We start from the raw sequence: 253,131 nt of genomic DNA on the forward strand, positions 1-253,131 counted from the left end.
AAGGCAGAAGTTCCACGCTTTAAAAAAAAAGTTTTTCGTGACAATCCTGGTTCCCTGAAAAGAAATGTAGTCATTATTTCTTGGGAGGTGCACCATTTCTGCCCCCATGCGGAGCACATGAGCCAAAATTGGCCATTCGAACTCCTCCCTCTAAGTGTAAGGCTGACAAAGAGCCTTGTCACCAGTATTTGTGGAGCACTACTATTCTAAGACCATCTGAGAGCAACCCAGAAAGATAATGATTTCATCACATAGCAGGGAACCAGTGTTATGATGATAACCTAGTGTTTACAGCCAGGCAACATAGTCATTGCAAACACTAAGGCAAAAAGCCAGAGATAAAGGCAGATAAAGGTCATGGAACTAACTGGGCCACAGCCTGCAAAATTTTTATTCCATCTGTGTGTTGAGCTGGATTCACAACATTCAAGGATTAGAAACAAAAACATGTACTGGGTTGTTACCCAGCTGAATTAAGATCCTGAGGCTCTAGCCAAGTGAACCCAGGAGGTAAACACCTGCCAAGGCAAATGGTCTCTCATTTCCAATATGCCAAACAGATTGTGCCCAAGATTCAGTAGGCTGGGCAGCTCTGAGATATTTGAGAGCCTGATGTTTGTCCCCTGGGGGACTCGAACATCTAGTCTGTGGTCCTGAACGACATTGTGCAGTGCAAATGGACATCCTGGACACAGCAAGCAGACCTCCTGTTACTCCTCAGACCAGAAGCGAGGAGACAGGAAGGTATTCTGATGCACCAGCAGACAAAAGTCAATCTTAGGATGAAAGGTCAAGTTGGCGAAAAGGAAGGTGAAGACAGATCTGGGCTGGGCGGAATGGAAGATACTTTGGTGGTAAGCATGTAAGGGTCCCTAGTCCAAATTAACAGCAAGACAAAAACCTTCGGCCCACTGAAGCCAAAGATTCAAAGTCAGCAACAGGTCTTGTGGAAGCACAATATTTTCTCAAATGGGGTGTATTCACCTAATCCCACACAATAACTGAGTGGCCTGGGTCTCTGTCCATCCGATCATAGCACTGCAAAGTAGCAGCTGTCTGAGATTGTGTGCAGCACTCACATAGTTGTGGACAACGCTTGTTACTAGACAGGGCGCTGAGGAAGAAAGCTGTGCTTGCTTGGTGGTCAGGGCGTGTCAGAGGCTGGGGTGGTTCTCTCAGAGACCGGGGCTTGAACCACAGTTTCCAATGGGTGACTTCAGTCAGGCTACTACACAGGCTTCTGTGAAACACTTCACAAGCTAATAAGTGGACTCCTTGACCTTCAGAAAGACCTGCAACACATAATCCGCAGCCTTTCTAAAAGTGTGACTAAGAGTACCTGGCATGTTCAAAGTAAAGACCTGTTTGAAACACGCAGCCACACCCCCATCAGAGGATTCCAGTCCCCTGGGGCCTAAGACATGTTCCACTGATCTTAGAACTTAGAGACTGCTGGGAAGAGGGAAGAGATAAGCCAAAGCTTGGAAGGAGAGAGTGATGTTTCTGCTGTTCAAGGGGCTACTGCTCTCTCGATCATCTCCAGGGTGTCTTCTGGAAGAGTCCCTTCTGGGAACATGGAACTTTGGGACTGGTCCACAGATAAACCTATTTATCTATTTTTTGTCTATTTTTTGAGAAGCGATGTGAGAGAATGTATCCTCCCCCACAGATCCCAGTGGGACAGGACATGAATCTGTGTCTAATTACTATGGTTCAAGCACTGCTACTCATTGATGTTGGAACCCAAAGCCTCTTCTGTCGGACCAAGCCCTTGAGGAAAACAATAAGTAATACTATCTACAACATTTCTTATATCCGTGTGTAGAGTCTGTAGTCATTCTCATTCATGTTTATGGGGTGAAGTTACACTTTTTTTCTTGCTTCAGCTTATTGCAATAAAATATTTTAAAAAAAGAGTATACATACTGTAAATTGTATAGAGGACACTGGCTGGATATTTAAAGGGCACTGAGCAGAGATATGAGATATGAGATAAAAGGTCTGTCATCTTGGGAGCAGCAGAACAGCACAAACTATCAGGAATAAAAAAGAAGAAGGGCAGGGTCAGATGGTGGGATGACAAAACATATTTGCTTCATTTTATGTGTGTTAATGTCCAAGACTGAGGAGAGTTCCTGAAAAATGGTGGTGAGAAATTTAATTCTATGGTAAAAAAATACATTAAGACGTCTGATGGGGGTGGATCAAACACTTCAAACTGGAACAGAAATTCCCCAGTTTGAGAAATAAATCAACAAGACAAATATATAAGGCAAGTCACAAAACTCTCTTCACTAGCAGCTGTTAACAGCCTGAAGTGGAATGATCACTCATTTCAGGGAGACGTCAAGATCATATCAGATGAACAGTTCACTAAAAGCTGTCAGTGGCAAAAGTCTGAGATGAATATAATAGCCACCTACATTGTCAACTGCTTCGAGGTCAGCGACTAGTAAATTGCAGCTTTAAATCAATACCACAAGTCCAAAAGTGAGTCTTAAACTAAAGGCTGATGTTTATGAACACGGAAATCACTTTGGTTCAGAGAGGGTTCAGAGTCAATATGCATTCTAGGACCTCAACAGATTGAAGAAATACATAGGGATATAATTAATAATTACTCAAGGCTACTTAGTTGTCCTTTTCAGCCGAAAAAATGAACCTCTCCTTTTCCCTTTGCAACCTGCGCAGTGATGCAGCCCCCCACTCGCTGAGAAATACAAGACAAGCGTGGAGCTGACTGGCGACTCAGGACTACAGACATTGCAGCAGTTTACATTGTCTTGGAACACTCTGCCAGGAGGTCGGCTGTTTATCTTAGCCAGCCTCTGTGGACATGAACCCAGGAAACACCGTGGGAGTCAGAATGAGAGAAACAGTGCCCCTGATGGTGGAATTTTGTAAAGGTCAAGTGTAGGATTTCTAAACAAATGTTAGCAGTCTAAAGTGAAGAAATAAAAACAAGAACGCTGCTTGCAGTTATCTTTCTCATCTGCTCAAATATTAGTACAATTTTTACAAATAGGGGTATTCTCATTGTTTATGTTGTTAATAAAAATAAAAGCTGTCAACAGCTGTAAGTAAAATGGAAGACAAGGTTTTAAACTTGTTTTTTAAAAGTGTTTTTTAACAATGTTTTTAAAAGTGGTTTGTAGGATGTCAAAGACACAAGAGGTATCACAGTGAAGTCTTCTGTACCTGCTGAAAAACAAGTTGTGCTTTACTCAGCGAAATGCGCTTTATGGTTTTCCATCATCTGTTTTACAGTACAATTTGATTGTGATTCTCACAGAGCCCAGTATAAACTCTGTCTTTTATCACATTTCTAAATCTAAATTAAGTTGTAATGTTTTTTTTTCTTAAATAAGGTTGAAAATGACCTGCTGAACAAACAAACTAACAAGCAAAAAACGTGGGGGCATGCTGGAGAGGCTGTAAGACTTCCTGTGTGTTTTTTCATTTGTACTTTTCTCTGTGGGTGTAGTTGAGGTACTGTACTTTTTAATTCATGAAATATGGAAATTAAAAAAAAATTCTGAGTAAAACACTCACTGTTAGTACCTTGAAAAACATACAGATATTCAAGAAACAAATGTTTCCTGACAATAAAATTGTCTCACATATGTAAAATTCAGGAGAATTAAAATACTGTACCTCCAACCATTAAATTTGTATGCCCACTCATAATTAGAAACTTTACTGACAAATAAAAGAATTTTAAAATACTTTTTTATTGAATGTGTTAAATATGCAGACATTTCATGAAAGTACAGATAAACAAACACAGGTAAACAAAAAATAGAAGTGTGGACTTGAGTGCACAAAAGTCAAAATGCATGAAACAGGTGAAAATGTATCCCAGATAGCGCTATTTTGTTCAAGCAGCATGCACATTTTGTAATAAAGAGGTCTGTGCTTCCTAGCTCAATAGATAAACATATAGGCAGGGAAGATCTATAATCTGTCTGTCTTAATGCTGTGTCACATCCCCATGTTGCAACTCTGTGTCAGCACACCTTGTCACAGCCCAGTGTCGCAGCCCAGTGTCACAGCCCCTGTCACAACCCAATGTTGCAGACCCTGTCTCAGCCCAGTGTCACAGACCCTGTCACAGCCCAGTGTCACAGCCCACTCTCACAGCCCAGTGTCACAGCCCACTCTCTCAGCCCAGTGTCGCAGCCCAGTGTTGCAGCCAAATGTCACACCCCCTGTCTTAGCCCAGTGTCACAGCCCAGTGTCACGGCCCGGTGTCGCAGCTCCTGTCTCAACCCAGTGTCGCAGCCCAGTTTCACAGCCCAGTGTCACAACCCAGTGTCACTGTCCAGTGTCTCTGCCCTTGCCCTTTCCCTTGTTGTATCCTGCACCTACAGCTGCAGTAAGAGGGTTAGAGCTTAAAAGATGGAGTATTCAGTTCAAATAAAGTGTGTGATGATGAATTGATACTCTATCCTTTGTAACATACTCCTGTTGTGTTTGTTGGCTAAATTCTATATGAAACATTCCTGTGATGCATAGCTTGGTTTGGGCTATGTTTCTTTAACAACAAGCACCATCAAACCAACAATTCCCTTAAAGGAGCTATTGGAACTACAGGCTAAAACAACTCCTTACTTTACTCTGTGGGCCTGTATGATCACCTTACCACTCTTCCAAAGACTGCACTGACAGGGTCATATCTGCGTGAGGAACTGAGATCATACCATATCTACCTCACCCTCATCACGCTTTCTCTCTCTTCTGGCCTGTGTCCCAGTGGTAAAGTACACTTCACATTCATGTGAGCTTCTCATGGTCCTCATCCAACAGGAATAACAACGGCAGCTCTAGCAATCATGCTGTGTATTGGGTTTCAAAACCCTATGCATTCATTCAATGACTAACATTACAATGACCGTAGATCTTCCAATGAAAACAATTGCATTTGTTTTGTAATGAGGCGTTCAGAGAAGACAGAGGAGAGCCAGCAGAGTCTGAGCTGTGTTTACCCAAATAGAATAAATCAGAGATTATGAAAACAATTACTTGATTTTCTTACTTGGCGGTTCTTATGGTAGCGTGAGCAGATAAGGGAATGGTAGTTACAAATGAAGGTTTATCTTCTTCATTTTCAAGAAGTCTAGAAGTGTGCCCGGTTTCAGTTTGAGGTTTTCTCTCCTGCTTTAAAAAATACCAAGAATCGCAATGTAATTATTAAAAAAGAGGTCAGAAAAAGACTCACCCATCATTCTTAACTGTGTGAAACTCAAGCATCGATTTTCTTTCACAACAGGCTCAAACACACTTTGGATGTCATCATATTTTGGTACAGTATGTATGCAATGCAGTGTCCCAGAGTTTAACCTACATAGTACTAATAGGGAACTTTATGTCCAGGCCAGGGCTTGACAGATAGAACTTTCCTGTATATGTAGGGAAGTGGTTTGGTGCCATTGTCAATTTGAAAGTAGACTTGTTTGGCAATAGACTGAGCTGGTGGTCTATCACAGCTGAAGATGCCATGACTAAATGACCAGTGATGACTAAATAATCTCCACATTCATCTTACAAAAGAAGAGAAAAAAAAAGCAGAGAAAAAGCAGAAGTTTCCACTCCAGCTCACAGGTCTGTGATACAAGACTACATGTGCAATGACTAAAGATGTCAAGAGTCTGAAAAAGAACATTTCATTAACGTGAATAGAATTTTAAAAGCATAAAACACTCCATTATCGAACTCAAATGTTAATGGCTCACAGCTAACAAAGATATTAGTGTTGTTGTGAAGAGTTTAGAATGGAGAGGTGCATCGGTGTGCAAAGGGAAAAGGAACATGTAGATGTTACTTCCATCCTGAAAAATAAAAAACAAAGAAGGAAAATGGCTGAAGAGTCTCCTCAGGTATATTCTTCTTGAAACTAAAGAGCGTTTCCTTACTGAAAGGCTTGTTATTTCTTCTTTGTTTTTACTTTTCTGGATGGAATTAACACCTACTTGTTCTGTAGTGTATTGTAACTAGCTGGGACTTAATGTGATTTCAATTTAGTGTGTCCAGACGAGAATGCCCCAGCCTAAATCACACATTAACCACAATGTGGAGAAAACAAGGAGCCCATTTGGTTTGAGTTACAAGTCAGCCGTTTGCAATGAATTTGATTAATCTTGCAAAAAATAATGCAGCAGAAGCTACAATTACAAATGGTAACTAAGAATGTTCAGCGATGATGTCGTAATTCTTTTGTTCCACTTTGTTTTGCTTTGTTGGAGTGACAATTATTCTACATCTTCCACATGCTTCAAAAGGGGAAGTTCACTTAAGTCATAATTTATATATAGATACTATCAGAGTGATTCAAGCCCATAGGTCACAATGTTTTGTCAAAAACATTCTAGACCAAATTGACTAGATTTTAACACATAATTGATATATATATTCCATATGGAATTGACCTCTCTCTCTTTTACAATAAAGCCAATTAACTTACATTTGCACTAAAGACAATTACTGTTTCTGGGTGAGTTTATCAGAACTTAATACAGTGGAAGAAATGGATAATTATTCACATACTGTATATTAATTTATTCATACAGGTTAAAACAGTCTACTCATATACCAAACAGGCTTTCAGTACAGGACCTTTTCATTAAAGTACCACTGAATTAATGTGACAGTGGCCCAGAAACACTCTAGCTGTAACCTGGACTCAAACCCAGTTCTGTCAAATAGATTTTTTTTATCTTTTTGCTTCTCAGCACTCTCTTAACTTACATGTGTAATCTTGATTGATGCTCATGGTTACTGAAGATCAGCTGCGAGTTTGACCAAAACATAGCTAAGGAACAGAACATACAGAACTAGATCTTCACCGAATTTTCCAGTGACAAAAGTCTAAGCTCCTACACCATAGAGAAGTTCCCTGTGATCATAGATTTCTGCTGTGGGTAGCATGTGTGACTTGGGCTCAACCAACCTACCCCTTATTAAAAAACAGACATAGAAGCATTACACTTGACAGAAGTCACATATATTAGGAGGTAGAGATTATGTTTTGAAAATGTTTTAATGGATGATACTGTTACATTTTAACTAATTACTATTTGTCTGATCATTTTATCCAAATTAACTTGCATTTATACCCATTTATGCAGCTGGTTATTTTGCTGAAACAGTGAAACAGCACTGGTGAAGGACATTGCTCAGGGATCCAATAGTAGACTCACTCCTAGGATCTGAACCACAATCCCAGTTCTTAGCCCACTAACACTAACCACTGTTCCACACTGCTGCCCAGCAAGCAGCAGGCTATAGGCGGCTCTATCTTCCAGGATCTAGCTCTTTGCTTTAAACATAATGCTTTTAATAAATCCCACTAAAGTCATGACCTTTAGGCAGAAAAATGAAAGGGGAGCAGCTTTTTGATAATACATTTTTAGCAATCTCAGCAATCAGGAAAATTGAACTCCAAGACAAGTTCCTGTTCACAGGAAAACACAAGTCTTAAAAAATCACCCTCAAGACATTCTACAGTAATTGTAATCTTAGTGTATATATTAGGAGTTCAGTGTTTAGCATTTACTCATGCAAGTCAAAAGCTGATCTAAATATAGGAGCTTTTACCAATTATTGCATCTCAAGGGTCTATAATGACAGTTTATTTATTCTTCTCAGGGGGCTTTTGTGCTTGTTCCCTGTGATTAGAGAGAAAAGTTTACTGCTTGTATATGTAAGGCTGCATTAATATATTACAAATACTTTTGGGGAAGAGTAAAGTTTTACCATCTGTCCACTGATTTCTGTCTTCAGTTTCCGCAACTTAGCCTGCCCAGTAATAGAGTTACAAACAGAGGGATGTGTGGTGATAGGTTGTTCATGTTCTTAAGTTATTCAGATGAAACTTTCATCCAAAGTGACTTACTTTTGTGCCCATTTCTAGATCTGGACATTTTACTGAAGCACTCCGAGCGAAGTACTCTCTCAAGGGTCCCACAGCAATTATACACCCAGAGCCCTAACCACTAATTAAGTCATGTTAATATTGGCTTTACGTGTTTGTTTCTTACAAAAGAACCAATAAGATCATACAAAGTTTGAGTTACAAGTGCTCTTGCAATTAATAACCAAAATGGTATGCTGCCTTGACCACTGACATGTTTAATAGCCTGGTATTACTTATTTAAAACATCTCTCATGAGCAATGTAATCAACTGAATCATCAGAACATAGTTATAAAATGAGAGAAAGACATTAGGCTTATCAAGCCCATGTGGTAAGCATGAATTTGAGGATCTCCTCCCTGGGTTGACTGCCAGTACCTTTGACGGTGTTGAATTAAAGTGTAAGTAAGGCAGCCTGGCGCCCCTCTCAGAAGCATAAGGCACAAGGAGGGACTGCAACCTGGTCAGAATGCAGTCCATCACACGGCATAGACACAAAAGCATAGGGGGGGCGATTTAGAAAAAAAAAACACTACCAGGACCTGGGGAGGAACATGTAAACTCCACACAGAAGGTGGTCCAGTCTGAAATCAAACCCAGAGAGCCAAAGCTTGTGAGGCCGCACCGCTAACTGTCTCGTCATCATGCCAGCCCTGTTTTAAATAGAGAAATTGAAGTATTCAAAGCATGCATCTGAATACTTCAAGGAATCTGTGCTACCCAATGAAATGCTCCTGTAGTGACAATGGGACTCTCAGCTCCTGTCAGTAACAGCGCCCTCGACGGAAGGCTACCACCGAGGGCAGCGTGCCCAGCAGACGTGAGCTGCCACAGCACCAAGCTCCTCATATGAAAGCTCATTTCAATCTTGATCAATAACAATCACGAGGAGACAGGACAAGGCCATCAGTCTCAATTATGAGGACAGTGTTTTCTCCCAGATTATCCACTCTGTCGTGTTCTCCTCAGGTTCCAAAGGAGACCCTGTCTCATACATCATTTTCTCACAAAGGTTGAAAGCCCTGGGGGGGGGTCCTTCCTGCCTCCTGGCCCTCCCTTCGTGTCTGTCCACCTTGACAGGGACATCTTCAAGCTACAAGGAGTGAATTAGCATAGCAATGGAGCTCTTCTCAGGATGGGAAAGCTGAGCGCTGTATTTACCACAGACTCCCCAATGCCACATCCCAGCGCCTGCTGGAAAACTTCCCTTATTCCAGGATTTGAAGACTTTCAGTGGGTCCACATCCCCGTGAGATATGTCCACTCTTCTCAGTAAATATCCAATGACTTCTTTGTTTTGAGGTACTAGCAAACAGGTGACAGATTATATAAACACATGTTTATGAAAGTTTGGAATTAACCACACTAGTATTGCTTATGTAAATTACATATGTCTTTATTATCCAAAATAAGTGATGATTTGTACACTAACAAAGCTTTCAAAGAGTCAAAGGTTTTGAGGCTCTTCCCTCAGAAATTTGTAATTAAGTTTCACAAACCCGGCTTCAATAATAAGCATCATTTTTAGGGCTATGAAAATATGCACATGATGTGTGACTCCCTCCTCTCAACTTATTGTCAACGTATTGTTGAATCGAGTGGAAGATCTGAACTCCCTCAGTTCATGGCAGTAAATCTAATAGTTTAATGAATTTGGTGGAAATAAATCTGAAAATCTGAAAACCAATCAATGCTCTAGATTTTAATTGACAAAATCCATGACTGAATGAATAAATAGTATTTATGTGCTTTCGGGTGCAGCTGGTAAAGGGGGAAAACTGGGAAACTGAAATCTCTTATTTCGGACTACTCCAGGATTTCCGCTGTGTGATATGTACATGTGATGTACAGCAGTACTTGTATGTTTGTACCTCCTTGATTACCATTACCATTTTTTAAAGTAACTGAATACTGAATCTTGCTTTACTTGTACAGTGATTTAGGAAGATGGTTATTGCTCAAAGGTGCAGCAGTTAACATTGCTGCCTTGCAGTGCTGGAGCCCTGCGATCAATTCCTGGGGTGCTGTCTGCGTGGAGTTTTTATCCCATCCTCATGTGGGTTTCCCCACAGTCCAAAGTCTGCTTCTTCCCACAGTCCAAAGACATGCTGGTAGATTAACTGGCTTCTAGGAAAATCAGCCCTGGTTTGAGTGTGTGGATGTCTGTGAGCGTCTTGTATCCCGCTTTACGCCTGTTGCTTTTTGGGATAGGCTCCATCTCCACCGTGACCTTGTACTGGATAAAGCAGTTAGAAGATGGATGGATGGATGAATTCCTTGATTGTCCTTCATTTGGTGCTAAATAGGTTTCCTATGTGGGTTTTGATGATGTGAATTGAAGCCAGACCATATTTGGATTTTTTTTTACACAAATGTTTGGGGAGAAGGTGAAACCCAGCTTTCCTAAGCACAAATATCACATTTCGTGCTGTCTTGCTTGCATGTTTCATTTTCGCATCCCTCCCTCCACCCTATCACCCCATCTTCGGCCTAGCAGCAGCACCTCGGCCTCAGCCTCCTTCACCAAAAGGGGGTTCCAACAGCCCCAGCCTTACGGGCGCACTGTTGCTCCTCTCTATCTAGTGAGTTGCCCCAGTAAAGCTTGCTATTCGAATCATGCTGCTTTTTTGCCTTAATTAGGCTCTGGCAGAATGTACTGAGATACTGCTTGGTCCATTTTCACGTGGAGGTAATGAAAATGAATTGATGCACACGTACAGCGGCTGTCAATGCTCAAGCTAAACGAGCAGAAAAAGAACAAGGTTCTAAATTTACTAGAGAGCGTGAAGCAACTCTTCTCATCCTTTCTAATCCTAAACACTTTTAAAGCCCTGTTCCAGTCCACAAGCCAAGCATGAAAGACAGTGGGGGACACTCTGTGATAGATAGGATATTACTACAGCTGTCAAGACCTGTTGCTCAAAACCAACATCCCTTTGGGGACAACTTCATTTAGAGATAATGGAAGCCAGCAGTAGAATAGGTGCCATTTTTCTTATCAGTCATTCAGCTGTAAATTACTTGTTTCAAACTACTCCTTAACTTTCTGGAGTTAGAAACAACAAATTGGTGACCAGCAAGCCAGCCTTTTGCCACCCCGTGCTGCTTCTTTCAGCAACACGATGAGCTCCAGAGTGTCAGCAACTTCTCCTCATCCACTCCTGGCATTTAGAAATAGGAGTTTTTGCTCTTTTTAAAATGAATCCATGGGCTCAGAGGACAGGATTTTGGAACAGCCTTTTCAAATAACGGCACAAGCATTGTTGTTCTTTCTGTAAGGTGTGATATTTTTAACTCTTTAAAAAAATCATTATTATTCAGAAAATGTGAGCCAAATTAGCCTGATGTGGTTCGGTATTAAGCATGACAAATCTTTTCCAGTTTTACAATTCCTTGCATAATCACAACAATGACAATGTTTTGAAGTCTTTCCTTAATATGATCATGTAGTTGGAGAGCAGCAGTATGAAACAGAGGCCAAAGTTCTGAACTCTCCAGATAGCAGGTTGAAGGTTCAGCTCCCCAAGGCACCCTGGTGCTAGACACTTGAGTGAGGTACTTCATTCAGTAAACTCCCTGCTGTACAGTATAAATGAGTCTGTAAATGAGAATTTGTTCTCGGTTGACTAGCCTGGTGGAATAAACAGATAGTGAATCAAAGCTAGAGTCTGGTAAGGAATTACTGTACATGGTATCTTGCTGCTAAGAAAAAATATTAATATGAAACAAAGAACAGTACTAAACAGCACTGCTTGGACAACGTTTAACAGAACATTGCATGAATTGTTTCCTACAGCAACATTCAAACTATTAAGTGTAGAGTTATTTTTAAAAAACAAGAAACAGACAACATATTTTTTCCCAAGGTAAGGTAGAAAAGAATGTTTTATTGATTGTGAGAACAAAGTAACAGTGAAACCAAACTGAATAATGATCCGAAATGGAAAATGTTTGTTAATTCATAAATTGAAGGAATCAGGAGAGGAGCCCCTTCACAAAGAATGCTGCCTACCACTCAGTGTAAAGAATAAATATTTGCATTTCATCTCAGCACTGAAATATGCAGATATTTCTGTATCAAGCGGCCAACTAATGAATTTTTATAATGTTTAAAAATTGCTAACATACTTTAACGTGCAGCGTTTTTTCAGTGTCTTAGTGTCTCAATAATGGTTTCTCTGGCTGGAGGAAGGGGGGACTATGGAAAGGGGAATGCATGCAAATAATAATAATGACAAAACAGAACAGGCCGTGGATTCAGTATAACAAAGAGGATGTTCATGAGAATCCGTAAGCAATTAAAAAGTCATAACGTGCTGCATGCTGATTTCACAAGTGAAAAGAATTACTCCGCTTATTGAAGACTTCTTGGCCAGATCTCTGAAAAAATATGAAGCCTCTATATTTGACTTCTGTGCAATGTAAGTCATGCACATTTTAAACAGTGCAGAATAATGTTTCCTTTCTTCTGTGGAACGTTATGCTGGAGAAACTTGCATCTTGTTTAAAAAACTTGCTTCTGCTTAGCAGCTAGACTCTTACAAATTGCAAATGTATTTCTGAAGATCATCCAGCGATTGTGAGATGAATCTCTCTTGTTCTTCCTATATTGTATTGTAGAACAACAACACTTTCACAAGAAGGGACAATGTTAGTCATGTGGAACTTAGCAATGTTCCGAAACCTGCAAATAATTACAAATCAGAGCAGAATTTAGAATGCTGGTGAGATGAATAAGCATGAGCTGTTTTGCTTCCGCTAGGTTAAATGAAAGTCAAAACTGGAAAAATACATTGTCAATTGTCAATTGATACACATTTGAAATAAAAAATAACGATAAGCATGCTTTCACTGTTGTATAGTGGAGATTTAGTCAGGAAAACCACAGCATGCTCTGGTTAGGTAGACAGATGTTTTTTCTTTTATTTCTTTTTAGAGATATTTAGATGTAATTAACTGAAAGACCGTTGTCCATTCAAACCACCAAATGACGGCACTCTTTACCTTTTTCCCCTCTTCCACAAGGCATAGTACACTAGGAAGCCCTGATCTAAGCCCTTGATTCATGTATTCGCAATATTCAAAAAACCTTAATTTAATTATCTGGCCGGAAGTGGTATTTAGATTTGTTGCACTTTAGTGTGAATGAGCGGGCCTCATTATTTGTCAAGAGTATGGGCTTTGAGGTATTCACACACAGAGTACATCACTTAAGTACACAAGTGTACTCGGTTCACTGACTCAGCCCCAGTGCTCTTCCGATCCCAACATGAGGGGACTGTGTCCTGCCTACTGTCCTTATTGTGTATGTCCAGTTTACCCATTCACATTTTATATTGTGCTTAATCTATGCATTACAACACCATCACTGACCTATGTTCAACATATCTTTTATTCATACAAGAAATTGTAAAAAAATTGTTAAAACATGGGTGGCATGGTGGCGCAGTGGTTAGCTGGGGCCCTGGGTTTCAATTCCGGACCTGGGAAGCTATCTGCCTGGGGTTTGTATGTTCACCCCGTGTTCATGTGGGTTTCCTCCCACAGTCGTAAGACATACAGGTAGCTTAATTGGCTGCTGTAAAAACAAATGGCCCTGGTGTGAGTGTTTGTGTGTCTTTGCGTGCCCCGTGAGGGACTGGCGTCTTGTTCAGCGTGTGTCCTGTCTTGCTCCCATTGCAGATTCCCCCACCACCCTGTACTGGACAAAGCGATTCAGAAGACAGATGATGAATATTTTATTATATAAATAAGATGCTGAAGTAAAAGTTCATCGTTAAACGTTTTTCATTAGAAAGTGTGCTGTAGATGGCATTTTATACACAAGGCGTATATGATCCTCACCTTTCCTTTTTCAGTCTTTAAAAATTGGAATATGCGCATGGATTAAGCTTCCCAGCCATGCTGCTGTCGTCAATACCCTGGCTTTTTTCAGGAAATCACTGGATCGGATCCTTCATTTAGCTACTAATTATGAAATGGGCCAACAGTCCTGTTCTCTGGGTGCCCTCTGCTCAGACAATCAATGAACAGCAGCACCCATTGTCTGACAGACCTCTGTTACTGCTGCATCCCACAAAGCAGGGTGCACAGCTCCAGAGGCCAGAAGGTTTCAGCTTTACCATCCACTTAAGCCAATAATTAACCAATCGAACTCGTTAATGTCTTAAATGGACAAGTTAAAGTCTTTCCTTGTTCCTGAGCAGCCGAAGAGAGTCATAAAGCCTGCTGCACATGGCCCTTGTGGACTTTGTTGGACTCCTTGGGAGATGGGTTCCACTGCCAATAAGAAGTTCTATTCAATAAAGCTCCTTTAATTTTTCATTTTAATATTTGATTTAAGTCGCATTTTAGAGGACGTTCTTTAAAAGCTGTCTAAAATGTTTTTAAAAAATAAGTTTCCCTAAATTACAGTAAGCAATGATATCACATTCAGCTCCTCACTGTGGTGCTCTTTTGGCATTGTCTTCCTACTGACCCGTCGCACACACATCATATCACAAACATATCATGCCCTCCTTATTGACATTATAGCATATGCTTCTGATTACCTTCAGAAAAATGAGCCCAACATGCATACAAACATATTAATGCACATTAAAATAGAAAATGTGTAGTGTGTTTTCAAAGCCAAGCTTTTATAATGTTTTTATTTAATTTGTAATTTAGTTTCAGGAAAGATGTTTAAGTCTTAACTATTGTCAACAGTCACATTGTGTCCTGGACACATTGGCATTACATCTTATAGACAAAATGGATAATTCCTTTCTCATTATCTTGCATTTTCTTAGTTATTTAACAATATTTAAAGATTCGTGTGGGGAAAAAAAGACTAACCATTACCGGAACAGTGCCAAAAGGAGAGATGTTACATACAGCGTGTGGCGCTAACTGGAAACAAGACTTTACAGACTCAAAGCATTTTGTTACAGAGTTAATTCCCTGTGAAAAGTGCATTCTCTCTTTATGCATTGTCTTTCTGTGAGTAGCAAAGAATATTTATAATCTCACCTCCCTCTCATTTTCTGAATGAGAATGTTACAGGTCCCAGTGATACAACCATAGGATCGCCGTTTACTGTATATAAAAAGAATCGAGAGGAGACGGTTAGCTTCGGTGTTTTCGCTGTTCCTCGTTTATTTTAAACTCGGAGCCCGGCTGAGTAACCGTTTCTCTGTCCGCGCCCCTAACGCGGTTTCCAGCCGCACTGTAGCGAATTGAAGGAAAAACTGCCTTAAGGCATCATGAGTCAAATCTTATCTGCCCCTTACAAGAACTCCACGTACAGTTAGTACTCTTAGCCAAACCGTCTCTGATAAGAACTCCATTTACAGTTAGATTTCATTCTGAGGAACATTGCCACTTAAAATGATTTAAAAAATGGTTTTATTTCGTATTGAAACCTTTACCACATATAATTTAAAATTCAATATATAATTACAAAGTTTGGAAAGTAACTGTTTTTTTTCTAAATATCCTAAAATGTAATTACTGATATAAGATTAAAATTACTAACATATAATTTAAGATAGTGCTGAATTCTTGATTTAACTTTTTGAATTGCCTTCAGGAATCGGTATTTATAAAAACGATATTCTTCTTTGATATCAGTGATGTAGACTGATAAAAGTATTAAGAAGCTATGTAGATTAATACAAAATCTTTAATAGAAGTTACTGTATGGCAACGGTTTCTGGTTTTTGTTCCAACCTCAATAGTTAGCTTAACAATGAATCTAATTATTTTCTTATACATAAAATTGGTCTTTTTAAAAGTTGAATATTAAAACTTTTCAATTCAATGAAGGTACAGCTACGTGCAAAACACTTCGGAGTCTCGTTAGAAGTACAGCATTACGGTTATGCAGATAATTACATATTTAGCTCAATTATGTAACAAAAAGCTTGGTTGGAAGAAAACCCAGAAGAGATCAGGCCCTCCAGGACCTGAGTTTGACACCTTCAGACTGTGGGGAGCAAAGTGGACAAACACAGCAAATTAAATATAAGGAACACTAGGTTTATTCCACGCTCTTTTCAGCATGGAATAAACCTATTACTTCTTCCTTTGCAGCCTACGCATGCCGACGCATCTCCCCACCTGAACTAAATTAAATATAATGTAAATAAACAACACGTGGTTACCATGGTGATCAGGGGTCTTGGGTTCTGGATGTCATTCTGGCCCGGAACACCTTCTGTGTGGCGTCTGCGTGCTCTCATGTGTTTGTGTGGGTTTCCTTTCCGTGTTCCAGTCTCTTCATTTCTTTGAAATCCCCGGAACCTCCGAATTGCGTGGACGTGTAATGGGCTCAACTTGTCACACGTGTGCCAGTGGTGGCCAGAGTGTGGTCCCGCTCCGTGTCTGTCAGGCTGGGCTCTGACTCGCGGCGGCCCCAGAGGCCGAGACACCTGTGGGTGAGGGGTGATGTTCAACCATGACGCCTGACTGTAAAATAAATGATCAAAAACGCGTTGTAGAAAGCAAATCAAGAGTCGAGTAATTGTTTTTGCACAATGAGTGGTAATCTATGTATTGTTTAACTGTAATCTAATTTGGCTAGATCCTCTTTTACAAATACACATCACAACTCTTCTCTACCGCTACAGGGTCACCCGGACCTCTACATACTGGTAACCTAGCAAATAATCCAATTTATAAAAATGCATCAACCTCATAGATTACAGAGAAAAGACAGGTGCGGACGTTGATTGGGGAAAGCCATAGACACAATTATAGTTTTTAAAAAAATCGTTTTTTCGTTTTTCCCTAACGAGAACTTTGGACCGTAATTAAAATTAATACGTAAAAACATTCTGTGAGTAATTGTGTTTCAAAAGTGTCATTCTCTACTGTCCTGCATCATTATTCGCATCTGCTATGTTACGCAAAAACGTCTCTTATATTATTATACAGATTACCGTGAACTAGTGGGAATGATGTCAGAAGAAAATGGGTCATTGACCTAGATTGCGTTACCCTCGCGTACACTGGAAGGAGTTCGTAGGCTTGTGGGTATTGTAGTTCATTGACTATTAATCTAGGATTCTGTATCCTGATTTTTGTGTAGATGAGAACTATTGAAATCTGAACAGAACGGTTTAGTATCGATATGTTGCACTGTCTGTCTTGTTAGTCAGCCCTCTGTAGATTATGCGATAATAAAGACATTTCTTATGACGAAAAACTTCAGATCCCACAAGCCAACATTGTAGTCACGCAGGCGCCGTCTGCGCCTCGCTGCGGACGTGTGGATCCGTTTTCCATGAATGGGTGGTGGATATGTATGTCTGGGCGATGAGTGTTTTATAAAACGGAAATCGTTTTCTGATATTATGGAATATTTTTTATTTTAGTCTCCGGAGCTGACGGATGATTATCTTTAACGGAAATCTTTCTTTCAGAACTCCATCTTCTGTCTACGGAAGAGCAGGGATTGTTTTGAAACAGCGCAATAGAAACGCAGTCTCACGCAACTGTGCGAGTGTGTACCCTGCACTCGAACTAGCCAGCGGATCCACAGATAATGCCTCGGGACAACATGACCTCTCTCATCCAGAAAATTGCCAGGCAAGCCCGCACGACATTCAGGAACCGCGGCTCGTCCTCCATCGGCGAAAACAGTAAAGTGTTTCTGGAGAACCACAGTAAACTCAGGGACCTCCTAGCCGAGATCAGGTCGGAAGATCTAAAAATTGTCCCCAGGAAAGTCGACAGCGCCGCGATCTCCCTACCTCACACGCCTCCGGTGACTTACATGCACATATGCGAGACCGACGCGTTCAGCATGGGGGTGTTTCTGCTGAAAAACGGCAGCTCCATCCCGCTGCACGACCATCCGGGGATGAACGGGATGCTGAAAGTCCTCTACGGCAAGGTGAGGATCAGCTGCTTTGACAAGTTGGATAAGCCCGCAGACGCCGCTTGCGAGGCGCAGTTCACAGCGCCCCAGGTGCCCTACCGCAAGGATGCTTTGAGGAGGTCGGTGCTCAGATCCATTGGGGAGTACACGGAGGAGAGTGGGCCTTGTATCCTGACTCCCCAGAAAGACAACCTCCATCAGATCGATGCCGTGGACGGACCCACGGCGTTTCTGGATATCTTGGCACCGCCTTACGATCCCGATGACGGGAGAGACTGCCACTATTACAAACTACTGCAGCCGGTGCCGGACAACTCGGGCAAGAAGTCAGAGTCTCAGGAGCAGCAAGAAGTGTGGTTACTCGAAATCCCCCAGCCCCCTGATTTCTGGTGCGGGGGTGAATCCTACCCTGGTCCCGAGGTTAAGCTCTGAGGAGCGGTTCCGTGATCTGTTGAATTACAGTAGTTACCATAGTAGCTCTAAAACTACAGTAACGGATCTGTTGAATGAGTCACAGGACCTACAGGCTGACATGTTGGTTGAAATTCACTTTGTAGATAGTTTTACATAAAAAGGGTTCATCAGCCAGCTTAGAGCATTATTAACAACTGTCTTTTTTTGAGAATTGCTTCTGTAGACAAGGTGCTAGCGTGAAAGCCGTGTCATCCTATATCCCTTGTTATGTTTAATCATTGTTTATACTTAAAAACGTGTAACTCAAGTAAATTGATTTGAAAAGCATTTAGTGCGGTTCTTAAGTGTAATTACCTTAATTGTATCCTTCAATTGCATTTAAATTATTTGAAGTGAGAAAATGACTATACGTTGTCCTAACTGCTATCTAAATGTTTTTTTAGGTTATCAAAATAAAGTATACACTCACTTGTACTTGCTTTTCTCAGTTTCGGATTGATTCACCAAGAAAACAAAATCAAATTGGGAATAGCATGTTTGAGAAAAATACTCATGGGAATGTTTAAGGAACACCACAAAAATATTTAACAATAGACAGATACTCCATATTTCAGAATAACGTGTGCAATAGTTTTGTTATATGGTCTGCGGTTTATTGAACAATGGTTCAGAAAAACATTTTTCCTCATTCAGTAATAAAAATGGCAATAAGCAGCTAAATATGGCAGCCAAACGAAGTTTTTTCCTGCACAATAGTTTACATGAAAATAAAGGAAGGTAATGTTCCCATTACATGCAAGATTGGGTCAGGAGTTCTATGGTACAATGTTCAGATCCTTCTCTTAAGTGCTCCATAAGCCAGTGAAAAGTTAATGATTAAAAGATTGTATTGATGTCCAAAAGAAGGAGTTTGCATGAAGCACAAATATAATTAACTTAATGGGTGCTAGAATGATTCTTAACATAAAAACTCAGATGCAAAAATGAAACCCATCCATTTCCCTATGTTTTAATTTTTCTTGTCCATGGTGTCTCTGTGACATCCAAGAAGCTGTTTTACAAATGACAACTATTTGAAAATGATTTTGAAAAAAGTTAATCTTCCCTTTTCCAAACATATAACCCAATTAAAAGCATGTAAGGGGAAGACACGCCAAGAGAACATCATCAGTACTTTTATCAAGGGAGTCTTTAATTGTTAGCTGAAAACGAATTAATTTATAACCAACAATAGGAAACATTTCTCCACAAAAAGAGTTGTGGGTGTCTGAAACAAACTTCCCAGCCAGGTTAAACTGATGGACAGAAGTTTAGGTTCACAGTGAATTGTGTATTGTTCTGTGGTTTGGAGATGTCTTTTGTACAAAGTCTTCATGGTGTGATACTATGCTGCAAGGTCCCAGGTTTTCACCTGCAGTAGTTTTTCCTTACCTGCTCTGTTGGACTCTTCCTGTGGCTGTTTTTTTACTCTCGCGCTTCTGCTCATGAGAGTTTTACCACAGGGGGGTCTCAGACTGCATTCCAGGCGGGGCCAGTTTTTGTCTGCTTATCCGAACCTCACAGGTCAATGAAATAACTTCATTATTTTTTAATTAGATGCATATAGAATTTTTTTCTTGGGGTCCACATACTTCAGATTTCTCAAAACATTCGCTTCATTAAAGATGCAATTATGTCAAAAACACTTAAGAGCCTGGTTAGAAGTATTATAATTAGGCAGTTAACTAACTAATAACTCCAACTGTGTAACTTAGAGCGCATTTTGAATGCAAGATGCTGGTCCCTCAAGGAACTGCGTTTGAGACCCCCTGTTTCGCGTTCGTCATGATTCAGCTGTGATTAAGAGCTCGTCCACGCACTGTGGAAAAAGCAGTACAGCCTAATTGAATGTTTGAATCAGCATGGCCAGATGTAGTGCTGGATTCATTGTTGCAGCACTCTTCGTTTTTTTTTTTTCAAATGTGTGGGAATATTATAAAACTGAGCAAAAAGAGCTTTTGAAATCAACTACAAATCAGACAGGAGTGGAAGTAAAAGAGAGTTAATTACCACCCTCTCCCATAGACATGCTGAGCTTGTGGCTGTGAGGGTGCAGAAACTGCTCCTCACCTGCTGAACAGATGAAAAAGTTTTCTGATTGATGGCCAGGATGGTCCAGAATGGATGGGGTTTGCCTGGGGGAACTGGCAGGTACATCTTCTTTTGAAGGTACATCTTCTTCTTCCTTAACAGAAGTTGCGATGCACGGACACTTGACACATGAAGATTAAGGACGTGTTTTAGAGCCGTGATGGAGAGTAGAGAGAGAGCTTGGGTCGAGGTTGAAAAGGCTAGTGGTTTGTGGAGGAGGGATGGGCAACCTCAGTCTTTGAGCCACTATTAGTCCCTCTGCTCTATTTTTTCATCCCTTCTCTGACCTTAATTCCTTACCTGAGCGCATTCTTCAGCTAAGGAGTCAATTACTCTTATTTACTGTAGGTCTTAAAAAGCTGTTAACTGGAACATGGTACAAACTGCAGGATTCTGAACCTGAGGGACTAAGGTTGTCCATGTCTGGCGTAGAGCTTGGAACCACTCTATGAAATTGAACTTTCTTGATGGTTAAACCTGCATAAATTAACATTATTAACCTTTTATGCTAGTCAGATTGGGAATGATGGACCATTTTTATATTCCTGTCCCAAACAAAGAATTGTGTTGCAGGAAAGACAGAAAAGTGTAAATTGTACCTGCAGTATTCAGATAGGCTCTTCTACAGACTCCTTCCTGTTCCCAACAACCTCAGTTTGATTTTGTGTATAAACCTGAATGCTCCACATGAGAGACATGCTTTAAAATGTGATTCAAAGTTGCCCTGTGCTTTGTTGATGTTTGAGGCATTACATAAAACTAATTTGCTCCTTTATGTGGTGTTGGTCGTCCAATGGGTAGCCCTCTCTCTTCTGGTCCAGAATTAATGCCCAGTTATTGGCATGGTGGCACGGTGGGTAGCAGCGCTGGGGCCCTAGGTTCAGCTCCAGACCTGGGGTGCTAACTCTGTGGAGTTTGTGTGTTCTGCCTGGGTTCACATGGGTGTCCTCCTGTAGTTCAAAGGTACAATACGCTGGTAGGTTAGTTGGCTTCTGTGTGTGTCCGGTGAGGGACAGGCCTCCCATCCAGAGTGTACCCTGCCTTGTGCCTGCTGCTTGCCAGAATAGGCCCCAGCTCCCCCGCGACCCTGTTTTAGATAAAGCAGTTAGAAAGTGGATGGATGGATGCCCTATTATAGTGACCTGAGGGGCTGTGCTGTAGCAGGTGTCAGCCTTTGAATGGGATGTTGAACTGAGCTCCTCACTACTTGAGCATTAACGATCCCGTGGCTCTGTTAAGGTAGGAGTGACTTCGGCATCCCTACAGCTCTCCCCTAATGTCGCTGGTGCAGTGAGTTCTCACTCCCCCGCCAGGTGAGCAGTGCAGTGGAGCTGCTGGTGCAGGTAGGTGCTGCACTGCAGTGGTGGGAGAAGTGGTCTCCTGTGTGTGAAGTGCTCTGCGATCCTCTGGGAGGACTGCAAATACTTAAGTGAGACATTAGTAGTGAATGTGACTTCCTGCTGCTTTATGTCAAATTTAATGAGTTTCACACTTCAGACAGGACTCTAGAATGAATTCCTCTGTTTTCCTTACTTTCATGAAGCTGAAATAAAGTATGTGTACTTTATTGGATGGTTATTATAATTACTATATATTTACAGTAATATTTCTTCGTTTAAAAAATCCACACTGCTTGCTTTTGTGGCATTTGAGTCCATTTTTGCTAACTATTGTGAACAGTAAAGGCAGTCATAATGCCCAGTTCAGTTCTCAGTGTAATTGCCTCTAATTGTCAATCTAGAATTATAAAGCCGCTTTGTCAAACTGATGATTAGGTCTGTCTTCCACTGAAGTAGCTTCAGTTAACAGTTTAGCATACTGTACTTCATTGGTAACAAATATGTTCTGTCACTTCACAGAGTAGATCGTGAAACTGATACATTTCTTTTATTCTTATGAATGCACCATTTAACGCCAACTTTCGAACTCTTCAACAGCAGAAGCTGCCTCTAGAAAATAGGAATATTAAACTTTTCAACATGATTAGCACACAATGCTGATTCTTTAACTGCTATTTATTCGTTTTTCATTTTCAGGCTTATTTTCAAAGGTTGTTTTTGATATTATTTTTTATTTTCTAGCTTTTCCTAGAGAATAGTCTGTGCTGTTACACTAGAATGCATAAGGCAGTGAGAAAGGTTTCAGTCATGCGGCTAGGGCTGGTGTGTTTTAGCCTGGTGTGTCTTAAGCATCTGCTCAATTTAGTCAAATAGTCCAGGTCATGAGCAAAGAAAATATTGTGCCAAGTGAAAGAAAATGAGAGAAATGGCATTTTCTTTAATTTTGAGAGCTGCATCTACAGACATTTTTGACTTTTTGTTTACCAGATATTTGCATCCATAAATTTGTATTTGACATACATCGTCTATATTCTGTACACAGCAGTCTCAAGTCTAATAGTCCTATAGGTAATGATCTAACACTACGCTGCATGCTATGCTGTCAGTATTGAAATATTCACAATATTTTTCACACAAGGTGGGGAGGGGTCTTTATCACAATAATTATCTACATGTTTATTTTTCCTGTGTTTTGCTTTCTTGCTACACATGTGTAGTGACAAGCAACAAGAGGCTTAGTGGTCTGTCCAATTACATTTCTGTTTGACCTCACAGTTCATTGCCCTCCATGCCTCTGGAGGATTCCTAGTTTTATGCCTCTCCCGTTTTGAAAAACCTAAACCACATTGAGCAAGATCACAAACTCATCTGCTAGGGTAGACATTTTTGTAATGGTTGGGTTGCTGAACATACTGGTGCAGTGTGTTGTTTTGCTCTGTTTGTTTGTTTTTCAGGACTACGTTGTAATCTGTGTGTAATCTGCTGAGAAACATTTCAACTGTGTTCCATACGGAAAACAATACAACTGAAGATGGCTGTAACACAGAAGAGGACTGCTGTAGTTTGAATCACTGGAGGGAGCAGTATGCTTTATGGATGACACTGAAAAGCTTTGGTGGACCATGTTTAGGTAATTAGTCAATTCTTATAAGAACAAATTACTGTTAATTAAATAAAAGAGTATAAAACCCAGAGTCCTCCGTTTGGCCCATTTAGTAGTTTGGTAATCATCCTTGTCTCTATCTCATTGTATATCTTATTTCCAAATGTTATATTTTACAAATGCCATATTGAAGTTCCAAATTGCATTTGGAAGGTATAGATTTGTGAAAAGCAGTTTTATATACATTATGTTGTGTATGTGACACTTGCCTTGACATAACTGAGAAATATTTATGAACAGTCCATAAACATTACAGGCCCTACTGAACATATATGTAATTTCTGCACTTTTTCCCTTAGAAGTTGTTATTGTTTTTCATAGTAGCAGCAGATGTAATAAGTAGGTAAACCTTTGAGTTTTTGTCAGCAATCAAAGTAAAGAATTAAGTTATTGTAAAGATTAAATTGATAAAAGTAGTTCTTGCCTAACTATAAATTTTGTCTTAATGTAAAACTTTTATTCCCCTTAAGTAGAGTTTCTGAAATTGTAATTATTTTTGTGCAGTGTTTCTTTTGTCTTTGCTTGGCCATTAGCAAAAAATGACATAAATACAACTAAATAATGTATCTGATTGCAAGTTTTTGCTTTCGTTAATCTTGTGCAGTTTATGTAACAGTGTGGTGGATCATGTGTGGTTAACAGGCTGCTCATCCAGATTTATCTTATTAGTTCTGAATTTTATTTTGATGGTGTTGCATTTCTTGTTTTGTTTTTTTTTGGGGCTTTGATATGTTTTAACTTTATAGGTACTTTGCCACCAATTACTAGGTGATCAGCCCTAATAAAGTACTAAGCTCTCCCCATTGCTTGTTTATTGAATCATTAGAATAGGCTAAGGTGGCCCAGTGGAGCAGTGGTAAGCATTGCTGCTTCACTGGGGCCCTGGGTTAATTTCCTGGGGTGCTTTAGAGTGGAGTTTGTGTGTTCTCCCCATGTTTGTGTGGGTTTCCCCAAGATGCTTCAGTTTCCTCCCACAGACCAAAGACGGTGTTCAGTTAACACTGGGGAAATTGGCTCTGGTGTACGTGTGCCCTGCAATGGTGTACCCTGCCTTATGCCCATTGCTTGCTGGGATAGGCTCTGTGTCCCATGTGACCCTAAATTGGATAAAGCAGTTAGGAAATGGATGGATTGATGGATAGAATTGGCTACCTTTGTTAAGGATCACCCCTTAAGTGGCACATGCATAATGTACATTTTTCTCATTGGCTTGCATGTGTTTTTGATGTAAAGACAAATGTTTACATCTTTTTTTTGTTGTCGTCGTTTGTGTTTCAGCTCATCTTAGATTTTGTAAAATATAGTTACACCATGATACCTGTGTGGTTCCTGTAATGCAGTCCCCAGAGAGCCCCAGTACACAAGGTTCTATAGGCAGCCTTCTAACTGTCTTCTCAAGGCCTGGAAGAATTTAACTATGATCAATTAAATAGGTGGTGTGTTCAATTAAGTCATTCAGGGAATACATTTCAAATTCAAATTCATGGAACTTTATTGGCATGGTTGATGAATTATGGTGTAGCCAAACCAGTTACAAATAACATAAAAGTTACATACATTTATAGTGTAAACACATTATTGGACATATTGTGAGACAGACTACCTCTGTGTTCCTCAGGATGTGATGGGAGATCACATACTGGGCTCCAGCTTTATTGAGTTTCCTCCCCCAGTAAGATTGGAAGCTGTTCCTATTCTGACAGATGTGGGGGGATTGTGGGGTTAGATTTGTTACTTTAGGGAAGAATGTCTAATCCCAATTTTTTTCTCACTGTGTATCAGAAAGTGCATCTCTGTCTCTGATTCTCCCTGCTGGCAGTGGGAGCACAGCCTGTCCTTTCTGGACAGCCAGGTCTGCCTGTGTCGCCCAGTTTCTATGGCCAGGCTGTGGTCACTGAGCCTGTACTTCATCTGTGTTTCTCTTCGCTGTCTCTTACCACTGTGTATTGTCTTTTCACATAAAAGTTTGTGTTGTGTTTATGTGTGTGTCCCAGTGGGTGAGGTAGTGTTGTTTGGCTTGTGCTGTAATTTGGTAGACTGATTCAGGAGTCTCCAGTCCTGGCCTTACAGTGCCCACTTAGTCTTATATCCCTCCATTTTCTAACCACTTCAGCCAGTGCAGTGTAGCCTTGGAGCCTGAGCCTATCCTGGGAAGCAATGAGCTGAATGCAGGATACACCCAGGAAGGGATGCCTGTCCGTTGCAGGACTATGGGAGGAGTATGGAACACATGGAGGAAACCCACATGAAGATGGGGAGAACATCCATACAGATAGCACTCCAGGTTTGGGCCCCAGTGATGTGAGGGAGCTATGCTAACTAATGCTCCACTGTGCCACCCACCTTAGTAGGACAGGTCTCCCTAAAACAGCTGTTTTGTAAAGATTGGAAACTCTTAGAAATAATTGGTCAGTTAAGCAAGTTATGTTTCGAGTTAATGGAACACTGGTCTTCGATGATTAAAGGATATTTGGTTTTGTGTTCCATGTGATTTTTAAAATTAAGGATTTTAGCTAATCATGTGATTAATTGATCATAGTTAAATTGATTAAGTTCAAATTGACACCACTTAGCACATTTTACATAGTCCTAGTCGCGCCTGTTAAAACTGACCTGATTTTCGCATAAGGGTTAATTAACATAACATCACTTTATTAGCCCTATACAATTTCTTGCATTAGGAATTCATCTTTTCACATACCCCAGCTTGCTCTCCATGAGACACAAATAGGGAGAGAGCCTGGGGTTAGAGCACAGGGTCAGCCATTGTACAGTGTCCCTGGAGCAGTTGGGGTTAAGGGCCTTGCTCAGGGGCCCAACAGAGTAGGATTCCTCTGCCAGCTGCAGGATTTGAACTGGCAACCTTCCAGCCACAGTCGCAGATCCTTAGCCACAGAGTCACCGCTCTGCCCCAAATTGTAAGTCTCTTTAAATGTCTGTGCCCCTCGCCCTTTTAAAAAGCCAAAGAGCTCATTAGTGTTCCTTCCCATGATTCCCAGGGACCGACGGCAGGGAGGAAGGGTTTTTTAGAAATTGATCATTTCTTTTTAACCTCGACTTGCCGGGGCTCTCCAGGCCTACGGATGGAGTCCTCTGTCCTAACTGCTGAAAACATTTCTTGGTGACTAACCTAAAAATAGTTTGTTCAAGAATTACACCAATATTGGCAACGCAATATGTTACTTTAGGCGGTAGTTATGAATATAGGGCTCTGCTTAGTTTGATGTTAATGCGTATCCTAACATCCAGATTCCAATTTCTAAAATACCCTGGCTGTTTTCAACTTGATGAAGTTGGTAAGAAGCGTTTTCTACTTACTATATATTTTTTGTATTTTGGATCAAAGAAATATAAATATTTCGAAAAAGTGTAATATTATACTACATTACATACCCTTCCTCCTTATTACCATCATTAAAACCATAACAATAAAAATAATAGTCCTTGATAATGAAATCATGAGCTCACTGGAAGTTCGGACAGAACTACATAAATCATGAACGGAGTCCCCGTTACATTCATTTCTGCATCCAAAGACAAGTTCGTGAAGCCTTTGGACATGAATCATAACGCAGACAACAATTACACGCAGTAAGTCACATAAAATTACAATGGGTGATATAAAGTGAAATCAGTCATGTAAGTATGTGTATCCTACGGTCTTGGACGCAGGTCTATACAGCTGTTGCAAATCAACAAAAGTGATCGATTCTCTTTACGGATGAGCACAATTCCTTCACTTGCCCAGTTATGTGCAAAGGATATAAAAACTTTATGTACACCCTTGAATAAAAGCGCGCACTTGGTAAAGTATAAACGGTATGATTCCTTGCTTTCCAATTACAAGTAGCTCATAATCAGAGAGGAATTCGGACTGCTTGGTCGGCTTGTGATGCACAGTACTCGAAGCGCAGTCGCAATTGGGAACCAGGAGCTGAAGCGCGCCGGAAACTGTACTTCTGATTTCGCTCTGGTTAGGTTACCTCACGAGGATTTGCCTGCAATTTATAGCATAACTGTATAAATGACTGTTTTCATCACCACTCATTGAAGAAAACGTGCAACTGTTTTGTAAAATAAAGAAAAGGCCAAACTGATACCCTATATACAAAAACAGAGGGGGGAAACGCGGTGCTTCCCCCCCAGTATATATCTATAGAAACACTGTAAGCGGGTAAGTCTGGTGACTTCGAAACGTAGAAGGGATGTTCTAGGGATATTACCGAGTCTTTTTTTGCAGCTCAGTGTTAAGTTTACCCATTGCTGTTCTGAAAATCAGCTTTTTAAAAATAAATTGCCTTTCCTGTTTACTGCGTGCGTAGCTGTAGCTTTAAATGTAACAGTTCGGCGCGAAGGTTGTTAAAGATGGTTTGCCGTAACAGTTTTGAAAAAAAAAAGTCCAGACTTCAAACTTTAGAACTATTTGCTGTTCCAAATACCAGAGCGTGCTTTGAGTGGGTGAATACACTTGTGAAACGGTGAGTCACAAGATTAATTGATATGAGCGCTCATTGGGAAATCCCCAAGCAAACAGCTTTATTTTAGACCTTTACGTCTGTATACTTCTTTCCATTGCTTCACTGTAACTACTGGCAGGTAATGATGCTTTAAAACACCGAATACTGGTCAAAATCGTTTATTTTTTAATTGACAATAAAACAAGACACACCCGCTGTGACTGACCTTCGTTAGTGGTTTTGTACCATATACATTGATTTCAGTCTTATTAAACATTCAGAGCAAACAAACGTCACATCGGCGTGAGTAATAAAGTATTTACATTCTCTCTTTACTACAAATGCAGCACTTTTCAAAATGACACAAAACAATGCGTACAAAAATATATAATTCTAAAAAATATTAAACGGCTTGAATATTATACAGCTTGGTTGAAAACGTCCTTAGAAATATGTACAAATAAAGATGTAGATGACCTAGCAAAACAAGGCACAACGGGAAAGCAAACAATCAACAAGCAATTTTACACCAACACATTTGACCTCTTAAATAACTTAAAATATTTGTATTCACAATTATTGCAAATCTATATTTTCCCTTTCATATTCATTCCGAGACTCCTCCGGTTCAGATCAAGGGCTGATAGGGACAATTTATCATAGTACAAAGAAAAAACTATTAGTTATTATAGCAAGACACGTATGAAAACACTGTTAGGTAGTAAGTCGAATAAGCAATTTTAACTTTTGCCCTTGTAAAAATAAACACTTTTAGACGTCAATTGTCTTCTTCTAAGCTCATAAAAAAAGTTTAACATACTTAAAACAGCAAAGTGCGTATCAGTCAGTGGTCTGTAGTAAAACCAAGGAAACAGAGCAAGGCGCGCCGTAGTTACAGCAGGCTAAACTGCAACTCAAAAGTGCACATTAATATAGAGATGATGCAGGTCTGACATTTTGTTCCAGCGCAGGACATATTCACGCGCTTTAGTAACATCCAAAATCTCTACAGAAGAAAAAAAAACATTCAAGTACTCTTCCTTTTAGAACATGACCCTTATCGTTATTGATGTTGTCGATGTATTAGTGTTTGTTACGTATTTAGACCGCCCTGGAGGGACACGCTGAAAGCTGGTTGGTACCTGTTTGGCAAACGCCCCCAGAGGATGTGCTAATACTAACCGACCTTTCTGAATTCTGAGCTCCGGGGTTTGTCGGGGCTACCGACGCCGATTTCCTTTCCTTCTGTCTGAGGTGGATTTTCGTGTGCCTCTTCCGTTCGTCGCTCCTGGCGAATTTTCTGCCGCAGAAATCACAGGCGAAGGGCTTCTCGCCGGTGTGCGTGCGGATATGGGTGGTGAGGTGGTCGCTGCGGCTGAAGTTTCTCATGCAGATCCGGCACTGGAAGGGCTTGTGCCCGGTGTGAATTCGGATGTGCCTGGTCAGTTCGTCAGAGCGGGAGAACCTCCTGTCGCAGCCTTCCGCTGGGCATGGGTACGGCCGCTCATGGACAGGGGTCTTGCTGGGGCGATTCGGGTACTTCCTCGGCCGCAGGATAGGTCTCAGGGGTAGATTCTGAGGACTGTAAGCGGCTGGCAGCCTGGGTCCATCTGCAGCTGGCCCCCCTAACGTAAAATTCCTTATAGTGTTCAGAGGGGTGAGAGGCGGTGGGACCCTGATTGACTCCAGTGGGCATGGGAAAGGCTTACGGTCAGGGACAGACTGGATGTCCCTCTGGCACGGAGGCTGAAACAGGCTAGAGTAGTCCGGGATAATGGGGAAGAGAGCGCTGTCCGAGGCTGGCTTGGGCGACGAGTAGGAAGGAGGGGGGTACGAAATAGGGCAGGTGGACGTGGACAGAAAGGCGGACGGGTCTTGATAGACCTCTCCGCAGCCCGAGTACGGAGGAGGCGGAGAATAGAGGTGATCCATTTCGGGCTGGTTCTGTGCCATGGTGCAGCTCAGCGTGCTGGAGAAATGGTTCGGTGAGACTGAGGATGCCGGTGACGAGGACGACGAGGATGGCTGACTCATGCCCAGGATCCCAGCGCTGACGATGTTTATAACGCTCTCCGGATTCCAGTTACTACCTGGGTACTGAGAGTCAATGGAGAACTTTCCCATGTAGGTGAAAGTCTGGTTGCGAGGCGCTGTAGGCTGGGTGAAGCTGCTGGAGTAAGCCAAGTCTAAAGACCTTTTTTCTGTGCTCATGTCCCCATTGATCATGCCATCTGTGAAATGACAAAAACAAAAAGAGAATTAGTAACCGAACTTGAAGGTATTGCTGCTCGCTTTCCTATGTGAGGTGTTAGCGGCTGCTCAGGCTTTTGAACTCCTCGCGTCCCCCCGGTCGAGTTTTCATTTGTTGTTGTTTTAACGCGCAAGAGAGTTAAAGGCATCATTGTCAAGGGAATGCTTGTTAAGATTCGCTTGAAATCCTGACTTTATTTTTTCTAGAAGACGTGACGACCCTCATTTCAGAATAAGTAAACGATACGCAGATACCAGACTGCCGTCGCTCAACTGGCGGTTCGAATGAACACCTGTTTTGAGGCAGCTTGGTTTAGCGTCCGCGACAAGAAACGCGACCGGGTCGATAACGTGCTGAGCTGCTCTAGCGGCGCTCTAGTAATTTCACATCAGTTAACAGACTAGTTTTAATCATCCCCTCCATCCTCTCCAGTTTATCGCATTTGATTAGCTTGTAATATCAACAGCGGAGCCGTGATGCTATTATGAAAAACACTGCAACGATGCTGTCTGTACAATAGGAGACCGGTACACACCTCCCCTCCTGAAAAGAAAAAAAAAGTTTTGTAGGCGAAGCTTACCTCCTGAAACTCCGCTAATGTGGTCGAAATGCCCTCCTAAATCGCCATTTGGAAAGATTGCCACGGAGGCTGGTAAAGTAGTGGAGATCTCATCCACTGAGTAGATGTTTTCAGGAAGACTGTGTACAAAACCACTGAGCGATACGGGGGTTTTCTCCAGAGTTTTGGCTGTCATCATTTAGCCAGTGATCGGCTTTGCACAAGCTTGTTGTGTGCAAGTATGTATTTAGCTATTATATAGTTGTATGAATTTGTTCTTCTTCCCTCAACGAAAACAAAACCGTTAACTCAAATTTGCTGTCACAGAAGCAGACTCCACTGCCACTGTCATATGTTGTAGTGTAAACACACACCTAATGATATCCGCAGTAGCCGATCTGTTTAGTGAATGACAGATCTCGGTGGTTGGGTGAGTGCTACTATGTATTTATGGAGTGTCTTTGAATACCCACTACGTCAGTGCCCATATAAGGACTGGGATGGGCTTGGAAGGCTTTGTGACGACATCAAAGGAGACTTGTCAATGGAGAAACCTCGGGCGAGAGATGTCTGTGACACCCGCAAGCAGAAGAGCCCTCACGGAAAGCAGAATTAAAGGAGAAAAAGTTTACCCGTGCTCATTTAGAATTATACCCTTGAACCCTTTTCTTTGTCTGAGTTTGCATCTTTGAAATTCATGTATTTAGAGTGATTTAGAAAGGAGGATATTTCAATTCTGCTGTGAGAAATTCCGGTTCAACCCCTACTCCATACATGGCACTTATCCGGTAATTGAAGATACACCCATTAATCCATATATGGGGCCCATTCCGGAAAATGAGCGTCGGAAAATAACGAGCCGTGCCGAGCATACACAGAACAGCCACTCAATTCTCGCTATCATCTGAAAACCACAATCAAATGAAAGGCACAATCACGGAATTTTCACCTTTTATGAATTAGTGGCGGAAAGTGTGCTATTTAAGTGTGTTTGTGGAAAGTAGAGGTGCTATTTATACAGTAGGAAGTGGAAATTATGTTCGTTCTTCATAGGCAGTAGTTTTAAATAGTCAAATAACACTTCATATTCAGTCTAACCCTGTAATATGAAGCGTGCTTACTCTCTGAAAATCATTTGTGCCTTTCAATACTGTTTCTAGCCACAGCGTGTCTCGAAAGGAACAAGTAAAGGTTAATTCCACACTGAATAATAGAAAGGGAAAAACAACGTCCCGCCTTTTTCAAGTGTCTCAAAATACTGTAAAGGAATACACGAGCCGGTTTTGATTATTTACCTACCAAATGCAAATGATTCTCTTGTGGTCATAATAAAAAGGATCGTATTATAGCGTGATCATTTTAAAATGTCCCGTTTCAGCCTTTAACCGGCGACTTTATGAACATGTGACGTTACCAGACTATGTTCACATATACCGCCTGTAGTATTTGTGTCTAGGGCTCTTTTGCGGTCTTTGTTCTTTTAAGGAAGTCTGTTGTATTTTTCTCTTTACCTGTATTTTTTGCCTTTTTTTAAATTTAGCGAATAAGTTTATAAATCGTAGAGGCAACCATTTTTGTTAACTTTATCTACTACTATTGCGGCTGCTACAACTCTGTTGCCGAGGTGATAGTAATGCGCGCGTGACTTCTACGGTCGCCACCCAGTGGCAGATAAAGGAAGTGCGAGCGGAGTACTCGAAAAACAGCGTCGCGTCTTTATTGATGTCTTGTAATTTGATGGCAATGCGTTCGTTCTCTCTCTCTCCCTGTGAAAATATAAAAAAATCAAGCTACTTTTTTTTCTTCTTTCATGAGCCTTGGGTGTATAACATAAAGACATTCTTTGGCTAATCGGTACATATGGTGACGAGGAAATATCAAGAAATTAAGAATGCATCACAGTAAACTTAGGTCAGCGACGCAAAAAAAAATCTTACCATTGAGTAGCTAAATATAGGTTTTTAAATGATTCCATTCAGAGTGGCGATATCAGCGACGCCCCAAATAAAGCAAGAGAGATGGTTTGGGTAGTTATAAGTAAAATTCCCCCGTGGGCAGAGAAACCTAACTGTTAATAAAAGAGACAGGGGAGGGGGGAGTGAGAGGGGGCGGGATATTATTTCCATCCGAGACTTAGGGTACAACAATTTAGGCTTGTGTGTGTGACTAAACAACGGTCTCAAAGTCTTTTCTGTAAAATAAGAAATGATGTAGCACGTCATGAAGTAAAATAAGAAATGATGACGTTAGCGTAAAATGATATAATTTGTGCGTATACATGCAATTCATCAAAGAGAAAACCTGTCTAGATAAATACAATTCACTGATGGGTAATAAGATCAAAATATTTTTTGAGACATTTAAGTCAGTTCAAACCTCAGCTTTTCTCCCGTGTTGCGCTAAGGTAAAGTTCGTGACATCTTTGCAACAAGAATAAACTTGCCGATCCAACAGCAGATCGATTCTAGACTCTTTCAAAGACTAGAGAGAGACCACTACGTAAGGTATAAAATTCTCAAATACTGGTTTAGTGTTTGACAAACCAGCAATTAAGCTTTTGTACTCGACATAATGTAATAAGTATTGCCTGCGTCAACCTCAGGACGTTTCAGAATGAACATGTGTATGGTGCCACAAGCGTTAGAGTGAAAAGTTACATTTTTTCTTTATTCCACTTTATTCCTATATTATGTTATTCTTCCCGGAATTACTCAGGAGTTTGCAACACCGTTTTAATGAAAAAATGTATTAAAAATACAGGTTATTTCGTTCAAAGCCACCAGAATCCCGGAAAGCTAAATCCATCTTTTAGAGGTTAATCTGTAACTTTTAAGTGTTTTCCATAACTGAAACAGAACTGAAACGAATATTTGCGTTTGGCTACATTTAGCGGGAGTTCTGCATCTTTTAATCGTATTGCCAATGCGACGTTTGGCATCATGCATCTTAGACATCATGGATAGAATTTAATTGTCGATAACAGACTGTTTAACTGTCATCGTATTGTTCAAGAATTACAAATACTCAGGGACTATTAATCAATCGTGAGGTGGTGACTGCGTTTCGCAAGTCATAGGTATTGTACAAAATCGAATAATAAAGAATCGATTACTCTTGTTACTATGAGATGTGACGTTCTACAACTACAAATATTTTGCCCTCCGAGAAATGAAATGAAATGGCTAGAATAGCATGCAGCCACGATGCACTGTACTAAAATGATAGACTGGGATTGTTAGTTTTCTAATATTCTTATACTTACGTGCAACTCCTTAAGTGTGTATACTGTACCTGTCCGTTTTCACTTTCCGTAAAATGACCACATCTAAGCGTCCTACATTTCCTTTCTGTCAGTTCAAAGTGTTCTGTGACATGTTTACAAGGCGGATTTCCGAATTCCCTTGAGAAGAATCAAGGGTTTGTCATCAACCCATCTCTACTTAGGAGCAGCATTAGCAGCACTAGACATTTACCGTGGTGCTAAAATTCGGGGATTTCATCTCAGTTAAGAGAAAATACGAGTTGGTATTTGCAGACACTTGGAGAGCGCATGACCTATGCGAAGATACACATCACCTGCGTAATTTTATATATACTTAATTACTTTGCTTGTTCTGTATGATGTACAGTACATGCGCTGCTTGTCTTCAGCTAAAATAAGCTGTTGACAATCGCGTGAAGGAAAGGCTACGAATAAAATTAATTCCGTACCGGCTGTGTTATTTAATTCTGTTATTTTTGTCCGTGGGATGTGCAGCTAGGTGTGAGAAATTTCAGACATGGCATGCATTGTGTGGATTTCGATGCTGCCCAAGCGCGTAGAAAACCAAATCACAGTAATAGTTAAAAGGTGACACGTCCGTGTGAGACAATGGATTGGTCCAAATCTGGCGTCGCACAAATGTGTGATTTACAAAAGTTGGAGTAAATGCATTGGTTACATAATGGGAGATATTTGCATCGTTTTCATTTTAATTCTTGATACGTTGAAATATTTATTACCGTATACACGAGTTATATGACCCCTTTCATGTCATATAGATATCAATAATTAAGATAAATATGCGGTATTGCATTTGTCGATATATTGCCACTGACATTGCTTGTGATGGAGAGAGTGCCATTGTTACCGTTTTTTGTTCCGGATTTTTGCTCCGGAACAAAGTTTGATCCAGGTGTATGAGATCTGCACAATGTGATGCACAAGTTGGGATTTATTTATATTCATGCGCAATGCCACTCTAACAGTATGATGAAAACGTAGTGCACCGAATTGCAAGTGCTCTTAAAAAAGTGGAAGACATGAATCAAATTTCACGTGATTGTTTCAATTTAGTTCAATTTCTTATATTGTAATTTATTTTCGCTTCTTACCAAAAGTAACTGGAAAACGTACAGTACGTGTTTCTGTATTTCAACGTGTTAATAGCCTTCTCTAAAACGTTTAACAGTTAAAAACAAAACTCAGTTAAATAGGTTTAAGTAGAATACTGTTATTAGATAATTTAGATTTTTTTATCAAACAGGGAAACGTCTTAATTTTAATAATTAACAACTGTGGTTTATTCGAAAAATAGCTAATTAATCAATGAATACGTCTTTCCCGTGTACAGGTCTGCTTTGGAAACTTTTCTGTTTCTTCTAGACCTGAAAACGTCACTCTATCCGTTTGCTTATTTAAATATTATTTACATATATTTAAAAGTATGATTTTTATTTAACTCGCCTTTACACAAGGTTATAATATTTTAATAATTAAAGTGAGACAGGCAAAATTGGTCTCACAGAGAAATCATACCCTGTGTTATATTCAATAAGGCAATACACTTTAAAGCCTGTCATATCACAGAGAGCTTCATTCTCCTCAACTCTTAAAATCCCATTCAATGTGCAGGATAGCGTGGAATATCCCTCTTTCAGGTGCTCCCACGCATTAGAATCACGTGGGTTCTGATCAGGTGATGCGAATGGCCAAATCAGTCCCGTGCTCCGGGTATCAAAAAATCAAGTTATTTTAAAGCTCGATTGCCTTTGGGTTTGCTCGGAAATCTCCACATCATTCTATTTTCTCTGTGAATGAAAACTGCCACTCCAATTTATCAGTATTTTTCTACTATAGGCTTTAATTAATGCATTTATTGTCTGTGTTGGCATATTGAATAATAACGATGAGGTCGGGCTGTGGTATAACGGTACAGGTATTGGTTATGAGCTCTTTTTAGCCTAATGAGAAAAAGCTTATAGTTAAATGCTTACAGTTGTATGACGGATAAAAAAAAAACATACTGTAAAGCTTTAAAAACCCTTTTAATTTTTATTAATGCATTGAAAGCTAGACGTGGTCTTTTTATGTTTCATTTCAAAAAGTTTTTGGACATTTTAGCAGCGGACCTACTCATTTTCAAATACAGCAAGAATCCAAGGGTTCTGAATATGTTGCTGACAATTATCTTTCTACACGAAAACATTTCTACGTTGAAGAAAAACACGTTTTACTGAGGGGTGCTGACAAAACGCGCATTTTCAACTTTGACGTTAGCCAGTGCAAGCTGGGCGGTAGTGCAACCTAACATGCGATATTCAGGACTCCCATGTATTACAAAGTATTACAAAGCGGACGAAGTATTACTCCAGATGCCGTATTTCTGCATTCTAGCAGACAGAGGGCAGCAGTCTGTACGTACTGTAAATACAGAAACGCTGGTGTTCGAGAAAGGAGAGCTTGGTATGGCACGGAGAATTCCAAGAGGCATTGAAAATGTCGTCCGAAACCCACTCTTCAAACTCACCACAGAGACCGGAATCAAAAGCATACATGTATCTGAAAGGCACAAGTTAGTGGGCGCATGGAGGAAACAGCGAAGCACTAGGGTGTGTGCTGAGCCAGTGGGAGCACTGAATAATAGTCTTGATGGGGTCTTGTGTTATTGTTAACTAACCAAAATTAGTTCCATGTGACGGTCCAGGTAGCCGCTTTCTTTAAATGCTACAAAACAATAACCAATTTACCGAAATAAATTACATTATTTCTTATTAGCTGTGTCTGTTTCTTCTAAAAACCTGAAGCCCCCTGACTTTTTTGAGCAGGCAATTGCATTCTGCTACAGCAGTGTACATTGATTGCTAAATCCTAATCATATTTTTCAAAGTCAAAGTGGTGCAACTTTAATATTTTAAATGCTACAAAAATACTTAACTATATCCCCTCCTCATTTTGTGTAAATATTGTTGTAAAATCTTGTAACATTTAGAAGGTGTTTGGTGTAGAGTATAAAGAATTAAAGTGCCTTATGCATGTGGACCTCACATTAGAAATGCATTCATTTACTTACAGCATACAAAATGCTGAAAAGTGAAAGAGGTCATTGAAAATATTTGACTCTGAAGAAGGACAAAGGCCATCCACATCTCAGTAGTAAGTGCAAATATTTTTGCAATGTATCACTTTGAATTAAAAAAAAACATGTATACTGTATTAATGTTGAATCATAGAAACCATAATGCCAAGAATGAAAGAGTGTTACCAATCTTATGAAAGATGTAAGAGTTTTTAAAACTTAAATCCTTAAAGCCTCAATATATAAAATAACTATGGTTTTAGCTATTGGTCTAGCATTTTTTAAAAATCTTTTCATGAGATAATGCTTAAGATATGAGATCACAACTTAAGATACAAAGATAAAAAAAATTTGACTTCACTCTAGAGTGAGATCATTCAATTATATTTACTATCACCCAGTCTGGCATTTACTAGCAAGAAACTACTTGCCTTCCTGAGAAAGTGTAATGACACTTTTTAAGGAGTGGCAAGATTTTAAATTGGATAATGTTCTTATAAACTGGATAGGATTATTTCTCATGAAAAGGAAAGCAAACATCTTCTTACATAAACAGAACGTCTAATAGTTCTGTAGATCCATTTCCAAGGAGCTCTAAATATGAATAGTAATGTGGCCAAAAACGACTTTAAAACCATAGGAACCAGCTTTAAAGCTTTTTCTTTATGTTACTATTCCAAAGTACAACCTATTACAGATACTTTTCTTCACCACAAATAACAGGAGCAGACAAAGTGCACAAAAGTTCCTCAGACCACTGAAGATCAGTAGGCTCATAAGAATTAAGATGTGGGGAGTGGATGTGGAGCTGTTAGCTTAAGTTTTACCTACACTTCGGAAAACACATAAGATATCGTGCTGGCAAGAGAAAGTCATTATGCTTTTTAAAAGTCAGGGTTATATGATCCATTTATAAAACCCAACACAAGGAAACTTCCAGTAGGTTAGGTTCTGAGGGAATTTCAGCCCTCCTTCTACAGATACGTTCTGTAATACATGGAGAACCAATGTCATTGTTGATTTAAATATTGCAGCACTCTGTCTTTTGGATGGGCCGCCTTTGTGAGGCTCTGATGTGTTCCGAGGTGACATTTTTTTAAATCATGCCAGCAACATTTCAAGCAACTTCCATCAGATTGTGAAATTGTTTTATTTTTAGTCTTTGTTTTGTTCCTGTGCTCCATAAGCTGATTTCACATTATCATTCATAGGGGATATTTAATACCATTCATCTGTGTATATGATGTTAGAATGCTCGCCTACATCAACAGTGTGACAGTTTCTGTGAGGCTCTATTTTCCAAACTACAGCTATTAATGCACAACTGCTGCCTTTGGTCCAGGCTGACAACAAGTATTTTGTTCAAGTCATCACTTTTCTAGTGCCTTCAGTTCTTTCACAGTATGAATACTGCCACTGTCCTCAGCAAACTGGAAACTTCTCTTTGATCACAGCATTTAACTAGCATTAAAGACATTACAGAAAGTGAAGAAATGTTGCTGTAAACAATACTGTAGGCTTTCAGGAAAACGGGGGGAAAAAACAGTAGAATATGTATCTCTCAAAGTAGATTACATTCAAGGTTTCATATTTATAAACAGTGGTATAAAGCAGTGAGCATGCTGTTCTTAACATGTGCCCAAGACAATTAGTAGGAGTTGCAAATTTAAATAGTTCTATAATACAGGTTTACAACTGCAGAAAACTGAAATGTGATCCAAAGGAGTACCTGTTATTACATTGTATATGTATTATATATGCCTGAATTATAAATGCCTATATATGACACCTGAAGCAGGCTCCACAGCTGAAACATTGTGTTTCTTTTCTTCTCTTTTCAGCATGGAATAAACCTTTACTTGCTCCTATTATATATGCATATATTTATCAACATAAATATTTCAATAACTGTCCTTAAAAAGATAATAAGCCTATATAATGATGTAATTGTAATGTAGTAACAATGTACTGTATGATGTGCATGTAAAGTAGATGGAAAGGTAATAAGAACAAAATAACAGTGTCAATAGGATAGTGTCAATACACCAGCCTATGATACTAGTCACTGTGCACAACAATGGGTTCATTCAAACCACTAGCTATACAGCCCCCGACTGGACGTTCTGCATCTCTCACTTAATTAAATAGTTTCTGGGTGATATATTTGGATTACTGTTAATTTACAAAATGCCACAATCAGTACTTCAATAAACCTCCAAACATCCCTTGCATTTTATAACGGGAAAAACCCTCGATGCCGAGCTAATACCCAAGTCGAACGTGATTAGTTTTTTATTGTTTTGCAAGAGACAAATTGTGAAAGAACACGTTCTTCCAGCAGCAGTAATGACACTTCCCAGGATATTGACTTTAGAAAGGCTTGGCAAATCACCTAGTGCTTAGTAGTATTTTAGCCAGGACAGGGTGCCCCATTTACATCTCTCAGTCAGAGCCATTTGTGAAAGAAGCCTGTGTGTCTGTCACCCGCAGTAACATTTTTTACCCTTAATAGCACAAGTGAGAATAAATATTCCCAATGTTTATGTGACAGCCCTCTGACAGAACAGCCACTGGCCCTGTTGATTAGGAGTACGTGTCAGGGACAGATCATGGGGAAATCCCTTTTAACATTGTCACTGGGCCTGAACACTCATAATGAGACAGCTTTAATGAACCTGCTTCCTTTAAGAGCATTATTAATTGCAGTTCTGTCACATATCACACAAGACTGTGAATTTAGATCTTTAAAAGCAATCAAAGGATGATTTTTTAAATGCAAATTGGCCAGATTCATAAGATATAATGTTTCTTACCTCCAGAGCTTTGCATAAACCAATAGTGTTTGTCCCTGTCACTGGTATTCTTGTATGCATGTATGCTTTCGAACAGGCCAAACATTCAAATCTTAGGCTGAAATAAAATCTTTGACCACACCACCAACTAATGTGAAAAACATTACTTATTGGGGGGGTCATTGCTCAATAGAGCCACTGTGCTTTAACCGGATGGAAAGCTCCATCATGTCCTGGATATGCAATTTCTGGTTGGCCAGTGGGACAAAGTTTGTTAAATAAAGACCTTTGTATACAAACACAAGCACCTAAACATCACATCTTCTGTACGGTTACTGTAATAAAGTAAGATTTTAAAAATATTTAACTGAAAATATTAGTTTAACTATTGTAGCATTGGATTCCTGATTCCTGAAGCAGTTTTAAAGGATTGATTGGTCTGTAGCAGTTTTGAAAATCTATTTGCCTACACATATTTTTCATAGAGAGATCAATACACAGTTTTAATGGATTCTTGTGTGTTATGTCATTTTTAGTTTATTTTGTGAAGAAACATACATTGATTAAAATATTTTTTTAAAAAGAGAAATGGGGACAGTCTGATGACAGAGATAGAAGCTACTTCTGAGTTTTTCTGTTTTTTGCTAGGTTTTATAAAATAGTTTTTTGTTCTAGTTGCTGCAGTTTAAGAGAAAAAAATGAGGGAAACAGATGATGCTTCATAATCTAGAAAGAATTATTCTGTCTGTGCTCACTGCACGAAAAATCCCCACAATATTTAAAAGAAAACTGATATACAGTATTTATACATATACACAAAAATTTTTCTTATGAGGTCTAGGAATTAAATTTAATTTCCAAGAAGCCCTTCTTTATTAATATATTAGCTTGCGCAAGACATTTAGCACTAGAATAACAACCAAGCCTAACACGTACAATAACCCCAAATTCGACAAAAGAAATTGGCAATTGAAATTGGCAAATTCAGGATTGTAATAGCTAAGGCTGTTAAGGCCACCCAAAGGGAATCACATAATATTTGAATATTTCAGATTTTCCGGAATTTTTGCATCCTCCCCTGCAACTGAAATAAGGAAACCATTTGAAATGCTCTTGTCTTTTGTTGTACGCCCACAGACACAAAAATGTTTGCACGCTGTGTAGAAATGGCCCTCTTTTGGCAGATGGGTTTGTTCCAGCGAATGCCCATTGGATACAGCACAGTTGCAGTTCCTGCTGGGAATGCCTTCTTCTCCCTGTAATGCGCATTCTGCACACTGCGCCCACATTGGTAAGCCGCTGAAATGAGAATCTTTTTGTCTGTGTGCGCCCAGTGTCACTTTAGGCCAAACGGCTCTTGCTCCTGGTGATTAATCAAACAGTTTTTTTTTTCCACATATTGCCTTGTTTGGTTTTGCATGCAGGTCTTAAATAAGCTCAGTGAATTCTTCAGAAGTTAAATGAAAAGTGGAGGTGAGCCCAAAGTGCTCACATTAGCTCATTTTGTGGCAATGGGATCATTGTAATGTGTTCGTGTGGCCCCCCTTCAATTTTATCTGGTGATGTAAATACATAAGAAAACCAATCTATTAACTGTATTCTTGTGATTGTTTGTTTGGAGTGAATAAGATCTCATGGTTTGAAAGGTTGGCTCTAATACTCTAAATTTTGGTTGCTATTTGACAACGAAGCCAGTTCTCTCACTTTTTTCTGACATGTACGAGTTGGAAGTGTTAAGGGATGAACAAAATCCAGACTGCGCTCTGTTGCATTATGAATTGATCATATTTAACTGAAATCAGGTGAATTGATTAATAATAGAGCATCAGTGGATTGAAGAGAGTTTGCGAAGCTTACAAATGAAGAAACCTAATAAAACAAAACAGAAACTAAACAAAGGAGCAAAAATTGCAGCCTAGGCCTTTGTGTGTCAGGTACCAATTCAGGCTTAGGGAGGAATTAGATAAAGCAACTAGTCAAGTACCAGCTACAAAAATCAGAAATTGAAGTCAGAGGGCTGTGAATGGATATTGACACGATTTTGGATGAGTTAGTTCTCACAATTGTCCAATAAATATTCAAAAGTAGTGCTGTCTCTTTTTCAGATAAAGACAGATAAAGAAGTTTTACCAGCTTTGAGACTATGTTTATCAGTAAGTTTTATTCTTTTATGTCTTTTATGTTTTAAAAATTACATACCTTAAAAAGAAAACAAGTAGCTAAACATAAATATTATCTTTTCAGATTGCTTCCACAGTTAAATATGACTAATTGTGTTAAATCATTTAACACTGTCTTCAAATATGTTATGGAATGTTTCAGACAATAATAATTAAATGTGCTGGTTGTACTGTACATGTTTATTTTTCTATTAATTCAAAACAAAATCCAGATTATGAAGTATTCATGCATTCACAATGCATTTAGTACATCTGTCTAAAAGTATGATATTAATTTAAGTAACCTTACAAATAGGTTAAACTTCATTAAGATGAGGTAATACTGCAAATAATTTATAAATGTTTTATTTGCAAGCCTTAAAGAAAGCTTTTCCTAGATTGCTTGAATATCTGTTTTGTTGTTTTTGTTTGCGGCTTTGTTTTACAATTTTTCAACAGTTGTTGTGGTTGCCAAGAAACCTAAGCCTTGACTTGTTAAATATCACAAAAGGTAAAGCTGAAGAACATGCAAGGCTGTGATGATTTGATAGGTTAAAGAATAACATTTGGTCCCATTGGAAAGCATATTTAAAAACATTTAACCTAAAGCAATTGCACAAATTCAAAACGTTTTTAAGGAGGGTTTTGCAATAAACCACCTAGTCTCTGAAGTTTCCAGACACTCCTTCTAAAAATGCCTCTAAAGAGCAACATCAAGCCGTAACATGATTTCTGGGAGGTCGTTTTCACTATTTGTCTATATACAGTATGATATATTTGTCTATATACAGTATTTACTATTTCATTATTTTAGCCTATCTTTTTTTAATCATGACTCCACAGCATTACTTTTGTTTCTCTTGTAGATTACTTGCAGTACAAATTCTTTCAGTCTTCTAAAGATTGACAATTCAAAATTAACACCAAAACCTTGCACTGCTTAGCGAACACTATCGCGATGACGATGTGGTGACAGTTGTCCGAAGCCCAGTATTATAATTCAATTACAATCTGCTTGCGTCCACACGAAGATGCTCATCTAGACACAAGAGCTCGATGGCAGGAAAGCGCCTTTCCCCAACCTCATCAGACAGGATTTACAACTGAGAGCAGAAAGTCATGCACACTTGTGTAGGAAAGTGAGGCAAAAAATCCAGGAGACTTTAAAAATGGAAAACAACAGTCTTGACGGTATACTTACATTGTCACCGGAGCCTGGAACACAGAAGGAGAGGAACAGATTTCACTGGATCATTACCACATAATTAGGTTTCAAGGAACATAACAGTGACTCCAATAACTGGCGAAAGCAGGAAAGATCCTCCAGGGATGACAGTTGCCGCACATCTGACAATCTCTCCGCAATGTGAGAATCTATATTCTCGTCTCTTGGAAGGAGTGTTGTATGAAGATTTGCTGGCAAGTTAAAAAAAAAAACCCGAAATGAAAAACAAAACAAAAGGGCTGATCCCACTGCGCTTCGGGTCTTGACATTGAAATTGTCATGGTAATTTACTGGAGTGAGAGGCAAAGGATCCCTGCGATAGGAAGGATACTTGGATAGGGAGGACTGTAGGTGTTGGTGTCACTCACAAGCCGCTCTCAATGTGTGTACTAAAGGCTGTAAAGGAGTGACTGCTGCTCCCACACTGAAGCCCCAGGCAGGCCTAATGCCCCAAATTCCATCTCATTAGAGAGGCTGTGCAAATTGAAGCTCACTGTGGGTATAACTTTCAAGGTATATCTGAAACTACAGCTATATACTGTACCTTGTCTTCACATTCTTCAAAATAAAGTGGAATTAGACACCTTTCTTCACCTTCTTTATTGTGTATGCTGTATTTCATGAGGCAGAACCAAAGAAGACAGTAAGGTGTAGAAGAGAATCTTGGCTTTACATTTCTGTCCTTGGTTTCACCCCTCTGAAGAGGTAGAGTCTTTTAACACCAGCATCAAGGGCCAGTCTCTGCACAGCCTTTAAAGGTATTCCTTTCAGTTTCATCTGAGACATCAGATTGCTGCTTTAGTTCCGTATTTTATATATGTGTGCTGAAACATTGATTTCCACAGTATGGAACAGAGCTATTAAAAAGCTATATTACCAGAAAAAAACAGTGAGAGTAAACGCTCTACAGGACAAAAGTGCATTCTGGTTATCATTAATGGTGTTTAGTGACTTGGACCCAATTGCAGTTATGTTTAGGATGTGCAAACAACATGATGCCTCTTATGTAAAAAGACCCAGATTTCCATGGCAAATACAATGTCATTATACCTCATTAAAAAAAGCCTTACCAGGTCAACAATCCAGTGCAGAAGACCTGAAGGAAGTGTGATAGTGTGTCAATAATGTCAACAGGGTCTCAAGCTGCTGTTTCACACACACACGGGTTAATGCAGATGGTCCATATATTTAGGGTAGGTTAAGGGATATTAAAGTGTTTATTTCATGTCTAAACTGCTAATAGATACCTTGCTCCATTAATGTTTAAAAATAATTTTGCTACAGCTGCTAATACTATGCACAATTTATTATACAGGGCATCTGCTTTTCAATTCATTCCTCCTGGAGCTCCAGTTAAGGACTGGTACAGGATTTAAATCCCTTCTCTTCATGTTATTATTATCAGAACAGAAAGGCAGGTAAATGCAACCATCCTTTTAACGTATAAACCAACAGAATAGAAACCATGTCTGACTGGTTGTCACTCTTAATTACCAGAACAAACCAGAACAAGCTCACACCCGGAGAAGGCTCCACAGCCGAAACGTTGTGTTTTCTTTCTTCTCTTTTCGGCATGGAATAAACCTTTACTTGTTCCTTTGCAGCCTACGCGTGCTGACGCGGCTACCTACCTGAATTGTATTAAATTAGTTGTGTTCCGACATTGCTTTTATGGAATATGCATGCCTTCTCTAGCTTACATCTACCCATGATAGCTTCATAATCTAGTTCATGGACAACATGAATCTGAATCTGGATCTCAATAATGGTGTCTGAACAATGATCTGTAAAGTAAAAGAATGAAGGGAACAGCATTGGCAGCTTCTATGTTATTAATCCTTATTTCTCAGTTATTCTACCTATGTTTTTAAAATGGTAAAATTATAAAGAGGTGATTCTGCTGTTGCAGGTTTCAGAACCACTGTGCATGGGTTTGGCAACAGAACACCACAATATAAACCATGTCTGACTGGTTGTCAGTCTCAATAACCAGAACAAACCACCCACCAACATAATTGACTTTCCATGGTTTCCTCTCATTGGCAAATATACTGTATAAAAATCTAATAAGCATGGAGATACCATAATATACCCAGAAACCTTGATCATATTAAACGCTGTGAATGGTACCAAGAAATAATGCCATTTTCCAAATGCAGGATAAAAGCTCTCTTGCAATCATAATCCATAACACTGCTTATACAGAGATGAATGATCTGTTTACCATAAGCAGAATGGCAGACCTCTTTGCTCAGAGAGAAATATGCTCAGTATTTATATAATCACATTGAACTTTCGCATTAAAACACCAATATTAGAGAAGTATAACTGACGTGATTTTTATTCATAAATACTGTAAATATTAATAATTACTGTACAACCATGCTTATTGTACACCTCTTTTTCTCTGAACAGGGAATGGATGAGGCATCCAAACTGCACCGCCTTTCCCATTTCACAAGATATTGAAACATGAGAGATGTGGTATCACCTAATTTCCTTGATTGATTATAGGGAAACTAGCGAATCTTGGAATGGGAATCTTGTCCAAGATGAGTCAGAAAAGCTATGAAAGTCTATGGGATCTGGTGCTCATTTCTAAACAGGTATTTGACAAGATTAGATTAAGTAAAAGCAGTGAACTAAATAAAAAACATTTAACTCCCAGGAACTTTCCTTTCTTATTCTGAAATGTTACTGGTTACTTTCCTTAGCCTGTAGTTACATATCTGATTCCTTTTGTCACTGAACAATCTGTGTGATGAACAATGGAATATTCTTCAGAAAGGGACAAAACAGCCTCACAGAGAAAATTCCTTCAAAGATAACATTTTGAGAGAAAGACTGTGTGCACTATATTGAAACATTCAAGTCCTTTTTCAGAGCAGTTTAAATCATTTAAGGTTTACACCTGTGCATGTTAATATAGTATACCCAAGTCAATTTCCCAGCATGATGCAGTGGTACAGTACTATGTTCAGTAAGGTTGAGATGTTTCTGTTGAAATCTAACAATAGCTACCAATTCTCAGTCTTGTGGGTTTCAGTCCCACTCAAAAGCCACTTGTCCCAACCCACTCGTTTTAATCCCTCCACAGCACCTTCTGCTGAAAATGACTGGATGAAATGCTACTTGAGCCCCGAACATAATGTAAAATTAGATCCAGCCATTTCTCTCATTAAAAGCAGACGCACTCTACCATTGACATTTGGCTTTTTTATTATCATGAACAGCCATTAACACTAATGTCCTGTAAAACAATGAAGATACACAACAGTTTTCTTTCCTTTGCTTGTGTTACCACAACTACCTCATCAATAACCATTTAGAATAATGCTTTTTTCAGATGCAGACAGTCACTGGGGATCAAGAATGAGCTCTGGCTTAGTGAACTCTTCTTATCGTGGACTGCTTAGGATTTTGTCCTGCCAGATGTAACAGCATCATAATTCACTCAGCAGCCTGGTGCACGGAGGCAGTGTGGCACAGTGGTTAGGACTCTGGACTGTTACTAGAGGGTAGTGGGTTCGGGTCCCAATGCAGACAATGCAAAGTACTCTATCCTCTCCTGATCACTCCCATTTACCCAGCTGTGTAATTGGACCCCAGCAGATGGTAGGGTGTAACCTGTGATGGTTACCATCTCTTTGATGGAGATTCTTGTTCTCTGTCTACTTAAAGCTGCTGAAATCAGAATAAGCTGTGCTACAAGGAACTTAAACCTACTGTACCCTCAACATATCCGTCTCAGCCACTCTGTTTGTTTTGTGTTGATGCTTCGTGTGAAGAAACTCAAACAGCTGGCTGACTTGATGCCTGATGAAAGGAGTGCTGTGTGCCCGTGGACATGGTAAATTTGTGCTCACCTAAAGCTTTCTTGGTCATTCATTTTGCAGCAGAATCCATCAGCTTGAGCTATATATTATGTTTAAAAATTACTCAATTATGTCTTAAAATAATTTAATAACATGAGATCCCTCCTTAGCGATGTGAACTCCTGAATGCACTTTGGCTCAGTGTGTAGAGATATTGCACAGCACTATGAATTCCTTGTGTAGTGCTAATAAATAATAATACAATATTATTATAAAGCATGCAGCAGTGTCACTGGGTTAGTGTGGGGTCTCACACAGTTTGTGTTTAACTAAATGAGACAATGACTCCACTCACAGCTTCAGGGGAAGATGAGAGAAAAATATTGTCCATCAAGAATCTCCTCTTGGTTTCATGCATTAGTTTTTCATTGCATTTTCCTGCTCTTATTCTTCAAGCAAACATAACGAATGATGCAGCACGAGAGAAGAAGAAGTGCAAAATTGGAAAACATGACATTACTCTTCCACATATGTAAAGCATTAAGTTCAATTGAATCATTAAAACATTTTATCTTCACCTGGAAAGAGTTCAGAATTATTATTTATCACTGTGAGTTCTCCAAGGAGGTACTTTGTCTCAGGAAGAAGCAACAAATGACTGCTCTAAATCTGTATTTAATTTGTCAGCTTTTTAGAAACACGGGACCTTGTTAAATACTTTTATTTTTCTTAGGCACTGTCAAAGTTTACTCATTATACACCAAATCAATCATCTTCACTATGGTCAGTAATGGATAATCAACATCAAAGTCATTAAGTCTTTATGAACTGTAAGCTTTTAAAATATTAAAGACTGTCATTAAGGTGCCCCTCTCACCTGATGAGAAACCTAATGTTCACATTTTGTCTGAAGAAAATACATCAGTTAATGTAATTAAATAAACAATTTGCTTAGCTTCTTTTAGACTTGTTCATTACAGTCAACAGGACAAACATAATGGGACAGAATGTTTGTCATCACCATTAATCTGTTAAAGAAAGGTACCGTCTGTATGAAAATTGCCTAATTATTAAACAGATGATTGAACAATACATGAACTACATTTAGTTATCAGTGCATCTTTACCTAAGCTTCTCTAATTAAACAATTCTGTCTAAAACAATCAAAACAAATTCTCCAGAGACCTATTTATGTGGCGTTGAAACTGCGCTAAGCTCTTTTTCACAGCATCTGCTGTTACACCAGCCATGCAGCCTTTTGGGTTGGGCTCTCAGTGGTAGCTGACAAGTACAAAATCATTTTGCAGTGTAGAGGGCATTTGTGTTTTCACTTCACATCACACTTTGGCTTTCTGTTGTCATTAAAATGAATCATGAGCCTTCTTTTTCATTCCTCTGTCAGTTTCAAACATAGCTTTCCTGGTTCCATTCAGGCAAACAAAAACTTGAATATATAAGTTCATGGAAACAGGCCACCTTATCACATTTGCTGAATTTGTGGTTCAAGAAACATACATCCTGATGAATACAACCAGAAAAAAAATATTAAGTGTTGAGCACTGAAACTGTTTGCAGCATTACAAAAAAAATGGAATCGGATAAACGTGGATTATTGTTCTTTTTTAATATTGACTTTTTTGAGTACGTCTTAGTTCTCAATTTTCCATAATAATAAAAATGTGAAGTTTTATAATTAATAACACCTTTATGGGTTTAGTCTCAGAGCCAATTTCAACCAAAATTTAGTACCAGAAGAACATGTAACAGCCCTTTAGAATGCAACAAAAACTAGAAGTTGAAATGGAAATAAAAACAGCTACAGTATGCTCTTATATCATAAAGAATAAGCAAAACAGAAGGATCAAGTAAAGGAAACCAGGCAAACGTGCCAGTTTGAAATTGTGTTAGTGTTTATCGCACAAGTATTTACAACACAACATTCAACATTCTAATGAGAAAATGTTTACAATTTAACCACAATTTTTAACACTTTAATTTTATTTAATGAATGAACACAAGTAAAAGCATACCCACAAATTCTGCATTAAACCCACTTGCATGCGGACTACTAAAACAGACCGCATAGCTTGAATTTGCTTTATTATGTTGTGTTTTTAAATGCAACAACCATAAAATGAAATGCGATGCACAGAAGATGGCAGGCATGGTCTTGGTTTCTTTTGACATTGTCAACACACTGGCGATCACACTGACAGGCACCATTACTGTCACCACTGCCAGTCTCTGTCAGGTTTCATCTGGTAACAGTCTACCTGCGAGACAGCGGCCTGTCATTCGCTGGCTGCCAGGGCAGTGAATTGCAAATAACCTGAGCTTTAACGCGACTTCTCAGTTGTGGCCCCCTCTCAGGAGGAAAAGTGTTTCAGGGCCGGTCAGCACTCATGATAAACAGCAGGAGACAGCCAAGTCCAGCTCACTCCTCACTCCCACATACTGTATCACTGGTCCTGCTTTGGGGCTCCATTCAGCTGACACTGCAGTCACTAACACCAAGGCAGGCTCCAAATTAGCTGGGACCAAAAATCCATTTAATTTGCATTGGTGGCACAGCTATTTTTCAGTTAATTGTGTTGACCTAGAAACAAGATATTAAAGACTGTGTTTTCCCCAGAAAACAAGCACCTTTGCTTAAAATTCTACTGAACACTTCAATCCTGAGGATAATGCAAATAAGAAATGCACCAAAGGTTGCCTCGTCTTAGGAAATATTCTTCAAAGCAATTATTTTCCTTCATTTGGGACAATACTCTACCTCATTTGAAATTATATGTTTTATCATGTCTGTTCAGCTTGAAAGAAGGGTGCAAAACTGCTGCAGAACTTTTCTCGCAAAGCTTTAAAATATAGAGCAAATCCTCCCTGTTTTTGCCAGAGCTAATGTAAAGGATACCCAGCCCGTACTCCTGCAGCATGGCGGTGTGTGTACCAAAAGCAAAGCACAAAGACCCAGCAGTATGCCATTATCACTGTGAGTCTGAGGAGGCACAACCACCTGCAGGGGCTGAACCTCTTCTGTGTGCCCCAGCAGCACTTTCCAAATGATGATTAATCACTGAATGAGCAGAGCCCCTGACACCAGGATAATGGCTTGGAAGAAGCAGGATTGGGGAGAGAAGTCAGTGGGTGCATTTGGTCATTTGGTCCAGTCTGGGTGGGTGGATGTCCGAAGAAGATGGATGACCTCTGTAAAGGCTTGACGGTTTAAGAGTCCTGACATTAACAAGAGAAGAAAGAGAAAAACAGAAGGGGGGGGGGGTGATGCTACACCCCAAAAACCTAAAATAACCTAAGTAAGAACTTCTCACTGTGCCAGACTGACACACTTTCTGCAGGGAAATCCTACAACTTTCTGCAGGTTTAGAAAGTTAGGATTTGCCCCTAGGAGTTTACATTTCCATTTTGAATAGATTTTGTTTTACGTTTCACTTTGGGGGAGGGGAGAAACTGTTGACAGTTATAAATGAAGCTGCAATTTATTATTTTCCAGGGAATTCAACGGAGTTTACAGATTATGATAGAAATGTAACCCAGTAGTGCCTATACTAATTTGAAAGGAGATGAATCATGGGCTTCAACCAAGAGTCATAGGAGACAATTATATCAAAACTGATATCAAACTCTCACATTTTCCACACTGAGGGATCCGGTGTGTTCTGGGCAATAATGTTCATGCAAAGTCCCATTAAGGGAATTCTCAGATGAGTGGCTCATTAAAGAGGAAGAATATTCCTCTAGTTTTTATGTAATTTTATGAGATGTTATTGCTTTGACAATCCCATTCTTTAAGGCGGCTAATAACTTGGAGAGTTTATTGGTTAATGGGTAATGGTTTCCTACTTTTCAGCTCATTTTCATTTTAATTGGGTGTCCAGTTACGGGCTTCAAAAATCTAATGTTACAGCTTCTTTAATTAAACACAGAAAGAAAAGTGAAAGACAAAGAAAGTAAAGTGAAAGAGACGGAGATCTTCTCAGCATCTCAGTATCAGTATGACAATGAGTACCCTCACAGTTTGTTGTTGAAATTTAAAAAGATTTATCGTGTTTGATTAACTTAAGGATGTCACCACCCTTTACTAATGGAAATAACTATACGAAAGGACACTAGACCTTTTCTGTCGGATATGCATGAATGTGTCCAAAAACAATACCAATATGTTAGGCATATAAGGGAACAAGTAATAGGTTTATTCCATGCTGAAAAGAGAAGAAAGGAAACACAATGTTTCGGCTGTGGAGCCTTCTTCAGGTGAAGGCAGATGTTAAGTAAATATCAATTTCGATTGTATATGAGACACACCTTGTCTTAAATCAACATATGCTTAGGGAAAACACTTAATTTATAATGGACAGTTTTGCATTCTGTTCTTGACATTCCCTTTACAGAGGCTTTTTAAAAATGACCTTCTTGTTTTTCGATACTTGGTATAGACGTTGTGCAGAGTGCTATACGACCTCTGAATTTCTACATTTAGCCTCACTATCTAAGAAGTTGATAACAAACTACTTGAGGATAAATATATTTTTGTGATTATTTCAAGATGATAGTAAACATGTATGCAAAACATCTGTAGCAATGTTTTTGTAGCACAAAAACAGTATATTAGATGGCCATATGATAATAAAAATCATGCTTTCATTCTAATTCTGTTTGGTGGTATTTGTACTTTTTTGGAAATCTGTAGTGAATTGCTCAATGTACAGGTAGACCAAGAAAGAAATACTCTGGTCAGTCATCTTTATGAGATAATGTACATGCACATAACTAACAATAAGTACAAAAACTGAAATGGTTTTAACAGCAGTTTTGTCCTCCTCGATAGCTGGTGGCACCTATTTTCGTACTGCATTTATTGGTTTCAGCATCACTTTTGTCTCAGTACCTGAAACTGAGATGTAGGAGGCCTTCAGTCATATCGAATAACAGGAGATGACATTCATTGTTACTCAAATTTTTTTGACTTTTTTACGTTTGTAGATTTGACTGGATAGTGCTCAGAATATGTGGATCAGAACACATTTCAATAATCACTTTCTCCTTGAAATGTGTGCCTCTTATGAACAAATTCATGAAAGCTGACATTGTGTATTGCTGAAAAACCTCCTCGTAATTTCTATTCATACAAGCAAGCAGAAGAAACCAGCCACTCAGCAGAGCATTAATTCAGCCATGAGTGTGTAATTTTGTATAGGTATGAATCATTCTGCATATTACAACAACTTATGCATCCTGCATGCCTGCATTACCACTTACATTACCTAATGCTCTCAATGATGTGAAGTGCAGGGTGAACTAAAGTAGCACAGTCACAACACGTTGATTCCTTCTAATACCTGCACAGTTTTACAACTGGTCTGCTATGCATACATCGATTCCATAACCCTTTGTGATTTACAGTTCATCTCTGTGTATTCATTTCAATTCATGCTTGAAAAGAATGCCTTATTTTAATTTTGTTCATGTTGACACAATAAATCAAAGATTGTGTATGAGGGACAAAGGTTTACCTTATTCCCTGAAACTTACAGCTGTCAACTGAGACCTGACACTATGAGTGAACATCTGGTCTTCACTCTTTTTAGGCCCCAACAGGCTGCTATTGCTCTTTAAATATGACATACGACGTCGCCTGTTGGTGCCTTTCACCTCCAGGTTCATCATTAGTTTTTCAAATTAAAATGATGGTGGTGCCAAGTGAGGGCCGGGGAATTATTCCACACTCAGTTTCCATCTTCTCCACAGGCCCAGCTTCTCCGTTTTATTCAAGTATTTTATTTCCTTAAATAGAACTTGGACCCAACTAACTGTGGTCCCATTTTACATCAACATGCTAAGCTCAAAATTGTTTCCCACTGGAAAAAGGATCAAAGTTCACATCATAAAAAAACAAATCTAGTCCTTTCTTTTGCCCACTAGATAAACACCGACATTGACTACAACAAAAACTGCTCAGCACCCTTAATTTCCTAGAATGCTGCTGTGCACCCAGTCACTGCTCCTCCTGCACCTTCCTTTAATGAGCACTGAGCACCCACCCAACACTTCCACACTAAAGACTGAAATGTCATAAGCACCCTAGTTTTTACTCAGAATTCACGGGAAATCTCATCATTTAATCCTTCAGACATGAGATCTGAGTCCCACACAGAGCTCTTTATTTGGGGTTTTGGTTGATCAAATGGTAGTCTGTGCTTTTCCTTTGCTCGCAGCTCAACGTAATCTGAATGATCTTTTCTTTATCTCATGTAAGATGTGTTGCAGCTCCTGAAAGTGGTGGTGTTGTGAATTTGCCTTTGTCTTTCCTACGTGATTTTAATTGTATTCAGGCAGGCTCACGGTATTACTGTAATATATCTGCAGGAAAGGAAGGGGATATGGGTTGTTGTAATAAATGATCACACTAGGTCATGAAATACATCATGTCAGCCAGAATAAATGGTGGGAACACTATTGGCAGGAAGAGAACACATGAATTCAGAAGAATGTAATGCAGACTCAGATTAGTCTAAGCCTCGTTAATCAATCTCGTTCTCTATAAATTACATTCCTAGGCTGTGCCTGAAAATTGAGAGAACGGTGAAAGTGCTCTTCAGGTGGGGAATTTTATTCACCTCTTAAATAAACCTGCTTTTTACAGACATTTAAGCAATTATATTAGCATCTGAAATCCTAAAACTGCACACAAAGGGTAATTTTCATTTGTAAAAGGCACCTGCTTATTCAGTCTCATGTGTCTCTTAGTACTCTGATTGTTGAAGATGATAGCAGCATTTGGTAAATGGTTCATTTCAAAATGTTCAATTTTAAAAGTCACAATCAGATAAATGAGATACAGAATATGGTACATACAATTCCTGCTTTACATGCATACATACAATTTATGTCTAATATTTTTTTAAAGTTGTGTATAATCAATTTTATAGTGGCCGTTAATATTATATGTACTCTATAGAATGTGTAACCTGACACAGTTTCCTAACTTTCAGTTTGTTGATTACAAGTAAATTAATTATCTATTCAGAATTGAATGTCCATTTGATTACTTTCACCGTTTCATGCTGTTATGCTCTAACTCCTGTTTTATTTTCCTGGCTCTTCCTGTCGTCTTCCCTCCTGCTTTCTCCATTTCCTCACAATTTTCCCAAAACAAAGAATGAATGAGCTTCGAGGAGTAAAAAACTACACACAGTGCAATTTTCTCTTCAATGCATTGCCATCTTGTCGTGTCCAGCAAAACAAAGAATGTAAGATTGATGCTCGTGAGGGAAAGCCACCTTAACAGTATTTCAGCTGCCCGTGGCCCTTCATGGCTGTCTCTGCATGTGCCAGGATGTAGCTTAAAAAAACAGCAATGTCTCCATGTTAATGTTCAAACCAGGACAGGAACTGATCTTGCACTACACAGAATGGAGCACCCATCAATTTGTGAGCTCTAGTCTTCCAGTCTACTTGGCTATGCATGTACTTCACTTGTAATGTGCCTTGTCCAATTAGCTTACTAGGTGCTCCATCTTCATCTCTATAGCCTCAGTGCTGTAAGAAAGTGAACTGAAGCAGTGTCACTGACCATGATGGAGGAGGCCTTGATAGGCCTACAAGATGTCCTGTGGCCTGAGTCCAGACTGGGCTGGCTAATGATCAACCTCACAGCTCCCTGCCTGTGCATCTCTGACAGTCGTCTCCTTCCTAGGCAGGAAATCTCAAACAGAGTCGCTGTACTTTAATCACAGCACCGAGCCAAGCCTCTGCAGGACGTGTGCAAGTTCTGTAACAAGATGCCTGCAGTTTTCCAAGCAGTGGCAAAGATGTGCATCAAATAACTTGAACAAAGTCTGCTCTTTTTTTAGGAAAATGCCTAGGAAATACAGTATCTCCCATTGGCATCAGTGAATGAAACAGACATGCCTATACTGTAGTTCTCTGCTTCCATACAAACACACAAATACTGTAACTGCTGATGCGTGAAAGAAATGTAGCTTTCAGGTCTGATGGATTTAATCAAGTAATTTGAGCACAGATATCAAACAAAATGAGAGGAAATTTGAATAAAAATAGATCTACGTATTGTGATAAGATACATGCCGCATTGTTGAAATGAAAACATTAGAAACCTAGTAACTGATATGAACTCCCTGAGATTTAATACAATCCTGGAAGTGACCCAATGAAATGCAACAAAAAGTAAAAACAAAGATAACTTATACCTGCTACACACCAGGAATACATTGAACAAAACCTAAATCTGAGCAATATCAGTTTCTTTCTGCTGTGGACCTACGTGAGAATAAACTCACCCTTTTTCAAACCCATTCAAATAACCTTTCAGCTCCATCTCATAGGTTCTATCTCATGAGCAGGAGGGCATAGAACACTCTTCATTTTAAAATAATATTTCTGCAGTGTTGGCAAAGAGGTAGTTAACTTTATGATAGTTAGCACTGGGTAGTGAGATTCGACTGACACTAACCATCCATTCAATTTCTATAGGGCTTTATTCAGTACAGGATTGTGGGGAGGACAGAGCCTAACCTGGCAAGCAATGGACGCAAGGCGCGGTACACCCTGGGCGGGACACCAGTTCATCGCAGGGCCGACACTCAGACACAGACACACACGCTCACACCACAGCCAAGCAATTAACCTACCAGTATGTCTTTGGACTGAGGGAGGAAACCACAGCACCCTGAGGAAACACACGGAGAGAAGAGACAAGCACCCCAGGAATTGAACCCAGGGCCCCAGCGCTGAGAGGCAGCAATGCTAACCAGTGTGCCTCTGTGCCACCCCACTGACAACAACTTTCTTCTATATTTATTATTTCATCCACAGTGATACCCGACTCCTTGCATTTCTTAGGATACAGTCTAGCACTTCTATAAGACAAGTTGTTGGTCATGCTTTTAGCATTTAGAATGTTTTTTGTGGTTTGTAGGAGTGAAATGTTCTCTAGTGGTTATTGACTAAGACATGTGTAATTCGTGTTTCTAGTCTGTGTCTGTGACTTTTTTCCTTTTCTTGCCAGTGGGATTTTTTTTTTTGCTTTGATGACTGAATTGCAAGGGGTGGATTTCTTGAGATTCAGGCAGGGGTGTGGAGATTAGTTAGACAGCGGCTTCCAGATGGAGTCCCTTTCCTTCCCCTGGGGGAATTTGTTCGGGCTCTTCTTGTTCTTGTTGCTATTTGGGATGGGGTGGTACTGTTGATATTCTGTTGAAAGCAAGGTTAAGGATTTCATTTAGTTTTTGTCTCTGTTATTCTGTCTCTCCATCTCTGTCTAGCAGAAACTATGTGTACACACTTTTCCACTCAAGGCATTAACAATGGTTTTGGTCTCTGATACCCAGGACTGAGGTTTCTTCCTTGTCCTGGAACATATTCTCCACGTGTTCTCCACCAGGAGTGCTAACTCTTTCGATTGTTACAGAGAGGAAAACAGGATACAGGAGTCTCATCTGAAACAACAAGGTGTTTATAGATTTGCTTATAATTACTACAGTGAGGTGGTCTCAGAAAACAAAACAAAGGGTCTTTTAACTATATTCCAAAGGAATTTTTGAATTTCTATATTGGGGTCGGGTTGTGATAAATGAGGTGATTAGAATATAAAACAAGATTGCAACCTGTTTTGCAAGTCAAATCGCTTTCGTTTCAGTTTATGAACCTTTTTATGCACAGATTTGAGTTTGATTATTTTAATCACCTGACCAAATCCCTGCTATAACTTGCAGAGTTTGATGTGATTCTGGGTGCAGATATGAATGTTGTCATTAATCATAAATCTGACAGATGGAAGTTAAAACCGACAAATGTCCAGTCTCTGGCATCTACAGCATGGAGCAGTCGTATGTGGGACATGGTGTGTGATAATTAAATATAATACACTTACCTGCTTCATTTGGTGAATCTGTGTTCTCTAAGCATTCACTAAAAGGATCGTGTTCATGTGGCTTTGTTTTTAAAATGATTCCTTCGCTCTTTGTCCCCACTATTCCTACCCTCGAAAAAATGTCCAAATTTTTGTTAATTTGAAAAAAAGAGAAATGAGGATTTTGGAAACACAACACGTGAAGCTGCCAGACACTGGGAGCTTGTTTGTACATTGCAACACGGGAAAAAAGACCGCCGGGGGCACACAGGAGGAAGACAATCCATTACCTGGATTTAAAAATAAAATATTAGGCCAGACAGGTAGGACTTAGCAAACAGCTTGTAATTTAACAATCAAATCATGACAGACTTGACTCTTTCTTCTAGATAACAGCAGCCACATTGCTGTTTACACAATGACAGAAATGCACTGTAACACTGATGACTAGGTAAGCTGTCATTTTTTTAAAAAAAACACAGTGTCATGTAACCTATTCCATAGCTGTCAGCCAATTGAATAATTAGCTTCCATCAAAGTTGTGGATTAGCTGTTCACTGTGTCCACTAGGTCATTACAGAGACTCACCAATAAAGATGAATTACACCTTATCGTCCATGTTCTTCTCCATGTCTGATTGATGCTTACAACATCACCAGTATAATATGAGGTAAAAACCAAATAAATAACATAAGCCTGACATTTAGACCTAAATTATGTGACAGAAAAGGAAGCAAAACACAAAGATTGTCCAAGTCCTGAATATAAAAGACCTAAAAATGGACAGAAGCAGAAACTGAATTCAAAAGGCAATGAATGAGAGTCACATCGGTTACTGGGTGTCTGCACACCCAGTTAATTGTATTATAGACAGGGATGCCTGACATATGCTGGAAACTCTTATACAGTAGGTAGAGACATTGACTTCACCAGACTCAGAGCCCCTGCTTGAAGTGTGTGTAACCAGCATCAAAGGGACATCTTAATTAGACATCCCCAACTTCAGAGACAGAAAGATCAAATGGAAGACATGCTTCAGATATTTCCATTTAAAAGCAGCAAATGCCAACAGTAACACACTGATAGCGTTTCCTTCTCATGACATTTTGTGCTAATGTTTCTGTTAGGGGGCAGCAGTAGCATGGGTGTGTGACAGTTAGCCTTGGTGCCTCAGAGCTCTGGGGTCTTGCATGCCATTCCAGACTAAAATGTCTTCTGTGTGGAGTTTGCACATTCTTCCCCAAGTCCTTACTTTATTGTCCCATATGAAATGTGTTTTGGAGGCGGGTAAAAAAACATTACACAGTACCCAACACAATAACACAACATGAACCCATTAACAAATGAGAGACCTACGTGTATTACAAGAAAGAAAATATATAAATAAATAAAGGAAGATACACAGTTCGTTGTCCAAATTGAGCAGCTGTGGGAACAGAAGATGACTTTTTCTGGGTCCTGCGGTTTCCTTTCCCCTTCCAAAGACATACTGGTTAGGTTACTATGTTTAAATCTCTGGTTGTCCCTTCGTGCCCCGTGATGGACTGGCATGTCCCATCCAGGGAACAGTCCAGTCTTGTTTCCTGCTTAGGCTCTGGGCTCCAGCCCTCACCAGGACCAAGCAGCTCTCTGATAAAAAAAAGATTATTTAAAAATGTTGTTACCTTACATTTCCTAAGATAATTTGAAGTTATTATTTATGTTACATTAAAAAAGCAATGGCTCTGACAGGAATGTTTGACCCATTTAATACAGTCTGTTCAGATTACTACTAACCTTAGCAGCTTGAGTAGCCTGTTTTAATTTTAAGCATTGATAAGCAACAGCATGCAATGAACAGCAAGGAAAACTTTTATTGAAAGGGACCTCAGTCCAATGCACACATGGTACTGTATGTGTTAGAATTGCCCTTCATGTCTCCAGCCTGTGATGGTTTTTCTTTGTCCAACAGGGAAGTGTCAGCAATGTCACTGTCCGCTGTCCCAGAGTGCTGGGCATCAGCCTGCCACTGTGCCAGCAGTGGTGCCAGCAGGCCAAGAGAAAGTAAAGTATTATTTAATGTGGGTAGCTCTGTACTTTAATTGATAAATAGTAGCACTGCTGACTCAATGTACAGGATATAGCTTAACAGGCTCATCCTGCAGACTTTGTTTTAAGACATTTTATGAAGCACCCAATTTATATATCCTAACAGCAGTTGCTAGCTGAAAAATAGAGAAGTGCAGAACGTATTTGATGGTTGCATTAGAAAAATCTAATACATTTAGAATAACTAAACCATTAGAAGAGAAAATATTGTCAGTCAGGATTAATGTGTAAGAGTTATCATTGGATTTAACTAAAATGCAATTACTGTCGTCGCAGCTATTGGAACATTAATAAAGGTGTCACAAGCTGGAGTGATTGTGACTCCTTGAACTGCCAAAGAGGGAAATGAAAAAATGTAGAGATCCATATTTTACAGAGTACCACCACATCTCATAAATGAGCTTAGCCCATATTCTTTTCAAAATGCAAAAATATATATAGTAAATGTGGCAAATGTATTAACAACACCTTTCAGAGTGCATATAATTAACATTTAAATGTCTATTCTGAGAAATGCTACAAATGAAATGGTTCTGGCATGCCATTGTTTTAAAGTGTTAAACAAGTTTTGAAATTTTATCCATATTGTTCTACACAAATCAAAAAATATTTTGAATGTCAAACTGAAATGACATTGATCCGTACCAGAAAATGTAACCAAGCCTTTTCTGTGGCTGGTGATGAGGCAGACTTTCGTTAATGGTCATCTTTCAAATGAAAAAGTGAAAGCCTTTTTTCCACATCATCAGCACAGATACGTCCCACTAAAACAGAAACCCCAGAAATGGAAAAGTTTCTCCGAACTATAAATGTCACCTTTGTTAAACAGGTATAAACACGAGAATGAAAAGAAGCACTTTTTAAATTTAGATTGAATTCTAACAAGACTGGGCCTCTGAACTTTGTGACATTTTTATTTTTCTCATGAAAAAATAAACACCACTTTATCATACAGTGGCACAATAAATACAGGTTTTTCTACATAAATTACTTCATATTTTCAAAAAACAAATGCACAGTTTGTCAGTTAATGATAGGAAGACAACATGTAAAATCTTCAGCGGGCTTGTGTGTAAATCGCCCTAAATCCAAAACTGATTTCCTTGTTTTCAAAATGTAATGAGCAAAATGAAAGAATAAAGATGTGTAATTAAATAACAAGGTCCCTGAAGTGGAAGAGTTTAGCCTGTAACCATGTTTTACCTTCCATACTTCAGCTTCTGTCAATTAAAACAGCTAAAAACAATATCCCTGCTGTATTGTATTTCTCCAATATCTTAATTCATATTCTGTGAATCCAGTCTCCTCCCCAATGACTGAACATTCGATAAATACTATAATTTGTTCTCCCCACTGCTTGGCACCAGGTGCAGAGTAAATTACACTTTTGTTTATGAAGTTGTGATTTCCAAAGGAAAAAAACTGACACAAGTTTGAGTAGTATTGACATTAGAGATGTAGCTTCAGTGAAGCTAAAATACATTTAATTTCTACAGAGATCCAACATATTCATAAGCTACAATCTTTGTGTTCCCTCTGGACGCATATACAGTATACATATTTTTAAATAATGTTTTTTAAATAGTTTTAAAAAGAAATCCTTTGATTGTTCTTCTTCACCACAAGAAGTACAAAACAAGTACTTTGTTCCTTTGCAGGCACACATATTTTGGCATAATGTATCCTCGAAATTTCCAGCAATCTCCATCTTATTCAGATACTCAGAATAAAACAAACATAAACAAAACTTTTTTTTTGTTCATTTTACAAAAGCTTTATACTGAAAAGGTGAACAGGTGAGTGTATTTCATTGGCACTCCTTAACCAGGTAAAAACAACGGTACTATAGGGAGGCGGTGAAGTAGGTCAAACTTGGAGTCACTCAAGGCTCTGTTCTTGGTTCAATTCCATTTCCTATCCATAATGTACCTTCCAATCGGATCAGGTTCTTTGTAGCTGTAGCACCACCATCATTGATGAGGACACCCACGTTTTGGTTCACAAAAAAACAAGGTCTATCTGCCTTGACACACCACTTAGATGACCGTGATTTAAATAAAATGGATGCAACAAAACTTTTTACATCTGATCTCTTGGATCACCTTGTCAGCTCTACATATGGCAACCTTAGCTTAACCTCTGATGGTCCTGGAATCAGCCTGGAGTATTCAGGTTAGGAATCTGGGTGCCATCTTTGACCAGAGCCATGCCTTTGAAGTGCTCATTTGCAGTGTCGTGAAGGTATCTGTTCATCTTTAGAACTTTGTTCATCTCTCCCAGTTTGAAGCAGAAAAACAAATGCACACTTCTGTCTTTTCTTGGCTCGGTTTTTGTAAAGCAGTGCTTGTTGGCCTTTCCAACTATTCAGAAGCTGAAGAATTTGCAGAAACTACCTGCACAAATCTTAACTCAATCTAAAGTTTATCAGCTATAGCTCCTGTTTTTACCTTTCTTGCAATGGGTGCCTGACGATTTCTGAATAAAATTTTAAATAGTGCTGTTTACCGTTCATTTCCCAATGTTAGACTGAGAGGTAGAGCCTCAGCCCAGCCCAGTCCCTAGCAGACTTTACAATTCATTCCTTAAGACTTTTTAGTTTTTATATTCTAGGCCTCCATTCTGTTCAAGGCACTGTATTCATTGGTGTATACCTGTCTGATGTTAATTGTTTTGTTGCAAATTTCCTTCATGATGTACCATGAAAGGCACTAAATAGAATAAAGATTATTATTAGGGAGTACAAGAATGCAAATAAATTACCACACACTAGGATTGAACTGAATAATAGAATAATATGTCTGTTTACACAGAAATGTCTAAGCAGACATATTATTCTGTCAAATATATGTCTGTATTTAGTTAAGGCAAGCTTTCTGTCTTCTATGGTCATTTTAGTCTAAATGTCAGGCTTATGAGATTATGTTGGTTGAGCCTTGGTGAAACAGGCAAGTGAAATGGTATTATATGGGTGAAATTGTGAGAAAAACCATTTTGCCAGTCAAGAGACAGACACATCATACTGCCTAAACCCTAATAATGTCAAAACAGCTAACAGCTAGCATGTCAAAACATATGAAGTAGAATGCAGTCTCTTTAGACTGTGTGTTTTTTAATAGTGAGAAGCGTCACAGCAATTTCAGTTGCACATTTCCCATAATTCACAGCTAGAGCACTAATTGTCCCATGCTCACATTTTCATGACTTCTATGCACGAAACTCACTCAGTCACCACATTTTGAGCACACTGTCCTCATTTCCAGAGGCTTTATCCTCAACAAAACACAATTGCCCATTAGCCAGGGTCTGTGCAACTGAATGGCATTCAATTAAAATAAAATTAGCAGGCCAAGGTTGACTTTGTTTAATTTACTCCTACTCTGATGTAAAAACATTAGTGACTTTCTTTTTTAATTGGACCTCATAATGTCTCTCACTCCCACTCATCTGCAACCAAATTAAAGACTTTGGTGGCTAAATACCACCTAATTTACTCCTACCCAACTGTAACATCATTAGAGGTACTTCAGGGCAGATATTGTTTCCAATCAATTTTATTCAGAAGAAATATGAGCTCACAAGCATCATTATCAGGAAGATAATGAAATCATACAAGATTTTGTTTTTGTATTCGGGGATACAATAATCTCGCCCATTATTAAAAGTGAACTCATTTTGCTTTTTTGTTGTTCCTCTTTCAGCTTGTTTTTAATTCCCCTCACCCCACCTTAACACAACCCCAGCAAACACAACACCTGTTATTGCATCTTAGGGTCACTTCAATCACGCAGGACACATTACCGTTGTGATAGGGTCAAAAGCATTTAGCAACGATGAAAACTTTGTACCATTCATAAAAAAGCACTCCGCAATGCTTTAGAATTGTGAGTATGTATCGTAAGGTACCACTAGAACACATGAAATGCACACTGCTACTAATGATTAAAACTTTAAGTGAAGCTTATGTTACTACTTATGGATTTTTGTCAGTTGTGAATTAGATGTTGTTGTCGGATACAGTGCTGAGTGTCTGCGGTGCATAACTAGATGCCACTTTCCAGCACCCAAACCCAATCATGACCAGTCTTCAGAATTCGGGAAGTGTCAGTCTCAAACCACACGGCTGCAGCCCTACGTATCCTCCAGGCCCATTCACTCAGGCTGTCAGGAGGAAACATTTTGTGCTGTGAATCTGTCAACTGCATGCTGAAAGCATGCAATCCACTTGTGGGTGACAGAGGAAAATCCCTTTTCTCAGTCTAATTCTCAGTATGAGTGGCTCTTCTTTATTACGCCTGGCATGAATTCTAAGCCTTTTTTCAAAGGTGGGAATTTTTCATGCTTACAGTATATGATTTGGGTTGTTCGGAGAATCTTTTTTTCCCTTTCAGTTTTAATTCCAGCTATTTGTGCTTCGCAGAGATACCCTGTAATTGTTTTAAGATCTTCATCTTTGTGAAAAAAAAAGGATTATTCTTGGTTGTCAGACTAAATTTGGACACTGAATCTATTTGTTTCTCAGTTTTCTACACCCAGGTGCTACTGCTGCCACCAGCCATGGGATTTTTCGTTATTTCCCCAGTACCAAGAAAATTAGCACACGAGATATATTTCAAACATTTGCATTGAACACAGTGATTTACACAGTATTATCATAACCCTTTATGCAAAACAGGTTTTAGATAACAATAAACTTCTGAAAGATAGTCAACATAACATAACATACTTAAGTTTTCTTTGGGCTGTTTTGCAACATTACACATTTTACTTTCTCACCACTGAAACTTTCACATTAAAAGCAAAATGAGTGTGGCTGTTTATCTCTGAAACCATGTTTAATGGTTTAGAATGGTTTCTTAAGTGCATGCCTTTCAATATACCTTTGAATGTGTCACCTTTTGAATATTATCAGAAATAGATACATCAGTCTGGGTCAACAACCACTAGAGTTTTTAGGATGAGAGACATTCTCTCCTTCTTTGAACACTTAAATACAGTTTTACACTTAAATATATAATACAATTAATGTGAATACATATACTGAGAAACAGCAAAAATCCAACAAATGTTATGCATCACATTTACTTAATATCTAAAACTATTTCAGATCAATGCATGATACGTGATACATCCTGCCACACATATTAAGTTTATTCGAAAGTCGTTCACAACATTGTAAATTGTATCTTAGGAAAAAAGAAGTCTGTAATCACTAGAAATGATATATGCAGGTCCCACAGACTATGCATGGAGGACTATTTCGTTTCAAACATATTTGTTACTCATACTTAACAGATCCTACTGTAAGTGAAATGCTTTAATCGCCTGGCTTGTGCTCCTGTTTGTGTAGAGTCCCTTAATTTAAGTAGTACGTAACAATAATGCGCACTCATCTCCGTCCGCTACATTTAGCATATCGCGCCTCTGCTTGACATGGGTGCTTTCTGTGAGCACAGGTGAAGAGTACCTCTACTCACTCTCATCATGAAATGTCACCCACAATGGGAAACGAGGCTCAAGGAAAAAAAAAGGAAAAAAGTAAGAACTTAGCAAGCATATTTTTAATGACGTAGTTTCAAGAATGAAACACCAAATTGCAGTTGCAAATGCTGGGCAGGAAGCACACATCTGTGAAAAACAAGCCTCTTCAGCTAAAAGAATGAATAATGAGACTGTGTGGGTTGTGCTTTATGTGCGGCAAACATTAGGAAGACCTTTCTGTAAGCAGCTATCTGATAACAATTGGAGAGGCTTCGGTGTTTCTGCTCGCCTCCCACAGCCTTTCGTGCCCTGCGCTGAGCCGGGAGGTCTGAGGAGCGTGATCCCCTTGTCATCGCGGTGTTCCCGTAGCGTCTATCCATTGCCTGTCCCTGCTCTCCAAGGCCTGCACTACAAGCTGATCATATCGGGGGAGGCAATCCATAGGCCTGAGCTGTCGCCTGTCTCTACAGACCCCTCTTTGTGTATGCCGCAACTGTGCCGAACTTACTGTAGAGCAATGCGTGGATGGCAGCTAATCACAGCTCTTTACCATCTTTGTTTTCTCAGTATTACTTACCGTTGGAACACACTCGGCTTTTCAGAGTCCACCCGAGAAGTAACTGAAACCTCCCCAAACAGAAAGAGATGCACACCCACTCGGGAGCCAGCTAGAATGACGTTTTTAACACCCGGTAGCGTAATGTTTGCAGCACACTCGCGATTGAAGAAACCTGTGACAGATATGGAAGCTAAATGTTCCATCCATTCATTCTGCAATAGTGCACATTTTTTGTATTGGGGATAAAAATAAAGAAACTTTGTTGGTGTAGTCTTTTTAAAGAGGAGATTTGGTTAATCAAAGTTTTATTATTTAGTAATGCACATTAGAAAAGTCTATTAGACATTGTAAGAAATATGCCCATATTTCTCTTTCCTCGAATAATGAATATGTTAGTTCCTTATGAGGTCATCTCAAATGCATTTTTAAAGGATATGTTTATTGGTCATTGGCCCACCTCCACAACTTTCACACATTGTTTGCTACCAGAGCATCTGAACAGGGGAGGTTTTCTGTGTAAGAGTAACATTTACCTAAGAATTTTCAATATTACTGTTCAGGGAGTGTTAATGTAATCACTAATTGCTAAATAAGTCTTTTTTCTGCTATGACTACTACATCAAAAGTGAAGTAGTTCTCTAACATGGAGACAAAGGGGTACTGTGTTTTCTAAGATGGTTTAGAAGATCAAAGATTGCTTCTACACTCACAATACAGCTTTTCACAAGAAAGCTGCACACAAAGGTATGAGGAGGAAATATTCTCCCTATCACTGGGTTAAGATTTATACAGGAATCTCCAAGCTGCTTTTTAATTTTTTGTTTCAGTGGAAAAAACAGTTCCTTTTCACATTTGGTATGATGTGCATTGCAATTTGGAATGCAAAGCCACTATTTTTTCATGTGCGTATTATGGTACAAGTCAGAGGCTCTGGCTGTAGCAGTACAAGTGCTTGTATTTATTCTTAATTTGTATTTACTGTACATATCAATAAGGATACCTTTAGCTCCCAGACCCTGTAGCTCCCAACTACCACTTCTGCTTCATTTGGCATCATTTTCAGTCCTAACGTAGAAACACTGAATACCTGCTAAAAACAAGCTTTATTTTATTTGATTTCTGAGAAGAATGCTCTTGTCACTCACACCTCAATTGAAGCAGAGATGTTGGTGCAGAACCCAGGTTTTCCTAAAAGAGAGACATTCATCCCTGTACTAGGGGTGCTTTTATGAATGAAAAACAGTGTAATTGTCAAAACAAAAAGTAAAAAGTGCGTGACTGAAAATGTTAAATTTGATTTTCAGAAAGAAACTTGAGTTTCTTTGTTTTGTACTTCATAATTCCTGGTTCTTAGTTTGACAAATGTATGATGCAGTTAACAACTACCCTCATGATTTACTTTTGCTGACTAACATGAGGTACTGGCTGGAACTCTTATATAGTTGTGAAACTTTGTAGTTAGTTATGGAACTCTTTTATTTCTCAGTTCATTTTTGTTTCAGTTAATTGCAGTGAAAGTCCAGAATTTAGATATCAAAGATATCAAAATCTTCTGGAGCAGCAGATGTTAATGTGGCAAGAATGGAGAAAATAAAAAAGTGAAAAAGAAACATCTGTGTTTTCCTAAATGAAATTATATCTATAATTCAGAAACATTCCGAATGTCATCGTTTGTAACGGACGACTAGTTTTAAGACAGCAAAGATGCAGAATGCATTGAAAGATATAGATCCCTGGCAGCTCAGTTTGCATCCTGTAAGTGGAATGTTTAAACAATAAATACATGAAAAATAAAAAATAATTTTCTTTGGAAGCTAACACATATAAATTATATTGTTTTATAGTATTGGCACCATTAAAATGTGCCATATCTATCTAGTCAATGAGATTTATTAAAATTCAAAGGAGTGTTTTATTATTCAGAATTCCACCATTTTACTATTATAGTCAGTAGATTAATGAATGCAATAATATTTCTGCCCTTATATGATATGTTCATATTACAACTGCAATAAAGAATTGCCATTTACAAAACCATTAGGCAAATTCTGACTTATGAAGTAATACAAATGGTATATTCCATTGAGTAATATAAAAAGTGGAATGTGAGGGTGAATATTAACCCAGCCCAGTGATTTTGTTTGCTTGTTTTTAGTCTATGTTTGTCCTACTGTTTTTAATTCAACTTTTCTGACATCATTTTCTTAAAAATTATCCAAACTGTCACATGGACCAATAATGAGGCAGTTGTATAATTGTTTATTTTTAATTAAAAAATGTAAATGTTTCTTGATTTTTTCTGGTTTATAATTTCATATTTATGAAGGCTATAATACACTAAGGAATATCTATTTATTTACTATTCAACTCTGATTTAACAGAATCCCACAGTTTTCAACTTATTTTATGAAATATTTAACCCATAAATTAATGTGCTCTGCATTACTTTTAAAACACATATTTCTTTTTTAATCATTCCTTTTAAATTTCATTACTATAGATAGCATGAAATAGAATACAACTAGGATTTATTTGTAGCTTATTTGAAGGCTTATGTGTGTAATTTTCCCATAGGATCTATTTAAAAACATTGAACATAGTTTTGCTTTCCAAACATAGTAAAAATATTTATCTCTCGTGGGGATTTGCTAAATGGTAAAGAACTTAAGCAAAATGAATTAATTTGTAACGCAAAAACATTTTTTTCAGAAGAAATTTACTAAAATGATGGTTACAGTGGATCATATAACTGCAATGGCAATATTGCATATTCTTATTTTTCTTTTTTCTTGTTTTCCATTTTTTCATCAAGGCTTTTATGTTTTCAACACCTGTACAGTTCCATTTCACTGCAAACAGCAAATAACACTCTAGGACCCATCAAATAAATATCATAAATCACACAAGATGAAATGATAATGAAGTTAAGGGTGTAGCCTAGACACATCTGTGATCTAAAATCTCTTGCGCTATGATTATTTTTTAGGCTAATCTGCATCTTAATAATTTCTGTCACGTTTCAAGAGAATTCCTGTTCATCAAAATTCACACTCACATCTTCCGCCCCAAGCAGCATAAGTATCACCCTGGAAATTATACACTCCAATAATTATTTCATCAGCCCGGACAAACAATTACTTATCTCCAATTTAGGTACTATAACAAAATCCATGTGATGGCTTTATGAATTATTAGACATAATTCCATAAAGACACCATGATTACATTTGCGCAGCAGAACTGAAACTAATACGATGAAATTCTGTTTTTTCCTGCAAATGATGCTCATTAAACCCCATATTGAGTGTTCTTTTTCACAGATTAAAAACAATCACAGCATGACAGTGTAGTCAGATGTCTATGGAGCTAATGTTGGCTCGGTGATTTTAATCATAACATGAATAAACTGGCATCCCTTGACTTATTCATTACATGAAAACATGCCAGTTTCCCTTATTTCACTTATCTATCAGTACACCCTTCACTTAGTGCAATTTCTGTGAGCTATTAAAAAAATGTTTTGGTTGCACTTATTTTTGGTTTCCTTTGACTGGTTCTAACATGAACTAACATCTTAAAAGTGATAAAGCGGCAGAGATTTTATCCATCTTGGTGAATTTGGAAATCCTGTGAATTAACAAGGTTATAATCTGCACTTATAAAGACCAATAATATTTTTACTTTTTCCACACAATGTAATGCAAGGAGATAACAGTTCATTAAATGAAAGAGAGAATGTCTTTGTGTTTGCTTAACAAAATAAGAGCCTTAAGGAGGTGACTCCACTGGCCACCATTCATCTTCTAAAAGAACCTTGTGGAATTTCTTGTAACATGAGGGAGCGCTGGATTTATCATCCCAGAAACTGTCTAATATGCCTCCTCTTCTTTCTGAGGCCCTGTCAGCAAATGGGGTTTCTGTTTCTCCATGTTATAAGATTCCTAAAAATTGTCTGTAAACCTAATAATGTTACCAATTAGTAGGCAAACGTATTTCTCATAGACTTCACAGAAAATATTTATAAAGTAAAACCATGCAGAAGCTAACCTGTCAGTTTTTTTTTATCAAGATATGTAATACAGTAGCAAATCATTTAATTTGTTTTATAAATTGTTTGTATTGGCATTTAAAACAAAGAATGACATAAGGTATGCTATTTCCCATTAAAACAACACCAGCGGTTTCTGCCCAGAATGTACACAAACCTTGCTATTTGTATGCGTTAAGGGTAATAATAATGGCATTCCAGCACTGTATCAGGACAAGATGTGTTGTTTGCAAAGGGTTTTGGAAGGAGTTTGACTGTGACTGTGCTGTTTCAAATACCAGTCTAAACTGTTCCCTGAGGAAGCAGGTCTTGGGCAGCTCATGATGGACAGGATGGCTTCCTCTTGTTCCTAACGTTTACGTTCTTATGACCAAAGAATGTTCTTCATGAAAAGGATAGTCTTGACATTGGGCTTTTAGGAGTTCAGCTTTCTTAAATGGTTATGTAAACCTTTGTAGTGTGTGCCCTGTTGGTGAAACAAGGTTCATGCTAGTCATTAATAACTGTCTGCTCACACACCAACAGTCTTCTATTACTAAGCCTTTTCTGACAGCTCGCATTGGCGGCCTCTTTCCCTGCTGAAAAAATAACTGCTGTAAACAGTCCCGAGGCTCATGGGTTATATTTCTGAAGCTTTTGTTCTGTATGGAATTTCCTTCACTTTTGATCTTCTAATAAAAATGTAGCTATATAACTTTAATTCTGAAATTCTGACACTCATGGTTGTTGAGGCTTTCAAAGAGTTTATTTACCAATACGAAAGAGGGCATTATTACCCAGATTTTGGTTGCAATCAGATATTGGAGTAGATATTCCAGGTCAGGTCGATCAAAAGGAGTTAATTTATTTATGTAATCAGTAACGTCTCAGTCAGGGTTAAATATCTTTTTCAACCATAAATAAAATTGCAGCAACTGCACACTTATGCATATAACAGGTATAATTCTCTGCTTATTGCTTCATTTGAGGGAAGGGAATTCTTATTTTTAAAGGGCTGAAGAGATTGATCTGTAAATCAATAATAGAGAGCTCAATGGATTTAATTAATGCTCCTCCAGGTCCTGTCTTTGCAGACTCACATGTCATTGAAACCATTTAGATTTAGAATGTCCTCCTCCAGTTTTGGCACAAGCATATGGTAATCTGAAATGTAATTTTAGGCTTTTAAAAGCAGCACTGCTACAGGAATAAAAGGAAAATAGCTTTAAATTTCACAAAAATACAATAAAGCAAGAAAGCTGGTGAGTGGGTGGAACACCCGACAACTGTAGTTCGACAGAGAGCTGTCTGATAGCTTTACATGTGTAGTTTAAAGAAAGAAATATTTGTCAAGCGCATTATCTCTCCAAGGGGTTCCCTTTTGTTTCAGAGTGCTGCTTCAAAGACACAGGCATTCCCTTTCTCCTTTTAGGGAGCTGCTGTGTGGGAGGCTATGTGGGCTTCCCCACACAGACTGCACACAGGAACCTGCTTCAGCCTTCACCACAGCTGGGAAATGCTCAGCCTAAGCAAAATTTAGAAGAAGAGAAAAACAAAAAAGCAGGTCTAAATGAAGAAAGGCAAGCAGCCCTAATTACAGTGTGGGCAGGCAGATCCTGGCCTCCTAAGGAGAGGAGGGCTGGGGAGTGACGCTGGCTCATCACTACTTTTCACAGAGCCTTCACACAGGTAAAAAGACACATCAAAACCTCCCTCCTACTGCAAAATTCCACTTTCTCCACCATCTTGCCATGTCAATAGGACTGTACATCCTGACAGCTGGGAAGAAAGAGCCCTACACTGTTGCTTTAGGATTGGATGGCTTTAGGACAAAATCTTTGTAGTCTGTAGTTTTTTTCTCTCCTATTGTGCTTCTGCAAGAAAACATGAAATAATGGGACAAATGGTACCTGATAGAGCCCCCAACCCACCCCCTACATTCATATACACACTCAATTCCTAAGAACACGGGCGAGAGTATTTCTCACAGAGTGCTCTTCCGGAAGGAAGAGAACCATGTGGATGGATGCCTGACTTCATTTGCTGATCAAGTCTGAATCCAGGGGATCAAACATGCATCTCTCCAATCAGCTGATCTTAGCAAACTGATTGGAACATTACAATAGCAATGCAAGTTTCCTTCTGCTAAAAGAGTTTGAGAATGACTATGCAATCCAGACTCCTGGGTTTATGCTGGGTTTTCAATGAGTTCTTTCATGCTCAAATGTGCAAAGACTATCTGCACTGCTGGACAACAGCATTAGTCCCGCACAGGAAGAACTAGCATTCTTTTCCATGTGCTGCGATGCAGTTCACATTTGCTGCCTTTTAGGATTCTCACAGCATCCTGCCAAAATCCCTGAATTTCAAGTGCATTTTGGAGACAGCTGTGCAATTTCAGAAAAGCTCTCACGGCAGAAGGAGAACTGTCAGATATACGCTCCGTTATTCTAGCAGTGCTTATGGATAACTCAAGCTCTATCAAATTTGGAGGGATCCTTTTCATTCCCAATACATATCTGAAGAGGTATAGATCACAGGGATGACAGACGTATTCCCAGGTAGAAAACTGTGTCTTAACTTTCCATTGCTGCAATTAAACAGAACATCACTGTTACAATTAAATAAACCAATCTCCTCTTCTGTACACAAGCACTACCAGCCCCATAACCATCTCACGTTTGTATGGAATCTCACTAGAAGCACAATTATGTCAAATTAATTTTGTGAATTTTGTGAAGCTGCTGTTGTCTGAATATTTGATATGTCTCAATGAGATAAGAAAACAAAGCTTAAAAATAGATCACAAGTGGTAGAAGAAAATGCCATCTTAAGCGGTTAAAATAAGAAACAAGGTGCTGTCACCCATTGAAACAGCCCACATCGAAGGATTTTTATTTTCTTTAATTGCTGCTCACCATTTCTCATCCGGAGTGCACGAGGGCAGAGCAGCCTGTTTATAGACCAACAAGAGCACGTTCCTGGGTAGGGGCCGTTGAGGCAATATCATCCCATTGACATTCAGACAGTGACGTATAACTGGACTGGACCAGGCATGGCAATCACTGGACTGGTATCTTGCTCCCTACAGTAAACACCTTGACACCAGCCCGCAGCCCTTCAGGTAAAGATGCACTTCCCTGTTGTTTCAGCTGATTTGCGTTTCAGCAGAAGTCTGCTGCATTGACTTTGAATACTTGTACGAAGTCCTCTCATAGTCTGTTCAAGACTAAAAATATTCAGTACTCTAAGCCTGTTGGGGTAGGACATTCTTTCAAGGCCCTTGAATGAATTTTACCCTTCAATACTATTTCAATATCTTAATAATAATAATAATAATTGCTTACACTTATATAGCGAAATATATATATAAGAAAATATATTTCTGGACACTCCACTCAAAGCGCTTTACAGGTAATGGGGATCCCCTCCACCACCACCAATGTGCAGCCCCACCTGGATGATGCGATGGCAGCCATAGTGCGCCAGAACGCTCACCACACATCAGCTCTCAGTGGGGAGGAGAGCAGAGTAATTAAACCAATTCATAGATGGGGATTATTAGGAGGCCATGATTGGTAAGGGCCAATGGGAAATTTGGCCAGGACACCGGGGTTACACCCCTACTCTTTTCGAGAAACACCCTGGGATTTTTAATGACCACAGAGAGTCAGGACCTTGGTTTTACGTCTCATCCGAAGGACGGCGCCTGTTTACAGTATAGTGTCCCCGTCACTATACTGGGGCATTAGGACCCACATAGACCGCAGGGTGAGCGCCCCCTTCTGGCCCTACTAACACATCTTCCAGCAGCAACCTTAGTTTTTCCCAGGAAGGTCTCCCATCCAGGTACTGACCAGGCTCACACCTGCTTAGCTTCAGTGATATTAATGATATGGCATTTCATTATTACTTAGCAACGTATTTTTATCCCCCTTGAAAGCTCCACAGTACACCTGTATCAACAATAAAATAAGAAACTCTTGTTTCCTATAAAAGACAGAGGGGGTTTCAGGTCGTTGTACACCGGTTACCCCATTCAACAAGGTAAAACCTTTGGCTTTTATTATTGCACAAGAATTCCTGCTTTGTAAAGAATGTGCTTTTTGCTAAGGACTCCTATGGCTTTTGTTGTACCTTTGTTTCTTTAAAATCGTAAAGATGGAAGATACCTAAAGAAGCTCTTCTTTTTACTGAGGCTTCGGACAGCAGGTGTAATTTTTCCCGGCAGTGCCGATGTTCCCGGAGAGGCAGCTACGTTACTGTACAGTTCACTGGGTTTAAAAAGACACCGGCTCCCTCTTGTGGCGCGTCACGTATCTCACAGAAGCACACGGCAGTTCGGTGTTGTCTGGTTCAGACTGCTCTACTTAACGGTCCTAGTGCTCACGATATGATTGTGCTGGAATCAGTCATGCGGTAGCTCATATTTGGCTATAATCTGCATATTTATATGGCTTTGAAATAGAACGTTCTTATTATCATTCCTGATGCACATCAATTAAAAAAGGGCACGAGAGGCAAAAGAACAAGAGGTCAATTCCATGCTGAGAAATTCATGGAACTCAATTTAGCAAAAAGAAATCAGTGGTTTGGATGTGTGCAGCTTTCTTCGCTTATGAAGAGTGGATTTGTAAATGAACGTTTGCTTCCTAAGAAAGATATCAAACCTTTAAAATGATTAAAGGAATCAATACCGAACTATCAAATTTCAATTGAAATTACACCGGACTTATTTTCACTTAAATATAATCTTGGATAGAATCAGATAGAGCATTAGAAAATATTAGCTTAGAAATTAAGGATGATAAACTTACAGTATAAGGTTTACAGTGTAACAATCTAAAATAACTTATCTTCTGAGACATGCTGTACTGTGTTATTTGTTGGTAGTGTTTGTCCGTTTTGTTTTATTGCTGGGTTGGACACTGCCTTAAAATACATTTCCCTCTGGGGAGAATAAAACTCAAACTGAAATTGAATTACAAGAAAAATTACGGAGTTTTTAGCTGAAGACACCTTAATTGCACTGCTCTACGATTTTCAGAAGAGGGCAGCACCGGCAAAGTAAAGTCATGTTATCGCGGGATGTCTTCTGAGGGAACGAGATTCCGAGGGCCAGCAGCAAGGCGTCTCTGTGACGTCACGGCGAAGGGAAGCTGCTGTGTTTACACGGGTAGAACAGTCCTAGCGGTCTGGGAGAACCAGCCCAGTTGGGCCCCGGGATCTAGAGCTGGGTGCTGATGATCATCTCCGGGACACGGCTGGGTTTCACATGTAGCTCCCAGTCGTGAAGAATATCGAAATGGAAGTGGTGGAAAGTCCTCTTAACCTTGTAAGTTTGTGTTGGTTCTGTTTGCTAGTTACACATTCTGGTCCTCCTGTATCCGAAACAAAGCTGAAGGGAAAGAATTGTAGAAATGTTACTATTGACTTCATGTGCGGATCATTTGCATGGATCTGATTTCATTTTCCACTCCAGAGGAGCAAGTAAAATATTCGTGGTGCCTTGATTTAAATCGCAGGTGATAAACGGCGCTAATCGCCCGTGTCTCCGTTAGATGAAGGTGCTCTTCTCTTTTCATTTTCTGTATCATCCAGTTGGGTTTATGTGCCAGTCTTTGGTGGGCTGCATGCAGCAGTGTGAAAGGGTTAAATGCCATTTCTGGGATTTCGTATTTAAAATATTAAATAAAGCTGCTGGAACAAATAAATAAGTAATTGGCAAAAGACTTCTTCACAACGGGTTTTCGCAGTTGTACTTACAGTATGGTAACCACATCCTGTTTCAGTTTCCTTGATAAACTTCAGATAATCCGTTTCATCCACCATAGTGCGGTGTTTCCGGCATCCTCAAATGTGTGTTCACACAAGGAAGGAGGAATGTGCCAGTATATATATCTCGTGTAATATCTATATATATATGTGTGTGTGTGTATATACGGTACTTGTGCTTTCCCTTGGTGGAGGTCCGGAGCGCGTTGAGAGCCGTCGTGCCCTCGTGACCCGGCCCTTTCCAGTGGTGTCGCCATGATGAGGTCATTCGGAAGGCGAGAGCCCTGGACCCGCTTATTAATAATACTCCGCCCGGGGACCCGGGCGCTCACTTCTGCTTTCGGATTAGGGAACCTGTGATTGTAGTGTCGGTGGAAGAAATAGCAGGCGTTTTTCTTCTGAGATGATAACTTTCTAAGACACGGGGAAAACAATCGTAGTGGCAGTGGAGCTGAGAAAGAAAAGCGCTGAGATGTTTCCACTGAAGAAGCAAAGTTGTTTTTGAGTGTTCAGGGGGAGTTCGAGGCGCAGCGAACACCACTGAAAGCGAAACACTCCCTCTTTTTTTCTTGTGTAGGCTCAGCGATCAGTCGCTGCAGGCTGTTAATTATTCATTTGTAAGACGAAGGCACCCTTCACACCACTGTACTTGTACTTGGACGGCAACTCACACTCCATTGGAAACCTGTAGGCGAAATTTGTATGCGCTCCGCTCCGAGGGGAAGTGGGCAAGATTCTCACGGCACATATGAATAATAAATAATTCTGACACTTATGTAGCACTTTTCTGGACAGTCCAATCAAAGCGCTTTACAGGTAATGGGGATCCCCTCCACCACCACCAATGTGCAGCATCCACCTGGATGATGTGACAGCATCCATAGTGTGCCAGTACCCTCACCACACTCCAGCTGTCAGTGAGAACACAGTAATGAAGCCAATTCATAGATGGGGATTATTAGGAGGCCATGATTGGTAAAGATAAGGAGGGAATTTGGCCAGAACACCTGGGTTAACACCCCTACGCATTTCGAAGAGGGATGCAGATTTCCAAGGCAGAAAACAAATTGGATTTGACAGCATCAGGTACCCAGGACAGTGCGTTTTTTTTCACAAGACCTCAGCAGTGTGTCTGTAATGAGCTCAGAGGTTAAAACCTGCAGTGTTGCAGTGGATAACTGACCAATGAGCATGCTGGGAGTACAGGGTGAGCTGCCTGAGTTGTTTTTTTTCCCCCCCAAGAATGGCCTATCCTTGTTCGGGACAAAAATCAATGGTTATTTTATTATGCTCAAGTAAGACCAGACCGCGTCTTCCTACCCCTCCTAAGCACATGGTTGGCGTGTGAGTGTCTGGGGGCGTGGGGCACTCCTGTCGAACAGTTCCTGCTGTGTGTCCACTGCTGGTGCAGCCCCGGGGGCAGAGTCAGAGTTACTCTTCAACCCTGGGCTGCACACCTGCTCTCCCACACGGAGCATGTCAGGCTACTGATCCCGTAATGGTGCTCTGCAGTAAACAGAACCATTTTGGTACAAACACAGTTTTTACAGAGTTAAATTAGGCAACAAGTCACACTGCAGTTTTTCTTATTTTTTAGTGGGCTTTAATGCCAAGCTCATGCAGACAAGGTGTCTTTCTAATGAGCAGGACAGTTCCAAAACGAAATTATGAAACCTCTCGGTTTAATGGTTTAAGCTGGTGTTTGAACCATTAACCATTCAAAGGCTGAAGATCATCTTGTAACTGGGATGTTTAGTCACAGGAGCTCCATATGGAGGATCTGGTCTGTTTTGTCTTCCACGAGACTACAGGATGTTTAAAAAGTACCACTGTCCAAAGTTCTAGTTTTGTATTTTATTTTATTGCCCATTCAGGTAATCGGTGTCCCGAGACAGCTTTAAAACTGTCGCTTCTACTGTATTTATTCTGCAGATGACATTTTGTTCTGTCTGTGTTTTGTGGGACTGCTGAGAAAGAGTGTCGTCGTGGTCTGAAAGGCAATGCATTGATTCAGACAGTTTTTTGCACTGCCTGGTGTGGTGGTCAAGTGCCTTCTGTAATGTTTTAATGTATACATGTGTACATATGCGCATATGTATTAAGACTGTCCTCCTGCATGAAGGAAGATCTTAGGTCTGCAGTGTCCCTGCAGTGTTTGCTCTTGAATATAATCCATGCTAGGCTCTGCCATGTCATAGATCAGTTTCAATTTTAAATTGCAAAAGAATGAGCCTGCATGGTTAGATGAAAATATTTTACACAATGTGCTCTAGGTCTAGAGTATTACATACTCATAGGCTAAGTTTCAGGTAATAACCCTGCTTATTGTGGTTCTAAAATTGATCAGATTGGCAATGTGAAACAGTTTCTGTAGGCACCAGATCGTTATTTTTTTATCACGTCTGAAGATATGTAGCAGTCTGAAGCAGTGATCAGGGCTCTTGGCCTGTAACTGGAAGTTTCTGGGTTCAAATCCCAGGAAAGACATTGTTGTTGAGTCCTTGAGCAGGATACTCACCTGAACTGTTCGGGTGAAATACCCAGCTGTATCTGTGGGTGCAAATGTAAGCTGAAGAGGATAACAATGTCAGCAAGACATATATAAGAGATATGGAGGATTTGGTGTCAGTTGCATCTTCTTAGGTGCTTATTGTTGCCACTGGCAGTCTAGAAGGTTATTTTAACCACGTGTTTGTCACGAAGTTTTAAATCTGGTTCTGTCTTTACACTATTCTACCATTCCCCGGAGAACCAATCTGCTTCACTCTCCGAATAATGCAGTTTACTCTAAACATTGTGAAATATTCTAACATTTTAGCACTTGTTATCCACCATCATGTCTTGTTAGTAGACTATTTAAAAAAAAACTTCCAATTATAGTACACTGCACCAATATTTCAATTGTATATAATTTCATGCTTCATTTTAAAAAGGCTGCACAGTAAAGTGCAGCCTTATTTTAGCCTTGGATCCATCCTGGAAAACTGTGCCAGAGTCTGTTAAAAATGCATTAGTCTTTAAACTATGACTGCAATCTATAATTTAATAGACTTGTAATAAATCTGCTGCAGATAGGAGGCAGGTCTGTCGTGGCTCAGATGTTGACTGTGTATTTACTTAATGCAGGGATCTTTCAAAGAGGCAGGGGGTATGTTGCTTTGTCATGAGAAACGCTCCTTTTGCAGGCTCACCAGCAGAGCAGGAAGGCTGACCGGTTGCTGGCAGCAGGCAAGCACGAAGAAGCCATCACCTGTCACGGGAGAGCTGCAGGTGCGTTCAGACTTTTTTTCCTGAAAACGCTTTCCAGTGGAGTTCTGCCTTTGTCTGGGGACCAGGTGACCTCCTCTGGTGTGCAAACACCATTCTTCTTTACCTACACTGTCTGCTTCAAAGAACAGCCTTCCTTTGGTTATTCACCATAAACACCAGTTAAAGTAGCTGTAATCTACCTGTTTTTATCTATGGGTTTTTCTATAATAGTGTGAATTAGTTAAAAGAAGGCATGTTGATAGAGTCACAGCGAGTTGTAGAGTCGCAGTGTGTGCCTCTTACCGTCAGTTGTGTAGTGTGACACCCCCAGCGACTCAGTCATAGCGCTCTTAACAGCCCCTACGACTCTCTGCGACTCGCTATGAGAAAATCAGACTGGTCTGATTTTCTCGTAGCGAGTCGCAAGTCGTAGGGGTGGGCTCTTGTGTCTGCGACAGTCAACAGCCAGTGAGCGCTCAGCCGGGAGTACAATGTGTACAATGCGGCTGCAAGGGAAGAAGGGAAGCGAGTGTTCTGGACTGTCCAAATGGAGGAGAGGCTCGTTGGACTTTGGAGCCAGCACAGATGTCTGTTCAGTGTTTCGTGTTTGTCGTTTCGTGTTTGTTTACTTTCATGCGGTGCTCCTCCTCTTATTCTAATGTGCTCCACTTGATTGGCTGCCAAAATGTGGCGACCTCGCGCACATTTCGCACTGCAATACGAGATTGGGAACCGTGGTGAAAAGTCGTGAGGGAATCGTGTAATTAGTAACCCCCTGCGATTCCTGGTTGTCTAATTTGAGACCCTCTAGGACAGAAAAGGCAGCGAGATTCCACAACTGCAGTTGTTATATTTGACATGCTCGCCGACTAGAAGTCGTGTCGAGTCCTGTAGTGTGACAAAGGCTTCATGCACTCTAAAATACACGTGATGGGCATGTACCAAAGAAAAACTGGATGATTCTAAAGCTTTATACCTGATGACTTGAAAAGTAAAACAGCGAGGCTTTGGACTGGCTGCTTGATGGAATTTCTCCTGTGTTTTGGTTAAAAGCAATCCTTTAAAAAAGAATTGGCTTAGGGTTGTGCAGCTTTGGTTTGCTGGGTGAATGGTAATAAACACCCAAGACTGGTTAGGGCAGCAGAAGGCTGTAGGATCTTGAGTTGTAAGAGTAAACAAGCACTTGGTTTGAAACTAGGATCTTGATTTTTTTAATTTGCTTTTCACATTAACAGTAAGTAACAGGTTTACTCAGTAACATAACACCAAGTACACAATAAGTACACAATAATGTTATAAATGGCAATTAATAACATTGATTATATGAATCACCTGCTCTGTAGGTGTCTATAGAGTCTTTACTCCTTGTTGTGTCACCTCTTTTTCCCCCAACACCGTAATGTTGGTCCAAACAGCTGAACATGAAAGCTGTTAAATAGTTCAAATGCTCAGAATGTAACAGGGGAAATTAAGCTAACATGACTTCTTAATGATCCATAGCTTGCAGCATCCCAGTACCTGCCTTGTGGAGATAAGGGCACTGAAGGCTGGGCTTTCATGCTTAATGCTTGCAGGTTAATTGTTGGCCCTTGAGATAGAAACTCTGGCTGTCCAAAATAAATAAGCTGACTGTTAACTTTTTCTACACAAAGAGCTACAACTGGTGCAGATGGAATAAGATTCAGATTTCTCTAGGATTTGTTTGGCACCTCTGTCTTTCTGAAACTGTAGTTGCAGCCTGTGAAAACGTCTGCCTGATTTTGCTTTTGCATTTCAGTTCAAGGAGCAAGTGTTTGCTCAAATGATGTGCCAGAAATGTTCAGTCAGGTTCTAGCCTGTCACTGCAATTCCGTAAAGCACCTTGTGCAACAGTGAAACACACACCGGCGAAACACAGGTGGAAAATACAGGGAAGTGCATTTAAAACAGAGCCGGACTAGCTGTTTCACACGAAGGGTCGTGGGAGTTTACAACAAGCTACCCACCATGTCCTCATAGCTACTACTGCTGCTAATATCTTTTATTCATATTGAGCTTTTCCAAACCCAAGGATGCTGCACATAGTGATACAAAGTACAATAAAGAGTAAAAAAGCAAGAGCATACAGGTTTATACAGATAGAATGGAGGGCAATCGACATATGGCCCGTTAAAAAGGTGAGTTTTGAGTTTGGATTTGAAGAGAGTCAAAGAATTTGTCTCTCCTAGAGTCTGAGGAAGGGCAATTCATAAGAATGGAGCAGCGACAGAACAGGCACGGTCACCAAAAGTCCGAGATTTAGTCCTGGGTGCAGTGAGCAAAGGACCAGCCTCAACTGAACAGAGCCCACAGGAGGGGGTGTAAACATGAAGCAATTCAGATGTATGATGGAGCCAGATAATTTAAAGTATTAAAAGTCAGTAACAGGTTTTTATGTTGAATATTTGACTTTATAAGCAACCAGTGCAGAGATGTGTGTGTAGGACTGATATGTTGCCAAGGTCTGGTGTTAGAAGTCTAGATGCAAAGTTTTGGACATATTGCAACTTAGCATTGGACATTAAAAGAAATTGTCCGATTCAGGCTATATTTCTAAGGTGAAACAAAGATGTCTTAATCAGATTTCTGACATGGGGTTCAACAGACAGGAGAGGATCAAGTGTGACTCCCAGATTCCTGACTACAGCTGATGCATGGATGGGGAAGCCATTAACCAATATTGTGAACCTCTCCAGCTTTGCCAGTTGACATTTACTTCTCTCCAGTAACATTTCTGTTTTGTCACTATTTAGCTTCAGGGAATTAGATGTCAAGCAGAGCTTGATGTCACACAGACAAGAGAGAAGTGACAGTGGCAGGAGATCAGAGGGGGAAGAGGTTTTAACATAAATCTGAGTATTATCTGCACAATAAACAATAAAACTGAAGACCATGTTTGCATGTAAATCTGACTGAGTGGAAATATATAGATAATAAAAAGCAATGGGCCCAAGACTGAACCCTGAGGCACACCTGGCTGACTGGAGCCATAGGGGATTTATGAGGACCAAGGGAAACAAAATGCTGTCTGGCAGTCAGATAAGAGCAGAACCAGTTAAAGACAGTACCATTGATGGACAAGAATGTTTGCGAACAATTGTGCAACACTGAATGATTTACTGTATCAACAGCGGCACTAAGATCAAAGAGCATAAGGATACTTACATCCCCCCAAGTCAGGCACAGTAAGTAAATCATTCACAACCCTGACAAGAGCAGTCTCAGTGCTATGATTAGAGTGAAAACTGAACTGGAATAGTTCAAACAAATCATTAGCTCTCATGTGAGCCTGTAATTGATGTGCAAGCACATATTCTAAAACCTTAGATAGAAAATGTAAATTAGAGATTGGTCAGTAGTTCATTGTTATATCAGAATCCAAGCCAGGTTTTTTCGGTATGGGGGTGATTGATGCAGTCTTTAAGGCAGTAGAGACCACACCCAGGGAGAGAACTGATGATGTTGACGATTAAAGGGCAGATGTCTGGCAGGCAAGCTTACAGCACAGAGGTAGGGAGGGACAGGATCCAGGCAGCCAGAGATTGTTTTACAGCTGTTAATCATTTTTGTAACTTGATCTGAGTTAACAAAGCTAAATTCAGAAAAATCTAGTACGGAGGGAATGTCAGTGGAAAATCTAGGTCTCGAATAGTTGTCTGAATCAGGAACAAGGCTAAAGTTTGATTCAGATAATTGTAGATTTCTAGCATCCATCTTCAAAAGAATTGCAAACACTTAAGGCAGAGGTCAGGGGTAGAAGACAGAGCAGAGCTGTCAGGGGGTGAAGCAAATTTACAGATTTGCTGATGAGTAAAAGTTACAGAAGAAGCAACTGGAGGAGATTCTTGGAGACTTGAATGGCCTGACTGACTTGCTCTCACTTCTAATCTCTACTGCGCCCCTCCCCCCAGATTCTGATCTTCAAATAAAAGACAGTGAGCCGGTTCTCAGTTCTCTTGGCCCAAAGAGGGGTGTAACTTTGACGGTTTAAAACCGCTCAAAGTTTCTGACGTTCTAAAAGTAGTCCATCGGTGAAACTAATTGAAATGACCTAAGTGACCTTTAGATAGCCTGACTGCAGAATTCTAGAAGTGGGGAATGTTATTCCTGTGTTGTCTCTGGTACACAGTGCCTGGTTTATAGTTAAGTGTGACATTAATATTTATTGTGTTTTGTTTCATTTAGACCTGCTGACCGAAGCCATGAAACTGACGCAGTGTGAACAGGTATGTATGCTGTATTTTGACGTTAGTCTATAGAAGGATTGAATTTGTATTTTAAACTTCACCACAACAGACACACAACAGATTTACCCATAAGCTCCTCTTGACTTCTTTCGGGCATTTTCCATTACTGTTGGTTTCAGGGCTGTCTGCTTTTATGATTTCTGAATTCATTCTTTGATGTATGTTGCATGTCAGACCTCTGTGGCCAGATTTCTGTCCCTGCGAGATGGTTTCAGTGTAGACATGGGAACATGCTTCACACCCCAGTCACTCACCACAGTGAAACGGCAGCTGCATCACAGCTTTTATGGCAGGAAGTAAAGTTTCGCAACAGTAGAAATAGTGACATGTGGAGGTTGTGGAACTCGAATTGAGGAGACTGTGGAGCGGGGGAGCAACACGTTTTGGGTCTGGGACTTAAATCTCGTTGAACACAGTGACCTTTTCCTCAGTAAGGTCCCTGTGTTTTACTGGGGGCGTAGTGGCTGTGGGGATGTGAAATCGCCGAGCTCGGTGCAGTCGTTCCCGGCGTAGCCTCACCCTGCGTCCGCTTCCCTTCCTCATTGTGCAGGCCCAGCTGTCCCTGCAGCTGCAGCGGGAGAGCCACCTGAAGCAGCAGCAGCTGATCGCGGAGAGGGGGAAGCGGGCCAAGCGTGAGGAGAGCCAGCGGACCCAGCCCCCGGGTGCTCCCGCCGAGAGGGAGCAGGCCCTGCCGCTGCAGTCCCTGTCTGCCGCTGCCCGGAGTGAGACGGCCCGCCGGGGTGCGGCGCCGACCGCCGAGGAGCGGGAGTACGACACCTGGCTGTACCTGCTCAAGAACAAAGGGGCGCCGGCCGAGCCCTGCGCTGGCAGCAAGGCCCTCAAGGACGACCGGACCCGCCTGGAGGAGCAGGAGACGGCCCTCGCCGACCTCAGGAAGTTGGTGGATTTCCTCCTGGCCGAGAACGAGAAGCTGACGCAGGAGAACCAGCGGCTGAAGACGGAGAACGCAAGGCTGAAGAGGGCCCCCCTGGAGAGGGAGCCCTACGCCGATGCGGATTTCGTGGAGAAGTCCGAGCTGTGGGGGCTGTCGCAGCCCTCGGAGGACAGGAAGGCAAAGGACATTCCGATTCCGCACCTCCCGCCCCTGGAAATGCCAGCTCAGGACATCTCGCTGGAGGACCTGCCTCCTGTTGAGCTGCCCGAGGACATCCAGAATGAACTGCAGGAGCTCCTGGACAGGGTCAAGCTGTAGCCAGGTCTGCGCAGCCGGACGGGGAAACTGGAGGAACTACAGACGAGGACATGGCGAATCTAAAGGGAGACTCTTGCGCTTGCCGGCGCGCAGAGAGCTGTTTCAATGGGGAAATGCACCACCGCTGAAGTGTTCACTGGTAACCTGCAGATCAAACAGCTACCACAAGGTGGTACTATTAACTGAACGTTGTCATGGACTGTACTCCCAAGGTACTGCAGCTATTTCACCTGATCTTTAGTAGGATTTTGTGCCTTTTGCTGAATCTTTTTAAAAGTAGGTTGTGTTGTGGGGGGGCGTCGCACAAAATGATTACATTAATTGTGGTCAAGGAAGACGTTTCCTCTATCTTCATGCACAGATCCCACCTTGCAATCCTATCTGAGAGGCTGCGACTGAAAAATTGTCATGTTTCATATTTTTTTTCATCTAGGTTTCCCCACTGTTGCTCTAAAAATACAAGGTATCTCAATATCATTTCTTTTCCAGGGTTAGAGATACAGCCTCAGATGTTTACAGTCTGATGGCTTAGGTGTTTGTCCCCTGTTAGCTCCAGTATACAGAGGAACACATAAAGTTTTTTTTATTGGAAAAAATGTATTTCTCAATGTGTGACTTCACATTACTCAGCTCTTTGTATTTTTTTGGTGGAAACAAAATGAACACTGTGATCTACATTCATAGTCTGTGGAATCCTGCGATTTCGTTCATCACTTTGCTGTGTAAAGTAAGGAAGGATGGAAATCTAATAATCGGAGGCCTTGCCCCAAAATCTGTGACAATTGGTATCTGGCCCATAGGAAGGAAATGGCTAGACTGTGTTCTTACAATTGTGTCAATATTAGTTTTCCAAGATGTATAACTAATGCTCTAAATGACTCTCACTGTTTGATTGTGGCTGAGGCTACCTAAGGTGTTGATTTTGTTGCTTGGGCATATTAAGCAGCAGTTTGGTTTAGTGGAAATGTGAATGATCAGGTTGATGTCAAAAGAAGGACTTTTGTTTTGTCTGTATTCTGATGTTTCTAACCTACACAGAACGTTGCATTATTTTATGTAGTTTACCATTTAATGCTTTGGTATGCTACAAAAGGTAAAAGGTTGCGATATGTAACACAAACCATTACAAAAAGTAATCAGAATTTTATCAACTGCTTTTACTCGCCTTATATGGTAATTCTACTGCCTGAATTGTAGAATTGCTAGATTTTTATTTTCCTCCTAAGAAATTCACAGAACTCCACTTTGAGGGTCGCTTACTAACAGTCTTTTCATTTCACAGTATCTCTCATGCAAATCAATGGTGAAGCTGTGCTTTAAGAAGAGTGCTTTGTGAGTTGGTGCGTCGATAACAGTGTAGTCAGGATCAAAAAGCAAAAATCCTTTTGCTCAATACGAAATGTAGTCCTGTTTGAGGTACCTCATCTTCCATTTTTTCAAGTTAATTTGTACTGTAATTAGTCATTTACAGACTCATGAGTGATTGTTAATGCCACACTGATATACATTTTCAGGTCATTGCATTTGAATATGCATAATGGAGAAGTACAAATATAGGCGTGATGCTAAATTTAAGCACTAACCTGGATTAATCAGCATCCAGATATAGCGAGAGTTTTCAATGTGATCTAACCTTTGGAGCCAAGGAGAAGAACGGCTGATATTTATGTTTTCTAAAGAGGGAACCAAATCAGCAATGTTTTTATGTCTAAATAATTGGTTTACATAAAGTAATCAGGGTGCATCTGAATATTTTTTTGTATTATTGCTTGATGTCAATCTAAAAAGAAAATATGTGCTAATGAAATTCTCAATTAACAATGTTATTGTTATGTTATTGTTTTGGTGATGCATGAATGACAGTACCGGCTCTAAATATATGATCTTTAAAAAAATCTATAAAAAATAAAAGTTTAAGATTTCCATTTACAGATGGTCTGATAACATTTAAAAGACTATTGGCACCTGTGTTGTTTTTCTATAGACAAATTTCATTATACTATGCAATTCAGAATGCTAGAAAGCATTTTAAGCTTTTAAGAGCATCTTGGATTTCCGTGTAGAGTATTTTCAAGGAAAATAAGAAGCTGCTGTCATGGCACATTTTTGCCTTTATCCTTCCTGCTAACTTTTCCCTCTGCTTTAAGATGAAGATAATTTTGTTCGTAGTCATTCTGCTGTCTACTTTCACTACTTAAGAAGTACCAGAAAACCTTTTATGCTGCTTTAAAGTAGTTAAATTAGCATAACAGTAAAGACATCACATGCTATTTCAGTTCCCCGTAGTCAGTTCATTCATCCACTCACTGCCGGAATGAGATGTTTTAGCTGTTTCCCTTTGTCTGCTGTCATTGTGTCTCCATGAATTGTAATTGGAAGTAGCCAGTGTCATTTGTGCCGTGTAGCACTTGCAATTCACTAAGACCACAGCTCCAATTTTAGGGTCAATAATGGGTTTGTGATTAAGGGTTAAGGATAGCTTCAGAGCTGAGGCCTGGGTTAGGAATAAAACTGCCTTTCAGACTAAATTCTGGTTGTTAAAGGTAAGCAATAAAGATCAGGGCGATTAGACGACAGTTAAACCATAGTATAAGGATAGGTTCTGGGTTACAGTTACATTTCGGATTAAGGTTAGGAAAGAATTTATTTTTAACTACTCACGTTACTAACCTTTACATGCAGTATCACTAAACATAAGAAATTAAACAACTCTGTCTAAAACACAGCTTGCCATTAATATTGTAAAACTGAACTGCTTCAGTTCAAAAATCTGGAATTATTTACACCTCCCAGTTGTTAATCTCCTCACATTTACTCCTACATCCCTAGTACTCGTGTGGAGGTATGAGAGGAGCCTGTCCTCTGAAATGTGCAACTGGCCACCATTTGCCATGTGCTTGTGACATAGAGCCATGCTAGATTGCTAGACTGGATCTAATTGATTCAGAAGTTGCAGGATGTTGTCCATTGGGCATCACAATTTGGGGAAGAGTCCAAGGTTGAGCTTTAGTGTTAAGTGGTGCCACCTTGTGGAACAAACAAGTCTCAATGGGGAAACAAAAAGTGCTTTGTGGTGCTGCTGGTTCAGAAATTCTTAAGGCAGGGATCTCAGAATATTAAAAACATAATTCATAAATTAAATGGAAAAATAAAAAAACATCTTTTCAATGACATGAATTGAACATCTCTTCACACCTCTGCTATTCATCCACAGAAAATCAACCCTCCATTTTCTCATTTAAATCACAGTTAAGGGAAGGGAGGGAATGTACCTGAACTCATGGAGCACGGACAGTTTCATTGCAGAAATCTTTGCTGATCAGTGGCGCAGTTTAGGTAAATTAACACTAAACAGGAATATGAATTTGGTGTTGTAAGTGTTCACAGGTATGGGCTTGAGGTAGTCAGTGTAGTTTACATGAATTGCTATAGGAATTAGGATTATCTGCACAGTGCACAGGCACAAGACCTCCAGGGAAGGAGTGAGTGGAAGAAGCCCATTCCAAGCAGCATGTGACTGAGGGGCTCAACCATGCATGACCTAGGAGGGCCTGGAAGTAGGTCAGCCACAGGTTACCTAGCTGTAGTAATAGGTTTGAGGTATTATCAAGCTTCTGAAGGTACAAGGGGAAGAGGGAGGCTCTGGTAGGACACAGAGTGAGTAGGCTACATTAAAGCAGATAACCAGAACACAGCAGAGAGGCTTAGTGTGGACGTTCTTCACATTGCTTTGTGTGCAGTAAGTACACTCAAGCACAGCCCACATGCCTGATCGGAACAGAGGCCTTTTGATGTTGAACAAATGTAAGAACTGGCTCTCAAGTCTGTACAGACGATGGAAAATCACTCTATGAATGTAGACTCCTAAACAAGGGTGTGAAGAGATGTGTTATGCAGAATAGAAAGGGGTGAGAGCAAATCCCTTTTATCTCAGTTCTGTCACTCAGGTCATTTATTACCTTCAAATTAAAAGGCCAACAGATGGCTGTTTTTACTTTGGTCTAGAGGAGGGAGATAAGGCCTGGGGTACCAAAGACGACAAGCATGTGGAATATGGAATACAGTATCTACAAAAACAAATGTGAAATGGACAAAAATATTACCTTCATAAGGCGAGATGGCAAAATGTTTGAACTTAATTTTTAGCATTTAGCAAAAGCAAACTTGCAGCAAAAATGAAGTTTAAACATTGCGCTCCTAGGAGAGGGGTGGTCCATAATCCACAATTTGCTAGGACAGCATGGTCTTCCCACAGGTGCACCCCATGTGAAATTCAATAGCCCACTTTCCCTCGAATGTCACTCCTGGTGGAGGTGCAGAGCACTGCCAGGTCGGTATCGACAGTGTTCACACCGTGTTGCCTTGTGTTACTGGAATCTCTCAAAATCAAAGCTTTCATTTTGTTTTATAATTTGTCTATTTGTTGTAAATGTGCATTTATCTATTTAAAGTGTTGCAGATTGCAAAAAAACTCGAGTGGATAATTAATACTTTTTCACTAAAGTGGAATTACACATTGAAAACTAATGGTGTCAGTTTATCCTACATGAGCTGTTGTAAGACCAAGTGTCTATAGACATTAATTAGAAAACAAAAAAAAAACAATTTTGTTTTATGATAAAGAGCTTTCAAGGAAATACTTAATTTACCATGAAAGACCCAATGTATTTGTTTTCTATATACATCACAATTTAGAGAAGAGTCCAACAGTTTCAGGTTTGTACATGTTTCATGCTGGCTACTATAACTACTCATGAATAAGAGATACAAATCTACTACACTTACCACATTACATCCAGGAGGTCTAACAGATCAATCAGCAAAGATATATTCTCTTTCATCACTTTACACATGCTCTAAATTCATTTTTCTGGTGACAAAGACATTGTACAAACACACCACCTCCCAATGACAAGCAAACAGTAGTCAGACTTTGATAAATCCATTTTAATGGAAAATGTAAAACCCCTTTGAACTTCAATGTACAAAGCATGTAACACTTGCACTTTAACAAATTGAAGCAAGCCATGTTTTAAAAAAATACATTATTGAATGTATATATGTATATATTTACACAGCATAATAAGTTTTTGATATTCATTTAACTTCAAAAGTTCACCATAATAAATTTTAACAAAATGAGACAACTGTCTTAAATAAATTACAACTTTTGTAAAGGTTTCCATTTTACAGCAAATACTTTTTCTTAATAAAATGCTTGTGTTTTTTAGACGTTTTCCTTTACATTATATAACTTTACACTGTTTACAATAGTTTGGCAGTTCGTTTTTCAAAAGATATGGCATGACGGCTGTGCGATTCAGCAAAGATTCCCAAGTACAGGCAATAGCTGGTGTCTGTATCTGCTCTCACAGTAACTGTCTCAATGTAGTGAACAGTATCAGAATAATTTTAGCAAACTGTACAAGTCACATTTACATTTGATCTATAACATAGCATATAACTCTGTAATTCTTTTAAAAAATAAATACATCATTTTAATCTTTCATTTAAACAAACAATATACAGTATGAAAACAGAAAAAATAGCAGTGCTGTTGCTTGCAGATTATCTTTAGTTTTGCATTGAGTCATGGTTATCTTGCGCTGGGTTATACTGTTATGGTGGTGGAAACAGATAAATACCAATTTAGTCAGCTTGGCACTGTAAGTTTGTGATGTTAAGGTTAGTGTGCATATGTTACATTATTCCAGAAAAGGTCATTCTTCAGCAATAATAAGGGAAAGGTGTCATGAGTTTTCTTCCGCTCTGTCCATCTCCTCACCACAGCACCTTTTTAATGTTCCAACAGCATCTTTCACAGAATGATAAAAGATGTTTTTTACCTACGAAAGAAAACAGTTCTTCTGTGAGATCATGAAGACAAATGTCTCTCATGCACACAGACATAGCCTTCAAAAGAAAACTAGTGCACTGTCTGCACTGTGAAAGTATAAAATTATCCTGCCAACTTCTTTATGTACTTCAAGCACAACGCACAAAAAATATCTTAAAATGCTTACTCATTAAACACCCATCTGAAACCATTTCAAAATTCTTCCAAACTGCTAATTTATGCTGTCGTACCACCGATTAGACCCAAACTTTCATCATCTCCTTTCCTGATGTTTCAGGAACATTTTAAATACAGGCTAACATATGAGAAATTAAAAAATTAAAAATGCTTAACTAAAAAAAACTACATTATATATAGTGTATACTAATATAAACATGCCAGTAAGGGTCATCCTAAAGTTTATACTAACATGTCAAAAACAAATGAGGACTACATTGTAAAATGAATGCAGCTAAAAAAACATGTTTTTTATCATTAACTTTTCCTTCTTGGGGAGAACATAATTGAAAATTATTAGTCTCACATTAGAAAAAGTGTTAGGAATTACAGATGGATAGAATACTGGATAAACCCATGTTGAAAGGTGCCCCCCACATTTATACCTGTAGCTTATCTTCATAGTTAATTTCTTCCTTAGAAGATCTCAGTTCCTGTGTTAAATGAAACGAGTGCACCACATGTTCTGGAGACACAAAGTCATTAATCACTTGAACACAACTGTGAAGGTTCTGCACCTGTAAAACAACAGAGTCCACAGACAAGACCATTAGATCCCCGTTTTAGCAGGTCTACTTCATTTGCCAAAAACAACCTAAAAAAGGATTTTTTCAGGATATCAAAAACTGTTTCACATCAAATTCTTTCCTACCATGTAGGATTAAACTTCCCAGGCATTACCAAAAAAAAAAACCCAAAACCTTTAAAGATTTTTTTCCAAAGAAACAAAATCCAAAATCTGCTAGTTTCCAACTTAAAACAGCTGGAACTCCACAGCAATGCTAATAAGCTGTTCTTATTTTTATGTTTTGCAACTGGACTAGATCTGTAAGTAAAGCTGGACAGATCCTTTCAGAAAACGGCGAGTTTTCCTCCGGAGCTGGAGGGGACAGCGTCTCGTACGAGTTTCCGAGCGCGGGACAGTTAAACAAGGCGCCTGACGGACGAGCCCTGAGACCGCAGGAGGCGGGCACGCACCTGGTGAAGGGCACCCGCAGGGATCATGACCGAGTCCCCCAGGAACTGCACTAGGGTCCGACCCTGCACGCCCTGCTCCTCCAGGAGGCGCCGGCGCAGCTTCTGGCTCAGGAACCAGCTCTGCTCCCGGATCGGGTCGTGCTCCGGGGGCAGTTCCAGGCCCTGCTCTTTCGCAACCTGCGGCACAGGAGACATAAAGACAGCCGGCAGAGTTACAAAGGAGGAGCATTTCACACGCACCAGGCACCTGAAATTCAAACCTTGGAAACCACATTTTGAAGATGTGAAAGTCTCAAGACAATTGCTGTCAGAAACCAAATATATAAGCATGTTGTTCTTATTTCATCTGCAAGATGGCAAAAGCCGGTCAACGTAGCCCCGGCAAGAGCCAAGAGATAATGACATAGCCACTAGATTTGAGAATGTGCCAGACATTGTTCCTTCTAACTTTACATTTCAAGTGGTAAATGGATTTTCTTCAGCATTTCTTAAGCAAAAGTGTAACTGGCCCAGTTCAAGAAAAACCTAACAGAGCAGAGAGTCAGCACAGGCCCAGGAGAGAGCAGTATGCCTTGGCAAGTCAGCTCTGGAAAGAAGAGCTCATGTTACTGGAAGAAGTCAGCAGGAAAGAATTAGAAAACCAAAGAATCTTCGATTTAAGCAGAAGTCAAAACTACCAACACAGGCATTTACCCTCTCCCCCAAAACATGCCTGCCTTAATCCAATCCAATCAAAAGGAAACAATGAAGAAATATTACAACATTTTATCATCAGATAGGTCATATCTTTTTATTCTAACCTTTTGTAGGAATTCTTTTATTTTCTCTGCATCTTTGCTCACATATATGTGCCATAAGGCCCCTGGAGTTTCACTTGAGTCTTTTAACCTTTTCTTCATGTTGTCATCCAGATCTTCCTCTTCCAGTCTCTTTAACACACCTGCAAGCACACAACATTTATTCCACTTTCCTGCACATAACACAGGAAATTGGTTCTATGTGCAATGGCAAAGATACTTGTGATTTTTCCATTTAAAGAACAATTAAATATGAATACAAAGAAGGATAAAAGCTTGTGACCTTTATATTTAATATTTGCAGTTGATTGGTGAAAGCAACTTCACTCTACTAAATGGGGAATGGTGTGTGACATATGTTTAATGAGATGAATCTGACTCTTAAACAAAACCCAACAGTCTAATGCACACTTGAAACTGGAAGTCTCTCTTGGTTTTGTAGAAATGTCACATTTTAGCAATTTTATAACTGTCAGAGTACAGTTACAAATCATTCCTGGTAAAGAGAAATTTCCATTAATGGAATTTGTATAATGTCAGTACACTTTCCAAAAGACTGTTCTGAAGAAATGTGCTTCATCTTTTAAAACACAAAGAAAGAAAATTACTGATCTGACTTACTTTAACTCTCAGGCAAAACTAAATGAGGTTTAAACAAAGGCCCAGAGAAATGATTCCAGATGGGTTTTGTAGCCTTCTGTTAACATCCCCATGTTTTAAGAATTCTCCAAAATCTGTTTTACGCACACGTAGCAAAAATGTTTTGGAGTCTGAATGATATATTTCCAGTATGAAAAAACCTGTCAAGTTGTTGAAATAACTGACTAACAGAATTTGTAATCATTGAATATAATCAAGAACACTGCTCCTACCTGTTTTTGAGAGAACTCCATTGCCTTTGGCTACACCCACATAAACAAGGATGCTGACAATATCAGAAACCTCTAAGTGAAGGTTTGCTGTTCCAAAGTCCTGTTCTTTGGATGCTGCTACACCTGGAACACAATCATTAACAATAACATTCAGACCTGGTATAATCAAACATTTAAAACATAAAAGAATAATGAATTCATCCCAGCCTTGTTCAGTTGCTCATACCGTATGCACAACAGAGCCTAGGCCCTAGATCTGGCCGGACGAAGAATGATGGCAGACGGGATGCTAAGTTAAGATGACCCTCTGGGTCTGAATATTCAGGCAGGGGGAGATTTTTCATCAAATCATCATACCTGGAATTGTTTTTAGAACATGGAAAAGTATTAAAGCACAGAGCTAAAACATATGGGAAAAATGAATAAACAAACAACTGGTATATTGATCTGTATTTTAAGTTACCTTGAGGGCATGAGAGCCATAAATTCTTCCCCAGAAGGCCAATCCTTTAGCCGATACACTAAACTCTCGCCATCTTTGGACTTGGGCCGCTCTAAAAAACACAAGAGTGCCAAACTGAATAAAATATGGGTCCTAGGAAGTAAGGCTTATGAAAATAAAATCCATTTGTGCAATTTACTTACTTGTTAAATCCTCAAATCCATCCCAGAATTCCTTGATACTGGAGTTTGAAACAACACCATCTTTACAGTTTAGGAGATCTCCCTGATGGTCAGCAAATTCATGGTTAAATGACTCTGCTTTCCACAAATTGGCATTTAGTCTCTTATGGACACCTGACACAAGAACAGGCTGAAAGAAACACAAAAATCATGTTTAAATACTTAACATCCACAGTATATTAACTGTGAAGAAAGAATTGCTTCTATCCAACATTGACAAAACTAAAACAAAAAATGCAAGGTACATGGTATAGCTGATGTATTCATCTTGAATAGTTCTGCTTACTTCTTTCAAGAGAAAACAGTGCTGGGAAAAGTCAAAATACTTTCAGATACGCTGATTATGATGTTTGGTTTGAAACTATTATTCACCAACTCACTGAAGGTAGTAATACTCAATCACATTTCTTCAAAATTTCTCCACTAGATGTTGACAAAAAATGCTAAAACATGTGAGCATTTCAACCAACATCACATAATTAAGAATCCAGTAATAGTTTTGTTTAAATGTGGAAATGCTCTACAAAGCTTATGGTAATAAAAATAATGTATGAAACAGTGAAATTGCATTTTATGAAATAACAGCTTTCAGAAAAGCTGTAAGCATACAGTATATGAAGAAGTAACATAAAAGGCATAACTGAAACAGAATACACAGCTAGCCCCCACGTGACTGCAGAAAAGAAATCAATCATATGACCTATTGATTTATCCACTGACTATTTTGATGCATGACGTGAAATGATATTCTGAACACAAAACTTGTATAATAAAAAATGTAATACACTTTGAAACATTCATAAAAATCCTGTACTGACAAGGGATATAAATCACCATTTTCAGATTTCTATTTCATAAAGGAAGATGAAAAATTTGAATAGCAATGCAAAAAGGAAATAATATGTATATATGTATGTTGCATTAAGAAGTCTTTCTCTTAATCATAAAAATGCATTTTTCTTCCTACGTTTACATGCACTGGTTTAAGAACAAACCACAAGCATTTGCAAACATACCGTCAGTGATATTAAGCAAGATCAGTTTCATCACATAATCATTCTAACACATTCTAACAATAAACAAATTGAGATGAGCAGCTGACATGCAAACATTTGATTTTTTTTTATATTAGACCAAACCCTCAGTTATTAGCACATTTCCTTTTTGTGCTAGAAACTCATCCTCCACCAAAAAGAACTAAACAAATATCCCGTTAACTCATGAAGCAGGAAACCATGATAAAATACAAAGAAAGCACATAAATACCGCTGACAGCAGTCTATAAACAGCCACATAAGACCTCAGCATCAGTTCAAAACAGCAGAAACCCAGCACAAGAAATTAGGCTTTCATTTGAGTGTATTCTTTGTCCATAATTTATTTTACCGTGCATACAGGACTGGGTTTATTGCATGTAATAACCTGATTAAGATTCTATTGCTGCATTCCAATGCTATACAGTCAAGTGCAGGTTCTCTCCCTCATCTGGCACAGGAGACAGCAGTTCCTAAATGGGTGGTCTTGCTTGTGTTTCTCGGTCTAGTACTGACCTGCCCTTGCTTCCAGCACTCCCTGAAGAGTTTCCAGTTGTTACAGTTCCGATGATCTTTGAGCCAGAGCAGACGGTGATCACAGAGCCAGGAGTGGGGGATATCGGGATAGAGCTTACTCGGCTCCTCAGCGATAGGCTTTTTCCTGTCATGTTTAGTCTCATCATTCGCTTCATGTTTCAGGTTGAACTTGGAGCTTCTGTTCGCGGGAATCTTGTTTTCAACGACCGAAGCAATGATGTCATCCAGGATGTTAGGCATGCTTCTTCCACTTTTGCCAGTCTGTGCAGTGGAGATATTCCAAATATGAATTTTATACTCGCCTTTACCAAACATTGCCTTTTAGAGAGAAAGCTTGTGTTTTATTTGGCCTATTACATTTTTAACAATAAAACGTGGATAATAACTGCATTAGCCACAGTAACAAGAACAATAAAAACCATGATTCTGGAGAAAGCGTTGCCATCACTTGTTAAGTTTTAGCTTAACCCGCAAAACTCCTAATGAGGACGTTTTCTGAATGTTATTCAAATGTGTGACAAAAGGATGGACTTTGAACTTCTTGTATTATACAATGTGAGGACGGGAGGCCCATCACCTGTGTGCCCGAAGAGTAAACGGGGGCGAACGCGATGCCCGCATCGGTGGAGCCGAGGCGCAGCTTGCCGGCCGTCGTGGTGAGCAGGTCCCGCAGGCTGGAGCCTTGCTCGCTGCTGTTCGACACCAGCGAAGACGGCCGGCAGTTCAGTGCCTCTAAGCGATCCGAGTCCCTTTCTTCCTTCGCTGGCTTTCCCACGGGGGATTCTTTATTTTCTGCAGTACACAGATTTCAGAACAATGAGCTCAACAGGCAAGCACTATGTGAACTGGGCTCCTAGCTTGAGCAGACCGCTCGCCGCATCGTGCTGCACACGCAGTGCTATACTGTTAGATTAAGAAACGTGCAGCTCTCGAGTTGCTCCTATATCATAGTTAAGGTGAAAACTACTTACCTTGAGGCTGACAGAGAAACATATATATTTACAGCACTTAATTTAGAATAATTCATTAAGTAAAAGCAAGAAAGAGACAAAGAAAGGAGAAAGAAAACAAACATTTCACGGTTTGTAAACTAGTAAATTTAGCTCCGGCTGCAACACATTCAGATGCTTAGTTTAACTCTCGTCTGGGATGACAACTGCTTGCTCTAAGCCTTTAAATCTGAGCTGCAGTAATGCACAGCATTAAATCTGAGCTTTAAGGAATGCTGGCTTACTGACAGCTCCATGCACAGGAAAAACGCAGCAGCTGGCATTACTTTCCACTGCTGCTATAATGCTCACTGCCATTAGCTGCACCTCCTGTCAGCAGTGCCCCGTTATTGTTCTTTTTGAGTCTCCACTGCCTCTTACCTTTCTTCTCCTCCCTAGACTTCTGCTCTGCTAGATCTGCGAGGAAGTGCAAGGGGGACTGGGACTCCGGCGGCGTGGGCTTGCTGTCAGCGCTGGCGTCGCCCCCAGGGCTGCCGCCGCCGCCGTTCGTTTCCAGCTTCTGCGAGGCATTCTGCTGCAGCAGCTCCGGCTTGCAGAAAGAGATTTTGTTGCTGTGGTTGAGGACATTCTGCAAAACCTGCCACACGGGGGGAGGGGGGGGGGGGGGGGGGGGAAATGGATACGGATGCACATCAAAAAACAGGGGAAGAAATGCGATTGTGCATACAAATCACTGTGGATTAGGAGATGATTTACACCTTTGTAAATGACAACGTGAGTGTGAGGTTGTGTCAAGCTCATACCTGCGAGACTCCATTGGTAGAAGGGATCTTGCTAAGTGGAGTATTTGGTTTCACAGCACAAGGACAGTGTGATTTAATTCCGTACTTGTCTCGGAGCGAGTGCATGGCATTGACCAGATCCGTCAATACTGGGCAAAAAAATAAATAAAAGCCAACAGATTCAATCCACATTCAGGGCCCACAGTTCACAACAGCACAGTTTTCACTGCACACTATAGCACTTCCCTGAATTTTAGAAATATTCCGATGAAAACAGATTTGAAACAAAAAAAAACATTTGAGAAAGCTGTGAATGTATTCTGGGAGAGTCACTCTGATCCAGGGATTTCAATGTAAAATAAATCCATCAATACAGGGGGAACAAACCCTGAAAACTCCCTACTACCACATCCCACCGCCCACACACACAAATACAAATTTCAAAAATATATAAATGTGTACTTAGAAACATTCTTAGAAGTGAGATTTTGAAAGTACAGCTCCACAATCTGTTATTTCATTTTGCGGAACAAGTTAGGTTTCCAGCTCTTATGGAAATTGTTATAATAAAGGAACAGGCAGAATAGTGTGGCATCTTGGCAGTTCTTCAAGAATGCATTACTCAGGCCCATTGACAAGCACTTCAACCAGTTTATCATGTGAAATGTGGTTTAGTATTCTTTTTCTCATCTCAGTAGTTCTGGGAAGGACGGGGTTATATTTCTCCATATACAGCTGCACCATCAATGAAAGTCAATCTCCCCTGAGGTGTTTGTAAGTTACAATGAGGAAAAAAAATTACAAACTTGGCAATCGCCCAAAATGCAAGTATTGGCTCATACCAGTTCCTGGAATAATCTGTGTTGGCATCAAGTGCTTATGATCATGAGGCTGCCCCTTGACGCACTTCATCCACGTATACAGCTCTTTGTCTAAAACACAACACAGAAGAGATGCTACCTATCTGGAACAACACATTTGTCTTCCTTTCACAAACACAGAAGTGAATCCTAGATAACAGAGCGCAACACCAATTTGCCTGCTGGGGCATGCATCTCTTTTCATACCTTTACATCTAAAAAGAAAACCAGCAAGCAGGAATACATCTATTGAGTCTTAGTAACAGATCCGAGCATCTTGTTTTCTTAAATCCTATGTTTGAATCATTGAGAAAATATTATTGATTACACTATATAAATGTATTGCTAGAAATAAAGAATGCTCTGGCACTGAACGCAAGCTTTTAAAAAACTGCGTACCAGTAGGCTTGTGTTCTACAAATCCTGTGGCAGAGGGTTTCTACTTTTGTAAATAATTTTTCACAAAACCTAGATGAGGTGAAACAGCATTTTGTTTTAATGTGGAATCTCCAGTGGTCACACCCAGCTGTATCTGTACATACTGGCCCACAGCAACAATTCCTGTTCCCACATGGGAGGAACAGGGAAGGGAAGCAGGCTCCTTCAAGACAACGTCCCGTCAGGCCGCTTGTCTTTGATGCTCTGCAAACTCCACAGCGACGTACTCTTTTTACATTACCTATCTGAATGAACATACTTCTATCCTCACACAGTTGCTAGGGATGTTCAAGTAATCACTACCCTGAGGAAAACCTGTGCGGATTGAAATCCTTTTTGGATATTTTTATGAAGGAGGTGGATATTCTTGTATGCGATCAAATCACTGCCCAAAAACAGACCAGGGTAAAATCTTTTAAATGTAGTGATTACCCTGAATAAGCCTACCAATTGTTGGAGCCATACTGCACATGTTGTGCAAGGAAAAAAAAACAGAAGCAGTACAGCTCAAACAGGAAAAGCTACAGACCAAATGCTTAATAATCACAACAGACATAGCCAAGAAATCCCACGTGTCTTGACTTGATCTGCCTAGATTTTCCCCATATTGCCACTAGCTCAAAAATAAAGGGAGAATTTAACAGAATCGCCGCTATTTTTACAGCTTCAGCATTTTTAAGCAGCAAAATGCAATGTGCCTTTTTCCCAAAAAATTATACTATGAAAGAACAACTACAAAGACAGAACTGGTCTGAGAAAAAAACAATAAAAAAATCACAAAGACCTATTTAAAGCCTATGGTGTTTAACAAATTCTATGGCACAGTTTTCAGAAAGAAATCAAATCAGCGCCTGACCTTTGGAACTCTTTCTTTCCTTTGCCTTGTAACAGTCCAAACAAACCACAAATCCACATTTTTGGCAGACCCAGTGAATGTTAAACAATGTGGCTTCACATGCATCACACATCTCCCGCACTCCTCTTACTGCCCTCTTCCAGGCAATTTTGGCTGAAAGGCAAAGCAAACACTGTTGATGAAATGAACATTCACAGGCAGAATATTCCCAGCTGTAAGCACATTCTACATAACAGATGGTGAAAAAAAATCATAACTGATCTTCAGAATGTTACAAAAACTTGTTTTCTATATATTTTGTTTGCAGATACTCACAAAAGATGAGAATGAATATAACCTCTAGTTAATTAAGAGGTAAATGGTTGTCTTATCATTTACTTTCCACATGTCTAAAAGATAAACCATAAAATCTTGAGAGCAAAAAAGTACTACATTATATGTATACATTAAGATTCAAACCATAAAAGTAAATGTAATAAGATATATAACACCACTATACACTCCAATACAATATAATAATACTAACCATCTTTTTTAATCCATGTCACAGCTGTATTTTCAGACACTACAAGCTGACAAAATTTATCTCCAATGTAATTCAGAATATATTTGGACGTTTCTAGGTCAAGATCATTGTCCTCATAAACATCCGGAGCCCAGAGGCTGATTGCCTCATCATCATATTGGTCTGGTGAGGAAAAGCCATCTATTCTGATAACTCCATTCTTACTGTAAGAAAGGCTAGAGAAGATATGCAAGGAGAAAAACAAACTGAGAACGGTCACATGAACAAAGGCAGTAAGATTGACTCAATCAGTGGGCAGTTTGAAATGATAAGAGTCTGTCACTGGGAAGCACACAAGCCTGTCCTTCAACTGAGATTCTGTTCTACAGTACCGTGGATTTTGCATACGCAGAACATCTTGAATTCATCTAGTATTACATCACCAATATTTTATTGTAAGATCTTTAAGTGTGCAAAAGGACAAAATCTTTGTTTCAGAGACCTATTTCTACCTAAACTACATTTACTGAACAGTCAGAAAAAATGCAAAACTTTTCTGTAAAACTAAAGCATCTGAACCTTAAAAATAGTTTCCAATACAACACATTATTTCATGCTTTTCTTAAAGAGACAGAGAAACTGCAGGAGTTTGAACTTGTCATTTGTCTATATTTGCAGCTGTAGATAACTTACCGACGGAAATAGTAAAACCTGCAGAAGACAGGGGAGTGTGCAGGCTCTTCTCCCTTCTTACTGCGGATGACCCTACACTCCCTGCACTTCTGAAGGTTGGGTCCTATTTCAGAGCATGAATCGTCCTGGAGGAAAGATTCTCCTGTCTGCTTCAGTTTCTTCACCTTCCTCCAGTCCTTTAATACTGAACGAGGTATTCCATCTATAAACAAAACACTCTTTAGGTGCTTTGAAAACAGTATGCTTGGACTCTATATCCAGTGTAGAAGAAAGCATGCAAGAAAACAAACTACATCAGTAAGAAAAACCTATATTTCCATCATACTTGAAAACTCAGTAGTTACTGGCAGACTTCAAAAGTCTCCAACATTTTGCTCCGCTTTAGGAAATGTTGCTACTATTTTAATATTTGAAGTGTACATTTTCAATAAGCCCCAGTGCCACGGTGTGAAATTACACAGTAACATAATGGAACTCAAATGCTGCGAAAGAAGAAGCCCTTTGGATGAGATTTTAAACTGTGGTTCTGACGTATTGGTCACTAAAGTTCCCAGGACACTGTTCTCAAGAGTCCGGGAGCTAACCCCAGTGGCTGGCTACACCGCACTCTGGGCTTGCACAATCTGGCTTCCCGATGTTTCCTTTTCACGTAATTGTTGACGGAATTTCTCACTTCTGCACCTGATTGCTGCGTGACACTCAGGTGAGCACTACACTGCAGTGACAACTGAAGTGCGTCCCCTCCTGTACATGCAGTGAGATTGGGATTTTCCGGGATGAAAAGAAGTATATACATGCAAGTTTATAATGATGAGGATGTAAGCATCAAAGAGGGATTTGAATTCTGTGTGGGTCATTAACATTGACATTAACAATGAAAAAAACTGGAAAAGGGACAGATGTTGGAGCTCAGGAGTCTGTCTATGACAGTGAGGTAACTTGATCAACACTTTGCTAAAGTGAAATGGTGACGTTTTCACATCTTGTTTATTCTTTTATATAATTCACTTTTGCAAAATACAACACTTCTAAAAATTCAAGCCTGGAAAGTTTCACTTGCATAAAATATTTTCCTACTTTTCATTCATAATCATACTTTAAGACCAACATCAGTTGATATTAATAATGTTAATAACAGCAATGTGCTTTCATAAAGAGCTTATTTTAGTAAAGACTGGATTTCATTTTAGCCTCTAATAATCCCAACAGAAAAGTGCTAAGACCTCAGCACTATTCTGGGTAAGGGTTTTCTTACTGCAGACACTAAACATGTCTTGGCAAGAGGTATTTCACATTAACGTGAACATTCCTACTCAAGGCTGCTTGTAACTTGCATCTGCAGCACAGATGTGAATTACTCAGACTTTTCTGCCATTCAATACCTTCCCTTCTGGAGCTAATAATGAGGCCAGTAAGTATCTAATATCTAAAGTGTAAAGAAATGGTATTTTCATATATTATGTATGAAGAAGCATATACATAAAAACATAAGGTCACCATATTTATTTAGGTTGAGATTAAAGATGTAATTGCCTCGTCTTAAAATGCAAGAATGCCAAGGTAAGAATAATGCAAAACCACAAAATAATACATTGAAAGAGCACATTATGAACTTACTACTGCTTGCCAACTTCAGTTTTGTTTTTTCCCTTGCACTTCTAAAAATACCATTGGGTTTTACTTCATCCTCTTCTTTTTCATTGTCGCTCTTTTTCTTTTGCATGTCATTCTGCTTCTTTTTGTATGTAGGCTTGGGCTGACGTTTAGCCCTTTGCTCAGATTTGCTCTCACTTTCATCTGAGTCATCGCTCTCAGAGCCTGACTCATAAGTCCTTTTGGTTCCCCTTCTTGTTTTCCTGTCTTCTTGTGCAAGTCTGTCATCCTGCCCTTTACTTTCCTTGTTATTTTCCACATCGCTTGATGTAGACGCAATTAAACTAACAGTGCACGGCTTAATAATCTCTGACACAGCGCTTCCCAGTTTCTCCGTCTTATTAGTGTTTTTATCTTCTTCCGAATGCCTTGTAAGCCAAGCTTTTTTAAGCTTTGTGTGGTAGTTGGGCTGGCTCAGCTGCGCAGGCTGCCCATTAGTCAAAGAGCTGGGTTTGTTTATTGTGTTGCTCAGTACACCACTATCCTGTGAAATGGCCATTGAGCACTTCTGAATTTTAGCATTGACAGGCTCACTTTCATTAGCTTTAGTACTCCTGGACTGAGCTGCGGCCAGCTTGTGCTTTTTCAAATGGAAAAATGTGCTTGAATAAGTATGGCCTGCACTGGCCTGTGTAGTGCTTCCTGTGTTAGGTGGCAGAATCGTGCTAGGGGATGTGGTTTGGGTCTTTCCCTCCTGCTGTTCTGCTACTGAGTGAGCTCCAGCTTTAAGGCCAGCAACCTCTGTTCTAGTGCTAGCCGAGACAGTGGTCGACAGCGAGTAAGTCATGTCTGATTCAACCCTACTCAAGACACTGGTAGTTGTGGCTGCAGAAGTGGTTACATCAGTTTTGGTACTGCACACAGAATTGGCAGAAGCCACCATACAGTTGGAAATACTTCCCTGGGATATTGTTAGAGAGTTCTTCTTATACTGTGTGCAACTATCCTCTAAGTTCGTGTTTGGCAGAATGACTCTCCCAGGCTCTCTGCCTTCCGCTGCTTTGAAGCAATCTGTCTGATTTGTTCCTGTAAACGATCTCTCAGTGACCGGTTCCTTGGATACTGTCTTTGGTCCTGGCAGGCTATCGTATTTTATGCACGTAGGTGGGCGTACAATAACAGATGCTGTTGCTGCTTGTGGCTTCCCACTGCTTTTTTCTAAATGCCATCCTGGTTTCTCATGGTTTTGAGAGTCACCAGCTTTCCAGATCTCTGATGAAGTCATCTCAGAACTGTTTTTATTAACAGCACTCAAGTCCCTAAGTTCCGGTATCAGTGTTGGTGGTTTTTGCTGTTCAGAGATTTTACCAGCTGAGCTTACTGGTTGGATCGGAGTCAGCGTTGGTGGAGAAAGTCTACCGTAACTGCCCTCCTTTCGGTCTAAGGTCTGCTGAGTCGGAGGATGAAACACTGGAGCTCTGTGTAATGCTGGCATGCATCTGAGAGGGTTCGAAGGCGCTATTGCAGGACTCCTCCTTTCGTTACCAGAAGCGCTGAGAGGATGTGAAGCCACTTGCTGAGAAAACTGCTCTGTGATTTTGCTCATTAGTCCCTCTCCCTCTGTCTGATGCTTGATCAGAGGAGGGGGTTTTGAGAGGGACTTGCTGCTGAAAGAAGCCAAGGTCATGGGATTAGATGCTGCCAACTGGCTGCTGTTCACCTTCTCAAAGTAAGAATTCCCATCCTTGGATGGATATAATCTTGGAGGTTCATTCACCACACTGTTGGACAAGGTAGTGAAATAGTTACTTTGGGGCAAAGACTGTGGCACCGTATGCTTGAATTTGTAGAGTTCTGCTGCAGAGTGCTCAGTGTCTTTGTCTGGTTTAATGACATGGCTTTTGGGACCAGCTGTGGGTAAGGAAGGTATCCTGGGGTAAGAATCTCTCTCCCCCTCATTTGACTTTATCTTGGCTGTAAAGGGGGCTACCTCAATGCTCTCCTGAAGAATCTTGCGGTTCTCCTCTTTGTATTTGTTCACTCTGTCCCCAGTGTCTTGTGTTACTCTCTGCGGTTTGCAGTGACTAGAGATAGGGTCCAAGAAGTGCCTGTGCAAATGGCTGTCTTTGCCCGTGGATGTTCTGCTGTGGTCTTGCTCAGCTTTTATATGTGCTGGAGTAATTGCTCGCATGGGCTCCATGAAGGTCTTCTTCTCCAGCTCCCTAGGATGACAGCAAAAAAAAATCACAGACCTACACTTAGTATGGATTTACATTACAGGGAGCGATTTTGTTTTGAGCCAGTGTATTGCAGGATGACATAATGAGGATAATTAATTATTATATACCACAAAGACTGTATAATTCATTCCTCTCACCACATAAACAATGACTACAATAGCTTTTAAAATGTCTTGAAAAATAAAAAGATGTGGAAAAAAGGGACACTTTCACAAAAAATGTTTTAATAAAAAGCAATTTCCTTAAACAATTTATTAGGAAATTCATTAGAGCCACAAATGCATTTATCAAATGTACGTCTCCACAGTTTATATCGTTGCCTAAAATGTCAGATGGAACCCAAATAAAATCTTCAATACGGCTTTAGATAAAATGTAATGTTAACACGCTTGCTTTCTTCCTGAGCCCACATTCCTGTGTTTTAACCCGATCGCAGAGAATCTGGCGCGGACAGTCTCCAGGCGGCTCACTCACTCTTTGTGAAGCTCTCCAGCTGCCTTGGACAGCGGGGGACTGGTGTGTGCGTTGATCTTGATTGGCCGGTGAGGATCTGCGCTGGCAGGTCTGACGGGGCCGTGGCTCAGCAGCCCCAGGCTGTCTGCGGAGGTCACGGGTGTGTGCTGATGGAGCCAGGGGCTGGGGGTGTTCTGTCACACAAACATCGCCATCAGCCTCACGACAGGTAACAGACCGACTCCAAGGTTAATGCTCCAAACTTCACTGTGTTTATTAGACCATGAAGGCAGCTCAAGCTAAAATGATACCTCTACAACTCCTGCTGCTTCCATTACTGCCACCAATAACAGCACACGACTGTCAGACAAGAAAGGTACAAATAGCAAAAGCTCTTGCTATTTCACATATGACTTACAAAGCCTCCTGGTTAATACCAGACTACCAGGGGAATGCATGCGCCAGTGTCCATATGCATTAGGAAAGGAAAAACACAGCAGACCGTGGGGAGGGCTTGCGCTGCTTCTCCAGCACTACAGGGTTCAGTTGCGATGAGTGTATCAGATACTAACGTAAAGATTTGTTGAGATGACGAGCCCACTACAACTAAATCCTTCAGCATGAAGGAATGAGGGATGTCCCTTGGCGAAGCGCATATGCTCACATCTGGAGTTTGGAAGGCAAGCGTGCTATGAATGCAGCATCACATTATTTCCCAGGCTGCTGTTAATATTGACACAGCCTGGTAAACACTCACTATTTCCATTCATTAAAGGTTGTTGGTTTTGTGCCTGAAATAACAGGAGCGTAAAGTGTAGAAACATCTTATGATGCATTAACTATAGCAAGGAATCCTGGGTTCAGCTGCTATTTGTTTTTTTTAGCAATTTAAATGTACGTAATATAATTAATAATTTACATCCAAAAAACTACATATCCGCAGTACATTCTCAAAGTGTTTCTTTAAAAAAAATTATACATTGAGAAACAGATGCACACATAGCATGTAATTTAGCTCGATATAATCATAGGTTTACAGACACAGGTGGATGTCCATTTACCAGTAATTAATAATGTATTTATATAAAATATTAAAAGACATACCCTCCTCAAACTGGCTTCTGAGTTCACTGCATTTTCAGGATGCACCCACTTTGAAGAAGGCAGTCCAAGTCCTGCATAAGAGTGGGTGCCATTCGGATACTGCCAAATGATAGGATAGAGCCCAAGCTGGTTATATGAAGCACTGGTGTGAGTCTGTGTCAGAAGGTGAGGAGCCTGCTGTTGTAAAAACTGCTGCTGCTGGTGTGAGTGATGATGGGCTAGAGTTAAATGCCCCAGACCGCTGGCATGGCCAGAGTCCAGGCGAGGATGCCCACCCAACAGAGAGGCTGTGGGCATTCCAGGTAGCACTGTTGGAAGAAGATGAGGGTGATGAACAGAGTGGTGTGAAGCACTGCTCAGAGCATGGGCGTTGATAGCAGCCATGGGTGCCTGAGGTGAGGATCCAGGGAGGAGATGCGATGGGTGGTGGGTCGTGGCGGTTAAACATGTCGCGTGCGAAGAGGCATGAAGTGGGTGAAGATGCTGGTGCAAATAGGCAATGGGGTTAGTCTCTGCCTCTGGCCTGACTAGAGCCGGGTCCCTGTAGACTGTGAAGTGCTCATTCTTGTCAATAATGAGAGGGCTCTTTGTGGGTTCAGCCTGGCTCACTCGAGCAGGCACGGGCTTGAAGCTTGAGCGAGGCATGTCGGGCTCAGCTTTATTCGCCGGCCTGTTGGCAGCTCCAACTCCAGCTGCTTGATTGTCCTGATACCTAACTTTATGCTTCGAAACCTCCGGGGATGTATTTGGTTTAGGTTTGGAAGTATCCAAAAGGCTGTGAGCTTTAGACTTCAGAACATCAGGAGAGGGATTATACTTGGGCTTCAGAGTTTCAGGAGAAGGGTTTGACTTGGGTTTATGAAGCTCCGGAGAGGGGCTCAACTTGTGAGACCTTCTACTTTCTTCAGCAATGGATGCATTTGAAATGCATGGCATAATGGAGGAATAGTGTAGTTTTTCTTTTTCAGCTACAGCAGCAGACTCACTGACAGATGCAACTGGTTTTATAATCTCCGAATGGGCAAACTCGATCTTACTGCCAAGGCTATGTGCCATCTGTTGTTCAATCTCTGGCTTCCTGCCATCTGAAACGGAAGGGTTTAACACTAAATGTCTGGACTCCGATATATATGATTCTGACTTCTGAGAAGCCAGCAAAGCAGAAACAGCCTCAGAATTTTCCTGAGACCCATTATTTGTGTTATTGTCCGCAGTTATATCGATAACACATTTTGGTGTAGCAGTCTGTGGTGCACTGTTAGCATAATGGTCCTTGGGTAAAGTTTTCACAGTGCTTTTCATTTCCACAATGCACCCTTGAACTTCTGGAGTACTGACATTCGGATCGCAGGGAGTGGGTGGATCGGCTGGCTGGTGCTGAGACTTTTCCTCTTGCAGTTCACAGTCAGCTGACTGAAGTATTTCTACTTTTGGAATTTTTTCATCCTCTCTTTCATCCCAGGGAGAGTGTCTATCTATTAGAGTCGTCTCCACTGCCCCCTTGCTACCCTGGGATTTTTCTTCCTCTTCGCTAGCCTTTGAAGTGCTTTTGCTTCTTAACTCATTCTCTGAGTTTTGCTCTGAGGAAGAATCTATGATTCTTTTATTGGAGTTTTCAGAGTCGCTGCTCTCAGAAAAATCTGAGACATTGTCTGCCTTCAGTTTTTTTAAACCAACTTTCTTTTCATCCTCTTCAGGTTTTCTTCTTTTATTCATAATTTGCTTGGTTTTAGTTTTTGAAATGTCTGCAAGTAAAAATAAAATCCACATAAATCAAATGTTTTGCTTTGAGGAAAATACACTCAATATACGGGACTCTTTTTGTTCCTCCAAATAAAACCAAAAAACACATTCTTAATGTAAAACCAAAGCACTATAGCTTCACAAGAATCTACTAATGTTAAATCGTAATGCATCTCATGTAATGTATATCAAATTTGATAAATGAGGCCACCCTTCATTTTAAAATCCTTTAAAATGTCCAATTCATCGTAGATACTGCCCCTGTCATGCTCACATTTACTCTCCCTCACAGCCTGCACAAATCTGCGTGGAAAGACTCTGCAGTTTTTGTCAGCTACACAAACACTACCACTCATTTAGTTGCCACAGTTACCAAAGGGATGAGGGCTTCTGGGCAGTGACACAAGAGGCTCATGCTGTGTAGCAGCCATTCTTCTACAATGTAACTCGGGGGAATTGCATCAGTGATCCTCTTGTTTTCACAGATTCTGTTCAGTGTACAACACCTTTTGTAATGTTCAATCTGGTACTCCAACCTGTGGTAAGTTAAAATGCTTCTGTAATCTTTAAAGCTGTTTGGCAAAAAAAGTCTCAATGTAAACAGGTTAAAAAAAATGAGCGACAAATTTAAATATTGACTGAAATGAGCTAGAAGACTAACAACAATAAAACTGTACTAAAAGTGGCTGCAAGATCTTTTCCAATTCAATAATGAAAGGATAAACATCAACTCCGGACTCAGATTCACGTCAATTCTTACCAGGGGAAAGGTCAAATCAAACTTTGAAAATTAAAATTCCTTAAGACCGTAATAAAAGTACATTTAGATGTGCTGTACATGCATGCAAGAAAACAGCATGTAAAATGTCTCTTAAACTGACACACCTCCTCGCCCTCCATTGTCAGGTTTTTCCTCTTTTATCTTATCTTCATCTGGCACACTGCTGTCGGATCCCTTCCTCCTGCTGGAGCGTGAAGTGCGGTGCTGGGGTGGCGACTGGAGCTGCTGCTGCTGTATTTGCTGCTGCTGCTGCTGTATTTGCTGCTGCTGCTGCTGTATTTGCTGCTGCTGCTGCTGCTGCTGAGCCTGTTTCGGCACGGTGGTTGGAGAATTCATGACTGGTCTGGGGCTGTTTGCTTGGGCACGTGTGTAATGACCCTAAATGAAATCCAGTGAGAACAACAGGTCATTTTAACGTCACATGGGTGATGTCAGCTTCAGTGATTAGAGAATGTTGCGATTCCTGCCCTCCCCCATAAGGCCTGAGCATGATGTGAAATCTCTCACAAACGTCACCCAACAGTCAAGCAAATAAACCCTTTTAACACTTTAGATTAGGGGCTACAAATGCAATTATACATTTTTATATAGACTGTAAAATATAAGGTCATCAATACTGTTTCAATAACTGACCCCAGCATGTTTATCACCAAGTCAAATTATTCTCACTCATTAATGCCCTAGGAATTAGTTTCTAATCGCATGACTGCTTGATAACAGCTTGTTACACATTTATGAAATGCAGATTGCAGCCCCTAAACTAAAATGCTACCAAAATCCTGTTTGTGGAGAAATTTCCTCGTGCTGATTATCCCTCATCAACAGCAGAGAAAGAGTCATTTCAGAAACAAGTGCCTAAATTGTTTAACAAAAACAATTGCTTGAAAGGAGAGTTCCTATGGCTTTAAAAACATCCACATTAAGCAGTATTAAGCAGTATATCATCACGAGTCCGCTTATCGTTTCTTAATGTTCTTGAAGTCGGGATATGCAGTTTCTTTACAAGGAAATACTGTAGGTTTTAAATTGAACTGGCAACAGCCGCTGCCTGGTACCTGATTGCTTCCTGTGCTGCTGGTCAGTCTCCCTCCTGTGGTCTGGTTGCATATCCCCCAATTAATGTTTAAAAAGAAAAACAAAAGAACAAAAAAAAAGTGGAACAAAAACATCTTGTTAATGATAAAGGGACTAGTGATGTTTTAACTGTTGATTTTATATATTTATAAGCACATAGGAACTTTACTTTAAAGCTAACTAGAATAGGCAACAGGTTTTATTTTGCCCAAATACTAGAAATAAAAAGACTTGTATAAAGAACAAACAGGATTAACCCTGTTTTATTATTCAGTATTTCTTAAGAAAAGTTCACACTTCTCTCAGCTAGGGCTCTGCCTTACAAAAAGGGGACCAGGGTCCTCAACTATATGAATTCAAACTACTTCTTACTCATTTACATTAGTACTGTACTATAAATAGATACTATAAATAAATGACAAAGTACAGTTAAATATATAGGATATGCAAATACATCTGAGCCAACTTGCAACTTTAAAATGATTCTGAAAGCACTGAGTAATTGCACTGTTTTTTCACACAAGCCCACAAATTGAAACAGCCACTCCTAATTTAACTCAGCTCACAGTTCTAATGCTCTTACCCCGGCAGAAGAGACTGACGTCATATCCTCCAAAACATGCCGTCAGACCACCTAATTCTTTATGCACTGTGCACCTACAGTGCCAAGCCAACAGCACATCTAAAGCAATGGACAGGGAACTGACAGAGCCTTCCCTGATAGCTCTGTAAGCTCAGAGCCTCCTGGCAGGTTATATGTAGGACAAACTGTTGGAGGGCAATTCAAAGAAACCCAGTATATAACCATCCCAGCACCGTCTTCACACCGCCTTGGTCCCAGCCAGCCAAGAAAGCAGGCCCAGTTGCTGTCACGCAGGGGCCTACCCTGTGATCAGAGCCAAGGCCTTTAGCGGTTCAGCTACCGAGATTAAATGAATATTTTTGATATGAAGTTAAAACTCTGTTCCAGCAGTAAGAGTTTTGTTTTGTCAAAAAGAAAATGAGTCCTGATAGAGCCCAGCTTTTTTCATGCGGAATAAAAACGTGCCAGATTGCAGGTGTGTTGGGTACTCACGTGAGCTGTATTGCTGTTCTGGCTGGAGCGAGACCTGCGCCTGGATGTAATTCCAATGTTTTCACCTTTCAGCAGAGAATGAACGACATCATCCAAAAAGGTCATCTGTACCATAGAAGGATCAACATTCTGTGGCTCTAGTACCTTGGATGACAAGAATAACACAATAAACAACATTTGCTTGCAGTTCTTCATAAAACAACAGCAATAAAGACTATTAAGGATCGCTGCAAGGTATTACATTAATCCAAATACTACATGCAAAACGAATCCTTGGGAAGTGCCAACTCGTTCAGTGAAGAAGAAAAAGCTGTAAACGTTAACATAATATTTTCTCACCACCATTAAAAACAATACAGAAATGAGGACATACATCATTTTTAATAACAGTACTCTCACACAGATCCATGCAAAATCATTTTACCTGGTCATTCATCACAATCATAGTGCGGCTGAAGAGATCGTGATGGGTGATGATGCCTGTGAACCACTGCGTAGCTGAATCTTGTCTATAAACTCGTACTCGATATCCATTTAACGAATAGGGACCTAGGGAAATTCCAAAGAAACCACAGCGGGACATACACCCAGAGTTAGAGACAGAGTTTGTACAAGCATTACTGTGACAGTCAATATGTTCTATATTATCAGTATGTATAGATCTCAAAATATATCAAGTAGAATATGACTGTTATAAGCAGCCAGCTTTCATGAAGTAGTGGTTTAACTTTGAAAAGCAACTCACGAAATATTATTTAAAATTGTTTTTTTGTGCACATATAAAGAGTGGCTGATCACTGACGTGTGAGACTGGCAATCCTCTCCCTCAAACCACTGACTGGAGTGCAACGGGTTTATGCAAAAATATATTGCCTTGCGCACCAGTTGTTAAAAATTAAATGCTTGACAGTAGCAGTTCTCTTATGTAACATCAACTCTTTTGATGGAAGGTTCTAGGAAACGCCAGCAGTGTGGGACCCCCCGCTGTGTTAACGAGCAATTTCTAAGATCATGCACATACAGTAGGTATACATGTACGTACAGTACAGAGGAAAAGAACAATTAGAATATAATCATTCATGTGCCCCAGAATACAGACAGGTTTTTCCTTTTTCTCCAGTACTAGGTTCCAATTATTTACACAGTTGGACTTTGGCTTCTTTGATAGTTGCCAAGTTTAACAATTATCTCAAATGGAATTCTATCATGGACCATGTAAACAGGCTTCTTGCAAGATGACCAGAAATCTACTTCACTGGGGCCCTTGATCCAACAACAAAAAAAAAACTTGCAGTGACTCCTATACCCAGAGTAAACAATTCACTAATTCATGTTATTTTTAACAATCTCATCTAGAAAATAGATTTTTAGTACACTGACACAAAACTTGTTGATGGATTTTCAAATACACTCATGCAAGTGGCCAAAAAACATAAAAAAATACCTTGCATAAAAATTTCCTGAACCTTTTGTTCCTTAACCCAGGCTTTCACTTCTTCGTGAAGCTGAGGGTTGTCCCTGAGAACTGGATTCAAACTGTCCACTTCATCCTTTTAAAGATAAAATAAAGACATTTCAGATTTACATGAAGTGCTACGCGCATAGGTAAAAGAGAAAGAAAAAACAACCACCGAAAATAGCCTTACCGACGCATATTACACCATGTCTACAGTTAATTTGATGGATAAAGCTTTTCATGGCACTGGGCTCAGACATCTTAATGGAGCTGGGCTTTTAGCTAGAAGAAAATCTCAGCTACTCTGGATTAATGAACAGAAGAAAAATAATGTATGCATGATTGATCTGCAGCAGTACAGCCTGAACAGCCCCCCAAAAAAATCAATGAAACCCCATGGACACATCACAGGAGTAGAAGTTAATTTCTGAGAAGCGATAGCTCATATGTTACATTCACATGGACAATTCAATTGCATTAATATTCATGTACAAATCAACTTATAAAAGAACCCCTTTAAATACATCTCCATGTTTATGATCTAGCCTCTTGAAAATCTTCTTAGGACAGAAATATCTATTTAAGGGCTAGGCTTTGTTCAAATCTGCTGCTGTGCATCAAAGGAGGAGGCAGATTTTATTTGCGTATTGAAATCTTCCCACGTCCAACCTCCAGATTCAGCTATAGCAGCAACCTGTTACATGATTTGCAGGTGAGTGAATAATAAGCAATTTATTGGGTTCTCTTACAACTATCGGTAAGCAGCATGTGAATCCTTGCAGCTGAACTGGGAGGTACAGCAGCCAAGCTAGGAGGTTTTTGTGATAAAACAGAAAAATTAAAACACATTTCCTTCCTTCTCAACCTGCCTTTGAGTCATCCTGGAATTTCAGCAAACAAGACATTCCAGACTACAAAGATAGACCCCTCTCTCAGAGAAGAGAAAACTAATTAATTGCTATTCTTAAGGACCTCTAATCGACTGGCATCGTGACAAAGGCTCTTTGGCTGTAAGCTATTTCTCCTGACCACTTCCTGTCATCAGTCACTTGAAAATCGTGTTTTTTTTTTTTACTTCTGACATATAAATCTAAAACAAAAGCTTCTCAGAAAGTGGAGCCATTTACTTCAAATCCCTCAGCTTTACCCAATGTGAACCAAAAGCACTTAATCTTTTAATAAATTACACACAGGTGCACAGACACAGTCTATCTAGTACATATAAATAATGGAGGGAAAGCTAGCAGATGAGTTTTTATTGGATTTTCATTATCACTTAGATGAATGTATTATGCATATTCTGTGTGCCACAAGAGACACCCTTATTATTTTCTTTCAACTTCAAATACACATTTGTTTTTTATAAAAATGTAGTTTTAGATTAGTGAAAGAAATTGTTAAAATGTGACTTTACTACATTATTTTGTAGAAGAGTGACTGTAAAATTAGTTCACAGTAAGAGTTAGGACCTTCATTTTATTTTGGGCTTGACAGCTGCATAATGAGGAACTTCTGGAGTCTAAAATAAACTTAGAATGGCTACAGACATCCACACTTTAACAAATCCTTAAATCATTATCTCCAAATTCAATTCATAAAAAAAAAGAAAAGTTATACTTCCTTGAGTTTCTTTTAATGCTAAAACCTTGAACACTTAAAGCGGCAGTTCATGGTGGCTTTCACTTGTTATTGACACACAGTTCATACTGGGTAAAGGGGAAATCCGCCCACTACTTCCATTTATTGTACTTGTTCTGTGATGATGATTAACATAAAAATAAAGTCAAAGAGACTGGCCTACTAAAAGAAGTACTATACGTCAGCAGACTGTTAACCAAACCACACTGCATAACTTTCACAAACAGGCAGCCACATAGTGGAATTACCCCAATCTTGGGCTTTCCTCACCCCCAGTAGTGTTTGTGCAGAATTACTGAATCCTACGATTTTCCCCTTTAGTCTTAATCTGTTCTGACTCCTGTAGCAGCCCTTTAGATGAAGGTCTCATTTGGTGTTACAATGGTTTTTTTAGTACTGTAAAAACCTTAATTATACAAGCCGAGTTAAACACAGCCCTAATAATGTGAGGCAATTATTGCTCATTTTAAACACAATGAGTTGTAAAAAAAATACTTCCTAACATTTCTACCCTCCCGTAGTCTCAACAGTCTGTTTTTCATCTGTCACACATTTAAAAAAAAAAAGACAAGGAACAATCTGTCTGACATATCAGGTGAAGGCTTAGCGAAAGACTCTGAACAGTAAACAGCACAATTCCCTAATTTCCCCGTGTGCCTTTGTGTGAGCTTTAAAGGGAATTAATCTTTCATTTCTATTTTAAGGACAGGGAACACATGATTTATTTATTGACCTGCAGGCTGTATTCCGCACTTTCTCGATACTAATCCTTGCACACAGCTCCCAACCAGCTGTCACAAAATGACATCTTGTGAAATTGCAGTGTTTCCCTAACTCAAGTCATTTCTCAGCATTCTCGCAATATCCCCTTTACCACTGCAGGCGTTCTGTAACCCCCCTCCGTCCCTAACACCCCCCCCCCCCACACACATACACACACACGTCTCGGTGAAGGACAGAGCAGATGCACGCTTTTTCTGCAAAGGCTCTCATCCATCAATTTTAAAGCAAAACGTTACTGGATTTTTCCACACAGTACAGTAGAAAATGCTTAGATATGGGTGCTGTGGCTTATGGAATTTAAAATACTTCCAGATATGAACTCTGACCCAGATAAACAAAGCTTTCTTCTCATCCTCATGCTAAAAGCATGTAAATGACCGAGAAAGAAACATGAAGCCCAGGTTTAGAAACCAGCAGCCAAAGCCCAAGTTTGATGTCTGTGTTTCAGACAGACTGATCCGATCTAGAAGGCCCTGGAAGTCATTCCAAAGAACTCTAATTCACCACCATCTGTGTTTTCATTAGGCAAAGGCTTTAATCAGCTGGGGGGTATATTTCAAGAGGGTTTTCTTTTCTGCAAATAGAAGCCACACAGCAATGACTCTTCTATTTCAAGAGAAACTCAATCTCAGGGATCCCCTGATTTTATCATGTCCCATATTGATGGCGTTACTGCACATAAGGCACTAAATACATAGACTGAGAAATAATGAACTCTGAAACTTCAAAAAAATTAACATGCCTGACCTAGGGAAAACACAGAATCTCAATCTCAAGTACCTTTCATTTGATCTTGAACTAGATCAGGGTTTGTTTTAATTTCTACAGCAGGAAACAAAGTATGTTTTTCTTCAGCATGTTGTGAATATCTTGCTGCAATTTAAAAGCAGAAGCTGGACTTTTAAATCTACAGTTATTATCACTGATCTACTCAAATTGCCAACAGAGGAAAGCTTCTGAAGCTAAGCTTTTTTTTAAAAAAAAAAAGAGCAAATGCATAATTGCACACTCTACACTATGACTCAGACCATTAGTGCAATATACCCAGATAAGCTAGAGCTTTTACTATTGCACAGCACAATCAATACGTCTAGCCTTTCTGGAATATCCATAATAGGACAGTGTACAAGCAATCACTGCACTTTGGCAGTTAGTGTGCGTCAGTGAAATTAACAATGTGTTCATTAGAAATGAATGGTGTATGAGTGGATTGATTCCTATAACAGAGCTGCTACACATCACTGACTGGTCTTATTAGCATTCCACAAGCCTGCTGTTCAAAGGCTTGAAAAGGAGACACAGCCAAGCACCCTCCTTTCTAGAGGGCACGATCGCAGGAGGGCCAACAAAGGACAAACCCCTCCGCATGCTGTTAATGCAAGCCTGCGTCAGTTATCCACAAAATCAAACCCTAATACCTGCAGCAAGGTGGGCACGCCACACTTAAAAAAGGCAAGATTTAATAAAAAAAATATATATATTGTCTGGCTTTATTTTTTAAACCGATCTTGTCTCCTGAAACTTAGTTTTCTTGCTCCTGCGGTAATTTCCGTTCTCAGTTCTCTTTTCCGTGGTGAATGTTAAATTTAGTAGCTGCCTGAGGAAACCAAAAACCACACAATTTAACTGATGGTAAAAAATCAAATTTTAACTTACTTTTTAAAATAATGCTGTTGTTTTGATGCTATACACCAAGTTGTTGCAATATAGTAAAAGTAAATAAGCAAAGGAAACAATGCAAAAACAGTCTGCAGAGAGAATAACACATTCCATATTATTCAATAATGTGCTGTATTGATTAATTATTAAATTAAGCAACTAATTTATCTTAAAATAGAGTTGTTGAGAAAGAACCTGCTGACAAATTAACAAAATGCTTTAAAAGCTGGCAAAAACAAAGTGTGTTTGCATCCATAGATTAAGAATAAATTTCAGCTAAAAAACTATATCACAGTGTATCGTCATTTAGGTAACTGGAGAGAGCCGTTTCAACTCTTGCATCAGTAAATACCAGATGAAAGTAGAACCAGGGCATTCCTATAATTTGATTACAAAATCTTTCCTTTTGAACAGTGCATAATAGAACACAGTTTAATGTTGGGAAAAACCTGGTTATGTAGTTTATTATTCTACATTACCTAGACACACACTCAGGGAGATAATGCAGAACATAAAATGTATTAAATAAAATAATTTACAGCAGAGGCTTAGAAATGACAATTGATCTTCATCTGAAGAAGGCTCTGCAGCTGAAATGTGTGCTCTTTCTGATTTTTAATGTGGAACTGAATCTCCACTTGTTCTTTTGCAGCTTCCACACTGACTACTCCCCACTAAACCTCTTAAAGGACCATTTTACGTGTTAAATTGGAAACCTACCAAAACTCTTTCATGTAAACAAAATGTTAGGAAATACAGATAAAAGCACAGAATTTAAAGGAAGGGGTGAGATGTTAAAATTGTATTACACACTATAAAGGCTTCATCTAGAAAAGTACGTACAGTTTTGGTCACCATGTTAAAGAAAAGATATTTGTCTTGAACAGAGAAGAATACCTGATACAAGTCTTCACAGTCCTCAAAATGGCACTAACAAAGCTAATCCAGCAGACTTCTTCAGATTGAACAGTGAAACACTCATCAGGGGACACAAGTGGAAGTGCATTTAAAACCACGAACAGGAGATGCATCAAAGGCTTGTGGGACTATGTAACAAACGACCCTGTCATGTGGTTGAGCCAATATCCTGGCTTCTTTCAAGAAACAGCTGGATGAGATCCTGGGATCAATTAATTACTAACTACTACACGAGCTAGATGGGCTGAATGGCCTCCTCCTCTCGTTTGTAACCGAAGTACAGCTTGGATCAGAAAGGAAGCTGAATATGAGAGCCAGTGCCGTGTGCTGTGCTACAGTTGTCCGGCTAGTTCACACTCCTGCTCTGCTCAGGGTCTAGGATTGAAGAAAAAATGCTGCATTTGTACTGCCTGTGATGAGGGGAGCCTGCCTTTCAGTGCAAGGCAATAATCATTCATCAGCGCTGGTCCTAGCAGCTCAGAGAGGGGTTTGTACAGGCACAGCCCGCATACAGCAGCTGCAACTACTCTGCCCACCACGACAACCCCCATCTCACTGGAGTCATTCTCAAGCTAAATGAAGATCATCTGCTGCAAATTGGGAAGACAGAAAAAAAAAACACATTTCCCCATTTAGACATTCCAAGTACTCAGCAAAAACATGTCAAATTGAAATACTGCCTCTTATATTACAGCATTTATTGTGAAGGGGCATTTGGTACAGTACTGCATATAATAGACAGCATTATCATTGCAAATTAGTCACATTCAAAGAGTACCGTTTACAGTAGGGCTTCACAGCATAGACTTTGAAAACTGGTCTGGATCTGTGAGGACACCCCTCTATCTGATGGCTGCAGCCCAATCATAGCCATTACATTATACTGGAAGGAAAAATCACCTGTCATCACAAATGGATTAGTGAAGAGCAACTTGAAAATACTGAAAATAAAAATCCTTGCTGTAACGAAGAGTGCAAAGCACAGCAGCTTCTGTAGTGACACCATCCTACATGCATCGTAGGCATCAGTGCATGTGGGATGGTGTCAGACTACCGTTCAAAAACGAAAGCAAAATTCACCAGCACGAAAAAAACAGCAGGATGTTAATGTTGAAAATAAAAAAAATGCACACTTCATTCACTTTTTTATACACACATTTGCAACAATACCAATCAAGTGCCTGAGCTCAGATGTGGTTCACCTTCGTCTCCGTTCTGAAGATTGTCACTTTCCCTTTCAATGGCTGTTCTACAGGTGCAAGTCTAAGCCGCTCAAGAACGCAGCATATCCTCCAAAGCAACCGATTTAGATTTCCTTCAAACCACATTCTGCTAACTTTACTTCCTGCACTCATGCTACCTCAACAGCGAACAGTGCTTGAGCGCAAATGCTTGGAATGCCTTTACAGGTCACACAGTGAATTAGCTGAGCAAGGAAAGGAGTCTACAGCCAAAACCAATTCAGTTAAAGATAGGTAAGAAATCAGTGTTCCTTCACAGAAATAAAGGAGAACATTTTAAGATATGCCTCTTTTTGGTTTCTAGCACAAAAAAATTCAAACCAAGAAGTTTCTGTTACAGGGCAAACACCTTTGAATCACTATAATAATGTCATGTCATTTACCAAACCGCTTTATACCATACGGTGTCATGGGAAGCCGGAGCCTACCCAGCAAGCAATGAGTGCAAGGCAGGGTACACCCTGGACAGGACGCCAGTCCATCGCAGGGCAAGTGCAAGCCAATCACACATGGGGACAATCTGGAGGCCACGGTAAAGGCTGAGGGGGGGAATTTGGCCCGGAGATCGGGATAACTCCCTACTTTTATCGAGAAATACCTGGGGAACTTTAATGACCACTGAGAGTCAGGACCTCCGTTTAATGTGACAATGTACCATATACAATTCACTGGCACAATTAAACGACACAGGGACTTATTTTAAATTTGTTGTGCTAAACCATTTCTATATTTATCTACACAGTAATCTTACTTAATGTACACTAGCATGATCCTTATTCTATAGGATAGAGAACTAAAGATATCATATACCTCTATTTCAATAAAGTACTTTAAAATGTACATTATATTCTTATGCCACTATTCAACTAAGGGCTAAAAAAATTACAACAAATGAGCAAAAGAAAAATTCCAGACCTATTTAAACAAATTAATCAAAATTAAATTTGACAGTGAAACAGTAATTACTTATATATCAGCTTTTCAAAAACTGGTATTTGAAATATTGCTGTAATAATAAAGCCACACACAACACTATCTTTTTATTTTGTAATACACTGCACATGAAAAATACAGCATAACACTTGCACACAGAGGCTTAATCTAATGGACAGCAGGGCATTATATATGGTACACAATTACAAAGTAAAACACGAATTTGTAAAGCAGATGGCAATGCGCAATGTGTTTAGCAAAGGGGGGGGGGGGGGGGCACAAGACACTAAGATCATAAGCTTAATGAATATATATCTACAGTGAGTAAACCAAACCCATACAGAAATCAGCATGTCAGAAGCCTTTCCCAAAGCCTTGCATACAAGCATATTCCTGAATCTTGTAAAATAACTTTCTTTGTCTAATTGGAACATGGCCCAAATAGTTGTACGCATGGTACCATATACTAAAATTATGCAATATGAAAAATTAATATTTTCAGATTCACTTTCCTTTCCACTTTCATGTCCAGTGTCATGTTTCACAAAATCCATCATGTCCTGGTAGCAAAGGCCTCATGAAGGAATACATTTATTCTGATGAAGAACACTAAGAATTCACTGACATTTACTCATTAGCACCTCTAAGCATGGTAAAATCTCATGAAGTACTGTATTTCTTCAACATCTTAATTAACTCCTTAAAACATTAAGCGACACCTTCAAGCAGAACAGGGTGTTTGCCCAAATCCTCAATCCAAGATGATCGGTCAAGAAGAAGCAGTGGCTAATTCAGAGCTATTTCACTCATCTTTATTCCAGCACAAGGACTGTTTATTTCCATATACCCAACTGTCATTTTCTCAAACAAGGCATTAAGGACCCAGAGGAACTGGGCCCTGTCCAATACTACAAACCTGATAGGGCTGATACGTGCCATCTTCGGTCAAGAAATCCAACTGCCTGTCTGCGAAGAACTCCACTGCAGTGATGGAGCCCAGAACAGCCTTTCCCACCAGAGGCTTGAATGTCTGCAAAATTAAAACAGTTAACGTTAGGAATAATAAGGAAATCATTAAAGAACAGGCCTGACAGTTCAAAGCTTGCCAGTTTAGCTTTGATGTGTCTTTCTTCCTTTTTCCCTGCAGATCTCTGATGTCACCATCTATCAGCTAGCCTTGCTGTAGTGAACTTTCTGTTACCATGAAAAAATAAAACCAAAGAGGGCATCTTGGCATGAGAACACACAATCACGTGGGCTGGGAGAAGTGCACATTGGAGGATTATCTTGTTTTGTTTTTCTTTTCCCATGTACATTGACATCCTTTGAATTGTGTTGCACTAAGTGCTCTCCTAGAATAATAATGTAATCACAGCTTTAGAAAGAAACAGAGTGTGAATATAATGCATGATGGTTAATTATACTATAGAATTGCAACTCACAATAAGTTAAAGATTTAATAACAACAGGTTCCAGATAACGTAAGCATGTATTCTAGGCTCTCACATCAAAAGCACTGAAACATGAAGAAACCATTCTAAAGACATATGGAGACTACAACATTCAGTAAGAAGGGTGGCAACATTCGTGTTAATATAACTATATAATATATGGTGCTTCTGCCCACTATAATGAACTTGTCTCATGGTACATTCGACAAGATGCATGTTAGATTTCAAATGCAGATTCATTGCAAAGTGCTAAATTAATATGAGAGAATGTCATTCACCAAATCTGCTCAGCTTCATTGTCATCATTGCCACAGAAAAAAAATTGTTTCAATGTTTCACAGGCAAGCGTGGAGAGCTGCCGAAAGGATGCAAAAGTATTAATCAGCACGATTACTATTTATGTAAGTACCGGGGCAATTTCTTGCATCTGGCTAGATCATGGGAAGTTACATAAAACCAATTGCAATTAAAAATAATAAGTGTGAAATCGTTAACTGTAACGACACTCCTGAAAACAAGTTTCAGCAAGTCAATACACTCTCCATATATGTACGGACCATGGTCTAAAAGTAAAACTGACACATGGGAATATTAATTATTATTAGCCTGGCAGTATACACAGACTGTAACAGTTGCCACAGTCCTATTTACAACCTGATACTGTAGTCTAAATTCTGAACAGAAAATAGACAGTAACCTAAAACTGCCAAAATATGCATTTACCTAATGAGCTCATAATACAGGGCATTTGATGACAGCGATACTTAGGTTTAATTCTACCGTTGTCTGTTCCTTACGTGCAATTTGTAACATATTACAGACTTTACTCAAAGTGAAAGGGGTCTCTAAATAAGGCTGGGTTGCACATGTTTTCAGTTCTGTTACAGTAATGAAAGTAATGTTCAGCTCAAAACGGCTTCTTTGTTTAGTACAGAAAAGCAGTAAAAACAAAGTCTGATATGTCCTCAAGTTGCCTAGGCCAGATTTCAAAGCCACTCGAGATAGGACAGGCTTCACACTCCGTGTACACTGGTGCAGTGGGTGTGACCCTTTCCAACAGAGTGGAAAGAAAAGATAAATCAAAGCACTGAAGAAAGCAGAGTCACCAGCTGCATTTCCATAGGTCTCATAACCGCAACAAAAACAAAGAACTGTACCTTTGTCGATTTTGTGTGCTTCATTATTTTAACAAGTTATTATCTGTCCTTTGTCTCCAAAGGTTAACTGGGAAAACAGTTTATATGGTTTATATTGATAAAGAAAATCAATACGCAGTCCCAAATTTATAGCCTGCATTCAAACCACCAAACTGAAAAATGTCACCAAACCTCAGCCATGGAAAAAAAAATCAGGGGTTTTATAACCCAAGACAGGAACTGAAAGTCCACTATGCAAATGTCATGTGAAAATAGCCAAAGTACAGTTACACTTCTGAATTTACCACTGCAGTCAATGAACACAACTTAAAAATGTTAATAAAGTAAAAGATATCGCTGAAAATGGGCCCCACCAATTTCATTTTTTTATTTTTCAACTAATCTTCCACAACATATTTGTCTACAAATATATTTCTGCAGACAAACAAGACAGAGTTATCATTCCATATGATGATGCGATGCAGAGAGGGGGCAAGGTTTGTGCTGTGGCTTACCTACTAATCTGTTTTTCAACACAAACCACAACAAAAGTAAAAGATTGTATTTACAAAATGCGTATGAGAAGATGCCATTTATAACAACAGATATGACTTTTTTTCTATTTTATAAAACAAAAGCCAAAATTGTGCAGCAGAGCTGGTGTGTGTACTGTGGGAAGGTTACAAACTCGAGGAGGCCATTTGGCCCGTCGAGTCCATCTGTTAGTCGTGAACTGATCCAAGGATCTCATCCAGCCACGTCCTGAAAGAAGCTCCAACAACATGGCTGGGTAGCTTGTTCCATCCTCCCACAACCCTTTGGGTAAAGAAGTGCCTTCTGTCTCTGTTTTACATGCCCTTTATTGCAGTTTCCACCTGTGTCCTCTGGTGCGTGTTTCAATGTCAGTTGTGAAGAATCCTGCAGGATTGACTTTGTCGATGCCTTTGAGGGCTTTAAAAGCTTGTGTCAGGTCCCCTTCTAGTCTTCTCTGTTCAAGACTAAAAGGGTTCAGTTCCTTCAGTGTCAGTGTGGCATATTGCCTTAAGCCCCAGAACATATCTGGTTGCTCCAAATGTGGAGACACTTGAAATAACTACTGGCAAAAGGTTTTTGTTCTTAAAATATTTTATCTCTGAGGAGGATCTTTTATTAAAAACAAACACTTCTATAGACTATAACCAGATGGAAATATTTTTTGGTAAGAACAATAACTTTTTTTTCGAGTCTGAAACAACTTATCTTTAGCTACAGTACTACTCTCACTAACAGGCTGAACTTAGTAGAAAACAAGGCTACAGCTGGTCTGAAATGCTACAGTAGAACTGCACTTTTCTAGGACAGATAAATATAGCAACAAGAGATCAGATCTGATACTCTTGAAAACAGGTGTTTCCCTATAGTCATAAAAACATTTTAACCAAACTACTAAATATATGTTTAAGAAAAGGCTATTCAAATCATTGTGGAAAGCTTTAAAACCCACGCAAAAAACACGCCTAACTTCAGATCCCCAAAAACTGCATTTTTCTTGATAAGCCTACTACAGTATTCTTTACAGCAATATTCATTACAATGTGTTAAAATATGAAACACTTCATTACCAAAAAATGTAGATCAAATATTTACCAATTCGCATTACACCTTACTGCAACACTACAACTAGGTCGCATCTGCCACTCTCCAGATGAAAACTCAAGCCAGCACAAAGACCTGGCGCTCAGACAATGCAATCACTGCTGGACACCTTCAGAATACACAAGTCATCACCAAGAGCAGGCCAACCACCTCCTTTAATTTGCCTGCATCTGCAAAGGGTTTCTGAAAGCCCGAATGCAGCTGTTGTAGACAAAGGATCTTAAAAATACTGTCCTTGCCTTGTATTGCAGGGCTTAGCCATAATTCAGCAGTAAATATTTTATAAGGCTGAGTGCACTGGAATGTAAAGAAACGCCAATGGAACTCATGCATAGCTAAGTAATCTGGAGGCCTGAACGGCTCTGTCATTCTCTGAAATGTTTCAACAGCCTAAGGGGAAATGGTAGGCTGCTATCTGATGAAGGTCACGGTGGAATACAGCTCTGGTTACTCACACACACACACATCCACACAGCCTAATGCATTCTTTATTATATAAGCATACAATAGATGAGTTCATTTGTGGAGTGACAAGAGAAAATGCTGCTTTTCTAAGGGATATTAATACAGACTGTTATGTGGTCTACCCCGAGATTATTAATATCTGTTTACCAAGCTTAATACTTGGGTCTCCCTGCAACTAATGCTATACAGTACCATACAGTTCCATCTGTAACAAGAAGCTTTGTTTTCAAACCTCCTCTCAATTACACTAAATGGTAGTTAGGGCTAAAGCACTCCACAAAATAATTGCTTCTGCAATTTAAACAAACTTATGCATTACTACTGCTCCAACTATTCAAATTAAGATAGCTTTTACATAATTTAAATTGTTATAACGGAAGTAAAGGATGAAGAGAATTATACTCAGATAATTCAGGCCTTAAGTATTGTATTAACAGTTGACTCATTTGTGTTTTTGATCTTTTAACTAGTAAGAAAAACATATTTTTTTTAACAGGTAAGAGAATTGATAATGGGGTTTTTTTTTATCAATGTTGGTGTCCCAACAGAATAAAGTTACACAAAAGGATTCACATATTCATACCATTGTTCTCTAACAACAAATGTAAAAGCCAAGTTAAAGCTGGAGTTTCCATGCAGGGTGGGTTTGGCACAGAAATCACATTTATATACTGTACATCACCCTGAAAAAAGCAGACATACGCCCTTGACAGAGCTCTCATAATACAGCGTGCGCTCCTCGTACCAACCGCGGAAAACAACAGCCAACATGTTTGTATGCTTCCCAAGCGCTCAGGGACCCGACCCCTCTGGAGCCCAAACACAAAGCTGCCACTGTGCGCGAGCGAGGAAACGGCCACGGCCGCGGCCGCGGCGGCCCGTCTAGTGCTCCACGTTGCAGCGCATTCCTTTCACATGAGAAAAAGCAGAACAGATGAGACCTCCCTGGAAAGCAGGCGAGGGAATCTTTTTGAAACATGTCCGTCGACACCCTAAATAGAAATTGCACCCAGCCGTCATATCGCACCAGAAATGTCAAAGCGATTTTTGTCCATACGCCCACCTTGGACAGCAGCAAACAAAAACAGGAAGGAAGACAAGAAATTGAAACAATGTTGCAACGCGATTGGCTTTGAGAGGTTTATGATATTCATGGAACACCCCTCTGTTCAAAGGGCACTTTGTACTAGTGTAATTAGAAACAGCTTTGCCCTGCATAATGCAGCATTTAACAACTGTTAACTAAATAGGTCACAGTGCAGCTCTCCATGCCTCCATTGAACAATGTAAAATTTACACACACACACACAAACAATGTGTGCACTTAACAGACTATGGTAGAACAGTCTCAGTGGCTCATCAAGATTACAAACAGCTCTCAATGCCAAAGTCCAGACTCCCACTCTGGAGAGAATATTGTTAAAGAACAAATGTACTTAGGAGGTCATACCAAAAGGAAAAATCCGTCAAAATAAAGCACTTTGTGATTGTTGCCACCTTGAACTGCATGTTGACATGACAATTGTTTCATTTGATCTTTCCAAGTCAAAATGTTAGTGCCAGATAACACTGAAAATTCAATCAACAGGGGACAAGGAAACTTCTCCTAATAAACACAAAGGCCGGTTCCCCTTTCCTAATAAAACCTTATTTACATATCACTGCGAGCAAGATTTAGTCATACACTGCTTAATTTTCCTCTTAAAATCATTTCACTATACTGTACAGAAATTAAAGATCTTGCCCATGGGAATTACACTGTCTCACAGCAGCCATAAAACAAGACATAAAATTAAAAACAGCAGTAAGAAAGCCATGAAGATGTGATCAGATTTATGCCGGCATTTGCAGTAACACCTACTGAAACAGAAACAAGTACTTTGTTCCCTTTATTAAATACTTCTGCATTAACTCTCAATCTATATTAGATGTTTTATAAAATTTCATAAAGAATAAAACCATTAACATCACTTACAGCAGCAAAGTTTCAGGGCTCTATGTGTTGCTCCTTAATTTTCTGTATTAAATTAGAATATAATTGTGCTATTTTATCACTATGAACTACAGTTACAAATAATCGGTTTTTCAGAATCTTTCACTCTCGCATCTTTATTTTTGCTACGTTCTGGACCTGGAAAGAGACAGAAAAGTCAAAGACAAACCTTGTTCTCCTCCCGATGGCTTTGGTGTCCTAGAATATGAGAACAGCTCAAACAGAACCAGCTCACGTGTCCTGTCCACAGCCTAGCTGGTAATTTTGTGAGCAGAAGAGGTATTATAAATCATTTCTTCTCAGAGATATCTCGCAGTCATTAAAAAGAGAGCCAAGCCTTGAAAACCACACAGCCTTGTTCTGCAATTGGCCACATGTCAGACATTTTAAGTGCACAACAAAAGAAGAACAACTAATGGAGAGATCACGGAGCACAGCGAAAGAACTGGAGAGACAGGCGATTTTCTCTCTCTCCCAGCCTCTCAGCCCCAGTGCAGAGGCGGATTATTACTCGCTCTTTGTCATCGGCAGTGTGGTGTTAACAACTGAGAAATCCTGCAACTGGAGCACTACGGCCTGCCGAGATCTGGGTCACGATAATTTCTCCAGAGGCTAGTTGCACAACCAATCAGATATTCCAAACAGTACACTGCAGCCACCCCACAGCTAATCAAACACAGCAGAGAGCTTTGTAGGTTCGATTTCTGTTGTTGTTTCAAGGTTTTCAAAATGCTCTGCAGCTTCATCAGCCACTGCAGACACCCAAATGAGAATCAAGTTCTGTGCTGGAGGCGTGCTAGAACCAGGAAAGGGGCGGTACTGTTTAAACTGTAACTAATCCCCTATCACAGGTGGCAAGGGAGTCACTTCCAGCATGAGTCACACTGCTGATTAGTCATTTGGCAGACCAAAAACAGGGAGGGTTGTAAATTTAAGAACAGACCAGTGGCAAGGTCCAGAGCACTTAGCAAGCAGTGATGGGTCAAAAAATAAGCACAATTAATGAGCACAAAGAGCAAACGATCTAACAAACACTAGACACCTAAGGCAGAGAACCTATGTCAATTGGAGATGAAGATTAATTTGTGTTCTTTGAAGAGACGCCCCGGTGCTGTATACAAATGTAGGTAAAAGTACTGCGAGAGCTTCTTTTTTAGTTCATGTGAAGCAGTGCGACAGCCAGCTCTTGGAATTAAAAGAATACTAATCTGAAATCTAAATCTCCTTACCAGTCTGGGATTCCCCACACCCATAGCCCAGCTATGAGGCAGGTTTCTACAGAAGATCTCTACAGCCTTGAGTGGGGGTGTGAAATTTCAAAGTGCTTTTACTCACCACCTACAATAAGGGATTGTGAACTACTGCAGATTATCCAGCGCCAACAGACGCCTACTGATCTGGAACAGGTACTGGCAGGAAATGATTGTGGAAGAGCGATATCCCTCATCTCACAGACATTGTAATAAACCCCTGCTGGAAACGAGAAAGGATATGTGGCCCTTTCTGGTTTTCATATACCAGAATCAAGGGTATTCAGCCAGTATCAAAGCAAATGTTCATATGCAAATTATACAAATCCCCTACAATAACATTTTCGGAAAAAAATATTTTTATTATTACATTTAACACGATAGCTTTCAAATTGCTTTTTGTTCAAAAAATGATAACCGTATGAAGAAACAGCTGTACAAGAAGACTTTCATCATCTTGGAAACCACTTTAGGCTGAATAAACTTCCTAAAAGAAAGCATTCTGCTCACTGTGACTGAATTTGCTCGGTATATAAATACAAACTTAATGTCAGACTGTGTTAGCCGAGGTATTAAATCCTTTGTCAGCCTTAAGGAAAGCTGAGCATTGTTTTTCCCCTCTGTGCTCTGTCTGCAATGTGATTAAGAGTACAAAGCTGGTAAAAAATGCAACGTTACTTGTTAAACAAGGTAAGCTTGTTTAACTAGGTAAACTATGGTATATAATCTTTTGAAAAACTTACTATTTCCCTTTTTCCTTTTAACCTGCCTGTGTGAACAGAATGATTTCATGTCATTCATTTAAAAAATACCCAATTTTCAAATCACAGTGCATTTTCTCTTGTAACCAAACAACTGCTAATACCACCACACCACTGTTAGGATTATCACTCTACACAGGAAGCAAGGACCAAAACAGTACATTTTGTTAAGCATTTTTAAGGATTTGGTAGAGCACCTGGCAGAGGACACAGAAGACTCTGCCTGTGCCATCTCAACATGAAACCGGTCCCTTGGCCAGGTCAAAAAAGTCCCTTTATGGCCATAACGGTTTATAGCACAACACTGGTTTCTAAGAATAATACATGTAAAGTAAAAATAGGAAAGAAGATTTTACTTCCTAAGACCGTGAAAACAAATTCTAAAAACTTCATCTTGATCAAAATGTAGACCCCAGGACTAATTGCAGTAATGCTTATCAGAGGTGCACTGCACTGTTAAAACCTCCCTTTTACTGGTGACACTTAAACCTCTTTAATCTGACTGTCAGCTGGTTACTAGACAAACAACAGCAAACCTGTCCTGAAAGTCACTGAGGAAAAGCTTAAATACCTGGGTAGAACATAGGCTAATAGGCTGAGGCTCCATCATGTGACAAACAGATGGGGAAAAGGTTTCTCATCCTAAAATATCCAGCTTGTTTTGTTCCACCCAAAATGAACCAAATTTACTATGCATATAATTTAACAATTTCAGTTTTTTTCCCCCAAAATTGAAATTCATAATACAGAGATGGATCCATGAACTTGTCTGGCCTGTTAATGCAGATGTCTAACATTTAGAAATAAGAGACACTAGCAAAATTAGCAAATAAACACTGGATTCAAGTGTAATAAAGACTGCTGCAGACATTCCTGAGACAGACTGAAAAAGTGACCTTCAGATTTGCACTGCTGCTACATGTGAGATGCTGGACAAACATTTACTACCATGTTCAATTAAACATGATTCGATGCAAAGATAAAAGCTGAAGGTGATACAAGCAAACTAGCCAAAAGTTTTTTTTAACATATCTAATATTAGGGTTACAGCTTACAAACTAATCAGGTTTTACTCAGGATTTATTTCCTCAACACGCAGAATGTACATTTTCTGCTGTAAATTAGGCATGTTAATTGTTTTCACAGATTTCTCAGTTTTAAAAGTAAAAAAGATCAGTAAAGCCAAATTGATAAGTGTATGAAAACCCTGTTTTCCACTATGGAGCCAAGGTGATGGCCCTGATCTCCTCAGCCTGTCCAGTCCCCAAGAGGTGCATCTTCCAGCGATGTCTGAGTCATTTCTCTCTTTCCACCTGCCACTGTCCTCAAGGTGCGAAACCTATTCAACTGTCTGGTCACATCTCTTTGAGAGGGCAGCGAGCCGTTTTGTAAGTGTTATACATAGCTGCCTCTTCTGAGCTGCTGTTTGTGCAGAATACTGGGCGTGCCAGGAACCATAAACTGTAGCTTTACACTTTCACCAAATGGGCTAACAAAATGTAACCACAGAAGAGACTTGGAAGAGAAATTGCTTATCCCAACCCAGATGGCAAAACACTGCAGCAGGACAGTGCCTCTGTACCACCCTCCCCCTCCACACCGGCATGTTTCCAATCCTTTACTAAGCTAACAAGATTTACAAAGGGAATGATCTGTTACACAACGGCCCCATCACAGTCTCTGCTCCTACAGTCCCTCTTCATATTTATCTATAATAACAAGAAATATGACCGGATCTGTTTATACACAAGACCTAATCTCACTGATGTACATTAAACTGTGTCAAGCCGTCTCTGCCATTAACTTAAGTAACACAGGACTGTCTTTGCATCTTTGTAATGTTAGTCCCCTCTGGGATTAAACACCACAGCACTGCAGGTCTCAAACAATCCATGACCTTCAATTACCGTTCTGGCAAGGTTCAACAAGATACATGTTAATTCTGGAAACACAGCGTTTTCCATCCTGATACACTGAAAACAAAACACTTCTGCAGACACAAGAACATTTAATTAATACGGCTTTGCTGAAGTGAGACAAAGGTCATTTAAATATGATTTTAACAAAACAGTTAAATATTTGCATTTTCTTTTGTCTTGTTTATTTGCTGTAATAAATAAAAGTAGTCCTACAGACAAAATATCAAGAAACTCTTCTAATACAATCATATTAGTCATGAGCTACTGAACAATACTGTACTATTAGACCAAAGTTCTTTGAACAAAGTTATATTTCATACATGTTACATTATGAAAATAGTAAATCATTCAATGTTTTTCTTAAGTATGTGTCAGGAACCTTTTATCTGTACATGCTTTGTGTTGTAGTTGTGCGATAATCAATGTTAAAGCTGCACTGTGTAACAGAAATATGGCTGCACATTATAGTTTAATGACAGTTTAATGACATGAAATTGCGAGAATGCATGCACAAATAACTAAGAAAAATAACTGACCTTGTTAGCAAGCACTGGAATAAAAACAGCCAGCTCTGGATAATGTAATGCTGTAGTAATGATGATTATTAGTATCTATGCAACATGAGTATTAAGAGTCACACAGAGATGCATGTATTGTATCTCTATATGTAAATACAGATTTATACGACATTCCTTTGAAACACTACAGTTGGGTCATTACTGTACTTTATTCCTATTTATGTGTGCTCTCTGTAAATTAGTTTGGCAGACTAAGTTATCCTTTAAAATATCATACTGCAGTCCCTTCCCTGACGACAAACACCCCAACCCTCTGAAAGCAAATGCTTGCAGGAAAGTGGCAGAGCTCCAGCCAGTACTGCCCTGCGCTGAGGGTCTTCCCGAGAGGCCAAGGCAGACCTCGACAGCACTCCAGGTAGCAAATAACCATTAGATTTTTATAAAGATTATATAGGTATGCCTCATTACAAACAGATTGGATTACTCCACATCGGCTTAGTGGCCATAGCTCTCTAGATATCCCTAATCCTCCTCAAGAACACAGAGGAAGTCACTTGAGTTCAGACAGTAGCTTCTTTGTTTCCACTTCAGCAGGCCCACTTCTGGCACTCAGGCAAAGGGCAGATAAAAGGAAGGCTGTGGTTGAATGTGTCTCGCGGTGAAAATTTGTGGTTGTTTTCTATCAACAAGAATACGACTTTCTACATCGTGCCTGTACTTGCTGAGCAAAACAGCAAACAACAGGTCTCATAGTGGTCATCTCACTGGATAACTGTCCTAATGTACACTTACAACAACAGGCTATCAGATAAAATGCCCGCCACAGTAAAAATTGAAATGAAATTGAATTTATTTTGTTTTTTCACCTTGAGGATTTAAAGTGAAAATACAAACCGAACTGTGAGTGTGTTAATTGTGTACACATATTACATGTACAATCTTATTTTTTTCATGGGGAAAAACGTGTAATGAAAGCAGTGGTAATGACTATAGTTGAGAAAGCATTTCATTTCAAGGAGATTTCCACTAGAAACCAGGGTTTTCAATCTTTTCTGGCCACAAGACCCCTTTAATGAAACCCCACTGTGGACTCCTAATGCACACACATTTAAAGTGCAGTATTTGCTTATTAAAGTAATTCTAAAACATTAAAAGCAAATGTCCAGATGTCATACCATAAATTCTATGAGAAGAGATCCACTGCTGATTTGAAACACTACCCTAGAACTGAAAAGTGAAGACTCTGTCTCTGGACACCCCCTGGACAGTCTCCAATTGCCTGTAAGGGGTCTTGGTTCACTCAGTGAAAGTCCTTGCATTGGAAAAAATTTTAAAGTGCAAAACATGGTTAGAGGATACAAACACAGAGCAGTTTTTGATATTGTGCACAATAAAAATATCAACTGCCGACATCTGTCTCTTCCGTGCTTTCAGAACGCAACTAAATAATGACAATGTGTAAACTTAGTTTTTACCAAAAAGAAAAAATATGATCAAACATCCATGTATAAAAGGAAACTTCACAAAGGATCCCAAGTTAAAAATATTGCGCTACGACTAAAGAAATAAAGAATTCCACCACAAACAAGGCAATAATTTATGAGGTTGTGGCTGCTTAAGCATTTTGGAATACAAGAATCATTATCTCATCTGTGTTGTTAGAACCAGAGCTGAACGATGAGATCATCTCTGGAGATTTCCCCAGAAAACCTTAAAAGCTAGCTTTATTTCACGTGTATAAAATACATATTGCACAGAAGGGGGAAGAAAAGAAAAGGGTAAAAAATGACACAGTGACATTTCTCTTGACAGGGCGCTTTTAGAAATTATCACACAGTGGAAGAAAGGCTATTATCAAGTGGGTTGTCTCCACAAATAGAGTAACTGAAGTCCTCTAAACAACACAGTGAAGCAATACATTAGCAACAGTTGCAAAGAATGTCACATTCATGATTTTTAGATTGTTTATTTTGCAGCTAAGTATAATGGCATTAGTTCCCTATGGCTACTTTAGAATACCCCTTCATTATCACAGCCATTTCAGTCAATGAAAGTATAACAGCTGAAACATTTTTCTTTCCACTTTTCAACATTAGCCTTTACTTGGTTTTCTGCATCTTCTACACCCTGATGCAACTCTTCGCTCACACCACAATCACATACACCAAATTGCTTTCCATTTGGTTTCAAGCTGCTTGAACATTGTTCAAAAAATTCAATGTGACCTCCAAACAATGGTACCAATCGGCCTCACCTGAGCCTGTTTAAAACTTGGGCATAAGACAACACTGTGCACAAAGAACTGATCTCTATTTTCACTGACTGTAGGGAAGAAAACAATCAAAATCCTAATATGGCCACCAAACCATGTGACCTATCAACCTCATTTTCACCCAGACAGCTTCCCACAGACCCCTGCAATCCCATATCATTTTCATCTGAATGATAATGGATTTTAAACAGTTCTGAAAACAAGGCAGAATGCGAAAAATAAAAGAAAAAACACTCTCAGTTTTCATGGCTTCCAGGCATGTCCCAATGTAGTATGTTTGACCATGACCTGGTGCAGGCATGAGAATTGCTACAACGTGGGAATTTTTAAGAAAAATGGTAGTCCAGCAGCTCTGATGGATTATAAAGGACACCGTATTGCATATTTCAATTGGATACTCACAAAAATGTATCCCGGGAGCAGTTTGCCATACAGGATACATAATGACAAAGAACAAAAGATGGTCAGGCAGCCATGAAAGTGTAGACTGGAATCCAGTTTTGCTATATATGGTAACTGCACTGTCACTCCTGGAGTGAAACACTGGAGTTTGCAGGCTTAAGAGATTTACCAAGCAGGTGGTGGCATTGTGGCATTAATGTAATATGTATCATGTTGCTGTAATAGGTCTGTCTGAAGTCAGAAAAACAGGTTTTAAGTGATGAAATCATTGAAGTCAATTAGTGTAGTGGTTCCTGACCACAGCAGTTTGAATTCTGAGGAAACAATGTTAGTCAGGCAGCCATCTTGATTAAGCAGGAACTTAACTTTGGCATGTTTATTCACTAGATTGATACCTATCAACTTTGGAAATGGAGGATCGGTTCGTGGTGCAAAATGTGTATCGACAGAAAACAATATGTAGCAACCTTATTTGGCCATATTGGAATTGGATTTTAACCACAATGACACCGATCAAGTCTGGAGTTACCTAGCCAATCAGGTTTTCAAGAAGAGCAATTAGCAACAGGGGATGTGTTTCGTCAAACACCCTCCTGTGGGCGTATACAGCATCGGTATAAATTGTGCCATTCAGAAGCAGCTTTGGCTGTTCCAGAATTCTGCTCAGTTTCAATTCAACTGGTGCAGGGGTTCCCAAGTCAGAGGCGGTTTTAATTGTCAAAACAAAATGCCAGTCATGTGAGCAGCTTGGTATAAGCAGGAGCCACAGTGTATCAGATGTTAACGGTACGCTCACTAGAATGAAATTGTCTTTGGAGTTAACTGGTCAGCTACGGTTCGTCTTAAGGATCATGTTATTGAAAAAGAAATGGTGCTCAGGCATTCATCTCTGTTTACTTCATCACCCGTTGTGAGAATAAAAATTAATTCAGGGGTCCATAAACTTTAAAAACCCTTGGTTGTTCCTTTCAAGAATCATTTCAATCGATGCAGCACTTTGTAAGACGTTTTTAAATGCACAGGTAAGGAAATGGAATAGAAAGGGTTTTCGCATGTACAAGTCAGGCTGTCATTGAGCTGACAATGAACCCCAAGTTTCTTCACAAATGCCGTGGCCCATTTGTTCTGGTGTGAAGAACTAGTGTAAAGATGCTAGCCCCCCCAGTTTTCTAATACAAATAGTTTCAGAAGAGGAAAAGGAAAAAAAAACAAGGAAGAAAATATTGATACTGCTTGAAAGACTAAAAATCCTTTCTATCACTACAGGCTGCCCTGTAGTAGCAATTGTAAGAATTGTTCCAACAACAGCAATAATAATAATAATAATAATAATAATAATAATAATAATAATAACAATAATAATAATAATAGCAACTTGCTTGTTCACGTCATGCAAAAAAGGCAGCTGTTCCACGTTCCAGCTCAGGCTGTGCAAACTTCACACTAAAACACAGCAAGATCTTTTAAACAAAGCCTGCATTTGGATATGCAAACAATTTTTGGAGTAATACTTTGAAAGATTAATGGAAGCACAATAACATTTTGCTCCATATAAAAATTCACACTATTTGGCAGTACATTCAAATTGATGAGGCTGGTAGTAAATTGTGAACATTCAGCAGCTCCACCAGTTTCTTTCTCATGGTGTGCGGTGTTTATTTCCCCAGCAATTGAGAATCCCTGAAATAACTTCCTATGGGAAATATTTTTCATAGCACAACACTTCCTTTGGAAAACGTTAGGCTGCTATCTTTTCTACGTATGAAATATTTATTACGTACTTATAGTTTAAAAGTTGAAATATTCCCCCCACTAGTCAGATAAATAGACCCGTTGTTAACATCAAGCAGGCAAATGTCAAAATTAACTAATCAGATCCTGCCTGGCCACTGTGAAAACTGAGATCAAAAACAATTTGATGCAGTAATTGCTGAAGCCTGCATACACTGCTCCTTCCAAAAAGCCAAAGAGGATATTGCATCATGCTGCTGTATTTTGCATTTCTGTATGATTTATCCTAGAAATAAAGTACAGTAGGTGACCCGAGTTAACTCAACTCCAGCAAGGCTCACAGCTTCATTGTAGTTGCAATTTTTGTGATCAAAGCCAGCCCAGAGCAGTCCATTAGCAACACTTGAAGGTGAAAGCTTTTCTGATCAAAAAGGAAAAAAAGCAGCAAGGAAAATAGAGTTCTACATAATATACGGCTTCCATGACAAATACATTCTGAGAGGACAGGGTGTTCCAACACGTTGCCTCGACAAATGGGATGATAGAAAAGAACAGTGAATGCAGTTATCCACTCAGACTTAATTACTTTCTTTTTAATCAAACCATTAATTATACCTAGGCCTACAGCTGCTAACACCATTTGTTTTGTTAGAGGAGTATGTTCAAGGTTATAATAGGAAGCCATTGCTAAATACTCGCTAAACTAGAGGTTCATCCCTTTTAATTAAGAGAAAACAACCCTTAACTATAGATTACACAAACAGTCTTCTAAACATCTATGGCATGGAGCAGCAATCCAAATGCTGAAATGGCCTTATTATAGCTGAGTCCGTAGGGATGATGGGGCCCAAAACCCCACTATAAAAACAGACAGAAAATTAAGGGGTTATTATTTGCCATTAACAGACAGATCAGACAACACCTTTTACTCAGAATTACTAGCACATTTAACCTCAGAAATTCTTTGCTCAACGCTCAGCCACAGCAGGCAAAGCTAGAGATATAAAATCCAATACATAAACACAAATAACAGTTCGATCAAATAAAAATGACATTCTGCATGAAAATTACTTCAGATGCAGAAAAATATCAATATTCACATGTTTTATTTGTTCATCACATTGAAAAGTAATTAACACTTATGGAAACCATGGTGTGCCACTAAACACCATTTTAGGTTTAAGCATCAATTTTTTAGGTCATATAAAAATGCAAACCAATACAGCCTTTATTTGCCTCTATGGGCCTTTCAAGATGATTGTAAGTCTGCCCACCAGTAGCTGCCACCTCAGCTTTATCAACTCTCTCCGAAGACATGCTTATTTGTTTCGTAACAAGCCAAGATGGTTTCCCAAAGACAGAGTTAATAGCAGGCTGATCAGAGCTCCACTGCACTTCAGGAATCTCCCGAGGCCCAAGCATGGATTATTCCTGAAAGGTAAACTGGCAAGGGACTATGTCCTAAGGAATGTGCTGTTTGCTTGACAGATGTTTATGATAAAATCTGCTTTATCTTTGTATTCAAGGAAGTGTTTTCTCTTCTCCACACCTACTTATACTTTTTTATTTTAACGTTTAAAATGAACATGTATTGACATTTACTAAATATTCAATAATGAAAATTAACACAATCACATGCTTAAGAAAGCACTGTAGTAAATGAAGTCTGTAGAATAGTGACATTCACTTGCTAGAAAAATGTTCTACTTCAGATGTTCTGTTGCACAAGCATTTTGCCTGATGCACTTTCTTACTGTTAGCACTGTTCTGCTTTCTGCTAAACTCATTGATTCATCGATAAATGGATTTTTTTACACTTTTAATGACTTTTGAATCATTTGCCCTAATATCTGCTAGCTGCAAAATGCCATCCTTAAAGCTTTTGTAAAACATGCAGTGTAAGTATCACTTATTTATACCCCTAGTTTGCCCTGATAAAACATTAAGGACATATCAAATGTACACATTAAGAAACACTAAAAACCCTTTTTAGTGCATAGATGCTATACAAAGTTACAACACAATATTACATAATGCTACAAAGTTGTAAACAGTAATACTCCCATCATTCTAGGAAAACAGGTGGAGGTTTTCTCTTCATGCACTATGCACTAAAGCTATTGAAGAATCTAAAAAAGGTGAATCTTTTTAATAGCACATACCCTCAATTAATACTGGCATTCAATACAAACGCAAGTCTTCACACATACAAGTAAATTCATTAGTTTTTACTCTAATCCCCCTGAAATGTTAGCCTACATTTTTGGAAGCCTGCTTGCTACATAAAAGCTTTAAAATTAGGACAGAAGAGCCTGCCAAATAACGTCTTTCAGAAACTGCAGGCAAGCTGCCAATAAGATATCTAAAGCAAGAAGGGCAACCATCCATTAGTTTTAATGCAAGCTTTGCACACTGCACCAGATTGCTTTCAAGTCACATGGCATGCTGGATTAATTTATCTATTGCTACTTTTAAAGATGCAGAAAAGTACTTCACAAATGAACCGTAACAAGGAACAGTGCATTTGGTCTGATCAAATCAGGTCAAGATCATATTAATATACAGGATGTACCCAACAAAGAAATGTGGGTGCTCATGACTCAATCTGCAGTACACAATTCTCTAACCTATAACATCGGTCCCACCTTTTGTGTTTCAACATAGTAAACAAGTAAACGCACTTCTGAACTATTCTTCTTTTCATTCACAGCTTCCTCCCTCACTGCACCAGCGACACAATGACTATGTTATTACGGTTAGGCTCTAAGCCTGTGCAAACTGCATAAAAACACTACAGTACTGTATCTGCAGTTTTTGTTTTTTTTAACTATCTATATCACTTCAGAATAGTCAAGCAACCCTAAAATACTCTGACAACATTCTAATTAATGTTGTGAATAAAGTACAGTCGTTGTTGAAGTGGCTTTCCTAAAATTAACCTGAAAAAAAAACCCAATTAGGACATCACAGAGCTAAAATACAGCCAGTCACTGGTCTGCTAGTTCAACTACAAGCATGTGATTGCTACAGTCTCTTTTGGGGTGTAGCCATATAGTTCTGCACAGCTGTTTCCATTTAGGAAGCAAAACATGCAAGAAAAAAACCCCCAGTATTACCAGATTAGTATCGACATTAGATTTCTGCAAACCTTGTCAGACTGTGGGATAAAATAAGTCCTTAACTCAAACTGTTTAAATCTCAAGTGCTCTTTGTCATCTCCCCACAACTAGGCAATGCAACAAGTTACTTTACAAAGCAGGCAGGCACTTGCCCTGAACACTCCTCCGCCTGCTCCAGATATATTACACTGCGAAGACCAATCTCAATTTACCAATACTGGGACAACGATAAAGTGTTTTGGTCAGTGTTTTGTGGATGCTAATTCAAGAAATCTGTAAATCCGTACCTCACAACCTCAAAAATGCAGAGATAAGAAAGTCACCCCAAAAAACAAACATACTACTTCAGTTTGTCTCTAAACATTTCTTACACCAACATCACCCTCTTTTCCGAAATGTTCTTAAAAGAAAACTTAAGTCATAGCGTAGTAAAGAAACCAGTTGACAATTTGGCATTGGGAAACATTCAGATCACCTAAAGCAAATTTAATTCAAGAACAGTATAAAATTAAATACAGATTGTTAAATTCTGTCTAAATAAAAATTCACTCTGGAAGGAAAAGACAGAACAATGCTTTACCTCTTAAATCTAAAGTATCATATTTTCTGGAGGAGGAAAAGGATATGACTGCCTAAAATACACTCCCAAGCATGAAGCTACTGGCAGGCCTGGGATACCACATATTTTCAGCCCTTCGGGGAAGCAGGTCTGTGAATTCATTTGTCTGCTGCTGATTGCATTTTCGAAGAACATAATCCTCCTTGCCTCTTCCCCTCTGCTGAATTGTAAGGATTCGTTTAATCAGAAGTCATTCCCAGACAAAGGAGCCCAATGGAGAAGTGCTCCAACTGCAAGGTAACAGTGCACTGATCGTCAGTGAAGTCGGTGAAGTAACTCAGAACAGCTGCCCAGTTACCTTCATGGCCTGCTTCTACATAAGCAGGCACACTAAGATATAATGAAAGAGCTGCAGACGATCAGAGTGTGCATACACACAAGATGTATTCGACAGAATGTCAATTCCTTCCTGTGCTATTAATTCTTAATTCAGCTGGAGCACAGACCCAAAATCTCAAAGCAGGTTTCACAAGTGAGAGAGAGACAAAACTACAAAGACCTTAAGCAAATAAACAGACAGGTTTGAAAGAACATAAACAGCGGGGTTAATCATTTGTTGTGTCTTGTGCAAGGCAGCAGAGTATTTCACTGTGCATCTGTGACTAGAAACCCCTGCAGGATTTCAGTCCACTCCTGGCACAGAATCTGCGTGAATGTGTGCCAGGAAATGGGTTCCGCCCAATGTACTCATTGGGGTTCATGCTCGGTAATTCGCCAGGCCACAGCAGAAATGTGAAGTTTGACTTTTTTGTGATCTAAGCCTACGGCACCACCTGCACTTAACTGATTTCTTTGAACAGATGAACGCTGGTCCTGATGTGTACAAGACCCCCATCAAGAAAGCTGATGCGCAGGTTCTGCCTCAGGAGTTGGCTGCTGTCCCACAGACCAGGACTGCTGATATCATCAACATAATGTACACTCAGAAGATAATAGTCAAATTAGTACTCCTCAACACAGAAAAGGAAAAAAAATCTTTGAATGTCAGCACTTAAGCAGTTGGGCCCCCACATGCAGCCCGAGCTGAAACAATCCATCATCAGAAAGCCTTATGGTTATGTGAGAGCTGCACAAGGCAGGACTGCACCCTGGACCTGCCAGAACCCAGAGGACACCTACATATACATGGAGAGAACATGGGAACTGTGCACAGTGGGCCTCCCAGACACGACCCTTCAGGAATGATCTGCTTCTCATCACTTCAACCCTTTTCCTAACAATAGACTTCTTAAGAGCCCTGTCTGAGCAATAATTTACAGATTTTGACAGAATAAATCAATTTACGGATATTCCTGTATGACATTTCTTTTAAAAAAGCAATTTACAAACCGTTCAAACCCAAAATGCTTACAAAACAAAGAAAAGAACAAGAAATTCAACTCATTTATTATGCTGACCTAGTATTTCTGTCTAGTGCAACAAACCAGTGAATTAGTACATTCTAAGTAACCCTTTCAAAATTCAATATTATTTCCCTTGAGTAATGTTAAACATTTATACTGGCATATGGAGAAGTCATGCTTAAGTTGTACCATCTGCAGTATCTCACAATACTTCAAACTCGCTTCAGCTGATGATTTGTATTATATGTTGCAGAGTATGACTTAAATGTTAACTTTCAATTTTCTACATGAATACAGAAATACTCAGTTATTCTAACATGAGAATGATAAGGGATGCCAACGTCTACATATGCAGTGTGTTTTAGCAGCACTTTTTAACAGCAGAAAAAATGATGCAATCCAGTTCTAAATTTAGCCTGTTAAGAGGAAGAAAAACTACTTTAAATTCTACCAGAGCACTTTAAAAAACAAGAGCGAAAAATAATTAAGGTTCTCATTCATATAAAACTGTATACAGTAGTGAAAACGCTCTCATAACGGAAGCACTATAAAACATAGGCTACAGTAATGGGGGAAATGAATGAAGAACTCACCACAAAAATCCACTTCCCCTCGAAATAGTACATGAAGTATACCTTCTTACTGCAAATTCTCTGCCAGGGCCACCCAGGTAGTAACAAAGGCAATCAATTATACCAGCCTACTGCACAGAACAGCGTTCTCAGAGTCTGCTGAATGCATAAGATCAGGGAGCATAAGAAAAGATGTTGAGCTTTGTAGCAATCAGACGTAGGGAAAAATAAATCTAATCTTCTGAGGGTGTTCAGATACAGCTAACATAAGTCTCTAATACTCCAGAGATAGCATACAGGAAACCCACAGAAATTTCACTTCCCCACACCCTGGCTTTAAGGTAATCTGAAACGGGTGTGAACACTTCCACTGTTGAAAAACAATGCAAACCCCTACTGGCAACATGTCTCTCTGCAGCTCTGGAACATGCAGCAACACATTTCTGATCTGATGTAACCACAAAGTGCCTTCCGCATGTCCTAGCGTCTCAAAGCAACCTCATTTGCTCTTCTTCCGTTTGAAAAAAATACACCATGTAATTGTAAAATCAGATTAATAGAAAAAAACATTTTACTATCAAATATTAACTCAAGATTGCAAATCACAGAACGTGGCGAGACAGGTTTCTAGTCGTTTGTGTTTTGCAATGTACTCAAATAAACCTAGCGTTTACAGCTTCAAGCTCAGAAAGGTCATTATATATTGGTCTGAACCTCAGCACAGGCACAGACATACAGCAGATAGACTTTGACAGTTTCTGCTCAAACTGTGGAAACCGAAGTCCAAGGTAAGCAAATGCTTGGCTTCAGCCCTCAGGGTCAATACACAAGCAAGCCTGAACTTGTGTTTCACATGGCTTTAACTCCTCAGATATCCACAGAGCATGAAGCAATCTGGCCATGAATATCCTCAAAATCATGCAGAGCATGCAGCGTATGTGTAGTGTGAGGCCAGAAGCTAGTTAGGTCAGAGTCCCACCTTCAGTATATAGCAGCCTTTTGGTAATGCACTGCATGGAAGTACTTGTGTAAAAGTAACATGATAATGTAACACTACCAATTAGATCAAATACTGCTCCCCTTTTACATCTACATGTTGTATGTAGTATTTTCAACAATGTCCTGTGCTTTGGGTATTAGAATGTTTACCAGAAATATTTAAACCTATATTCATCACAATACACATAGCACTTTAAGTTTGACTTGCCTCAGGGAAGAAAGCTCTCACACCTCTCATTTCAGTGTCTGAGGAAAATGTTTGGTTGAAACACGCAAGGCACTCAAAGTTTGGACTTGGATCACAATCCCAAATCTTAAAATAAAACCTAAAAATGAAAAAACTGATAAAGTGTTATCCTATTAGGTAACTGAGGAAAAGTGAATTCCAATTTGTAGTAGCTTTAATTATCATAACAAAACAAAGCAGATAGGTTCGCTAATACATGCACCATTTTACAGTTCTGAATTCTTTTATTTCAAGATTAAATACATGACTGAGCAAAGACAGGGGCTTGGATTCATTAAAAGATAATTAAGCAATCTTATGTAAAAATACACAACAAAAGTTAATTTTAAACTACTGCACGTGTAAATAAATATTCAAGACATACGGATAAAAACCAGGATCAAAAAAGTTACACATTACTTTCTAATCAAAATATGAGCTTTTGAAAAAAATAATAAATTCAAGGCATTATTTGCTAAAATAAAGAGTAAAAACAACCATTTAACCATCAGAAATAGCAATCTCAACATAATATCTCAAACAACATAACTTGAATTACTTCAGTCAGCCTTGAAATAACTCTGAGGGGTTAATATTATGGCTCTCAAGAGCACAGATAAAAACTGAACACTGCTTGAACAGAGGAGGAAGGGGAACGTCCTTTTAATGCGAGTCGATAAGCCTGCTGTATGGTAATCTAATTTTAAAATCCAGAGCATTTGTATTGAGGTACAGTGATCTTCTATCCCACCCCTAAATGCCTACCGCTATTCCAGTCCCCCCTCCCCACGCCCTGTGAAGAAAGGCTCGAGTAGCCTGAGGCTCCCCTGTAAATGCTGCCTGCCAATGATTGCTACCATTAAGCAGCCAGCTGTGCAGTTGGCAGTGAAGGATCATCTGTATATTCCCAGTCTCAGCATAACCCCCCCCCCCCCTCCTCAACTCTCTCTCAAACACTCGGCAATTTCCAAGAACCCCGACCACCAGCCCCCCGGGCAGCTGCACACATGCTTGGGCAACATTAAGTATCAGCACACTTTACCAGATGATTGAAAACTTGGGAACTAGAGGGCAGGGGGGAGCTGGCTAAAGAGAGGCAGCTCTACCAAATAATTATGGGTTTACCAGTCTAATACAGTATTTTAAAAACATATCAGCAAACGCATAAAAGCAATAAATTTAGCCCCCACAGACACAAGCACTGCACAATCTGTACTTGTAGCCTGGTAAAAGACTAACAACACACAAGAGCGTCTGTTGTTTTGTAAGTTATTAAAGCAATATTACTGTAAAAGTGCAGTAACTCAACAGCATACAAACCTGAATTATTACATGAATGCTGCAAGCAAGTGATATTCCAGCTTTACTGACAGCTAAAGCAGATTTAAAGTTACATAAATATTCCAGTCATAAGGTAAAAACGTGTGCTTTCCACAATTTTGCATTACAGAGTTTAATACATAGTAGATTTCAAAGCATAAACTTTAAAAAATATGACTGAAACTTATTTTGCACACAATATTTATTTGCTGTTTATATGAAGATCCTTTTCTGAGAGTAAACAGATCAGATTCCAGTGTATTTCATCAGCCTGACTGAAGCAATTTAAACCCCCCAACAAAAAGCTATTGTAGTCAGTGTAAACTGTGAGGGTGTGCTGAAAACAGTAAACGTCTATCCTTTATTTGTCTTAATGACAGCTCAGGCAGTGACTCTTGGGAGAAGGAGGAGCCAGCAGTACCTAACAACGTTAATCATTTCCTGGGTTTGAGAAGAGACTAGATTTGCTAAGGGTGAGCTGGGGTCACTTGGACTCAACCAGTAAATTATTAAACCAGACTTGCTGTGCAAGTGATTATTCCTTACAACTTCAAGAAAGAACTGTTATATAATGACATTCACCTAATTTAGAAGGCAACTGAAATAATAAAGGCTATTTTCTCTATTTTCCCAAATAGGGAACTGCTGTAATTTTTACATTTTGTTTTGATATTTGTTAAATAAAGAAGGAAACAATGTGCAGCCCACACATAGGGTGAAATGCAGCTCCTATTAAACACTTATCCTTAGCGATGTGCAGTTAACTGAATGTTTGGTCGCTAGAATTATTTAGGACAGAATTCATCAGGTATGCAGTAAAACCAGGATCTTTTGAAGTGCCAATGGACCAAACATGATTGCCTTACAGAGAACTAAAAATCATTTTTGAGTGTTCTATTCCCACCGACAATTTTTTCTGCATGGTGAAAGCAAAATTCTTACAGCAGCAGTAATTTAAAACAACATTTCAGGACACATTACAAGCTGGCATCTGAAAGAGTTTTTAGATAGAAGAGAAACTACGAAATTAAAAAAGGGAAACAGAAGCACACAGCTGTCTTGCCCGTCCCACACGGAGAGCACACAACAGCGTTTCCCACAGCAGCAGAAAAACAGAGACCTAACCAGCTGGCCCCTTGCTGTATACACCAAACCAAAGACTTAAAATCAAAGTGTGTGAAAGAGCTTCACTTAGAAGCATTTGCAAGGTGGCAGTTGTTATTTAGCAAGTACAATGTTAACCAGCTGCAAACTCCTTGTGACTGGGTTGAACTGAAAGGTGACATGTTTTAAATACAACATGCTCAGTACTTCCAAGTCTAGTCTGGCTTCGTGTGGTGAGATAATACTGCAGATCTTTGGCTCTATGAATTAACCAGCCTGTCACCAGCAGCAGATGTACACTGGTCTGACAGTGTAGAGACCTGCAATACCACTAAATATATTGACCACTAAAATTTTCAGTCTCAAACATTGCAAATATTAATACAGCAGCGATTGCGATTCTTAAAGTAAGAGCACTCATTGCTGAACAGTTTCGCTTGTTTTTCATTTTTTGAAAACCAGAAAAAATTCTAGAAAAAGGCACGATCCATGTTTTAGTACAGGAAGTGGATATCCAGGATCCCCGCGCATCAGTGTCCAATGTGATTGGGAGAGAAATGAACTGCACTTTTCTAAATCACAGAAAAGGCATTTAACATTTACTACTGCAAAAAAGCATACCATTTACCATTGTCAAAGTTGCCAATATATGACAGTTAATAAAAACTAACTTGCATATTTGTCATCTCTCAGATCACGAATTGCATAAAATGTTAGTAGAGCACTTTAATTGTACTACTTTTACATTTAGTTCTATTTTCCTATGTTATCGGCTGAAAAAAAATAAACTCATGACGATGACGTTTTAAAACTTAAAAAATAACCAGCGGTGTTTCTTTTTAAATTTATTTTCTAAATTAAACAATGAGCAAAATGATTTGCTCTCATCTGTACTAAATACTGTTCTGTGAGCAGGGTGTTATTTATTTTTTAGGCAAGTAATAAAAATGTGAAGGCATGTTAGATCAAAGACCTCAGACAAAGATCACAACATTCTGTGGCTGTTCTATGAAGAGTCTTGTGTTAAGAGTTCTTGATGTTCCACCACACATCTCTTTTAAGGGCTGGCAATTTGGTCATATTTAACTTATCGCAAACTTTATATTCCTCTTTCTTCCATAACGCACACAATAAGTTTCTGTTCCTTAAAAAAAACTTTGAAAACACAAACATGCAAGAGAGTGTTTTTGAAGTGTGAACTGAAGGGAACTAGAGTATAAAGTATGACTTTTCCCCGGTTATCGTTCTGAACATTAAAACTGCACAGATATCAACACCCATCTTCCTAGTTCCTATACAAACAAATCTTTAGCCCAGATTCAATTTTGATATGATAATAAAATGGAATAGAAAATGAAGGAAAATTGCCTCTGTGCTCAGAATTTACCGGGATGTCTTCCAGAGATCTTGAAAGGCAACAAATGAAAAATATGTTTGGTTTCCTTTCCAAAAAAAAATGAATAAGCCTACATCTCAGTTTTCAAGGTCAAATGTTACCGTTTGATTTTCACAAGCCAAGGTCATTACAGAACTGTTTCTCCATACTCATCATATCCTCAACCCCTAATAATGATTGTAATATTTATACACTGCATTTTAATAAATCAAATCCAAAGCTTAATCTTATACTAGACATTTTCTAAACATTAACATCAGACAAAATTTAGGCTACAGCAAAGGTCATGAATTTAGACTATAAAGAATGGAGAACACAGGAGTAGAATAGCAACAGGCAGCCAAACCACTACTAATTTGCAATGTCAGCATGTTCTGAACAGAACTGGATTCTTAAACCTGAAAACCAGTGGAAAGGTGAATAGCTCTGGCAGGAGTTTTAAAACCCCGTCATCTTAATGAGAGAGAAACGGGTTTGTAATATGACAACAGCCAACAGCCTTCAATCCTGTTCACTTAGAACACATTTTAACTCAAGTACAAAAAAAAAAGTTACAAGTTTAGTCAAGGTCCGAATTGTAACAAACAGGAGGACACAAACAATCCTTGTGATCAGTCTGGGGCCACACAAGTCCTTCACGAAGAGTATGTCAGAGGGAAAAGATAAAAGCTCACGCCCCACCTAATACAAAGAGACCTGGCCACCTTGCTGACTCAGGGGAATCCAGGAGTAATAACAGGGTGCATGGCTCCCTGAAATTGCAGCTAGAAATAATGTAGTTCAGAACAAAAATATACACAAAAAAACAAAAGGAGACACTGGACATAAAACCCAAGTCAAGAATGTTCGATTCAGCTATCCAGCAGCCAGGATTCCTCCTAGATTAGCAGGATCTATTTGCCTCATGTTTTCCATGTTTTAGAAGAGGTCTGTCAGGGTCCACATGACATGCTGGGAAATCTGAGCTCTAAAAATGAAGCACTGTTGAGCTTACGTTTACTTTCAACCAACTGACCTTTCCACAGAAATGAAGATCACACTTAACTTACACAAACCAACAAACGCAAAAGATTTTACTCCAATAGCATGCTATTTTAAAACATTCTACCTACTTCCCTTTTTTAAAAGAATACCTGTCTAAGACAAGATTTACGTTTCAGAATATTACGAGCTTTTATCGTACAATGTTGCTCATTCACAGCTCCAAACTTATCATCAGACAAACATAAAAAACTGCAGGAATTCCCCCTCCCCCTAAGGCTCTGCTGGAGCACACAGGCTGTCGAAAGCCAGACAATGGCACAGTCAGGAAACCAACTCAGCACACGGAGTCAACCATCCTGTGCTTTCAGGCTATAAAATCTGTAGCAGAAGGCAAAAATTCAGTAAGAGTTTTTATGTCTTTTGCACTAAGTGAGGTTAAAGACATAAGGAGTGCCAATAAAAAACTGAAGATAAACATGACACAGAAAGCCATGGGTTAAATCTTTAACATCTCACTGCGTGACAATATCTTGCCTTGAGGTCCCAAAGCAGTATTAACATTGCACATTACTTCATGTAGGAAATAAACCCTATAGCATCAGAAAAGAAGATCATAACAACCTTATTTTAAAAGTGCTGAATGGGTTTGTGTTTCCATAGTTTCAAATCTTTAGTTTTTCAATCAGGCATATGTAGCATGCAATTAAAAGGACTAGCAACTGGAAAAAAAAATAAATACTGCCAAAGTAGGAATAAGAAATCTAAACGCGAGGACTACAGAACTTTCTGAGTGCAAGACATCACATAGATGCTGTTTTTTTTTTCCTTGACAGTGAGACGTGCGCTCTTCCCATCAAACTGCTTGGTCTGTCACTAGTACTTTCTTTGAACTCTTATCGCTAATTCCTGTGCCAGATGGCGCTGTGCTGCACGTTACATAATCAAAACACAGACCACATTTCCTTAGCTACACAGTTAATAGTCTGTAATCTGTAAAAAAAACCCCACAACTTCACTGTCCATAAAATATTTATAACCTTTACGAAGTATCAGGAAAAAATGCAGACTCCAATCGGAGGATATCTAACTAGCAGCTGTTGTCTTCATTTGCTGTTTTATCGTTTAAAACAGTCAGCAATCAGCAGGACAAGAAATGTGCGAGGGTATGGTGACTCACCAAGGCAGGCCACTGCGTCTGCTTATGCTTTGTTCCCTGAAGCTGACCGTTCTCCTTCTGCTTTGCCCAAACAAGCTGGTGCTCCAACAAGAATATTCGGAAATCTTCATAAACTTTGACCCACTCACGCTTCTCCCATTCAAGGTCATCAAACTCGACATACACCTGCAGAGACACAGAAGTCATGAATTAATACAGACCGTTCGGCTTCACCTTTTGTGAAATAGTACAGAGACCCAGAAAAACAAACTTGAACATCTGCACACTTTTTACAGCTGTCACTTCTTACTAACTTTATCACATGAACAGGATTTCTCTTCCTTTCTCAAACAAGGCATATATTTTTAGTGCTGGAAGAGAAAAAAAAGGGAATTTATTCAGGCCACATGTGTACTAGAATTACAAGGCTGCCCTGGAGTTCTAAAATTTCATATGATTCACTGCTAAAAGAGACATTCGACTATAGCATAGCCTTTTGGGAATTTCCTGGTCCCTAGCTCAGAAAAAGGATATGTTCTCGCTCTAGTATGAGAAAGACTGAGTGTTCTGTACTGAATTTCTGCGAAACCTCCTGCTGAAGTCCTTCAGTAACAGTCACCATCAAGATCTATTGTTTAAAACTAAATGTAATATTGGAATATGACATTTTGAACATCGCACACAAGATTTATCAAGTAAAAGTTTTAATTTTAATCCAACATTTAAAATATATTCCCTTCTTTGAGATGTATTTCCTGCAGCAGTGCTGTGTCATGGCCGAGACCACTGCTGTCTCACAGCTCTTGGGTACTAGGTCCATCTCTGCTTGAATCCAGGTTTCCTCTGTGCGGAGTTTGCATGATTTCCCTATAATAACACGGATTATATCCAAGGGCTCCGATTTCTTCTCACCTCCCAAAGACATGCTGGATAGATGAAGGAGTGTCTATAAATTGTCACTGAATGCTTGTGTGTGGTATTTTGTGTGGCTAGGATGTAGTCCCTTCCTTATACACTATGATTCCAGGAACCTAAGGATGAATAAGAGGCTGTCTGGCAATGGCTAGATAGCCTTTTACAGCATTCAGGCCATCTAAACACAATTTTTCCCTTTGTCAATATTTGATTCTGTGATATCACAACACAGAAACAATTCACAAATAAAACAGCAGTGAGAATTTAAGCAAATATTCTCATGGAAAAGGAGCATTAATGATTAAGTGAAATTGTCAACAATACAGATCAAAAGTTCATTTCACTAGCAGATGTTAAATACCAGATAAAAAACTTGAACTACTGTACCATTGTACAACATTAACCTTGTTAAAAAAACAATACTTGGTAAAAAAAAAACATCTATGACTTCCCATATTTTTTCATGCTGAGTTTTGTACAATGGATTAAAATCAAACATTTTTGAAACAGTGGTATGAGAACCATAAGTGCTCACTGTTGCCTGAATCATAACGGGGGGGAACAATTTGCAGCACTGAGCCTTGTTAAACTCAAAGGAAATTAAAGGTAATCTACCGCAGGCTTAACAGTCAACAGTATACCACTGTGCTGCAAAAACATTTTACAGCAGCTCCCGATTCCCCCCACCCCCATAATTCGACTTGTTTCGGGGTGTTTAATTGGTCCCAGAGCAAGGAGGTTTTGTGGCGTTCTGCTCCTCGGCACAGAGCTGGGCCCCTGCCAGCAATGTGCCATCAGTGCTGCGGGTCCACAGCCCGCAGTGGCAGTGACAGAAGATCTGCTCTGCTCTGCTCTGCTCTGGGGCTGGCAGCCCAGCAAGACCACACTCGTACAGGGAGCACTGCCAGACCCCTCGTCGAGTCCAGGTATTCCAGTTAAACAACAAACAAACCACTCAAAAGCATCAGGTCCTCAGATTTCATTTGTCCCTTCTGCTGTGCGTGACATTATGCCAAGGTGCTTCTGGCACACACATTGTGTTTTAGCCCTCAACAGACTTTCCAGTGAATAAAACATTCCTCAGAACAGGCTCCTGAGTGGTTAAATCGAAACCTATAAAAAGAGCAACTTTAACAAAGGTTTGAATAATATCTAAAAAACAAAAAGCACTTAAGCATTAGTTCCACTGCCTCTTACAGATGCTAAAACACAAATGTCCTAAGAATGCAAACGACTCAAAAGACCCAGGTTAATAGCACTCACCTTTCTTAGAGCACCTTCAAAATGCAAATATATTATACCAAACTATTTTAAAACTAAGAATTACATTTGACAGATTGAAAAACACCACCAGAAAGCTACAGTATGTTACAGCAGCTCATGGAAATTAAGTCTACTGTTGGTGTTGTATCAAAATGTATTAGAAGCTTAAAACATCATAGCTTTTCCTAAATTTTTCACAATGTTTTATTTCCAGGAAAAAAAGACAGCAGTAGAACCAACAGTTTTAAAACTCACAGTATATGTATGAGACAGCCCTTAGAATCCAAGACAGAGCGGCCTTTATGTGGGTTTAGAACTGTTCCAGTCCAACAGGACAGCCATAAGTCAAGTGCTCCAAAAACATGTAGGAAAAAGCTTAGTTTCCCTTACAAAAAATGACCTTTAAATTCCTATGAATTCACTTTTAATATTTTAATGGTTAAGATTTTAAACATAGAAAACAGTATATTAAAATAAAGTGTGCTTAATACAGAAGCTGAAAAAAAAAACAATATCTAAGTGTCACACTAATAAAGTAATATATTACGTTACAATAATCAAGTAAATCATTTCAGTTTTTCTTAGTAACTCAAAATGTTCTGAAAGACTGATCTCTGTTTTACTATGTGATCCTAAGAGGAAAACCACAAAGTTTTCCTGCTTCCAAAGTGATTGCAAAACTGCATTACCAATTACACACAAAATACGTAAAAACAAGCATGTTGCATAACGTGGGTTTTAACCAGAAATGCTTTTGGGAACTTCAGTGGATGTGTGTTTTTTTTTCTTAAACTAAATGCTGGTTTTAGCTTTCACATTTTTTTATTTGAACAGCATTCTCGAGCATGCCCTTATACCTATAAGAACTAAAAGGTCTTCCAGTTTGGGAAAAGAGCTAAATATATAAATATTCCAAGGCAGTAAAATCTGACTCTCTCCTCCTCCTTCTCTTCACACTTTCACTCCAGCAGGCAAACTGCCAATCTCACAACAGCAAGCCCTGCATGTCAGCCCTGAGCACGCCTTCCTTATTTCTGCAGTGAAGGAAAAACGCACGTGACTCCCGAGCAGTCATTTAAAGTCATCACACTGGTTATGCAGTAGCTACAGATTCTGAGCTTCTCTTCGAAACCCTTGTAAGAACACAAGGGCCACTTTCCACTGCAGCCAATAATACTCTTGTAATGAACTCACAATTTCTTTTAGTTTGTTTTTTTTAACATTTACAGTAGAATTTACAGTAACACTGACATACTGTTTTATCAAATGCTGGGCAGTTAATGAGGATGGCAATTTCAGCTTACACAACAATTGGATCCACTGTCAACTGCAAGGGAGTTAAAAAAATGAGTATTTCCTTTTTCCTTCCTATTTCCTTTGTGGTACTTTTCACAGCGAGTGGATGGTCTCTACCCAAAACCAGGCAATGACCTGCCAGACCAGGGGTACTCAGGCCAAAGGCAGGGGCTAATAAATATAGGGGTGGTGAGGATGAAAATCACGTGTCTGGTATTAACAACAGCCCTGCGCTACACAGAAAATTTACTGGCTAAAACTGTTAACCAGGATTTAAACACAGCTGAAGCTGGCAAGTCCAGAGGAAAGGGGTTACTGTTTTTGTTTGCCTGCTCAACCCAGAACTAAAAAAATGCTACAATAACATCAGCCACACAGTTGCAAAAACACTGCACTTTTCCTTTGATGGAAATACAAATAAAACGAAATCTCACCACAAAACAGTCTTAAGGACATAATGAATAGAATGGTACAAATAAATATGCTTCAGGCTTCTTTGGTTTGGGAAAAACATCATACAGCAAGAAAAAAAAAGATAGCCCATTTAAAAAATATCACTAAATATGGTAAATCATTAATCCATTTTATATTTCTCTGAGCAAAAAGAAAATTGAACTTAGTTCAGTTACGAATAAAATTGAAGCAGAACATAGATCAATTTACTGCACGGTATTTTCCAGGTACTTCGAGAATGCTTCTAGATTTGTACCATAAAATCTGCCCAGACCTCAGCAACAAGGCCTGTACAAAAACTAAGGTACTGAGAATTTAATGCACTACTCATTCTTCCTTAGCTCAGCCTTCTGATTTACCAAATATTGTGGGAACTACAAACAAAGAACAGCCTGTCTTTAAAATAAGTTGCGTCATAATTATTACAATATACCAGCATGTCTCCCTCCTTTGATGGTCACAATAAAAACCTGAGGTTCAGGCTCCAAGCTGCCGATGAATCATGAATCACCTCATGAGTGCTTAGTCATCAAACATTTTAAAATATCTGAAGAGCCTTTTTTGAAAGGCAAGTCAATATAGCATAAAAAATTTAACAATAGCATGCACCTAGTCTTTCTTTGGTCTATGGTGTTTTGTCAAACAGAAGCAACAAAGCAACATGCAATGGACTTTGCTATTAAATAAAAAAAAAACAATGTCCTATCATTAATTTCAGTTTTTTAAGTGAAACATTTAAGCCACTAAAAAAAACGTCTGACTGTGCTGGTCTGTCCAACCTTCACCACTAATTGTAAACTATGGAATAAGTGTCATTCATATTCCTTTTAAAACAGTAATTTTCTTACTTATATATTTGGGATATTTGTTTACTGGCAATGTCACCTGATTTAAAATTACTCGGATGCATATGAATAGGACAAATAGCATCAAGAATCTGAAAATGGGTAGTGTTCAGAATACTAGAGGAAAAAAAGCACTGTACATATGTGCAAGATACATATTTTTATACAACTTCAGATTTGAAAGTCAGCAACTCTCATACACTGTTATATTCATTGATCACATTTCAGAATTATATGAATTCTGGTTCTTGTTTCAGGTTAAATTCTGTTAAAGTCCGAAGACCATGACGGTACAAGATCCTCAGCCCTGAATTTTAAATGGAAGCTAACTTGGGCTGTTGCCCCCTCTGTTAACATACACCAGCTGAAGAATGTGACCTAGGCTTCACCCTTATTTTCTAAAATAATGAGTCAATAGGAAACTGTTTACTAATCTTTCACCACTGCCTCTTTTATCTGCTCCAGTCATCTGCTCAGACATAATATGAAGCAGAAAAAAAGTTTAACTGAAGTTGCAATATTACTGGCATATATCTCAGAGACCAAAAAGAAAAGCTCTAAGAGCTTGCAAGAGCACTGACACATTTCTGGATAATCCACAAAATCAAAATTAACAACGAAGCAGAAAATTCAAGGAAACTGCTAGCAAATGTGAAAGAGCAGACTTATGTGTACTGTACATTTCCTGCACATATCTTTCTCTTGGTTGGAATGATTGATTGATACAGAGACCACTGTCCACTTCATACAAAAATACTGATGTGGATATGCCACATGTAAACATTTCCATCTTCATACAAAGCCTATATTTGTCAAGACAGCCTAAAGCCGTGTTTTACAAATATTGCACAACTGCTGCATGTGTTTTACCATGCAAGACATTATGTAAACACATTGCGATTAAGAAACATCCTTCTAGTTTCTATGTCAACCATGTGGGTTTAACAGACCATGTACCAGAAGAGAAGAAGGAAGGCGATTTTCAGTAGAACACTAATTCACAGCACTCTGATGCTTCTCCAGGTTTAGACTTCATCTGTTCATGCATGCATAATATTTTTGAGTCTGAAGATCTTGCATTGCAGATGCATTATATAACTGTTAAAAGAGATGGTTTATTGCTTGATATTGCTCACTGTTTATCGAACTAGACAGAATTAGACACAACAGAGACATCGAATGTGGTCACAGTGATCCTTATAGGCTTTTTGATATATAAATATAATAACAAATGAAACCCAAATGCCTACTTCAAAGTATAGGCATATTGCATTACTGTAAGTTGCAAATAAATAGATAATTCATTAATTCAGAGTGAACAGTGTTTTATATAAGTTGTCTATATCTGGTTCTTGGCCTGATGCCTAAAACAAACCTTGGTTTTCCACTTCCTAGCTTAGTTAAAAGAAGACTAGAGATGCATTTGGACTGAAAGCATCCCCACTTTTTAAAATATATATAAACCCTGTATTTTACTCAGTTGCTAAGTTACCAATAGCATAGTCATGTTTCTACACAGACCATCCCCCCAACAGATGTTCTCTTGGAGGGAGAAGTCTTGATTTGGGATAGGTTCTGGTGACAGGAAGAGCAGAGGGGGAGACTGCCCTTTTGTCAGGAGCCACTGACAGACGTAAGGGTAGCAAGATTGCTGCTGTTGTCAATTACTGTTACACAGACTCCCAAGTGTTTGAAGAAATAGCGTCTCCTCAGCCATGCTGGGCAGGTGCTTTCACTGAACGTTGGGAGTTGCCTTTAGAAGGAAAAATAAACCACAATCATCTGTGCAAAACCAGACTGAGATGTCTGCAAGTACCTTCACTGTATTATCTGCACTGAAAATTCTGGATCTTTTGATTTTTTTCACTGAAGAACTCACCCACACAGAAACTACTTGAGTAGAAAAACTAAGCAGACAGATAAAGACTATCGGTAATTTTGTCTGTCTTATCTGAAGAGCAGCAATTAATTCATCACATCCCCACAATGTCGGACTCAGAAATTTTCACTAATTCAGAAAACAAGTTTATATGGTTACCCAGATCTTTTTTCCATGTTATAGTATTTCTCTCTTGATTCTCTCTCTCATTTCGTCAGCTTTCATCAGTTTTTTTTTTTAAGTTAGGGGTCTTTATGACTGAATATAATACAGAGAAACAAACACACGGTGACAGACATTTTTACTTGTCTCTAAAGCCACATTTATAGAAGAGGATTTTGGGGCAGGGGGGTGTCAAATCAAAACTTCCTTCTTCATTTTGTTACCTATTGCTATTTTTTTTTAAAAATCAAAATCAATGATGGCTTTGCTCAGGGTGTGCAAAATCTGCATACAGCCAAAAACAGTTAGGCTCATTTCACTGGCTGACCACAGCTAGTGATGTCCAAGCACTCCAAGCTCCTGACAGAAAGCCTTCTCTGTACAGCAGAACCTGCCTTTCAATTCACTGAGCAAGAGACCGCACTATTTTGTATTTGGTCAGATTAACTAGGATGAAAGCCCTTTAATTGTGCTGAAATTATTTTCTTCTTTTAAGGCTGCAAAGTGCCGGCCATTCCAAAACAACATCCCAAACTGTGGAGCTGGGAGTAAAATTCTCCCCCGAGCAGAATCCCCCACCACTTTCTAAAACGAGCATGGACTGCAGAACAGCGTCCCCATTTCCCCTCTGTATTGCTGGCAGTCCTGTTCACACCTGTCAAGATTTTCCTTTGCTAACGTGAAGCTCTGCAGTTCCTCTTACGTTCTGCAGTGAAGTCTGCAATGCATGTCAGATGATAAAGAGGCTTTATTTTAAATTTAACTACTTTTAACTATCACATTTCAGCCTATTTGAAATGACAAAGAAATAGGCTTCTGAAAAAATAAAAACCTGAAATGCCTGAGCAGTAATTCAGTATTGTAATTGCAGAATTCAAGAGAAATAACATATATTTCCATTCTCGAATTCATGCAATCACTGGGGGCTCAGAAAAACTGAACTGGACAGGAAAAAAACACTTCTGTATGTTCACAGCGAACTCACTGGCCTTCTCAGAGATCCCGATTCCTCAATGTGGTTTTGCAAAATTTCATTATCATGTCATGTGGGAACCATCCCACTACACAACTGCTCAGTATTTTAATATTGTTAATAATTGATCTTTAGTGTTCATATAAATACCATACTTAAAATGTGCTTTACTTAAACAAAATCCAAAGCTAAACCTTGGAGTGACTATACAAAAACAAAACCATTAAGAAAAAAAGATGTAAGAAAACAGGACTGGCACACTGCCATGACTTGAGGCAGCATCTGTTTCTGCATTCAATTACTTCATCTGCCACAGGATTAAAACAACCTCTTTGTTTACCAGGGCCCTAATGGAGTCCCGCCTTCAAATCCGCTGTCTGATCAGTCAGCTCTCTACACTTCCCACAGCAGTGCTCTCAAATGGAACAAGGACAGCCGCACAAAGCTGTCCCTCACATCACAGGCACAATACACACATGGACACACATTACTTGTTTCCAAATATTAAAACATAAATGTAGCTCTGGCATTGTTTTTGATCTTATAATAGAACAGAATGTGAAAAGATTTTTATTTTTTTTTACCATGAAGCTCATTACTACCAACTGGCTGAACACAACCGGCAGTGTTTTAAAAACACTGAGTTATTATTAGACTACAGCTCACCTACAAGTGCAAAGATTAACAGCACTTTGAATTCACAATTTCAGATAAGAATACATATCATACATGGTATCAACTATGAGTGATAAAACCTGTGCAATAGCCTTTATCAGCAGAGGAAAGTAACAAGCATTCTGGACTAGACCAGATGTGTACGTTTGTTGCACAGTAAAATATACAGTAGCTCCAGAACATTAGCTATTATCTTTGCTTCAAGGGTGTTTAATAATTCTTATTATTGCTGTGCATTACAAAAGAAGTGTTTTTGACACTCTTAAATGTACCACAAGGACTCACTGGCAGCCAGTTAATGTTTTGGCATATTCTCACAGATAAAATAAATGCCTTCGGGGGTATTTTTCATTATGTATTGCCTTTATGAAGAAACGCTGCTTGAAAAACAACTATAGACTATTCAAGGGTATTCAGTACAAAGTCACTCTGTGTACAACACAAAAAGGACTCAAAGCCTGAATGTAACATCATAATCATGGAACCATAACCAAAACTATAAACAGCAGAAGGAAGGGTCGCCAGAAAATCTGATTCACATAACTGTTCCCATTTAACAGTGGATTTGAATCCTCCTTGTAGACCAATACTTTCCTTAGCTGAAAATCAAGACTGCAATCAGAAACCAAACCAGGTGTGAGGACTCAAACTGTGCAAGCTCTGTCTCCTAAAAGGCATTTCCTGTGAGACTCCTATAGAAACTGGCTTTAATGCAACTCACATGTCCACAAGTAAAAAAAAAAAAAGAGAGGGGCAGTCCGGCACATAAGATTCATGACATCAACTAAAATTAAAGGAAGCAAACTTCCAAGTTGAAAGGAACCTCATAAAGCTGTCAATACGCCACTGGAAAAGACTGTCTCAAAATGGATTAAAGCTGAAGCTTTCATATACAATCTTGTCAAAGCCCCCTTTCCTTCATATCTCCCACACAAGGCTCTGTTCTTCACATGAATAATAAAGCAGAAAGAGGTACCTGTTATTTCTCATTTCCAAATTTAATCTGATTTAAAGATCGACAGTGAACACGGAATATCATTTTCAGCACTAAAAATACACATTTTAACACAAAGGTGGGGTATTCAGTGTCACTCCAGCGGGTGCCCCAAATTTAGGGAAAACAACTTTTAAAAATCACACTTTCAGAACAAATGGCATTTAGTAGAGTGCATAAGATTCTGAACCCAAATTGCACCCAACAGAACTTAAATATAAAACTGTCTCAATATATACTGCACCTCTTTTTAACCTGGTTTCTATTAGATTTCTAAATATTTTAGATGCAAAAATCCCCTTAATGCCTACAAAAGGTAAAGCTGTGAAAATGAACTGGAGTTATAACCATTTTTTTCCTAAATACGGATTCAGAATTTTCAATAATTAACACAGAGCATTAAAAAATAAATTAAAAGGCAGAAAATCATTGACACTGTCATCTTAGGTTTTGTGGAACCTAAACATTTTACTAAAAAGAAACAAATTACTTAGATTGAAAAAAGGAATAATGTTGTGTAATCAATATGGTTTAACCACACAAACCTTCATTAAATTATACTACATCCAATGACCAACTTACAAAGTCTCACATAACATTCTTACCACTAGAATTTTGTAACATGTACAAACTGCTCAGGCAGGCTGTTTATAGATCTCCTAGCACACCTGCATGGCTCAGATAAGCATGCTCACACTGCAGAAGAAATTACAGCAACTCACTCAGCCAAGTCAGCAAGTTAAGGAAATATCTAAGCCAATCAATGGACTGGTGCTCTCCACCCCCCACCCCCCAGTGAGGGGTGGAGGACTGGGGGCAGGTCTGACTGGGAAGATAAAGAGGTGCTCTCCTGCCAGGGAGGTGCAGCCACACAGACTGGAATTCACTCATTTACTCTGCTTTCCCTCTACCCAAAGTCCAATAATTGAACTACATCACCTTATCACACAGAAATGGCAATGAGCAACACATGACCTAAAAAAACAACAAAACTAACCTCCTTTAAACCGAGCAGGGACAAAAGCAGCAAGCAGTTTCAGTTAAAGTGACTGACACACCAATTCTCCAACAAAATGAACACTCTTCACACTGAACACAGCCAATAATGCCTTCAAGGACCTATAAATCTTGTCTTGGCCCCATAAAGCATTTAAGTAGACTCTGAATCAGAAACAAATCAAGGCCAAAAATAATGCAAAATTAATTATGAATCTGAGCAAATATTTGGAATTAACTTTATAGCTTTCTTACTGTCCCCTTCAAACCAAGGTTTTGGCAAAATAATTTAACAAGATTAAGCACAAATGGAATAACATTTTTAAAAGCTACACAGAAATATTGTGCTTTGTGTCACAAATTATTCCACAAAGGTCTATAAATAGGCTTTAATATGTAACTTTACAACGAGACAAGATACCGTACTTTACTGCTCCTTTTACACGCTTCTAAAACAGTTCACCCAGACTGTTTTCACATGCTAATTAAACAATGAAGTTTGATCTAGTAAGATAAGATGAATGCAGCACATCTGCGATAAGCAAAAACTAGCATCTAGCATTTAACTTTCTAAATTTAGCTCTGAAAGGAGATACTGCTTATGGATCACTGCCACAGAACTCAAACGGATGAATATTAAACAGCTGTTCCAATGTTTAAATCACACAGGAACATTTTTTCGCCAATCACATTACCAGTGGTAAAATGGACATTAAAAATGGATCTTTTTAATGAAGTTTAATGAAGTTTTAGATTTGGCAGTTTTTGGAGATGCACACTTCTAGCTTACCTCTTCTCCAACAGCTTTTTTAATGAATAAAAGGAAAGGAGAAAACCTTGCAAAATCCAATTAAACACTGTTAGTTTCACCTCGAGAAACGCTTTTCTCTCCCGACAGGGACTGGTCATCACTGTGCAGCGAACCGCACCAATTAACTCAGACACAGGTCGATGTGACATGAGCTGCTGGTGTTGGTGGACTTTTTTTATTTTTTTATTTTATATCTTAAAATAAATATTTCTTACCCTGACCTTTTCATGGTGTCAAACCATTAAGTGTCATTAGACAAATTTAGATTCAGTCGTGTGTTTCCCAGTCCCATTTTTCCCCTTTTTATTGCCTTCTGGCAGATATGTGATTTAAATTTCTGAGCAGTGACAACCATTCCCATTCTCTATGAGTGGTTACTATGTTGGAAATGTGGTAACTATGCCCTGATGCAGGTTTCTGGCTTCAGAAACACCACACATGCATGGAATACAAATTACAGGCACGACCCCAGAGGAAACACGTAATGTTTTAAAGCAAATTTTCTTTGCCACATAGATTATAGAAAAAAACAATTAAATGATACGAATTCAATGCATAAGGAAAAAAATCGTATCAGAGAAATGAGAGAAAACATATCTTTTGACATAGCTTGCTTGGAATATAGACGAAATCGCAAATATAAACTGCATAAATTGTTGTATCTCGACAGCCTAGAACAGGTTGGATTGCGTGTTAATACAGTAAACTAGATATTTGAACATAAAACACAATTCCTCAACCTCCAGCTGCAAAAAGGACTATAATAGAAAAATGGCTTCTACATCACAATATATCCAGGTCAGATTACAGGCTGCTGCAGAGAATACAGCATTCCTGATAGTTAGATCTCTGTTCTAACATGACGACATTCTGGTGATTTTGAAACAAATACCGTATCGATACACTGCACATAACCTTTGCAGTTTGAGAGCACATTTCATCATAAATACAAATATATTTCAATCTAGTCATTCCATCCCTCCTCTAAGTATACACAGATGAATACTCTGATAATGCATTTCATGAACTCAAACGGTGAAATACACAGCAGTGTTAATATGACATAGGCTAGTTCACTCCTGTTATTGTTGCTGAGCCCAAAACATCCAAATCAGCTACAGATGTAAGTGAATCATTACTTAATGCCTGGTATCAAATGGAAATACAAGGACTACTGTGCAACTGATTATGGCTTAAATAAATATGTTATTGTCAAGGAGATTTTGAAAACAAAACGCATTCAGCCCCATTTAATGAGAATGCACATCTAGCAGGTTTGCCTCATAAGTAAATGTCTATGGTATATTTTAGAAGCATTTTAAACACACCTGAAAGTGGAACATTCACTAGCGCTTTTAATTAAAATGTTAATTACTATCATTTCTAATTGATTTTAGTGTACTATCTGCGTTAGCCCAGCTGAAGGCTAGCTCTACTGCAGTGTAATTAGGGAGATAGTGGATCCAGGGCAACAATAAAGAAAGGCTGTAGAGATAAATATGAAATCTAAGCCTTAAGCATAACACATGAAAAAACCAAAACTGATCCTTTATACTAAGTAAGAGATATACATATAGTCCATTTCCAAATTAATACTACCTCAGGGTTTCACTGAAATTCCCCCCCAAAAAAGGATTTCAAAAGTATCCTGAACTTAAATAAACAATGTAATTTGAAGGTGCTTTTTGACAAATATAGCACAATAGCACACAAGACAAATAACTGAAGTAAACAGGAAAAAAGAGCACAGCCAACTGACTCAATAAAAACAGCGATAAAAGGAAATTATGCATTAAAACTGACAGTGGGGAAAAAAAACAGGTCTTAAAGCATTTTTAAGTAATGTCAACAGCTGTAGAGTCTGATGGCTTTTGGAATTGAATTCCACAGACATAGTGCTGCACAGGAGAGGTCTCCATCTCCTACTGTGTGAAGCTAGGGCTTCAGAAGGACAACGGAAAAACCTTCTCAATTAAAGCGGACAGAACGAATGTGCCAGTGCAAAGTATTTAGCACATATGGTACAGAATAAGGCACAGCCATTTAGTACTCCAGTAAGGTTTCACGATTTCATCAAGAGGAAACGAAGGGATGTATGACTAACATAAGCATTAGACAGATTGAGCAAGGGCTTTAACCACACAGCATTATACAGAAGGAATGTCACAAGGACATCCCTTTTCCAAACATGAGCTTCAGATGACAACACAGGGTCAGAAGACCAAGGTTTTGAACATCCAGCAAGGGTCTGAGTTCAACAGAGTCAATAACAGCACTACAGTCCCCAGCTTTGTGAAGCTATTGTAGGAGCCTGTGTTTATTTGATCAAATTCTGTTGCAGACATATGTTAATATCAAACGGGCACCTTTGAAGTGCACTGGCCGCAGCTATAGGATCTCAGTTTCCATCAGCAAAGCAGTGAAATTGAAATCCATGAGAGTGACTACTGTGACCAGTAGCTGTAGATGCTAAATAGTAAAGACTACAGCACAGGACCTTACTGAACACCCCTAGTAAATGGAACAACATCAGGTTTAAAACAGACAAGATTTTCCAATTGGCTCCCATTGGCCAGTGATCCCTAGGCCATTATCTATGCCCTCAAGTAAGACAGCGTAATTCACCATATCACAATCTGCACTGAAGGAGAGGAATACAAAGTGACCCAGAGTAAACACCATCTGCACATCAATAAGTACCTTACCAAGGGCTTTACAGTAATAATTAAAAGCTTACACTTATATAGCGCTTTTCTGGACACTCCCCTCAAAGCACTTTACAGGTAATGGGGACTCCCCTCCACCACCACCAATAGTACCATGTCCTTGTCTAAAGCCCAACTGAAAAAGCTGAAAGAGCTCTTTGGATACAAACCAAGATTGCATTAAGAGCCTGTTCTGAAAATTTAGCACTAAAAGGTAAATTAGAAATAGGACAGGTGCGATAGCAGCAGACTTTAAAAACCTACAGGAACAAGACGGCAGACAGATCTTTAGCAAGCATAGATGTCAAGCTACATTTGAGTAGGATTGTAGGAATAGGGCTCAAAACAGAAGTAGAGAGCCTCACTTTGGAGACCCTACTAAGTCACACAAGTAGCATCACCAGCGGCAAAATGAAAAACTGAAGCCTGTGAAAGCGAAAGTGGGCCTGGCTATCATGACTGCAGGAAATGGGGTCAGCAGCTGGTTACTAATTTTATTAAAAGTATTATTAATTACTTAATTTATATTTTTTGAAAGAATAGTACAAACATTCTACACCGTTTAGTAGATGGAGAAAAGCATTAACTGGATTGAGCTCACATGACTGCAAGTGTTCTCAGTAAGCCTGGAATAAGAGAGCAATCAGGCCACGATGCAGACATCCCAATGGGACTGCTGGTACTCACACACCTGTTCCTCCACAAACACTCAAGCCGTCATTCTGCTACCTTCATGGAATGCAGTTAGTCTGTGTACTGACTGGTAGAACTAGCAGAAAAAATAAGATGAATAGTCAAGAAGAATGCCACTGTTGATTAAAAGTTGTTTTTGATGAGTTTTTTAGAAAAGTGAACAGAGGTAAGCTCGTGACAAGGCTGATATTTCCAGTAAAAATCATATTAAAGCACTGGATTTGATTTGAAAATTCATTAACTTTTTTAATAAAAAGGAATTAAAAATAAACTCATAGCAACACAGCTCTTATTAGTATTATAACATGCAAAAGGGATGGCATTTAATATTGCATTAACTTGTTGATACCTTATTAGATTCCAGTCTCAACAATAAGGAACACAGGAACACACCACACCTTGGAGACTTCAGTCCCAAGTTCTAATTCTGCTGTATTAAAAGCGCAACAGAGAAAAACAAACGTCAAACTCGTGAGAGACAGCATGTTTCACGGACTTGTTTTTTTAGCGAGGAAGAGTGAAAACAAATCTTGTACATAAAAGTCACGGGCAACAATTAACAGTGCCACCCTTCTGAAAGTATATTGAGTAGCACTAACTTAAAATTACACTGCAGAAATAAAACTTGACAAGACTTCACAGCCAATTCTGACATTACTTACCAGATCAATCAAATAGCAACAATGTGAACCTGAAAGCATGCACACGAGTTGCAATAATATTAACTGACAGCTTCAAGAAGCCTCAATTTCCCATCAAGGTCAGGCTCATCAGCCCAGACTTGGAGGGTTATTTAAGACGCACAGTACTGGTAAACAGCCATCAGCTGCCCTGACGTCTTCCAGCTTCTATAGTTCTTAACCCAATGTGAGACACAGAGGTTGCAAGCCCTGGGGGCAGTCTCTCCAAAAATAACTATGTTCTGAAGCTTTCCAGTCAAGCAGGAGATCAAATCAGAGCTTCAGTTGCATCCCAGTGGATTTTCTGCAAGAATTTCTTCATTTACCATGCATTCAATAAATCTCTCGATTTCACTAGGAGAAGAAAACTATCATGCACTAGTAAAAATACAGACAGATGTGCATTCAAATGTGTGCATATAATTACATACATAAATAAACAAATCCTAACAATGTGTTTATAGTTTTTCAAATCCTAAGAATAGTGACCATCAAAAAGAAGCATAAGCAAAGAAAAAATATACAGGATTGCAAATATTTATTAACTAAGATAGTTACCAATTTTCTTTGGTGACTATGTTCTCAGTAAGAGCAAGCTGTAGTCACACTTGGGCTTTTACTACACAGTACATATACAACTTATATTAACTTTTTTAGGGGTGATCTATAATGTATTAGATTAAAGCGCATTCATTCTTTTTTTCCTTAGAATCGAAATATTTCTCAGGCCACTGGGAAAATAGAAAATATTTCAAGTGAATACCTTTCACAACCTAAAACACAGATGCAGCAACCTACTTGTATACAAAAAATCTGACACTAAAATTCAGTGAAATCCTGACAAAACAGAATCCTTCTTTTGCCTTTGACCAGTGCTTTAAAATCAAAATAGTTATTAATTCTATAAGCTGCTTCGAACGAGGAAGGAGGTAATTACTTGCATGACTGACGATGTTGGAAGAAGGCACAGCACACGTGCCATACTAGTGCATCTTATTTCACTACTGCTGCTCCACATGGCATTGTTACTTCAAATGCCTTGAATTAAATTCTTCATCTTGTATCTAATAATTTATGCAAACACTCAGCTCTACAGCGATATTGATAACTTTCATTTATGTTCACCTCAATGCAAGCATGTTTCAAATCCCAGCTTGAATTTAAATCACGTACATGAGAATGTGTGACAAGTTTTTAGATGTATATGGACACAAGATCTTCATTTAGCACATTTAGTTGTACAGTATACCCATCTAAATATTTCATAGAAGCAACTTCAGAATCTGAAATAATGTAACCTCTAGAGGCGCCAAATATTACAGGCATCCTTAATCTGAAACTCACAAATTATTTAATGCAATATGTCCACGCACCTCATCACATTCCTGAAGCTAAGCTGTATGCACTGCATTATGCATGACCACCCAAAGAACCCTGGCTGGCCGTGTGGGTATTCCAGGAAAGCCTGGTTCAATGCAGACAATGCTTGAATACACAAGGGATATGAATAGCGTGCACAGTGCTGGAATTCACAACATACACACAAGAATTACTGTAGTGATGTCCACAGTGGAATATAGCATGTGTGCGAGTTAAAAATGTCTCAATTTCCCATCAATGTCTCCTTTTTATTACCCTGAACTAGTTTCTACAGGAACACCCCAAATGCAATCGGGAAGAAGCACTTCACCTTTATCAATGTCTGACAGACTCGGCACAAGAAAACCCATTTATTCTGGTCAAATGATATGACAACATTGTAGAGAAACACAAGATCTGTAAAGACTCCTTTCATCTTAAAGCAATTTAAGGATAATGACAATCATAGAGAGCTAATAAAACAAACTTTGGACTGAGCTGCTGTATTCGAAAATGTCGAATTACTTACAGGCCAAAACAGATTTGTATAGGCTATAGCATGAACACCGCATATTTCACCAGGAAATCAGAGATACGTTTGTATATCATTTACCATAATATGCACATTCAATCAAGACAAAGAAAGGCAAAGATAAAGAAATCCTTCTGAAAAGCTGTCAGCAGGTGGGACGTTCCTGCATGCAGTGTTAATGTCTCTCACCTCCAGCTTCATGTCACACACTCAGGAACATCAACAATTTCTATGTTCAACAATACATGTGTTCTCGTGTCCAACAAGAGATAGAAAATCAGTCCTGAAGTCTTATTATTCGGAGAAATTCAGAAAACAAAAAACACCTCCCTTTGTAGAAAAAAATAGTAAAATAAGTAAAAGTAAAAAACAAGCAAAATAAAATATAAATGCAAATGGAATTTTACAAGACCATTTTTTTGGCTTGAAAAACAAATTAACAAGACAAAGTCTGACTCAAGCCTAAAAATAAACATTCAGGATTGATTTCAGTGAAACAAACAAAAATGTTTACAATTTAGTGTAGAATGTTTAGTATAGTATCACCTCTTCCTTCCAAAATCAGTTGCCTTGAAACTAATTTTGAAGGCTATGTTTTTCCACTTCAACCACTGCAATGATTTAACACTTGTACTAAGTGTGACATTCGCAAAGTTTGTCAGTTCCACCCTCTGGAAGACACCGAAGACTGGCACAAGGCCAAATGCGAATTCACGGAGTGAATGAAATTTCCAGTGCCTCGATATGATAAAAGAACAAGGAAACAACAGGCAAAAGAATACAGAGAATGGGACACGGCTTCCAGTGGATTCTTTATTGGCATCCCTAGCAAAAGAACTCTTCCTAGAATGGCATAACTGTCTTGTAACTGGAAGCCAGCTCAGAAAGGGCTGCATCCATATCCTGTGACAGTACAAAGACACAACAGGTGTTAACCAAACCAAGAACAAATTAACGAGACAAAGTCTGACTCAAGCCTAAAAATAAACATTCAGGATTGATTTCAGTGAAACCAACAAAAATGACATGAACAGGGGTATTGCATAGGTTTAAAACGGTTAAAGTATCAGCTTTGATCATCAAAAGCTGGCACCTATACACGCTATTACAGCTAATACAGCTCTCATCTCAGCCTTTCTTGGGCACGGACACACAGAATCTGCAATACAGTGCCTCCAGTTCCACTCCCAGCTGAAGAAATACAGGGCACATGATGCCACGTGAGACAGCGGCAACTAACATAAGACAAAAAAAAATCATTTTAAAACAAACGAAGAAACTGTTCAGTTTTAATTTACGTTGGCAGCATCATTACTAGCTGGTAGTGTGCTCTCATCAGATCTCAGACGTTAAGCAAAGCTGGACTTGGTCAGTACTGTGACAGGAGACCACGATGCTGCGCTGCTGCTGCCTGACTAGCAGGTAGTGACCTTTCCTCCGGAACAACTCTTTAAACAAAGTGGCCCAGCACTTAAGCAAAGTGACAGTACAGCACGCTACTGTCCTCACTACTTATTGAGTTAAGATCACATGGCACTTTCTGAAAGAGCAAGGGTGTAAATCCCTTTCCACATTTTACTTCTCGCTGACATTTAACATCTTTCACCTATAAGTGTTCAGTTTGAGTTCTCAAGTTCAGATGAAAACATTCACTTAAAAAAATTCTTTATTAAACCAATGGAATTATTCATCATCATTATTAACTCAACAATTAAGGCAATGCAAAGTTTAAAAAAATACAATAATGGTCAATCAGTATGTCAAACTTTTTGAATTACAGACCTCCCTTTAATTGTTTAAATTAAGCTTTTGCCTCATCGCACATTGCAATAATTGTCTCTGAGGAAACAGAGACAAGATGTATACTGGTAAGACAACCTGAACAATACTTTCAACTAATTTAAAAACTGAAAAAGATTTTCATAATCAGCTAGATCAGTTTTGGACTAAAAAAATTAATAAAGGGAAAAAGCACCTCGAGAGAGATGCAGACAGTACACGTTTGAGTATCATTCCTTTATATTTTTTTCCATGTGTAGGTGGTGTTCAGTATCTGATGTACCGTGCAATTTAAAGCCGTGCGCGAGACAGGCTATTAATCAAAGTGCTGGCAGTCTGAGATGCATTCAGTTTACAACATCCACTCGCTCTGAACTTGACTACATCAGCCATTGCCTTAACTGCATGACCTTGACCCCAGCAATGCTTTCAGATGTAATCTACTACAGGTTACAATGTAGCACTCTGCACAAAGAGGCTTTGGAGCCAGTTCTGAACAGAATTAACTTGATCATGCATGAAACAAAGTCCTCTGAAATAGGGACATATCTTGTTTCTCTACTGGTCTTATTTCTCTCCGGTCGAGAATTCCAAACACCATAAAGCACAGGCATAAGGCCTATGGATAACCAACAGGCTTCTGCTGGGAGAGGGAAATGTTTCACTGAAATGGGTATAAATCCACAGTGTTTTTTACAAAGACTACAAATCTTTTAAAACATGTAATAAGAAAACAACAGTAAGAAACAGAACTATAAAGGAAGCATTTGTTTGAGAAGAAAGAAATCATCATGAATTTAGAGCACTGTTCCCTTTCACTCCTTCACTGCTGTTGGCAGTTTGAAGCACATTCAGCTCACAGCTCTCCCTGCACAATGTTGGTTCATACGTGTAGTGCTATTACACAAATAATACTAAGCACAGCATCCACCTAAAATGTACTTTCTCTATAAATACTGGTGGGTAGAGACAGAAAGTTGCAGATTCTTCATTATTAATTAAATGAACAAACGGAGAATGCTACTTAGGATATTCTCCAAAGCCAACGAGTCACACAAAAAACAATGTAGAAGAAAGAAAGAAGACCTTGGAGATCAAATGTAGAGCAAATGAGGGTTTCACTAAAGTGTCACGCGTAACTTGACTTCCCCCTGACATGGTGTATTGTCCACACTCCTCAAACACAGCCCTCAGCTTTGTTCTGGGGATTCCACTGAACCACTTCAGGGTTTTCAGCTTATCTGTAAAATACTCCACCTAGGCATTGGAGAAATGGCACTTCTGCAAAACACTTTGACCCAATAAAGCAAACAGACAGCACCACTGCCCCTACCCAATTGCCTGTAAATTCACAGTACAAGGGGGTATCAAAAAACGTATTTCTGTAATATGTACCTTTAATTGGTCACAGGTTTCTTCCTGTGAAGATAAAGTGTCTTGTAAAAATATTCAGATCCTTGCACAGCTTTCACATTTTGCTGCTTTAAAGCCTGCAGTCATTAAACTCTGAAGTAGCAATTAATATGCATTATATACACAACTGCCTCGATCGGACGGTGACAAAAATTCACCTTTCAGCAGTACAAGGCTTTACACTGTACGATACAAGCCAAAAGCTACTCTGGAGTGGCTTAAGAATAAGAATGTGAGTGTCCTTGAGTGGCCCAGTCAAAGTCCTGACTTAATTTCTATGGAGAACCTACGGGAAGACTTCAAAACTGTCCAAAAGTGCTCCTCAGGCATCTTGAGAGCGCTTGAGCAAATCATCCAAGACTCATAGGCGAATACTGCACCAAACTAGTGTACAAAGGGATCAGAGATTTACCCAAAACTACTTGTGGCTGTAATTGCTGCCAAAGTTGCTTCCACTAAATATTGAGTTTATGGGTCAAAATAAACATATGTGTTTTTATTTTAGCTCTTGCTGACATTAATAGTAACATTTTACCCTTAGATATACAAAGTCTGAGCATTAGGTAAAATGTGTAAGCACTGTTTTCTAAACAAAATGAAACTCCACAGCAAGGGCCGGTGAACAGAAAGCTTTTGCACGGCTCTGTATATACCTACATAGCTGAATCAAAAAACACATGAGTTCCAAAGCAAGGTGCATCAAATTAGTACCTAAAAGATTTGATGACAATAGTGATGCGATACTCTTAAGATCCTTAAACATTTTTCTTAAATTCTTCCAATGAATTTAACATTTAATCTAGTTCAACAAAAAAAATGTAGTACGTCAAAAGAAAGTTAGATACTATTATTTTTCCTCAAAGCTGTGAAACAAACCACATTGTTTCTGTCAACTAGTCACTAGCATACTTGCACATTCTTTATTAGTAAGTGTTTCTTTAACACCAAACAAAGTTCCTCAGGCATTTTTCCAGTGTTTGGCTTTCAAGCCAAGCTGAAGACGGATGATACCCTGACAAGTGAAGTGCGTGGTTGAACAGGCTGGTACAGGTGGAGGGAGTACTCTAGCACCGCACCCTGCCCTCTGGGTGGCTCATCCTACCTCCCAAATTATCACCAGCCTGAAAGCACAGGGAGGAATCAAAGCCTGCCTCCCTATGCTTGCTCTAAACCCTGCTTCTGCAATGTTCTGGAAAAAGTCAATAGCGCTATAAAAAAATGTAACTCACCCTTACAGTAAACAGGCAAGCCTGGGAGATTGTTCTTCAGGTGGCATTAATGGCTCTAACAGAGAGCTAAGTCTCAGTGCAGGCTGACATGCCTCTTTCATTGCAAACCCTCAACTGCAGGAAAGAAAATATTAACCAGCATTAACCAGAACTAAGCACAGCTTATTCACCCTCTGTACAGATTCCTGGCATATGAACTAACAGCCTTGCCATGATTCTTTAAGTGCAGTTGTGCATACCATAACAGGTTTTATATAGCCAAGATCCAGTCACATACCATGCCAAGATAAGTGGGCTTTGCACAGTCATGTCCCTCATTCCCCATACAAAGATTTGTTCTTCTGTATCAGACATAGTACTAAAGAATAACATGCAAGATCGAACTAAAAACCACCAAACAATCTAAAAGCCAGCAGAGATCACTAACAGCACTCATTTCCATTAATGTTTTATTCGATGTATGGGCCTTAGACACTTCATTTCACTTTGAAACCACCCCAAAAATATCTATCCCAGGATTCCGTCTTTCTAACTAAGCATCATATCCACACTCCCAAGCCACCTCAGGTACACTAACCTACCACAGATCATACAGCAGAATACAGATGAAAGTAGCAAACATTTCATTTCACTTAGTCTAGCAGAGTTTCGCTATTAACACAAAGCATTGTACAAACACAAAACAATATATGAACTTGAAAGTTTTCAGAAGTACTCTTGAAGTCCCCAACAATACTGTTCTATCTTTGAAAAATACATATACTCACACAAAAACATATCTTTGAACCTATGCTTTTAGGGCAAATAGGTAATCACAGCAAAAGCAACTTTGTTTCGTTTTAAACCACTCTAAAGTCAACTGATAAGTTCAATTGATATTATTGTGGCAGGCATAACATTATTATAATACAGTACAGTACGTGAACTGATAACTGACACTTAAAAACATGGCACCATATGGCATTTATCTTAACTGATCTAATTATCTAAAACCTTAATATCTTTCCTGCACCTCTTCAGGTACAGAGCTCGAAAGATGCAATGGTAGAGCTTAACTGTATTCAAAAAGTCATTTACTGGTTCATTCCGCAGTGCAACTATTTTTAAGGAAGCAGGTTAAGTTGAAAGTGAAATGAAGTTTGTGCTTGTTGTGAAATACATAGGCCCACTATTAACTTAATGATGGACTTTTTTTAATAACCACTTTTGTTGCTTTACAGACACTCACTTAACCTGAACACATATATGCCTAACACTGATGCAGGATTTCTCACCTGCAGCCAGTGAGCAGTTGTTTCTTTAGACAAGGTATGATGGGCTATGAGACCTCTAGTTGCTCTTTGTGCTTGTCTGCTGAATATCTAAAGCTTTAAACATGCAAGCATTTCAGTGACTGGACAGCTCCGGAACGACAACAAAAACTAGAGCCAGTCCATGTTAACTGTAACTCCAGAGGGACACCAATATAATATACATATGCAGGAGAAAAGCACATTTAACATGAAGATGCTTAGTGCCCTGTGGTCACATATAGCACAAAAACAGAGAATCCTGTGGACTTCAAGATCAAAAACATGTAATGGAAAATAAGCTAAAATCAAAGCTTCAGGAACATGTCAAAACATACAGACTACAGTTTCATAGTCCAAACGGGCAATGCAAATTATCCCTAATCTGATAAAGGTACACAAATGCTAAGTGCTATTAATAATCTACTAAAAATTGTTTTGATTGAACAAAAATGACCATCGCATGAACGGGAGAGCAATCCATTCCCATCTTGTTTCTTAACGGTCTACTCTCAAGTAGGGGTGACGATTGTATTCTATGTTGCTTTAATGCATCCTAATCATTCAAATGGAAAAGCCAGGATATGGCTTACTGCTGACCACTCACATGCACAGTTACAATAACCTGTTCAGGAACTCCAAAGCAGATGACACACAAAACGCCAATTCAGCCATTCATTCCAATACATTTTGCTTCTCAAACCAAGGGCTTTCCAATTTAAATGTTACTAACCAGAGGAAAAAACTACAGATACAAAAATTAATGTTATGTTCCCTTTGTTCTTGTGCTTTCATACCAACCATAATATGAACCCCAAAACACAAAACTCTCAAATGCCAACAGACCAAAGACGTTTCCACGAGAAGCTACTGCATACTGAACCTCTTGGAGATTTTATTTCTCTACCCAGACAGGATTTGACACTCTAGTCGCTGCAGGTCAACCACACGTGTGGAACAGACCATTCACAGCCATGTGACAGCAAAAAAAATAAATGAAGAATTAATTAATTTATTTTAATGAACGGTTCAACATTTCACTTTTAGGAACACTGGGTCTTACATTTCATCTGTGCATGACTACGCTATATATACACACACTATGCCAGCCCTTTCTCTCTACACTAAAAATAAGCCTACAAGTTTTCACAGAATCACAGGGGTTCTATTTTAGCCATCTGTCCAGAAGCAGATCTAAATACCAAAGGTCTTTAACCAAGAATTATTCCCACAGGTGTTTTCCCTATGGGCCATTTCTTAACAACCCCCTCCCTTCCTTATTTCCAACACAAAATACAGTGAAAGGATGTGGAAGATCAGTTTTACAAGGGACAAAAAGTGACAATTTCTCAATCAAAACAGTTCAAATCTTGAAAATGAACAACAAAGCTTTTTAGAATGACTTTCATGTTTATACTTACATGTAATTACAATTAAAAGTTGAATTTTTGTATTTTCTGTTGGTAAAGGTTAAGGTTCTATTTGAACACAATTGTGCTATAAGTATAAAGCACAACTAAGACTTGTACTGCAAAAACAACTATAAATCAACTGTGCTTATATAAAGACCTGACAAACGAACCTGAGCTCATTACCTCCATTTATACTGATCACAGAATGCAGTGGTCACAGTTACCACCTCTCGGCTTAAGTTCTGTCCCAGTAAGTTAATTTCATTTTAGCATTTTAGTCCCTCTGTGCTCCGCAACTGTTAGTTTTGGACACAATACAAATGTGCACAATTTTGACATATTTGACATAAGAAAAGTAGGAAACAAGGGCTATGAATTCTACTAATAACATCCAGATGTTCCTTTCCTTTCTTCTTTTTTCCTGATTTGCAGCTCTAGTTACAATAGTACTTCATACTGAAATGCCCTTCGAAGAACTTCGAAGAAAGAGAGAAAAGCAATTCTTACATATTATGGTTTGCATATAATGTTACAGCGATAACAAGACAATACTGTGCTGCAGCTAGAATCCTTATAAATGCAATCAAACATTACTTTAGCAAACAGCCTAATATTTTCTTTTAGGCCTAGGGCCTTAAAACAAGCTGAAGGAAAATCCAAGCTCGCTCTCCCAGGCTACAGAATGTGCTTTGTTTAGCTTCAGCACAATTTCACACACCTACTATTCAAGCATGTTGAGCCAGAATAGCAAGTTACCTGAAGTGATGAGACACAGAAAAATTGCAATGTGTGTTGTTTTACAGCTGCACTCTTCAGACATGTGATGAACACATTTCAGGAGGGGGAAGACCAAACAAAACATGAAAAGCTCCATTCAGTACTCCCAACATCACACAGACCATCCTCTCCCCTGCACTCTCCCATAATCAACATGAGCCAGACATTTGAATCACCAGCAAGAGTCACCCAAAATACCCCTGAGCAGTAACCAGCCACTGCAAATACCACACGCCTTGGGAAGCAGCCAGGTAAAACTGCAGCTGTTTACGACTGTGATGAAAGATTCTTCAACCACGATGTGAAGAAAACATATTCCACAATACAGTAGCAGAAACAGTTGAGATAACCCAGAGACGATTTCAAAGCTTGTTTTGAATGCCCCAGGTTCTTATTTCACAATAATCTGTTTTATGTCCAATAAAGACAAAATTATTAACTACTTAGAGCTGAGTGTTTTTATATAAACAATTTACTGAGCACAAAACAATGCTGTGAACATAAGGTATCAGGTAGACACTTTATAACCTCTTATATGAACCAAATTCTATGAATTTGCATTTCAAAAAGTAGAAAAGAGCAAGAGTTATACAATACTTCAAGCTCACCATTCTCAACATCTCACCAATATCAGGAGTATCCCCCGATATTCCCACTGAAACTACAGAAACCCTGTATTTAGAAAAGGCAGGTCTTGTTTTACTTTGTGTTAAGAAGACTTCTGACTTGAGTGTAAAAACTGTGACAGTGTAAAAAGTTGCAGGCAGCAGGGATTCAAGGTAAAGCATGTCTTTGTATTAATGATTAAGAAACGCTTAACAGATGGGCTGAATCCCAGGTTTTTGCACCCAAGTAGAAAACAGAATAGATTTAGCCACTGCCTTAATGCTCGAAACTATTACCATCCTAAACGTATAACATCTGAAATATTATCCATGGAAATGTCTTCATCTGTATCATTCTAATCCCCAATACAAATAGTAACAGCAGTATGACATCTCTAAAAGAAAAGGGAAGCCAATCTATTTTGTTTTGCCCCTAAAATCCATCAGATTATGCGCTGTCTGTCGACACCTCATCCCACAGGGGACGCCATCAGCAAAATTGCAGAACACAGCTGTGAGCAAAAAAAGAAAAAAGAACCAGGTAGCAGCAAGCAACAGGCAAATACCATCCTCATAAAAAATGTATATTAAAATGAGTGTCCCTTTATTTCTCCAAAGGGAAGGAAAGGGCATTACCTATAAGAAATGTATGGAAAACCGAAGAATGGAAAGCAATGTCTTTTGGGATTTCATGTTTCTTTCTACTGAATGCCAAGTTGTAATTAAGTGAGTAATTATGGGATCAAAACACAATTTACAGTGTCTAAGGGGAAAAGTGAAATAAATTAGATCTTAAAGTCTATATGGAGCAACTAGACTTTCTTCATGTGAAAATGTTTTCATTAAAAACATGGAAAAAAAACTGTTCCTTATATATTACTTTTGTAGACTCTCTTCGGTTTATGCAGAGCTGTATTAGCTGTCACATCCTCAACAGATGCACTGATTCAGACAGATGCAGACTTAAACCTTAATGAAAACCTAGATCTTCCACTGTTCTGTACTAATTGGGGCTGTTGTATAAACCATAAGAGTTTCTTTTATATTCATATGAAAATGCCTTGAAAATATTATCTCTTAAATTTAGTCTCAAATTAGGAACCATGATCCTAACTCTTAGGTGGTTGAATCAGAGCAACAATTAATCCAATTATGATATGACAAAATAATGGTGGTTAAAATTAAACCATAACAATGCTTGATCACTGAAAATCCATTACTTAAAAGCAAAGAATTTATTAAATCAATACAAAAAAGTTTTTATTGAAAACATGTTTATATGAAAATGTTACCACCAAGCTTTAAGCCAATAATACATTTTCTGTTTTCTATCTATAAATTGACAAAAAACATTAGCTACAGCTCTAACAGACTTGTTGCACCATAAACAGGCAAAAAGCTAACCAAGCGATTTCAAAATTTCCTTCTTTATATATATCACAATGCCAAGTATGAAACACAGCAGGGTATTTAAGGATCTTAATGGAAGACAGATTTCTGCTCAGTCCTCAGGCGAAACTACACCAAAAACAAATAACTGCACTTGGAATAAAAGCTTAATTTCCACTTTCTGAGATAAAGACAAACTGACCTATAGATTCACAACACATTTCCTCCTAGTTTTAGCAACACTTTACAACTAATGGAGTAAATCCTAACTTATGTCTTTTTACCTAATTCCTTGAGTTTGTATTGCACATTAAAATGACATCAAAGCACTTCACTTGCTGTATAAGAGGAAACTCACTTTACTTACCACTGAATTGCATCACCCAGCTGGGTGATCAGGTGAGAAAGTGGAAAATTACTTAACGGGGAAGATAACAAAAACACTGAGGTTAACGTGCCAGCTCAAATGAACAGTGCCATGAGCTCTTTAATGCCCATGCAATCAGGAGCTCGGACAGACATCTTATTCGAAGGACAACACGATGTCTCCTGTCACCATGATGGTTTGAAGATTCTGATCTAGAGGGAAGAATGCTACCTACTGGTCCATCAACACAACTCACAGCAGCAAACTGGTTTTCCCACAGAGGTCTCCCAGTCCAGTATTGACAAGAACCACCCTTGAGCAGCTCTTAAGATCTGATAAAATTACACTACAGGATGATAGCACTAGTGTCCGCATGCAATGCAATAGATTTTAGCACAATTAGCTACTTTCATTTAAGTCTTCATTTTAAACATTATTTTATTAAATGTAATACTGTCATAAACCACACTTATTATTGGTATCTACCAGAAGAGGCATTCACCCTAGACAGTGAATGACAGTGAAGTGACTGAAGACTTACAGAGTTCAAATTAGGGACACCGATACTTATAATGCCCACTGTAAACAATAAAAGACAACACATTTAAATTGAAACTTAAATTGGTACTATTTAGATTCCTCTTTCCTTTCACAGTAGATTTACCTGTGAAACTTGAGATACATTCAATCAAAACCTTTCATCTTCTGATCAAGGATTTGAAGGTTCAGTTAAATACTTATTCAATTCTATAAAACAGAACACTGAACAAAAGGTGGACCGAAGTGTAGTTATCAGTAAGGACACAGGCACTAGTAGGCAACAGTCCATTCACAAGAGTGGAGAGTCATGTGTGGTCAAAAACAGGAAAAAAAATCTGCAATTCCTTCAGGTCTATAGCCGTGTCCTAACTGGAGGCCCCTTACAGACCTGGAGCAAAACGACAGAAAAAGAATCTTTCATCCACAATATGAAATAAATGTTGCCATTGGATATGCTCAAAATCTGGACGCTTGAATACTCTAAGGTCTCTTTGCCATTTTGCTGTACAACTTAACCAGTGCTTGTAAGAAGAGGGGCAGAACTGAGTCCTGCTGTCAGGCTGCTGTGAGAAAGCAGACCATGCTACGCCACAGCAGCCCTGCTCTGTACAGCCTAGCGAACATAGCAAGCAGAAGACCACTAAAATAGAATGACTGATTATGTAGCCCCTATAACCTTTCACCTATGAAGGGAATGAAGTGAGCATTCACCTTGGCTTAGCATTTTCTTTTTTAAATCATTAAAGCTCCCAATGCTGTAGAAAACCCAATAGTGAGAAAGTCAATATACACATTTTCACACAATACCAAATGGTCACACTGACAATCAGACACAAATATCTAAAGGATTAAGGGACAGCTCCAGAACAAACGTTCTTTCACACCACTACCCACATTAAAAAAAAGGGCACTCTGTTAATAGCGCCCTCCGAATTCTGACCAGCCTCCTGTTTTTGGTCTTGGGGGAACGGCCAAAATAGGTCTGGGTATTGCAAAAGAAAACAGAATTCCAGATGAGCTGCTTCAACAGGATGTTAGACTGAGCCTAAAGAAACCCCTTTCCAATTCTGGAACAGAAACAAAAAAAATAATATTAAAAGGATTCAGTGGAATAAAAAACAGAGCTAATAAATCTAAAATATTTTCACCCCAAAACAACAAGTAACAACAGAACTCTTAGAGATAAAGCTTAACATCTCTGAAGTATAAAGTTAAAAGTCCATCATTGATCATTCATTGAAACATGATTTACGTGGATGGATAAATGCTTTTAAAACATTAAATATTAACACCTTATAAGCCTCAGTGCAACTCCCGAACAGCTACAGATCTTGAGATTGTATCTTCATATAAATATTCATTGGTTGAGAGAAGTTTTTTCTACGTTTTAGATATTTTACAGAATGAAGCTCAGCAAAACTGAAGAGACTATTATGGGCACAGTTGTGTACACACAGTGCTTTTAACAAGAAAACACAAATACACAACATTTTCAAGCACATTTGTCATTAGAACTGCAAATATTATATTTAATGTATATTTATTAATTGTTGTTTAATGTGTTAAGTATGCCAGGTGTTGCAACATGGATAAATATGAATCAATTCGATAGAGGTAAATTAGCATTTCTGTATTTAATCCTATCTGAAATTGTGGTTGGTAATTTTTATTGGTCAACTTTTGTTTGAACCTTGACTGAGTAACTACTGAGTCTTGATGCCTCTAACCTTATTTTTTTAAATGTCTTGAACAAACTTTTTTTTTTTACAACTGTGTTGATGATAGTTTATATTGCCCTAATGAAGATAATGGCCAATAAACCAAACTGATTTGCTTTTGACCAGCTTTTAGTAATGCTAAGGTTTTTTTTGGAAATTCTTACCCATTTTAGCTTCATGAATGTCAGTGAGTTTACAAACCTCTCACCCTTTCTCCTTGTTTAAGAACTCTGTGTGTAATCGAGACTATCCATCATAAAGGCAGTATCAGCCTCACTCTACGCCATATGTTCTCCAGACACTGAAACAATGAACATTATTATCTGTATTGAATTAACACTTTTTGTTCCTTATGTTTGTACAGTTTTTTAAAAAAGCACCAAGTTTAAATCACAACCCCCCTGCAAGGCATTTGCCACAAGTATTTTTTTCATCATCCAACCAAGATAAAAATCCTAAATCTACTGTAGTTCAAAACATAAAAAGCATTCATTGTTGATTCAATTAAATTAATGTTTTTCCCCTGCTCCTACACATTATCCTCATTAAAATCACACTACAGACATCAAACCAAAAGTTGCTAAAAGCATACTGTACCATACCAATTTTCCGAACAGTCCAGGATTCCAGCATACGTCTGTTTTAACAATGAAGGAAAGCACTTCTGGCAATATGTATTCCAGATCAGCAACTCATCACACAAAGCAGCCAAATCAAAGACACAGATCTACCCCATCGTGTGAAGACAGACAGATTTTAACCATTCTAGTGACTACGGTACACAAACCCACATTTTCATCATGACATAACCACATATGTCTAGCCCATCTAGACAATGTTTGGAGAGTATTTAATGTGAATTTATTTTTTTCTCTCATGTGGAACAGAATATTCTCGGAGATCAAAGTAACATTACAACTATTGCAGTAAATAAAATTGACCCAGGTCTTTTAGCAATTAGACCATTTTTCATTTGCAAGCACACCCTAATCAAATGTTCAGTCTTTTTTACTAGTCTCCCTCACTGTTTCAGGCTCACCAAATTTCAGATCTGGGCCCTAGCTAGAAGTCTGAATTTCAGATCCAACAAAGATCTTTTGAATTTCATTCACAACAGCTCACGAAGGATGCTATATGAGTCATCACAGGACAGCTTGAGCAGGACATCAGAGGACAGCTTGTGAACAAGCACACTGTTTGCTGTTTGCCCTCGTTTAATTGTAATCTGACTTTTCTTTCTATCTTACTATCTCTACAATTGTCTGTTCCTTTGTGTAGTTTAAACTTTAAAGGAGGTTAACATAATTTCTTAAAAAGCGCAACTTTGCTGTCATAAGAGGTTATCATCATTGCATAACTCGTCTTGTCCCTACGTGATTAAAACATTGTAATGAAATGATCATTATGGGTTAGTGACAATTAAAAAACCATGAATAAAACATTTACTTTGAGTAAAATAATTCTACCTGTGACCTTTTCTACATTTCAGCTTGGAGACGATTAAACAAGAACATTGCCATGACCAAAATAAAAAAGAGGCAAAATAGTCCTACTCTCTCAATGACAATGGGTATTTCTGACTTTGCTCCATCTTAAACGTCCCGTACTACCGTGTGTCCCAAATCCGATTAACAAAAGGAATATAAAACCCCAAATCCAGACACTACCTGCTGGAAAAAAAAATATTTCTTTTAGCAAAAGCAATTGCTAGAATTGTCAATTTATCCAAAGTATACTTCACAGAGAACACAATGCTCTACCCTGCCCCTTCCTGCAATCTTGCTGGTAAGCTCTGAGAAAACAGAGCTTACCCTGTTCATTCCAGAATCCCACAACTGGGCAACCATGTCTGCCTCATCCCTTTAAGCTGGTCTTCAGGGATGTAAATTCACATAAAATGCACAACATCCTGCACTGCAGCTTACCAAGTGTCAGCAGCAAAGACTTTCAGGTTCATTTTATAAACAAGCCTGTCTGTTTCATCTCGGGCATTCAAAGTCACTGGTGCAAAGTATTGGTTTGCAGATTTGCAAAATAATCAATGAAAACCTAGGCTGAAACCATTAATCAAACAGGTTATGAAAATACTTTTATCATTTAAATTTCGTCATATACCATATAATTAAATCTAAGAAAAGTCTGTTTTTTTCCTACGTGAAAAACCTTTAAATCACTTACAGTGCATGCATTATGTCCTGAACTGAGACCAGAAGCATTTCATTCCCCATGGGAAGCTAGGCAGGCATTTCATTTAATGAAGGAACCTTTCTACCAAAGACATTTCCCAGAACCATAAATTTAAGCATATTGTCATGCAAACCTTGCTGTGCTGCTTTAAAACCATTTAAGTACAATGATATTTGCATGAGAATATTACACTGTTTTCTAATAACCATATTTTTTATATTGATAGTACCCGTCTGCCACAGAGTGATTAAGCGCTTGCTCATTTAAATACGGCAATGATTTAATTTTTAGAGCCTTGTTTCAGATACGCAGTTCTCCACCGACATAACAAGGCAAAAGCTGTCTGGTCTGCAGATCATGCTGCGTCTTGGCAGAGCCTCAAACATCTGCTAAAGGTCAAGTTTCCACTGTATGGAACCAATCAATGGAGCCATAGAACACTCCCAGTACCACAAGAAGTTCTAAACAAAGAATACTGTTTCACATAGGAAAGGAATCTTGCCCTAAATTTGAAAAAAAAAAAGTCATGTTACAGATCGACTGTCCCCCGGGCAGATAACCTTCAGGATGTCACATGTTAGGAGACACAAAAATGCTGGTGAAAAAAACCATTTACCCAAATTTCGACATTAATACTAATCTGAATTAATGTCTGTTCTGCTCTGAATACATGTCTGTGCGTAATATCTGTGATATTTAATAGCTTCCAAGTTAGACATTAGAGTCTTCAAAGACTGCCTAGTTTAAGATTTCCAAGAGAAGCCGTTTTGAAATACAGTAAAAGCAGTATCTGGTAGAGCTGCAGAAAATATGATTTCCAAAAAAGGAGACAACACTTACAAAACATAACCTAAAAAAACATTTAAAAATTAGACACGTACAATATATCTTTCACATACTGTTCAGATGTCTTGGACATCTCGATCTCATTGAAAATATGAAATGTATTATATGATAAAAGGCACTAAAAAAAAACTAAGAGAATTGGATCCAAAACTAATTTTTACCATACTACATTTTTAATGTGTCTCAGTATAGATGCACTAAAAAAACAGTGATAAAAATGTCATATATAAAGATAATTTAAAAATTAAGTGACTATTCTGCAAATATTCATTGAAAAAGAGGGCTGGAAAAGTCAGTTCAGATCAGAGGTTACATTTCTTTGCAAGGTTACAAAATTAACAAAGGAAAAAAAATCAAGATTCTTACACATGTTTCATTAGAGACCAAAAAAAGTATCTCCCTTAAGGCCTGCTCTTAAAAATCTAGTTCAGGCACCCAGGCAGATTTTGATATTCAAGGTGTGACAGAGCAGCAACTCATTTTTCTCACTCTCGAGTGTTGCTTTCTTAGCCTCCGGCATACCAAACTAACTAAATGCACCACTCAACAGATTCTTTAAGATCCTGCCAAACTGCCTGAGAGCCATGACAACAAGCAAAAAGACATAACTCTCACTCTCATTTGTTTTCCAGATGTGTGCTTAACATGTCCTGGTTTAACTTCATTGGTGTCTTAAAATAAATGACACACAAGCTAGTTTACAGAAAACTTCATATCTCTGCACAAAATAAAAGCTGCCTCGCAGCTGGGGAAAAACACAGAACAAAATAATTTCGATGCGGTGTGACAAAGTAATATTTATCAAAAGGTTTAACAGCAGCACTCAAGGTCTTTGACAGTTTCGTGTTTGTTTTTCCAAAAAAATCCAGGGGCTGAACTGATCAATCCTTTCATGCATTTCCATTAAAACAAAAAAACGTATTTCTGTTAAATATGTGTCTAAAAATAAATAGATCAGTACTGATTCCAAGGTTGTGAGAATGAAACAAATGTATTTCAGTAGTACGCAAAGTAGAATGTATTTTTCATTCACCTTGAAGTCCTGACCCTTCTTATATCAACTGAAAAACTACAGTTCCCCATGTATGAAAATGTTCTTATAGATGCATTCCTGAATTTCATTACAACACAAGGCAAATAAACAATACTATTACTGCATTCCGGAGAAAACCACTAGCATACACACTTCATGTTACTAAGGAAATATCTTTTTGTTGGAACTCTTCGAGTAGCAGTCGATCCGATTTGCACAACTATGCACTGAAAAGGAATATACAGTACAGTATAAACGAATCACAGCTGGTACTACTTAAGGCCATATTTACTAAAAGCAAAGCAGAATCAGTACAAAGAGATATAATTTGAGGTCTGGATTGTTTCACAGGTCATGTCCACTACCCGAACAGACGAATAACGGGGTTTGTGTTTTATAGCTAACCATTTGCTGAAGGCAGGAGAACAATAAAAAGTAATTCACAGTGCTTAAATATCTAAACTACTCTCTTTACAGAGAAACATTTTAATCATCACTAGGTACAGTCACACCCTCTAGTCTGATTTTACTCATATTTCACACAGCACAGTAATAGGCCTTGTTTACACAAACAAGGACACAGAAGGGAAATCTAGTGCTTTAGAAGCAGCATTAGCAGATTGCTCAACAGCAGAAAAAGATTAAAAAAAACCACCATGGGAAATATCCTAAAGATCTACCCCTCCATGAAGAAAACAATACCCCATGTGCCTGAATAATGAGCAGGGAGATGGAATGAATAGGCCTTTGTTCAAATTTCTTCAAAAACGAGAATTTTACTCAAAGTATTAAAAACATCCACATTTAGTTTTAGCAGAAATTCCATTATTAATGGAAACAAATCGCACAAGGTTGTTTGAATGCGAATAGATGTGCCCCATTACTGTCCTCAAGCAAGATGCATAGTGTGTATTCTAGTAAGCTTTAAGAGCTAGAATATGCACAAGAGGTCTTTTACGCGTGCGTATTTAACCTTTTACTTCTCAAGCGTCTGTGAATTAACAAGGTTGTTTTCTTCAACGCATCTTTCCGGACACGTCTGCAGTAGTGGTTAGGTAATGAGCAACAAAGCACTGAATTTCAGTTCTACTTACTGGCAAAACTGATAATGCCTTCCTAATTGCAGAGGACCTAAAAATACTTCAAGTACTAACATGGAGTTTAAAGAGTTAAGTGTGAGGTTGTTCAGCCAGCAGTACCTGTCATTCACTTGGCTAAGCTGCTGTTGCTATGGAAAGCTGTCTGGCTACTGGTGAAAGACCCACAGTCCAGCTGCTGTCATTACCTCATGGAAGCTTAGTAACCCTGGGAAGGACAATTTAAAAAATTGTGGCAACAAACCGGGCATACATTATCTCCTGAGAAATGAGCTATTTGTGTATTGAGCCTTACATGGACACGGCAATAATCTGCATGCAAACATTCTTCAGTACTACGGATAGCTATTTCCATTAATTTTCTCAGTAAAAACTGGTTTTTGCAAATCTTTCTCAAAAAAGAGAAAGACAAAATATTGTTTTACAATATACTTCTGAAATGTAACTCAAGAATGTCCTTTCCGTCCATTTCAAAAGCATAATCACATAACAGCTGAAAAAAAAAAATCCTGTACATTAGTCACTGTAGAAAGATTAAAATGTTTCAAAATGAAAATCACTTCAATCACCACAAAGGAAACACAATCCAGCAAAACTATCAAACAAAATGTCCCGGTACATTTCTACAACAACACTAGTATAAATGCTTACTCAACTACAGAAACAAATTACAGTGACTAGCAAATTTGTGACTCAGCATCAACTGATAGCAACAATGAGGACAATCTTATCACACATGATGCAATGCCAATGTGCTCCGATTGTCTGCACACTGTGTTGTCATATAGCAGCAAGATAACCAGTGAGAATAAAGACTGGGAAGTGTGACGACCAGCATATTTTACATTAGAAATCAGAAGTGTAGGACAGTAGGAGTAGTGGAAAACAAGTCCAGATGCTTCACTTGAGCGAGAGACAAGAATAGTTTGCTATAGCGAAACCTCAAAATAGATTGTCTTGCTTTACTGATGGTGTTAGTGATTGGCTACATGTTCGTATACATCTGCTGCGACCTGAAACACTCAAATAATACTTGATGATATTTTAAACATTATTAAACAGCTAATCACTGTCTACTGTTAGGTTAAGGAAAGGTTTTGTTACTATTAAATCCAATTAACCCATAGTAAAGGTTTGTTATTGTGTTAATGGCACTATTAATACTTTATATTCCACTTATAAAACCTATAAAGGTAATTCACAACCCCTAAAGTGTTACCAATTAAGTAAAGCAATTGCATTTTTTATTTTATTATATTCACACCATGTGCCTAATATCAACATTATTTAAATAAGTAATTGCAATATATATTTCACAAATAATGTTATGAAACAACCTCATGAGAGCACACACTTATTCTGTGAATGGTGTGATTGACTAAATCGTCTCTGGACTTCAGAAAATATTTCATTTGGCAAGTGAAACTGCAAAGGAGTGCTGCAGATAGTATCTTTCTCTCAAGGCAGGCCCATTCAGATGAATGCTAGAAACAACCTGTGGGTCATTCCAGGTCAAGTGAGCCAAATTCTACGAAGTCAAGCTATTCATGTAAGGTTAGTGACACATGCCCCACCCGGGTCAGCAGCAGTACATGCAACGCAATGTCTTTAAGACAATTAAATATGAAACTTTCTATAAAACACATCTCCCTGCCTGTGATGAGCTAATCAGCTCTCATCAATCCCCCTGTTCGCAGTTCAAGAGCATTCAAGGATTTGTGTAGACTTAATTATCAAAACAGAGCAGCAGAAGTAGAATAGGAAGGAGAGCAAAGCACACAACCAAAGAAACATATTTCTCCCTACCTAAAGAAAAATGGCTATAGACGGAACACACAGTCACGCATTTAAAAACCGTTTGTCTCCTAAAACGTCAGCCTCCCTGCTGAAATGTCGGAATGAAAACTGGAAGCTACAATGCATTACAAAAGAACCTGTCTATCATTACCTACAAAAATCATATTCATTTGAGATAAATCCCATTTAGACAACTGACACCCATTAAAAAAAGACAGCACAGTGAGAAACAGAGACTACCATTAGAGAGCATAATATACAGCCATTAGTAAACAAGTGCTGGCTGTTACTCAGAGAGGCAGGGAAAAAATCTCCAGGCAAAGACTGATGGGCTGGTATTTCTGCAAGACTTCAATGAGGCGGATTCCCTGCCGATTCCTTGTGTACCTGGACACCACACGCGAGTGCAACATCTTTAACCAAGTTAAAAAGCACATTGGACAATAACCAGATCCTGACCCAAGTAAAACCCAAACCAGTAGCAAAGGCAGGTTTTATTTAAACAGCTTTCCTGAAACTGGCGGATTAATTGCGGTTTTCAAAGTGACGAAAATGAAACGAAGTCACCCCCCGCTTGGGCAGTGTTACTGATGGCCAGTCTTCACACGCCAACCACATCGCCCACCGCCACGCTTTTCACTCGAGCTCGGAGCAAGCAGCTACCTGAGCTGGGAGAGGACAGCCGTGATTGAATTAGAACTGCTTAGGCAGCAAAGCTGAATTAAACACCAAGACATTTTCAAGCTGAAATAAAACCAGATACAAACTTGCCGTTTTGCTTTTCACTCTCTTGTTTAGTGTGCTTTCCAGTGCTCCAGCACTGAGATTTCACAATTTATGACTTCAGGGCACGGTTGACAAACATACAGTATCATAATTAGGTCAAGGAGTTTTGCCTAGCATTACAACTACAGTACGCGTCAAAGAATTCGAAACGCCGATTGTTTTTACCATGCTGCACGCACCGAGGATCTTGCCTTTAATTTCTTTCCCTTTTTCTATTACAAAAAAAAACGAACCAAGATTTATGACCAAACCAAATCAGACAACAGAACAAATGACATTCAAAAAGTAACCATCCTCTGGATGCGAAATGCCGACTAATCCGCTGCATGAGAATTTTTCAGAGCTGTTTCGGTGCCATCATCTCCCTAATTCCTGTGCCCCTTCAAATCGAGACAACCAACCGCTGTTAAATTGTGTAGCCTTAAGATGTGTGCAGTAGTGTGCGCATTAATGACAGCTTGCAGTCGGGACCAAAGATGAATTTCTGTTTATTTCTGCAGCAGTTCCACACGAAAATGTTTGAAGGCCCTTACACATTGCTGCCATTATGCTGTGGAGCTGGGTGGGGGGAGTGAGGCTGCACTGACCATCACAGTTTCGTGTTACATGCTGTTTTGTTAAGCCACAAATCACATAAACATAAACAGACCGCCAACTGAAAACTGTCCCCATCAGATTCAGACGAAGCTACATTTCAGAAAGTTTTTTTAAATCATCTGAATTTCTTTTGACAGATATAATATTGATTTCATTTCAGTTGTCTATTAAAATAGTAACTAAACAACAATTTGGAGTTTTTGCACTCTGAGAATTTATGTATGTATACACAAACCCATCAGCCTCTAAGGAAGATATTTTTTGCCTTAACCTTCATGTTTACCTTCATTTGTCCCATTCATAATGGTTCTGAGTGCAAGATTCACTGTAGTATTTCTAAGGAAAATCATTTGTCACGTTCAAGAAACAGGGATATGCTAATGGATATCTGCCCTTGTTTGAAAACCTTTACTTACAACAATCAAAAGGTTAACATTTAAGAACTTGTGCTAAACAGGTTAGGGGCCTGCATTAAATGCACGTTTTAAATTTAAATTCCTTTTTATGACAAAAGGGTAACTGAGTTTCAAAACCCTTAAAAATAAAAGACACACTATAAAAGTTCAAATTTACATATATATTCCACTCTCCTATGTTCTATGCATTTCCAGGACAAATTTTGCATTATTTCGGAAGCAGTCTCAGTTCTCAGACTGCTTTTCTCTGATACCATGTTTATGGATTCCAAGTCAAATAGTAACCATGCTATTCTTTATGGAAAAATCTTCCCTGGCGCTCTTCTACCGATTAGTTGGGCTACAGTTGATGACCTCAAGCCACAACCCTGAAAACAAACGAACTGAACACTGTACACTCCAACTGTATAATTACACTGGGCCAACTCATTCCATACAGCTGGATCCAGATGAAAGTGCTATCTTTGCCTCCAGGTAAGCCATCGGAATGAGTTCATTCAGCAATAAGTACAATTAGTTTCCTACAAACTCTAATAATAATTGTCAAACCAGACAGACTAAAACATAAGTGAACAATTGGAAGAAGTATATTTGTATGAGTAGGTACACAAAACCTTCAACATTGTCTTGTCCTTTTCTGTCATCGCCCTTGTTCGATTCCCCTTGGAAAAACTGTCTACCATCTGGAACACAGAGTAGTTTCAGACTTGCTGCCAGCCATCAAACCCAAAACCCTGAAACAAGAAACCCTGCTTTCCCTCATCTGCACACAGACGTGTTTATTTAAGATTAGAGGCCAGTTAAAGGCCATTAAAAAGGCACAAATTCAATGGTGCATCCTGTTTACTTGTAACAATGTGTATAACACCAGCAGCCCCATTCGCCATTATTTATCAGAACCATGTGCCATCGGTACAGTTTAGGATAAACAGCGGTTTCTGGAAAGTGGGGAGAATAAAAGGACCACATCTTAACGAGTGGGACACGCGTCTTTAAGAGTCGGCTGTTTGTCAGGTACAGCCAAGCTGTTATCTAAAACGTTTCATTAAAAACGCAGCGGTTCTTATAAATGACCGGGAGAATTAATTACCGTTTAAAATGAGCAGCTTTTGAGCCATCTAATGCTTGCAAGGTAGGCTCTGGCTGGTGTATCTTCAGCGGCGCTACGTTCATTCACACAGTAACAGGTTTATTACAACGTGTTTTGTTTTGCCGGGGTGAGTAATCCGCGGGTAAACGCGCTCTCGCGTCCGCGTTCAAAAGCCCAAGATATTATTTTTAAAAAAACCGGGACAGTGTGCAATCAAGAGTAATTTAGCCGTACACCGTGACAAGATAAACAAAAAAAAATCCCAACTTCGTCAACAAATCCCGAGCCCCCTACACGCCAAAAGCTAGCCAAAGCTGGTGTAGTAGGCATACTGCGGCTTTTTTCATTATTGTGTCGTTGCAAACCCGGGTCGTAGCGATTTTAACAGGGCTTCGATTGTAACGGCTCGGTGTGACAAGAGCTCCCAGCCGCTAAACCTGAGCCCCGACACCGAGATTTAAACTAAACGGAGACCCGGCCGGGGGGGAAGGGAGGTCAGACCTAGAGCTGCCAACATGTGTCATAACGCCGGACCTGAGCGTTTCTGTGGCGGGGGGGAAACAGGGGGAGAAGGACCTAGGATTGTAAACGGAGCACCCGAGAAGGAGGTTAGCCCCAACTCAGCGCCTCGAAAGAGTATAACGTCTCCAGGCTGGAAACCAGCGTGTAGAGCACGGGGGAAGGCAGCGATCGTTTGGGTGATCCTGGAAATCTCCGAAAGAAAAAAAAAACATCCTTCTCAACGTGTCTCCCCCTCTGTCCCCGAACCCCCTGTGACAGGTTTAGAGGCAGGCAGAGAGGGGAATCCAGGTCTTACCGTGAGCTCCGGGTTGTCGTTGTCGCGGTGGGAGACGGCGCGGATGACCCCGGCTCTCCATCCCCAGCGCCCGATCTCCCCGAGCTCCGGCAGCTCCTCTCCGCTGACACACAGGAACCGCTTCCCGACCAGCTCCGGCCGCGCTTCCACCGCCATGGCCTCGCAACGGAGAGTGAGAAAACCCTCGAAAAACTTCCAACAGCAACGCCCTATCGGTCGGACATTTTCTACATAAAACGGCGCTTAAGAAGAAGAGAAGGAAGGGGGGAGGAAGGATAGAGAAAGAGAAAGCGACGACGAGGGCAAAAATAACTGTTATTTAGTCTTTTGCGTGTCGAGCGCAACCCGGGGGATTTAAATTTCTTTCAGTCTCCTCCCGCACAGTCACTTCTTTCGCTCCGTGAAACTGAACACTGAAGCAGATCACTGCCAGCGTACAACTGGTATCCCTCCGCCCCCACGCAAAGCGCACAGCAGTGCAAAACCGCAGCGAGCAGACTTCTCCGTCCGCCAGACACAGATTCATTCTCTCTGGGAGACGGCCGGCTGCGCTGCTACCACCAGACTGTTAAAAATAGTGCCCTGCCGTAACGACAGGGCCGTGCATAATAATAATGTTGGGTTGCTTTTGGTGAAGAGGATAGGAAAGTTAAACGTCAAACTCAAATTCTTAAACAGCACGAAAAAAAAAGAAGCCCAGGCATTGTCGACAGTGCAGGAACATTTCAGAGTTAAACGGGTTGGCCAAAATAATAAATCACAAATCCCTGTTACGTTTCGATTGCTCTCTTAGTATTTTTTTGTTGATGGTATTTTCCAGAGTGTACTGTAAATCAAGTAAGTCACTGTTGCGTTTCTCATCTCATTTCACCCAGCCGTATTAATGCGGCTCCACGTTTCAGTGAATCAATTAAGGATCTGTGTGTGGATCTTTCTCCGAGGTTACTCTGCCCCGGAGGGTGACCCCTGTGGGCTGGGCTGGAGGGGAGTTAAAAAGGCGGGCTGTTGAATGTAAAATATATCTACAGGACGGAGGCAATCAGCTTCATGTCACCCTCAGGTCAGGGCAGTAGATTGAGAAAGATGTCCCGCTGCAGACAGAATCGCAATTCCCCCGGTTCCTCAGACGGCTGTTTGATGTGCTTGTCTGACAGATCTTCCACTGCACGCAGGACAGCCAAACAGGGTCCATGCGCGTCTGACCACGGTTCATCCGCAGCAAGCCAAGCAACAAATATTGATAAAGGTCTTTTTTTAAAAAAAAAACAAATTTCAACTGGAATAATTTATTTAAATGATATATAGAACATATTCGTACAATACATTCATACATTAGCGCTGCCGCAAAAAAAGGGAAAAGTAGAGTAGGCCTACGTTTTGAGTGTTCTTTTTAAGTCTGGAGGCTGCTGTTTGAGATTGACGAGTTTGATTTTTTGGTTCAAATAAATATAATAATTTAAATGAGATATTTAAGGCAAATAACGTGCCAGATCTTTTTTTAACCCACCTTTATCAAAACGCCTTCCTTGTACATCAAGGTAAGCTAAAGATATTTGACTTATTGATAGTTTTAAGTACAACTTGTATACATGGCTTGTATAGTTGTATTTTATGCGTCTATAGTTATTTTTGTATCCTAAGCGACAGGGTTTCTAAGGGTTACACAACGCGGTGTCTACTTGCACTACCACCAGAGTGCGGAGCAGGGTTACAGGACTCATTGTTTGGTTGCGCACTGAGCTTCAAATGCATCTGCTACAGAAAGTGGATGGTAATGGATGATAACACTTTCCGATGTAAATTCCATATGTTTTCAAACAATCGCCATCTTCTTGATTTTTCCACGTAACACCCCAGTCGGATTCGTTCATGTTTTTTTTTCATCTCTTCACTCAATAAACGTTTTTAAAAAGTGGTTGGAAACAAAGGTAGCAGCGCACCGGGTTTGCAACAGACTCTCCACCCTCCTCAGAGTGCTCATCTTTACTACCACTGTTCAAGGGAAGTAAAACGCATTGACACCTCCTAAAAGACAGCCGCGATGACACAGTTGTGAAAACAAGCGTCCACTTTGTCCCGAAGTCCTATTCTTTCTTTACAATGCTGTTATTAACCGTGCCTGCGCCTTTTTGTTTGTCTGTGCTGTGGTGAGTGCTCACTCCCCTGCCACTGTGGCCACGGAACCAGAAGGGAATTTCCCTCGGCTGCAGATATGTTCATGAATAACAACAAGATTAGCGAGAGTCCACAATTCACAGACGTCATCTGTTGCCAAGCGCATTCCTCCACATGCGGGAAATGAGTTTGTCTCCGAGTTTAACACTGTATTCATTTATTTCTATGAGTTAGGTGACACTCCCATCATATTCTTAGCAGCCAATAAAAAAAAAATGGGTCTGGGATAAACAGCAAAAGTAACACAGCATGGTATCGTAAAGATTAAAAAAAATGTGATGAAAAAGAATTTATTATGCCGCAATTTGAAACAGATTGCAGGAAATAACCAATCATAATTAAGCATTACAACGTTTCTATTTGTGTGCACAGATCATTCGTGAGCTTATGCAGACAAATGTATTTAAAATTTCTAGTGAGCGTGTCAGTGTCTTGTGTGGGACATACGTACGTGCCTGGGTGATTAATGTATGAACATGTCTGTTCATGCGTTTCACTCCTGTGAGCGTTATGTATTTTATATGCAAGTCTGTTGTAGATTACACCCTGCTCAAATATACATCATCGCCAGTAAAAGAACCCCGTGTTCTAATATTTTCTTGCGGATGCCTCTCTAGCATCAATACCAATATTGTTTTCTTTAACTCTTACAGTCGTTTCATCTACTGTACCCTAGCCGTCTTCGTCGTGCTCTGGCGAAGTGGGTGATGTGTATTGTTGCGAATGCAGAGGAATTGGCACGCGCTGCCTATATCACTGTTCCAGCAGAAATTCCAGAACAGAGGGAATATTGTGTACTAATTTACCAAGGTTACTGAGGGGGGCGGGCGGTCCGGGGCTGGTTCCAAGTATAACATTTCCATCTCCAACAACTACCTTCTAAAGTCACTTGCAGAAACAGACATATGGTACAATTGTCCTATTTCTTTGCTAACTGTTCCGAACCGAAAGGGATACCTTGAGATTTTCAGGATTTTCCATGCTTTGGTTTGGGATTCTTTCATTTCCCGGTTACCTGTGCTCGAATCTGCGTGGTTTACACGGAATTAGTTGTGGTCTGAAGTCCTGGGTGCATATTATTCCTTATCAGAAACGTGCAGTGTATGTTCCCATAGTTCCCCCAGAGATTCAGCCTGCCCTGTTGTTCAAGGAGGGCTGTGAAATGGTTAGGACGTGATCAGGTCAGGAATGAGATATTCTTAGAGGAGGGCTGCGAGATGATGTTTTTATAACACCCACTGGCACTGTTGATGAAACTGAAGTTCTGTTTATTGAAGACCAATTAATCCCCCATAGGGAAAAACAAACGCAGAATTAAATCGAGATTTAAGAGAGGCGGTATGCAGCGTCGCCAGCTTTCGTATAAAATTAAGGGTATGGAAATTGTTTACAGGAATAGAAGAAAACATAAAATTTTGTCCAGGGAGTTTTTAAATTGCGTCAACGAAAATGAAAACTGAAGTCATATTACAAATATATAAATATTCCAACTGTATTTGATTTCCAACCGAATTGTATTTGATGTGCAATTCGGTTTTATCTGTTTTCATATTTATGTATTCGATTGCTGCAGTCATCAAAAGAAAAAAAAATATCCCTGAAACAGCCAAATAATATGTATAATGTTTTTTTATAGATTGATTCAAGATGTATGTCTATACATGGTTGAGGGCGTATTTATTTACGTATAGTAAAAATATCTTTATTGAAATTATAGTGGTGCTTTGGGTTTGTACATGAGAAACAGGATTTTTGTTTTCAAATCTTGAATGTTATGCTATGATTATCAGCAAATACTGTGCAGTGGTCAGATTAGTACATGGAAATTTCAGCTTTCTGTAGCTGCACAAAACTTCGCCCAATCAGTGGTTCCCATGGAAACTAGATCCCCGCGTAAGGTGACTGAGACTGAAGAGCATTGAACAGGTTTTCAGAAAATTCTCATTTTCAGATAATGATAATAAAAAAGGATTTGTCAAGTGTTCACAAAGATGACTTCAAATAAACATTTAGTCTATCATTTTATATATTATAATATTTACATGATTGTAAATAATTGTGTGTGCACCCTTTTAGTATCACATATAAACACTGAAACAAGATAATGAATGTACAGTACAGTTATAAAATGTTGTTCTATCCATGGCTCGAATGTACAGCAATAAAGGATATTATCTAAGAAAACTACATAGAAATAGAAATCGAAATGATCTGGTATAGGCAGAAAAACGTATGGCACCTCAGACAACTGGCAACATTTCTGGATCTGTATTAATCAATTCATCAATCACAAATACTGTATTTATTGCAATGTTGTATATGACGTGTCAAAGTCAGACACAGGCTGCTTTTGGTTGTGGTGTGCAAAACAGATTCCCTTTGAAAGTAAAACATCTTCCCTTTTGCCTTAGATCGGTGGATACAGTATTGTGGAGCACACACATAATGCAGTCGGAGAGGCAATCGTTTATGCATTGAAAGATTTTATTCTTTATGCTCTCTATCTGTAATTCGTTATAAAAATAAAGAATGAGACTGCGTTCTGTAGTGCTTTCCATCCCAAAGGATCCCAAGGTGACTTACAGCCCCCTTCCTCCACCCCTGCAGTGCTGCCCCCGACTGAGTGATATGTAGCAGCCATTATACACCAACAGCCTCATTACATAGCAGATTATGTAATGAGGCTTCTCCAGTACAATTAAGGGGGGACTTCAGGGAGACTAGACTGTTCAAGCGCAGGGTGGAATTTTGTCAGGACCCTGGGGTTAACACTCCTACTCTTTTCAAAAATGAATCATTTAACAACTGAAGGATGGCACCTCCCGCATCACAGTTTGGAACCCCGCTACAGAGAGAAGAGTGCCACCTACTGGTCCACTAACGCCATTTATAACAGCAATGTGATTTACTCCAAATTCTTCCACTGCAGTACTGCGCAGGTCCAGGCCTACTTAGCTTCTGAGATCCAATGAGATCAGGCTAGAACGCTGCAACGCTGTTGTCAGGCATCAGGTTTACCATGACAAGATTAGCAGTATAAAGAAAAACACCCTTTACTGAATGTTGCAGAATCCTGCTGATCACATTTCTGCCTATTAGGTTCAGCAGTGATAAAGCACCTGAATTACGGAAGCATGTTTATACAGCCGAAATGACTCTCCAGCAGGGGGGTATCTGAACTATCAGGTGTGCCCATCTCGGAACACAAACCTACAACTGCAGAAACATGTTTGCAGCTACTATTTTAGTATGCACTAATGAGTAGAAATGTTTGCTGAAAGAACCACAAGGAAGCTTTTAAAAAGACCATAATACTGAGTCATTACACAGTATAGCCAGGCTGATGAAATGTGATTATACACAAGGTTGAAGAAAAATAGTCTCCCTGGCTATACCATAATCATGTCCTTGTGTACTACAGACACAACAGTATAATTTGTAAAAGGCACATGTTGAAGACTGCAGTGTTGTGCACTGAGACACTTTGTTCAGTCTGAGAGTTTAATCTGATTCAGGACACTGTTCCAAGACTCGATCTTAATAGCTGCTTAGAAATCAAGAACATGTATTTCAAAAAGTAAATAAACCCCCGATGAAAAAAAAAAGAGTCCCGTCACATATTTGAAAAAGAAAAAACAATCCAAATTAAACACTTAAAACTTTCAAAACTTTGAAATTATAAATGGTTTTTAATGTTTTCGTTTTGACATTACAGTTGTTAATTGAGCAAATATCAGCTACATGGGTAAACATTCTCTCAGGCAGAACAGGAGATATTGCTTGTTTTGTGCCATAAACCAATATCATTTGCAAGTTAATATGGATCAACTTTTAATGCATGTGCTTGGATTTAGACCCGGTCAATGGATAGACTGAATGCTTGTATTTAGTGGAGTACATCACGGATCTGCATTAGGACAATTTCTCTTCCTAATTTTAATAATTTATTTAGATTAGTGACCATTGCAGATGATAGTTACACAAGGTGGATTTGCAAACACTGTAATAATAATAATAATAATGCTGATAGTAATAATTATTATAATAATTGCTTACACTTATAGAGCACTTCTCTGGACACTCCACTCAAAGGGTAATGGGGACTCCCCTCCACCACCACCAATGTGCAGCTCCACCTGGATGATGCCAATGGCAGCCGTATTGCGCCAGAACACTCACCACACACCAGCTATCAGTGGGGAAGAGAACAGAGTGATGAAGCCAATTCATAGATGGGGATTATTAGGAGGCCATGACTGGTAAAGGCCAATGGGAAATTTGACCAGGATGCCTGGGTTACACCCCTTTTCTGTTCGAGAAACACCCTGGGAGTTTTAATGACCACAGAGAGTCAAGACCTTGGTTTTACTTTTCATTCGAAGGACGGCACCTTTTTACAGAATAGTGTCCCCATCACTGTACTGGGGCATTAGGACCCACATGGACCACGGGGTGAGCACCCCCTGCTGGCCCCACTAACACCTCTTCCAGCAGCAACCTAGTTTTTCCCAGGAGGTCTCCCATCCAGGTACTGACCAGGCTCATATCTGCTGGGGTTCAATGGGTTGCCATTTGTAAGTAGCATGGTGATATGGCTGCTGTAGAAGCACCAAGAGAATTTCAAAAAGATTCAGAAATAAATCAAGACTGGGCAAACACCTGGTAAATTACATACAGTGTAGACAAGCTCAGAGTATTACATGCTAAGCAAAAATATAAAATGCAAATATTGAAATGGGAAATACAATGAAGACTGAGGAGTTCATGTATACATCATTTTTTCATTCATTGTGGGGAAGGAATAAAAAAAGGAAAACATAATGTTCAAATGTATAGCTCAAATCATATAATTTAAATCAAGAGCTATTATAAATCATCATCGTATAACATATAAATGTAAACCATCATCCAGGTGGGGCTGCACATTGGTGGTGGTGAGTGGAGTGTCCAGAAAAGTGCTATATAAGTATAAGGAATTATTAATAATGCTTCTTCCCTTTAATAATAATAATAATAATAATAATAATAATAATTATGATGATGATGATGATGATGATGATGATGATGATGATGATGATGAAACAATACACAAAATTCTGTTTAGAGTTTTGGTCCACAAAAATATTGTTGTCCTGGAATCAGTCAAGAGACAAGGAACCAGAAATATTCCCAAACGTAAATTAGTGTCTTACACCGCCAGATTAAAACAAATGGAGATTTTTAGTTTAAAACAGACAAGACTACCAGATCACTGAATTCAGGTATGAAAAACATCCTCAGTCACTTACGAGGTTAATCCAGTGCAGTTCCCCAGAATCATGAACTAGAGCAGTGGCTCTCAAAGTTCTGTGGTCCACAGACCACTTACACCAAGTCACAGATGTGGTGGACCACCTATGCCTACGTCCACTTCTTACCCTGTAAAAATCATCACCTATTAATGTACTAAAATTAATATTGAATTAAAATTTATGAAAGTACTAATATTTTTACAAACAAAATTGCATATTTTGCAAACGTTTTTATTACTTAAAAAGTTAATGTGAAGAATGGAGCTGCTTAGACTTGCATTAAGAAAGATGACTAGGTCAGCCCGCGGACCACACTTTGAAAACCACTGAGCTAGAAGACACATGTGTAAACTGCATAGAAGTGCATTTGAAACCGGGAACTGATGACATGACCGTACAGAAGTGGTTAAAGCTGATGCCCTGGCTTCTTTAGTGAAAGGGCGGAATGTGATGGTTGGATCAATCAGTTATCAGCCACCAAGCAGTGCTAGAGGAATGATTAACAAACTTCCCTGTTGTAGCTCTTCTTATATGCTTAATATGAGAGGCATGTAGATTTTCGTGTGTCTTGGAAACTTGGAAATCAGAAGAAACTTGCTACATCTTTATTTCGTGCCAAATTTCAACATTCAGAATTGTTTCCATAAGGCACAGAATCAAAGAAATAACTCTTGGACCAAAACATTGTTAATCTAAAACAAAAGTTGCCCACATGGAATAAATGGACTAAATAAATCTGCAGCACACACTTCTTTTGGAGTAGAACAACTCATCTTTTTTCATGTCTTTACTTTTAATGTTTGTCATCTATGCCAACAGCAAATATTCAGATGTTAAAAAGATCTGAACCTTTATTGCTTCCATTTACGTAAACATAAGACAATTAGTATTTTTAGATTTCTTTATACTAATTACATTGCATAGCCACACATAATATATTCCACATTCATCTCACTGTAAAAAAAAACCATTAGAAAATGATGATTTGCATGATATTTATACAGACACTTTCAAATAAATGTGTGTATAAAATATACAATATGTAATATGTAATAAACATCCTAAATGGGTGTTTCTCTCTATGAAATCCACGTTGGCATATGACTCGGTTCCAAAAAGCATAAAAATTGGTACAGCCTGCTTTGACTACACCGCGCCTTGGCCTTGCAGGGGCAGAGCGATACTTCAAAATGAGTGGCACTCGCTGCAGCCAATCGCCTCGAAACACTTCCTGTAAACAATGTGAGGTAGACCAATCGTGCTCAAGCAGAAGGGGAGGGCATTCGAGGGGTGGGACTTCCAAATGTCTTCGTTCAAATTGCACATGACGTAACGCCGCAGAAAGGTGCGGGAGGGGGCTGGATAGGAGATTTGGAGAGATTTAAATAAAAACGAACACAAATCTCCTGATTGAGCAGAAGGTTATAGGTAGAGGTCTTCGCTTGGCCTCGTTAGCAAAGGAACCCTAAGAGCTTTTTGAAAAACGGAGGAATTGTTGTGGTTAGTTTCTTTAAAAAAAAATAGTAGAAGTTTTCCCTGAAGTTTTGGTGAAGCCGCCGGACGCCGTTCGGCCTCCTGAAAAGCAACACCGGGCCCTCTGTCCTCTTCTCCGAGCTGAGGTGGGAGGGGGTGACGGAGAAATATGGTATCCTGGATCATCTCGAAGGCAGTCGTGTAAGTCAGATGGCGGTTTTCGATGTGTTAGCGCGACGTATGTGATCGGGAGTTTGGTCTCCCGGCGGTCGGTGGGCCCGGCCGGGAGAGACGAGTCGCTGAAGGCAGACATGTTCTGCTGGAAAGCGCGGACGGTTCAGCCCGGAACACGCACCGGAGCCTCGGCTTATTAAAACAGCCGCCGGCCCGAGGTATCAGCCGATACAGGGTGTGGGCTGGCCGCTGTCCCGCACTCGGACACGGTTTCAGAGGCCTGGGGCTGGGCGCAGTTTTGACTCTCGGAGTCGAACCGACGGCCCACCCTGAAACTAGGCTCGGGCCTCTGCATTGAGCTCGGCTGAGGTGACTGGCTGGAGGTTAGTTCAGATGGAGTGCTGCAGTGTCGTGTTTTTTTACAATGCCTTTGAGTTGTCTGCTTCTAATATTGCTTTATCTGGGGTTCTCGGTACCCGGTATTTTTAATGAAGAGTCGGTAGGTCACCAGAAAGCCAACCGCACAATTATGCGAGGCTCTTATTTGACTTTTTCGGTCTCATTACTGGATATGCAGAGGTTCTTGTGCTCATTATACTCATATCTGGGAGCTAATGCTTTTGTAGCGTTCAGACTTTAATAAGGCAGTAAGTACCCTCTCTTAATGTCGTAACTGAATGTACTAAACACAGGTGTTATTTAAGCTTGCACATTTAAAACATTTACTGTCACGGTACAAAGTACAGCAGGTTGACGAGTTATGAATTCATTTGGTGTTGGTCCTTTGATTATTATTCGTGCGAGTTTGTTTTGCTTGGATCCTTACCATTGTGAGTTTTTAACAGACCCTTTTATTTAACTAATCCATAATCCCTGTTGCAGTTACAGTATGCACATTTGCTCATAGTTATCCTCGTTTACAAGGTTAATTGATATAACGTATAAGGTTTTTCGCTGAGACTATGAAATAGCGAGTATAAACGATAAGTCTATTATGATTTGAACAATACAGTGTTTTTGTACTGGTATAAGTATTTTTTTCGTTTAGTAGAAAAATGTTTATTCTGACTCGAATCCACAACCATTTTCATGTTATTATTAAAAAACTTAACTACAATTATTGTTTTGTTTTTAATTTTCATGAATTAAGTCTCTTAGGTGCCAAGATTTCTCAAGGTCAATAGGACAAAGCCAGGAATCCTAAAAAGATTGCTTAAATTGATACTGCAAATCAGGATGTTGCATGTCTGTCATCTGTACTCTTGAATTCACTAGTTCATAACACCCCTGGATCAGTTTGGCTTTTTATTTTCCTTAATTGTTTTGTTGTTCGTTGCTGCTGTTATGGTAATTGCAAAGTTATGTAAGGTGGAATTCAGGATACATCATGGTATTGTCATTTACTCCTAACTGTAAACCTGCAAAGCCTGAATTGAGATGAATTGCCGAATCTCAATTAAGGTGTGGTAGAAACTGGATGTATAACAGATGTGTAATTTATTTTGCAAATTTTAGTCGGCAGTTCCACAGAAAAAATTGGAATGAAAAGATGACTAAAACGTCACAGTTGTTTTTAAAGCTCAGAGTACTATTAATTAAACTTCTCTTTTACTACAGTAAGCTTCTGATTGGAAAGCTAGAAATATTGTATGCAATGTTTTTAGCGGGGAAGCAGGCATAGATAGCTCATGCTGATTTCAAGGTCTTTTGGAGTTGCCACTTATCTCTGTTTTTTTTAAGACAGTTATGCTGTAGTATTGTCAACCCTCTCGAAGACCCTTCCAGTCAGAGTACAGATGTAGTGTGTGTATGGGAAATCTCAGTGGAAGTAACTGTTCAATATCCCTGATATAAAAAAAAGAGGGGGAAAGTAATTTAGCAAAATATAGCAGTCATACAACGGTACATGGATTGTGACCTTAGTGTGTTTTTTTACAGTACTTTCAGTCTTGGGTGGTGCCGTATAGTTAGCCTTTGAGTTGCACGTGGCAGCCGCAGTGAGGAGGCTTGGCTTCTAATATTGCTTAGTGTTTGCAAGTCTGTCTTGAACTGTGGGATTCATGCATATACAAGGGCTGTTATAAACGTGTTTACATCTGGTTGTTTTATATAGCTTACTGTCTTTTAATATAACCCTGACTGAAGATATGACCTGATGTCTGAGAGCTTTTTTTCCAATATCTCAAGTGGAGAAATTACTTAACGGCATATCTTTAAAGTTTTAGTTTGGTGGCACGGTTAAACTTTCAGAGCGCAGTTTATGAAACAGAGTGCTTAATGAATATTCTTTAAATATCTACAATGTGTTAAACATAAAGAAAATAGGACTATTTAAACAAAGGCATTACATGGATTTTTAATATTTTTGACATTTGACCAATGTTTTGAGTTCAATAAAAAAAAATCGGCCAAGTTTCCCAGTGTACTAAGTGACAAGTATCCTCACACAAAAACAATGCTAAAGATATCACCCATGTTTAATTGAGATGTTGCTTGTAATAACAAATAATTTTGTAGAAAGTTACTGCTAATTTTAATGAGGAGATCATTATTTTATTTATTTATTTTAGCTGGCAGCAGTCACATTAAGTGAATAACTTACATTTTTTCCTAGCTGATATAGAGACCTTTTAAGAAATAGTGCAATTGTACATATCGGAGTAGGAAAAATACTTTTTTTAGTTATTTTCTGATTCGCTGCTGCTTCTGATGATAACAGGCATTCAAATCCTTAAAATGTGTGGATATTGTGGTTTTTAGCTATTATTTTAATAGCAAAACCTTTTTAATTAAGGAAAGTAGTTAGCCGATGGGAATTCTTCAGCATGGTTCAGTGGGGTGAAAAATTGTTGATGCAGCAACATGAGCTCGTGTCTGGCTTTTTACTGTATATGCTTCAGCTATTTCTTTGGGCATGATGAGGGCATTGTGTCGGTGTTTCTTAACAGGAAACCTGTAGCTGACCTAAAACAGTGTCAAGGACTGTCTGAAGGTGGTATTTTTTCAGCTGCTTGGAGTGAAAGTGAGGCCCCAGTTTACTAAATTGTTTCAAAAAAAATTGTAGGCAGGTGCCATTTCCTTTGAGTTGCTAGTTTAGGAAGAAATATCACTCTCCTGTTTAAACAGTCTGCTGGAATAACATGCTGTCTGTTTTTGCTTGGAAGAGACAGATTGGTTTCGATCATGCAGGTCTGAGATTGCAATTAGCAGGGTGAGAGACCACAGTCTGAGGTCAGGGCTGGCATGGCATCCACACTACCAGTGGAAAAATGTTTTTTCGCACGTTTGTTTTGCATAGCTTCCTTGTGATCTTGTGTTTTTGAAGTGTTGGTCTTCTAGTTAGTAATGGGAAATAATTTTGTTGCTGTTTTAGAAAAGCATGTCATCTGAGGTTTTGCATTCCACTTACATTAGGTCAGTGACTTTCCCTCCTGGTCCTGGAGGTTCACCATGTCTTCTGGTTTGTGTTCAACACCAGATTTGTACTGACTCTATTTGCATCACTTCTTCACTTGATTGGTCTGTATTCCTGCTGTTTCCAGGTCTTTACTCATTGAGGATTAGAGGTTACCTGTAAAAGCCAGCGGACCGCAGTCATCCCGGCTCAGGAGTGAGTGTCACTCACTGCCTTAGATTAACAGCCTGGCTCTTCTTTCCAACACACTCGCTTACATTACTGAAGTGACTACACTGCACATTACACAGCAGGATATAATTACGGTTAACCAGGGTCTTAAGTATTACTGTGTGGTCATGAAACATACTTCAGAGATGTATAGGTTACAGATAACTTATTTTTAAATCTGTGATAGTTTGTTCATTTATAGCATTCCTTATTTCCATGTGTTATGGTAATAGACATATATGCATTATGGATTGAATTAGAAGCCATGTTCGAAATTTATAATGTGTTGAAATGTGGATATTTTATGAATCATTTTACTCCTTGTACTTGAGGGCTTATGAATCTTGGTTGAATGACATGAACCATATTGGATTTCTGCTAAAATTTTACCAGCATCTGTCTAATTTATATTGTGATCTTCAGGGTGGATAAGAATGTTTTCATACAGTTAATCATTTGCTTCTGGTAAAGGTTTGGTGATCAAATCAACCCAAATATTGCTGCATTTCACATCAGATGTCAGATTGGATTATAGGAGAATAAAACACTCTGGTTTCCTTTGTGTTGAAACAGATTTGTTCATTCTGGAGCAGGGTCCTGTGGTTGACCTATTACTCTTTATTAAGAACTAAACAGGGTGTACTGTATTGTGCTGGTTGGCATTTTGTCTAGTTTGTAAGTTTACAAATTGAATTCATTATCAGTTTTGCGAGAGGCATGCAGAAATTTTCATATTTCTGTCTTAGCATTTGGTTTGCTTTATTGAAGTAATTTTAACAGTTTTTCATCCATGATTTGTTACGTGAAACAAATTATTAAAAACTATTTTTATAAATCCTCAGGTCTAGGTTAAAATGTATACTCTTGTTTTAGATATATGAACACTTGGTACCCAAGAATTGTGAATGCATTGAGATGAGGAAATGCTTCTAATAAAAACCCAATGAAATCCTTTGTGAAAGGAGAAAATTGAATTACTATCTCCTAACTGTATGAGCAGATAAGTATATGTAAGTGTACTTTGGAAACAGATTTTTAATGTTTGACTTCTTATGCTGATTACGGGAAAGTTATTTATCCAAGACTTAAGGCACGCAGTGTTTTTAGGTGGTGAACGCCTTAATATGAATGGAACAACTATTTTTTTTATTTCATGTAATAGTCATTCCCATCTTATCTTGGGAGGGTAGAACTAACATTTTGACCTATAATTTTCGAACAGATGTTTTTTAACCTTCTCGGGAGAAGTTATGTTTCATTACTTGGAGATTCTTCTCTTCACTAAAATTTCGAAGGCAAGCCAAGTTTCTTACAGAAAAAAATGCCGAATATATTTGATAAGAAATGTGTTTGTTAACTTTTAACACTAAATTTCAATATAAGGCATGATCTGGAAAATGAATGTTTCTGTCCAGGTCTTTACTGTGTGGAGAATCCAGTACTAGAATCTTGTGGTAAAACACAAGTTACAAGATGCATTGAGATTGAACGGCAGATGCTCTCTAGAAGGCTTTTCTTCAAGCAGTTTGTCCACAAACCACATGTATTAAAGGTGACATTGGTGTTCAATAAAATTAACATTTTGGTGAAAATCCCCATCAACAGTTATCCTCAGAATATTAAGGCCATGAACCCATTCAGTAAGGGTAAAATTAAAAAGGTCTTTCCTTCTTTTAACCCTGATTGTGACTTCTAGATCAGCATATGGTCTCAGAACCACATAAATCATTGCAAGATCTTGGCATTGTCTGTGTTTGGTACATGTTTACATATTGGACTAAGCTGTTGGACTGCTGATACAACAGAGCCTTATATTCAGAGGTGACATTAAAACGTACAGCATAATCAGCCAGTGAGTTTCCTCTTTACTGGTAAGGAAGAGGAGATTGACTGGAAAGGGCTAATTACAGTAAAGAGACATTTGTTTCAATGCTCAACAGATCAGATATGTTTGAATACAGTGTAATTACCTGGTTATGACTAGTTTGGGTTGAACATACATTTTCTTCTGACCTTCTAGAATTTCTTAATCATTTTGGGAAAGACGTTTTCTTTGTGGTATATAGCTAGACCTAGGTATGTTGTGGCTTAACTTGTAATTAAGTCTGACTGATAGTATTGCCATGTCTGTTAAAGGTGCATACACTTCCAAAATGCAGCAGTTACTTCCCCTAAATATTTAAGTAATGCTCTGTCCCATTTCAGTTTATAGATTAGAAGGTTTTGATATGCATGTAGAAAGTGTTACATAAAAATAATGTTCTCTCTGAGTTTTTGCTTGGTTTCTAAAATATTTCACTGTATGATTGTCAAGTCAGCTGCAATGTATGTTCTTTGCAATGAGTTTGGAGTGATGTGATCAGTCTTACTGTAGGCATTATGACCTGCTAATAAAGGACTAATGCATTGAATACGTTTGGGACTTGGCATTTTAACCAGTGACTTCAATTGTTTATTTTTTTCCAGGCTATAGAGAGGCAAGTCAGAGGTTTTGCATTAGCTTACTTTTCCAATAGCTTGTACTATAGTAAAATTGTGACTACTATTCAGGCACAGGGCAGTTCACTTTTCTGTGCATCTCAAATGTCTTGATTGGGAAAAATCAGCTCCTGATGCTTTGTCTAATTTAAGATGTAAAAAAGCTGGTTGGTAAATGATTTGTTGTAACTTATCTTTCCTTGGACATTAATAAAGAAACATTGTCTTATCAGTTTTCTGAAATATTAAGTGAATTGTTAGTTTCATATTCAATATTTACACAGAATATGTATGGGAGGAAATAGGTTGTGTGGCTAAGCGTATGCACTGCATGGCTAAATGAATGAAAATAGTAATTGAAAAGGCTCCCTTTAGTCTCTATAAGTGGATCTTATTTAGACCATCATTGTGTAAGAGTTGGAGTGTTCCAGGGTGTGTGGTGGTGTTTGTTCTGCAAGGAATGAGGCTATACTTAGAATCCTGCAGTTGCTATGGTAACTGGAAAATAAACTACAGCCAAGGTGGATCCCTGGATTGATGCCATAAAAAATAAAACTGAAGGAAAAGGAAAGTTTGGTGTTGCATACACTCTTTGGATTGTCATTGAATTGTTGAATATGAAGTATAAGGTTTACTGATTGTGGTGTTAAATTTAAATTCCTTCTCCGATTTTTTTTTAAACGCCTTCAATAGCCATGTGTTTATTTCTGTTGAATCATTTTTTTTCCAAATTGATATTTTACAGTCCACAAGCATGACTTAAAAAAGGCTTTGTTTTCACAAATGCCCAAGTAATCTTACAAGACATTTTAAAAACGAGGCCTGTTTTTCACTACCCGGCATAATCTCCTGGGGAAAGGCTTTCCGCAGGGATTACTGGATTAGGTGGGTTTGCTCCCAGTAGGTGCTTTGTGGCTAAAACCGTATCCAGAAGAATGCAAACAATCCTGCTGATATTGAGAGAGAAAGATTGCAGCTTACAGTTTCCAAAAACACCGTGCTCTTGCTGTCCTTGTTCTTCCTCTCTATTGCATTTTATTGCCTCTCTGTTTTCTAGAACAATAAAAAGCATATTTTCCTCTTAGATACAGGCTCGCAGTTCAGGGAGGTAAGTGGAGGGCCCTGGTGAGGGAGCAGTTAATGAAGGAATATCCAGGAAGTCTTCAAATAGAAGTGGTTTATTTTGATTTAGAAAAGGCATTGTTCTTTTTTTTTTTTTTACAAATTTAAAGACTTCATTGAGCTATTGATAACATAACTTTTCTTGGCATTCGCAAAACCTTAAATTCAGTACCTTTCCTGCAAGTGAGAAAATCAAAGGTATTTGCAGTTAAATGTAAGTTAATTAAATCCTTGCAGCAGAGAGCAGCTGGATGCCGGTCTTGGGGTCCAGTCTCCTAAAATCTGCCTGGTTGCTGCCTGCAGGGCTGATCAGAGCTGAGATTTTTCACTGACTTGGCACGACGGAGCCATTCCCTCTCTAGTCCCGTGATGCATTCCAGCAATTAGGTCCAGAGTCTTCTGCTTGCAGTGGAAGTTCAGCTGAATAGTCTTTACATTTCTCTTCCTGCCATGATGTAACTCTTGATCTCCATATTATGAATGGTTGTAAGTATATATAAGTGGATTCCCAAGTGTTCCAGGAGAGGATGGTATAAAATGGCAAGTTCAGATACATTCTGGCTGGTGTAAGCTGTTCAAATGAAATTAGCAAACACCCATGCTAGCCCCCACATCTCTGTGTTTTATTTTCAAGTCTGTTCTATACAGGAGTGAACAGTAGGTTGTGCTGACTGCAGTAATCACACTTGGTAGAGCTGTGAGATGTTTTGCCATTGCAAGTTTCTGATCGGTTGCCAACTGCACATAGCTGGCACAACCTGCATTGATTTGCTGCCTTTTTTCTCTGCCCTCTGGGAGCAACTACGAACCCTGCAGCTGAGGAAGATCACCCAATTCAATTAGTTTGCGTTGCATGATGGAGTGTTCTACTCCGCTGGCAGTTTTACATCAGGCCACTGCCTGATTGCAGTAGCTGGGAAAGTAAAATTGTGGAGCAGCAGTGAAATAAGGTTGCACAGCCGACGTGATAAAATGTGATATTTTAATGCAAGTGAAATCAAATTAGCAGCTACCAACAATATAAAATATAAAAGCATAATTTTCTAACTAAAACTGAATCTAGATTATTCATCATTCTTCTTATGTCTTTGACTTATTAGACCAACATTGATATTGAAATGGTTGCTACTACTTGTGTATAAAAACATCTTGATTTGTAGCATACATATAACACTGTATGTATCAGGTGTTGGAAAAATGGGTTACTAAATTACTTTATCCAAGTTAAATTAAATGTAAAAGCTATTAATTTCAATTTCTGTTCCAGCACTCAGGACCTTCTTGCTGTTGAATGTCTAGTATAATTAGCTTGCACGTAAAGCAATAATGACTACATATGAATTATTTTAGTTTTTTATTCAAAATATTCTGGAACCTCTGAGTGCTATATATGAAATTTAAGTTTATTTTTGTTTTGATTTTTTAAAAAATATTTTCTGTTTTTTAAGGCAAGTGTTTTTATGAAATCAGCCAGTGCCTGCTAAAGTTTTCCTGTTCGTGGAAATGCTGCAAAATAAGAACTATGTACTAATTGCTTAATGCAGCTGGATAGCTGAAATAGTGGGGCCCCTCTGCTGCCAGTTCTATGCATGGTTAAACAGGATTACCCATAAATCTAGCGGAGTGGAACAACATAAATTAGATTCAGCTGAAACCAGCTTCCAGATGAAAGACTGGCTTTGTTCCCATCTGGTATATTAGAGCAGGTCATCTACTCACAGGATGTGCTGTTTTCTTCACTCTACGTGCCCAGACGATGGTTTACAAAAAGCAATATTCTGCTGTCTTTTAAAATGCATCTCATTTTTAAAAATGTGCTTTAGGGCATTTCTCTTCAGCCTTTTGCCTGAATTGCCAATTAATACTTTAAGCAGTAAGGATTTTAGTGGGATAAAATTATAGCATGCATTTCTTTTATACTCCTGCTGGAAAGTTCAGATTTGTTTTGCGACTATTGTGCATGTTTTGTTTATGGCCAAAAACTATTGTAAGAATTTGTAGCATTATTTATTGCTGAAATTTCAGTAGTACAAACCATTTATTTTTTTCATGTTCAATGCTAATCTCTATTTTAGGATTACTTTATTTTTTTAATAAAATGTTCATTTGTTTAATGGTTCTTTGAGCAAAGGAAATCTGTCTGCCCAAAGCATGTTTTCCCCCTTCCTTTATATGATCAAAAATGACCAAAGACCTTTGTGTTATGGAGGAGAGACAAACTCAGTGGATATTAAGGTTGTTGTTAAAGTCTAAATTATTTAAATCATGAGTTGCACAGAGCAGTGACGTTTCAAAATGGAGTTTGCCACTCTTTTGATGTCTAAGGAATCTGTTTTTCTTTTTACAGGCTTATTTTTGGAACACTATACCCAGCATATAATTCCTACAAAGCAGTGAAGACCAAGAGTGTTAAAGAATATGTAAGTATGAACTCATTTCATTTAAGATTAAGTTCTCAATAGATATTGATTGCTTGCCCTAGTGTAGAGGCGCAAGTGATTTTTAAGCAGGTATTCAATATCACTTTTCTTTTACATTATGAGAAAATAGTTGGATATGCTCATGGGGATGTTCACAGTGCAGAAACCTACTTAGTATTTGTGGGGTTTTTCTCCTGAAAAATTGTTCAGTTTTATTCTGACTTTCCTACGTTGAGTAGGTAAAGGGGTAGCTGATATAGACTGCACAAAGGTTAATGACACAATTATGACCTATGAATTTACTTTAAGATGGATAGTCTTGTCCTTGTTCCTCCACAATCCCCCACAAATAAGGGAAACAAACCAGCAGCCCCCATTAAGTTTCAAGATCCAGTTATTGCATGTATTGGCAATCATTTAAAAAAAGTACTTGTAGGCATAAATGTTCTCTTGTTCTTGTCCTTTTTCATATGTGAAACATTTTAGGGTACCTTTTTTCAAAAGTTATCTCTATATATATTTTCCATCTTTTCACACATTCAAGAAGCAGGTTTAAGGTGTGGCATTACATAAGAGTTGGTTCCTGACGGGCAGTTCTGTGAAATCCTGGCAGAGAGCAAAGCTGTGAAGAAAGCAAGCCTTTGTCTATACTGTTAACGCCCTTTTTATTACTTGAGGAAATAAGTATAAATCTTAGCCTTGGTCAGAGTTGTCATATTGAGGATCAGGTTATTTGAATCTACAAATTTCTCTTTCTTCTGAATTACTTTTTCTTTTTAGAATTATCATCATCAAGGCCCTGGATCTGTCACTTAGTAACCTGGGAGTTCTTCCAGTAAAATTACCAGGCATCATTTTTTGGGAAAAAGCGTTGGCGAAGTTTGTTGGTATCAAAGAAATAAGAATAAAATTAGGGATTTAATGTTTTAATGTGTTAAAGAAAATGATTTTACAATAGAAGCGTTCTGTCAGAAGCATCAGAAAGGTCTGTCGGTCTCTTATGTTGAGCCCCAGAGTTAAGAGGTGGCTGGTTCGTGTCTGGGTTATGTCAGTGTGACCAGTGTGATCTAGGTTCTTTGAGTGGTGGCATGCAGCTTGTAAAGTGCTGCTGGGGTTGAGGGGGTGTCAGTCAACAGGGTGTTCTGCGCCATCTATGAGTCTGCAGGAAGAAAATGAAAGTTTAAAAAAGGCAGTCTCTAATCGGCATGCAGATGGTCAGGGTGTGCTTAATACAGCAGAGGCAGTGTGTTAGTCGAGACTGAGGCTTTGATCTTTACTCTTACAAAATCTTACCAGTGAACATTTTGAGTATGGAATATGTGTTTTGTTGTACTTTTAGTATTCCTGCTTTGGGAAAAATGAGTTGACCTTCTTTAAATGGTAGAAGGAGATTGCACATTAATGCCTACTGTGGGGAGTCTAGTTGGCAAATCCTGTAGAGTTCTGGCACTCAGCCCTCTTTAATGGAAATTTTTTGTCATGTTGATGTTGAGAAATCTGTCCACTGTGCTGGCAGAGATCTGTGTCCTGTGTTTCCAAATACTGCAGACTCTTAACTCCGTTCTGGAAAAAAGCTTCCAGTCTGCAAGATGCATAAGACATCGTGTAAATGTATTCACTGCATTGCTCTTGGTAGACTGATTTAGATGTATTGCCTAATTGTTTCATCTTCCATTGTTAAGGTCAAGATAAATCATAAAAATTTAAGCATTTAATAGGTTATTGTTAATGAGGAAATACATTCCACAGGAGATCTAAACAGAACTCCACAGAAATTATAGGCATCTAAGCAATCCAGCACAAATAAAATTGTCTTGAATAATAAGGATATCTTATAGTGAGACCATAACTACACATTTGTAATGAATGGATAAAGCTAAGTGAATAAGATAGAACTTTGAATACTGTACAAGGTTTTAGGATTGATAAATTGACCTGGTATGGTATATATGAAACAATTTCATGTTCTGCAGATATACTAGTTCACTGGAATGCAATACATTTCTTCTAAAATCCAGGATTTTTAATTTTACAGGCATGTGTACACAGCAGTTTTATTATGTAATTACATGTTTCACAGCCCCTGGTCTGCTGACCCAGTCCCTGGCCATGCTTTAACATAAACATTATGGATTGGGTTGTCTTGTTGCAATGGACCAGCTTTTTTGGCTAAGCAGTCCTCAAGAGAGAAGGAGTTCAGGGAGCTAGTTCTTTGTTCCAGACAGTAGTCTAGTTCCTATGTAAGTTGTATAGTTGAACCTTTTAAATTAGAAAAAGAATGAAACTTGGAATCTTTAAAGCAACTCGGATCTCGTCCTTTTTCTACTGCTTTGTTGCCATTTCTTTGAAAATCACGGCAGCACTGTGGCTGCATGTCTTACAATTCACACCATAGTCAACATCAGAAGCTTAACTGCAGGCACAGGTTCTTCATCAGCCCTCTAATTCTGCACTTTCACTACCGTGTGGTAGCTTGTGTGTTTTCATTCAGAACATATTCGAGTTTTACATGTACACTGTTTACAATTGATCACATTTGTCTTGTGTGAAGATCATTGACAGCTTGGAAGTTGTGCCTGGGGTGCATGCCATTTGTGTTGTACCAGTCCTACCCAAGCATCTACATAGCTTGAAGTGGCTCTGAAAAAGCCCAAGATGCATGAAGCATTTGTTCTCATACATTGTATGAGAAGATTGATATTCCCAAAAACTTTTTTACCATTGTGTTTCTTTACCACTGGGAAATTTAAACACCAAGCTGCAAAAAATGATTTTACAGTTCTCTCTAGCCTTTATTGGCTGAGAGGAGAATGCTGACCAAGCTCGCAGCCATCATGAACAACACCTCTCATCCGCTTCATGGGACTGTTACTGGGCAGCGGAGCACATTTAGTAACAGACTGCTCCAGCTACAGTGTTCAAGGGAACGTTTCCGCAGGTCTTTCCTCCCGGCGGCTGTCAGGGTGTATAACGCTGCCCTAGGCTAGGACTGTTAGCCCTTCATTTGCTCCTCTATGGACAGCATGTTTACTCCATTGTACTTTTTGGACAATCAGTCTGTATAAACCTATGCACATTTTGCACATATTTTATTGTTTTTACAGTGACTATGATCAGCACATTTTGCACACACCTATGTATTTTTTTATTTTTATTTATTTTGTTGTCTTTTGTTTTATAACTATTCTGATGTCTCTTTTGCTTGTCTTGGGCTGGACTGCTGTAACACATCAATTTCCCTACGGGATTAATAAAGTATTATCTGTCTTACATTGTAATATTTTTTATATGCAGTTAAAAACTGCTCTTTCAGCTAAAATTGGCCAATCCTTATTTTCGAAGTCATAGGAAGTAACAGTCAGGAGAGCAATGGCATATGTTACATAAACTATTCCTAAAAAATCCCACAATAAAACCCTTTGCAAAAGGCTGTAATATATTCTCCATTGTTCCCTGTGACATTTTGATCAGTTAATAGCTGCCCGTCAGACACATGACTCTTGATAAATCTGGCATTACGCCATTTTCCTGACTGTGTAGATCTCTTCAGCAGTGTGAAAATGTCATGTTCCCTGTATCCTAAAAATAAAATGTTTATGTTAAAATACAAACTAGATGTACATTAGCAACTGAGGAGTTCATGAATTCTTAACTTAAAGGTGCCAGTGAATGTTTCAGTATGTGTGAAATGCCCCCAGAGAAGGATGAAGGTTTTCTGTGATAGAGGTGCACAATACTCACCAGGGAGCATCAGCATATATTTGTACAGTGACTATTAAAGGTATTCACCTGCCCTTGGACTTTTTCCATATGGGATCATAATGGATTTAACAGGGAGTCTTTGCAATTAATTGATAGAAATATAATATTGATAATAACTGATTGCATAAGTATTTCCACCTTTTGAGTGAATATTTGGTAGAGACACATGTGGCAGAAATTATAGCCGTAAGTTTCTACCAGTTTTGCACGTTTGGACATTTTTTAAAAATCTACAATTTTTACCTCTTCTTTGCAAAATTGCTCAAACTCCCCCAGGTTGGATTGGAAAGTTGGTAAACGGCCATTCCCAACTCCTGTCTTGATTGGATTGAGGTCCAGGCTTTGATTGGGCCACTCCAGAATTTTGACTATTTTCTTTCTAAACTATGCCAGTGTGGCTTTGGCTGTATGTTTTGGGTTATTGTCCTACTGGAAGGGAATTTTCTCCTTAATCCCATGTCTCTAGCAGACTGCAGTAGGTTTTCTTCCAAGATTTCTTTGTACTTTGCTGTACCCATTTTATCTTCTGTCTTTACAAGTCTTCCAGGCCCTGATTCAGAAAAGCTTCCCCATAGCATGATACTTCCACCACCATGCTTCACAGTAGGGATGGTGTTTTCAGGATGTTGTTCATTGTTACACTTGTACCAAACATAGTGCTTACTGTTGAGGCCATAGAATCTTCTTAAGCTTGGTTTTAGTCTCCCACATGCCTTCTGTCAAAGTATGGTTGAGATTTGATGTGAGTTTTGTCGCTCTCCCATGAAGCCCAAATTTGTGAAGCACTCGGGCAATTGTCATATGCAGAGCTTCTTATAGTGGACTTTACTGCGCTCTGAGAGATATGTAATGCCTTGGAAATGTTTTTATGCCCTTTCACTAACTGTTGCTTTTCAATAACCCTATCCTAGATTTACTTTGAAAGTTACTTTGTCTTCATGATGTATATGGATGTGTCTAAACTCTAATTCCTCGCTGTTGTATTATGATTCATCAGACCTAAAAAGAAGTAGTGTGGGGATGGGCATATTTGTGACTGTTCAGGTATTCACTAGTGTGGGAAAGGTATGTAAAGCATCTCACTCTGAAGTCTTGTTTGCTTTGCCACAGCTTCTCTCTGTACCCTGCGGCTGACAGCTGGGCTGTGGATGAGTAAGGGGTGTGTTAGTGTTGTCACACACTGGCGGAACAGCATAGGTGTGGAATACTCTTGCAATGTGCATTTATCATACCTGTCAGGAAGAGCTTTCCAAGCCAAACACCTTCATTTTGTTTTTAGTTCACACTAAAAAAGTACTGCGTGTATCCAAGCATTTTTCAGTACTAAGGAAGTATTTCATAACTGCGGTATATTTGTTCCTTAATTATCTTCTCGTTATTGTCATATAGTCTTGTTACCCAGGGTAGTTGAGAAAAATCCTTTTCAAAATCATCAGTTTGTTTTATATCAGTTATTGATTTGAAAGTGTGTTTGAGGAATAGTGGTAATCCATAGCTCGGTTCTAAACACAGATTTTCTGCACTTTTTCTTAACACTTTTACCTATTTTATTCCCATAAATGAAGCACTTAGTTTTGGCAAGTATGAGGAGAATGCCTGTTGCATCTTTCCTGTGTGGAAAGTGACAAGCAGGCTTTGAAAGGTGGTGATATGTGCTAGAATGAATGGGGTTGATTTGTTGATGATTTAAGATTTTCATTAACTTTCTCACATTTGTATGACTGCAAATATGTCCATTTCATTTAGACATGTTTGGATATTTTTCCTAGAAATACTTTATACACATTAATACTTTGTACTAAAACCTCCTTGACCATGAAATACGAGAAAGTCAAAGGCAGTTTTGGTTTTCCAGCCTAAATACACTGAACTTCTGTTTTCATTGGTACTGGTACTAGCCTTCCTGCCAAACTGCTTCCTTTGTTTCAGCTCATCTGCACTTTTTAACTGACTCAGCCCTTAGAGGTTTTTATTCTGTCCAGTACAGTAGAACTTAATTTTTGCAGTCTTTTAGGAACTTGCTTGGCTAAATCTCCCTTTCCTCTATTTAATGTAGCAAAGAAGTCCTTGGATGGATTTCAGTCTGTGACTTATTGCACACCTCTTGATTTTTTTTTCAGTGCTTCACTTGCATTGAATGTGAATGTTACATGAGTGTTACACTGCTTGTTTTTGGTATTTTACATCAGGCTGGGACACTTTGGCTGCCCAATACATCAAAATGTCATTCAAGACCTTAAACTAATTGACATTTTAACATTGGTGGGCAGCAATTAGTGTTTATCCTCATTTCTGTGATTATACTTACTGTTTGCAGCTGAAAGATTAATGTAATTTAAACAGATTTAAATAAACCCTATGCAATCTAAATGCCTCATGCACTGATGCAATGCATTGATCACTTACGGACAAATGCAGTCTGCAGAGGTTCACAGCAAGGTCGCCAATTAAAACTAACATTGCCCGTCAGTGTAGTAATTCCAGCACTGTGTACATTCATTTTACTTTGCCCACTCAGGCTTAAAATACCCTCTAATACCTTGGAGAGGCTGAACTAAGGATATTATCACATGACTGTATTACCTTTGAAACTGAAGCACTAAGGAGGCCCTGAAAGCCTGATGGAATTCAAGCAATATTGCAGAAAGTGCATGCAAAGTAGGGCATTGCACACAAAGGTCAGAAATCAAAGTCTTTGCAAAACTAATTTCACAACTTGAATGCCAGTTATTTTACAGACTAGACAAGGTGAATGCGCACCTCCCTATCATGTAACACTGTTCAGATTATTACAAAATAGTGGGCAACCATAGAAAGCAGTTGCATTTAGTCAATTACTTGTTTTCTAACATATGTAATGTGTTCCCAAATTCAAATGATTGAGACATTCTTCACTGTTGCATTACCTAGTAGTAATATTTAATCATGAGAATTGTTCAGGTACACAGAGATTACTAGTTTTAGCTTAGATGATACCATGAGCTTAGACTGTCAGTGGATGCCAAAAGTCTGAAAAGATTAATATACTGCCACAGGATTAGCTGGAAACTAGGTTAATGTTGTGGATCAGTTTTAAACATACAAGGAATTCAATCAGTTAAGGATTTCTGTTGTAAAAATGAAAAGTAACAGTCATCTTTCAAGTTCTGTTTTTAAAACGTCTTTCAATCCTAGGCCTTATGTTGATTGCTGTTTAACTGCCCTTTTGTGTTTTTTTTTCTAGGCTCGAGGGAAATGCCCTTACTCAAGTGTCCTTCCTGAATTAATTCTTGTTTAATTTTTCCAGGTTCGTTGGATGATGTACTGGATTGTTTTTGCCCTCTTCACAGTAACAGAAACAATCACAGATCTCACAATATCTTGGTAAGATCATTGATATAATTGAAAGTCAGATTGAATCATTGTTTATTTGCTCACCATAAAATCTACACGAGACTGCACTTACAATTTTTGTAGTTCATTAAATCGGACAATTTTATTGTTGCCTTCAGGAAGGATAAGGGAATGAATTTGTTTTACTGAAATTAGGGTCAGTTTAAAAGTGTGTGTGAACTGAAGTCAAACTAAAAAAATATTGCAGTTCTTGAAGAAATTTTAAATATTTAAGTACTTTTTTTTCCTCTCATTAAGGTTTCCTCTCTATTATGAGATAAAGATTGCATTTGTGATTTGGCTGTTGTCTCCATACACCAGAGGAGCCAGCCTTCTCTATAGGAAATTCCTGCACCCTCTTCTGACATCTAGGGAAAGGGTAAGATAACAATCTTGTCTCCATTATTCAAACATCAATTGTGTAGACTACCTGTTTATCACAAAGATATACTCTTTTAAAAGTTTTAAATCAAATTCTGCAAAGTGTTTTTTTTCCTTAGTGTTACAATGTTAAGGCCTCCAGTCCAACAGCTGGCAGAGGAATCATGAGAATTTCCACCCAAATTCTTTAATCATATACGAATGAGCCCCTTCTGCACCTGTTCAAGATTTTCAGTATTCTTTAGTTAATTACCAAAATATCAGCAAGATAAAGCTCTTTAATGACTTAAAACAAAGGTTTCCTTGTTTTACTTTTTTATATTGAACAGGACTGGCTGTAGGATTTATACACTAGGTGTCATTAATGATTACAAAACAATGGCCTTGAGTCACCAGGGTCATCTTATTAGATTTAACATGTCAAATATGTCCCCTATTCTTAAATATTTTTATTTTCATATTCTTTAATTCATTAGCCTTGCAGATACATCTTAAATTATGTTGGGATTAAATTCTCCTATTCTGTTTTAATTGAAATTCTAGACACAATGAAATATGGATCTGCGAATCCTGTTACAAAGTACATAGTTATAATGCACGATTTTTTACTTCTGTCCATTTACACACTTGAAAGATTGAATTGGTCTTTAAGTGAAACCAACATATTGCTTTGCTTTCAGGTGCCACACTGTGTAAATCAGGATTTAAATATGCAGTGTACAGTGAGAATGTATCAGTTTTATGATTTTACTACGAGACTCTTGCATCAGTTTAATGTGTCAGTGGTAAACATTTTTAAACTGGACTACTAATAATGCCAATCAGAATAAAGGCAAGCGCATACTCACAAAGAACCTGTCAATTAACCAGTGAATATCTTCTTTCTAACAGGAAATTGATGAATACATAGTTCAAGCCAAAGAACGGAGCTATGAGACCATGGTAAACTTTGGCAGGCAAGGCTTAAGCATAGCTGCAACTGCAGCTGTCACTGCAGCTGTCAAGGCAAGTACAATGCTACTTTCATTTTGTGTGCACAGTAAGATTAAAAATGCAGATGATATAAATAAAGCTGCTGCATTTCTAGAGTCCTTTACACGAAGAGAACAAACCTTATCCCAACAGGTTTTCTTGAAAGTTTTTACTGTCACATTAGAATTGATAATGTTCTTGGGTGCTGTTTAATGTTTAGGATGAGTACTGTTAAGTGGTCTTTGACAGTAAGGGGCTGGGAGAATATTTCATTGTTTGCTCCAATAGGTCACATATGATCTCTTCGTTGTAGGTGTTTTCAGTTCTAAACTTGTTCTTTCACAATGATCTAAATTAAGCAGCATGTCTAGAGTTCAGTGTGATCTTTCAAAACACTCAACAAATAACAAGGGTCATCACTACCCAAAGAATCTTTTAAGAGGAGTAAGTTGGCTTGCAAAATGATTATCAGATACAGCTTTTAAGAAAGCCATATCTTAGAATAGCTTCACAGATTGTTCAGCTGTTCTTTATCTTCTTCCTTTCTGTGTCCTAACCCTGGTGTTACTCTCTTTTTTGCCTTTACTGACACACTATCCTATAGGAATACTGCACTTCTTTCGTCTGTTCTCATCACACAAGTTGAGGTAATAACAAAGGAAATGCAGCATGGAGGCAATTCTAATGTTATAGTTTGGATTTATCCCCCTCCCTGAGGAGTATTGACTTTGGACAGTTTCCTTTTTGTAACTTGGCTGTTTTTACTACTGTCAACCTGAACCTTTACCCCTGCCCTTATCTTGCAAAGTGCTGTGACTTTGTGGTAGACAGTCATTTTATTTATAGATTGATTGTCAATCTGATTATTAATAGGCTCAAAGTTCTAAAAATGTTCTGAACATTCTCCTCTTTAATACTTGTATTTTACACATAAAATAAATGGAAATTGTTATTTAATTTTTTTGAAATGTTGCATGTTTTTTATTAACTGCCTCAAAAGATATTTCAGTTCATGATTAACTGAAGCAGCTCAGTTGAGAAGCTATTTGGTTTTTCGGTCTTTGGGGAGACTGGAGTATACCAGCCTGAAGTCTGGAGTTGGATGACTAAGTGTTTTTCCTCCTGCAGGGCCAAGGCGCTATTACTGAGCGGCTGAGGAGCTTCAGTATGCAAGATCTAACACAGATCCCGGGTGACGAGCCACTGCAGCGGCCATATCCAGGCAAAAAAGCCAAAAACCCCAGCACTGAGCCGTCTGGTATGTACCGCATCTCTTCTGAATTAACGTGGATTCATATTTGGCATTGCCACAGACTGTTTTCACTTAAATTCCTAGACAATTATTTTAAAGAGACATGCACTCTCTCCATTGACTTCGAGCAGCCTGTTTATGCCTTATGGGACATGGAGTCAGAGTTAGTCTATTTTCTTATTTCTTTACAAATCGTATACTGACTGCTCATCTTCAAAAACCTCGTCTTTCCTGAAAGGTTAGTACTGATCACGTGTAGAAAGAAAAGAAAGTCTGTCTTGCGCCATAAGCAACCATTTAGTGTTGCTGAGCTTTACATAAACTGATGCAGAATTATATTTTCAGCAGTATTACTTGATGGTCTTTATTACCCAGGTATGTAGATCATAACTTTGAAGTATGTTACATTTGTTTTGTTTATACAATAATATCAATTCAAAACATTAAACTAATTGGGGATATGTGAAAACCTTGCCTTGTTGCTTCATTGTGACTAGAATACGTAATGTCTGTTAGTGTATGCTGATGTGCAGTTTGAAAGTCCACTAGCATTCAATGTTGAATACTTGTACAAATATGAATGTGTGGAGTGGTAGAACATTTTGTATATATACGGTAATTAATTTGTCTGCACGTTTTGTGTTCAAGCACTATTCAGTGATCAGAGCACAGCATGTCTAAGATTTTTCTTGTCCGTTAGCTTATTACCTACTTTGTGAAATGTAGATCCAATGCTGTTTTAATTTTAAATCTTCTTTTTCATTTGCTTTGCAAAGTCTGTTTTTTTTCCCCGAGTTCCATTTTATGGAGCTATCCTGTTACGGCACAGAAGTTGGAGTCAGTAGGAGATCATGCTGTGTTTGGTGTTGTAATAAGTATTTGCCTTCTTGTTCCTGAAGTGAATTAGAATAACCATCAGCCAAACGGATAGAGACTGTTATAGAATCATTCAGCCAACACCACTGTCATTTAAATTGTAGATTTGTTATTAAACTAATAATAACAAAATCAAAGGAAGTTTATACAGAATTGGATTGTTCATGTTTTGTATCTAACTTTTTAGTTTGTCAAAATATAAATGGAACTTTAGGTTCAAGTTAAATTAGATAAAATACTGTCGTGTAAAGTACCGCTGGATTTTTACTTTTTTGTTTGATTTTATAAGCTTGTTTCCTTTAACCCAAACACTACTTGATTTCCTTCTTGGTCTGACTGAAGAATAGAGAGTGCTTCTGCATATAAAGTAGCGTTATTAACCCTGGAATTAAAGCTCCCCGGAATCAAGTGATTTAGTCACTGCGATCTTTAAGGGGGGGACTCGCATTTTGTGAGTATATTTAATTTTCACTTTTTAGAATCAAATTAAGTGCATTGTTCTGTATGTATCCTGTGGAATTGCTGTAATGAGAAACGGAGCATGCATGTATAAAATAGTTGATCTCTGGTGCCCTCTAAAGGGGATTGTAGGAATGTAGTTACACTTGGCTTTTCATCAGCTTATTGAACTGTCTCCACAATCGGTTTAAACCCCAATTACTTGTTAAAAGATGTGATGGTGGAAACTTAAGGTTTTTTTATCCTCGTATTGTGGGCAGAGCCTGCCTTCCTCAGGGGGTTGAATGCCGTATGGACTATGCCCCTGAATGCTTCAGTGCCAGAGCAGACAGGACCTCATAGTGCATGGGGAGTGGGGGCTCTATTTCCAGTTTAATCAAGCCCCACCTGTTGCAGGAGTGTGCATTGATGGCTTTGTCTCATGACAGTGCTGTATAAAGAGTTTACCTCTTTAGCACACTGCAGAACTGAGAGCCACATTATGTAAGGGTATTCAGTATTTTCTTTTTAAATATGAATTCAAAACAAACTGTCCTTGAGCAGCTTCTTACGTTTTCTTAAGCCGGCATCCCACTACATGACACGACTTCTAGTCGGAGAGCATGTCAAATTTAGCGACTGCAGTTGCTGAATCTCGCTGCCTTTTCTGTCCTAGAGGGTGTCAAATTATACGACTAGGAATCGTAGGGGGTGACTAATTACACGATCCCCTCGCGACTTTTCATCACGGTTCCCAATCTTATTGCGCTGCGAAAGTACTGCGAGGTTGCCACGTTTTGGCAGCCAATCAATGCGGAGCACACCGGAATAAGAGGAGGAGCACCGCACGAAAGTAAACAACATGGGAACAAGCACGTAAACATCTTGAAAAATGTAACACAGGCATTGTTTTCCACAAATAAACATCTTCAAAAATATAATTCTTCTTTATAAATATAGAACAAATTTACCAAAATAAGAGTTAAAAATATAAAACACCTTTAAAACAAATTAGTATTGCACTATAACGTAATATAACGGGCACATTGTCTCGCAAGCACAAATCTGATTTTCTCATAGCGAGTCGCAGAGAGTCGTAGGGGCTGTTAAGAACGCTATGACTGAGTCGCTGGGGGTGTCACTATACAACTGATGGTAACGGGCGTGCTGTGACTCTCTACAGCTCGCTGTGGTTTTCTTACAATTATGTAAATGAAGGCTATGCCTGAAAATCCTTGGAAAAGTTGTGTAGTGTGACGCCAGCATTACATGTACTGGGCGTTGTTCCCTTGCCTGTAAAAGTCCTTTGTGTTGAAGTGCTAAAATCATTTAGTGGTCAGATGAGATCAATCAGCTTGTCACTTGAACACATGGGAATTTGGCTAAGCAAGCAAGTAAGTTGTACACAAAATGTAAAAAAAAAAAAGCATAATTGTGACTTTCCCGCAGATTATCCCTATCAGTACAAGCAGGATGACGCAGAAGACAGGAGTGACGAGGAAGTTGAAGCCACTTTTTCAGAGGATGAGGCTCTAGCCCAGCGGGGACTGAGAAGATCTCAGAGTGTAAAGTTGTCAAGATCAAGGTTACGAAAAGAGGTATGTGTGACAGAGGTAGTAGACGGATTATTTAAGAATAATTCATTGGTTTGTGCTTTTTTTTTACAATATAAGTGTAAATGTGAAAAGGTTTTGACTGCCAAGTAATCGACATTTTGGTTCTGCAGACATTCTATATTCCACTGAGAACTGCAAAACTGAAGTTGCATTCCTTCTGTTCGTCCTGTGCTATCTGGCAGGAGATTGAAGTTCAGTGTTTTGAGCTTAATATGAGATGAGCAATTTTTCAGCAGATTAAAATAAATATTTATCAGACTTTTCACAAAAAAAATGAATCCCACAATTTAAAAGGGAATAACTTGTGTAAATCGTATATAATTTTTTTCTCTACAGAATCGTTATGGATCCCTGAAGATTAAAGGAAAACGAAGAACTGCATTGAGTTCTGTGAACTATGAACTGTAAACTTCCCTCAAGTTTCGGGACCTGACTACTGATTTAAATGTATACTTCTGTGGAGAAGATTTGTTTGTAAATATTTGTTTGAAATGGTGAAGGGTCCTAGTTATTGAAAGCCGACATGATGCTCAGTTTGAAATGCAACACCAATAAATGTCATATTTTTAAAAGATAATACTAACTGTAACATACCAAATCATGGTATTTTTATACTATTAAGGCACAATGCAAGCATTTCTATGTGGAGCAAGACGTTTACAGATTTGTGTTATATGTGTGTCTGTGTAGCACAATTGCTTTATTCATGTAAGACTGCCTGGTTTTTCAGTATTTATATTTTAAACTATTTTACATATCTTGTTTGGGTCTTTGAACAAGTAGTTTTATTAAAACTTTGTGTAGTGCCTTACAAATTTTTCAGCTCTATATATTTGCCATCTAAAACTTGCTTCGATCACTGTTGTGATACCTCTACAAGCAACAGCAGACAACAAAGTAATTTGTTTATTATGGGACAATTAATAGTTGAAGGAGAAGTATTTGATCTTTAGATTTTGTACATTTTAAAAGTTGTGTGGAACACAATTTGTCCTGGGGGAAGCTGGCCTGTCCGCTTTTGGTGGTCGTGTCTTTTAACATTTTCACTTGCTTTAGCTCTAAGGGTGTAGATTTGAGTTTTTCTCCATGATCAAGTCTTGCTCACCTTCTTTAGAATGCTGTATCTTAAAATGATGGTCATCTCAGTGGGAAATGAGTATTTCTCCTGGGAGAGGATCATGATAGAAACGTCATTTTAACCAAAGCTTGTTTGACAAAGAAACGGTTTATATTACAAATGCAAGAGCTTTAATCTGGGGTGATGACTAAAACTGTACAAATAAACTTGGAGAGTTCAGATTTTGTCTGTAGCTCTTTTGTGGGTAAAGTTTTGTTCTTTAAGTGACTTTGTTTCTTGTATAATGTTATCCATTTTCCTCCACAAATGGAAACCCTCAATAGATTTACTATCACAGGTATGCATGTTTTAAAGCATAAAGAGAATTAAAAGCAGTTGTACCATCTAGAGAACAGGTCTTCAATGCCGTGTAGAAGCCTGAAGTGCATTTGGTATCTCTCTTCATCTAACTGGATTATTGATGTGAGAAAGGTTAGTTTGTTTTAAACCTAGAAACCATCTCCATTATTAATTGGGACTCCACTTTAGCTGGAGTGAGAAATGTTGAATGCCTTAAATATTTAGGTATGTTAAGGTACTCTAGGCATGCTGAAGTGAATACCATTAATGGCAGTATAGTCTGCAGTGAGTTATAGTAGTTGGACTTCTGAAAGAAAGTTACATTTAGTTCTGGTTGAAATATCGGGAAAGAAAGGCACTGGGCTCCGACGATGATAAGCTGTTGCCTGTGTGCTTCTGGTCATGAAAGAGCAGTAGATGGTGCCCCACATCCCCTCTGAGTTAGAAAATTCTTTCAACTTGGTTTGATCTCACTGTCATGAATAAAACATTGTGGGAATTCTCATGCTGTTTTGCACATCGATACCAGTCCACATTAGTAAATAGTGCTTATTGTAAGGATAGATTGAAAGTTTTGTTTTCCGGATTACAGTGTTTTGTGTAGTTTATTAGGATTGATGGAACGGTTTCCTCTGTGATGCCTTCTATTAAATGCAACAATTCAGGGTTCAATGATGACTAACTGAAAATACAAATTCTAAGATCAGATGAAGGTCTAGGTTGAAAGAGATACGGAGTGTTATCCCTACAGTTGTGAAATTTTCTAATTAGATTGTTTCAAATTAACTGAATCCTCAGTTGAAATTATGCAGTATTCTCATGCTGTGGACAGTGGTTGCAATTTAGTATAAATATAATGTGCGAGATATGATTACACCTGTCACCTGTTTCTAAAGTAATCCCAGACTTCCTTTTCAGATACTAAGCTTTAATAGAGGGACTGGAGTGGTGCTATTTGTGTAACAGGTTTAATCGGATTTCAAAACATCTTCCATCTTCAATCGTCAGTTTCATTGATGATTGCTATTAGTAGTAATGGCCACAGTGACCTAACCTGACTATGCATAGTACACAGTAGTAATTTCACCATGTTCCTTGGTCTGACACTGTAGAGCTCCTTTTCAAAGCTACCCTAAATAATTTAGAAGAGACACTAGGAAATGTTCACAACTAATTGGAATTAGTGGCGATAATCAAGCGCACCTATGTATATGAGAAATATTGTTCAAATATAAAACCAGATAAAATGATTAGTTTGTCCTGCTGATAAACACCTGACATGTAATATTGGCATTTTCTGCTTATTAATTAGTTTGGTGTGTGGTAATTGGAGGGGATAGTAGCAAAGTGGCAAACGGGATAATTGTTTGGTGATGAGTGCGTTAAAGTATAGTATTGGTGTCTGCTAAGTAAAATGCAATCCTTAAGTATAAATTAGGTTCTTATGTACAAGGTAAAGCAGTAATGGATCCAAGCAGAGCATTTGATGTGGTGTATTTAAATTTTCAGATTAAAATTTTAAGATTAATTCTTAAATTGCAGGTGGACGATATTCAAGATGATGTGTTTGGACTGAAACATTTTTAGGGCACCAATATTTGCTCCTGGCGCTGGAGGTTTGCGATATCTTTTGGTTTTCCTTCCACTTCGGACTCTTAATGGCTTGATTTTGAGTCTTATACTACCATCTCAAAATTATACAGTTTTTCCACTGTTTCCAGGTTTAAATGTTTGGGGTTTGGGGATTAGAAACTACCTGTATAACAAGGGGGACTGCAGTCCTTCCAGAACCAAGAATGAAAATAACAGGTAAGCTTAAAATCAGGTGATAATAGTAGAGTACCACAGGGACCTCTATAGAGACGACTGCTCCTCCTACTTTCTATGATGGAGGTTCTGTAATGGTAATCAAGGCAAGTTTGCAGATGGCAATTATCAACTGAAGAGGATTATAATACATGTAGAAACTACACAGGAAAAGCAATATTGAGGAAAATGTTTATTTTAAAAGAATTTGAGTCAAGGTATGTTAATGTAAAATTACAATACATTCATGTAATGCAAAGACCTCAGAATATTGTGTACAATTGTGTCACCATGTTTATAACATGGTTTATAAAAAACAGCTCTGACATCAGTCCAGTAAAGAGTGACCAGATCCAGTCCTGGGATTAAGGGAATGTTCTCCGCTGGTTAAAAGTGCTGAAATATTCTAGTCTTGAACAGAGAAGGCCACAAAGGACATTATTCAGGTATGCATAATCCTCAAAGGCAAAAGTCAGCCCGGTGAAGTGTTTAAGAATCAACAGTGAAACCAACCAGACCACACATGTTGTGCATCTCAAACTGCATGCGGAAAGCACTTCTTGCAGAGTTGTAAAGTCTTGAACGATTTGCCCAGCAATGTTGTCGCAGCTGCCACCTTCTATTCGGAAATGGCTGGAAGGGATCCAGACCTCCATTAGCTACAACAACCACATGAGTAAGACTGGCCGAATGGTTCATCTTGTTTGTAACCTTCCTTATTTTCTTAAATGTGCACAGAGACGTATTCTAATATACCTCACAATTAATACGTTTAAGAATAGAAATCATGGTTGATATTCTTAGTTACAGAATTCTGTACAAAAATATTTCCCTTTATTGGGGATTCTCGCATAGCCTGAATGGTTCTGTGTAAATATCTCAGGATACAGGAGGATGGGGACATAGCAACAGAGAGTTAGCCTTGTATCTTAGCAACAAGAATATGTAGCTATATGCCAGGAAGTCTGAAAAGCATCTTTGTCAGTCATTGATGATTTTAGTCCTGAAGTGCGTGCTTAGTATGAATTTGCCAAGATAGCTGTTTTTTTTCTTTGTATATAGATTGATTTCTGAACGAGTACGATCACCACGCAATTGCTGAGGTGTTTTGAAAAATAGCCTAACTCATGTGCTGAAGATACACCCATTGTCTTTGGCAGCGACTGCACATCGATGGCCACGTGACCGCGCTTTGAATATTTTGTTTTACATTTCCAAAGGTGTCATATTGAAGGATTTGACAAAAGTCAAAGTTTAAAAAAAATCAGAAATCTCTAAAACAATCTTAGTGGCATAGTTTTCTCAATTGTTGAACGCATATACACCTAAAACTATGTAGGAAGCATTTTCATCCACGGATGCTGCACGTTGGTGGTGGTGGTGGAGGAGAGTCCCCATTACCTGTAAAGCGCTTTGAGTGGAGTGTCCAAAAAAGCGCTATATAAGTGTAAGCAATTATTTTAATTTTCAATACAAAACGAGAAAGGAGGTTAGGGTGTGGTCTTCCCTGTACTTATGTCTTCAAAGCTTGAGTTCATGTTCATTTCGGGCACAGTATTACAATACAAGCTACAAGGAGAGTAGCTTGCCCAGGTGTTTTATTTCGACGTTATTGCTGCTGTCCACGCTAGAGGGCAGAGCGTCCTCATTCATATTTATCAAGGCTGATGGCGGTGCCAACCAATCCAGTTTCGCCGGATCTTTGACGTCATAAGATTCCACGTCCGCTTAATGTGTCAGAGAGGTATGGCGGATGTTGTGTTGGTACTTTTTTAAATTGCTGTAATGTTATTTTCTGGTGCTGTATTACTCGGGAATGGATTTAGAAGAAGCCTTTCATGTAGTGGGAGAATTCGGGAAGTACCAGAAACGGCTCGCCGCTCTCTTAATTTTGCTGCAGGTTATGTATTGCTTTTTATATTTCACTTAGCAATGTGATAGTTTCACTACGGAGTGTACAGATGCTGTCCTCAAAAGTTAGCAAAGGACGAAGAGGCTAATGCATTGTTTGCTTTGCCTGGCGTGTTCTAGTAACGCTCAATAAGTACTCCAGTGTGCTCTAATACCTTGCGTTTCTGACAGTGTGCATGCATCGTAAAAATGGGACACAAACACTAACTTTAATGTGTAGATAGACTTTGTCTGGGCATACTCATTTTCGAGAATTTGTATTTCGAGAATTTGTATTTTCTCAAAATCGAGAATGCCTTGTTCATTTAATGCATATAAATTATCACGCGATGTAACATAAAATATGTTTAGCTTACATTTTACTGCATTGTTTTCAGTTTAGAATTAATGCGTCCCGTAGTAGCGTCAGATTTTGTGTTCGTCTGTAGTTCAGCAGCTCCTCTGATAATTGGTTGTTCCGACTGTTACAGGTTTATATGGCCTGTCAGTCGATGCTGATCGTGCTAGTGGGGGCAACCCCGGACTACCGAATAGAAAAGGGGAAGGATCCCACCACTCAGCAGGACCTCGTCAAACACGTCATTTTCACCGAGGATCTCGATTCCATCGTCACCGAGGCGAGTTGGCAACTTGACCAAAACAGATGGGTCATTCCTATTGACCATCATCCTTATTACTCAGTACTTAGAGAACTAACTGCCCGTTGCCCGCGAGCTTTTAAATGACACGACCACGCCGCTTGTAGCGTGCCGAGAGCAGACCTGGTCTTAACACAATGATGCATCATTGGAGTGCTCGGAGAGGTACTATGGGAGCTTTAATTCTGTCTTCTTTTCATTTTTCTTCCATAATGTCTCATGTTCAGACTTGCCCAGGTTCCTCTTTGGACTGTACTGCCTGATGTGTTTTGCAACCAAATCTTGTGTTGTTTTAGAATTAAGAAAGAAAAAGAGAGTGAACCCTAGAGTTAGGACGGAAAATGCTGCATTTCCCAGAAAGCCTCTTTCTGTTGTCATAGGTCAAAGGATAAGCATGTGTTTTGTGATTCATGTTTTCCTCTGACAGAAAGTTTGAATCAACCGTATTTACTTTACGTTGTCTTACAGTGGTTTTTGATTAGACATCATGCTTACAAGGTGAGCTTGGCAGGTTCTCTGTTTTTTGCTGGCGTCCTCGTTGGGAATGTACTGTTTGGACCACTTTCAGACAAGGTTGGGAGGAAACCAGTTTTTCTTGCAGGTAAAGGATTGTTTTTATCAGTGCGTTACAAAAGCACATGAATGCCTTGACAACGAATAAACCTGCTATCTGACTGCATGTTCAACCTGAATTACCTGACTGTGGCATCGCTAATCCCCACTGCCGTTTTTGCATGTGTGAGTAATGAGTGAATTCCCATTGCTCACACGATGGGGTGGGGTGGGGGTGGAGGGGGCGGAATATATAGTAAATGTGAATAAAACTTGGAACTTTGAACTATTTCAGATGTTTTGGGCTGGAGGTCTTTGTTACAATTGTAAAGAGGAAGCAGTTATTTATGTTGGATTGCCTTCATGCTTTTATCATTAAAAGTTTGGAATCTAAAGCTTTTTCCTATGGTGTGGCTACTCATTTGGAAATGGGCGACTATGTATCATTGTGATGTGTGTGGCGGCAGCCCCCTGCGCTGAAAGGGACAAGTGGGCCTGCTCTCCTGCGGCTGAGAGTCGGCCTGCCAGAGCCCCTGGTCTCTCTGACAGGCTGGCAGCTCCACAGCGCCGTACAGGAGAGTTCACAGTGATTGGAGGAGTGGCGTGGCCCTTGTTGACATCATCTCGGATGGCCAGCAGCTCACAAGAGCTGCTCTGGCATCGAAAAGCCCATTAAACTCTGGCCAGTAAAATTCCCAGCCATCCTGGATGACCAGACCTGAGCTTGAAACAGCGATGTTGTAAGCAGAGGGCGCTGGGGAGCAAGTGCCTCAGTGCTCAGCTACTCAGGAGATGGATGTTTGTTTGTTTTTTAACTCCATCTGTAACCTCTCAAAATTGGATTTGAGGCATAAAATGTTCACTGTCTGCTGAAGATGTATTAAGAAGACCCCACAGTTCTAAACATCTGAAATAGGTGAAACAGTTGTGCAGGTGGCCTGTGTTGTGTTTGAATATGTGCATGTAGTATAATGTATATGCTACATCGGTATCATACACTGTATTATAATACATGAACATGATGCCCAAAGTGAGGAGTTTCTTCTGCCAAGAGTAGGAAATCACATACGTAGCTGAGCAGTGTATTAGGAGAGAGTTTAATATGTCAAATAGACATTCTAGGTGTGGAATTCAATTCCTTCCAACACAATGTAGACTTCCTGTTTTACCAAATCATTTCCTTGTTGGCTGCATTTGTTTCATGAATGTGCTGCATTGGGAACTCCTACTGCAGGATTAATTGTGAGTAAATTAGCCAGTAACCGCAGCTGCTACACAGTACTGGGCTGTCATAATTGCTGGATTACTTTGCTGTCTTGTGCAGGTTTGCTGTTTGAGGTGCTTTTTGGATATGCAACAGCATTTGCACCCACTTATGAAGTGTTTGCCGTGTCCCGTCTCTTGGTGGGAATAATGAATGGGGGCATGGCTCTGGTGTCTTTCGTGCTTACCCAGGAGTATGTGGGCAAATCGTACTGGGCAATGACAGGTAACACTGCTAACTGAGCATAGGCAACCTTTACTTCCCAAATGGTTAAAAGGTAGCAAAGGTACTTTGTAGAATGACCCTGCTGCCTTCCCAAGATAAGCTAGCAGATGTATACGGTACGTAGACCATGGGCCACCTTCGAGAGAAAATTATTCTGTCTGCTCAAGGCACGACTCAGTGTCAGAGTTACAGTTTGTAAAGTATAGTCTAAGCAAGCTGCAAGCGCGGTATAATTGAAAATATCTCCCATCTGTGAGATTCTCTTTCCTCACAGATCACAGAATCTGTGCAGCAGTTACAATCACCCGTATTTGTGTTTCTGTAATGGACTTGCTCTTTGAAATCGGGTTTCATTTTAAAGAATAAATCCTAAACAGAACCTTGGAAAATCTGTCAAAAGTAGTGTAATTTGATCCAGAATATCCATAGTTTCGTTGTTGTATTCAATACTTCAAATGAAGTGTGTTTCAGGCCCTTCTCTTGTGTGTTTCCAGGAACCTTGACCAACATGATGTTTGCAGTGGGAATAGCTCTGTTTGCCGCACTAGGGTACTATGTCCGATCCTGGCGTGCCCTGGCGACAATGGCCAACTCCCCTGGTGTGCTTTTCTTTCTCCTGTGTTTGTAAGTGACTGGAAGATCTATAGGAGTATTATTACATCTCTTTTCCCCCAGGTCCTGTCTTAAATCTGTCATGCACTTGTTTTCTGTGTTGTGCTAGGATTTTAGAGTCAGATGTGTAACCCCTTTAAAGCATGTTAAATTTAAGAAGCATTTTGTTATAGAATTACAATATAGCTCTGTGGCAAGGTTGTTTTAAAATGAAAATATGAAACAACAGGGGAACCTTGCTATAATTCAGAAAACGTCCAGTTTAAAAAAAGATCTATTAGATTTGACATGCGCCTAAATGAAATTCTAGCACAGCAGGAAGAGGTTGAAATTAAGACTGCAGTGCACTGCTCTCCATCCTACAGAACCCTCCCTGAGTCTCCACGCTGGCTGTACTCTCAGGGGCTCACGCAGAAGGCAGAGGACGTGATGCAGTACATGGCCATGAGAAATGGAAAGGAGAGGGTGGTGGTGAAACTGAAGCTGTGCGTGGGCACGGCCAAGGCGGGGCGTCCCAGCAGCGGTGTCCTGGAGCTGGTCAGACACCCTACCCTTCGCTGGAGGACAGGCATCCTCATGTATGTGTGGTGAGTGATTGTTCTCGGGTCCTATTAAGCAGATATAGAAAGTCCCGGAGTATTACGACATTGATCACAGTTTTGTAAGGCCAAATCGCACGGAAACAAATTGAAAGAAAAATGTAAGCATTCGCTGTCATTTAACCCTGTTTTATTTTTGAAGGTATGCCTGCAGTTTGGTCTATTACGGATTAACATTGAACGCTGGCGAACAGAAAGGAAATCGGTATGCCAATGTAGCAATGTATGGACTGGTGGAGCTGCCGGCTTACCCACTCTGCATGTATTTCATTAACAAACAGTGGTAGGTTTTCTTCCTCTAATTGAAAGCGCACTATCCATGGATTTGATAGCTAGGAAGAGTCCCGTTGCTTCATTAACCGAGAGATGCAAGAAGATTCCTTTTAAGATTCTTTTAAGATTTAAGATTCCTTTTATACTAGTATTTTCCTGGTTATTGATGGTATTTTAGCTATGCTTTACAACAGGTAGTGTTTTTTCCCCTCTGTTGTCTTGCTAGAAACACACTGTTATGTCACCAATATGGCTCAGTCTAGGGGGCAAATGGGGACAAACATATGAGCCAGGGATTAAACGGACGTAACTACACAAACAAAAAAAAAAACACTACACTTTCCTACAACCCAGTACCCTCTAAACCTGCCTCCCGAGAAAAGGGGGTGGCTAAGCCAAAGAAAAGTCTTCCACAAGCTAACTTCTTACACTAAACTAAGCTGTAATGGAAAACAAAAAAAACACAAGAGCCACAACAATCCCAATCCCCACCACGGCCCAATAAACAAACCCGACATACCTCCAGCATAAACACCAGCATCAGTCTCACAAACATTCGCCGTAGTTTATTCCACACCTCTCTTCTACCTCTCACCTCTCCAGACATCCCGTACTGGCATTTTAAAACCGGACCGCTCTCTTCAACCAATTCACAGCGAGAGCCAGTTTAGGGACATACCCACCTCCAAAAATGGACCCCCACACAGGAGGGGAGTAAAAAAAATACCAGAACGTAACACACACACACACAACTCTGAATAACTATTTCAGATGTGCAAAACCAGATTGGACAGGTAGGATAATTGCTGTGCCCTGTGCAAATGTGATTTGCCTCATCACATTGTTAGTGTGAAGCATAACATTTGTGACAGAAGTGTACGCTTTTCTCATTTTAAGGGCAGGAAGACGGAAAACGACCGCAGCCTTCCTGATGTTTGCGGGATTTTCCTGCATGGTTACCATGTTTTTACCAAATCATTTCGGTAAGTGTCATTAGGATTAAAAGGTGAATCAAAGTAAAAAAGCTAAAATGCAATTCTTACATGTGTTAACTTATGATCTTTGGCTTTTTTTCAGATTTGTGGCTTAATACGACTTCATTAGCTTTGCTGGGCAAGTTAATGGTCAGTGCAGCCTTTAATATTGTGTATATATACACTTCAGAGCTCTACCCCACTGTGATAAGGTAAATTGCAACAATGTTTTATATCTTGAGCTAATCCCTGAAGCGCTTTTGAAAACTTTATTTCTGTGCAGCAAATATTTTTTTCCCTTTCCTTTTTAGCCAAGGGAAGTAACAATTTTATTTCAATATAGTTTTCTCATAATAATCAATACATTAATATTAATGCAGTATTTCTTCATGATGCCGATAAAATACATTTTAAAAAGTTGGGCAAAATAGAGGATGTGTAACAAACGTAAAGTTTGTGCTGTACACTATTTTTCAAATAGTCCCAATTTTACCCTGGTTAATTTTTCTTTTATTGCTTTTGGCCCAGTACAGAGCTGCAGGTTTTCAAAACTGCTGATTTTCTGTCTTCATAGGAATGCTGGGCTGGGTGTCTGCTCAATGTCTTGCAGAATTGGAGGAATTTTAGCACCATTTGTGCCTTCAATGGTATGTTCCTTAAATATGTAGAAGTGTGATGAAAGATTTAACAGAATGTAATGTAAGATGAAGCAAATTATCAAAACAAAGATACAGGTATTGTCCATAAAGAGTAAAAGGCCTGGATGTTAGTGCCCCTCTCTGCCTGGCGTTGAGCTGTTCTCGTTTCTCTTCTCAGAAGGGCCTTCACCAGTCGATGCCGTTCATGGTGTTTGGTCTCAGTGGGGTATCGGCTGGCTGTCTGAACCTGCTCCTCCCAGAGACTCTCAATAAGCCCATCGCTGAGACCCTGGAGGAGCTCCACATCCCCGCCTACCAGCGCATATTGGAGAAAGAGGCAAAGACCCCAATGTTTACTATGAGCCACACGTTAAATCAGAAAAAGAACAAATGACTTGAAACCTAGAACTCAGCTGAAAGCAGATGCAGCCTTTGATGTCTTCCTGACTTTCTGACAGAAAGCTTGTCAGGTGCATTTAGAAAGTTTAATGACTGTGTTTATGATCCTTACAATATCTGTACTGTATCCGTGGAGTGGGTAACCCTGTGAGTAGTGTACCCCCGATATGTCTTGGACATTGAATACTCGTACAATACTGAAACAAAAGAACAGTTTTATACAAAAGTTGAGTGGGTGTAAGTGACATTTACACTCCAGAACATGCATGGTGACCTGCAGAATGTCCTGTGTAAATGTCAGTGTGATAGGCTACTACAGTCCCTGGAATCCATATTTATACTTAAAGGCTGAAAAGCTTTGCAGAACAGTCTTGGCAAGAAATTGTCTTGTCCCCATTTTGCCTGAAACGATATTGTTCTTCTTTACACAGCTGTGTTTTTTCATGTCATTCAGTAAAGATCTTGGCATTTAACAGTAGCATAAAAGGGTATAAGTATTGTCTTAAGGTTTTACTTGTCACATTCTGTATTTGTCATATGTGTTTGGGGCACTATTTTAGAAGGGAAAAGAGATATAATGTTGAATTTATCTGACATTTCTTAACTAGCTAGAATGCACACAACAGTATTGTCGTGTTCTAGTTCCTGCTATTTAGAGGGTCCACTAATATCCTAAGAGCACTTAGAACTACATCTTTACTATGTAAAGGTGGACAGCCCTATGTGAAGGTTGCTGTCCAAACTGAATATATCTATATATTCATCCATCATATAAAAGCACTTCTGCTGAGAGTATATAAAGTGAAATATGTACTGTAGGTAATATCAACAGACCTCTTTAGCATTTTATAGCTTCTGAGAGCAGCCTTACAAAAGTAAGAGGTGGGCTATGAAAGATACAATACGCAGCTGTGAATTTCCACACTCACCTGTTGGAGTAGTTCTGTAGGGACACTCAAGGCATAATGCTGACCAACTACCGTTTGATTCAGGGCTGGCTAATATAAAAGTGTGACAAGCTGCATCATCCAGTTTTCCCGAGTGTCTGCTGGTTAATCTTCTGGACAGTGCACCAGGAGAAGGTTTCCTGTTCTGCAGGGTTAGCATTCTTGGCTGTGGAATTTCAAGGAGGAGCACTCTGAAATGTTTTGCATTTGGTGTTTTTGTGTGTTAAACCAGGTTTACCCATTTGGAGAAGATAAGCCAAACTCCAAACGCAAAGCGCAGGCATGAGGAAGGGTTCCTAACTCTACAGAGTGGTGTGCTGGGTGAGCAGGTGTGAGGAACAGACAGACACACGCACACACCCCATACCTGGACTGCTGCCCGTCATGGTGTCTGATGCATACAGCAATGGTGGAAAAGGCTGAGATAAGATTATTGGTGTAAAAAATTAAAAACATGTATTATTTTTAAATGTAACTCTATATAACTCTTACAGAACAGTAAACCAAGGCCTGTTTTGAAAATATGTCACATGTGGGCTCTGCACACAGCAATGGCTGATTATTCAGTTGTGGACACAGAAGACTCCTAGAAGTCCAGCACTGCAATAACTTCAATAAATGAAGCATCAAGGCAGCCCTTCAGTTGCTGTCTTCATATGTGCATTTATGGAATGGCTCAGATACGTCTGCACGGTGTGAGGACAGCATTACCTTTCTTGCTGTGATATTCTGCAGATATAAGTCCCTGTCTCTGGTAGCTCACAGGACAAGTTTGACGCAGGGATTTGTCAGCGGGCTGGTTTAAAATCCAAAGATGCCTTTCTTTGATGCAACTAATGATGCTACCTTAGGGCCAAACTGCAAGGACAGAAGCCTCAATTTCTAAGTGTTATGAATGTTTACCAAAAAATGGCAACTGTCAGTAATTTGGGCCAAGATATAATGACTGCCAAAGGGAATCCAAAACTTTAGCTCCGTGTATGCTCATTTTCTGTCGGAGAGTTTTAGAAATGCTTTGTGTTCCGAGACTGTAACAGAAGTGTTGTGCAAGGTGACATTCAAACAGTAGTCCGCTGATCTGCAGGTCAGATCTTTTTTTTGCCTTAAACTTTGAAGCTGAGATTTTATTTTTAAATCTTAAAGTATTTTTAGAATCTGATTTTTTCTTTAGCCTTGCCTTGAGCAATGTGGGCGCAGGTCTGAGCCGCAGCGTAAAAGCCACAAACGAACTGACAGTGGTCTCAGAAATGCTTACTCCATCCAGCTGCAGACCTTGAAGTTCCAGAGTCTGGGATGATGTGTTGATTGTGAAACCAAACCTCTGGCTTTTATAGTGCTCAGTTCGCCACAAAGTGGGATGGGAGGGAATGGAACCAGGAGCTAGATATCTGAAATCAAGTTATGAATTAAATAAACAGGAGGCTAAAGCACTTGTAATTCCTGGAGTGACAATGTTTTATCATTAATTTTCCAAGTTAAAAAAAGTGTGGATAAACGTGTACCCAAGTGTTTCAGGATTTAAATATGGGTACAACCAAGGTTTTAAAAAAAATCTTGATGTACAGTAATTCATCTTTTATACTGTAGCTACCTGAGTACATGTAGCCTGAAACCTGCTGATCTCTTACCTCTTCCTCTTCAATAACTGTCAAGGGTAACCTTAAGTCTACACAGTGTGGACCAGAGAAGAACACCATGAAACCATATCTTAGGGTTCAAAGACAAATTGTCAAAATGTTATTACTTTATTACAACTTCCATTTTTATTCAATATAAAGCTGAAAAGATCATTGGTATAAATTGTTCGTTTTCATGTATTTTATTTTTTCCCCAAAATCCTTTTGAGACTCTGTGTGAGGGTTGGGCAACACGCTGCTGTCATGTTTCAGATGGCTCTTTCCTTGCTTGCTGTTACAGTGTGTGGTAGGACAGGCAGCTCAGTTCCACCTTTAGTCGCATCTTTTCAAAGCGCTTATGTGGTTATAAAGTGACTTTGTGTTGAGAGTTTAAAGAGCTATCAGAAATAATCTAATTGAAGTAGAATGCATATTTGTTTTTCCCTCTGAGACATTTGTGCTAAGGCTTTTTTTACATTGCTGAATACAGAAACACCAGCTGTGGAAAAAATAATGTTGTCTGTTTGCAAATGTAAAATTGACTAGCAAAATTTTAAATATATAGAGGTTTGGTCCACTATACTCATAACTAAAGTTGTGGGTCGAGTCCTTGTTATGGCCACTGTTGGAGTACCCTTGGACTTGTTGGTCCACTTAATACTAGTAAGACCTGCTCTGCGTGAATGAGCTTCTAGGCTCAAGTAAGCATGGTGAATGAGCAAGAGATCGACTGTAGCTCTACAATTATCAATGATGTGAGACAGCGCCCCCTGTAGTCCTCTTGAAGAATTCCATCATTTCAGGTTTAGCAATTTCCAAACCCATTTCAAAACCCTAAGCATAATTAGCTTTCCTCCAAGTGTTAAAAATCACATGTAGAACATACTTCATTACTCTGTGAAAAGTAAGGATCAGTTAATCTAGAGAAAACCACTGAAGCACTTTAAAGTCTAAATGATTTTCCTAACGTGTTTTTGTTGCTAAGTCTTCTGTTTTGTAGTATTCCTTTATTGTCGCAAGTGTGCTAATAGTGATTGCAACTTGTTAATTCATTTTTTTTACATATAGAAACCTTAGAGAGGCCTCACCCACAAACATAAAGACCCAACTGCATGTCATTTCAGTGTCAATAGCGTGTGAAGCCCCCGGTTTCATCCAGCCTCATCTTGAAGGAGGCTTGAGAATTAGCTCAGGCTTCTGAGCCAAAAACAGCCACCCCACCTTAGTCTGGAAAGAGCAGAGCACCGTTCAGTTGTTAACATGCTTGTCTCTAGTTTTCCAGACCCTTTCATCTTCGTTTTCCTTCACTTCACTTTTATACCAGTATTTGATCCAAATTGTATGTGCAAGATGTTTAACTGTAGCAATGTAAATAAATAAACCATCAAGAACCAGTTATTATACTTTTAGTGGACCTCAGCCTGCTTATGTCTGGCAGTCTCGGATGTAATTTCTTGAGGGAAGCCAGGGTCTCGAATTCAACAGCAGAATGGCTAGAACCGTGCCTGTTCAAGAAGCGCCTGACAAATTGTAGGCACCTTTTTACTTTATTTTTGCAGTATCCCTAATATTCCAGTTCTTGTCCAATATAACGCACCATCACAACTCTTGTGTATCCGCTTCAATAAGGTGGCTGCTAGTTTGTTCACGACTCCCACAACCCTTTATCTAGAAAAGTAAATCTCCTTTTATGGAGGAGGACTTTAAAAAGAAGCTCAAGCCTCTTGTCATAAACGAAGTTAATAATGTTATAAAAAGAACTGCTTTATACTATACTTAAAATTAATTTTATCGCCTTTCATCATCTCAAACCACTTTACAGTAAAACATAGGCAAAAGTGCTTTATGTGACTTTTTTGGGGTATACACTTTTTTTCTAAAAAAGCTTTTGTATCAAATTAAACTCTGTGGAAGAGTGAAGATTTAAAGTGGTTTGCTTTCATTACTAGCCCAACAAACACCCAATTTTTCTGGGCTCAACCAACTGTTTATTCAGTTTCCACCAGAGGGCAGTATAGCAGCACTTTTAAGGCACATGGACAGTACTTGGCCTTTTCAGAAGTGACTGGTTTCGGGCTTTTGATCTTAGTCTGTCCCCCTTTGAAGGAGAAAAGAGGAAGAGAAAAAGTACAGATTCTGTATGATAACACTTCAGGGAACAAGTGTCAGTATAACATTTTTATTTTTTCCCATGCAAAATAATGATACCCTGTGGCAAAGTTGGCTCAGGCACCTGGTTGAGCAGGAAGACCAAACAAGTTTAAGAAATGAAGTTGTAATCCTTGTTTTTGAATCTTCTTTTATCCTGTAGAGAGGTTTCCATTAAGAAAAAAAAACAGTTTATTCTCCAGCCAGGTCTAGGATTGAGGGCGTTCAAATTGTTTAGCTTTCTTTCTCTTTCTCATTCAGAAACTCATTTCACTCATTTCAAGACCAACATAATTCACTCATTCTAAAAAAATACAAAAGCAGACAAACACATTAAAGTCAATCATGCGTGTCAGGTAAAGATCTCTAAAATTAGACCATTGCTTTGTAAAAGAGGAATTTGTAACGAAAGGAGTGTTCACAGTCGTTGAAGGTGAGGAGCTTGTTGTAAATTGCTGCTGGTCAATCATTACAGCTTCTTGGTGCAACGCACTGACATTCACACAGTATTATAAGAGCATAAGAATAGTTACAAGGAGGTCTTTAGGCCTGTCTAGCCCATTTGGTAGTTAATAGCTAATTGATCCGAGAATCTTGTCCAGCCAAGAAAGAAGCCTTTACCAGTCGATAAAGCAGGGTATTTATCGACTCCAACACCTGATCCTGACTCCTTCTGCCCTCAGATTTCAATTTCAGTTTGGTTTGGTTTGGTTTTATTAGGGTTTTTCACATTCAGGTATGTTTGTTCATCAAGTGAATCTTCCGATGCCCATGATGCTTTGCTAGTTCTAAGTATCATTGTTCAGTACTAGTTTGTTGCCTCTGATAGTGCTACAGACCTCGCTAATGGTTTGAATGATCCCACTTTCCAGCAAGTCCTGCATTGTTCAGGTGGGTAAGAGGAGTATGTGTGAGTGTGTCTGTGGGACAGGGGTGGGGTGGGGGACTACTATGCTGACCCACTGCTGAACTTTGGTTAGACTTCCTGTAGTAGCTCTCAAAACAGCATGTGTTCATTGAGGTTATACCACTGCCTTGAGAAATCACTCTCTTGCTGTGGGAATAGCAGCACCAGTGTTTTATTGGAGTCATATATAGGGCTTTTATTAGTCTTATTTCAGTTGTTGTACATACTGTTGCATGGACATGTCAACCAAAGTCAGAATTCCATTTATTTATTTTTTTTTGTCAGATTATAGAGAAGAAAAATATACTGAGTTTGTTCGTGATGCCTTGATTAACTCCATCTTCAGATTAAATCTCATGAGATTTTCTTTTTCCAGTTAACTGGTTGGACATTGTGTTAGTGTCTTTTTTTTAAATAAATGCCTCCTCTTTGGTTTCCTTTGCGTACAATGCAGTTAGTTTGGTTTGGCAAAGTTTGAGTCGGTCATTTCATATTACATATATATGATAAGGGAAGCATTCACATTAGAAGCCATTGCTTTAGGGTTTGAGAGAGTTTCCCCCACATTGATTTAAAAAGCCTGCTGAAAACACAGCCCCTCAAGAGCTCAGCTGTAAGTGACTGTGTTCTGCGATGGACATGCAAAGTAGTTAGCAGCGACTAAACAAACAGACGCCCCTTCAAAGTGAGAAGACGTGTCATAAATCCAGGTTTCTGACAGCAGACAGTCCATCGCCTTGGCTCCTGGTAGCCACTGCTCCTCCCTGCATCTTCAGCTTTGGATTAGCACAGGGGTCAGGAAACAGCACAGACAGCAGACAGGGAAAGAAAGAGATCTTCCTTTTATCGCACACTTGTGCAAGTGTTAAATCAGAATGGTGCATGGTTTGTTTCTTTTAAAAACGGAGCACATATGGAGTGTGAGATTAATAGCAAAGGATGTTAATAAAGAGCACTTCAAGCACGCTCTTCTTCCACAGTGGTGTTTAGAGAGTATTCAGTTAAAGAAGTCTGGAAAATGCATTTTTGTTTAAGGGGAACATGTATGGGTATTTATGGTAGTAATGGCTACCTTCCTGCAAATATGTTTGAAGGTAAAGTTCCTCTTTTTTTCCTAAAAGAATGTTGTACGTCCCGCAGAATTCTTTTGCTTTCTCAATCTTAACTGAAGGTGGTAAAAAACTAATCCATGGGAAGGGAAGTTACACCTTATAAGCGCTACAAATGTATCTTAAATAAAGTGTTAAATTTAGACTGACTTGTTTTTCTGTGGTCAGGGAGTTACAAGCCTTGTCAAGCCTGCTTCCTCACCCAGCTGTTATCCTCAATTCACAGCCTGATGACCACCAATAAAAAAGTTCACATTCCCAAAGGAATGGGGTCATGACCTGGAGATAAAACAGGGAAATCTAATTGCGGAATCTGTGTTTAGTAAGGAGCCGGGGCTGAAGAGGAGAGGGAAGCCGGCTTGTTCTCCTGTGGAACTTCCTGTGCCATTCCTTTGCTGCCTCCAGTCTCCCCAGACGGGTGAGGAGGAGCTTGTTTAGAGCAAATTCTGTCTCACCTGTGCCTGGTTTGTGCGGAGAAATGGCTTGTATTGCTCACAGGTGGTTTGGACCAGCAGTACCCACAGGATGAAGTCAGCTTTTCAGGGTGAAGTAGCAGACAGGAGGCTGTCTGGGCGCTGCTGCTGCAACCTGTGAATAGGATGGAAGGCCCAGAGTCATAAAACCGTGTCAGAGGACTATAATTCACCCTGCTGCTCCCGGTGAACTCCTGCACGCTGGGTGACCTGATGTTATCTGTTGCTTTCACACTCGGTGCAGCTTCTGGTTGTAATTACACCATGTAAAGAGTATCCTGTCAATGCATCTCAAACGTCAGGGCTTCTTTCTTCCTGGCTGAATGGCATCCAAGGCAGGGGCTGTTTTAACAGTGAGGGATATTAGGAGTGACAGCAACGTAAAACTGATCAACCGGAAAACAGGCCTCTGTCGCTCACTTTTCTCCTGGTGCAGGTGGAGCAACAAAGGCTGTAACAGATCAGATGAGCAGCACGCATCGGCAGTAGGGAGCCGTGTTCACGATTGTGGAGTCTGTCCAGGGATTTTTTTTAAGCTTGGCTAAACAAGCACTTTAACATGGATCATTTTGAGGCTTCATTGAGGCTTTCCTTTTGTAAGTTTTGCAGCACAGGTATCCAATACATTCTTATATTTAAGAAATATTGTCCTAGTATACATTAGGCAAAATTGATCTCTTCAGGAAGCTCATTGTTAAATTTGTACTTATTTGCAGGGTGAAATATCTGATAAGAAACAGTTTATTGAAGAAACTACAAAGAAAAAATAGAACTCTTAATGTTTTTTATTTAGTTTGATGTTGATTTTTTCAGATTTCTTTCAGATTTAAAAACCTAACACCCCTTAATGCTTTTATTAATGCTTTAATGCTTTTTTTCCCCTGTTGTAGTGCGTAATGTGGTGCATACTGCATTCCACAGCAATGACTACCCCTGAAACATGACTCTTGACCTTTTAGAAAAAAAAACACACTTAAAAACACTGAATAATGCAGTGCCATTATACCAAACATCAAGCTTTCATTTTACCACAGTAAATGCACCTATTTGCAGGTTTTTGTACACAGTTTCTGAGAGTTTTTTGAAAAAAAGGTGGATCACAAAAAGCTCAGCACAGCATCAGACCACTCGTCCCCTTGCTGTTTTGGAGGGGCATTTTGAGAGCAGGAATCGTGCATACTGGTGTACTATCTTCACTTACAATAATACAGACTGATGTACATAGTATTGATTGACAGCAGTGCTAATTAAAGTGCTTAGCATCAAGTGTCAAAAGTTGTTCCACTCTCGTTTGTAATCCTACACCTTATTTTGTAGTTGCCCTGTTTTATTCTTGTCCATGCCCGGCGGCATTGGGTTTGTGCTGTAACCTATAATTTATTAGAGCGCTCCATTTCCTATTGCTCCACGGAGCTTCTTCACAATTACCCGTGAGGTCAATGTGGACCGTGGATGTTACCTGTAACATAGTGGAATTATTAACTGTAAATCACCTTGGATCAAGGCGTCACCCAAACAGACAACTAATGATCAAGGAAGCGTATTGCTGGAAACTAGTTCTCAAGATTTCACACAAGACTTTGGTAAAGCAAAGAGGTTAGCATTATTTTTAGCAACTTTTACTAAGCCACCGATCCTTAGTGGTCAATACAACATTGCCATATTATGACAATTCTATGTCAAAGATGTGCAACCCCCTCCGCCACCACCTGCACACCTTCGGCATTGTTCAGTTTGCTAGATGCTATGTAATTTCCAACACTTTGCTCACATCTTCTCTCTACTTTAATCATACTTGCTGTACGTGAGACTATTCAGCTCCTCAGCCTGCACAACACTATATCTACAAAATGATTTGGAACCAGAATTCAATAGACGGGTTTTATAACAGGGGGGGATTTTGTTTTCAAAATCAAGGCCTACTCTTTAAAACAAATACTCCTTGAAACATACATTTGGTGGGGTTTTGCCTCACTTTCTGCAAATCATGTCGACATGTGGGAAGACTGAGGACTGAAAAACAGCCCCTGACGTCACCAACTGTCCAACTCTTTCTACACCCATTGGATCTACCTGTACAATTACTGCTTAATAATGATCTGATTACACAATAATCGGTGCTTTGAAACAGCACCGACTGGCTCGAGCTGTACCTGCTGGAGTGCAAATACCCTTCGTGACTCCGCTCTGGCACATTCACAGCATTTATGGGCGGGATCCCTGATTTCCTTGCACGCTGACTTCAAGGAGCCGGGTATAATGGCCTCTGTTTGGAACAAATCCAGGGGGAAAGCTAAACAGCTAGAGGTGAAACCCTTTATAGCCTCCCTTGGTGGTAGACTTGGAATAAAACTGTCTTCTTGTTTGATAAACACAAGACATTGGCAGTGCAGTACAGTAACACAGGAAAAAAAATCTGTCCCGACCATGAAGGGATTTGTTAGAGGTGAGGCGAGTCCAAATGTTATATAATCAGGAAAAAGGGCCAGAGTTGAAAGTTGTAAATAATGGAGTGTTTTATTCACTGCAGACAATTTAATGTGAAGAAAGGTTGTACAGAATCTGAACTAGCCAACTGCATCTGACCTAAGTATAGTGCTTTGAACGTGCAAAATTTATGATAGTTAATGCTTTTATAGTGATATGCTTAAAAAGTCGTTACAATCAGTCTTTTGTCTGCTACAAAGTTGGCAACACTGGCTTACTGAATAAGTACAAGGGAACATTTTGGGGTCAGTTCACAAAACGCTGCAATAATTCTGCCAAAGTGGTTCAGTAGGTTTCTGCACTACCTCTTGGTCCTGGTTTCGATTATTGTTGAGCTCCAATTCATTTCTGAATGGTTGTACTACAACAGCGGAGGTTTTTGCTCCTTAATTTGAGGTCAGCTTGTAATGAACCATAGTTTCAGTGGCATGAGCAGCTGCTCCTTTATAAGCAAGACGGGTTCATTTGCAGTTCAGAGTAACGCAATCATAATTTCATTTCTTTATTTTGATACACCCTCACATAGCTTTGTCCTTCAGACACATGTTTCTTGACTTCTCTGGCTTTAGTTGAATAAGCTGATGCACAGCTGCTGAGCTAAATTAAGCATTAAAAAAAGTGAAATACAATGTTTCCTTTTAGAGAAAACAGACTTCTGTGGCTGTTACAGTTTGTTGCATTTAAATTTGAAAGCTTGAAGACTCTAGACTGAATTGCCTCGGCAGACATACTGTATTTTAATAACATCACTTGTAGCAGTGTGTGGAGAAGACAGTGGGGCAAAAAGAAATATTTCAGTACAAGTGTGGTGGTATGGAGTAGATCTTCATTATTTATTAAAGCTTGAAGGGCTTCATTTTTATGCCTCATTTCATGAGTCTGTTTCTGCGAAACAAACGAAAACTTTAGTTGCCTTTGCAGCCTTCAGTATTTTAAGAGGTCAGAGACCTTAAAAACCTAAAATCAGAATAATAAGGATCTGGTGACATTTGAAAAATACTGCGCTTTTTGTTCACTGTTATCTGTATGTGGTGCAAAAGTAATATTTTTACTTTTTTAGTTATTTTAAACTGAATAAAGTTTAATAATTAGAACGTTTTGTAACGGAATATCTACTGATGGACAACGCTAATGGAATACTCTTAGCTTTTACATTTGCAGTTCATTAAGCACATACAGTACATGGGATTGTATGTGCTTAAATTTCTGTTAGTTTCTGTTTAAATACAGTCTTGTTGAAGAGAGCATTCTGTCTCTTCACAGCGATCTGTTCCAAGACCAGGCTTTCTAACTGTTTTGCTGACTGCCCTATCTTTCTTACACCTGAAGAAGGCTCCACAGCCGAAACGTGTTTTCTTTCTTCTCTTTTCAGCATGGAATAAACCTATTACTCGATCCTTTGCAGCCTACGCATGCTGACGCAGCTACCCACCTGAACTATAATAATAATTATATTATACTTATATAGTACTTTTCTGGACACTCCACTTAAAGCACTTAACAGTTAATAGGGACTTCCCTCCGTCACCACCACCAATGTGCAGCATCTACCTGGATGATGCCAGTATGCTCACCACACACCAGCTATCGGTGGGGAGGAGAACAGAGTGATGAAACCAGTTCATAGATAGGGATTATTAGGAGGCCAGGATTGATAAAGGCCAATGGGAAATTTGGCCAGGATGCCAGGAGTTACACTCCTGCTCTTTTTGAGAAACACCCTGGGATTTCTAATGAGCAGAGAGAGTCAGGACCTCCGCAGGATGGAGCCTTTTTACAGTATACTGTCCCTGTCATTGTACTGGTGCATGAGGACCCACATAAACCACAGGGTGAGCACTAACACCTCTTCCAGCAGCAACCTTATTTTTTTCTCTGGAGGTCTCCCTTCCAGGTACTGACCAGGCTCACACCTGCCTAGCTGCAGTGGGCTGCCAATTGGGAGTTGCAGGATGATATGGCTGGTGGTCGTATGATAAATGTTGCGATGAGCATTTTGCTGATTGTTGCACGTTTCCCTTCACACAATAACACGTTTGGGACAGATTGTGGTCAGCCTTCCTGCTGAGTAATGAATTGGACAAAGTCCGTGAGTCAACAGCTTTTCCAGTCTTGCTGGAACTGTTGATTTTCCACCAGGACAATGAAAGACTGTATAACCCCAGGATTACAATGGCCTGACTTTGTCAAAGAATGTCAAGGTTCACTTGCAGGAGGCAGTTTTTTCTTCTGCCCTGTGTCCAACAACCCACCAAGGAACCCAAGCAACCCAACAGGAAGCAGGTGCAACTACCTGGATGATAGAATATCCCACAGCAGTCTGTCCGGAGGCTGATTCGGCCTATGCATCAATGCTGCCAGGAATGTGTTAATTCAAGGAGGACACACCCTACTAAATGTACAATGTTTTCATTTTGACCATGTGTTATGTTTCACACTAAAGTCTTCTAAAGTCAGTCTATACATAAACGCTGTTAGGCAGTTGTGTTGTTTGTGATTAAACTCATTGTGCATATTAAGAGTCACTGAGTAACTAAGTACAGTTTTTAATTGAGAATACCTTAGATTATGAGAATTTACGTGCTGTGGATTTGATATGGAAATAGAAGGAGATATCTGTGTGAATTGGGCCCTGTAGAGGCCATGTGTGAATGTGTTTTTCTCAGTTTCTGACTGATTGCTGCTGAACCAGAAATGAAACTGCTGAGGTGTATTTTTATACACCTCATTCTCAATCAAGCAGCTCTGCTGCAATTAAGACCACCCCTCCATGCCTGCTGTGCCACTTTGTCACTGTTTATTTTCCAGCTGGTGTGCACTGCTGATCCGATGTCTTGCATTCAAAATTAGAAATTAGAGTTAATTTGATTAAACTCAAGAAGAAGAGTAGAAGGGGATAGATTAATGCATCATGGCAGAATAGCATTTTGGCAGTTGCAGATATTAATGTGAAGTTTATAAAATTGCAATTAGAAGTGCATGATGTGGCTAGTAAGCCCTAGAAAGCTTACGATTAGAGGAAGAGCAGAAACTTTTTCTTGCTCCCAAAACAGAGGGTTTTGCATCATCTGGAGCTGTTTAACATCAACACTGAGGTCCCTACTGAACAGTCCCTTACAGAAGACAGGAGAAGGCTGTTCAACATCTCTTTTGTCCTCCAGGGCTCAGAAGCTGAAGCCAATGACCAGGGGGGAAACAATGCTCGTGAGACTTTTCACCAGACATTCTTAAGAGCTGTCTCCAAGTCTTAGATCTGATGTGAACAACAAAAGCATTCCACTTTTCAAGCCACCAGACTGTTCCGTTATCATAACCTCTCAGTATCTCGGTATCGGCTCTGCCCGGTCTGTCAGATCCCCCGTCCACCACCCTTCTCTCCCAGCCTTACTCATGCCAGCTCTTCCCTCCCACCTTCCAGCCTGCTTTCTGTCTCTTCTTCACAGTCGGCCTTTCTGTGTCGTCATACTGTAACTTTAACGTGGCCTCATATATTGATGCTCATTTAAGAACACGTTAATGAGAATCTTACTCTTTCTAATTGTGTTTAGATTATCTGTCTTTCAGGTCTCCAGGTTTACCATGGCCACACCTCCCTGAACTCTCTCTTCTCCCTGAAGACCACTTGTGCACCTTCTTCCTTCTTTCGGCATCTTCCCCATAATCCCCTCTCCTCTCACCTCTGCAGAAACAGATCAGTAGGAGGGTGCATGTAACAGTACATGTTCTCCGCTGTTTGATTCTTGCCTGCATGTCCTGTTGCTTCTTCCTTGCTAGGTGTCTCCTGCATGAAAGCGAGGTTATTTTCTTGATGTGTTTAATGATTCCCCACAGTTCCATCACTGGTAACTTACTTATCTCATTTGTTATTATGTGAAAAAGAATCTAATGTGCAAAACCGAGTACGGGCTGTTAAGCAGTCAGGTTGAAGTATTTTCTTTATGTATCAAGAAAAAGTAAAGGACACCAATGTGTTTGTACATAGGATGGGTACATTTTTTGTTCTTCCATTAGTAGTTAATCAGTCCATGATCATGTTTAGAGGAAATTATTTGAAATGTTGAATTTGCGTTGATTATGTGTCTGGGTCAGTATTTAATGTTATTAAACAGAATTAAAATGTTGAACTGCAGTAAGGCGGAGGATAGGTTTCATGCTTGCTGTAACATGACTTGCTTGGCAGTATGAATTCTCGTGTTATGTGGTTCATATCTACAGTACTGAAGAGACATGGAAAACTGATATACTCTGTCTGACAGATGGAGACTGATGGCATGTTCTCAAGGTGAACTGCGGGTCAGGTCAGTGACAATGCAAGTTTTTTTTCCCCCTTTCAATCAAAAAAGAGAAAAAAATATTAGTAATGGACAATTTAGGCAATCACAGTAACTTGCTGTTGTGTGGACTGATGCCTGTGCTGTTTTTTCTCTTCTACAAAGAAGACAAGACAGTCCTTTGATGGTGACAATGAAAGATGGGCAATGCTAAAACAAACACTTTACTATGATTGATCATTTGACGCATGGCCTGAACAAAAGTGAAAATGAATGATAGGTGCAATGCCAAGCACACAGTGGTGGGAGGTCTCTGTGAAATAGCTAATGGAACTAGTAACAATTTGCTATGCCTTACCTGAATAGGAATTGCAAATCGGCATTAAAATTGTTTAAAAATCAAAGAAATAAACCAAACAGTGGATTTCTTGAACACACTAAATGCTTTTAGAGGCACTTTCAGTTAGATCAAAATCAAAGGCTTGTAATGGCTACTATTATGTTAAAATACACATAGGGTATTAAACATTTAAATGGAAGAAATGACCAGAATGCCAAATATTTAACTTGAAAAATTAACATTTCTTAATGTTGGATATGCTAGCAAAAGGTATATCCTTTAGAAAGCCATGAAGTCAGTCAGACTTTTCAAATAAGAGGTTATTATTCTGTTTAAATGTATGTTAAATTCTTAAAAGTATCAGGCTTTAATTCTATTCAGAAAATATATTTTTCAGACTGTTCATCCACATAATTCAGGGCTGCTGCATATTACTGTTTAATATACATTGCTTCCTTTCTTTTCTTGTTTTTTATTGATTTTATTTCTCAGAAACTGAAGTTTCTAAAAATGTGATGTGTCTTGTGGTTTTGGTTGCAATTTTGGATAATTAGGCTTTGTATAGTTTTGATTTAAACATTTCAGTAATATTTTTAAATACTCATATATTTATAGTGTCCAGTAATGGCTCCAAGATTTGATTCTGGACAGGGGTGCCGTCTGTGTGGATATTGCATGTTCCCTTGTATTTGTGTGGGTTTTCACCGGCTGTTTGGGTTCCCATCCACCTTCCAAAGACAGCTGGTTTAATTGGTGTCTCTAAATTGCCCCTGTATACTGTATGTGTGTGTGTGGTAACAGGTAAAGGTAAAGAACAGAAACACTGTGGAAGGCTGTGGAGCCTTCTTCAGGTGTGTGGTGTGCGTGTGTCTGTGGATACAGTATGTGTATGTGTATACAGTATGAGTGTGTATGCATTGCAGGGGACTATCTCCAAATTTAGGGTGTAGTCCCACCTTGAAACCTGTGTTTCTGGAATAGGCTCTGGATGTCTGTATATTGACCATCACCTATAATAAGAGGGTTTCTGCTGATGGATGGGTGGATATTCAGCACAGGATATCAAGGAATAAAACTATGCAAAATATGTCAGTCCCTTAAGACTTAAGTCTGGAGTAAATCCCCAGGCAGCTACTGCTGGGGTTATATAACGAGTGTGCTCAGTCCAGCTTCAGTTCTCACATGACTGGAAGAGTAAAATGTTGTTAAAGTTGTTTGCAAGTGCAGTCTGGAGATGTTGCCTTTGATGTAAGTAATACAGCAGTGAGGGAACGATGCTACAGACTAGTACAAGGATGGTGAACAGGATACCATAGTTCATGGAATAAACACACAGCTAAAGACTGACCACCAGCAATTCAAGACAGAGGTCATGAAAACCCAAAGATGGTGGTGGGAGCACTATGTTAACTGTTAAAACTAAAAATTAGAATAATACAGTGATTCAAGGGCTCGGATGCCTGTTGTTGTTTTTGTATTTCTGAACTTTAAAATAATCTAGGAGTATATATATAATGATCATATTTAGATTGTGCTGTTTAGGAGTATTTTCTGCTTGTTAATTGGAAGTCACTTCCAATCCTTATTCTGAAATTGAACTACTGTAGTCTAATATTGAACGCAGAAGGCACAGAGTTCATCGCTAAAGCATAGTGAAATTGGACAGTCTGAGCCAGACAGAACTTGTTCAAGGCAGTTTATATATCCACAGGAGAGTCTTTGTCTCAGTATAATCCTATTTCTGAACAAACCCTTTTAGATCGCTTTAAAACCAATGAACTGACACAACGATTATTTCTGTTCCTTGTGCAGCTCAATTTCAGTTTAGTCCTATCCATCCAACATTTGTTGAAGGAAAATCAGAAATGCTTTTTTGGAACTTCTTTTTTTTTTTTTTAAAAAGTGTTTCTTTAAAATACCTTATTTTGTCCCCAGAAACTTTGACTCTAGCTGTTAGATTTGTGTTGGTTATGTGGTTGAATCAAAAGGCTAAATGAGATTATAGTGGCTGTGGAAAGATATTAAACAGGGTTCTAGTGTGGACTGAAAAGTAGAAATTTGCATTGTACAATGCCACAGCAAGACCAAATCTGAAACGGAAGTTCTGCTGCACACTGATCATTTTGGAGAAAAGAAAATTCTCGCCTCTTTGAGCACTAAAGTGGAAACTCTTTCAAGTGTGGCTCCGACTTGGTAGATGACAATCCGTGTAGTTGCAGTACCCTAAGGCCATGTCTGATGACAGGTACCCTCCAGCTTACTTGTATCTCATCTCGTCAAACTACAAATCGTAAACTACAGTAAAGCAGAGATCTTTTATGGAGCATTGTTTCTCAGATTAGTGCTTTTACAATCCCTGAAGGGGCTGATTTAACCTACAGAGCCTCCTGGTTTCTCAGTGGCCTAAGAATAAACTCCCTGAAGAGACCTGAACTGACACCAAGATCAGGTCGAAATTACAGCCATCCACCATGGTGTGTGTGCCTTTCTGATATTAGCTCTGGTCGTGCAACATACTGACTTAGACGGTTGTGTTAAGAGACGGATATAAAAGAATTGATCTCTCTGTGAACATAACAAGCCCGTGGAAAATGGTATGTTTGTCTACAGGTATGTTCAAAAATGAACAATAGGATATTTGTTCACAAATTACTTTTAGGGTCAGGACAGGGGGACATTTGATTCTTGTTTGATTGCTCATGACATTAGGATAGATATCTAAGAGACAATGTATGAAAGCAGTTGAAATAGAAACTGGGCGACAAAGCAGCTTTTATGAACCTGGTGGCGAGATAAGAGTTTGACTCCAGATGCAGGAAGGATTGTAACCTCTATTAAGTTGTCAATTGGCCTTCATGAGCTCTTTAGAAATGAAATGCAAGAAAGGCGGCCATTTCCCTGATTGCTCATCTGCACGTTTTGTTGCTGCGGCCTGCCCCCTTGTAGGTGCGATGGGGCTGTTTCACCAGATCCCCTTTCCCTGGAGTGGTGGCTCTTTATTGTTCTCTCTCTCTCGGCCCATTACACAACTCTGTCTTCGCACAGGGACAGCGGACAATTAGCATCTCAACAGCTGGCAGGAAGTCAGGCCCACAGCTCACAATGGCTTCACCTAGACACTTTGTCTCCTGCTTAATAATGGCTCTTAACAGGTATCCACTCCAGACAAGGAAAGAACCGGATCACAATTTACTGTGATTCCATGCATTCTTGTCAAGTGTGGTGTAGTGAAACTAGACAGGCTAGAATGGACTAGAATTTAACAGGTGAAGAGAACAATCTTCCTTATCCTCCTGAAGATTGTAAAGCCAAATTCTGATCTTTTTTGTAAAGAGGCAACTCATCATGCAATGCTCTGTATACACCTCCCATTTGTACGTGATCACTTACACTCTTATAAGCTCAATTTTGAAATAGTACATTTTATAATAATTATTTTATCAGTTATTAATGTTATGTTTGTGGTGGTATTTAGCCACATTTAACCAGTATTGGTCATAAGGATGTTGCTATTATTTTAAATTCTCTTTAAAATTTCTAGCTTTTTCTTTTATGTCTAAAAACCTATATACACAGGAGGTGCACCAGAACTGGGCTGGAGAACCTGAGAGCTGAGCTCTGCTTGACTTCCCAGCCATCCTGACAGTCCAAGCACTCTAGCAGTTCCAGGACAAGATAGGAGGATAGGAGCTGTTGTAATGTATAAACCATTATACATCTGATCTGCTATATTTATTTACTGTAGCTCTTTAAAGAAAATGTGGATATTTGGTTAACGAGGGCTGACTCCGCCTTGCTCCCATTGCTTGCTGGGATAGGCTCTGGCTCCCCTGTGACCCTGATTTGGATGAAGTGGTTAGAAAATGGAAAATGAAGCAGCAGCAACAACAAGAGAATGTTTCCTCTGTATTCATCACTGTTTCATCAGTATTCTAAATACTGAATAGCGTAAGTCGGTGTACTCGACAACAGATACTTGGATTAGTTTCTCCATTTTCCCTCACTCTGGAAGGTCACTAATGACCCACACTGACAAAAGATAAAACCTTTCTCCTCCTTCTGGAATTAAATCTTCGAAGGCACCACATTAGACCACCAGGGATGTTTTTGGTCCAAAGCTAGGTCAATATGCAGTCTGGAATCTAAACAAGTTCCGCTGTTGATCTGTTGAAAGCAGTGGGGTGGTCTCAGAACTGGGCGCATCTGCAGAAAACAGCTAAAACATTAGAAAATCCAATTACAGCCCTGTGAATTCTGAAGAAATACGCACACACAGGTAAAGATGCACAGATGTCTTCTCCTTCTCATCAGACAGACTTACTCACCTTGCAGACAGTGTTCAACCCATACTGTTTGGAGTAAGGTGTATATTTTGCAGAAAAGATTGTTAATAAAAAGTTGAAAAAATTCACTCTTCATTCTATTGTATAATTAATTATATGTGACTTAGTATTCTAATATCTGGAGCTCATTTGGTCTGAGCTATATGTTGTGCAGCTTAATATCAAATTTTAAAGACTGAATGTTTGAAATAATTGATTCTAGTGAGAAAACATTTAACTATGTTGGAAAGACTTCAGTTTGTGAAACATAGTTGTTTAAGAGGTGTTGCGAAATTCCATGAAAGTCTTATATGTATTTACACACCAATATGATGATGAGATGAGCACAAACTGACGTCCATATATCCACCAATATCAAACTTTGATTTACTAATATGTTATTTGTGCGAGTAGAAAGAGAGCAGGATGAAATTCTGAGCAATAGTATTAATGGAAACCACATCTTTTGTCTAGGCAACAGCATCTAGATTAATTATTTATTGGAAACCACAAGTAACACAATAGTAGGAACGTAGAGCTAGAGATGGCAATTCTTAATATAGTGTCTGGAATATCAGCATGCTGCCAAATGTTCATGGGAACACAAACCTGAGACCATTTTAATTTGATTTCATCTGCTGCAAGAGCCTCATGAACATAAACATTAAAATGAATGCATTTCATATTGTTTGAACCGTTCAATTTGAAGTTGTTCTTACTGAGGTCTTATTTTAATTGAGAACTTATTACTGCATTTTCACATAATATCACTTGACTTAGATTACATGCTTTTAATCGGATACCTGTGGGAATTATTTATAGCTTTCCCACATTGTCCAGATGGTGAAAATTATTTATCAATATGTTATAATAATATAAAATGTTTTTTTTCAAACTCACCATTTCCATTTTAATTTTTCTTATGGGTACACAATACTCTGCCCTTGTCTACATTAAAAGTCATCAGGTCTTTCCCCAGTCTTGAATGTTATCTAAATCTTTCGGAATGTCTTTTGCAGTTCCTACAGTTTTAGCTAATCTGCGAACTTCAGTAGTTTACTAAGTGTATTGATTGTATGTCATTGATATAAATTAGTAAGAGCGGTAGTCCTAATACAGACATCTGTGGTACTCCACTAATTATCCATTCCTCCATTTTCTAACCAGTTTATCTAATACACGGTTGCAGGGGAGCTGGAGCCTAACCTGGAAAGTAACAGGCACAAGGCAGGATACACCCTGGATGGGATGCCAGCTCATTGCAAGGCACAAACAGACACAAATACACACACACACATTCACACCAGGTCCAATTTTTGATTAACTTATCAGTATGTCTTAAGACTGTGGAATGAAACTGGAGCACTTAGAGGAAACCCATGCAAACACGAGGAGAACACACAAACTCCACACAGAGAGCTCCCCAGGAACTGAGCCCAGGGCTCTGGCACTGCAAGGCAGCAAGGCTAAACACTGTGCCACCGTGCCACCCTTGTCTTAAACTTCTTTTGTTCCACTACATTCTGGTAGTTAATTGACTTCTGGAAAAACTGACCCTGGTGTGAGCGTGTGTCTGAGTGTGCCCTGCGATGGACTGGCATCCTGTCCGGGGTGTATCCTGCCTTGGGTCTGTTGCTTGCCAGGATAGATTCTTGCTCCCCGCAGCCCTGTATTGGATAAAACAGTTAGGAGATAGATGAAAGTTTTAGATAAAAAAAACATAACACTAAACTAGTTTTAAGCAGTTTAAAGTAATGTTTTTAAACTTTTTAAAACTATTTTTGCTTTTTATGTACCAAAACAAAAGCCAAAGCCGTTCATCATGAACATTAATGAATCATCCACACTGAGCTGAGCTCTGGAAGCACAACAAAAATGTCTTTCAAAGACACCGGGCATTAATGTCATTGCAGAAGGATACCAGGTGTTACACTTACCTGGTGATTTATGTAACTACAGTACTGTCTGTACTGAGAGAACAGTACTGTCAGTCTGAAATCCTTCTTCACTCGAGGTACAGATTTACTCATAAAAACTAGTAGATTTCTGTATGTTTCAATGCATGTTTGGGTACTCTTGTTTCCTTGTCTATAACAAAAGAAAACAAGGTTTTCAAAACATTGAGAAGGTAGCTGTGTGCTTGTCAGACAAGTAGCGGATGAAGAATGAGGTGATTCAGGGGCCAAACAGGGCTTGGTGCCGCTAACGTTCTCCACTTCTAAGAAGTCAAAAGTACCAAAGGTCAAAACCCCACCTTTATTGCACCTCTATAATTTACCTCTTTACCTTTCTGTTCTGCACCTGGATATTATTATCTCAGAGGCATTTTACAAACGTTCAGGTTATTCTTATGATTCTTTAATTACCTGTCATTTACTATTGTGCAGGCATCGTTTTTTGGGGGCATAATGCACATTTTCCTCTCCTGACCCTGTAACTTAAGAAATTCCAAGGTCTGTTAAAAAGCCCATAGTGTGTGCATTAGTTTAATCTATCCAACAGAGCGAAACAGTGTTTTCTATTAGCAGTGATAGACTGCCCCGATAAATGAACCTGCCTAGTTTGCTTGACATGGGAATGAACCCATCGAGTCTGAGAGGTAAAGATAATGGGTGCTAAAATAAGAGTGAAACGTTGTGAAGAGTGTTTCTTCTCATTGAGGTAATGGGAGATTTGTGGCAGGCCAGTCAGGGGTAACTCTTTCAGCATATGTGTGTGTAGAAGTGTCAGGGACGTGCTACTCTATATCGTTCCTGCCCTCTCAATGAACTGGACAGTCTTCTTTTCACTGGTTTATTTTAATTCCCACCATGCCAGCTGTCTGAAAGCTGCAGACGCTGTTTAAAATAAATTTGCTACTTGCTATAATATGCCTGCCAGCAAAAGCAAATGAACCTTTTCATGGGGTGCAGTCAGGAAGATCTTCAATTGCAGAAATTCACATACCACAAAATCCAAAAAAATACACCCCCCTATTGAATTGTGTACTTGATGGATGAAAAAACTTGAGAAGTGTCTACCTACAGGTCAAGCATGAGGCAGGGTTTTAAAAGTGTTGTAAGGGAGGACATGGAAACTGGCCAGTTCTTAAGGTACTTACGCTACACAATAGGGTAGTATGATAGCAGCATGGTCTCAATTTCAATTTTTCTGATCATCTAAATTTCCTACAAACTTTGTGGTAAAGGGTATTGAAATGTTATTTTTGCTGTGAACAAACTGTATTTTTTAGATTTTAATTCAACCGCATATATTTCTACCATTATTTCACTTCATTTTTCATTTCACATTGAACGTTTGTTTTCACTTCTGAAGAAATAGATGCAGGACAATTGTAAGTTGTTTTTTTTTTGCAGATCTGTTCCAATGTAATATGTTTTGACTGTCTGAAGGTTAGTGAGCCAAGTATGCAAACACACCCGAAACTACAGCCTGGCTGGCTGGTGTTTGTGTCTAACACCTACTGTACAGCAGCCTGATGTTTTTATTGTGAGGAGTCATGGAGCGGTGGAGGCAGAGAGAGAAAATGTAAGCATGCATGCCTGTGACATGTAGTTACAACCTGTTCACATCTTGTACAAGTCCTGAGCATTGCTAGACAGCTGGTACTTTTCAGTACGGTGATAAAGCAGGGGAGAAAGTTGAGTGGAGTTCATGTGCAGGCCAGATGGGTCTCCAGGGAGGGCTGGAGTAGGCAAGCCTGCTTTGACAAATGTTCGGGTGGGAGACAGACAGAGAGAGAAGATATTCACATATTCCTAAAACCACTGATTGTATTGCAATGACCCGAAAAGGGATGGCTCCATCATTAGACCGGAAAAATAGAACCTTAAGCAAAACGTTCCAAAAGGAGTTCAAGTGTTAAAGCTCTCACTTGGGATTTTTTATTGTTTCAATAATCAATATTTCAGTATTTAGACTAAAATGTAATTAATTTGAAGTAGAGGTGAAATGAATTGAAAGATGATTTGGCTTGACAGGCTATGGGAAAGGCAGCCTGCCCATGTGGACTAGATGGATTGAACCCCCCCCCCCCTTTCCTAATGAGGAATGAGCCAGGGAGATGCTGTGAGAGTGAAGATGGGGTGGAGATACAAAGGGGTCCTCAGGAGGAGAGATATGTATGTGTATGTGTAAAGACAGAGAAAGTGGACGAGATTAGAAATTTTGCCTTTTCCTGAACTTCTGCTTAAAACACCATATCGTCACAACTGAAAAAACAAATGTTTTCCTGCTAAATTTCTTCCAATTAACCTAATCAGACTTCTGTTGAAATAACTCTCATATTGTCCTCACCTTCAATTGGATGGATTTCAGAAAGAGCATTTTTAAGAAATAAGATCAATGTAGAAGAATCAGATTAATCTTACTTCTATGTGAAAGACCTGACAGATTAGTTGTGTTCTCCAAACCTTGCTCCCGAGTAAGAAAATGGATATAACAGTTGAAAAGCCTTTAATCCTTAAATGTTCCTAGAAGTTACTGAAAGAATTATGGCATCACACATTTTTCCACTCAGTGACAACATGTCAAATGTGCAGTTGCTATGAGTGTTCTTTTGAGCGGCTTTTTCTTTTATTTTAAGTATAATCTGGAGAGGATTCTTTAATGAAATGACTATGAAGCAATAAATCATTTTTATTTACCACATGTCTGACATGATTTGGCAAGAGCCTAAGATTATGCAGTATAATTATTCATATTGTTATCGAGCTCCTGTATTCAAATAACAGAAATTAACTGATATGGCTTCTACACACATCCTTTGGATTGTTTTTTGTCTCAG

The 253,131-nt window shown here is 39.1% G+C and overlaps 6 protein-coding genes across 13 annotated transcripts; 4 read left to right on the forward strand and 2 right to left on the reverse strand.

Moving 5' to 3' along the window:
- Positions 1–17,157: 17,157 nt before the first annotated feature.
- On the forward strand, positions 17,158–18,660 carry adoa (2-aminoethanethiol dioxygenase a). The gene has a single exon (XM_088917261.1). It carries the CDS (start codon positions 17,437–17,439, stop codon positions 18,202–18,204), a length of 768 nt encoding a protein of 255 aa, XP_088773387.1. The 5' UTR covers positions 17,158–17,436; the 3' UTR covers positions 18,205–18,660.
- A 9,281-nt stretch (positions 18,661–27,941) lies between these two features.
- egr2b (early growth response 2b) lies at positions 27,942–30,838 on the reverse strand. Its single transcript, XM_088916845.1, has 2 exons — positions 30,608–30,838; positions 27,942–30,007 (listed from the first exon to the last, which is right to left on the reverse strand). The coding sequence occupies exons 1-2, from the start codon at positions 30,783–30,785 to the stop codon at positions 28,878–28,880; spliced, it is 1,308 nt and encodes a 435-aa protein (XP_088772971.1). The 5' UTR covers positions 30,786–30,838; the 3' UTR covers positions 27,942–28,877.
- A 43,250-nt stretch (positions 30,839–74,088) lies between these two features.
- Positions 74,089–85,410, forward strand: nrbf2b (nuclear receptor binding factor 2b). Its single transcript, XM_088915829.1, has 4 exons — positions 74,089–74,287; positions 77,913–77,997; positions 82,180–82,220; positions 82,792–85,410. Exons 1-4 carry the CDS (start codon positions 74,258–74,260, stop codon positions 83,452–83,454), a joined length of 819 nt encoding a protein of 272 aa, XP_088771955.1. The 5' UTR covers positions 74,089–74,257; the 3' UTR covers positions 83,455–85,410.
- A 2,979-nt stretch (positions 85,411–88,389) lies between these two features.
- On the reverse strand, positions 88,390–187,264 carry jmjd1cb (jumonji domain containing 1Cb). Of its 4 annotated transcripts, XM_088915824.1 has the most exons (27): positions 186,991–187,264; positions 146,597–146,761; positions 119,121–119,234; positions 111,021–111,126; positions 110,001–110,125; positions 109,577–109,720; positions 108,483–108,524; positions 107,532–107,805; positions 104,904–106,648; positions 103,821–103,993; positions 101,131–103,328; positions 99,514–99,715; positions 98,842–99,056; positions 98,316–98,468; positions 97,004–97,093; positions 96,183–96,310; positions 95,800–96,016; positions 95,007–95,221; positions 94,409–94,690; positions 92,820–92,988; positions 92,638–92,728; positions 92,401–92,531; positions 92,175–92,297; positions 91,306–91,445; positions 90,506–90,682; positions 89,914–90,045; positions 88,390–89,300 (listed from the first exon to the last, which is right to left on the reverse strand). In XM_088915824.1, exons 1-27 carry the CDS (start codon positions 187,144–187,146, stop codon positions 89,205–89,207), a joined length of 7,803 nt encoding a protein of 2,600 aa, XP_088771950.1. In that variant the 5' UTR covers positions 187,147–187,264; the 3' UTR covers positions 88,390–89,204. The 4 variants fall into 4 exon arrangements, with proteins under 4 accessions (XP_088771950.1, XP_088771951.1, XP_088771952.1 ...); XM_088915825.1 differs by lacking the exon at positions 108,483–108,524; XM_088915826.1 differs by lacking the exons at positions 146,597–146,761; positions 186,991–187,264 and adding an exon at positions 125,054–125,648.
- An 8,478-nt stretch (positions 187,265–195,742) lies between these two features.
- Positions 195,743–219,714, forward strand: reep3b (receptor accessory protein 3b). Its single transcript, XM_088915398.1, has 8 exons — positions 195,743–196,130; positions 205,676–205,748; positions 212,797–212,873; positions 213,141–213,261; positions 214,155–214,268; positions 215,364–215,493; positions 218,251–218,399; positions 218,754–219,714. Exons 1-8 carry the CDS (start codon positions 196,099–196,101, stop codon positions 218,823–218,825), a joined length of 768 nt encoding a protein of 255 aa, XP_088771524.1. The 5' UTR covers positions 195,743–196,098; the 3' UTR covers positions 218,826–219,714.
- A 3,657-nt stretch (positions 219,715–223,371) lies between these two features.
- On the forward strand, positions 223,372–231,194 carry slc22a15 (solute carrier family 22 member 15). 5 transcript variants are annotated; one of them, XM_088917853.1, is made up of 12 exons: positions 223,372–223,540; positions 224,022–224,168; positions 224,658–224,790; positions 226,066–226,230; positions 226,725–226,854; positions 227,208–227,429; positions 227,584–227,724; positions 228,612–228,697; positions 228,792–228,900; positions 229,263–229,335; positions 229,505–229,663; positions 230,905–231,194. In XM_088917853.1, the coding sequence occupies exons 1-12, from the start codon at positions 223,457–223,459 to the stop codon at positions 230,956–230,958; spliced, it is 1,503 nt and encodes a 500-aa protein (XP_088773979.1). In that variant the 5' UTR covers positions 223,372–223,456; the 3' UTR covers positions 230,959–231,194. The 5 variants fall into 5 exon arrangements, with proteins under 5 accessions (XP_088773979.1, XP_088773978.1, XP_088773980.1 ...); XM_088917852.1 differs by lacking the exon at positions 230,905–231,194 and having other exon boundaries at positions 223,373–223,540; positions 229,505–230,198; XM_088917854.1 differs by lacking the exon at positions 230,905–231,194 and having other exon boundaries at positions 223,374–223,540; positions 227,584–227,646; positions 229,505–230,198.
- The last annotated feature ends 21,937 nt before the right edge of the window (positions 231,195–253,131 follow it).

This window comes from Atractosteus spatula, chromosome 5 (assembly GCF_055471065.1).
Source record: "Atractosteus spatula isolate fAtrSpa1 chromosome 5, fAtrSpa1.hap1, whole genome shotgun sequence".
Lineage (NCBI taxonomy): Eukaryota > Metazoa > Chordata > Actinopteri > Semionotiformes > Lepisosteidae > Atractosteus > Atractosteus spatula.

What these genes read in the sequence shown, in the direction of transcription:
- adoa (XM_088917261.1), top strand. Translation starts at nt 17,437, where the DNA reads ATGCCTCGGGACAACATGACCTCTCTCATCCAGAAAATTGCCAGGCAA.
- egr2b (XM_088916845.1), bottom strand. Translation starts at nt 30,785, where the DNA reads ATGATGACAGCCAAAACTCTGGAGAAAACCCCCGTATCGCTCAGTGGT. An exon ending in CATTAGCGGAGTTTCAGGAG is followed by an intron (nt 30,008 to 30,607) that starts GTAAGCTTCGCC and finishes GTCATTTCACAG; the next exon opens with ATGGCATGATCAATGGGGAC.
- nrbf2b (XM_088915829.1), top strand. Translation starts at nt 74,258, where the DNA reads ATGGAAGTGGTGGAAAGTCCTCTTAACCTT. An exon ending in TGGAAAGTCCTCTTAACCTT is followed by an intron (nt 74,288 to 77,912) that starts GTAAGTTTGTGT and finishes CTCCTTTTGCAG; the next exon opens with GCTCACCAGCAGAGCAGGAA. An exon ending in CTGTCACGGGAGAGCTGCAG is followed by an intron (nt 77,998 to 82,179) that starts GTGCGTTCAGAC and finishes TGTTTCATTTAG; the next exon opens with ACCTGCTGACCGAAGCCATG.
- jmjd1cb (XM_088915824.1), bottom strand. Translation starts at nt 187,146, where the DNA reads ATGGCGGTGGAAGCGCGGCCGGAGCTGGTCGGGAAGCGGTTCCTGTGT. An exon ending in CTACCAATGGAGTCTCGCAG is followed by an intron (nt 96,017 to 96,182) that starts GTATGAGCTTGA and finishes CCCGTGTGGCAG; the next exon opens with GTTTTGCAGAATGTCCTCAA. An exon ending in CTGCGGGTGCCCTTCACCAG is followed by an intron (nt 90,046 to 90,505) that starts GTGCGTGCCCGC and finishes GTTGTTTTACAG; the next exon opens with GTGCAGAACCTTCACAGTTG.
- reep3b (XM_088915398.1), top strand. Translation starts at nt 196,099, where the DNA reads ATGGTATCCTGGATCATCTCGAAGGCAGTCGT. An exon ending in ACAGATCTCACAATATCTTG is followed by an intron (nt 212,874 to 213,140) that starts GTAAGATCATTG and finishes CCTCTCATTAAG; the next exon opens with GTTTCCTCTCTATTATGAGA. An exon ending in CTGTCACTGCAGCTGTCAAG is followed by an intron (nt 214,269 to 215,363) that starts GCAAGTACAATG and finishes TTCCTCCTGCAG; the next exon opens with GGCCAAGGCGCTATTACTGA.
- slc22a15 (XM_088917852.1), top strand. Translation starts at nt 223,457, where the DNA reads ATGGATTTAGAAGAAGCCTTTCATGTAGTGGGAGAATTCGGGAAGTAC. An exon ending in CTCTACCCCACTGTGATAAG is followed by an intron (nt 228,901 to 229,262) that starts GTAAATTGCAAC and finishes CTGTCTTCATAG; the next exon opens with GAATGCTGGGCTGGGTGTCT. An exon ending in CACCATTTGTGCCTTCAATG is followed by an intron (nt 229,336 to 229,504) that starts GTATGTTCCTTA and finishes TTCTCTTCTCAG; the next exon opens with AAGGGCCTTCACCAGTCGAT.